This window comes from Sorex araneus, chromosome 9, assembly GCF_027595985.1.
Source record: "Sorex araneus isolate mSorAra2 chromosome 9, mSorAra2.pri, whole genome shotgun sequence".
NCBI classification, from domain to species: Eukaryota; Metazoa; Chordata; class Mammalia; order Eulipotyphla; family Soricidae; genus Sorex; species Sorex araneus.
The window spans coordinates 12756660-12976051 of record NC_073310.1 but is presented as its reverse complement, the minus strand read 5'-3'; the positions used below and the strand labels follow the sequence as shown (position 1 = coordinate 12976051).

The following is a 219392-nucleotide window of genomic DNA, read 5'->3' as shown; positions in this document are numbered from 1 at the left end:
CCAATAATAATAATAACAATAACAATAATAATAATAATAATAATAATAATAATAATAATAATAATAAAAGAAGGCAGATGCGTCAGCTCTGGCTCTTCCGTCATTACAGTGTGGAAAGAACACGCGTGGTCATTCCCTCCCGGAATCCAGAGCCTTCCTCCTCCCCCCGCAAGGCGGCAGGTGGAACCTGGATCCTCAAGGGACCGTCTCCCAGGGCACCCGGCGAAGCACCGTCCCTACCTGGGGACTCCTCGTCCTCACTGCTCGAGTCGTATCTTCTGCTGACAATCCAATCTGCAGAAACACAAGAGACGCACTCTCAGGGCGAGCCGGTCGCGTTGTCGTCCTCCGCCGCCTCCTGCCAAGGCCACGCCAGCTGGCAGAGCCGCGTGCCACCCTGGGAACTGGCTTCTCAGACCTCACCTGGGCCCTGTGGGCTGAGGGCCCCTCCACAGCTGAGCTGGGCATACAATCGCAAGTCCCCTTTCAACCTTTCTTTGCCTGCCCCGGGCTTCCACAGGTCACTAACGCTCTGTCCCCACCCGGCATGCACCTTCCACCGCCAAGGAGTATCTGGGAGTGGGCTACATGAGCGCCCCCTGTTGGAGGCTCCGAGCAGCTTTCCAGAGAATGTGGACGCAAACCTGTGACTGCCGAGCACTGGAGAGGCAGAGTGTGGGAGAGGAATGGAAGGTTGGATTTCTATTTATTTTGATGAAAGAGAGACACAGGTGGGCCGGGGAGCTAGGACAGTGGGTAAGGCACTTGCTTACCACACCCGGCACCACCTAGGGTCCCCCCAAGCCCCAGCAGCGTGCCTTCTGAGAGCAGAGCCAGGAGCGGACTTTTTTTTTTTTTTTTGCTTTTTAGGTCACACCTGGCTCTGCACAGGGGTTACTCCTGGCTCTGCACTCAGGAATCACTCCTGGCGGTGCTCAGGGGACCCTATGGGATGCTGGGAATCGAACCGGGGTCGGCGGCGTGCAAGGCAAATGCCCTACCTGCTGTGCTATCTCTCCAGCCCCAGGAATGAACTTTTATTTTGATTTTTGGCCGCACTCAGCACTGCCAGGGTGGCCCCCAAATAAAAAAAATAAGAGTAAAATAAATATAACACATCTGCCTAGTAGTGGAGGCACGGAGAGAGGGGATCATGACACGAGGAGGAAGACACACCCTCCCGGGGCAGGGGTGTAGCTGGAGAGGCCTGGCACGCACTCGGCCTCAGGTGCCACCTCCTGTGCAACATGGTCCGGAGTGTCCCTAGCTGAGGCCCCCGGGGCCCCCGAGCACTGCCAGACCCAAGCACTGAGTTGCCAGGTTTGCTTCCCCGAGCCAAGGACACCCAGGAGTGTCTACCGGGCCCCCAGACGCTGCGGAACCGGACCCCTCCGAGGCAGAAAGGTTTTGTTTTTGTTTTGTTTTTTTGGTTCTTTTTTTCTTTTGGGGGGGTCACAATCGGCGATGCACAGGGGTTACTCCTGGCTCTGCACTCAGGAATTACTCCCTGGCGGTGCTCAGGGGACCCTATGGGATGCTGGGAATCAAACCCGGGTCAGCCGTGTGCAAGGCAAACGCCCTCCCCGCTGTGCTATCGCTCCAGCCCCTCCGAGGCAGAAAGGATGTGGCCTCCCGCTCTGGTCGCTTCTGCAGTCTGCAGACCCCATGGGTGGTTCACTTGAAGGCACGTCCTGTGCACAGACAGGCACACGCGGTCCCAGGGACAGGTTGAAGGTCACTCCTGGAAGGGGAGCTTCTGAAGGGGACATCAGCCGAGGGCAGTACTCACACTCACGTGCGCACACTCACGTGCGGAACCCAAGCACGCAGACTCACAGGCATCCGTCTAGGGAAGCACACATACGCACGCACGCACGCACATGCGGCGTCAAGGCACGCAAGCTCGCAGAGAGAACCGCCTCGCTAACACCCAGACCCACACACCACGAAAGGAACAGAGCTGTTGCAGGAAAATGCCCACTGGGCTGGAGCACAGAGTAGCAGCGCGGGGAGAGAATCTACCTTGCACGCCACTGACCCGAGTTCAGTCCCGGCACCCCATATGGTCCCCCGAGCCCTGCCAGGAGTGATCCCCGAATGCAGAGGCAGGAGTAAGCCCTGAGTACTGCTGGGCGTGACTCTGCCTTAGGAAGGAAGGAGGGAGGGAGGGAGGGGAGGGGAGGGGAGGGAAGGAGAGAAGAGAGAGGAGAGGAGAGGAGAGGAGAGGAGAGGAGAGGAGAGGAGAGGAGAGGAGAGGAGAGGAGAGGAGAGGAGAGGAGAGGAGAGGAGAGGAGAGGAGAGGAGAGGAGGAGGGAGGGGAGGGAGGGGAGGGGAGGGGAGGGGAGGGAGGGAGGGGAGGGGAGGGAGGGAGGGGAGGGGAGGGGAGGGGAGGGGGATGGTAGAGGAGAGGAGAGGAGAGGAGAGGGGAGGAGAGGGGAGGAGAGGAGACGGGAGGAGAGGAGAGGAGAGGAGAGGAGAGGAGAGGAGGAGGAGAGGAGAGGAGAGGAGAGGAGAGAGAGGAGAGGAGGAGAGGAGAGGGGAGGAGAGGAGAGGAGGGGAGAGGAGAGGAGAGGAGGGGAGGGGAGAGGAGGGGATGGTAGAGGAGAGGAGGGGAGGGGAGAGGAGGGGATGGTAGAGGAGAGGAGGGGAGGGAGAGGAGGGGAGGGGAGGGGAGGGGAGGGGAGGGGAGGGGAGGGGAGAGAGGAGGAGGGGAGGGGATGGGTAGAGGAGAGGAGAGGAGAGGAGAGGAGAGGAGAGGAGAGGAGAGGAGAGAGAGGAGAGGAGAGGAGAGGAGAGGAGAGGAGAGGAGAGGAGAGGAGGGGAGGGGAGGGGAGGGGAGGGGAGGGGAGGGGAGGGGAGGGGAGGGGGAGGGGAGGGGAGGAGAGGGGAGAGCAGCCCCACGAGCACTCAGCCAGGAGTGTGCATGGCTCCCCACCCGCTCCCCACCCCACAACACCAACAGGAGCACAGGGGGGAAGGGAAGAGGGAGAGATGGACTGTTGTGGAAGAACCGAGCTGCGTCTGCGAGCCGTCCGCGTACATACCGTTCTCTCGGACTCCAGAAGCCACCTGCAACGCAGAAGACACAGTGAGGCCGGAGACACGGGTCTGGGCTGCGCTGGGGACTCTCCCGGAGCAGGTGGGACACTGTCCAGGGCCGCCCCGTGAATACGGACGGAGCTAGGGAAGGGCCAGCTGCCTTCCGGAACAGGTTTCTCTAGGTGGGCCTCTAACTGCAAGCCCCAAACACTCCCTGTCTCACTCACACACACACACACACACACACACACACACACAGAAGCCACCTGACCTGAACTCTCTGCTGACTCAGCCGTTCTCGGAGAGAGGCCCAGCATCCTGCAGACATCAGACTCTGACATTGACACAGGAATGGGCTTCCTCTGAAAACCCCGTTGCATTTTTCTTTTTTGCTTTTTTTTGGGGGGGTCACACCCGGCGATGCACAGGGGTTCCTCCTGGCTCTGCATTCAGGAATCACCCCTGGCGGTGCTCAGGGGACCCTATGGGATGCTGGGAATCGAACCCGGGTCGGCTGCGTGCAAGGCAAACGCCCTCCCCGCTGTGCCATCGCTCCAGCCCCAAAAACCCCGTTGCATTTTTAATCACAGAACACTACCGTGAAAGCAGCTTCTCAACCTCAAGTTATGTGTGTGTGTGTGTGTGTGTGTGTGTGTGTGTGTGTGTGTGTGTGTGTGTTGTGGGGGGTGGGGGGGGCGGAGGCGTACCTTGGTGTTAGATGCGGCTTCCTTGTCGGCGCTGAGGAGCTCCTCCAACAGGCCCTCCGGGGGAGCTGCGAAGGACAGGGAGAAGGCCAGTCATCAGGGATGGGGGAGTCCCCTGGGGACAGGGCTTGGGGCAGCCGGGGCCAGAGACGGGGAGTGACAGGCCGGGAGCGAGCAGGCTGTGGGCTGTGCTCTCAGGAAACAAAGGAGGCAGCACGGAGGAAAGCAGGGGGCAGAGTCCAGGCTAAGGAGCAGGCCCTCTGGGTCACTGGTGAGGGAGGAAGCCCGTATCCCTCTGACACAGGGACCGTGACCGTGTCATCACACCTGATTCTCCAGGTCAGAAGATGCTGGCGAGGACCGACGCCCACCTACAGCTGCCCGACTCAGACCTGGGGAGCCACCTCACACCTCTGCCTCTCGGGGGCTGGTCAGGAGCACCCAGACTCTCGTGAGAGTTTCACGTCACTGGCCACAACGCCAGCGGCCCAATACCGTGATTCACAGGCTCCGCCTCTTGGGCCAGAGACAGCACAGCAGGCAGGGCACTTGCACACAAGCCGCCCGGGTGTGAGCCCGGCCACCTCATGCGGTTCCCCAGGGCCTACTAGGAGTGACCCCTGAGCACAGAGACAGGAGTGAGCGCAAACCGACTCAGGGGCCAAACCGACAGCACAGCGGGGAGGGCATTGGCCTTGCAAGAGGCCGACCTGGGTTCGAGCCCCGGCATCCCCCATATGGTCCACCCGAGCACTGTCAGAAGTAATTCCTGAGTGCAGAGCCAGGAGTAACCCCCGAGCATCGCCGGGTGTGACCAAAAAAAAAAAAAAAAGTGAACAAACCAAACCAAAGTGCCCCCTTTTCATGGAAGAGAGTGTCTGGGCACTGTGTGGGGTCTGGGTAGTCTCCTGTCATGCACCCCAGGGCTCAGACGCCCTCACTCCGGGTTAGTGAGTGAGCAAGTGTCCAGCGTGTCCGTCATTTTGAGCTCACATGTGGGGTCATCTTCAGAGGAGCTTCTGAGCTTAGAAGACTCACCTCCCTCTGCACCTCAAGTTTCTCTCCCTGAGGTGTTGGTGAGGAAACCAATGCCCAGACATGATCACAGAAGGACCAGGTAGTGTGGTGTGTGCAGGGGCAACGGGGTCATTGAGGAAGGTGACCACCCCAGCCATTGCTGTGTGTAGGTGGGACGCACCTACCTGGGGTTCAGTCTCATACTCACTCACACACACACACACACACACAAACACACACACACACACACACACACAGAGCAACTAAAGAGAGTGCAACTGCTACCAGGAAATGGAAAATGTGACCATAGTGCTCCCCCTGGAAATATGGTTCTTACACCTCCCCCGCTGCAAACACTTCATACACTTCATTCCTGCCGGCAGACTGGAATCAGGATGCTCTCCAGAAGCCAGTAAGAAATGCCCCACCCTCCTGTGCTTTCAGAGTTTTCCCTTATACTGACTCTATAGCACTGTAGTCCCGTTGTTCATCGATTTGATCTAGCGGGCACCAGTAATATCTCCATTGGGAGACTTGTTGTTACTGTGTTTGGCATATCGAATACGCCACGGGGAGCTTGCCAGGCTCTGCCGTGCGGGCGGGATACTCTCGGTAGCTTGCCGGGCTCTCCGACAGGGATGGAGGAATGAAACCCGGGTCGGCCACGTGCAAGGCAAACTCCCTCCCCGCTGTGCTATCGCTCCAGTCCTATAATGCGTACCATTTTCGCTGCTTCGAGCGTCTGCCTGCAGGGACAAAGGAGAGAGCATTGTGAGAGGAATAGCAGGCCGCGTCCTGACCTCAAGAATGTTGATTCCCCAGGTGAGTCCAGAAATCCAAGTGGGGAATGGGGTAGCAGACTCAGGTTAAATCAAAAGCAAAATGGAGCAAATGTTCTCCTGCCACAGGGCTCCAGAAACCCCTGGAGACCAGATCCCCCAAGTCCATACCAGGCGGCAATTCCCAAAAAATTGCTTTTAAGACAGAGAATGTGCTGTGGGGTGCAGGGTTCACCGCCTACCATAGGGTGTCGTTGCTGTCGCCAGTTTCAAAGAAATTTATTTATTTATTTATTGCTTTTTGGGTCACACCCGGCATTGCACAGGGTTTACCTCCTGTCTTTGCACTCAGGAGTTACCCCTGGCGGTGCTCAGGGGACCATATGGGATGCTGGGAATTGAACCCGGGTCGGCCGCGTGCAAGGCAAACGCCCTCCCCGCTGTGCTATTGCTCCAGCCCCCAAAGAAATTATTTTTGAATTGAATCACAGTGAGATACACAGTTACAAAGTGGTCTATGATTGGGTTTCAGACATATAGTGTTCCAGTACCTGTCCCTTTCCCACCACCAAAGTCCCCGTTTCCCTCCCACCTCACCCCTTCTATGGCAGGCACTTTTCCTTTGTTTTTTTTTCTTTTTCTTTTCTTTTTGCCTTTTTGGGTCACACCTGGCGATACACAGGGGTTCCTCCTGGCTCTGCACTCAGGAATTACCCCTGGCGGTGCTCAGGGGACTGTATGGGATGCTGGGAATCGAACCCGCATGAGGCGTGTGCAAGGCAAATGCCCCCCCCCCCTCGTGTTATCGCTCCAGCCTATCAGGCACTTGTCTTCTCTCTCGCTCTCACACTTTCCTTTTGGGCACTGTGGTTTTCATTCATTTGTGGGATATGAAAATAAAGTATATAGTATGAGACTCACATCCAAGGCCAGAGCAAACAGGGGCCAGGAGGACAGGGCAATGGTTGGAAGCTTGCCACGAGTGTGTGTGGGGGGCAGAGGGCAGTCAGGATAGAGAAAGAACCAGTATGACAATAATAGCTGGAAATGATCGCTCTGGACAGGAACTGAGTGTTGAAAGTAGATAAAGGGACGTAACTGATAGCCTTTGAGTATCTGCATTGTGCCGCTGTCAAATGTCCCCTTGAATCAACTGTCAGTAAGAGACTCCCGGTTCACACTCCCCGCTATCACCATGGAAACGGTACATATCATCTATGACAGCCAAATTAGGCTGGACATGAAAAATAGCAAATCAAAAAAATAAAATAAAATAAAATAAAATAAAAGCAGCACATCAATCTTGAAGGCAGGTGCGCTTACCTTGGCTTTCGAGGATGCCTCGTCGTCCCCATCATTAACAATCGCCTTGAGCAGACCCTCAGGGGAATCTAAGAGGACACAGGGTAGCTGACAGTTTTTGGTGGTTCAGGGATTATTCCAGAAGCTTTGTGTGATAAGGACAAGGGGTGAGAGGGTGAGGGTGAGGGCGATGCACAAGCATGATCTGAGTTGCCATAGGACCATCAGGCTTGGTAAACCAAGGAAGCCAAGAAGAGGAAAAGTGAAGGGAGAAACTCCCCTTGTCTTTGCAGCTAAGCACAACCGAATCAAAGGGGAGAGTGTTCGCTGTACGGGAACACAAGGACACATTAGGATTCAGGGACAGAGTCCTATCCCCGCCCGCCCCTGCTGAAGGCCTGGCAAACGGTCTCTCTGTCCTCAGCATCTCCCAGGACCGTTCAGGCCTCCCTCTATCCCCAGATTCCCCATCACCGTGAACATCTACTGCTGGACCTAACGTCTAAGCACTGTCACATTACCATACAGAAACTCAGCTGACCGTGAACCCAGCAAAGCGACATATTAGTCTCATGCTCAATAGACGGTCTTACCTTGGCACGCAATTGAGAAGGGTTCTGCGACTGATTGAAGTAAGCTTTTACAGGAGTTGGACTTAACTCCAGGCAAAATATCTTATGCTATTTATTTATTAGAATTTTGACATAAATAAAATTATAAACATTTATAAACATTTGAAATACTAGCATTTTTGAGCATAACCATAATTATCTTTTTTGTTTGTTTGTTTGTTTGTTTGGTCTTGAGGTCCACCCGGTAGAGCTATCTCTCAAATGCCTACATATGTATTTTTAAGTTACAGAAAACCATCTACATGACTAAAATCTATCCATTGCAATTGATTTGGCAGCACTAATTCTGAGAGACATTAATGTCTGTTCATGTTCATCAATTAACATCCGAGCTTTGGCTTGAGACATTTACTGTGAATTGTACCCGGACATGGGTTGTCCAGTGGCCTGGCCATTGCATCCCCGACTCCTCTCGGAATGAAAACACGTTAATATGTTAACACGTGAGCAATGAGAGACTATGTCTTGGCATTGTTATACTCGTCTTTTTCATCAGGTACACTGAGAACAACTCAATCACTACTCCTGCCGTCCACCTCCTGATTTAACGTCCACAGTACCTTCCACTGACTCCGTGGTGGGGTGCACTCTGGGGTGAGGCAGGATCCCCATTCTCCGGACCCACTGCCGAGGCTGAGGCGCATGTCTTCCTAAATGAAGATCGAGTTTCCCTTTGGTATCCATCAGGAAAGATCTGGAGTCTGCATGGATAAAGGAGAGCTTTGAAATCTGCTTGTCAGAAGCCACCAGGGAAAGGGCGCTAACTCATGGGCTCACGGTGAAAACTTGTGCTCCCATTATTCATCCACTGCTAGTCAAGTGCCCTGAATCGAAGTTAGAATTTAGGAGGGTCCCCAGGAGATGAGCCCTCGATTCAGGGAGACAGTGTGGAGACACAGCACAGTGACTGAGGACGGGACTGATCTGCCTGATGGTCTGAGTTCAAATTCCTCCAGAAGCCACTTGGGCCTGGGAAGATTAGATAACCCCCCTGCAACTTACTTTTTGATCACTGCAGTACTTAAAGTGAACAAAATGAAAGTGAAATGAAGGTTTAAAAAAAAATGTAGGGGGCCAGAGCCATAGTACAAAGGGGGAGGGCGCTTGCCTTGCATGTGGCTGATGGGGTTTCATTCCCGGCATCCCATATGGTCCCCTGAGGCCACCAGGAGTGGTCCCTGAGGAAGAGCCAGGAGTAAGCCCTGAGCAGTGCTGGGTGGCCCAACGCTCCCCCCTCCCCCAAAAAAAACCAAAGAACACATTCAGAAACCCCCTTTCCCCCCAAAAAAAAATAAAAACACACAAAGAGCACATTCAGGAAAAGATGTGTCCTAGAAAGAGTCCTTCAGAAATCCTCCATAGTATTTGATCAGTAAGTGTCAGAATAAGCTAGAAACTCCTTAGGGTTATTTGCAGAGAGGGAATTTGGTTGGTTATAGGACAGGAGAGAGTAGAAGTGATTTTTCATGGTTTACACAGGAAGTCAGCCTCTCAGCTCATGGAAAGCATAATATCACCTCTGAGTCCCAAGCCAATTTTGTGATGTGTTGAAGGGCTGTGACCCATATCACCTAGTTCATAGCACTAAAATGTAATGAGATTTCCAAGTGTAGTATCCAGAGTCACAACACCGACCCACAAGTATGGGACAAGAACAGTTTCCCAAGGAAAGAGATCCCTGAACGCCTGAGAACTTGACCCAAAGGCTGTCCTCACTCCTGTTTCGGGTTTTCCTGCCACGGGTTCTTCCTCGGGACAGCTAACGCCCCAAAGGAGGGTCAGAGCCAAGAGAAGAGTTCAAATCCTGACCTAGCTTCTTTTTTTTTGTGTGTGTGGGGGGATCACACCCAGCAATACACAAGGGTTACTCCTGGCTTTGCACTCAGGAATTACTCCTGGCAGTGCTCAGGGGACCCTATGGGATGCTGGGAATTGAACCCGGGTCGGCCGCGTGCAAGGCAAACGCCCTCCCCTCTGTGCTAGCACTCCAGCCCCCCCGACCTAGCTTCTTGACTCCAGGTATGCATCTCTGACCCAAAACACAATGCCATTTCCCACTGTGTCCTTCTACTGGACCACGGCAAGTTAGAACTCTGACATCCTCCCTGATCATTCAGAACGTCCATTGTCTCACATTTAGTGTCTCTCGATGGCCCGTTGTTGACCCCAAGTGATCAATGGTCGGCCGGGATTCCAGTCTGGTTCAGAACTCGGGGCATTCCAAACCAACCACCACATAATGACTGATTCTATATCTAGCTTCTTCCCCTTCAACTGGCCAATCCTGGGTGAACATGAGAAATCATGGGCCAAGAGGTCATCTGGGCTGGTGCTGGGGTCATTCCATTTTTTGTGGGTATTGTGCAAAGTCTTCTCTTTGGAAAACATAAAAGCATAGGGACACGGAAGATCCCAGGCTTGGACACACAGGCTTTCTGGGATGTGACATGCCTGATGTCTGCATAACAATATCACCTATGACAAAACCTAAGAAAACAACAAAGTTGGCAGGGAAATGAAAGCTTTCCCTCAAAGATCAGGAATGGGCCAGAGAGGACACTGGGAAAGGCACTTGGCACTGAATGTGGCTGACCCAGGTTCAATCCCAAGCACCCCATATGGTCCCCGGAGCCCTCCAGGAGTGATCACTGAGTGCAGAGCCATAAGTAACACCTGAGCACTTCCAGGTGTGCCCCCCCCAAAAAAAAACAAAATAAGATCAGGAGCAGAGGCCAGAGGTTTCTCCCACGGGAAGAGCACTTGCCAGCTCAGGCTTGTTCCCCGGCATCCCATAGGGTCCCTTGAGCCCCACTAGGAATGATTCCTGAGTGCAGGGGAAGGAGTAAGGCCTAAGCTCCGCAGGTGTGGCCCTCCAAAAAAAAAAGTGTCCACACTCTCCACTCTTTTCCAACCTAATACTGGCAATCCAAGTCATAGCAACTAGGTGAAACAAAGAAGAGAGCCAAATAAGTAAAGAAATAAAACTGTGCTCTGATGATACTGTTTACCTTTACTGTAAGCTGTTACTATATTTACTCTTAGTTGATAACTATTCTTTTATTAATGCTCTATTATTACTCTTATTAGCTATTACTATTAAGTTGAGTAAAATTACGAGATACAAAATCAATGTGCTTTTGAATTTTTACCACATTAGGGATTGAGCCCAGGGCCTCACACGTACAAGGCAATCTGTTCTACTGTTGAGCCACATTCCTGGGCTCGGCATGCATTTTTATGCACTAAGAATGAGTTATCTGGAATGAATTCTTTATGAGGGCATTAGAAAATATTTTAGAATGAATAAACCAAGGAGCTCCAAAGGATTTTTCTACATGCCAAAAGCGATATGAAGACACAGTATTAAGAATAACCAGGAATAACCCCTGAGTATCACCGGGAGTGGCCCCCAAACAAAAACAAACCAAACAAGGAGCGGGGAACGTTAGTGCCGGCGGAACCATAGTCGCAGTTGACATGCCCGAGCCGGGAGGGAAACCCTGTTGGAAACTGCCGGGGCGGAAATGCCCTGCGCGGCGGGGCTCGTTCCGGAAGCGACTTTGCCCCGGCAACGACGCGCCCGGCGGGGGCGGGACTTCCGGCGAGGCGCGCCGCCGCCTCCTCTGCGGGCCTGGGAAGATGCGGCGTCGGGTGTGGCGGTGCCTGTTCCTGGCGTTGTGCGGCCTCCTGCCCGGGCGGGCGGGGGCCCCGAGCCCCGAGGAGCCCCCAGAGAGGAGCCGGCCGTACGCGGTGCTGCGCGGGCAGAACCTGGGTGAGCGGGCGCGGCAGGGGGCCGGAGCTGCGGGGTGCAGGGATGCAGGTGGCCGGAGCTGCTGGGTGCAGGGAGCGGGAGCTGCGGGGTGCAGGGATGCAGGGGGCCGGAGCTGCTGGGTGCAGGGAGCGGGAGCTGCGGGGTGCAGGGATGCAGGGAGCCGGAGCTGCTGGGTGCAGGGAGCGGGAGCTGCGGGGTGCAGGGATGCAGGGGGCCGGAGCTGCTGGGTGCAGGGAGCGGGAGCTGCGGGGTGCAGAGATGCAGGGGGCCGGAGCTGCTGGGTGCAGGGAGCGGGAGCTGCGGGGTGCAGGGATGCAGGGGGCCGGAGCTGCGGGGTGCAGGGATGCAGGTGGCCGGAGCTGCTGGGTGCAGGGAGCGGGAGCTGCGGGGTGCAGGGGTACAGGGAGCCGGAGCTGCGGGGTGCAGGGATGCAGGGATCCGGAACTGCGGGTTGCAGGGATGCAGGGGGCCGGAGCTGCTGGGTACAAGGATACAGGGGGCCGGAGCCCGCAGGATGCAGAGAGCGGGAACTGCGGGGTGTAGGGTACAGGGGGCCGGAGCTGCGGGGTGCAGGGACGCAGGGGGCCGAAGCTGCAGTGCAGCTGCTGAGTGCAGGGAAACCCCCTCTCCCGAGGTCTGAGGCAGAAGCCCTGGGGTCGGCGGCACCGGAGCGCTGTCGCCGCCCCTTCTGTGCAGGTTACATTAAAGATCTGGGGGGCAGGAGACCTGAGTCCGCGTCAGGGACCGCTGCTCCAGGCCAGCCAGGATACCACCCGCCCCGTAGCCCTGGGCTTTCCCTGTCTGGCCAGTGGTCATCGCCGTTCCCGGTCTCTGACGTGGGCATGGCAGTACTGTATTCCACGTGCGCTCATTGAGAGTTTCCAGGCCTAGGTTGCCCCCAGTTCAGACCCATGAAGTTGTTTGTCCAAGGTTACAGCGCTAGGAAGTGGTGGGTCCCGGGCTTACATGGGGGTTGTCAGGCTTTTTAAAACCATCAGTATTATGGGCTTGAGCAGTAGCACAGAGGAGGGGGTGGGGGATGGGTTGGGGTTGGGGGATGGGTTGGGGTTGCCTTGCACACGGCCACCCTGGGTACCATCTCGGCATCCCATATGGTCCTCTAAGCCCGCCAGGTGTGGTCACTGAGCACAGAGCCAGGAGCCCTGAGCATCACTGGGTGTGGCCCATACCCTCCACCAAAAAAAAAAAGTGGGGGGAGAGAAAGAGAAAACCAGTAGGTTTTATTTTATTTTATTATTATTATTTTTTTTTTGCTTTTTGGGTCACACCCAGCAATGCACAGGGGTCACTCCTGGCTCATGCACTCAAGAATCAACCCTGGCGGTGCCCAGGGGACCATATGGGATGCTGGGATTTGAACCCGGGTCGGCCACGTGCAAGGCAAATGTCCTACCTGCTGTGCTATCACTCCAGCCCCAAAACCAGTAGGTTTTATTAAGGGGCACTTTCAGTTCGCACACAAATACACAGTACTTAGGAAGGTGCCCTCAAACTTGGCACACTTCACAAAATAATTTGCCTCTTGTCCTGCCAGACTTTCCACTGTCCTATGTGTGGACCATTTGTTACTGGTTTTGCTTGTTCTGGTTTTGGGACAGTGCTTAGTACTTAGCCTTAGCTCTGCACGTAAGGGTCACTCCTGGCCCTGGGCGGCCTCAGGGGACCATATGGGGCGCCAGGGATCAAACCTGAGCCAGCCACACAGGGCAAGTGTCTTACCCGCTGTACAGGGTGCCGGCCCTGTAGGTACCATGCATTTCAGAGCCTTTGCAGGTGGAGGGACCTGAGTGTGACCCTGCAGAGGGCAGGGTAGTGGCCCGGGACAGTGTTGGAAAAGTGAGTCTTTAGCCCAAAGAGTTTGGAGAAATCTCATCTCGGACAAACCTCTGCGGTAGAAGTTCCGGTTTTACAAAAAGGGCCACCGGCCAGGAGATGGGGTGACATAGGTGAGCTCTGGGAGCCCGTAAGTGAAGATGGGAAAAGCGGGCAACCTGGCCCTCCCGGACCCTGAGCTCCTGAGCACTGTGCAGCCCAGCTGGGGTGGAAGCACTCATAAAACTTAACAATAGAAATACTGAAGTCCCATTCCAAAAATTGGGAAGAGACACGGGGCCGGAGCGATAGCACAGCGGGTAGGGCGTTTGCCTTGCACGTGGCCGACCCGGGTTCGATCCCCGGCATCCCATATGGTCCCCCAAGCACCGCCAGGAGTAATTCCTGAGTGCAAAGCCAGGAGTAACCCCTGAGCATCGCTGGGTGTGACCCAAAAAGCAAAAAAAAAAAAAAAAGAAAAGAAAGAAAGAAAATGGGAAGAGACACTATACAGATGTTTCCCTAAGAAAAACATTCAAGGGGCTGGAGCGATAGCACAGCGGGTAGGGCGTTTGCCTTGCACTCGGCCGACCCGGGTTCAAATCCCAGCATCCCATATGGTCCCCTGAGCACCGCCAGGAGTAATTCCTGAGTGCAGAGCCAGGAGTAACCCCTGTGCATCACCAGGTGTGACCCAAAAAGCAAAAAAAAAAAAAAAAAAAACATTCAAAACCACCTTGAGATCACACCTCAGCCCAGTGAGCATGGCCCACCTCAGAAGGGCTCGGAACAGCCAGCTTTCGTTTATTCGTTCTATTAAGTCCCGGCACGGTGGCGGGCACTTTTCATGGTGACTGTAGTGAGGCTTCAGGAAGCCTTGCTGTGGGTCCCACCCGGTAGCTGACTCGGTTGCCGTGTGCAGAGGGGCCCAGCAGGGATTCAGACTCATCCTTGTCCTCCGTAGGGGGACACTTGCCCTCCACTAGCCCCCTGCCTGCCGCCACTTTAGAAGACTCAAAAGCCCAACAGTGGGAAGTGACCCTAAAGGACAGACCCAGAGGCCCTGGCCACCCCGCCGGGGCCCACCCTTGGTACAAAGGGCAGAAGAGGGAAGGATTGGCCAAGACCCACGTGGACACGGGCACCCAACAACTCCTCTTTTATAGGTGGTTTTTTCTTTTTTCTTTTTGAAAGCAGACTTTCATCTCCTGGTCCAGTCCACTGCAGGCTTATTTGGGGAGAATACTTTGTTTTTTTTTCCCACTACCCTTCCAGAATAAAACCCGCAGGCCTGGAGGGCTAGTTTAGCTGGCCAGATGCTTGCCTTGCATGCAGCTGACCCAGGTTCAATCCCCAGTCCCCCTTATGGTCCCTCAAGCCCTTCCAGGAGTGATCCCTGAGCACAGAGCCAGGATAAGACCTGAGCACTACAAGGTGTGGCCCAAAAATGACATCATCATCATCATCATCACTGTCATCGTCATCATCATGCAGCCTGTGAGGGTGATGGGGAGGCGGGGTGGCTTGGATGTGTGAGGAAGGACCTGGGTTTGAACCCAGCACCACCTTCCCCCCAAGCCAGCACTGCAGGGTGGGACTCCCTTGAGCATGACAGAATGAAGTAGGTTTTTTGGGTTTCTGTTTGTTTTTGGTTTTGTTTTTAATGCACAGTGTAAGAAAATCACTCACCTGGAACAAGACAACTTTGATTACAGCTGCACTGGGTTTGCGCATACTCATCTCTGGAAACTTGGAATTTGGGGCTTTGAGAATTAGGCCAGATATCTAGGTGACGGGGGGCTGCTTTGAGGTAATGATTTTTCACTCGTTTAAATCAGTTTTGTTTAGCCGGGGACCTTTAAAATTGCTCCTGACCTTTTGGGTTTCTAAATACATTTTCACCTTCTTCAGCCATCCTGCGAATCTTGCATCCAAAAGAGATCGTATTTCTGTAGGGACAGTTTTAATAACACCTGGGGTGTATGTGCATGGATTGGGTAAGGGGGTTACAGGTATCCCCAAGTTATTGATCAGACAAACGTAGTTAAATCTTGACTTTCCAGGACAGAAGCAGTACTAGAGGGGCTAGAGCAATAATACAGTGGGTAGGCGGCTTCCCTTGTGCATGGCTGACTTGGGTTCAGTCCCCAGTATCCCATATCGTCCCTCGAACACAGCCAGAAGTGATCCCTGAGTACAGAGCCAGGGGTAAGCCCTAGCACTGCTGGGTGTTGCAAAAAATAATTTTTAAAACATTTGGGTTTTTTTAATGTAGGAGTACTTCTATTTATTGAGCCATTGATTAAGCTGATTGAATTGGGCATGAACCCCACATTATTTTTGTTTCAGAATGTTAATTTTATATATCTTATTGAATCACTGTGAGATAGTTACAAGACTTTCCTTTTTTGAATTTCAGTCCTATAGTGATCCAACACCCAACCCTCCACCAGTGCACATCTCCCACTCCCAAGGTCCCCAGTACCCCGTGCCGCCCCTCCCCCTGCCTCTGTGGCAGACGGTCTCCCCCATACTCTCTTGTATTGCTTGTTATGAATAGCATAAGATGTTGCGTGGCTGCAAGAGCGGCCGTGTGCTCCTGGAATTCTAGAATTTCAGATAGTTCGGGTCTGGAGAAATCTCTGTGCGAGCTGCTGGTTTTGTGTGTTTCTGGTTCATGGCTGTGGCCGTTAAGGAGCTTAAGTAGCAGCCAGAGGCAGTTTGTGGGCATGACCTCCAGGGTCCCATGGGGACAGGGGATGAGAGGGACCAGCCCATCACTTATCTCTTGAGGCCTGGAGTTTTGGGGGTTTTTTGTTTTGTTTTTTGTTTTTTGCTTTTTAGGTCACACCCGGCGATGCACAGGGGTCACTCCTGGCTCTGCACTGAGGAATCACCCCTGGCGGTGCTCAGGGGACCATATGGGAGACTGGGAATCGAACCCGGGTCAGCCCCGTGCAAGGCAAATGCCCTCCCCGCTGTGCTATTAGGTGGAGGGATGACACCTGCCCCCTTCTGAGGCACCCAGGTGAAGTCAGCTGGCCTGGCTTAAAGTCTGGAGGCATCTCTGCAGCGAGCTGCTCTGCTCGGGTTCAGGGATTCTTTGTGTGTCTCTGGGTCATGGCAGCAGGAGGCAGTCTGTGGGCGTGACCTATGGGGACAGGGGACGAGAGGGACTGGCCCATTGCCTATCCCTCTAAGACTAGAGAACAGCTTGGTTAAACCAGAGTTTTAGGTTGGGCGCATGCGCACTCCTGGGGCTATGCTCGGGGCCTTCTATGCGGTGGCAGGGAACAAACCATAGTTGGCAGCGTGCCACGCAAACCATTTTGGGCTCCCAAGCCCTCTACAATAGCCACACGGACAGGACCACACATCACTTCCGGGGGTCCTTCTAGCTAGGGGGTAGCAGCTGTCAGGAACAGTGCAGACTGAATTGCCGCTTGGATCCCAGGGGCTTGTCGAGACTCCTCTAGAGGCTAAAGCACTTTCTCCAGTATCCCGTTGGTCTAAATACCCCGTTTGCTCCCTCTGTCTCATCTTATCCGCCCTCTGATTGTCCACACACAGCAGCCGGAGGTACTTTTCCTCCAGCCAGACACACACACACACACACACACACACACACACACACACACATACACACACCCAGGTACTTTTCCTCCAGCCAGCCACACACACACACACAAACACAGGTACTTTTCCTCCAACCAGACACACACACACACACACACACCCGAGGTACTTGTACTTTTCCTCCAACCAGACACACACACACACACACACACACACACACATACACACCACACCACACTATACGCCCCCCCCCAGGGTGCAAGCCGGTCCCCAGCCCCGCATGCTCTTACCTGCGTCTACAGGGGCGCCATCTCCAGCAAGGACCCGTTGGTGACAGTCTCCCCCACACCCGGGTGGCACTTGGGGGACACACCGCGTGGCCCAGAGACTAACCCGCCCCGTTTCCCCTCGGCAGTGCTGATGGGAACTGTCCTTGGCATCCTGCTGGTGGCCGGGATCCTCATGGCGTTCTGTGTCTACAAGCCCCTTCGGCGTCGCTGACAGCAAGCCAGCAGGTCCTGCCATGGAGTGCGTGGGGACAGAAGTGGCTGCACCCACGGGGCCGGGGTCGCCCGCCCCTCCCCGGGCCGGCCTGGGCAGTCTGTGAGGGAGGATGAACACGGCAGCGGGCTTACCTGCCCAGACGCCCCGCTGCAGGTCACCAGCCACCGCGTCTCCCCCCCGCCCTCGGTACCCGCCTGGTGGTTCCCGTTAAATAGCCCCGCGGTGCCGTCCCGAGGTGCCCCAGAGAGAAGACAGTCGCTGTGAGTGCCGGCACCACCGCGCTGGAAAGGGCTCGCATGGGACGCCTTGCCAAGGGAAGACAACGTGCAGCTCGCACCCGGGCCCTCTGGGGGGACCGGGACTGTGGCTCACAGCTCGGAGCAGCCATTCCCGGCTCCCACCCACCCCGGCCTGCCCCTTTCTCCAGCACTTCTGAGTCTAAGCCCTCGGAGCACAGGCGCGAGCTGTGCACGTCCAACCGTTTGGTCCCGTTGCGTTGGGCCACGTTGTCCTTCACAACGTCCCGAGTTGACTGGAAGGTCCCGGTTGCGAGGCAGCGCCCGCCGTGGGGGCCGGGGCTGCTGCGCTGGCTCTGCACCCTCCCTCCCCGCTGGGAATCAGGGCAACCACGTGTGGCTCTAGCAGGAGGGGCGGAGCCTCCCTGCGTGTCCCACCTGCGTCAGAACCCGTCCTGCACGCTCCTCTCACTGCCTCTGGCTCCTGTGCCTGCAGCCACGGCTCCGACGGTTTCCGTGGGGCCCGGGGCTCGGGCTGTCGAGGGACATACGGTTCCAGGGCGGAGTGGGGAGCAGGGGTGTTTCTGGAAAGGAGCGTCCACGGGAAAGTGCTGCTACTCGGTACACTGGGGCTGAACTGGATTCCTGTCCGAAGTGATACTTCCGTTCTTTCCAAGTGGTTAGCAGTATTTATTTTATAGGTGCTAGGTTTGATTTTGTTCAATTAAATTGAAAGGCGTCTCTGTGCTCCAAGCCGACACTGCACTGATTTTTTTTTTTAACTGCCTATACTTAATGTGAAATAACTTATGTGGGATACTGTAATCGAATCGAATTTTGTTTGTGACCCTAACAGTGAGCCGTTAAAATGTTCCCTATTCTGTACCGTTGCGCAGAACTGTCAAGTAAAATTAAAAGTGTAAATCCTACCTATTGCTTCACTCCTGATTATTTGGGTGCTTCAGAGACAGGTGTATGTTTGAGTCTGATTTTTATCTCTTTTTGTAAGCACTGGGATGTGGTTTTGAATTCATTAATTGAAATAACATCGCCTCCTCCAAGGCAAGCAAGGCACGGATTACTTCAGAAAACGGGGCCATTCTTAATCTCTCACACTGGGCTGGGGGAGGCAGGAAAAGTGGATTCTTCACCCAGCTCTTGTTACAGACAGGTGACATCCTTAGGGCCTGTCCAGAGAGCACAGCAGGCAACCCCCCAGGTTCAATTCCTGGTACCCATGAGGGTCCCCAGGAGCCAGCCAGGATTCTCTGAGCACAGCTGGGTGTGGCCCAGTAACCAAACAAGGGGGAAAGGTGCTACACCCCAAAGCTGCTGCTGTGCCCTTGGCCAGACCCCAACAACTTGGGACCAAGTTTACCGAGAAATTAAACAGCCAAAAGTTAGGTATGTGGGAGCCACACACCCACAAACCACCTCTGGCTCAGCTATATAAGCTAAAGGCCTCCGCCCCTCTCGGGCAAGCTACCGAGGATATCCCACCCATACGGCAGAGCCTGGCAAGCTACCCGTGACGCATTCGATATGCCAAAAACAGTAACAACGTGCTCTTCATGTTCCTGGAGCGAGCAGACATCATCGGGCTACCCTAGCACGTGATAGGGACAAATGGAGACATTACTGGCGCCCGCTCGAGCAATCGATAAGCAACGGGATGATAGTGACACAGTGATACCCACTTTTTTAATCTTGCAGAGTCTTGGTGATGATCCAGTGACGTAGGTGAGCAATGATGCAAAGTGGGAGCAGCCGTGGGCCTGTCCTGGGCCGGCAGGAGGGCGGCTGGGGCCTCCTTCCCTCGGCTGAAGGAAACAGTGGAATCTTCCACGCCCAAGAACCCCTGCGGCCTGTTTGCTCAGGACTCCCGGGCCCAGTGGGCCGGGCGTGTTCCGACTTTCTGAAACTACCTGCAGCCCGTCCCCGTGTACCCAAACCCCGGCTCATTCTTCGTTCCCGTGACACTGCCGGCTCCTGCCAGGGCCCCCCTCCCCCACGACTGAAGGGCACCCAAGGCCTAGCGCAAGCTTTGCATGCAGGAGACCCGGGTTTAATCCCCGCACCGCTCAGGGTTCGGCACCCCCCACCCCCTGGATGATAAAAGGAACCCAAAGTATGAGGCTGCACTACAGAGAGGACAGGCCTGGCTTCACGCCCAGCACCGCTGGGTGTGACCCCAAACCCAACTAGAGCCACATCTGCTGCCTGATGGTAGAGCACATGCCTCTCAGGCTCCGGTGACACCTGGGCTCAACCCTTGGCGACCCCCAGCCCCCTGAGATGTCGGGTGCGGGAGTTTCAGCATACAGGACCCCAGTCTCAAACCCACACTTCCTGGCTCCTGCGGGATTCTGAATGCTCACGGCCCTGCACGGTCCCATTCACATCGCACGCAGACCCGGTGGGTGGCACTGCCACTTCCCTGGCAAGTTCCCAGCTGACGTGGCTTCCTCGGTGCCTCACATTCACTGTCTTAGAGGCTGGAGCGATAGTACAGCCGGTAGTAAGGCGTTTTGCCTTGCATGCAGCCAACCTGGGTTCAATCCCCAGCTATCCCTGAGCACCGCCAGGAGTAACCTGAGCATTGCAGGGTGTGACCCAAAAAGCCAAAAAAAAAAAAGCCGATACTGAGTTCCCAGCTGTGTCTTACAACGGGGGGCGGAGAGGGGTTCAATTCAAGTTTGCTGGCACCGGGAAATCGGCACAAGGGCTGGATCACATGGCAGCATGCAGAGACCCGCAAGTTCAATTCCAGGCACTGCACGACCCCCTAAGCCCCGCTAGGAAGGCTCTCGTGCCCCACCCCAGCACTGCTTGGAGAACCTTAAAAAGCTTTTGCTGACTTGGGCCACCCAAGTCCCATTAAACTCAAAGTAAGAGTTTGTTGAACACAGGATCAAACCCAGGTGAGCACACCAGCCAGGCAAATGCTCTACCGCTAAGTGACACGCCCCTGGTCCAACGCTGCTACTTTAATCAAATATCCATCATGCAGTGTACCTGGACATAAGACCGAGTTCTCTTGGGTCTGTGTTGCTTTGGAGCCACACCTGGTGGTGCCGAGGGCTCACTCCTGGCTCTGTCATCAGCGGTCACTCCGGGGGGGCGGGGGGGGGCTCAGGAGACCAGGTGGGGTGCCGGGACCAAACTGCATGCCAGGCAAGCACCCTCCCCAAGGTACCATCGCTCTGCGCCCCACCCCCACCCCGACCCTTCTCTGAAGTTTCCTTTGAGGGATTCAGCATTCCTACCCCTGCCTCGGCGCCCGATTTCTCTCTGTCGGGCTTTTTGCAGGGTGGAAAGAGAACTGTCCGGCGCAATTTGGCCCAGTTCTTCTCTCTCGTAGACACTTTTACTGCATTTTTACTTCCCTTAGTTCCCCACCACACACACCACACCACCATACACACACACACACACCCCAGCGCTTCCCTCCCCCCTACCCAACCTCCCCCACCTGGCAAAGTGCTTCCTTCCCGCCTTCCCAGAAACACCAAGGCTCAGAGTTGTGGAGCTCAAACACTTCTGTTTACTTTTTTTTTTTTTTGCTTCAATTTTTTTGGCTTTAATTTTTTTTTTTTTTGGCACTTTAAACATAAAAGAACGTAGGGGCCAGAGACATAAGGCCATTGCAGACGACCCAGGTTCAATCCCCGGCATCGCTCATGGTGACCTAAGGGCTGCCAGGAAGAAAGCCCTGAACACCATCATGTGTGGCCCAACCCAGCCCCCCAGCCCCAGCCCCCAGGAGACAAGAAAGCCTGAAGGATCGATAGGCCAAGTCCGGAAGCCCCAACTATCGCCAGCACTTTTGTGGACCGTCACAGCGTGAGGTTTCCCGGGCCACATGGCGGCAGGTTGTCCCTTACTCCCGGGGGAGCACTGCAGAGCGGGTCTGAGCACGCACCTGGACAGTGAGGTTGGGAGGAGCGTGTCCCCTGGCCTTGTGAGGCCACAGACACTTCCATCCCGGGACGTGAGGTCACCGGGCGACTCGGAGCCGTGTGCAGAAGAAAGGCGGACTCGAAGGCCGTGGGAGCACCCTCTAAGAAAGCCGTCTTTATTTGCATTGTAAGAGCAGGCGCGCCTGGGGAGAAGGCGGCTGTGTGTGGACCGGGCCGACTCCCCGGGGAGGACGCAGAGCAGTGGAATGCGAACAGAAAGGACCTACTAGCCGCCTTCCTGCCTGCGAGGAGAAGCCCCGGGCTCCTCGCTTCCAGGGGAAATGCCAAGTCAACGCAACGCCAGGCGGGTGTTTCTGAAAACAAAGATGATGGGGGGCGGGCACACTGGCCTCTGTGCAGAGGAGGGATTTGGTCAGAGCACGACAGCAAAGGCAGCTGGTTGTGTGGAATCCAAAGCACATGTCTTCACGACCGGGAACATGTTACGGGCAACGCTAAGTGTCTACGAGAGAGACAAGGACCGGACCGGGTCGGGCCGGATGGTTCTCTTTCCACCCCGAGAGCAGCCTGGCGGAGAGAAATCGGGCACCGAGGCCGGGGTGGGAATGCTGACCGGGATGTTTCCATGCAGCCTGTGCAGAGAGGCGGGGCCCGGGGCCTGGATGACGGGTGATGGTTATTTACAGGAGGGTTAGACAAAATAGTTAACTACTAAAGGTATCCAAAAAAGGCCTGAGAAAGTCTGGTTACAATGTATAACCTTGTATTGCTACTGATGGGAGTAGTCGGTTTTTTTATTTTTCCCTATCTTTTTAAAAATAATAAAAAGATTCTGTTAAAAAATAGATTTATCCAGAAAGATGTTGATCTGAACTCTAGAAAGCAATGTGAAAGCCTCAGATTCCCCTTCTGAACTCAGGGCCACCGAGTCCCCTGCTGCCCCCTGAGCCCGAGCACCGCCCCGCCCCACCCCGCCCCTGCCGGACGGACGGCCCCGCAGGGGGAAGGCGGCGGGAGTGAAACAGGGTTTGGGTCTGCGCTGTTCCAACGCCATCTCTTGGGGGGCCGGCCCGCCCACCCCAAGAATGGGCCCCAGGCTGCTCCCTCCAGGGCCAGATTAGCTGCCTTGGATTTCGTCTGGACCGTGCTGCCTTTCCGAACACAAACCCCACCCCTCCGTGCTGGGGGTGGGGGGGCTGGGGTGGCCTGGGACCATCAGCGACCTTTAAGGTTAAGGCAACACCCGGGGTCATCTGCACTTCTTAACCTGATGGAAACAGTCAAGCTTCATGGACAACAGATCCTGCACCTATCTCCTCTGCCACACTGGCGAGGGGGACGGGGCGTGAAAGGAGATGGGAGGAACAGTGACAGTGTTCTAGAAATGCCGTAGAAAGGTAAAAATAAAAAGAGATCGGCAGAGATTATCCACTTCTTTGGTGAACTGTAAAGAAATTCTCATAAATTCTCCTGCGCCACATTCTAGAAAGGCTGCTTGCTCTTGGGTAAAAAAAAAAAAAAAGAAAGAAAAAAAAAAAAGAAAGAAAAAGCACCTGACTCTGTTTCATCCCTGCTCGGTAAGAATTCACCCTAACCCAGCGGGACGGGGGCTTGTCAAGCTGACAGTAAGGACGTGCCCTGCGAGAGCCAGTGCAGCTAATGGACAGTGACGCCGCCCCTCCCCAAGCCTGGAGGGGGCCTGCCAGTCCCCGGCCCCTCCGCCAGGGAGCACCACGGCGGGGCCCGGGGGTCCTGATCCCACACCTCCAGAGGGGCGGCGTGCCGTCTGCAGCGCCCTGGCCCCGGGGCCCTGGCGTGGGGCCCGGCACAGCCCGTGGGTCCCCGAGGTCTACTTCTCGGTGAGGGACAGCTGCAGGACCTGCTGGAGCTCCGCCTCCTCCTCGCGCAGCCGCAGCTCCTGCTCCGCCAGCTCCTTGGCCGAGAGCTCCATGGCCAGCTGCAGGTCGCTGTCGAAGCGGCTGGTCTCGCTCGAGACTCCCGGGCACAGGCCCTCGGAGCTGCTGAGCAGGCTCTCCTGGATGGCCCTGGGCGGGAGAGGGGGAGAGCGGGAAGGAACAGCGGTCGGTCACAGCTTCGGCCGGGCGGCAGGCCCCGTGCTACCGGCTCCCCCGCGCACTTGATACGCGCGCCCTGGGCACGACACCTGGCACGGCGCCATGGCAGCACGGGCGAAGCAGGCGTACAGAGGGGTTAAGGAATGTGCTAGAGGGGCTGGAGCAATAGCACAGCGGGGAGGGCGTTTGCCTTGCACGCAGCCGACCAGGGCTCGATTCCCAGCATCCCACAGGGTCCCCAGAGCCAGGAGTAACCCCTGTGCATCGCCAGGTGTGACCCCAAAAAAGGAAACAAAGAAATGTGCTAGAGGGAGCCAGTGCGGTGGGCAGGGCACCAGCCTCGCACGTGACTAACCTGGGTCTGATCCCCGGCACCCCACCTGATCCCCAAGGCCTGCCGGGAATGATACCTGAGCAGAGCGCCAGCAGCAAGCCCTGAGCAACACTAGGTATGGGCCCCCCTTCCATCCCCCCCAAGGAGAAACAAGCCCAGGTCGGCCCAGCTGTCAGAGCGCAGCAGACGCTCTGCGACCTGCATCTCTCCTCCAGTTTCCGCCCTGCAGGGCAAACAGACAGGGCCAGGGAGATCCCCGAAGGGGCCGGGGTGCAATGCTATGCATGTGGAGCCTGGGGCTTGAACCCGGGCCCCCCGGGGCTCCCCAAGCACCACCAAGACCAACCCCCCACTTCCAGCACAGAGCCAGAAGAAATCCACAGGCATCCCTGGGTGTGACCCAAGAAACAAAATCATATTTTATATACGGAAATAAAAATAAGAGGATAATCTAATCATCCCCACAATTCTTCCCCTAAGTGGCATCACCCTAAAACCTGTATACATGGGGCCGAGTGACAGGACAGCCGGTAGGACACTTGCTAGTAGTCCGTCAACCCAGGTTTGATCCCCAGCATTCCACGTGGTCCCCTGAGCCCTCAGGAAGCAGTCTCTGAGCGCAGAGAAGGGGTATCCCCTGAGCATTGCCGGGTGTGGCCCAAAAAGTAAATAAACAAAAATTGCATATCCCAAGGGCTGGGGGATGGTTCGAAATGCATCAACCCCAGCACCATACAGTGCTCACAAACATGTACCTTCACACACCGAACAAATAACAACCGGTACAAACCTCCCCTTAAGGGCACCTACATTCCTCAGGGAAAATCAGGCCAGTCAGGAGACATTTACTTGGTGCCTCTCTGCCAATACTGCTGGCCAATGACCCGTCAGCAACTCCGTCACCCGTTCAGGAAACTCAGCTCCCAAGAACTCCCAAGCATCATCCCGAGTCGTTGCCCCAAGCGGAAGTGGGAGAGCGAGCACTTGGGCGGTTCCCAGCCCAGAGCCACCCACGTCACCCTCAGCTCAGCCACCCCGAGTCCCGCAGTCACCTCTCGTACTGATCGTCATCATAGGCCTGCGTCTGGCTCATCCCTCCGTTGGAAGCTGGTCCTGAGAGGTCCTAGGAAAAGCACACGTCATCGCGTCATGGCCACGGTCACCGCTCAGAAGGAAGAGGAAGCCGCTGAGGCGGGCACGGGGGAGGGGGAGTAGGTCATATGACCCCAAGTTCTGAGGCTCAAACCTGAGGCCAGGCTAAGGCGGGTGGGGGCCAGGGCACAGAGGAGCAGGATGACATCAGAAAAGACATCTGCACTCCTGTGTTCCCGTGTCGCTGCAGCCCAGACCGCAACAGCCACCACCTGGACACAGCCCACGTGCTGAGAACAGACAACTGAGTCACTCGACCGTGGGCATGTCCATAAAGACATACCACTGGGCGAGAAGAAAAGGTGACATCAGGCAGCTGGCTGCTGCACGCTGGGTCTGGAGAGGCCATGCCGAGAGACGTTGGTAAAGGAGGGACAGACACAGAATGACCTCCCCGACATGTGGGCGCTAAAGAAACAATGAAAACCCAAGGGCGGGGCTGCAGTGATCCTAGCACAGTGCTCAGGGCGCTTGTCTTGCACGAGACCAACTTAGGTTTGAGCCCCCGGCACCCGATACGATCTTTCAAGCATCATCAGGAGTTAACTCCTGAGAGCAGAGGCAGGAGTAAGGCCTGAGGATCTCTGGGTGTGACCCAAAAAACAAACAAACAAAAAAATACCAAAAGGCAACAGAAACTGAGAACTGGCCTTTAGTAGGAAGTTTATCCGTGGGGGAGGGGGAACAAAGAATGGGGCACATACTGGGACAATGTGTATGTGTGTGTGTGGGGGGGGTTCTGGAATGATTTCCTACCGTGAAACCCTACCCGGTGCCTCAAATATTAAAAATTTGTTAAAAATATACAAGCAAAGGTTCTGGCACAGGGAAGATCTCTAGAAATGTCCGAGTGCGCCAGACCGGCCGTGCAGACCCCGGGGCTTCCCCAGGCACATGGGGCCCTGCCCGAGCCTCTCGTGGGTACCTGGCTCCGGCTGGACTCGAGCAAGCTCTGCTGGATGGCGAACTGCATGATCTCGTAGTCCTCATCCTGCAGGTGCACGTTCCTGCCGTGGTCCTGCACGTGGTACGATTCCGGAATCTCAAACACAGATTGATCCACCTCAAAACTCGTAACCTGGGAAGCTGCAATGCGGCAGAGGACAGTGTCTGGTCAGTGAAATAAATCACGAACCTGTCACTAAGCAATTCATTCAAGGGCGAGAGAAAGACAGGATTCAATTTCAGCGGTGATGGCTGGCAAGTGAAACTTCTGCTACTTCTGTTACGAATGAAATAGAAGCAGATCAAACTTTTTTTTTTTTTTTTTTGGCTTTTTGGGTCACACCCTGCAGTGCTCAGGAGTTACTTCTGGCTGTGCCCTGAGGAATGACTCCTGGTGGCGCTCGGGGGACCATATGGGGTGCCGGGGACAGAACCTGGGTCAGCCACAAAGCAAACGCCCTCCCTGCTGTGCCAGCGCTCTAGCACCCAGATCAAACTTACTGTCACCCGAAATGTGACTAACCACTTATTACATATTCCTAACACAATGGGGGCGGGGGGGGGTCCCCAGTGGTGCTCAGGAGCCCAGGGATCCCTCCCAGCTATTCTCAGCCCTCAGGCTGGTGGTACAATGGCAGGGCGGTTCAGGTTCTGCAGTGCTGGGGACATCGGGCCCCGGGGCCACACCACCCATGCTTGGGGAGCCAGGTAGTGCTGGGAACAGAACCTGAGCCGGCAACAGGCAAGGCACAACCTCTCTGGCCTCTTTACTAGCAATTTTTCTTAATGACAAAGGAAACTGCTTCCTGTGCACCCACACTGGTCCGTGGGCGATGGGTGAAAACCACTGGTACAATCTCACACTATGCTTTATACACATACTATTAAGTGCTTTTCATTTAATCTTAACCAAAGCTTACATTTTTGTTTGTCTGTTATTGGGTCGCATCCTCGCAGTGCTTGGGGGAGGACCGTATGAGAAGCCAGGGATCAAAACTGGGCTGGCCTCTCACAAGGCGGGCAGCTGACCGCCACACTGTCCCCCAGCCCCCAAGACCTTACGTTTCTCTCCACACAAAATTATGACACTCCTATGTCAAACAGATCATCAGCCCACGAGTGAATGTACAGAACGTGCTTTTTCATGACAAAGCCAACGCTCTTGCCCTCACCTGAATCTGCCTGGGTCCCCTCCGCATTCAGAGTCACTGTTTCTTCCGCCGTACTGCAGCCATTTACGTTCCCAAATGTGATCCGGGCGTTTAAGACATGAAACAAGGGGATTTCTAACAAAACAAAAGTCTCGATAAGTCAATTTTAACCAAAACTTTAAAACTGAAACCGAAGCTTCAAACTTTAACAGGCGCTGCGCCAACTGCTCCCATGGAAAACTCCTGACGACTCTCCCAACATACAGAGGGGGCAAACTGAGGCCCAGAGACACTCAGCAGCTCCTCCCAGCTCTCAGAGAGCGAGTGAGCCAGGATCCGAGCCTCACGAACCTACGCCTCTGCAAAATTTAAATTCCTCACATAGGTACTGAACAGGACGAACACACGCGTGCAGGTGCTAAACTATGTTCATGGGTCCAAATGGGTCCACCGATGGCTGGCCAGGAAAACACGGGCCTCATTTCCGGCCTTCTCCCACCGGGACAGCAACACTGACGGCTGTACCATCTTGGATTTTAATTTGCGAAACGAGCCACAGAAATCGTGGCATTTTCTTTAATCCCAGTTGAGCAAGAGGCTAATTCTGGTCTCCTTCCCTGCAAGCGGCAGGCGAACGGACACTAAATGCAGAACCGTGCTACGGGAGGAACGCCACCGTCGAGCAGACACTGGGGGCAGCCTCGGACGGTACCTATTTTGACGGGAAACCCGGGCGGGAACTCCAGCTTGATGAAGTCTCTCAGCCTGGCGAAGTGGGCGCTGGTGCGGGCCATGAGGTCGATGATGGGGATGACCTGCTCCACAAGGGACAGCGGGAACTCCTCGCACATCCACAGCGTCGCCTTGAACCTGCAGGACCAACGGGGCGGTGGGGTGAGGGCCGTGCCCCCAGCAGGGGCGAGGGAGAGCGGCACGGAGGCAGGGGGCTCACACACCCGCTCCTCGCCCACGGGGCCTCCCCGCAAGCTCACGTCAGAGCTCTGAAGGGCCCAGAACCCGGGGCGTTCACATCGCTCTGCACAGGGCAACTTCCGCACCCGTCACTGAGAGCAAGTGCGCAGGGATCGGGGCCGGGGGAACCCACCCGTCCACCTGATTGGCTGAAGCTCGCTGGCAGGAAAAGGGGATCCAGTAGCCATCCGTATCCCGTTTAATTAAAAGGGACTCCTAATGAGGGGCCAGGGACTGTGAACTCCCAACAGTTTAGAAATGACTTAAAAGTTGATTCTGGGCCAGAGAGATAGTCCCGGGACGAAGACGCTCACCTTGCATGTGGCAGGTTGACAATCACAGGTCCCCAAGGGGTAACCCCTGGGCAGAGTCGGGAGCGGCCAGCCCTGCCCCTCCAGAGCCAATGGGTGTGGTCCAGAAACAAAACCAAAAAATGTATTTCTAAAGGAGACCTTCAGGGGGGCGGAGCAGCAGCACAGCGGGTAGGGTGCCTGCCTTGCACACAGCCAACCAGGGTTCAATCCCCAGCACCCCACAGGGTTCCCCCGAGCCCGCCAGGAACACTCCCTGATTGAGAGCCGGGAGTCAACCCTTAGCACTGCCAGGTGTGGCCCAAAAAATGAAAAAAGGAAGGAAAGAAATCTAAAGGGGATTTTATTTCTAAAGAAGGACCGGATGTGATGCTACCCAACACAATTTCTGAAATCAAAAAGAACCCGCGAGTTGGGTGAGCGTACGTAATCTTACTTTTGCGTTCTGATGGTCAGCTCTTTGGGCCTTCCAATGTCCCTGTCCTTCAGATCAAAGTCTTGGTTGAAGTACTCATCAGGCGTGATGGCTGTGGGGTTGTTGGCGGTGGCGCATTCGGTGGTGAGGTCCTAGCAAGCCAGAACTCAGGGGCATCAGTAAGGCCAGCGCCGCCCACAGGGGGAAGCCTACGGCCCTCAGCCTCTGGGGCAGACATGCCGGCCCACAGCAGGGCACGGAGATGCAGCCGTTCGCTTCTGTTTTTAAATTAAGCTTCTGCACAGAACGAGAAAAGCTGCCCGGCTGCTCACCCAGCCAGGGGGCACGTCTAGGGGGTGTCTCCACCTGAAAACCTTCCTCCGCTCTCCCAGTGACAGGCGCAGGAGGGAGAAATCCCCGAACATCCTTGGGAGCTGGAGGCGGGGGGCGGGCAGGGGGGTCCATTGTTCCAGCCATGTCATTTTCTAGCAGATGACACCGGAATGGGAATTCCACCTCCCTGGCTGTCAGTGACAGCCACTGGGCCCGTCTCAGTGAGTTACGGTGAGGCCGGGGGGTTCGGGAATGTTTCGGGGACTCTGGAAACATGGGCCCGGATTCCTCTCCGCTCGGCCGCCCAGAGAGCCCCCAGCTGACCACGGGGACGAGAGAATCGCCGTGTCCTCCATCAGCAGCCGCCTCTGAGGTGGGACACACTCCCTCCCTTATTTCCCTCTGCTCCCGCTGGGGAGACTCGGCCTGGGCCCTGCTTGGGACAACGGGGCTGCCCAGGCCCAGGAGAGGCGTCCCCCCCCCCCTCCTTGAAGGGCCAAGCTCACCGCTTCCACTCACCCCTTGAGCACCAAACTGATGTTCCACAGTCCCCAGCAAAGATTCCAGGGGGTTCCTGTCGGCTGCAGAGGGGAGCACAAGTTTAATATCTGCTCTGATACTTGTGCCTCTACCCGCCCCCCCCCCCCAATTTTTTAGTCCTCATCACATTTCTGACCCTGCAACCTGCCTCCGGCTGACCAAACTGTTCTCAGTGATGCCGGCAGAGGACAGGCGGGCGCAGAGCACTAAACCAGCGAGCACAACACTTACAACAAGAGCTGAAGTTGGGATTTCGGGGTGAACCAGAGCTGGGTTCCAATCTCACCTCGGCTGCTCACTAACGCATTTGTCCTGAGCCTCAGTTTCCTCATCTGTCAAACTGGCGTTGCACATGGCCAATCCCAGCTGACTGATCCCTGGCACCCATCTGACCCCCCCACCCCCCCGCCCTTCCAGGACTGACCCTGAGCACAGGGATCCCTCAAGTAGCCCCCCGGGCCCCCTCTTTGAAGTCTGCCTGGTGGTTACCCGACAGGACAGCGAGGAAGGCACGTGGCGTGACAGGAGCGGTCACCAGTGACGCCCACTTTGCACACCCCACAGGCACTGTTCTGAGCGTGGACACGCAGTAGCTCTTCTAACTCTCCCGGGGACTCCAAGGAAGGACAAGGAGCACGTCCATTTTCCCCACGGACGAAACTGAGACCCAGGGGCCGCCTGACTCCACAAGGCCACGGAACCCGAATGGCAGGAGGTAACGTGGCGCCCACTACAGGGCGGTGTTTCGGCTTAGAGTGCAATGTGGGTGACCATCGGGCTAACCACCCCAGGGACCAACGGGCTCCAAAGTTGGGGTCAGAGCGACAGCACAGTGGGTAGGATGTTTGCCCTGCAGATCCGGGTCCCATCCCCGGCATCCCATATGGTCCCCCGAGCACTGCCAGGAGGGATTCCTGAGTGCAGGGCCTAGGGGAACCCCTGAGCGCAGCCAGGTATGGTCCAAAAAACAAAACCCAGCCCCCCATCTCCTGACAGCCTGTTCTCCCCCCCCACCCCCCCCAGCCAACCACGGTTCTTTGCAGCAGAGAAACAAGCCGCCCGTCATTGGCTTGGATCATGCCACGGCCAGCTCTTGGGAAACACCTGAGAGAATCGTCAGACGTGGGACATTTTGATACTCAAGCAGCTAGGACTCCGACGGCCACAGTCACGCTAACCCCCAGCCCACCGGCCCCGAAGGCCTGTCTCAGGCCGGGCTGCGGCAAGGCTGACCTTTGTATCTCTTCTTTTCCTCCTCCGTCAGATGCTCTGTCCGGATCTTGGTGATCACGCTCACGTTGTTGACGGTGTAGACCTTGAGGGGACAGGGTGCGAAAGCAAACGGTGACACGGGCGATCGACACGCAAAACCGGAAGCACAGCAAGAGCAAGAAGGCTGCAGGGCCCCCACCCTCCAAAAAAAACCAAAAAAAAACCCAAATAACAAAAAATTTTTTTTCTAAATGAAAAATAAAATAAATCCAGCCAAATACAAATGAGCAACGCTAAACAGGCATGAGGATCCTTCAGAGAAAACACACAGACTATCCCCTGCAAAAAGCGTGAGCCTCGGCCACTCTGAGCATGGGGGGCGGGCAGAGACGCCGCCTGCTAAGCACCCGCCCGTGAGTGGCCGCCCTCTCTGCCCCCACCCCGCCCCCCGCACGTCTACGGTGCCCAGGGGCCCGGCCGAGCCAGCCGTCTGCTGGGCAGGAGGAAAAAGGACATAAAGTTCTCTCCACCCCTAGGGCAGAGGAAACCAGCAAGTCACGGGGTACAGGGCACTCGGTCGACTGCTAAAAACCCTCTGAATGGCCCGAGCAAACATTCTCCAAGCGGGGCGAGGGACTCTGAGGAGGGGCGGGGGGTGGGGGGAAGCGGGGAATGGGGGTCTGGAAAGGAACTGCCGTGGTGATCAGCAAATTTAACTGTGCCTGCCAGGTGTGCTCAACAGCCCAGGCATGACTCACTAACGCATCTTGCTGAGCCTGACCTAAGTGTTCTGTGCTCGCTCGGGTCACCAGAGGGCGCTGCAGCGCCGGTCCCCTGTCCCCACCGCCACCCGGAGGCATCAATCCCGGGAGGGGGTGGGGGGGCTGCAGTGAGGAGAGGCCAGAAGGGCTGTCCACTCCAGCAACGCCTGTCTCCACTATGACGACTATTTTCTCCACTCACTGATGTCAGGCACTGGGGCTCCGGAGCCTGCAGCTAACGATCTGGTGGACTTTAAAAACGGGGCCCAGGGAGCTACTTTAGGATCTCTGCGCTCAGGGGTCAGTCCTGGCAGGGCAGGGGGGGACCATACGGGCGCCAAGGATCAATCAAACTGGGATTGGCTGCGTGCAAGGTAAGTGCCTTAACCTCTCTTATGTTTCTCTCCGGCCCCTGATCTATACTTTTAAAATCCACTCGAGTCACTTGGGAAAAAAACAGAAAAAAGGATGTATAAGCATATTCAAGTCTAATCCTTTTATTCTTTTTTTTTTTTTCCCTTCTGCACCATTAAAGGACGTGTCACTGCTCCAAGGCCGATGGGCACCAAGAGCTCATTTCTCTCTAACACTGTCTCACTTTGGGTGGGAATAAAGGGCTCCTCATTCTCTGAAAGTCAAATAAGACAAAAATCCAAATAAGAGACTCTAGACCGTAGGAATTCCCCAGAGCAATCTCCATGACACGGATGCATTAAAAAAAAAAAAATCTGCACAGACTCCTTATTTGCATAGAAGCTAAGTAGCTATATTAAATCTTATTTTAAGAGTTTCCTTTTACCTTTGCTTCGTAACCATTAACAACTTCTGCTTTATCTGTCCTCCAGCCCCAGAATCCGGATTTAGTTCTGATAAAAAGTGAACACCACAAATTTCTACATGTACAAAATGCCATTCAGATTCATCCCTGCAGCCTCGTCTCTCCCCCGCTTAGGCTAGTGAAGGACACTCGGAGACGAGGGTGCTGCTGTCCACAAAAGGATGTCACCAATGCCAGGTGGCCTGGGGACCCCCCTGCCCGCCCCCCAGTCAGTGGTCGCTGTCCCTCACCCCCTGGCCTGCAAGCCTGCCTCTGGCTTCTTGACCAGAGCCACCAGCATCAGTGCCCAGGGCGGCGACACTGGGCAACTCTAAGAGACGTGCGTGAGGATGCCCAGCGTGCCAGGCGAGGGCTGGGCCACTTGCACCCTGGCACCGATGGCATCGGCTCATCTCCCAAGCCGCCACACGCCAACCCAGGAATTCTAACCCACCGGCTCCCGGCTCCTCCCTGGAAGATGCCGGTGGAACTTGCCGCCTACCTGGCAAGCCCCCTGCAGGGACCCGCCGGGCCTGCCCAGTGGCCTGGGACTCCAGCACGGCGGGGCATGGGCGGCGGGGGCAGGGAGGGTGTGAAAAGCAGCTCTCGGGCCCAGCTCTGATGCCCAGCTCTGAAATCTGCTTTCACAGCGGCAGCAAGTGCCCCCAAAACGCTGTCACTCCGATCATCCACATGCCCCTGGGAAAAAGGCACCGAGGCCCCAGGACGGGCCCGGAAGTCCTGCGGCTGTCTCAGAGCCGCTCCTGGACGGCCGCCGCCACTCCCAGGGAGCCCTCCCCTCGGACATGACATCCTAGCTCGAGGGGTCTGCGCCCTCCCCAGCCTTCTGCTCTGACCCTGCGGGCGGGGCAGGGGAGTGTCTCGACTGATGAAGAGGCCAGAGCTCCCCTGCAGCCAGCACAGGCGACGGGAACCCAGAGACGCCCCCTGGGGCCACGGCGCTTCAGGTCCGTGATTCTCATCGGGACACACAGCTGCCCTAACTGGGGCTGGGGCCAGGCCACGGGAGAGAATCCACACATGGTCTTCCGTGGCACCGAGGTGGCCGAGGTCGGCTCACCGTCTCACCATCGGTCTCCCTGGGCGCTGTGGGACGGGGCTGCCCTTCCCCTCCTGCCCACGCCGAGTGCCCCCCTCGGCCAGGCCACGCCTCCCCCTGCCGTCCCCTCGCTCTGCTTCCTCCTCCACTTGCCAGTTCAGTCCCCAAACTCTGTGCACAGCCGGCGGCCAAGCCGGGATTCTCGCTGCTGGGTCCTGGTCAAAGGCCTCCGCGGAGGGCAGAAGGTCCCTCTCTGGCCATCTCCCCTCTGCCCGACCCCCTGGAGGAACCGTGTTGTGTCGCGGCCACCGCTGTGGCCTGGAGACAGGCTCAGAGGGTGGCAGCAAGTGTGCTGTGAAAAGCCGGTCGAGAAGAGAAACGGTCACACCGCAACCAGGGGGCAGGCCGGGAATGCATGCGGGGGCCGGGGGGACACTCACGCCACGCCCCCAGCTCCAAGGAGCAGAGGGGAAGAAAGACACAGGCGGGAACGACCAGAGCCCGAGATGCCCGAGCTCCAAGCTCACACCCACACACACCCCGGTCCCGAGAGAAGCGGCCGGCGCACACCGGTCCCCCGGGCACACCTCACCCTGGGGCGGGGCTCCCTCCGTGCCGCGGCGGGGCGGCTCCCCGAGCCCACGGTTAAGTCTGAGCACCTCACAGACAGCAGCTGTCTTCCAGAAACGCTCTCGGCAACCCGCTGGCTGTCAAGCTGCAAAAGGAGGGTTGGCCTGAACTGCTGGCGAAGCCCTAGGCGGCACAAACGCAGACGGCCAGACGCGCGCGCAAGGGACGTGTCCGCGGGCCCCGGCCAGCTACCACCGACTTCTTTCCAAGCCCCAGCCGCCAAGGGTGCGGGTGGCTCTGCCCCACCCAGAGGGGACCAGGGTCCTTCCCGGGACAGCCCAGGCGGGCTGACCTCAGGGTCCCCGGACGCACTCCTGCCTGGGGCCGGAAGAGAGGTCTCAGGGCCTCGCGCCCACGCTGCCCGGATCTCCCCACTGCCACGCGCACCCCTGGGCAGGCAGCGGCGGCCACTGCGGCCTGCTCGGCCGCCTGCTTCGCCCTCGGGCCCGACACAAGGGGCCCTCCCGGTGCAGGCCGGCGTCTGCGGACACCCTCCCAGCTCTCCACGCTGGGCAGCACCTCGGCCTTCGCCACCACGAGCAGCCGCTCCGACTCCGCGGCAGGCCCAGCGCTACCTCGGGGATGCTTCACGACACAGAAAGCTCAGATGACCACAAAGAAGAAAGGGCGATGCGCGGCCAGGGGAAGACGCGGGGGGGAGCGAGCACCTAGAACCAGGACACGCCGGTCCCGAGGCAGCTCCGGCTCAGAGCCAGATGTGACATCCTAGGCAAGCGCTCGGGCACGGCCAGGCTCCCGGGGCTCGGGGGGTCTGTACCAGCCACAGGCTCCAGCCAGCCCTGCCAGCCTGGGGGCGGGGAGGGTGGGCAGACGCAGGGACTCCGAGGTGGGGTCCCCCCTGGTGGTCCCTGACACAGAGGCCTCTGGCGGTCGAGTCTGGATTCGAAGTGAAATCCCTCTAGACTCCTGTGCTAATCCATCAGGCTGCATGGGGCGGGGGTGGGGGAAGGAAGGAACCACACTAAACTCTAGGGTGTGTGGACATGTGACAGGCACAGGTCAGCACCGTCTCCTTGAGGACTGGGATCAATTCAAATCTGCAAACTCACAACTCCACACGGTTTGAGCCTGGAGAGGCTTGAGGACTCCCTAAAGTTTGTGGAAAATGCATGAGCAAGGGCCCCCCCGAAAAGAACTCTCCGAGAATTAACCAACATACTATTGGGGAAAACAAAAACAAAAACAAAACCAAAAACGGCTGCCCGACGGAGGGTTTGAGCTCAGGGCTCAGGGCTCGTGTCTGGTTAACACCGAGACCCACTGGCAACCTCACGGGTGTCCATCCTGCGCTCTCAGAAACCCCCTCCTGCCAGTGATCACAGCCGGGTCGTAACAGGGCAGTGCGGGGGCCGACGGGACAGGGCCTGCGGAAGTACCTTTCGAAAGCGATGTTCTTCGTGTCCAGGCTGGTGTTGATGACCGGGCTCGTGAGCCGCCGCTCCACCTCCCTGTTCTTGGGCTTCATCAGGTCCAGGCTGAGGCGCTCCATCTCCTGGGACAGGTCGAAGCGCTCCGTGGTCACCACCTTGTCGTCGTGGTTGACTTCCATCAACTCGGCCCAGTTGTCTGTGGGCAGAAACCAGGGCTCAGGGAAGGGCGAGCCGAGGAAGACGAGGACGACCACCCGGCGAGGGAGGCTCGGTGGCTGCAGGGCACCTTCACCCTCGGATCTGCCCACTCCTGCCCCCAGACGACACCTGGCAGAAGGCACAGGCCTGGCCGTCACGGGCAGGGGCCATCCCACCGCTCGGAGGAAGCTACGGGCCATCTTCCCCCGAAGACACAGATACTTAAAATAGTTTATATTTTTCTGGAAACAAGGATCTGGACAAATAAGCGGTACCCAGAAGGACGCGGGGAAGAGGGGGGAGGGTTAGGGCCTCCGCTTCACACACGGCCAGCCTGGCCCCAACTCGCTCCCAAGCACCATCAGGAGTCCTAAGCATCACTGGGGGTGGCCCCAAACGCCCAAAATCTTAACAACTGAATGAATCTTTCGACAGGGGTCGAAGAGAGAACAGGGAGTAAGGCACTGGCCCTGCATGGAGACGCTTCGGGATGCCCTGGTTTGACCCCCAGCACCACACTCGGTCCCTTGGGCACTACCAAGGGTCATCTGAATCACAGAGCCAGGAAAACTGTGGGCCCAAGCCCCTCCCTCACCACCTGCCCCCCACAAAATCAAATCCCTCTCTATGAGCACTGAGGAGAGTAAGGGAATCACTCACCTTCTCCCTTAAATATGAAACTGCGCCTTCCTCTTATCCAGCTCATATTCTCAAATCCCAGCAAGGTGATGTCAACGCGCAATTTGGCACCACTCTTCCAGATGCGACAGACATCATTCGGGCAAATTCTGGAAACCAAGGGCACTGGGGAAGAGAAGCAGACGCCTGAGGAAGGCCAAGGGCCAGCGGCACCTCCAGGCAGTTTCACGGGAGACACAGGAGTAGCGAGGTGGGAGGTGGTGGCTCAGATCCAACTGGGTGTGGCTGCCACATTTATTGTGGCTGTCACTCAGAAAAATAATTTAAAAAAAAAAAAAAAGAAACCATTCTAGTCAAGAAAGGCAGACCTTCTGTACAGAACTCTTTACAAAGTACAGATGTGAATCTTTTTGTCTGTTTTTTTCTTTTCCCCCATTTACAGATACGTCGTATCCAGAGAAAACGGCAGCTGAGTTCCCCGAGAGCGTTCACGAGCGCTGTTGGCTGCCAGCCGGGCGAGGGGCCCACCAGGCCCTTCTCACTCCCACGGGCCCCTCCCGCCATATGGCTGCGGCCCAGCGTATGTCACAGCCCCCACTCAGCGTATCGAATGTCTCCATCCAAACTCCGCTGCTTTTGAACAAAACCTGAGATCAGAGTGATTTTGTGCATCAAAAAAAACTCAACAGACGTTTCGCAGAAGAAGAACCTGAAGCTCATTCCTTTTAGTCATTTATTTACATGTTCTGTTGCAGGCACCAGCGAGGGAAGTCTGGAGGTGAAAGAGGGAAGTCTGGAGGTGAAAATGCCTGAGAACCTGGGGGGGGAGGGCTGTTACTTTATGATCTGCAAGAAAGGGAAGCTCAGCATCTGTGAGAGCGCCTGTCAATTTGCCTTCCACAGCGTGTATGTGAGATGCATCCTTTTTGTGAAAACAACAAGCTATTCCAATATCACGTCACAACTTCCTCTTTGTGGAAACAATGTGAGTCAATCAAAATACTAGAGCAAAATGAGACACTAGACTTGGGTGAGGTCCCTTTCAAGACTCTCAGCCATTTAAAACTACTAAGCAATAAAGAAATATAAATAAATAAATATACTAAGCACATGGATCAATGTCAGCTACACAGAACACAAGGAAGAGTACAACTCTGTGCTTTATATTTCTGGATGCGGGAGAGAGAAAGTCTGAAAGGAAATCACCCACAGCATCAATGGCAGTTGGACGTAAATGTGACTAATAATAGTACACACTTTCCCTTTTTCTTATTCATGCATTTCCAACATTGGTGGGGTGGAGGAGGAGGCAGGAGGGAGGGGAGTACATACAACTTTTGCAACGAAAAAAAAAAAAATACACCTATATTCTAGGCTAAATGAATTTGGAAACAGAAATAAATTGCTAGCCCGTAGCCACTCACCCCAGCTGGTGAATTCCCATTTCATCTGCACATAGAAATCCGGAGCCTGAAGGGCAAAGGTTTACAATAAATTACCCTTGACACTATCAACTTCACACACGCGGGGAGGGCTGTGACGGGGCTTCACGTGAAGGGGGGGTGGGGGGAGGAAAGACGCCACGTGCGAGCCCAGCGAGAGAGAGGTTTCCCTTCTGCCCAGCCCGTTTGGGTTTCTGGCCCCTGACACCAAGTCATGTCCAGAGAACTGACACAGGTGACCACCAGCACGGAGGCTGGGGCAGGCAGGGGGTCTCCTCGGGCCCTGGGGGTGTGGGCTGGAGGGCAGCCGAGACCAGGAATGTCCACCCCATCGCCAGCCCCACCTCATCTGCGGGGCAGTGACTGGACAAGAGCTGGGTGCTGGGAAACTTCCTCCTCGCGGGTCACTCGGGGCCCACAGCGAGCGCCTCCGACAACGTCAGGGAAGCAGGAAGCCGATTCCCCCTGCAGTGCCCCAAGACTGCCCGCCCCCCTCCTGGTGCCTGGTCGGGTGTGAGAACCGGATGCTGGGAGGTTTACCCCCCACCCCTGTCTCACACCCCCCACCAGCCCCAGCAGCCCTGTTCAGAATGACTTTTCTTGGGGCCAGAGTGACAGCACAGCAAGAAGGGCGTTTGCTTTGCGTGCAGCCAACCCGGGTTCCATTCCCGGCATCCCATATGGCCCCCACAGCACCACCAGGAGTAATTCCTGAGTGAAGAAAGAGCCAGGAGTAACCCCTGAGCATCCGGGTATGACACAGAAAGAAAAAAAAAAAATGACTTTTTTTTCAACCTGGAAGGTACCAGGAGAGCCGTGTAAGAGACTCAGGGCCCAGAGGTCACGGCACTTTCCGGACATGCAGCCGACCCCAGCTAAACACACAACACTGCATAGGGACCCCTAGCACCGAGAGAGACCCCTGAACACAGAGCCAGGGATAAGCTCTGCGCACCCCCTGGCGTGGCCCCCAGCCCACCAACCAACATTTTTTTCCCAGCTTTGTCAACTGGACAAGCAATGGTTTTACTTCCTCCTAGAGGAGTTAGATAAGAAAACACTAAATCCACATGACCTCTGTATACTCACACGCCCTTCCCCCCCCGTTGGGTTCACACCAGGCAGTGCTGGGGAAAGGCAGGTGCCAGGGTGCCAGGGACGGAGCCCGGCCCAGTTAGCTTAGCCCTGTGAGCTCTCTCCAGCCTGCAAATGCCAGCCGTGAGCCATGGAAGGAGTGACAGTGGTTGCAAGCCTCATAGGTGGCTTAGGATGTGACAGGTGAAAGCGGGTAGGGCGCTTGCCTTGCACATGGCCGACCCGGGTTTGATTCCCAGCATCCCATATGGTCCCCCAAGCACCGCCAGGAGTAATTCCTGAGTGCATGAGCCAGAGTAACCCCTGTGCATAGCCGGGTGTGACCCAAAACCCCCCCCCAAAAAAATTAATCCCCCCCCGTGAGTATGCAAACAGGGCCAAGGAGCTGGGTCAAAGGGCTATACAGCACATGTGTGGCACACACGGGGCCCCAGGGTCAGTCCCCAGTACATAAGGCCTCAGGAGCGTTACCAGGGAGGCCACCAATAGCTCGGGGAAGACTCCCTCCCAAAAGGAGTACTCAAGTAGGAAGCAGAGATAGTTCCACTTAAAATAGCGTTGTTCCTTAACAGTGTGCTGTTAATTCTTCTCGAGAAGCTGCGGGGCTGATCTATCTAAGGAAGTCTCTTCGGAGAGACGGGGAGGAGCTCACTTCTGGGCATAAGCCGAGAAAAAAAAACGTGAAAACGGAACCACTGGCATCTGCTTTCTGCTTACTGAGCGTGGCTGGCTGAGAAGACGGATGTGGGGACAGAGACAGGGCAGTGGGGAGGGCACTAGTCTTGCACGTGGCCGACCCAGTTCGATCTCCAGCATCCCGTGTGGTACCGGAGCACCGCCAGGAGAGAGCCCTGAGCACAGAGCCAGGAATAGCTCCTGAGTACTGCTGGGTGTGGCCCAAAAAGAAAAGGAAAGAAAGAGGGCTCCTGTGGGAAACGGAAGGTTGAAACCCCACATGAAGGACGGCCGCCATCATCCAGAACCTCCCCCGACCTTGGGGTGAGCTACTTCCCCCAAAGGCCTCCCACGCAGTGCTCATGGGTCTGGGAGGTATTCCTGGTGGCACTGGCCCAGCAGGGCTGCACGGTTCAATGCTGGGATGTCAGGATGTGGCACTGCTTAGGCCCAGAGGCTGGGGGTGGGGGGTCACCAAGGCCCTCCTACAGGGGGTCTCCGGGATCACACCTGGCCGTGCTCAGGCCTTCCAGGACTATACCTGGAGATGTTCAGAGACCAGGCAGGGCCAGGGCTCAAAGTGGGGGAGGGGGGCGAGTCTCTGGACCATCTCCCTGGCCTCAGAAACTTAAAAAAAAAAAATGGGAGGGATGAAACGATCATACAGCGGGTAGGGTATACTCGCCTTGCATGTGGCCGACCAGGTTCAATGTGCACCGCCAGGAGTTAATTCCTGAGCTCAGAGCCAGAAGGAACCCCTGAGCATTGCTGGGTATAGCCCAAAACAAACAGACAAACAAAGTTGGGGTGGGGGCTTGGGGGCACAAGGCTACAAGGTGGGGGCACACCTAACAGGGCACAAGGCTACTTGCCAACCCAGGGCTCAGAAGATGGTGTGGTCCCAGGAATCAAACCCAGGCCTCCGGCATGCCAACCGTGCACTGGACCCTCTCTGGCCCAAAGGCCTCTCCAGCCCGGGAGAGAATCTTTTTAAAGAAAGTTCTCCTGGGGTCACGGGTCCACACACTCCCAAACAGATGCGCTCCAGCACACAGAGTCAGTCCCCGTCAATGAACTAAGGCAACGAACGCATCAGGAGCTGTGCAAGGGGCCCCGAGAAGCTGCACGCGGGCCCCTGAGCCGCTACGGCCCCGACAGCCTGTCCGGTAACTGACGCCCAGCAAACGCCCCTCCAGGCGCTGTACCCCAGGCTCAGCACACAGGGGGCAGGAGTTCAGGGGCTGGAGGCCGGGAATAGAAGGGGAAGAAAAACAGAAAAAGAAGACAGCAGAGACGAGACAGTCCACGCCAGCGTGTCCGAATCCCGACACCCTAAGTGGCACTGGGGAGGGGGAGACTGGTGACTGGGAACAACCCGCCAACGACCTCAGCCGGTGCACGAGCTGGAGAGGCAAAGGCTGGCACCGCCTGGCACCCGCGTGTGGCCATCACACTCCTCAGCCGCCTCAGAAAGGCACGCGAAGATGTCAAAGGCGGCCGCCCGCGTTTCACGCTCGCCGGGACCCTGGCCGGGGGTGGGGGGGGGGTTTCGCAGATACCTCCAGGATTTTCTGGAGCAGCTCGGGAACACCCTCCAGGGCCATGGAGGTGTTGTGGTAGTCCCGGTGCTGCAGCACCACGTACACCATCTCGGGGTCGCCGGTGCTCACGGCCTCGTGCAACACTGCAGGACGAGAGAGCAGAGCCTGAGCCGCCCGCGCGCCCCGACTTCCGGGCCCAGGGTCCCTGGAGGCCAGGCCAGCAGCCCCTCCCTCGGGGAGGCAGGCAGGGGGAGGCCGCGACCCACTGCCCTCCTCCCCGGCCAAGGCTTTGGGACCGCCAACTCTCCGCTGGGCGGAAGGAACACAGCCTGGCCATCAAGCCCCACCTTGGACCCTCGGCCCCGCCTGTCCTAACTGGATTCTGGCACCTGCCAGTGTCCAGAGAACTGGCGGTAACTGGACCGTCACATAGTGGGGGTCCCCTGTAGACCAGCTGGGGGACGGGCTTGGGGGAGGGGGGAGTGGGGGTCGCTTGTGTGGCTCCTTGCCCAGTCTACACACATTATTCTCAGAGCTTGACCCGAAACATGAAGTGCCGGGACGGGTCCCTTCAAGTCCCACTTCTTGCCTTTTCTCTCTTTTCCTGGAGCTACTAGGGACCGAACCCGGGACCTCCCACCCACTGCGCTCGCCCCACCCTTCACCCTTCCCTTCCTCTGGATCGTGCCTCTCCCCGGGGGAGCCCCAGGGGCAGCCATGACCTTCCTGGAGGGAATCTCACCCTCACACTCACCCAGGGGGGGACGGCGCGAGTGACCCTCTGGGAGAGGCGTCACCTCACGCCAGGGCTTGGGACCCAGCACCCAGATGAGCCGCAGGCCTCACAGCCCTGGCCACCCCGTCCTGGCCCCCACTCCAGGAGAGCGTCAGGGTACCACGGCCCCTGTGGACACAGAGGGCAGAGACCGACCTCGGTCGGAGAGAGAACTGGACGCCGCTCTGATGAGCCCGGGACGACACTTGCCTGTCCATCCCTCGCGGTTTTCTTTGGTGACGTCTGCTTTATGTCGGAGCAAGACTCGAGCAGATTCCAAATGTCCCAAAGAGACAGCAAGATGCAGTAAGGTCCGGCCCCGAGGGTCCACCGCCTCCACGTTCTGTGGGAGAACAGTTTATTAGAGCCCAGGCAGGCGCGTGCCCGAAAGGCGGTAGGAAGCATTCACACACCAGAAATAGCAGCGCGCGCACACGCACACACACACACACATGCACGCACATGCACGCACGCGCACGCATACATGCACACACACGCGTGCGCAAAAGAATACTTGGATATACGAAACACAAATCTCCCAGGCTGGAGCAATAGCATAGTGGGTAGAGCATTTGCCTTGCGCATGGCCGACCCGGGTTCGATTCCCTGTATCCCACATGGTCCCCCAAGCACCACCAGGAGTAATTTCTGAGTGCAGAATCAGGAGTAAACCCTGAGAATCTCTGGGTGTGGCCCAAAATGCAAAGAAAAGAAAAGAAATACAAATCTGCAGGCTGAGAAAAACACAAGCTCCTTTGCCTACACTTCCGAAGGCCTCAGGAAGAAACGCTGGGGCTCCCGAGCACTCTCAACGTGCAGGGGCACTTGGGGCGAGGTTCAGGCAAGGTTGGGGGCTTCCGGGAAGTGCAGGCCTCCCGTCCAGCGCACGACACCTGGGGGATTTCTCAAGCAGACTCAAGGGTGGAAGAGGAAGTGTGGGGCTACAATCAAAACTGAAAGTCCAGAAGATCATTTAGGTCAGAAAAAGTGACTTCCTCTAGCTGACTGCCACCCAAACGCCACTCGTGTCACCAGGCCCCGAGCTGCGGGGGCCATCAGGAGCAGCCTCTGTGGGCCTGACAGACAAGGTGCGGCAAACACACACACAGCTTGGGTGGGGGTGGGGGGGATGGCAGTTCCACCCAGAACTTGCTCCCCACAGCCGGACACACCCAGCCGTGAGTCTTCATCTGACTTTCCGACCTGACCCTCCTTGCAGGACCCTGGCTCTGGGGACAAGCAGAGTTTCTCCCATGGGAGCTGCGTGGGACCAAGTGCTGTCAATATGGTAATACTTCTCTGGAAACACATTTTACGGGGCTGGAAAAAATGACAGAGAGGTAAGATGTTTGCCTTGCACGCATCCAACCAGGGGTCACACAACACACACGGTCCCCTGCACCACACACGGTTCCCCAGAGCACTGAAAGAGCACCCTGAACACTGTCAGGTGTGGCACTCCCCCATTATATATGTACATAGACACACACACACATACATATGACATGATTCGTACAGAGAAAATCCTAAAGAACTGACTAAAAAACATTAAGGACCAATAAACCAGATCAGGAGGCCTTTGGACAGAAGGTCAATGTACAATATGCCACTTACAGTAACAATAAATAGCCAAACAAACATATCACATACTCTGAAACTACAAGTCACTGTTAAGGATTTAAAATGCAGGGGCTGGAGCGATAGCACAGCGGGTAGGGCGTTTGCCTTGCATGCGGCCGACCTGGGTTCAATCCCCGGCATCCCATATGGTCCCCCAAGCACCGCCAGGAGTAATTCCTAAGTGCAAAGCCAGGAGTAACCCCTGAGCATCGCTGGGTGTGACCCAAAAAGCAAAAAAAAAAAAAAAAAAAAAAGATTTAAAATGCAAATGAAGGGGGCTGGGGCAATAGCACAGCCGGGAGGACCTTCGCCTTGCATATGGCTGACCCAGGTTTGGGTTCGATTCCCAGCATCCCATATGGTCCCCTGAGCACCGCCAGGGGTAATTCCTAGGTGCAGAGCCAGGAGTGACCCCATGTGCATCGCTGGGTGTAACCCAAAAAGAAAAAAAAAAACCCTCTAAATAAAATCTATTAAAAATATATATATATATATTTTAATGCAAATGAAAAACAATCCCCTGTTCAGAGCCTGGAAAGCCCCACAGCCCAGCCGAGGGCAATGCTCCCCCGCTGGCTCCAGGGAGGACCAGCCACTCCGGATGTCCCGCTAACTTTCACAGATACCGACAAGCTCACCCTAAAATTCCTATGGAAGTTTATGCAAGAAACCCAAAATAGCCAAAATGATCTTGAAGCAAAGTTCAAGAATCACACTTCCTGATCTCAAATCTGAGTACACACAACCACAGCAATTAGGACTATGCTGCGAGGGTAAGGACAGGCATGCAAATCAGGGGACACAATTTAAAATCCAGAAATAAACTGACACATCGATAGTCAGCTGATTTTCCACAAGGGTGTCAAAGTAACTCAATGGGAAAAGAAAATATCTTTTCAACACATGGTGCAAAATCATGTCGTTCTGCAAAGACCATGCATTACAGTTGGCTCACAATTAACCATAAACACAAGTCTAGGCACTGAAACAAAACAAAACGCCTAGAAGAAAACAGAAATAGATCTTTGTGAACAAGAACACAGCAAAACCTTCCTAAACCCAACACCAAAAGCACCGACAACAAAAGGAAGTCAAAAGAAATCACATTTCATCGGAACAAGACTTTCTCTATACATCAAGTGATATCATAAACCAAAGACAGGGGCCGGAGTGATAGCACAGTGGTTAGGGCGTTTGCCTTGCACGCAGCTGACCCAGGTTCGATTCCTGGCATCCCATATGGTCCCCCGGCAACCACCAGGAGTAATTCCTGAGTGCAGAGCCAGGGGTTACACAGGGGGTGGGAGGGGGAGGGAAACTGGGGACACTGGTGATGGGCAACGTACCCTGGTGGAGGGATGGGTGTTGAGACACTGCATGACTGAAACTCGATCATGAACAGCCTTGCCTGCAGGTGTCCTGGGCAGCCTGAGCATCGCCCTGCGTGACCCCACACAGGAGCCAGGAACCCAGTTTAAAGGGAAGAACAGAGAGTGCGGGAGGCGGCTTCAAAGCGGAGGCTCCCTCCCCAGGCACAAGGTTCCTGAGCACAGCAGCAGCAGCGAGTGACACCTGGCCCTCGCCACCCACCCCAGCACCCCAGCACCGTCATTTACCAAAAATAAAAAGCCCAGCTTTCAAACGGGCAAAAGACAGACACACGACCCACGAGCTTGTGGAAAGCTGCTTCAAATCTCTAACCATCCAGAGAAATGCAAATCAGACCCCTGAGGAGCTGTGCCACTGCCCCCACTGCCCCCACTGCCCCCACTTCCCCCACTGGGGGGAATAAAGCCGAGAGGTGACTTCCAGAAGCAGAGGCGAGTGCCGGGGTCCCCGGTCAGGCGTGCTCGGCCTGTGAGGACTCAGGGTCGGTCCTCAGCACCGTATGGCCGCCCACCCCCAAGCCCCGCCAGGCAGAGCCCCAGAGGATCCGGAACATTCTGGGGCTGAACAGAGAAGGTTCTGGAAATCAGTACCATCTTTCAGTAATCCCACGTAAGCCTCCTCCAGCGCGTCTTTACGGCTCGGGGAGCCCCGCAACTTCCCTGCGCCCGGTGTGCCGCCCCGTGGACAGGGGACAGGCCGGTCCGCCCACCTGGCAGAGCTCTAGCCCGGGGCCAGGCCCGAGGCCGGAGCCCACGGTGAGCGCAGACGGGAGTCAGCCGAGCGCTCCGCATCCCACACCCACGCAGCCGGCTCCAGGCAAGCTGGCACCTTCTCCTCCAACCTGGGCACGGTGCGAAGGGGGGCCGGGTGGGGGAGGCTCAGGTGGGCCCGAGGGAGAGCACAGGCGGTCAGGCACTTGCAGACCCTGCAAGGACGTGGCCTCCCACCCAGGAAGAGGTCTGGAGAACCCCAAGGGTGGCCCAAACGCCAAGACAGAAAAAAAAAAAAAAAGAATAAAGCCAAACCAAACCCCTGCTTTGAGCGACCCGTAGAGTCCCCCCAAAGAAGAAATGGAAGAACTTGCCGAGAGGTTCCCCTCTGGCCCCCACTCTCCCGCGCTGGCCATAAAAGGCCAGGCCCCGAACGCCGGCTGCCAGCCAGCCAGCTGGGCCCCGGGCACGCAGGTCATGCTTCAGAGACCCTCACAGCTGCCTCCCGAGGGGCAGGGGGCGGCGGGGAGCCCCTCAGGCTCTCAGCAGAGTCGGGAGGAGCTAACCAGCTCGCTCCAGTGCTCCCCAGCCCCCAACACTAGGCCCCGCCTGAGCCCCAGGTACCTGGAGCAACTGCCACAGCTCCGCCCATCGCCCATCCCCTGGGACGCGCCCCCCCCCCCCCCCCCCCCCGCTCACAGCAGGCCTCCAGCCACGTCGTGGCACGCGCTGGCCTGTGAGTCCAGTAGGTCCGCCCGGCCTGGCCCAGGCTGGGCGGAGAACCCCAGGGCAGCTGCCTCGCCAGGCTGCAGGTCCGCCGCTGCCTGATCCCCTCGCCTGGATCCCGGGATTTCTTTCGGCATCGAGGCTGTGTGACCCCCACCCCCAGCCCCCCAGCGCCCACCGGGAAGGTCCCCGGCGCACCTTGTCCGACCGCGCTGACAGCCCCTGCCTTTGCCCCTCGAGGCCCCCGTGAGTGGGCCGGCCATGCCGCACAGGCTTCCTGGCTCCGTGACATCACCAGAACACAAATCACGTCCATCTCGCGGGCCAACTTCAAAGGCCCTGCTGAAGAGTCCAAGGGGCCGAGATGACGGGTTAAAAGGCACTTAGGAAAGTGCTTCTGCTGAGCAAACACTGCAGGCCTGAAACAGTCCCACACACAACAGCACGCACGACAGCGGAGTGGGGGCTCGTGCGCGCGCGTGCGCACACACACACACACACACACACACACACACACACACACACACTCCGACATGTGCTTCTCTCCATCTGGGTAACCGTGACTCATTCCGCGCGGCCGTTCCTAGAATGACATGAAATCCTTCCAGCGACCCGCGTGCGTGCGTGCCTGCCGCCTCTCCGCGTCACGGGCAGAGAGACAGGAGAAAGGGCGGCAGGGACGCCTGGCAGGCCGAGCCCAAAGCAGAGCAGCGGGTTTACTGCGAGCGCGCCAGGGAGTTTTGTTTTTAATTATGTGTTCCGTGTGGGAAAACTGGAAGGCACAGAAGAGTCTAAACTTCCAGAGCGATCACAACAACAGCAACAGTTCTGGTAAGCGGGACTCGCACTGCCAGGTGCCCGCGCTTCCCGTCTGTTCTCCGCCGTCTGCTCCGCCATCCCGAGACGAGGTGCTTTTACTGAGTCCACACTAAGTCGAGGCCTGCCTGAGCCAAGAGGCACAGAAGGGGCCCAAGGGGTGGCTCCCCGGTCACCAGATGTCCCACGTGCCTCAGACCCGCTCTGCATCCCCAGGTTTCCACGACACCAAGAGCACGAAACACAGCCCCCTCGGCCCACTTCAAGCAGGCTCAGAGAAAGCGCACTGGCGGAACCCGGGCGAAACCCGCCAACGCTTACGAAGCCTACTTCATAACCAGGGGCTGAGTACCCCAAAACCAAGACGCGAGGCAGTCACTTTTACGCACACGGCCGAAGCTCCTTGCCCAAGCATCACAAGGGTGTACGGTACCATCGATAACTAGGCGAGAAGTACGGCTTCTACTGAATGCGATCACTTTCACAGCATCATTACCAACAACAACAAAAAAAAAAACCCTCCTAACTCCAACCGTCCCAAGGCAGGGAGCACCTTATGCTGCAAAGGGAAATGGGCTTAGGATAGAGTCTGACTTTTCAAAGTCCAACAACTTGCAGAATACAACTTGGTGTGCCCCTGACTGAAGAAAGACCACCGCTCTCTGAATCAGTTTCCTCATCTGTGAAATGGGAATCGTAACAGCCCTCAACCCACAGAGCTGGTGCGAGTCTAAACATGCACACCTGGGCCCCGCCCGGGGCTACCGCACAGGGCTTGCAGGTGTGAGGGCATCAGCCCAACCCCTCAGTACCGCCCACGTGCCCGCAGCAGCACCCCTACAGGCCCCCCGGCACACAGCCAAGCGTGTGACCCCATGTGCTACCCCCACCCCCGTCATTGCACCGAGGACCACAAAACCCACAAAAGGGAAGAGACCTGGGAAGGGAGAGGCGGGGGAGGGAATCGGCTTCAGTTGCTGGACCGAGGCCTTACATTCAGGAGACTGAGTTTGAGCCCCATCTCCCCACAGGGTCCCCGGAGCACTACCTGGTTTCATCCCAAAGCAAGAAAAGCAAAGAAAGCAAGAAGTTCTAAGGATCTGGCTCAAGCAACAGAGCGTACGCCTCGCATGTGTACGGAAGAGGCCCCGGGTTCGATCCCTGACACCCGCACCATCCTTCCCCACCAGCACCAGAACCGCCGTAACAGCAGCCCGTAAGACAGAGCAAACGAGACCGCACCTGTGCCCTCTGCCAGCAGAGACCCGGGCACCTGCAGGCCCCTGAGCCAGTCCCCACCTCAACCCCTGACCTCGTGAAATCGGTCAGGGGTGAAGAAGAGTAAAGCTTCACAATCAAGAAATCCCTTTCCCAGGGGCTGGAGCGATAGCACAGCGGGTAGGGCGTTTGTCTTGCAGGCGGCCGACCTGGGTTTGATTCCCAGCATCCCATAGGTCCCCCGAGCACCGCCAGGAGTAATTCCTGAGTGTACAGCCAGGAGTAACCCCTGAGCATTGCCGGTGTGAGAAAGGAAGGAAGGAAGGAAGGAAGGAAGGAAGGAAGGAAGGAAGGAAGGAAGGAAGGAAGGAAGGAAGGAAGGAAGGAAGGAAGGAAGGAAGGAAGGAAGGAAGGAAGGAAGGAAGGAAGGAAGAAGAAATTCCTTACTCGGCTGTAGCGATAGGACAGCGGGGAGGGCACCTGCCTTGCATGTGGCTGACCCAGGTTCGATCCCTGGCATCCCAAATGGTCCCCGAGCACCGCTGGGAGTAATTTCTGAGCGCAGAGTCAGGAGTAACCCGAGTGTCACCGGGTGTGACCCAAAACACCAAAGGGGGGGGGAAAAAGGGATTCTTTACTGAACACCAACCAGCCCCTCTGACTCGGCAGGACCTGGAATACTGGGACACATCTACCTGCTGCCAGGTCCCGGAGAGAAGCAACAACCCAGGCGCAAGGCGCTGGCAGAGTTGAACATTCCTCTCCTTGCTCTCCTGGGCACTCAGGATCAACTCAGAAAACCCGCTCCCTTCTCAAATGGATGATTCCCTTATCACCAACACGTCCTGCACACTTCAAGGTACACAGCCCAGAGGCCTTTCAATAAAGACTTTTCATCACAGCGGGCTGGGGAGAGATCATGCAACTAGGCCACGGCGTAGATTATAAACCAAGGCTTTGTTCTCCTCCAGTGAGGCCTTCCATACGGAAAAACTGCACTTCATCGAATCGAAAGGCTTATCCTCACCTCCGAGGAACAGAACCCCCCAGTTTCCGGAAACTGGCCTTCAGAGGGCCTGCGGACCACGGTGGACCTCCCTGGCAAAGAGGGTCTTCGTGAGGCTGGAGCAATAGCACAGAAGGTAGGGCGTGTGCCTTGCACGCGGCCGACCCGGGTTCGATTCCCAGCATCCCATATGGTCCCCTGAGCACAGCCAGGAGTAATTCCTGAGTGCAGAGCCAGGAGTGACCCCTGTGCATCGCTGGGTGTGACCCCCCCCCCAAAAAAAAAGAGGGTCTTCGTTCCTCGCCTGGCCTTGTACTTGACCGAGGTAACTGACGAGAAGAGTGAGGAAGTGCAGATGCACAGCGTTGCTGAAGGCCAAAACGCCAGCACCGCCCCGACCCCGGTCCAAGGTGAGACTCAAAGCGGGAGCTCAGAGCACAGGGTGGAGCCGCGTGCAGGGAGAAAGGGGAATAAGACCAGCAGGTTCACCAAGAACGCCGGGGGGGCTGGATCATCTACCCTCCGGGCACCATCTCAGCAATATCGGTGAGTCTGACAAGGAAAGTTTATTCCGTGATTCGAAGGAAGACAGGAGGACTGCGGGTGCTCAGGGGTGCTCGGCAAAATGTCAAAGAAACAAGGCAAGGTGTGAGAGAGAAGGCGATGACCTGTTCACCGGGAGGGGGACGGGCACGTGGGGGAATGCTGACCCGACCTTGCTCCGCATGTGCCGATCAAAAACAATGACAACCATGTTCCTTTCCCCCTCAACTTTCTCCACAATCAAAATGTCGGTTTTGAGCCATTCCAAACCCCGGGGCTCTGAGCCCATGGAATGAAATGACATCAACAACCGGCATGAAAGAATGACAAAAGACTTATTCTTTTTTTTTTTTTTTTGGTTTTGTTTCATTTTGTTTCTGGGCCACACCCGGCAGTGCTCAGGGTTCACTTCGGTCTCTGGGCTCAGGGATCCCTCCTGACGGTGCTGGGGTGAAGGAGGGAAGTGGGGGGGACACCCTATGGGGTCCTGGGGATTGAACCCCACTTGACCTCATGCAAGGCAAAAGCCCTCCCGGCTGTACCGTGGCGCCAAGGCTTACTCTCACTGCTACCTTCATTGTAACTTGAGGTCACCGACACCTTCCAAAATTGTGGGGGAGACTCAGGTACTGACCTCTGGAGCCAGGTAATTCTTGATGGGGGAGGGGAGAGCAGGGGGCAGGGAGGGGTCTTTGCCCAGCAGTCAGCCTGAGGCTTACCCACCAGAGGCCTGCAGTACCCCTGCCACTCACCCAACATCCGAGGATACCCAACGGGGAAGAGAGTGCCAAAACCAGGACCCCCCCCCCTCCAGAACCACTGCTCTAAGGAGGCGGCCCCAACGTAGAGAGACCCGAAATCACAGCCCCTTCAAAAGGGGAAGGGGAAGGGGCTTGAAGGATCCTGCGGGTCTCCGGCGCTGCAGCTCCAGGCCCGCCTTCCCCAAAGGGCTCACGCCCGGACCGGGTCCCAGAACGGACACCCCGGAGCCAAGCAAGGGCCCGGCATGGGGGCAGCAACATCCAACTCCTCGGGCCGCTCCATCCCAGCGGGTCCTTGCCCAAGGTCACGGGGCAAGTTGGGGCCGAGCCGAGCCTCCCCACCCAAGCAAAGCCGGCGCCTTGGGAAACGCGGGGTGGGTGGGGGCGGCGGAGAGGGGCGCGCGTGGGCACCCTCCCGCCCCTGCCCGGGGGAGTGGGGCGGCGGGAGCCAGGTGATGCAGGTGCCAGCGGGCGCCGGGGCGCAAACGCCCGTCCTGGCAGCCAAGCGGGTGGGCGACCTTGCAGCGAGGCGCGTCAGCTGGGAGAGGGGCCCCCCAACACCACCACCGGGTGTGACACGCACACCCGCCCCCCGCCCTTCTCCCCCAGGGGCCGCGATGGACAGGACCCACCCGCGGGGGTGGGACGGGCCCGGAGAGGTCGCGGAGGGGGGAAGCGCAGGGCCCGGGGCCAGCCAACGCCGCCCGCACTCGCCCCGGCCCGGCCCGGGCCTTCCCACGACCCTCCTCATCCTCGGCCTCACCCCGCGACTGCACAGCGCACCGGGCGGGGCGTCCGGGACCCTGCGGGCCGGCCCGCCCCCTCCCCCGCCCCCCGCACACACACACACCCCGGGGCCGCCCCGCCCCTCACCTGGCCCCGCAGCTCCTTCTCCAGCTGCCGGTAGTCGTTGTTCCAGACCAGGAGGTGCAGGGGGAAGCGGGCTCCGGCCTCGCTGGCCGCGGACATGGCGCGGAGGCCGCCGCCGGGCCCTCCCGGGCCGCCCTGCGCTGCCCCGCCCCGCCCGAGCCGCGGCCCCGCCGGGGTCTCCGGCGCCCGCCTTGGCGCTCGCCCGGCCGCCGGCCGCCCGGAGCGCGGGGCCAGGGGGCGCGCGAGCCAGGGGCCGCGGGGCCGCGGGGAGCGAGGGGCGCCGCCGCACGGCGTCGGGGCCCGCGGGCCGGCTCGGGGACGGGGGTCGGCCGCGCCCACCCCGCGGCCCGCCGCGCTCCCGCCCGCGCTCCCGGCTGCCCGGCGACTGCGGCGGCCCCAACTGCCCCGAACGGGGAAGCGCGCGGGCCGCGCCACCGGCCGCCGCGCGCGGGGGGGGGACGCCTCGGGGCCCCGGGGGCCGCCCCCGCCCGCGCCGCGCCCCCGCCCCCGCCGCCGCGCGCCGCGCGGACCCGGGCCGGACCCGAGCCGAACCCCGGCCCGGCCCGCGCCCGGGCTCGCGGCCGGGACCCGCCGGGGCCGCCAGGGGGCGACGCGACCCCCCCCCCGCGCCCGCCGTGCCAGATGGGCCGGTCCACAACCGGGTCTCCCCCACCCGCCCCGCGCCCGGCGGGGGCGGCCCCCGGGGCCCGACCGAACCACTGCGACCGCTGACGCTCGGGCGGCCGTTTTGGACCCGGGCAGCGGCTGGCAGGCCTGGGGGAGAGCCATTTTGGAAGTGGGCAAAAAAAAAACCCACGAAAAACAGGAAACGGTTTGAAAGGGGGAGCGCCGGAGAAGTGGCTTGGGATCTGGGCGTCTGGGGCGGGAGAGCCCGGGCTGGGCTTGCGTGAGACCCTGGGTCCCGCAGAGTCCCACCTCCGGATTGCTCAGCTGGGGCTCCTTTTCCGACAGAGCAGGGCCTGGAGAGCGCAGCAGGTAGGCACTCACCTGCCTTGCACACAGCTGATCCGGGTTCAGCCCCCATACACCACACACACACACACACACACACACACACACACACACACACACACACTCTCACCTGGATAGCACAGCAGGTGGGCACTTACCTACCTTGCATACGCCTGATCCGGGTTCAGTCCCCAGCGCCCCATACACACACACACACACACACACACACACACACACCTGGATAGCACAGCAGGTGGGCACTTACCTACCTTGCACGGGGCTACATACACACACACACACACACACACACACACACACCCTGGATAACACAGCAGGTAGGGCACTCACCTGCCTTGCACATGGCTACATACACACACACACACACACACACACACACTCACCTGGATAGCACAGCAGGTGGGCACTTACCTACCTTACACGCGGCTACATACACACATACAGACACACATAGACACATACACACACCTAGATAACACAACAGCTAGGGCACTTACCTGCCTTGCACAAGGCATGTTCAGTCCTCAGCACCCCATTCACTCCCCCACCCACACACACACACCGCTGGATAGCACAGCCCGGTAGGGTACTTACCTGCCTTGCATGCGGCTACATACACACACACACACACACATACACACACACACACGGGTAAGACAGCAGGTGGGCACTTACCTGCCTTGCACACGGCTACACACACACACACACACACACACACACGCATACACCTGGATAACACAGCAGGGAGGGCACTCACCTGCTTTGCACATGGCTACATACACACACACACACACACATACACCTGGATAACACAGCAGATAGGGCACTTACCTGCCTTGCACAGGGCTGATCTGGATTAGTCCCCAGCACCACCCCCCCCATACCACACACACACCAGTCCCTGAGTGTAGAGCCAAGAGTAAGCCCTGAGCACTGCCAGATGTGCTAAAACCAGACTATTTAGTGTGATCATGTCATGGGATTGTTGTTTGATTTTTTTTGGGGGGGAAGAGGGGTTGCCCTGGACTTTGAAGGATGGTCCCGTTCCAGGCCTTGCTGGCGTTTTCTAGACAGTAACACTACACCCAAGATGTTGCCAGAAGTTGCCAGTGGTCCCCCATGTGGAGAAAGCTCCAGAACCACTGTTCTAAATGATGCCCCAGAAAGATTATGATTCAACGGGACCCGCGGTGGTGGTCATGCATTCCACAAAACTGTGCGTTGACTTTTTTTTTTTAAATTGGCCACTTACATGTAGTTTTAGAGCTGCATGTACTACCCAGTAATAACCAGCCTTGACTACAGAGAGCAAATAGGTAGTCCTTTCAGCCGGAGAGAGGACTTCTGTGGTTCCGTGAGGAGCAGAGGGCCTTGGCAGAGCTCAGAGCCAGTCTGAGCTCTCTGCGGCAGCTGCGGGCCACCCGACCCCGTAGCTGGCGGGAGTTATGTAACGCATCCTGCACGCTTCCCCGAAAGAGGCCTTCTGTGTTTGTGCGCATCCAGCTTCTCAGCCGCCAGCAGCAACAGGTGCGGGAGAATCCTGGCCTAATCCATTCTCCGTGCGTGCTTCATCCAGAAGATGTGTGAATCTGCAAACCCAAACAAGATGCAGCAGCACCGGGACGGGCTCCCGAGGCTCCCTGTTTGTGGAGTGTACAAGAATTATACGTGTACAAGAATTACAGTGTCCAAGAATACACCCCCCCTTGGGGGCTGGAGCGATAGCACAGCAGGTAGGGCGTTTGCCTTGCATGCGGCCGACCTGGGTTCAAATCCCAGCATCCCATATGGTCACCCGCCAAGGGTGACTCCTGAGTGCATGAGCCAGGAGTGACCCCTGTGCATTGCTGGGTGAGACCCAAAAAGCAAAAAAAAAAAAAGAATATACCCCCCCCCCACCGCCACCGCCAATCATGACCGGAAAGAAGGATCAGAGACCAGGAGCTTCTGACTCTTTGAGAAGTCTCCTGCTACCTTAACCCTTCACTTCTTTCTGTTCAGTGTCGTACAGTTACTGGACATTTGTTGCATTTCCTCAGTCTGAATACACGGCAGTGGGAGGGCCCATGTCTGTTTTGTTTATAAGATTACCCAAAGCCATGTAGGTATCTGGCACGAAGAAGATCATCCTTGTGTTTGTATGTAATAAATGCAATAAATCAGGGCTAGAGTCATGGTTTGGCAAGTCAGGGACCCCCGAGTGCAGAGCTAGGAGTAAGCCCTGGGCACTACACGGTGTGACCCAGAAACAAAAATTTTTAATAACTTACATAAATGCAATATTCATTAGCTCTTGGGTAACTTCTCTCCTCACACTGACTTACCTCATCTCATTGTATTCATTGCACATCCTTTAAGTTGCTCTAACTTTTCTTTCTTTTTTGGGTGTGGGGCCATTGGTTCACACCTGGCATTGCTCAGGGGTTACAACTGGCTCTGTGATCAGGAATTATTCCTGGCGGTGCTCAGAATGGGAGGCCAGGCTACAAACCTAGGTTGACTGCATGCAGGCAGATACCCCACCTGCTATACTGTCTCTTTGGCCCTCTATTTTCTCTCTCTCTTCTTTTTTTTTTTAACCACCAGAAGTCAGATTTTTAAAAATATTTTATTTTCATAAAGTTGTTCACAATAATTACATTCAATATTTCAACACCGGACTGGAGCACAATGGGTAGGGCGTTTGGCTTGCACGTAACCGACCCAGGTTCGATTTCCCCATCCCTCTCGAAGAGCCTGGCAAGCTACCGAGAGTATCCCGCCTGCATGGCAAGCTACCCGTGGCGTATTCGATATGCCAAAAAACAGTAACAAGAAGTCTCACAATGGAGATGTTACTGGTTCCCGCTCCAGCAAATTGATGGAGTGCTGGGGATCAAACCAAGGTCTGTCACAAGCGAGGCAAGTGCCCTACATGCTGTATTATCTCTTAGGCCCCCTCTTTCTCTGTTCTCTACAACTTTTTAAAGCTGTGAAAGTTATCCCCAAGTCAATCTCAGAAGAGAAGGCAAGCAGGGGGCCGGAGCAATAGCACAGCGGGTAGGGCGTTTGCCTTGCACGTGGCCGACCCAGGTTCGATACCCGGCATCCCATATGGTCCCCCAAGCACTGCCAGGAGTAATTCCTGAGTGCAAAGCCAGGAGTAACCCCTGAGCATGGCTGGGTGTGACCCAAAAAGCAAAAAAAAAAAAAAAAAAAAAAAAAGAAGAGAAGGCAAGCTGATGGAAGTCACAGGTACACCTGTCTTGGGGCTGAAAACTCTGGGGCCTGCTTAGGAAAGGAGCCCGTGCTCCACGTGACCCAATTCCACAGTACTGACATCCCAGCAGGAACACGACAAATTCAACAGGAAAGGAGCATAAAAGTCCACTAAGCTCAGTAAGTGAAAATAAATAACACTGAAGAATCAACTAGTAACGAAACAGCTTGGTAAATCCTAAAGACAGTCACTTTGGAGCTGAATATTGAATGCCCCAAATTACTGCATTATAAACATCACAGTTAAATAAAGTTAGGTGGGAAAAAAATTATTCCCAGGTTACCGGACATCACACCGATTCTGGGCGAGCGGTGGTGGTAACATGTCCTGTTTGTTCCTGCAAAGGAAACTAAAATTACAGCCTCAAGAAATATCTGAAATTGGGGCTGGAGCGATAGCACAGCGGGGAGGGTGTTTGCCTTGCACGCAGCCAACCCAGGTTCGGTTCCCAGCAACCCATAGGGTCCCCTGAGCACCGCCAGGGGTGATTCCTGAGTGCAGAGCCAGGAGTAACCCCTGAGCATCGCTGGGTGTGACCCAAAAAGCAACAACAACAACAACAAAAAACTGAAATATTTTTACTGTACTCATTTGATTGTAAACTTGCTGCAGCAGAAGGCAAGCTCCATCCAAGCATGGTATTTCGAATGATTGACTTGCAGCGTTCCCGGCGCCCGCAACGGTGTATGTAGTAACTCCCTCCGAGGACCCCAACGTGGCCCGAGTTATACTATCAACTTGGCTCATGACTGCCTCAGGCCACTCGATTTGGAAGCCTCCCTGGGCCTGAGTCGGGTGGCCCAGCAAGAGAGCCCAGCGCCAGCCTGACAAGGGACGGAGGCTGCCCCATTCCACCCGCCCACTCCAGCCCCCGCCCCGCACAGACCTGCCCTTACTCAAGATGGCGGCGGAGCGCCGTGCCCTTTCCGGTCACATGACCCGCCGGGCGCCCCCAGGGCGCCTCCCCGCGCCTGCGTGCTGCGGCGCGGCTGCTGGGCGCAGAGGGGAGAGGCGCTGCCGCCAGCGCTGCCGCGGGGACCCGTTAGAGCGGAAGCGCCGCCGCCGCCGTCCCGGGGCCCCCTGGTTCCCGGCAGGTGGGAGGTGGGCGCCATGTCGAAGCGGCTCCGGAGCAGCGAGGTGTGCGCCGACTGCAGCGGGCCGGGTGAGTCGCGCCGGCCGGGCCCGCGCGCCGCTGCCCCCTCGGGTGTGGGACCCGGCGCCGGGGGCCGCGCCCCGCCGCCGCCGCCGCCGCTCGCGGCGACCCCCGTCCCCGGAGACCCCGAGGAGACGCCCCCCGGCCCCCTCCCCGGGCCCTGACACCCCGACCCCCGCCCCGCCCGGGCCGGGGGAGCCCCCGAAAGCGCGGGCGCCTCCCAGCAAAGCCGTCGGGGGCGGCGGTGCGCGCCCCAAGTTTGGGGAGCGCCCCCGCCGGGGTCCAGGCGCCGGCCCCTGGGGGGGGGGGGAACTTGGCCCGGCCTCAGTTTCCTCCCTGTCCCGGCAGGGCGTCCGCGGGAACCTCGCGCTCCCGGCGGGGCCGTGAAGAGTCAGATCTCCTTAGCAGGGTCCCCCGTGAGTTTTGCTTGCTCGCTCGCCTTGGGGGTCTTCAGTGCAGAGAGTCTTTGCAACGCCCACCCCGAAAGCTCGGCTTGGGTTTCTGGCTCCGGACAGGAATCCCAACTTGGCTGTCAACTGGGGTGTGGGGGGGGGGGGTGGAAGGAAAATTGGTGGGAGGGAAAAAAAAAAAAAAGACAACAGGAGACCATCGGGGAGGGGGAGCCGGGAGAGGGGAACCCACCCCTGCGAGGGGTCCGCGTCTGAGCACGGGCGCCCTGGCAGGTCCCGTGCCTTGGGCTGACCTGCTGCGCCGCTGAAGTGTGCGAGCCGAGCCGGGCATCCTCGCCCGCAGTGCCAGCGGCGCCCGGAGCTCCCAGCAGTGTTTTTGCAGCTGTCCTGGACTCTGGCTTGCCCTGTGCAAGCGCAGGCTCATTTTAAGGAGCTCCCGCGTTCAAACCTTGTGTGATCTTTTTTTTTTTTTCCTTTCTTTCTTCTCACCCTAGACAGTGTAGGAGTGATCACTAGTTTCCTCTGAAACGGGGAGAGGGGCGGAGGAGTTTTGGGGTATTTGTCCAGCGTGTGTTTTAGAAACCCAGTTCTCCAGACCCTCTGGTCTTCTCTGAAACCGTTTGTTCCACTTCCCTTTTTTTTTTTTTGCCTGCTTTCAGTTGACGTTTCTGTAATGCGTTCGATTTCTCAGGAGTCCAGCCCAAGGCTTCCTCTTGGAAGGCTCTGCTTCTCGGGGCTGAGAGGGGGCCGCAGGGACCCCCCCCACACACACACAGTCTCCCGCCGCCTCCCCGAATACCGCCTTGCACATCTGCAGCATGCATTTCCGAGCATTTTCTCCCCGCCTTGTACCAGTTCAGTTGTTGTCTCCGTATGCCCGAGCTACGGACTTGAGTCACTTCCTTCCTGTTTTGAGTATAATTAGGTTACCTTGAAGTGTTCTCTGAACTTGAGCGACTAGGAATTGGTGCGGAGCCTGAAAAACATGACCTCCAGCGTGAGCGGTGTGTGGGTGATTCTGGGGTCTCCCTAGGCCTTCCCTCCAGAGAGCGTGCGGGCAGGGCACTCTTGGCTCTTGCATTCACGTCCAGGTTTCTCAGCTGAGTCCCACAGTATTTCTGAAGGCGGTTTGTGGTTCCCAAAAAAGCTTCCCTAAGAAGCTTTGGCCTAGAAGGGCTGCAAGAGCTACAGGGAGAGGGCACTTGCCTTGCCCATGGGCAAACTGGGTTCAGTCCCTGGCATCCCATATAGCCCACGGAGCACCACCAGGAGTGAGCCCTGATTGCAGCTAGGTGTGGCCCCAAAACAAGCAAAGAAGCAGCTTTATCGGCCAAAAAAGCTCTGGTAAGAGTGCGCACTTGAGACCCTGCATTTGATAACCAACACTAAAAACGAAAAGCCTCTGGCATAGTAAAACATTCATATCGACCAGAAAGGTTTCACCAGACTTTACCCTATGAATTCGATGATGATTTTATTGTTCTGTTAAATTCTGCTTTTCTGCCAGCTTCTGATTCATGTTAAAGTAATTAATCAAGAAATGTGCTGTCTGTTTGTTAAGTCTTGCTGTCGGGTTCCTGTTTAATGTCCTCCAAGAATATAGCGAATTCACTGCATGATATGTGGAAACTGAAGCTATGCCTCAACACTAAATTTTATTTTTATTTATTTTTTTTGGTCAGCGGTGGTACCGAATTGCTAAAAACAATGCCGTCACATACTTTGGTAGGGGTGCTTCATCTTCAGGTTTCTTTTTCTTTTTTTTTTTGGCTTTTTTGGGTCACACCCAGGATGCTCAGGGCTGACTCCTGGTGGTGCTCAGGGGACCCTATGGGATGCTGGGAATAGAACCTGGGTCAGCTGCGTGCAAGGCAAACGCCCTCCCCGCTGTGCTATCGCTCCAGCCCCATCTTCAGATTTCTCATATTAGCTTTTAGAATAACATATAATTCTGACCAGAGTTGTGCTTTAGTGGGTTATTTTGTTTCTGGCTTTAATTGGGGGGAAGGGAGCCCCAAGCACTGCTCTGAAGGCCCAGGGGGTCCCTTCTGGAGGTTCTTGACCCACCCAACTGCCATTTCTATGTGAGACCCTCAAGGGGGTGGTGATGGGAGAGCCTGTGGTGCTGGGATTCCCCCGGGAAGCCCAGTACTGCTCAGAGGGCCTCCCGGGCCACACCCAGTGATTCTCAGTATCCGGGCCTGGATACTCAAGGGCCCATGAATTCCTGGGGCCCCAAACTGGATTGGCTGCCTAGCCCCTGTGCTGTCTGGTCCCTTATTTCTATTTTATTCAAAGCAACCATTCAGTATTTAATGTCTTAGTAAATGTTTTACTTTTTTTTTTTTAATTGGCTTTTTTGGGAGTCTGGGGGTCACACCTGGCGATGCATAGCGGTTACTTCTGGCTTTGCACTCAGGAATTACTCCTGGCGGTGCTCAGGGGACCATACGGGATGCTGGGGATCAAACCCAAGTGGGTCATGTATAAGGCAAACACCCTACCCGCTGTACTATCGCCCCGGCCCAATATTTTACTTTTTTATCAAATTGTGTTCATTTTATTTATTTATTGGTTTGGGGCAGCATCTGGCGATGCTCAGGGGTTATTCTTGGCAGTGCACCGGAGACCATATGGGATGCCCGGGGACTCTGGCTGGCCACGTGCAAGGGCAAATACCCTCCCGGCTGTACTATCCCTCCAGCCCCTATCAGATTTGTCCTTTTAATTATCCCCTACTCGAGATCACCTATTTGAAAACTCGGGTGAAGAGTTTTTCCTTATAGTAATGCCATGTTTCCGGAAATACTCAATATTCGAAGTGTCGACCATCAGAAAACTCTTCCCAGCATTCAGGAGTCTCAGTGCGCCCTTGAAACTATCTAAAAGGGTATCAAGGGAATAACGGAGATGAGTTGTTTTGGGTGGGGTGTTGGCTGTTGTTCTCGGTGCCTAAAATCTGCTGTCCTGCCGGGTACCTGACCGTGCGCAGACCTTTGCTTCTCTCCAGCTCTCTTCCCTGAGATGTTGTTATTCCCCTTTGATCTATGGGAATGATGCTCAATAGGAAACTCGCCTGCGACCGTGTGCTGTCGTGGAGGCCTGGGGCTCAGACCTGGACCGCGTGTCCCCAATGCCAACCCTCTAAAACCACAGTGCTCCCGCGCTCCCAGGATTTATCTCTGATGGAAATCCCATAACTTTTCATTATATGGGTGGCAAGGGTTTGCATAAACTGTCAGGCATGGTAAAGACGGGATGTGCACATTTTAAAGATTTTTGTGGACATTGAAGAATTTGAAAATACAGCCCTCAGACCAAGCAACTTTGAATGGTACCTATTGTCACCCCCAGTGTGAGTCTGATGAAATGTGCAATTATTTTCTTTTATTTGGGTCGCGTCAGTGTGCAGTTTACTGACCCGGTGGGAATTACGGCTAACGCTTCCCAAGTATGAATTGTTCTTAATGCTTCTGAAGTTTGAATTATTTTGTTTCAGAAGACATCTAATGAAGCGCTCTGGGACTTCACAGGGGGGGGGAAGAAACATTGTCCCCGCACCAAAACATCACTCCTTTTTATTTTACACATCTCTGCCTCTGTGCAGTCGCTATTATGGTAGCTTCTGTTCTTCCAGATCAGCTGCAGGACCTGGCTCAGTGGTTTATTTAAAACAGCTAATGGACCTCATAGCGCATTCCCGGTCTCTAACAGGCAGAGCAGCTGAGGGGTGTTACAGCGGGTTCCCTCGCAGCGGGTGGATTTATAGCAGTCATTTTAAGCATTTCCCTCAGAGGGTGCCGTGTGGGTTATTCACTCGCCCCGTTGTATTACCGTGCCACTCAGACACATGACCCCGAATCACGGTGCCCTCCCAGTTTTGCTCCTCTTCCAGGGGGTGAAAGCGCGTCTGAGCTGTTAGGCCTCGTTAGGGCTACGGTCTGCGGCCCCGAATCGGAAGGGAGATAACTGCTGATTTCCTGCTTTCGACTCCTGCTTTCAGCCACAGCTCGGTGCCCGCTCCGCTAGGAGAGGTGGGGCCACCAGGCACGCTCCCCCGCGTGGCACGAGGGCCAGCGAGACTCAAACCATGCCGCCGTCGTTGGCCGTCTGGCCGCTCAGTGACCCCCCTGGTCTCCTCGCCACTGAGACTCCCTTCTTCCTTCCAGACCCTTCCTGGGCGTCCGTGAACAGGGGGACCTTCCTGTGTGATGAGTGCTGCAGTGTCCACCGGAGCCTGGGGCGCCACATCTCTCAAGTCCGGCATCTCAAACACACGCCATGGCCTCCCACACTGCTTCAGGTACAGCCGGAGGCGGCTTCTCCCTGTCCGCGGGCGTGTTCCGTTAGGCAACATCCGTCTTGTGCCCTTGGACAGAAGGATGGCGATCGGGGCCGGCTGCAGCCCTGAGTTCGTTGTGGAAGGGCTTTCGGGTTTTCAGAAAGTGGGCCGCGCAGGCGATGCTTGCTCTTAGGGGCTTTTACTGGCCTTACGCTCAGGGGTCACTCGGCGTGGGGTCAGGCACCAAACCTGGGTGGGCTGCGTGCAGGACGGTGCCTGAACTCCTGATTTCTGGCTCTCCAACCCCCTAACATCAGTCTTGTCCCAAAAATCTCAAGTGTAGGGATTAACATTGCTGATGAGAGTCCCACCGTTGACTTTTTTGGAATGTCACCAGGAATTGTTTTGTCTTTGGACCCCAGCTGGCGGGGCCCCGGCATTGCTCTCAGCTCGTGGCTTGGGGTTGCTCCGGGAGTGCCTGGGACACCATATGTTCCAGGGATCAAGTCCAGACCTCCTGCACGCAGCGTGTGCACTCCCGCCCTTGAGCCATCGGGACAATCTTTCTAACAATCCATCTTTTCTACATATCATGCCAAGTGTTTCTAGAAGCTGTTGCCTTCCGAATTTTTTATTACTGCGCTTATTCCTGAGTTACCAGCTAATATTTTTAGAAAATTCCTTTATGTGTTGATAGAAGTCCAGACAGATTCCCTGGAAATTTCTGAGATACCTGATTTGAACATGACTAAATTTCATGTTACTAATTAGAGACTAAATTAACACATTTGATTGAATGATGATTAACACTGCTAAGTGTTAAGTAGCTTCTGTTTGTTTTTTTTTTTGGGGGGGGAGTCCAACGTGTCACCTGTAGTTCTATTTTGGGGGGTACATTCTTTAAGTTCTGTTGGAACTCCACAGTAAGGCTTGTTTCGCCTTCATTTGCTGAGTGCATATTTCACTAAGTCTATGGCAGCTGTGCCTGTAGATTTCCTTGAACTTGTCTGCACAGACCAAGTGGGTTTGGAACTGAGTGAATACATCTCCAGTAATGTGAAGAGCAGATAGGACTACGTCAGGAGTCAGGCTGGGAAGGAAGTGGGGAGCCAGGGTTTATTACTAGCCTTTTGTTTGGAAGTTTCTAACAGCTCATTCCCATAGGAAAGTGGGTATTTACTACTCTCAGATGATGCCGGTTACCAGCTATACTGTAAATTAAGAATAAAGCCCAAGGATAAGTAGTTTAAAGTATCGGGGTCGAACCCCAGAGATCAACACCCAAAGTACATAAACTGTCAGTGGTACTCAAGATAGCGCTGTAGCACTATCATCCCATTGCTCATTGATTTGCTTGAGCGAGCACCAGTAATATCTCCATTGTGAGACTTGTTCTTACTGTTTTTGGCATATCGAATACGCCACGGGTAGCTTGCCAGGCTCTGCCGTGCGGGCGAGATACTCTCGGTAGCTTGCTGGGCTCTCTGAGAGGGGCGGAGGAATCGAACCCGGGTCAGCCGCATTCGAGGCAAATGCCCCTACCCGATAATTCTTAGATATTCTTCTTTTTTAAATTTTTTTTTTTTAACTTTTGGGTCACATCTGGCAATGCTCAGGGGTCACTCCTGGCTCTGCACTCAGGAATTATGCTTGGTGGTGCTCAGGGGACCATATGGGATGCTGGGACTCAAACCCGAGTCTGCCGTGTACAAGGCAAACAAGGCCTACCCGCTGTGCTATCACTCCAGCCCCTCTCGGATATTCTAATGGTTGCATAAAGCTGGAACTAGCACATCAAACTGTAATTGCTAGTAGAACTTTTTTTTCAATGTGTGGATTAAAAGTAAAATATTAAGGGGCCAAAGCGATAGTATAGCAAATAGGGCGCTTGCTTTGCACATCGCCACCCCAGGTTCGATCCCCAGCGCCCCATACGGTACCCTCAGCACCACTAGGAGTGATCCCTGAGCCAGGAATGAGACCTGAGCATTTCTGGGTGTGGCCCCAAAGCAAAACAGGAAGGGAGGGGACAGGGCCAGAGAGCCGCTCAAGGGCTGAGCACGTGCTTTGCCTGCAGGAGGCCCGGGTTAGATTCCTGCCACCACCTGGCCCCTGAGCACCACAGGGGAGGTGCAGGTGCGGGTGATGTTGCCGCAGGGGGCCCATACCTGGTGATGCTCAGGAATTAGCATAACCTCCCGGCTCTGCGCTGAGGAATTGCTCCTGACAGTGCTCAAGAACCATTGTGATTCTGGGAATTGAACCAGGTTCGGCCACATGCAAGGCAAGCTCCCTACCCATTGTACTCTCTCTACGGCCCCAGAAAAAGAACCTTCAAAATGAATGTTTGGATGTTCAGGTTTGGAAACACTGCCCTACAATCTCAAAAGGTTCATCCTCAGAATAGTATGTTCAAACCTGTCGGGATATGTCGCTCTTCCTGGTCCAGGCTGAGTCCCGCCTACAGGTCATCTTCCTTTACAATCAGAAAATTCTGACATGAGCGCGCGCTCCGGCAACGCTGGTGTTGGTTCTGGGCTGTGAGTTCCCCACCCCGTTCACTCACCGGTTCCTGCTGAATATTCGTGGGGGAGAAATTAAAATGTGATTTTTATGCTGCTTGGTTGTAGATGGTCGAAACCTTGTATAATAACGGTGCTAATTCTATATGGGAACATTCCTTACTGGACCCCGCCTCCATCATGAGTGGAAGACGTAAAGCTAATCCCCAGGATAAAGTACAGTGAGTGGAATGTTTTTAAACTGCTCTTCTTTCTCCCTGGCTCTTGGGACCCCCCTGGAAAGCGTGAGGTATTTCTGAGCAGCCCTCGGCCAGGGCCGCGCGGGAGGCGTTTTGCCAATTGTGCATGGAGCTCTTTGCAGGAGCGCAAGTCAATGGCTTCTCCAGGCTGAAACGAAAGGTTGGGGGGTGTTGACGTCATCGGATGCGCGTGTAGGCGTTCCAGCCAGACTCAGCCCGACCCCGAGCCGAGGTCCGGCTCCCGTCTGCCTGATGGCGCGCCTCTAAGGGGGGACAAACCTGGTGGCCAGGTCCGTTTAAAATGACGTGGAGACAGAGATGCCATCTGTAGGAAAAGAGGTATTCTGCCCGTCAGCCTGGCCATCGGAGGGACCAATAAACAGATGGCCTTAAACTTCAGGTCTTAAGCCCTGCCACTCGGACTTGAGCATTGTTCACTCTATTCCCGAGGGGGATGTGGGTCACTTCCTCTTCTTTTTACAGCCTAAAGAATGGGGAATGTCGGATCTGAACTGCGAGTGAACTGTTTTCTGTTTTGTTCTCGAACCAGCCCTAATAAAGCGGAATTCATCCGAGCCAAGTATCAGATGTTAGCGTTTGTCCATCGCTTGCCGTGCAGGGAGGACGATAGCGTGACTGCCAAAGATCTTAGTAAGGTGGGTCACACCTTTGCAGGTACCTAATCGCTGCTCAGAGGGTGGATTGGTGTGTTGGGGGCGGGGGGAGGTCTAAAAGGAAAAGAAGAAAAGCAGAAGCTCCTTGCTGCACACTAATTAATAACAGCTTCCCTACCCGCCAATTGCTTTCATCTTTAATCTTCATTCTGGTGACACCCATTCCTGGTGGTGGAAGTACAAGACAGAGAAAAATAAGGATTGAGAAAACAATCTTGTGTTTTTCAGATACGGTTTTTATATTAATATTTCTACAGTTGTTTCGTTTTCATTTAGCACAGAAATAGGAACCAAGAGTCTGTTTCTAGAAGGGACTGAAAAGTTGGGGAGAATTCCTCAGATTTCTAGTTTTATACTGAGTAGGGTTTTCAGGAAGCAGGGTGTAACTCAAAACTGTAGTATATGGGATGGTTTATTATACTTGTAAAATGAGTAGATGGTTTTTCTTTATGTGGGCTTTTGCGTGGTTTTTTTTTTTTGACAGAGGCCTTGAAAAATCCACATGTTTTATTCTCAAAAGTGCTTCTTGTGACACACACTCAGAATATGGACAGTCACAATTCAGAAGTTTTAAGTTTGCCCAGAAATGCATATATTCCGTGTATAATTCCCTAAATTAATAGGACATGGCATGTGTTACCGTGGTTTGTTTTTCGTTTGGGAGCCACACCCCGCAATGCTCAGGGCTTCCTCCTAGTTCTGCACTCAGAAATCTCTGCTTACAGTGCTCGGGAAATCGTCTGAGGTGCCAGGGATCCCACCCAGGCCTGCCGAGTGCAAGGCAAGCAGCCTCTCTGCTGTGCCGTCTCTCAGACCCCCACAATGGTGTTTTTTAGCTTTTTTTTTTTTTTTTTTTATAATGCCTGGATGCAGGTGGTGTAGATTTCTCCATTCAAGTGCTCAAGGATACTGAATATTGAGCAGTCCTGGCTTAGACCAGAAGGCTTTTTGACCCTGCAGTTTCACAGAATTTGGTACAAGATGCGTCTTCCAGCCAGGAATGACTCTACTGAAGCATTGTGTACGGGCAAGAATAGTCAGGAGAGGTGTAAGCAGAGCCCAGGGGTGTGGGGAGTGTCGAACACGGAGCCCTACACGCTTCATTCTAATAAATAACAGAGCAGTAATAATAGCTGTGTTCGTGGAGGGTCTGTGTCCTGCCTACTTTGTTAAATCATTCATCTACTTCCAACCACCCTCATTTTCTGAAGTGGGCTGCAGGTTCCTAAAAAAAAAAAAAAAAAAAAAAACACTCCCTCAAGGTCACACAGCATGGAAGGGTCCCTGGGGTGCAGTTCTGGTCTGGCCGACCTTGCCCAGCCCCCGCCCCACCCCCAGTTCCAGGTGTGCTGCTCCCACATGCAGACACCGCCCGGGCGTGGTCAGGTCTGTCCTCCCGGCCCACTTTCTTAGGAAAACGGGTCTGACCCTGCCCGTAGCGCCCGGGGCAAGTGAAGATGAAGAATGACCAGCTCGACGTCTGTGAAGACGGCCCGGCCAGCTGCCCTAGCCTGCTGCGCAGACAGTCTTCTGGGTTTGTGTCTTTTTCAGCAACTTCACTCGAGCGTGAGAACCGGGAACCTGGAGACCTGCCTGAGGCTCTTGTCTCTCGGGGCGCAGGCCAACTTCTTCCACCCGGTAAGGCAGCGGGCGCTGACCCCCCTCACACGCTCCGTGAAGCCCAGGGGGGTCGTGGCGGGAGGGCCTCTGGCTGACGGAAGTTGCCTCCGTGTGTGTTCTGTGCCGATCCTCAGGAGAAAGGAAACACCCCGCTCCACGTCGCCTCCAAAGCCGGGCAGATTTTACAGGCGGAGCTGCTGGCGGTGTACGGAGCCGACCCCGGCACGCAGGACTCCAGTGGGAAAACGCCTGTTGATTATGCAAGGTCCGAGCCCAGGGTTCTGCTCACTTCTCTCTCTCTGGGGTCGGGGAGGTTGTGTATGATTGGTTCATTGTTGAGTGGCTGAATTGCGTGTGAGCGACGTGTAACCCCCTTTAAGGGTTTACATTCCACATGCAGACGAAGCCGTTCACACACGTGTGAGCTCAGTCATGGGCAAGGTCAGGGAAGGTAGAACCATGAGCCTTTTTTTTTTTTCTCCTTCTTCTTTTTGGGTCACACCCGGCGATGCACAGGGGTTACTCCTGGCTCTGCATTCAGGAATTACTCCTGGCGGTGCTCGGGGGACCCTATGGGATGCTGGGAATCAAACCTGGGTCGGCCGCTTGCAAGGCAAGTGCTCTACCCGCTGTGCTATCGCTCCAGCCCTGAACCATGAGCCTTTTGTGCTTAGTTTCTGACCATTCCTAGGATTGTGTAGAACACAGCAAAGTAAGCCAGAGCCAGAGCCAAATTGAGTAGTGATTGCAGAACCCACACCTCAGTTTGTTTGGGGGGTTGTGTTTTTTTTGGTTTTTTGGTTTTTTTTTTTTTTTTGGTTGGGAAAGGGGCCGGGGGTCTCCCCAACAGTGCTTTTGAGTCCAGGTCCATTTTCAGGAACACTCAACCCAAAGATGCAAACTTGATGGCTCGGTGCTCAGGCTTAGCACTACTAGGGACCCCCACCACCATAGTTACCCCAGAAGTGTTTGGGTGGCTACTTGGTGCTGGGGGCTGAACGTGGGACCTCTGTGTGCAAGGCATACACTCCAGCTCTTTGAACTATCTCCCCAGCACACTCATCAATTTTTTAATAACTTGTTTTGTGGGGGGTGGTGAGGAGGGTGGTTGGGGCCACACCCAGCAAAACTCAGGGGTTTCTCCTGGCCCTGCATCAGGAATCTCCTGGCAATGCTCAGGGGACCATCCAGGATGCTGGGGGTTGAACCTGGGTCTGCTACATGCGAGGCAAGAGACCTACCCGCTCTATTATCTCTCTGGACCAATTTTTAAATAATTTTTCATCATTGTTTGAACTTAAAAACATCTTTAAGGACAGTTTATATGATTAAATAAGTATAACAAAATGTTAATTGTAGACTTCAGGTGGTAGGTAGCACCTGAAGCTTGGTGTAAGAGTTTTTAAATATTTCTTTGTTTAAAATTTCTGATTCTATGGGGCTGGAGCAATAGCACAGCGGGTTGGGCATTTGCCTTGCACACCGCTGACCCGGGTTCGATTCCCAGCATCCCATTTGGTTCCCTGAGCACTTCCAGGAGTGATTCCTGAGTGCATGAGCCAGGAGTAACCCCTGTGAATCACCAGGTATGACCCAAAAAGGAAAAAAAAAAAAACTAAAATTTCTGATTCTAGGGACAGGGGAGATAGGTGCAGGGTTAGAGCACGTGCTTGGCATGTTCAAGGCCCATGTTCAAGGCCCATGTTCAATTCCGGGCACTGGGTGGCTCCTTGGCTCCCCCAGATTCGGTCCTTATTGAAACAGAAGCTGAAATATGAAATGCTGCAAAACAGCAAAATAAACTCACAAGTTGGTCTTAAATGCCAATTAAATGTTAAATGACTTGTCATTTTGTCTCTCCAAATCAACTTTATTTATCACACAGCAGTATTTTCTGCAGTGGATAAAACAGGTGAAATGAAATAACAGGGTCTAGGTGATAGTATAGCAGTTAGGGTGCGTGCCGGACACACAGCGGAGTGTGTGTGAGTGCAAGCCGTGAGTAAGCCCTGAGCATGGCCGGGTCTGGGTCAAAAAAAAAAAAAAAGAAAAGAAAAGAAAAGTATCTTGGGCCAGGGAGATAGGTCACACGGTAGAACAGATGCCTGGTATGTGAGAGGCCCTGAGTTCGGCCTTAGCACCACACTTCCCCCACCTGGGGCCCACATCACCAGGCGTAGCTCTCGTGCCCCCTTGAGCACCCGAGCGCTGGCCAGAACAGACCCTCAGACCTTTGGGGCCGTCCCTGCGGCTGGGTGTGGCCCCGTTAAAAGAGGAAAACCTTTCAGTCGATGTGTTGCCCTCAACTGTAGGATACTTCCTGATTTTACACATACCGAAAAATGAGGGGAACAAAAAATATCTGTTACTGCAGAACTCAAAGATGTGTGGTAGGTCGGAAACTGTCTCAGAGTGCCTCACTGGGGAGAGAAACTGGCAGAAACTGACGTCAGCTTGCTTGCTTGCTTGCTTGCTTTCAAATTTGGGGGCTACACCCGGTGGTGCTCAGGACTTACTCTTGGCTCTGCACTCAGGTGCCGGGGGTTGAGCCCAGATCAGCCACATGCAAAGCAGGCGCCTTCCCTCTGCTCTATCCCTGGGCCCCCAGCTCCATCTCTTAAAAGGAGAACTTACTTAAGTGATACTTATCTGGGAATTTCCTCCTCGTATGCTTTATCTTTAGTGGTCCCTCAGTGTAATGACATGTTTATATACTTTGTTACATGCTACATTTGCGATAATGCTAAAAGAACTTCAAATAGCACTTAATCATTCTGCGAATAAAGAAAGACAGCATAGTATTTCTTTTCTTTTTTTTTTTTTTTTTTTTTGTAAATGATCAAGGTCTCGAGCCTTCAAACGCATTTAGAAAACACAGTCTTTGTTTTGTTTTGTTTTGTTTTGTTTTTGGGACACACCTGGCGACGCACAGGGGTTACTCCTGGCTCTGCACTCAGTAATTACCCCTGGTGGTGCTCAGGAAACCATATGGGATGCTGGGAATCAAATCCAGGTCAGCTGCGTGCAAGGCAAACGCCCTCCCTGCTGTGCTATTGCTCCAGCCCCAGCATAGTATTTCTTTTTTTTTTTCCTTTTTTTTTTCCTTTTTTTCTTTTTCTTTTTGAGTCATACCTGGCAATGCACAGGGGTTACTTCTGGCTCATGCACTCAGGAATTAACTCCTGGCGGTGCTCAGGGGACCATATAGGATGCTGGGAATCGAACCCGGGTCAGCCACGTGCAAGGCAAACGCCCTCCCCGCTGTGCTATCGCTCCAGCCCCCAGCATAGTATCCTTTAACATCTTCTGTTAATGGAAATCGGAGATAAGGAAGTGCAGGCAGCTGAAGATGTGAGCTGTGCGTTAGACTGGTCAGTCTTTCCCTGAGGGAAACCCAGAAGTGCTCCGGAAGCTGTCATCCTGCATCAGATCGACTGTGTCAGAGGCGTCTCGGGGGAGGCCCTTCTGCACGTGACAGACGCCCAGTCATCACAGCCTTTCTGACCCCAGGCCTGCCAGGGGCAGAGTCTCCTCCACCTGAATAATGTGCAGAGCTCTCTAGTGAATGGTTTATGACCTCTGCCCTACACCGTTGGTTAGTCGTATATTCTCCCTCTCAGGTGATACTATGCTTCCTCTTGGTTTTGATTTTGTTTGGGGCCCACACCTGGTGATGCTCGGGGATTACTCCTAGCTCTGTGCTCAGGAGTCATCCAGGGTGGTGCTCAGGGGACCCTACAGGGTGCCAGGGATCAAACCCAGGTCCCTGTGTGCAGAGCAGGCACCCTGGCCCCGCCTGAGATGATTCTTTATTCCTTTCCTGTGCTCTTGAGTTTCTTAACTGAGCTTTCTGGTTTGTAAGTTGAAGGGAGGCGAGTAGTTCAGATTCTGGAAACCTGAAGTTGGTCACGAAAGTACACCTGCCTGGGCAGTTCACCTGAGCACAGAAGGGCCAATTGTCCTCCCAGCTGCTCGGGTGTCCCAGGAGCTGTCTCTGTCCTTTGGGACCCAGAGTCAGGGGCTGATGAGCGGTGTCAATGGCACTTTGTCTTCTCTTGGTAGGCAAGGAGGGCACCACGAGCTGGCAGAGCGCCTGGTGGAAATCCAGTACGAGCTGACTGACAGACTCGCCTTCTACCTCTGTGGCAGGAAACCAGGTGAGTGAAGGGATTGCCGCCTCTCTCCACCTCCAAGCAGTCTCTGGAAAAAAAACACGTTAGGACAGTGACTCATGACGGCCTCTGCTTAACCCATCCTAGAGAAAACTCTGAACAAAAGTTTCTGTTTGAATGATAACATAAGGAAAAGGTAGCTTGATCGAATCTTAAATTTCCGTTTGTTGAAACGTCTATTTTAGATCTCGACTTTTTTTTTCCCCCTTTGGCTTTTTGGGTCACACCTGGCGATGCACAGGGCTTACTCCTGGTTCATGCACTGAGGAATTACTCCTGGCGGTGCTCAGGGGACTCTATGGGAAGCTGGGAATCAAACCCGGATCGGCCGCGTGCAAGGCAAATGCCCTCCCCGCTGTGCTATCATTCCAGCCCCAATATCTCGACTATTTTGACTCCATAGAGCATAACAGAATGAACATTGAGGGTAGCCCACAATTCTTTTTTTTTTTTTCTTTTTGGGTCACACCTGGCTCTGCACTCAGGAATTACTCCTGGCAGTGCTCAGGGGACCATATGGGATGCTGGGAATCGAACCTGGGTCAGCCGCGTGCCAGGCAAACGCCCTACCCGCTGTGCTATTACTCCAGCCCCGTAGCCCACAATTCTTGCATCCATTACAGAGCTAGGAACAGAAGAGCAAGGCAGTAGCTTGTGTGGTTGTCTACGGGGTCTGGGATGGGACTCATGGTAGAGCCTGGCAGAGATGAGTCCTGGGTTTGACCCCCCGCCCCGCATAGCGCCCTGAACACCACTGGGTGCCACCACAGGGCAGCATCTCACTGCTGCCCTGGGCAGTGCCAGGGTGGTCCCCACACTGAAGAAGGGTGGCCCTCCGAAGAACAAGGACAGTCTGAAGAGCTCATTTTGCTGCTCTCCAGCTGGGGTCGAACTAGGGTTGGCAGGTCATGGTCCGTGGCCACATCCAAACTGTCTTCACCTCCTTTTGGGACGGGAAGGGTCGGACTACACCCAGAAGAACTGGAATCTGTACCAGGTGGGTGCTCCTGGCAATACAAGGGGAACCTGCGGTACCAGGGATGGAATCACCCTGGCACCCGGCTTCCTGGATGCAAAGCCTGTGCCCCGGCCCTTTGAGCTCTCTGCCCTGTGTCACGTGGTCTGGTTGCTTTAAGGGTCAGCACACCGTAGCTGCGCCGTCCATTTGTATGTATCTGTCTGTGGCTCCTCCCCCAGCCCAGCAGCAGGGGCGGTTGGATAGTTACCCCCAAAGGCTGAAGTGTTTCTTACCTAGTGCTTCTCAGCAGCGTCTTCCGGCCCTGGTGTGGACTCTGCATGGACAGAGATGCCCAGTGATGGTCACCTGGGCCGCCACTCCCAAGGGGGCTGGAGGGAGCAGGCCTGCCCCGCCCTCCTGCTGGAGAGAGTTAGAAACTCAGGGGCAAACGCGTGCGCTGGTCCCTGGGGACTGGGAGAAGAAAATGCTCGCCGGGGGTCTTGCTACCTCGGCATGAGGGCGGGGAGCGTCCTGCTCATTGTCTTTCTTTACGGCAGGCTACAGCGAGGAGCGAGGAGCAGCACAAGGCACGCAGAGAGACTCTTTCTGGCTCAGGGTGCAGGAACTCGGGAGCAGGGAGACTCCCCTGGGTTTCTCACCTTCCTCCCCCTCACCCCGGCCCCACCAGCGGCTGCCTAGTGGCCTCACGGGTTCTGAGTCTCTGACCAGAAGACCCAAGGGGAATCCTGGCGGCTTGTTTTTCCCTCTACTTTTCCCGAGTAGCCGGGAGGTGAACCCAAGTCTGATCCCCCAGACCTTCGTCCGGCCGGCCGCCCGCCAGACCGAGGAGGTTGTCATTTTCCAGAGAGTTTAAGATTTGAGTCTCAAAGCCTCAGAATAGTCAGAATATCTAGAAACCCTTGATGACTTCACTTTTGATGAACCAGGAAATCCCAGGTATTTGGGAGGGGAAAAGTCAGTCAGCAAACACCAACCCAGATGACCCCGGAGTTGGGTTATTTGGGACTTTAAGCATCTAGTAAGACCAGAGTGCGAGTGTTCTCGAAACAGATAGGAAGTCTGGGCAGAGAGAAAGAAGGTGCAGGAATGAACCAAATGAAATGTTAGCACTTAAAATATAATGGGCTCAGAGCCAGGAGGCCAGAGGTCAACTCTGAGTACTGCCAGGTATGACCCAACCACCCTCCCAGCCCCCCAGAAAAAGAGCAAGCGGGGCCGGAGCGATAGCACAGCAGGTAGGGCGTTTGCCTTGCACGCGGCCGACCTGGGTTCGATCCCCGGCATCCCATATGGTCCCCCAAGCACTGCCAGGAGTAATTTCTGAGTGCAAAGCCAGGAGTAACCCCTGAGCATCGCTGGGTATGACCCAAAAAGAAAAAAAAAAAAAGAGCAAGCAAAACCCTCAGGGCCAGAGAGGTAGTCCAGCAGGTAGGGCGTTTTCCTTGGCCAACCCTGAGATGACTCCTGGCATCCCATATAGTCGCCTGAACACCGCTAGGTGTGTAACCCCTGATCATTGCCTGAGTGCCCAGCACCCCCCGCAAAAAAAAAAAGTTCAAAATATTTGTAACACTGAAAGTCTGATGTCTGGCAAAATATCCCAGAAAAGGGGAGAATAAGGCATAGGATGGAACAAAAATCTAAATCCCACTGGTAAAGTCATGGACTTAAGTCCATGCCCATCAGTGTATTCAATAATAATTATTGAAACACTTCATTTGAACGGCAGATTTTTTTCCAGTGGACTTAAAGCACAAACAGCGAACACCCCGAGTGTGCTATCTCCATGGAAACCACTTCAATCATAATGACATAGGCAAAACATAAAAGCAGAAAGGAATAAAAGTACCTCTTGGTCTGGTGACCCAGGGATGTGACTCAGGGTTGGAACCACCTTGTGGCGTGCGTGAGGCCTGCCTGGTCCCACACGTGTAACCTCCCAGCACCTCCACGCCCCAGTGTGTGCCTGCCATTGAGAACATGGCAAGCGCCACGGCCAAGTATGCGCCAGCCCGGACATAGCGGTGGCTGCCCGTGGGAGAGGAAGTGGGGGAGAGGGCCGGTCACTTAGGCGCGGAGGGAAGAGACTATTACGGTTAGGCAAAGTCGGCATCAGAGCAAGAGAGTTAGCTTAGCAAGCGACGTAGCATGATGACTAAAGGGCCAACCGCCAAGAAGATGAAGCAACGCTGAGTGTGCACACAAGCTAGGAGCAGGACCTGGGAGTCCACGGGGGGCCACCTGTGAGAGGGCCGAAAGGAGCAGAACTCAGGTCCGAGGCACTCGGCAGTCTCAGTAGGACAGCACTGAGGACAGCAGTGATGCGAACTGAAAGGACACTCCCAGCTCCCCCTTGACACTTACCGAGCACCCCAGCAGCCGCGTCGGAATTCATACTCCAGGTCAGAGGCGCCCAGCGGTCAGGGCACATCCCTAGCCTGCGTCTGACCTGGGTTTGATCCCTGACGGGTGGGCCTCTCTGCACTTCTGGGGGGGAACAGCTGCTCCTTGGCACCACAGGGCCCTGGCTTTGAACCTCCAGTACAGTCATCTGGGTGCTCACTGGGAATGCCGCCCCCCCCCCGCCAGTCCATGAGCACTGTTAGAGACCCCCTCCCAAAATGCAAAGGGGCTGGAGAGATGGTGCAGCGAGTTGGGCGCTTGCCTTGCAGGTCGCTGACCTGGGTTCTGTCCCCAGCACCCCATGTGGTTCTCCAAGCCCCTCCAGGAGTGATCCCTGAGCACAGAGCCAGGAGTAACCCCTGAGCACAGCAGGGTGGGACCCCAAAACAAACAGAATGAAGGGCCAGAGTGATAGTACAGCGGGGAGGGCATTTGCTTTGCACGCGGTCAATCTGAGTTCAGTCCCCAGCATCCCCCAAGCACCGCCAAGGGTAACCCCTGAGCATTGCCGGGTGTGACCCAAATAGCAAAAAGAAAAAAGAAAAAAAAAGCAAGCTTTTGAGTACACATCAAACATTTATAAAGATTTAGCAGAACTGAAATAACTTAGATTCCACTAAGTATATTCTCTGACCTTACTGGGATGATAACAGAAATAAATGATAGTAGGAATATAATTGGGTACCTAGAGGGCTGAGAGTAACATACTTCTAGATAGTCTCTTTGTATGTAAGAGGAGGTCCCAAAGCGAATTTAAAAAGACTTTGAACTGGATGAAGGCGAAACTACAGAGAGCCGAGTCAGTTCCGGGTCCGCCGCAGGAGTGGAGCGGAAAAAGGAGATTCTCGAAGTGAAGACGCAGAGACTGGCGTGGAGCTCACCCCAGTGACAGCCTGTGACCCCGCCTGCACGCGCTGCTTCCCGGCCAGGAGTGCCTGGCGGATAGAGCCAGTGCCACACTCCGGCTTGGAGCCCCCAGTGAAGGCGCGCGCCCAGGAAAGCTCTCCAGAGGGCCCCCCGCCCCCCCGAAGCTCGAGTCGTGGCTTGACCTCGCCAATGAAGAAACGGCTGGCCCCAGTCGTTCTAAAACAAGCCCATCCCACGGGACCGGCGAGCAGACGGCAGCACGCTGCCCATAACGACCGAGAATGTGGATGGATTAGAAGTAGCCAGTCTGGGGCTGGAGCCATAGCACAGCGGGGAGGGCGTTTGCCTTGCACTCGGCCAACCCGGGTTCGAATCCCAGCATCCCATATGGTCCCCTGAGCACCGCCAGGAGTGATTCCTGAGTGCATGAGCCAGGAGTGACCCCTGTGCATTGCCAGGTGTGACCCAAAAGGCAAAAAAGAAAAAAATGAAGTAGCCAGTCTGTGAGAGACTCACGGGGTCTGCCACCTTCAGCTTTGCTCAACCCCGACGTGATGGTTTCTGCAGGAAGTCAGCTACCAGAGGAGAGAGCAGAGGGTCAGGAGATTATTACAGGCCCTGCGCAGGGGATAACGGACAGCTCTAATTTGAGGAAGTCTGGAGTGAAATGTAACGTCCAAGAGGTTTTTCTTTTCCCTCTTCAAATCCAAAACTGACGAGACATCTTTTGTGTGTGCTTGTGAGCGAGTCAGGAGATGAGCTTTGCCTTTTGACTCCCCACATGGAGGGCACCAGGGGGCATGCCAAGGCACAAGTGGATCCGTTTAAAATGATCTTAAAGAAAATCTTAAAGAGTCTCCAGAGTAATATTTGTTATACAGTTGTATCAGCAGGAAATGCAAATTTAAGGTATCAAGAGGTCGTCAAAAGTGTTGTTCTGCCTGACAGCATTTTTTTTTTCTGCTTTTTGGATCAGACCCAGCGAGGCACGGGGGTTCCTCCTGGCTCTGCACTCAGGAATTACTCATGGCAGTGCTCGAGGGACCATATGGGATGTGGGAATGGAACCTGGGTCAGCCACGGGCAGGGCAAATGCCCTACCCACTGTGCTGTCGCTCCAGCCCCCTGACAACATTTTGGATGCTTGGGAGCCTTTTGGCAAACCTGAGCTTTGCCAATATTCAGGGATACGCAAGTTGACTCTAGCCTTGCAATAGTTGCTGCTTGTAAGCTTTGTTTTGATCGGATATTTTTCAGAGTAGCCTCAGAAAGTGACCACGCTATTCCTCAATGCTTAGACCATTTAGGTTTGAGAAAATGAGACTGTCAGATTCCCTGTTGGTCACTGGGATCTCCTGTGTAATATGTGTAATCCTGCGAGATGCTTTTCAGATAAGCGTTCTAAGATATTTTGGGTAGTTTTATACCAGAATGATTAGAAAGGTTGGCTTAATATGGAGGAATTGATATGCTGGATCACAGTAACAGAAAACTGCTGTGGCTTTATTTTTATATCCTCAGGTTTCAGGACTGAATGTTTAAATTAATGCATACCCGTGCATTAATTAATGTATACCCGTCATTAATGCAAACACGGGTATGCATTATTTAAGTTAATGCATACTCGTGTTTAGAAGATGGGGTCTCCTAAACACCAGGCACAAAGACCAAATATATTTATATTTCACTGTCACTGTCATCCCATTGTTCATCGATTTACTCGAGTGGGCACCAGTAACATCTCTATTTCACTCAGCCCTGAGATTTTAGCAGCCTCCTTTACTCGTCTTTCCCAATGATTGGAGGCTCTTTCAGGGTGAGGGGAATGAGACCTATCTCGAATACGTCACGGGTAGCTTGCCAGGCGCTACCATGCGGGCGGAATACTCTCAGTATATATAAGCAAAATTGCAGCATACCATGATTTGGAGGCTACAGCGGCAGGAGAGATAATACACCAGGTTAAGGCTTTGCTTCCAGTCAGCTTAAGTTCAATCTCCCGCACCCTGAGCACCACAAGGAATGATCCCTGAGCCCAGCTTCCAGCCGGCCCCTGCCCTCAACCCGCCCTCGGCGCCATCTTGCCACAGCAGCCAGCAGTGAAGAATCCGGGCTGGCGGGCACCGCAAGCCGGAGAATGCTCCGGACCCCAGACCAGGCCAACAACACCGGGGCGCCAGACGGAGAAGGTGCAGCCAACCCACCTTCTCCAGATGGAGTCCCCGAGACACTGAGCTTCTACTAACACGGCTCCGGTATGTGGGACTGGGATATTTCTCCAGACCTTTCCTGGTATACAAAAAAAAAATGCTCAGGAACAGCTCCGCCACCCCTGAGCGTCCATTATCCCAGAGGCACAGAAACCAATCTCGGAACACAGCAGCTGCTGGCAGATATACTCCTGAACTGTGAACCAAGCTGCGGCCCCGTGCAGCCCCAGGAGGAGAAGGGTTTGGTGTCCCTCGGCCTTTTCCCCTTTGCGGCAGCATGGAGACCGCCACCGTTCAGAACCAACTGGACAGAGAGGTAGGAGCTTGCAGTGATGGGTCGCATGGGGAATCTCGCGATGGAGGGGCAGAACCGGCCCTGCCTCTTGCCCAAATGAGACCCCGAGCAGCCGCCCACGAACAGCTCCTCCGCTCCCGAACAGCCACGATCCCAGAGGCACACAGACCGATCTTGGAACGCAGCGGCTGCTGGCAGAAATACCTCTGGACTTAATGCCAGAATCCCAAAACTGGGATAGAAGAGCTCTGGAGAAAGACGTCCTGCCTCGCCTTACACTGCGCTGTTCCCAGCAGCCCCGGAGAAGCAAAGACACCCTCAGTGGCCTGTCCAGGAGTGCCCCTGGCGCCTTCCTGCCCAAACACATGGGCGTCCACCAGAGGGTCTGATGGTGTATGAGTCATTGTTACGGGACCTGGGGCCCCTGCCTGGGGGCCGTTTTATGCCAATTAACTAAGTTGATATATACCGAGAGTATCCCACCCTCGAGGACGAGCCTGGCAAGCTCCCCGTGGTGTATCCAATATGCCAAATACAGCAACAACAGGCCTCATTCCCCTGGCCCTGAAAGAGCCTCCAGTCGTTGGGAAAGATGAGTAAGGAGAAGCTGCTAAAATCTCAGGGTTGGGACAAATGGAGACGTTACTGGCGTCCACTCCAGTCAATCGATGAACAACTGGATGACAGTGATGCAGTGAACCAAGTTGAAAGTGGGCCAGAAAGGCTGGGTCGTCAAAGCTTCCCGCGTTCCACGTGGAAATCTGTCTCTCGAGCAAAGTCAGCTCCTGGATTTCGTTGTTTCCGTGGCTGAAGAGCCTTGATTAGCTGGGCCTGAGCAAAGGGTACGGGTTAGAGTGTGTGAGCAGAAGCTTTCTGCTTAAGGATGCCGGAAACTCGAGGTCCCTCCTACCGTGGGGGTAAGTGGGAGCGTGTAGCCCGTCTTCCTCCACATAATCCATAATTCTGGGGAAGCGCGAGTCGCAAAACACAAATTGAGAAAATCGGCGTAGTATTCCTTTACAGAGCATGTCCACGAATAACATTTTGACTTGGTTTCTCTTTCAGATCACAAAAATGGACAGCACTTTATAATACCTCAGATGGCAGACAGGTAAGGCCATTGAATTACCAGCCCATTTTATGTCACTGAGATTTCCTTGCTGGTGTCGCATTTATGTTATGTTTTCCGTTTAACGAAGCCCATACATTTTTCTCTTTTTATGGCTGTGCAATTTGGAAATCAGACGGCTGTAAGTAAACCACCTTATATATAAACCTACGTTTGAAAGAACGCACACGTAGCAGATTTACTAGGGGGGAAGTCGAAGTCAGTGGCCATGCCACAGTTTTAGCCAGGGGTGATGCTCTAGCTATAGACTGTATCCGCGGATGCGTCTGTATGACAGGAGTGGGTGTGCTTTTCCTATAACCAGAAGTAGACAGTGTTTTTATTGCTGTAGTAAGTATTTGGGGCTCGGGAGGGCCATTGGCCTCTGTCACCACTACTGGGCTCCATTGTTACTGTGGAAGCAGCGTGGCCCTTGGCCAAAGTCGGTTGTGTACGTGCCGCCAAAGCTGCCTCTGGACACTCATGTTTGAATTGCATATAGTTTTCACATGGTGTTTTTTTTTGTTTTATTTTTTTTGGTTTTTTTTTGGTTTTTGGGTCACACCTGGCGATGCACAGGGGTTACTCCTGGCTCTGCACTCAGGAATTACTCCTGGTGGTGCTCAGGGAACCATATGGGATGCTGATTTTGAACCCGGGTCGGCCACGTGCAAAGCAAACGCCCTGCCCGCTGTGCTATCACTCCAGCCCCTAGTTTTCACATGTTATGAAGTATTTCTCCTATGTTCCTCTACCCCTCTCTCCCCAGCCATTTAAAAACCTAAAAACCAGGGCCGGAGAGATAGCCCAGCAGGGAGGGCGCTTGTCTTGCACTGCTGCCAACCTGGGCTCGATCCCTGGCATCCCATAGGGCCCCCTGAATCCACCAGGAGTGGTCCCTGAGTGCAGAGCCAGGAAGCAGACCCCGAGTGTTTGGTCTGGGTATGGACCCCTGTTCCCCTCCCCTGCTAATAAAAAACAGAAGTGAAAATCATTCTCAGCCCATGGGATGAACAGAAAGTGGGCTGTTATCTGATGACACAAGGTCAGATAATGTTCTTGACTGCAGGAAGGAACCTTCAGCTCTTTTTTTTAAGGCAGTTAACTTGGCACAGATACGGTCTGTGTTTATGAAATAAATAAGTAACTTCTGCTTTACCCATAAGCCTCCTCTCATGGTTTTCCACTTTCTGGTCTTTTCATTTTTTTTTTTTTAACCTCTGCTTTATATATAAAGCAAACTTTTTTTTAAAAAAATTTTTAAAAAATAAAGCAGGCTTGTTTTTGTCTTCTTAGTAGTAGATTATATGTGGTATTAGATAATGATGATCTTTCTAGAAGGAGGGTGTCTGTTCCTGTGGTGGGGGGGGTCACACCCAGGCTCTCATACATGCAAGACCAATGTTCTCTCCTGCTACTGAGCTTCACCCCTGGTCCCTAGAAGGAGTTTCGTTGCCGTTGTTGTTGTTGCTGTTGGCTTTGGGGTCATACCAGGCGATGTTCAGGGTTTACTCCTGGCTCTGCACTCAGGGATTTTCTCCTGGCAGTGCTCACGGGACCATGTGGGATGCCAGAGATCAAACCCAGGTTGGCAGCGTGCAGGGCAAACTCCCTCCCCGCTGGACCGCCCTCCAGCCCTGGGAGGGGTTTCTTTGGCCAAGAGCAGTGTCTTCTCGCTGACTCTATTGAGTTGTAGAATTTTTCGCCCTGACCGTGTCATGAACTGTAATTAATTATTTTGATACCGTAGCTAATTAATCTTCTACGGAACTCAGAAAAAAAAAAAAAGAAAGTCGTTGTAGAGGCTGGGGAAATGGTACTGCAAATAAGGTGCTCGCCTTGCACACGGCCAACCTAGGGTTCCTCCCCTGAGCACTGCCAGGAGTGATCCCCGAGTACCGCCAGGAGTAAGCCCAGAGCACAGAGCCAAGAGTAAGCTTTGAGCACGGCCAGGTCTTTACCTCACCCCCCCCCCACTCCCCTCCAAACATTTGTTTGCTTATTAGTTTTGTACATTTTCTTAGCAGCCTGGATTTGTCTGAATTGGCCAAGGCTGCCAAGAAGAAACTTCAGTCTGTGAGTATCTCTCTCTCCTAGTGAAAGTGTGTCTGATTATCTCTCCTAGTGAAAGTGTGTCTGCATGTATCTCTCCTAGTGAAAGTGTGTCTGAGTATCTCCTAGTGAAAGTGTGTTGGTGTCTCTCCTAGTGAAAGTTTGTCTGAGTATCTCCTAGTGAAAGTGTGTCTGAGTATCTCTCCGAGTGAAAGTGTGTCTGCGTGTCTCTCTCCTAGTGAAGCCGTGTCTGATGGTGCTCAGGGCTTACTCTTGGCTCTGTGCTCAGGGATCACTCCTTACTGGGATCTGGGGACTATATTTAGTGCCAGGGATCAAGCCAGGGCCAGCTGTGTACCAGACAAAAGCCCTACTAGCCGGCCTACCGCTCTGGCCCGTTACCTGTTTGGTCACTTGTTTATTTGGAGGGTTTTACTGGCCCACACGCAGAGAGGCTCAGGGCTTACCCCTGGCTTTGAGCTCAGGAGTCGCTCCTGGTGGCGCCTGGGGACCTTGTGCAGTGGAAAGGCCCGTCGAGCAGGGCGGGAGGCACGGGAGCTGCGGAGAGGCAGACTCGGCCCACGCTCAGCATCCCAGACCTGCGCACTCAGCGGAACCTGGCGAGGACCCATCCTCAGTTACTGTAGTACTCGTGGATTCGTGTTTTGATGTGGTTTTTACTTCCTGTGTGTGTATAACATGTACATATATTAATTTTCCCTAACTAAACCCCAGTAATAATGCCAGGTTTTTGTCCTTTTATTCTTTGCCGAGCTTTTTAACATGCAGTTCCCACATTCCCATGTAGTCAGTGTAGCCAGCATTTTTAGTTGCTGCGTGAAATATCGTCTGGTCCATGCTCAAGGCACAGTTCCCTGGGCCAAGTTCTCGGTGTAGACGGAAGGAAGTCAGAGGGGACAGAGCAAACCCCCTGTCCTCTCAGAGCGAGAAAGCGGTCACCTCGATAATGACAGCCGCTCGTGCCCGGTAGATAGTGCCGTGAGGACGGCGCTTGCCTTGCATGCGGCTGACCCAGGCCAGGTTTTGATTTCTGGAGCCCCTTATGGTCCCCTGAGCCGCGCCAAGGGTGATCCTTGTCCTGTGCACAGAGCCAGGATTAATCCCCGAGCGCAGCTGGGTGTGGTCCCAAAACAAAACAATAAAAAGGTAATCAGGCCACGGAGCAGCGTCAGGGTGTGTATGGTATGAAGCCAAATGTGCAGCGAGAGCCAGAATTCCCCTGGCAGGGGCATAGCTAGGCAGGGCCGAGGAAGACCCTGGTTGGCCCACCACCTGGGGTCCTTTATGTCCTTTATGGGGGCTGGAACGATAGCACAGCAGGTAGGGCGTTTGCCTTGCACGCGGCCAACCTGGGTTCGATTCTCAGCATCCCATATGGTCCCCCAAGCACCGCTAGGGGGTAATTCTTGAGTGCAGAGCCAGGAGGAACCCCTGAGCATCGCTGAGTGTAACCCAAAAGCAAAAAATATATATATATATATCAGTATCCTTTTATGGATGTGGGGGGAGGGGTCCTTGTGGGACTTGCACAGCTGAGACTTGACAGGCTGGGGGGGGGGGGGCAGGTTGTCCTGGCACAGGCCGAGGCTCCCCTGCATGGAGGGGAACTGACAGGGACCCTGAAAGCAGAAGACAGGAGGGAGAGACCTTGGCTCTGAGACCCTGCACTGTCACGCTTCTGCCCGCCTCGAGAGCGCGTGCTCAGTGGGTGTGGCCCCGGCCCGGCCCGCCTTCCCGGAGGATTGTGTACGACTTGGGAAATGCCTTGGTCCGTCTGTGTGACGGTGGGGACTTCCCCTGCTGAGCTCTAGTTTGGGGTGAACCTGGAGCAAAGAGGGCGGGCTAATTCCGCCTCCACTCATTGTCTGGCGGGAGTGTCGGTCCCTTAATGTCCCCGCCCTCTCTTTCCTTCCAGCTGAGCAATCACTTGTTTGAAGAGCTCGCCATGGACGTGTACGATGAGGTTGACAGGCGAGAGACGGATGCAGGTGACTCCGCCCGGGGCCTCCTCTGCTGAGCTTCTGTCAGCCCTGGGTGGCGGCAGCTCCCGCCCTGCTCTTTCCCCAGCCCGTCAGTGTCGGTTCTGACTTCCCCCTCGTGATGCGGGAGGCGAAAAGCAGCGACCCCCCCCCCCCTCCCGCTGATGAGATCCTGTCTCTGCCTCTGTCCCCGTGCAGTCTGGCTGGCCACGCAGAACCACAGCACCCTGGTCACCGAGACAACCGTCGTCCCCTTCCTTCCGGTCAACCCTGAGTATTCATCCACACGGAACCAGGCAAGTGTCAAGCCTGAAAAGTTATCTCGATAACTCGGGAAGAGCTGTTGAACTGTATTTTATTTTTCCAGGCTGTCATTTTTAAATATTTTGATTAAGTCTATACACGTATACACACACACACACACACACACACACACAAACACAGAGTTCAAAAATTGGCAGGAAATAAATCAATAGATATAAATAAATGGGAAAAAATATACAATTTATAAATATCCCTGCTAGTAATAATTTTTTAAAAAATCAATGTAGGGGCCGGAGCAATAGCACAGCAGGTAGGGCGTTTGCCTTGCATGCGGCCGACCCGGGTTCAATCCCCGGCATCCCATATGGTCCCCCAAGCACCACCAGGAGTAATTCCTGAGTGCAAAGCCAGGAGTAACCCCTGAGCATCGCTGGGTGTGACCCAAAAAGCAAAAAAAAAAAATCAATGTAAAGGCATTAATGAAGGTTTTATCAATCCGAGGAGTTAGAGAATACAGGCTCCTCCGTGCTCAGAAGCATCTGGAAAAGGCGCCTTCTCATACTGCTGACATAGTTTATACTGTTTCGGACTTCAGCTTCAGAAGCCTTGAAATGAAGTAAATCCTTGCAACGGCAGCTCCTTGTTTGAAACTTTGTTCTAGTAAAAGAAAATCACAAAAGGCCTGTGCACAGTTATTTTTACCCGAGAACTGTATTTAACGCTGGGCCTCTCGGATAGTGTCAGCATTCACCACGAGCAGGGAAGTTAGAAAGGTATTCTAATATATTTTTGGCTAATAGCTTTCAGGATGGATTTCTGGTATCTGCACTAAAACTTCATCTTGAAACTGGAGAGTTTTTCCCCCAAGTTAATTTTTCGTTCTTCCTAGGTCCACTTCCAAACTGAATTGGTAGGAAGGAGAAAAGCATTGAGTAGAAATATTTTGGCTTTGTTCACAAAAAAATAAATGTGTATTGTGGGAACTTAAGTTGTCTAAAGTTTCCTTATGGCTTCAAGCTTCGAGGGAAATGTTAATATTTAATTATTGCCATGTGATGTTTTGATCCTGCTGGAGGACCTTTGCCTAAGTGTGGCAGTAATCTGACCGGCGTTATGTGAATATTTTTACGTTCTTTCATTTGGGAATATCTTTGATTATTTTTTTCACCCCCAGGGCAGACAGAAATTAGCTCGGTTTAATGCCCATGAGTTTGCCACGCTGGTTATCGACATACTCAGTGATGCCAAGCGGAGACAGCAAGGCGGCCCTCTCTCTAGTTCAAAAGGTAACTCTTTCGCACCTCTCAGTGTTTGCCCCCTGAACTTCCAGTTGTGACATAAGTGCTGAATCTAAAGTTATACATCAGGGGCTGGAGCCATAGCACAGCGGGGAGGGCATTTGCCTTGCACACGGGCGGCCGGAGTGCGATTCCCAGCATCCCGTATGGTCCCCCAAGCACCGCCAGGATTAATTCCTGAGTGCAAAGCCAGGAGTAACCCCTGAGCATCACCAGATGTGACCCGAAAAGGGAAAAAAAAAAGTTCTAAATCAATTAAAACTCATCAACATGACAGCATAGTTAAAGCCCTGAAAAAATTTTTTTTTCTTGTTTTGGGCCATGCTCAGTGGTACTTGGGGCTTACAACTGGCTCCGTGTTCAGGAACACTCCCTGGCGATGTTTGAGGAAGACTATCTGGGATGTGAGGGCTTGAACCCGAGTCAGCAGCATGCGGGGCCCAGCATCTCTCTGGCCCAGAGTTCTGGAATTTTTTTAATGGAATTTGTTACGATTTGATAAAGTCTACTCTGTGAGCCCTGGCGGATTACAAATGTTCCAACATGATTAACTGCTGTTTAAATGTAGTTCATAGACTGTTTCGGTTCCTCTTGAGTCACCGCTCTTATGAAATTGGCTCCTGAAATTAACCCAGAAGTGGGAGATCTTGATAAAAAACATGAGAACAGTGATGCTTGATTGAGTATACAGCTCACCTGCTTTACCTACCGGAAAACGAGTTCTAAAAAATTTGAGTGGGTTACTGTAAACTTGGGGCTAGAACGATAGCACAGCGGTTGGGCGTTCACCTTTCATGCGGCTGACCCGAGTTCAATTCCTCCGCCCCTCTCAGAGAGCCTGGCAAGCTACCATCGAGTATTGGATATGCCAAAAACAGTAACAATTAAGTCTCACATTGAGAGACATTACTGGTGCCCGCTCGAACAAATGGATGAGCAACAGGATGACAGTGACAGTGGCTCTAAACTTATGTCTCTGTGGTGAAAAATCATTGACACCGTTGTCATTTGTGACTCTGAAGCAAGCATGGAGCACCCACTGGGCAGGGCCCCGGGGGCTGACTTCTGGAGTCAAGGTCACCCTGCAAGGAATGCTGTCCTCCCCAGCCCTGAGGCCGTGCATTTTCCTTATTCCTGATTAGAGAGAGAGTACATTTTTACCGTAGACCATTTAAACAGAAGAAATGTACACCATCAAAATTAAGTCTTCAGGCAGCATTGTATTCCCCAGACAAATATCGCGGACGTCAATCTGTTCGTGAGTTTATTGCTTCAACCAGAAATGAGGAAGCTCTGTGGAAGTTGATTAAATTGTGTTGAAAAATACAGTAAGAAAGGGTCCTTTCATAAATGTGAAGTCTCAGAATATATATACTTGGATTTGGTGGTTCCATTGTGTTGAGAAATAGGGAGACTTGCATTTTATTATGTATCACATAATTTAAAATGTTAGAGACAATCAGTAATGGAGCAAATTATATAATGGAGTTTTTGAGACTGTATACGAGAGAGGGAGAGAGAGAGAGAGAGTGTGTGTGTGTGTGTGTGTGTGTGTGAGAGAGAGAGAGAGAGAGAGAGAGAGAGAGAGAGAGAGAGAGAGAGAGAGAGTGTGTGTGTGTGTTGTGCCTGGAACTGAACACTGGCCCACTGTCCTACCACTGAGCCTAATGCTCAATGCAGTCATCAATTTTAGGTCACATCTGTCTGCTCGGGACCTGCCCGGCCTGGTGCTTGAGAGCCCGTGTGATGCCGGAGATGCACTCTGGGTCTCGTGCACGAACAGTTGTGCCCAACCCTCTCTGCCCTGCTGAGCACGGGTTTTGGACCACACCCGCAGTGCTCATGTGCTTTTCCTGGGTCTGTGCTCAGGTTGCTCCTAGGAGCACCTGCGGGAACATGTCGTGTGGGGGATCAGATCCCAGGGTCTCCCAGGGGCAGGGCAAGTGACTGGATCCCTGGACTCTCTCCAGCCCCCTTTTAATCAACTCTTCAGGCTTTATAAATCAGCCCAGTTTTAGGGGGCTGGAGCAATAGCACAGCGGGGAGGGCGTTTGCCTTGCACGCGGCCAACCCGGGTTCGATTCCCAGCTTCCCATATGGTCCCCTGAGCATCACCAGGGGTAATTCCTGAGCACAGAGCCAGGAGTGACCCCTGTGCATCACCGGGTGTGATCCAAAAAAAAAAAAATCAGCCCAGTTTTGTAAGGAAGATACCACGCGTATGTAAAGTGAATGTATCCCATGAAGTATGAATCTGCAATCCGTCCTCACTGTGTGCAGATCCCACAGTTGCCAGTTCACCTCTTGGTAAAGCCTTGTTTGTAACTCCCAGGTCAGACCCTGCAGCACTTTCATTCCAGGTCCGTAACTTGTGGTCACATACAAAGCAGTGAAAAACTCTTAAGTCCTCTTGGGGCTGGAGCGATAGTACAGCGGGGAGGGCATTTGTCTTGCATGTGGCCGACCTGGGTTTGATCCCCAACATCCCATAGGTCTCCTGAGCCCACCAGGAGTGATTCCTGAGTGCAGAGCCAGGAGTGACCCCTGAGCATTGCCGGGTGTGGCCCCCAAACAAAAAAAAAAAAAAAATTTATGTCTTCCAAGACACATGTTCCAAGTTGAGACTGAAGAAGGCTGTACCCTCTGGCCTTCTGTTTGCATTCTCACAGAGTCCACAAGGGTCGTTTGGAGGGTCTGTTTCACGCCCCTTTTTCCGGAGTTTCATGCTTTCGCCTCTGATCTCACTGTTCTAAGATCGCCCCGAGCCTAGTTCTGAGTGCTGTCCTGGGTGCCTGAGCCTGAGAAGGCCACAGTGTCAGCAGAAAAAAGCATGTCTTGGGGCTGGAGTGATAGCATAGCGGGGAGGGCGTTTGCCTTGCATGCAACCGACCCAGGTTCGATTCCCAGCATCCCATATGGTCCCCTGAGCACCACCGGGGTAATTCCTGAGTGCAGAGTCAGGAGTGACCCCTGTGTATCGCTGTGTCTGACCCAAAAAGAAAAAAAAAAGAAAAGAAAAAAGCATGTGTTAGGGAGGCTTCCTCTAGCACGAGTCACAGTGCCCTGCTGGCTTGGAGTTCAGTATTAATGAGCCAACAAATATTCTAGAAGGTGTCTTTAAAAAAAAAAAAAAACACTCACAAAGCAAGGTTATAAGCTACCTGGTTGGTGAGAATGTTATGACCAGGAGCTCACAAGCTTTTACTTTCAGAATAGTGGTTCAGTGTTTGTGAATTCAGCCTTCACAGTCACTTTACTCATCATATCTCCTCATTATGAGAACTTTGTACACACTTAGAGAAAGAGTTGAATGATTATGGTTATTTTATCATCCCCGTTCATGAGGGTTTTTTTTTATAGTGAATCTTTATTAGCTCTTTGATCAGATTAAATATTACTTAAATGTTGATTTGAAAGATTAATAAGAGTTTTTTTAAGTAGCCATAATTTATTGTCCAGTTATTGTTCATCATGATATCAAAGTAACAACATTAGAAATCAACACTTAGCTTGAATTGTTCTTTTTTGTTTGTTTTTGGGCCACACCTGACAGTGCTCAAGACTTACCCCTGTCTCTGCAGTTAGGGATCCCTCCTGGCAGAGTTTGGGGGACAGTCTGGGGGCCTGGAGGTTGAGCCCCGGTTGGCCGCGTGCATGGCAAACGCCCTCTGCACTGTGCTGTCGCCCTGGCCCCGGCTTTTTCTCCTGGGTTCTCTCACTCCTGTTCAGTGGGGAGCCTGTGCCTGCTCCGTAAGCCGAAACCCTTGAGCACCTCTTTCTATTTTGGTGTTGCGTTTTAGTAGTCGTCGTCGTTGTTGTTGTTGTTTATTTGGTTTTGGTTTTTATGTTTCTTTTAGCAGAACCCAGACCTCAGACATGCAAAGGCATGTATTTGGCCATTGAGCCAAGTACATGGCTCTTTTTTTTGCTTTTGCTTTTTGGGTAATACCCCGCAGTACTCGGGTTACTCCTGACTGCACTTACGAATTACTCCTGGCGGTGCTCAGGGGATTATATGGGATGCCGGGGACCCCAGTCAGCTGCATGCAAGGCTAATGCCCTACCCGCTGTCCTAGCGCTCCGGCCCCAGTAAGGAATTTCTTTTTTTTTTCTTTTTTTTTTTTTGGGGGGGGTTGTCACACCTGGGGCTGGAGCGACAGCACAGCAGTTGGGCGTTCACCTTTCACACGGCCGACCCGAGTTTGATTCCTCTGCCCCTCTCAGAGAGCCCGGCAAGCTACCGAGAGTATTGAGCCCACTCGGCAGAGCCTGGCAAGCTACCCGTGGCCTATTGGATATGCCAAAAACAGTAACAATAAGTCTCTCAATGAGAGATGTTACTGGTGCCCGCTCGAACAAATCAATGAGCAACGGGATGACAGTGACAGTGACCTGCGATGCACAGGGGTTACTCCTGGCTCTGCACTCAGGAACCACTCCTGGTGGTGCTCAGGGGACCATATGGGATGCTGGGAACCGAACCTGGGTCAGCCGCGTGCAAGGCAAATGCCCTCCCCGCTGTGCTATCGCTCCAGCCCCAGTAAGGAATTTCTTGATTGTGAAGCTTGACTCTCTTCCACCCGAGATCTGATTCCAAGAGGTCAGGGGTCGAGGTGGGGACTGGCTCAGGGCCCTGCAGGCACCTGGGTCTGTTTTGATTTGCTGTGATGACTTCCCAACACAGTGCAGCTCTAACTGAGCTTCAGTGAGCGCTTTAACTTTGGTGGGTTGGAGCTACACTCCATCTCCTTGAACAATGAGACACTTAAGGCCCTTTTTTTTTTTTTTTTTTTTTTTTGCTTTTTTGGGTCACATCTGGCTATGCACAGGGGTTACTCCTGGCTCTGCGCTCAGGAATTATCTCTGGCGGTGCTCAGGGGACCATATGGGATGCTGGGAATCGAACCCAGGTCGGCCGCGTGCAAGGCAAACGCCCTCCCCGCTGTGCTATCGCTCCAGCCCCTTCTTTTTGGGTCACACCCAGCGATGCTCAGGGGTTACTCCTGGCTTTGCACTCAGGAATTGCTCCTGGCAGTGCATGGGGTACCAGATGGGATGCCGGGGATCAAACCAGGTCAGCGGCCGCGTGCAAGGCAAACGCCCTCCCCCTGTGCTATCGCTCTGGCCCCACGTAGGGCCCTTCATATGAGCCCCTCTTCCCCGAGCGCGCGTCTTCAGTCACCCACGTTTGGTGAGGAACTGAGAGGGAAGAATACTGCGGTTGCTCGTGCGCGCTCCGTCTGATCAATCCCTTTCTCTCTGTCATTCCAACTTTGGAGTTGAGTGTCCCATTGCTACCGATGTCACTTCCCTTCAGTCTTAAATGACAAGATCCACAAAAATCCCACAAAATCCCAGTGTTGAGGAATGAGATTTTTTTTTTTTCCTAAGCCCAAAGTCAAGTTATTTGCTTCTGTCGGTAGACAACGTGGAGCTGGTCCTGAAAACGATCAGTAACCAGCACAGCGTTGAGAGCCACGACCACGACCAGCCAGACTACGACAGCGTGGCTTCAGACGAGGACACGGACCCGGAAGCCACCGCCAGCAAGGCAAGCCGGCAGAAGGTGAGGCCACAGGGCCACGCAGCAGGGCCCGGGGCTTCTCTCTAGAACTCCTTCCTCTTGCGAATTGGCCTGGCTTGCACGGCACTGGGGGGCCAGCCCCCTGGAGCACGCCAGGCGGGTAAAGTGGGGTCCACAGCTAGCCGGGGCCAGGCGGAAACTGGACTGCGGGAACTAGCCCGAGGACAGGAGTCCTTTGTCCCTGCCCGAGAGGCCGAACCACAGCCCTGCTGCGCTTGTGAGGAGGAGGGACAATGTTTTATCCCCCCACCAGGTGTTTGCCCGGCGTCGCCTCCTGGCCGATCCGCCCCTCTGGCTAACCCCTTCCCACAAGGCCTCGGGCCGGTAGAAAGGGATGGGCAGCACTTGCAGCAGACCGGCAGGCGGCGGGCAGGCCGGTACCCCGCAAGGCTTCGGCTCTTCGGCTCCGCCACCAGGCAGGCACGGAGGACGGACTCCGGGGAAAGTGAGGGTCAGCGAGACGGAGCGAGACTCCCGGCTGCAGAGGGCGGGGCAGCCTGAACCTCAGCAGGCCAGGCCGAGCCGGGGGAGCATTGGGGCAGGTGGAAGGGCGACAGCCGGAGCCACCTGGCGTTCCGTGGGGTGGGGAGCACTGTCCTCCGGAGGAAAGGACCGTAGGCTGGGGACTGCTGGCGATGAGCTCGAGGGAGAGAGTCAGCGTGGCAGAGTCCGAGGGCCGGCAGGGCCCGACCGTGCCACCAGTGCGGAGCCTGCAGGAGTGCAAGAGGACAGAGAGATGACGGGAGAAGGCGGGGACGTAGAGAGGATGTGCGAAGGTCACAGAGCTCCCGCTCCCGGCCTGGAGATAGACGGGCCATGGGCGGCCGCAGGGCACGTAGGGGCCATGGGCTCAGGCGAGAAGCCCCCCGGCCAGACCTCCCAGAAGCCCCGGGCCCACTCGGAGTGAAAGCAGGACCCTCCCTACTGCTGAGGCCCTCCGGCTCTGACAGGGCCCAGGGCCGCGCCCCCGACCCCGCCCACCCGCCTGCTGTCCCCCGGCTGAGCTCTGCTGGCTAGAACGGTCCCCTCCTGACAGCCGCTCACTAATGACCTCACCTCCTGAAGGCTGTGGCTCACGCCTCACCTCCCGAAGACTGACCCTGCCAGCCCGATTCACCGCACTCACCCTCTTTAGCTCCCAGGCCCGCACCCTGTCTTCACGGCACTAACAACTGCTGTCTTATCATATCGTTACTTCATTTATTTTTTTCTCCTTCCCTGCTCTGTTCGAATGTAAATGCCTGGAAGCAGGAATTCTTGGGTTTCATTTCCGATGTATCACCAACCCCTTAGAATACTGCCGGACGCTCCTTGAAAACCTGTTGGCATGAAAGAGCTAACGACAGTGAATAAAAAGATAAACGAGGAAGCACGAGGGAGGCCGAGGCACATGCACCTCGTCTGGCCGAGCAGATGATAGCCCCTCTGCCTTTTCGGTTTAAAAAAAAGAAAAGAAAAGGAAAAAAATGAGTGACTCTGAATTTTTTTCAAGTTACCATAGTAACCCTACTTTTATGTTTTACTTTTGTTTCACTCTCAGAAGCCTTGACTTGGTTTGATTAACTTTGCAATCCAGCGGGCATGGTCAGAATTTGACATTTTTTTAGCTGTTAGTACTGAATGTTGTCATCTCAGATTGTGAACATTTTCCCCAATTTATTTTTAGAGCCTAGATTCAGATTTATCAGATGGACCAGTCACTGTGCAGGAATTTATGGAGGTCAAACACGCTCTAGTAGCTTCTGAGGCCAAGATACAGCAGCTAATGAAGGTGAATAACAACTTGAGTGACGAGCTGAGAATTATGCAGAAAAAGGTAACATGTTGCTCAATGCCAGGGTCATTGACGCTTGAACCCCGTAGGGTGAGGGAGACGCCCAGGCACAGTGCCCGTGGTCAGAGGGAAGAGAAGTAGGCATACCTGTCCCAGACCGAGGACGCTCGGGGCCAGGCGGTCTCTGGGAACAAGACGCATCTGGCTCTTGTCGGCGGAGCCCATTCAGTCAGAACCAGAACCTAAGGACGTCTCCCGGGGCGGAGAAAGGGAGCAGCCCCCCAGCCGGTGTTTGTGGTGGGCTCAGCCACCCTGAGACCGCTGCACTGTCCTCTCTGCTTCCCGGGGACCTGGCCGATGCCCCTCGAAACGTGAGTCTTCCTGTTTCCGGTGCTCACGGTCAGACAGAATAGACGCCACCCGGCAGGTGGGTGCGCTTCAAGGAGCCCCACTCGGGCCCCCGCCCCGGCCCCTGCCAGGGAAGGGAGGGGGCCGTCCCTGTCCCAGCCCTCACCCTGTCTGCCCGGGCCCACCTCCCTGCTCTCGGCCCGACGCAGGGCCTGCCCCAGGGGAGGTTCCTGGGAAACCAGCCCACAGCGCTTCCCCTGCAGGGCCCCGCCCCCCGGGCGCAGCTCCCCTTGCCGGACGGGAGGACCCGAAACGTGTGACTCTGTGAATCCCTAAGAAACGCAGGGGGCCGAGCGTAGAGTACGCGTACGAGGGAGAGCCCCGTGGGCGACGCGGTAGGAGAGAGCGAGGAAAAGGAAGGGGGAGAGTTCTCCTCTGCCTCCGACCCCCGGGAGTGCCCCTGCCTTCAGTCGGCTGATGCCAGCGTGGGACTCTCGCACCCCCTCAGAGAGAAACCAAGCAGGGTATTTCCGGGTCCCCACACGCAGATTTGCAGGCTAGCGCTTCCGAGTCACGAGCACGGGCAGGGCGGGCAGGCCCTTGTCGGTGACGCCTCCTACAGGGAGCCGGAGCAGGCGCCCGCTCCTTGCCCCATCAGGGCCACCCCCGCTGTGCCCCCCTCGGGGTTCTCTCTGCGACTCCGCAGGTGTCGGTTCTAGATCACGGCTTGGTGTCCAAGTGACCTGTGCCTGTGCCGGCACTGTGCTGGGGTGAAGGCTGGACGGGGTCCAGTTTCGGTCACTCTATTCTGGGCCACCCTGGCCCCGCCGGGGCTGGTGTGCAGCCGTGAGCCCGAGAGACCAGGAGCCCTTTTCTGTATTCGCTGGACTTACATTTCCTCTGGACTTCCGAAAGGACCTTTGGTTTTTTGTTGTTTTTTTGTTGTTTTTCTCCTTGATGAATTAGAACTTGTTTGAGTAATTGAACTAATGATTTTGTTCAGGTGATTTTTTTTTTTTCCCTTTAACATGCTGACTTTGCCACAGTAAATCGATCTGCTTAAGCATCACTTTTTTTTTTTAATTCTGTAATGCTCCTTGTAGTATTTATAGAAATTGCTAGCAATAACCTCAATTCTCTGACAGAAAATGGCTCACACTTCTTTAAGAAATGCGGGGTGAAGTAATTTGCCATTGCTCACGGGCTGCCTCCTCTGTTAAAAAAAAACTTTTGATGATCTATATTGACTGTTGAATCACCTGCAACTCTTCATTTCCTGTTATACTCCTTCCAAACACAAACAATGAAGCATTGAGATGGGCCGGAATGATAGCACAGTGGGGAGGGCGTTTGCTTTGCACACGGCTGACCCAGGTTCAATCCCCTGGCATCCCATAGGGTCCCCCGAGCACTGCCAGGAGTAACTCCTGAGTGCAGAGCCAGGACTAACCCCTGAGCATCACTGGCTGTGACAAATTAAATTAAATAAATAAATAAATAGAATAAATAGAATAAAGCATTAAGATCAGCATCCTTCAGGCCTAGAGTCAGGCCCTGGCCCAGGCCTCAGCTCCTGGAGTACTGCTGGAGGTAACTCGCTTTCCCCACGCCCCACCAGCCCAAACTGCAGGGCCAGCTGTCAGCAGACTGGCCCTCGCCCCAAGCCACTGGGAGTGGCCTCTCTTTGAAAAAATAAAATTTTTTTTTTGAAAGGATAAACGTCATTTATACTCAGGTTTATCTCTGCAGATATGGGCTGCTTAAACATTTTTTTGAATGAGTCTAGGAGTGTGGAGCTCACCCGAGCACATTCAGACAACACCCAGGCTGGGTGGCTTGGAGGCAGGAACGTGTTTTACATGAAGTTGGGGATACCGTGGCCTCATCTGAAGAGCTCCCCGAGAAGGTTTCCCTGAAGACAGACAGACAGACGTGTGACGGGGCACACTCCTTGAGGGACGTGTGCCGTCAGCACCTCTCAGAGTGAGACCACCTCTTGACTGTCAGGCCTGGGTTCCCTGGTCAGCAGTTTTTTTTGTTTGTTTGTTTTGCTTTTTGGGTCACACCCGGCGATGCTCAGGGGTTACTCCTGGCTCTGCACTCAGGAATCACCCCTGGCGGTGCTCAGGGGACCATATGGGATGCTGGGAATCGAACCTGGGTCGGCCACGTGCAAGGCAAACACCCTCCCCGCTACGCTATCACTCCAGCCCCTGGTCAGCAGTTTTGACGGGCACCTTTGCCCGTCTCCACCCTGGCGTGTCGGGGTCTCCAGTGACTCCTCCCGTCTCCACCGGAAAGAGCATCGTAGATGCGGATTCTGTGCCGAGAGCCTTAGTGGCACCAAGCTGTCCGTCATTCCGTAGCACAGGACCCTCCAGCAAGACGGGCGTGTGGGTGTTTCCACGGAACAGGCAGCAAGTCACATTTCCCGAAGGGCGGCTGTATCTGTGACCTGTGTAGAACTTGTTTATTTAACAAAGATGCATTTCAAGCCAGGAGGCCGGAGCAACAGGGCCGCAGGCAGGGCGTTTGCCTTGCAGGGGGCCAGCCCAGACTCAGACCCCAGAAAACCCAGATGGTCCCCCCCAGGATCACCAGAGTGATCCTTGAGCACAGAGTCAGGAGTAAGCCCTGAGCACTGCTGGGTGGCCCCCCGCCCCGCCCTCCAAAAAAAAAATTAGGTAACAGTTTCTACTATCTATATTTTATACGTAGTTGACAAAGTAGCGTGATTTGTGTCTGATCTTTCACATTTAACAGTTGCTTGGACAGGATGCTAACTAATGAAGAGGAGCAGCAGATCTCGGTGTCTTTTTCACAGCTCGGTGCTGTCTAAGTAGGAAGTGAAAGTCACCCCTAACCGAATGGGGTTTGCTATTGAAACAAGTCACGATCTCCTGGTGCAAAATAACAGTTGCTTTCGGACTTAAGCCTTGACCCCGGTGGGAATTGTGGTCATATTTTTCTTTTTTTTTTTTTTTAACGGTCTGTCCAAGAGTAGACAGCTGAACTCCCACCCCACCCCGCTTAGCAACGGTCCTGGAAGACGGAGGCGCACCCGAGGGGAAGGACACTCAGACTGGACTCGGTGTCTCACGTGCCAAGTCACCCGATTCCCGGCTCATCCCTTAACTCTTAAAAAGTCATCCAGCACCAGCGGCACAGCCGGCGCGTGAGGAACGGAGGGAGCGCTCAGGGGCTCCGCGCGGCAGCCCCCAACTAACCCGGGGGGGGGGGTGCCAGGCAGAGTAGCACCCCCACGGTTCCAACTGGGGGTAACCAAGCCGCAGGAGAGATTGAGAGAGAGAAAGAGAGAGAGGCCAAACCATCCCACCCCGGCCAAGAGCCGGTGGACCGCCCGGGGGAGCCGGCACGCCACGCGAGCGCTTGCCCGAAGATGATGTCGCAGACGCCGGGGCCCCAGCCGTGTCCCTCTGGCAAACGGCCGTGGGCGTCTTTGAAAGTGCAGAGTTGTTTGGAATGCCCAGAGTATGCTCTTGAATAAAATCCTCTTGACCCGAGTTTTTCTTGTCGGCTCTTTGGGAAGCAACGGCTGACCTGGTGTCCCCTAAGCTGCCCGCCCCGTCCCCCTTGGCTTCTGCAGAGCAAACCCCAGTTGTCTCCGTGCCGCTTCCTGGTGTCCGCTGGCATTCGGGGCGTTCGGGAGTCGCCCGGGGCTCCCTGGAAACCTAAGTGATGTTCTAGGGACCTCGAGCTCTGAGGACAGTCCCACAGCACAGCTCACCTGCGCACATTTCCCAGCCTTAACTTAGAGGGTCAGACACTTTTTTATTTTTTTTTTTAAAGACAAAAAAGCCCAGACTGCAGCTTTTCCGGGAATCCAAAAATGAATGTGTGTAGTTTTGCTTTCAGTGACCGCGTTCCGCTGTGTGCCTTTCCGCTAGAAGCGTTTTCACGTTGGCAGCTGCCTTTTGCTTTCACCCCGGTGCTCTGTGAACGCGTCCGTGCTGTCGTAGCTGGCGGTCGAATGTGTTTGTTTACCTCATGTGTGTGCTTTTTGTTTTCTCTTTTCCGCTTGCTGTAGAAAAACACCGTCCCACCGCTAAACCTTTCTTTCAGCTTCAGACACTCCAGAGTGAAAACTCGAACCTCAGGAAACAGGCCTCCACCGACCTCTGTCAGGCGCAGACGGGGCCTGAGTGCACCGGCGCTTCCAGCCACTCGTCCCTAAAGCGGCGTCCGTCTGCCCGGGGCAGCAGGCCCATGTCCATGTACGAGACGGGGTCGGGGCAGAAGCCCTATCTCCCCCTGGGAGAAGCGGACCGCCCGGAAGAGAGCAGGACGAGGCTGCAGCCTTTCCCCGCACACGTAAGTGACCCGCACTCGCGCGGCCGGCTCGCGGCTGCGTCTCTGCTCTGCCACAGCGTCCGTGCGTGCGCTCGGCCAGCATCCGTCCTCGTGTCCTCCCCTCGCCGCACTCCGTCCCGGTCAGTCCGCTGCAGGGGACTCCCTGCGTCATCCGCTCTCCTCCCCGCTCCCCAAACCAAAGCATGAGTCATGGCGGTTACCTGCACGCGAAGGCCCGAACCCCTCCCCACGGAGGGGCCCGGCCCCTCGGAGAAGCAGGACCCTCGAAGGCAGGGTCCCTTTCTGCCCTCCCGGTGGGGCAGGTGATGTCCGTGCCCTGCGCCCGCAGAGGAAATCTAGAGGCCCCGAGACCACTACGGCCCCGGCCCCGTGGTCAGTGTGTGCCCACCCAGCTCTGCCCACCCTCCTCTGGGCCGTTTCCTAGGGATGGGGTGTCAGACCCCTCTCTGATCTTGGGGTCGTGCGCCAAGGTGGGTTCTGACAGGGTGTGACAACAGCCTCGTGTGCTTGACGGGGGACATACTGTGTCAGGAGGTTTCCAACTGTCATTGTCTCGTTGGAAGGAGTCTGTGTTGTGACAGGCTGTTAGAGATTTCGGAGCTTGGGTGATGGTGTTGGTTTGGGGGTGACATTCGGTACCCGGGGTTGCACCTGGAGATCGAACCCGGGTTTCCTTGCATGCTGCATTTATGCCCCCGCCCCCTGAGTCTTCTCTCTAGCCCCTCCCTGAGATGAGTTTTTCCCCAGGTAAATAAAAAGTAAAGGATAGATGGTGTCATAATTCAAACCCCAGTTTAATTTTGTGAAGCTATTGTGTGGTAGAATGATAATGGTAGTATACTGGAGTCTGTTCCTTCAGCCTATTTGGGTGGGAATCTCATCACACTAAGCGAAGTATCATATTTTTACATAATTGCAAACAGTACTGGAAAAGTAACCTTTGTTATTTTTTACAATGTGCTTTATTATTTTTTTTTTTTAAGAATTATCTAGAAGGGGCTGGAGCAATAGCACAGAGGGTAGGGCGTTTGCCTTGCACGCGGCTGACCCAGGTTTGAATCCCAGCATCCCATATGGTCCCCCGAGCACTGCCTGGAGTAATTCCTGAGTGCAGAGCCAGGCGTAACCCCTGTGCATCACTGGGTGTGACCCAAAAAACAAAACAAAACCAAAAAAACGAATCTAGAATGTCAGAAAGTTCTATCACGAAAATTCTCCATCTGTTCTAAAGAGTGGATCGGTAGTATGTCCCAGCGTAATCTTGTGTTAGTGGGAGTGGGATTTTTGCCGCAGGGGCTGCTCCCTGCTCTGTGCTCAGGGCTCCGTCCTGGTAGTGCTGGGGCACCCTCTGGTGCCAGGGGTCGAGCCAGGGTCTGCCCCATGGCAGGTGAGCATCCATATCCCTGTCTCTCTTCTAAAACATTGGGAAATTCAGCGGGTTCCCTTTTCCCTTAGAGAAAGGAATCCGAGGGATCCCGAGGGATTTCCCGGAGGCCTTCGGTCAGGGGCTGGCCAGCGGCGGTCCCCCTGCCCGTCTCAGAAACGCCGGCACGGGCGCTGGGGAGCAGGTTGCCTTTCCAGGGTTCTTCTAGGGGAACTCGGGCCAGGCCAGGAGGCGGGTGGGGTTCGCTTGTTTTGTGTTTGCCCCCCAGTGTGTTTCTCTCTCCCCTTCCAGATCGGGAGGAGTGCGCTTGTGACCTCCTCTTCGTCTCTGCCTTCCTTCCCCTCCACACTCTCCTGGTCGAGGGACGAGAGCGCCCGAAGGGTTAAGTACACTCTGCCTGCTCTCCGGAGCGGGCCCGGTGCCTTCTGCAGCTTCCGGCCCTCCCTCCCCCTAACCGCCCTGCATGCGGGGCCTTCCCCCTGCTGTCTCACGCACACGCACACGCACACACGCATGGCTGGAGGAGGCAGCCCCCTCCTCGTCTAATTCCTCCGTGCTCAGTTTCACGTCTTAACACCGTTCGCTCTTCACCCCCGTGGCTCTGACCGGGCGCAGACTCTCTCTCTGTCTCGGCTCTCAACATTAGCTGGCTGCTGGTTCCGCCCGGGAGGAAGGCAGCGCCGTCCCGGCGTCTCTCCCGTGCCGCAGTGACCAGGCTCGAGCTTGCCTGTCTGAACTAGCTGGAATGCCAAGACCGTTGTGATTGTGGGGGCCAGGACCCACCCCAGGGCCTCAGACACACAAGGCATGTGCTCTGCCACTGCGCCTTATCCCTAGCCTCCAACGCTGGGCTTTTTTATTATTATTACTTTTTTTAAATTTAACTTCCTGGCCTCATCCGTCAGTTTAAAATCACGAATCGGGGTTTCTCGGCTCCTGGGTCCACATCAAGATTAACACAGAGCTGCGTGGGCAGTGGAGGCTGCTGTTGGTTGGTTCGAGCCCTCCCTGCTCCTGTACGATGTAGACCCCCCCAAAGACGCTCCCTTAGAGTTTCCAGGCGTTCTCTCTTCCCTCCCTAAGCTCCTCCTCCATCACCAGCCTGCGGGTTTTTAATTGTTGTTCTTCTTTTTTGTTTGTTGTTGTTTTATTTTGGGTTCTGGTGCCACCTCCGGCGATGCTAAGGGGTCCCTCCCGGCTCCGCGCTCAGAAATGACGCCTGGCAGTGCTCTGGGGGACCATCTGGGATGCCGGCGTCCTGACTCGGGCTGCATGCAAGACACGCGTCCTGCCCGCTGTACTCTCTCTCCAGCCCCGTTGCCATCCTGTGGTCGAAGTCACTTACACATTTTGTTCCAAGAGCACTGCCACTCTAAAAAAGTATTTTCTTGCCTAAGCCGAGAACGTCTCGGGGTGAGACGCTGAAGGCCTACACTCGGGGCCTGGTTTTGTGTGGCATGCACAGACATGCCTGCGTGCTTCTGGCGTGTAAAACCCCATGGCCTCACGTATGTGAGAAATTCACTCGACCACTGGGCTGCATCCCCGGTCTGTGTGCGGTGTGCCCGGAGTCACCCCCGTGGCCTTCGCTGTGTGAGCTGAGCCACTTGGGTATTTCGTGTTTTTTTTTTCTTTAAACACTGAATATGGCGTCACAGGTGCGAGGAGGGAGGGGTCAGGTTTGCAGACCTGTGGGTTTGCCCGGGGCCCTTTCCCACTGCGCCCACAGCAGGCGTGGCCGGGGGAACTTCCTTCCCCACTGCCAACACCACAGGCCCCCAGAGGCCTTTGAGGGGCGCTTTGCTACACTTTTCAGGTCCATAAAACCAGTTTTGGAGATAGGAAAGTCAAACATCCTTCGGGATCGTTTTGACATTGATCTTCACTGTTTCCATAAAACATTTCTGCTAGCGGATGGCTTAAAAATGCACTGCCTTACTTGAAATTTGGTTAAGAATCAAGTAAATTTTGCCATTGGGAAACTGGTTTGAAAAGAAAAACAAAATATTTTTATTTTTGGAATATCATTGCAAAGACTTCTTGCTAAGACAGAGTTTTGTACACTGTTAAGAGACAGTTAGCCTGATCATCTCGACTGTTCCTGATCACACCCTCAGGAATTTAGATTTTTGCGGTAGTAGCACGTTTGTATTCAGAGAAATCTGTACATCTATTTACCCGAACCAGCACCAGCTATGAGGTCACTTTTCTATTAACAGCTTCGGGAGAGCAGAACTTTTGACTAATAGATCCTAACTCTGCATGTTCACAATCATGTTTATAAAATTAAATGCCAGCTAATCTCAAATCCTGTACATATGCTTTTGTGGACAATGACAAAGGATTGAATGTGTAAGTATGTGATTTGCTCGGGCGTTAACTGATGTTTGTTGCTTCCTGGGTATGTTTATGAGATATCGGAGTCCTGATTCTTCAAAAATGTGTAAATAAAACTTGGTACTTTCTTCTCGTTGTGGGGTAATGGATTGATTTGTAATTATCAAATTTGTATTGAAAACTTTTTTTTTTTTAAAGGATCATCCATTACAAAAATGTGGAATTTTCTGGGTCTAATTCTATTTTCTAGATTTTCCCACTGGAGCAGCTCTGGATGAATTTTCTAGAATAATTATTTAAATGCAAGTTTTTACATTCCATTTATATTTGTACATGTGTGTGCACATACACACATGCAAACACACTCATCTATAGGCGTGTGTATATGTATAAACTAAAGGAAAAGAAATTAACAGATTAGTCACATTCCTTATGAAAGGTAAGATGGGGTAGGGTTTTTTTGGAGGGGTGGGGAACGGGGGTATGGAGACCACCCGGAAGAACCTGGTCTCATTGCTCCCTGCCTGAGTGTAGCCCTGTAGCACTGTCATCCCGTTGTTCATTGATTTGCTCGAGCGGGCACCAGTAATGTCTCCATTGTGAGACTTGTTACTGTTTTTAGCATACCGAGTACACCACGGGTGGCTTGCCAGGCTCTGCCCTGCGGGCGGGATATTCCCAGTAGCTTGCCGGTGAACCCGTAGTGCTTCCTTTTGTTTCCCATCTATATAGTCGATTCATTCCCAAATAAGATCAAAATAAGGCAGGAGAAGAAAACAATGGTAGCGGCATTTTGTTAGTTTGGGGGCCACACCCTGCAGTGCTCAGGAGTCACTCCTAGCTCTGCACTCGGGAATTACTCCTGGGGGAACGTACTACAGGATGCCCAAGATCGAACCCTTCAGTCTCCTACAAGGCAGGCGCCCTCCCCGCTGCTGCTGTCTCTACAGCCCCAGAACAAGGGTATCGTAAAAGTTGGGGCCAGAGAAATAAATGGTACAATAGATAGGACACTTGCCTTGCACGTGGCCGACCTGGGTTCGATTCCCCAGCACCACATATGGTCCCCTGAGCACTGCCAGGAGTGATCCCTGAGCACAGAGCCAGGAGCAAGCCCTGAGCACAGATGGGTGTGGCCCCAAAACCCAGAAAGTGGGGGTGGGGAAGAAGTTGTTCTCCTTTTGGTAGAACTTGGCTCTGCGTGCTGTCTGGAAGGCTCCGAGTCAGCACGGTTCATTATTTGCCGTGTGGACTTGACTGGTAAAGGACAAGTTCATATTGCGTGTGTAGGAACCTCCACGTCTTCATTTGAGCGGCCAGAACCAGGAATGGCCTTTGGGAATTGTGGGCTCCCTCAGCAGCAGGACCGCGAGTACTGCCCCCCGGAAACAGGCCTGAGGGCCGGGGAGCCTCTCCCCGACGGGGTGGGTCTGTTCCTGCTCTCGTGGGAGGGCCCACACCCAGAGGTGCCCAGGGCTCTGCACTCGGGAATTACTCCTGACAGTGCCCAGGGCATCAGATGGGATGCCGGGGTTTGAGCCAGAGTCCGTCACGTGCAAGGCAAGCAAGCACCCCACCTGCTGTGCTGCCGCTCCCGCCTCTCTGACTTTTTCTGAAGTGACCATTCTAGTGGATAAAGCTACAGGGTCCCCCGACGGCTGCTTAAACTAAGGTCTTAACTTACACCCGTATCCTCAGCCCCATGCTTTTATTAACTTGGATTGGCTTCAAGGTATAGAACTGGGAACAGCATCTGTATGAATTGCTTATTAAAAATTCAGTCAGTTACATACATTATAGTATGTTAAGTGATTTAATTAAATATGCATCAGCCTATACTGATTTCTCTTCTAGATCAAGAAATTCTCAAATAGGATGGATAAAATTAATACTGAGGGAAAAAAATCGTTTCTGTTAAACACTTTAGAGCTAACCCTTAGGGAAGTGACCCCCTTCAAAGTTTTGCCATCCTGGCCAGAGCAGTGGCATAGTGGGAAGGGCGCTTGCCTTGCACACGGCAGGACCTGGGTTGATCCCCGGCATCCCAGTATGGTCCCCTGAGCACATGAGGAGTGAGTCCTGAACACAGAGCCAGGAGTTACCCCCGAGCACTGCCAGGTGTGACCCAAAACCAAAAAGAAAACTTTTGTCTCCCTGAAGAGAAAAGCAGTGCACAACACATTTTTTTTTTAATTTTTATTAAATCACCATGTGGAAAGTTACAAAGTTTTCAGGTTTATGTCTCAGTTATACTATATTCAAACACCATCCCTTCACCAGTGCCCATATTCCACCACCCAAATCCCCAGTATACCCCCCCGCCCCCGCCCCCCCTACCCCAAACTGTATAACTGAAGAATTTCACTTCATTTTCTCTTTACCTTGATTACGTTCCATATTGCAACACAAAACTCACTATTGTTGTTGGAGTTTCCCCCAAAGAAAGACAGCCCTACTAAGGAAGCATTTGATAATTGGTTTTCCATTAAAAGATTGCATGTTTTCAGTTTTTAAAAAAGGTCTAAAAACTTTAGACTAACGCAGCCTCGCGGCTCGGATGTGTCCCAGTCCCGCAAGCCGGAGCCGTGTTAGTTGCTGCTCAGTGTCGCCAGGGCTCCATCTGGAGAAGGTGTTATGGCTGCACCGCACAACACATTTTAAGGATTTTTTCCCCCCTCTGAATTTGTGTCCCGTTTTTTGAACCTTCACAATTACACCAAATCTTTTTTTTTTTTTTAATGTGGGCTGCCAGGAATCAAACTCAGTTCAACTCCGTGCCAGGCAAGCACTCTGAACATTATACTGGCCCCCTAAACCTTCATATTTTAAGGGGGTAGATGTCTTCATATTCTAAGGGATAGAGGTTTTGGTAAAGAAAAGTGTTTTCGCACCGGAGCGATAGTGTTTGCCTTGCACGTGGCCAACCTGGGTTCAATCCCCGGCATCCCATAGGGTCCCCCTGAGCACCGCCAGGAGTAATTCCTGAGATGCAGAGCCAGGAGGAACCCCTGAGCATCTCTGAGTGTGACCCAAAAAGAAAAAAAAAAAAATTTTTAAACCCAGCATCACACTGCAGCAATCTATTTTAGCTCACAAGCAGTGCGTGGCAGTCCTGTATGAAGACCGTTTCTCTCGGGGGGCTCATAGAACTCCCCGGTTCTTGAAGAGCCTCGTGGGCAGAGCCAGAGGTGGGCGCTTCTCAGAGCCCCCGGCAGGGGCGTCCCCGACGGCAGGACACCGGGGTTCTCAGACTCATCTTCCTGCTCTGCAGCCCTGGGGTCCCCCTGCGTGCTCGGCCCTTCCTCCGAACCTGCTGTCAGACAGGGCCACTTGCCGGTGCTGGACCGTCCTGGGCACACGCCCGCTGGCACGCTGGCGGTTTGTCGGAAGGGCACGGTCGAGTTCCTGGTTCCCAGAGGACTCGCTGGGTGTGTGGCCAGGCAGGTGTGTCGCTAGCACGGCTCCGTGGCCATGGAAGGAGCCGGGGGGGCACAGTGCGAAGGAAGGAAACCCCTTTCCAGACCTCCTGTTCCGCTTCGCTGAAGTCTCCGTAAAGCCTTGGGCCTGGCGGGCCACGGCTCCTGCGCCAGCTCCCGAGAAGGGCCCCCCGCTCCGGCGCTGATGGAGACCCCCTTCCCTGTCCTGCAGGCGTCCCGGCTGGAGAAGCAGAACAGCACGCCCGAGAGTGACTACGACAACACCCCACACGACACCGACCCCGAGGACCTAGGGTACAGCCGGGGACACACGCCTGGCCGGCCCCCGCCCTTTCGGCTTCTCTCAAGCCCCTTCAGCTCTCCCAGCCCCCTCCCCCCCTCCCCGTCTCTCCCGGCCTCCATCCCCACACACAGCCACGCCCCCTTTCTTTCTTTTTTTTTTTTTAATCGCCCAGCTGGTTGGGTCACACCTGGCGATGCTCAGGGCTTACTCCCGGCTCTGCACTCAGGGATCCCTCCTGGGGGTGCTCCAGGGACCCTGTGGGATGCCGGGGATGAAACGTGCAAGGCAAAGCGCCCTCCCCGCTGTCCGGTCACCCCCGCCCCCCACGTAGCCACCCTCGTCTGCGAGAGTCGGGATTCCGATCCCGGAGACGGACACAGCTCCCCCTTTTCTGGGTTTGTGTCCTATTTGGGGGGCGCACCCAGGTGTGCTCAGGGCTGACTCCTGGCAGTGCCCTCAGGGATCTGACCCTAGGGGGTGCGGGGGGGGGGGGGGGGGGCGGGGATCGAACCCTGGCCGGCCACACGGAAGGCAAGCGCCCCACCTTGCTGCTGTGTGTGGCCGGTTGTCGGGACCTGTCCCCAGCGTGTGTCTCCTGCCGCAGACGCACCAGACAGGTGGGGGGGGGGGGGCGGGTGCCTCGTGCGAGGGCCACTGCTTGGCTGCCCGCAGGTCCAGCCGGAAGGGGCGGCAAAGGAGTCTGATGTGGCAAGGGGACAGCGTGGTTCCCGATGCGGCAGAACCCCACTCGACCCCGGGCCCCGTCCCCAGCACCGAGGACGTCATCCGGAAGACCGAGCAGATCACCAAGAACATTCAGGAGCTGCTCAGGGCCGCTCAGGAGAACAAGCACGACAGGTACGCGGGCAGCGCGGCCGCCACGTGTTCAGAACAGATGTTTCTCTCTCAGCACCATGATTTTTCTTCACTTGTTTCTAATTGACTCGTCTTGAATTGCATAGTTACTCATGGTTGAACTTCGTTAACAAGGTTTCTGGGTTTTTTTTGTTTTTGTTTGTTTCTTTCTTTCTTTTTGGGTCACACCCAGCGATGCACAGGGGTTACTCCTGGCTCTGCACTCAGGAATTACCCCTGGCAGTGCTCAGGGGACCCTATGGGATGCTGAGGATCGAACCCAGGTTGGCCACGCGCAAGGCAAACGCCCTCCCCGCTGTGCTATCGCTCCAGCCCCTAAAAAGGTTTCTGAAATGCTCAGGTTTACCTAACGGCTTCCAGATAAATGGGTTCTGTTTGAGGTTTTATTTTACGTGGTATTTTCCGTTTGCGTCGTCTCCGGGCGCCCTGTGAAGGTCGTTGTCTATAGAAACAGGATTGTGGCCCGGTGGGGGTCATGATTCTCCTAGTTCTCGGTGGGCCAGAAGCAGCAGGGGTTCCCGAGAGCCCGGTGAGAGGCTGGTCACGCTTGCCGAGGCCGAGGCCTGGGTTCTGCTCCCAGCCCCACCACGTGCCCCACCTGCCTCTCCCCCCAGCAGAGTAATTAAAATAAGCTGAAGGTACCTCAGAATTTGCAGCGGGTGGTTCTGGCCACTGCTGTTCACGGGCCTCTCCTGAGCTGGGGAGAAGTTTGCCCACATAGTGCTGAAATGAGCCTGATTTCCTCGGCCATCCTGTGGGCAGGTCATTGAGGAGGTGTGAGTGTGGGTAGGTGGCAGTGAGCAGATCAAAACTCATCGGATGGGTGGCCCCCAGCGAGAGTTTGGAAAGAAGTTGACTTTAAATTCAATTTGTTTTCTTTTTGGGTCACACCCAGCAATGCACAGGGGTCACTCCTGGCTCTGCACTCAGGAATTACTCCTGGCGGTGCACAGGGGACCATATGGGACGCTGGGAATCGAACCCAGGTCGGCCACGTGCAAGGCAAACGCCCTACCAGCTGTGCTATAGCTCCAGCCCCTTTAAATTCAATTTTAAACAGGGCTGGAGGGGTCAGAGAGATCGTACGTCGTACGGCAGGCACTTGGCTTGCACGCACCCACCCAGGTTAAGTGCCCGGCACCACATCTGGTCCCCTGATTTTAGAAGGGGGTGGTCCCTGGGGTAAGGACCACAGAGCATGGCCCAGAAACAAAATGGAAAAAAAAAAAAAAAGATTCATAGTTTTAAATGTATTTTGTTAAGCCCAGCAGCTCAGGGGTCACTCCTAGCAGGACTCTTGGCGGCCCCTGGTGGTGCCCAGAATCAGACCCCCATCAGCTGTGGACAGGCAAGTGCCTTACCCACTGTCCCATCTCTCTGGCTCTTTCCCCTTTTTCTTTTCTTTTTCTTTCTTTTTTTTTTTTTTTAAGAAAAAATATTCCCTTTCACTTGGGCCAGAGAATCTAGTTCCGTGCTCGAGCCCTACTTCTCACACGAGTGAAACCTTGTGTTCAGCGCTTGCACACACATGCACCCAAACAGCAGTGTACAGCAGACAGGGTGCCTGCCTTGCACACAGCCAGCCCGGGTTCAGTCCCCAGCACCCCCCACGGACCCCCGAGCCCCGCCAGGAGTAAGCCCTGAGCACTGTCAGGTCTGACGTAAGACGGGCTGCAGTGACAGCTCGGCGGGTGAGGCACTGGCCTCGCACAGGGCCGGTCCCGGTCCCATCCCCGGAACCCCACAGGGTCCCCCGTGCAACGGCAGGAGGAACTCCTGAATGGAGAGCCAGGAGTGACCCCTGCGCATCGCCGGGTGTGGCCCAGACAAACCAGCATAAACCACAAAAGGAAGCCAGCTCTTGGGGGTGGGGGAGGGGAGGAGGAGGAACCTGCCCAATGGCGTGGCTCAGCCTCTTCCCTGCAGCATGGAGGCTCAGTGGCCTTCCCTGCCTCTCGCTGCAGCATGAGGGCCCTGCCCCAGCAGCCTGGCCTTCCTGCCCTCCTTGCCGCCTTATCTCGCATGTCATGCGCTACTTGCGTGCCGCCTGCATTGCTCCATCACAGGGCCTCGAACCCGGCGCTCCCACATGCAGGCGTCCACTGCAGCCCTTGGAGCCATCGCTCCAGGCGGTAATGGTCTTCAGAGCCGGGGGAACTCCGGTCCTGGTGTTCTCCCGAGAGCTGGCATTTTCTTTCCCCTAACGCAGAAGCCCTTTGCTTGTGTTTGAGATGGCGGGGGGGGGGGGGAGGGAGAGGGGCTGGAGCCCCCTCCTCCCTCTGACGGCTGTCAGAAATACAGCCTGGGGGTATTTCTGAGATGGCGATACGGTGCTTAGCACAGTGGCGGAACTTTATTTTATTTTTGAGATTGTACAAATCCATTTACTAAGTATTATGATCTGAGGGTTGGTTTGTTTTTCCAAGAGTGAAAGAAGGCTGCGGAGATTGTGATGTCAGATCACTCGTGGTTTAAAGCAGATCTGACCTAGAGGATTTGTGCTTCCTGGGCTATCCGGCCTTCACTGTCACTCGCACCCCTGCCCGTTGGCCCAGCTGAGACTTTTGCTTTGCTCCAGGCCACACCTGGCAGTGCTTGGTTGGATTTATCAGACTCGAGTTTGGTTTGTAGCCCTGCACTGCACCACACTCCGGCTTTTCCCCCTCTCTGGTCTCCTCTCGGGAAGCTCAGGCTCCGGCTGGGTCATGTGAGCCCCGAACTCGGTTCTCGTTCCCTACACCGAGCAAGCTCCCTCTCCCCGGGCCCCCAGCCTCCCCGCACGCCAGGCCCGGGGCCTGCTTGGTGGGAGTTGTGAGCATGCGCTTCAGACAGGGGAGCCCCTGTGAGACTCCGTCAGCAGCTTATCCCGGACTTACTGAAGCATCTCATAATACACGAGTGTCGGGGGCTGGCCCCAGGAGAGAGACTGAGGTCGAGAGAGGAAGAGGGTGAAAACCATCCCCTTCAGGGGCTGGAGCAATAGCACAGCCGGTAGGGCGTTTGCCTTGCACGCGGCCGACCCAGGTTCAATTCCCAGCATCCCATATGGTCCCCTGAGCACCGCCAGGGGTGATTTCTGAGTGCAGAGCCAGGAGGAACTCCTGTGCATCGCCAGGTGTGACCCAAAAAAACAAAACAAAAAACAAACAATTTAAAAATTTTTAAAAAAAGGAAAACTATCACCTTCAAAGCACAGATCTCTCGGGGTGAGGCAAGGCGCAGTCTGGAGCCCACGGCCCAGGGTCACGGCCTGGGCCAGGGGTAGCTCCTGAGCACTGCTGGGTGTGGCCCAAAGCAAAACAAAAATAGAAGAGAATCCTTAGGCGGGGCTCTTAGTGTGACAGTGGGCATGCGGGTTAGGGAGCATTCCTGTGTGATAAGAGCCATGTTCTAGTCAACACATGGTGCCTTTTTTTTTTTCCCTCTGAGCGTCTGTGTGACAAGAGGGCTTGTAGCCCCTCAAGAATTGTTAGCCCTTTGGGGCTGGAGCCATAGCACAGCGGGGAGTGCGTTTGCCTTGCATGCAGCCGACCCGGGTTCGATTCCCAGCATCCCATAGCGTCCCCCGAGCACCGCCAGGAGTGATTCCTGAGTGCAGAGCCAGGAGTGACCCCTGTGCATCGCTGGGTGTGACCCAAAAAGAAAACAAAAATAGAATTGTTAACCCTTTGTTGTAGCCCCAGTGAGGAAGCAAACGATGCGTGGTTCTAGCTGTGGAGGCGGAAGGGTTTCCCATTTGAAAGTTCTGTGGGGCTGCCCCGAATTCTCTCACGGTGCAATGGTTTGATCAGACACCGGCAGTCTCGGGGCTGGAGAGACAGCCCAGGGCTTGCCTGGCACGCGGCCCACCGGGGTTCACTCCCAGCATCCCACACGTCCCCCCGGGTGCCCCCCAGAGCGGATGGGTACGTCTCAGGCAGGAGGAGCTGCTAGACGCCCTGAGCCCCGTTTTTCGGGGAGGAAAGACCCCTAGAAACATGGTTTCCCCTCACAGCTCTTCCCCCGGCCCTCTTTCCCCTTGTGCGCTCTTGGTCAGAGCTTGAAGCAGAATCAAGCTCTGGTTGGTTTGGGGGCCACTCCCGGGGGCGCTCAGGGCTCACCCCTGGCCCTGCACGCAGGACTCCTAGAGTTCAGGGACCACATATGGGACGCTGGGAGGGAACCGGTTGACCGCATGCAGGGCAGGCCGCCCTCCCTCCCCGCTGTGCCGGCGCTCTGGCCCCAGGGCCGGGCACCAGACAGCCCGCACTGACCTCTGCCCGAGGGCTCTGCCAGGAATTGTGTTGTCCGTCCTGAGTCGCCTCTCCCTTGACCTTGCAGCTACATCCCCTGCTCGGAGAGGATACACGTGGCCGTCAGCGAGATGGCAACCTTGTTCCCCAAGGTAAGGCACTTCTCTCTCCGTTCAGATCTCCCCAGTGAAGTAAGTGCAGGACGTTTCTTCATGGCCATTTTATTGCATGGACCTTTTGTAGCAGTTTTAAATTTGTAAATAGTGGGGCTGGAGCGATAGCACAGTGGGTAGGGCGTTTGCCTTGCACGTGGCCAACCCGGGTTTGATTCCCAGCATCCCATATGGTCCCCTGAGCACCATCAGGAGTGATTCCTGAGTGCATAGCCAGGAGTGACCCCTGAGCATCGCCGGGTGTGACCCAAAAAGAAAAAAAAAATTGTAAATGGTTCCAGAGACCTTTGAAAGGCTTTTTGCCTGGAGATTTGTATTATTAAGGCAGAACATTCGCAGAATAACATTTTCTCTGGAGTCGTTGACCCAAGTGGATTACTCTTTTTCAAAATACGCACCAGAAGGGCACGGGCTGCTAAAGTAACACTGCCTGCCCTTTGACCCCCCTCCTTCCGGCCCTCGTAACAGAACAGCATAAGGTGTTTGAGGAGGTTTGTCCCACCCTTGGCCTTGCAGTTCGCTGCACCGTCTCCTGCTTCTCTCTTTAGAAAGCCAAGTCCGACCTGGTGAGGACGTCCCTGCGCCTGCTCACAGCCAGCGCCTACCGCCTGCAGGCGGAGTGCAGGAAGGCCCTCCCCGGGGACCTGGGCCCCCCCGCCGACATCCAGCTGGTCACGCAGCAGGTCATCCAGTGTGCCTACGACATCGCCAAGGCCGCCAAGCAGCTGGTCACCATCACCACCAAAGAGAACGCCAACTGACGGGCCGGCTCGGGGGAGCCCCGCGCCAGATGGAGGACACGGAACTCTCGGGATTTTTCCCGACTCGAACGTTGAACGAATGAAACTTTCAGACTTTTTTCGAAGAAAGCTCAGTATTATTTTTGCATGTTTTCTAACAACTTTTCAACTATCGGTTTAATCCACTTGCCTTATTTTGTGCCAGTTTACTTTGCTCCCTGACGTTCTTCTGTCCTGTCGGTGACTGTTGGGGTAGGGATCAGAGCCACACGCGGAACCGCCCTGTCAGAAGCTCGCCGGGGCTCCTCCATCCCGTCCGCCCGCCGGCCTGCGGTGCAAGTGAAGAGAGGCAGTGTTCAGTGAGGCGTTTCCTCGAGAGAGTTGGCGGAAAAACACAATCCCGCAGAAGTCCGCATTGTCTGTTCCCCGGCACGCGCCGTCAGTGAGCGGATCCTCCGGCCTTCTGCAGGGTCTCTGAAGCTTGGGGCATCTCCAAGCGTGTCTGTAGAGAAAAGGACTTGACCACTTTCTGACAGTAGTGAACGCTCTCGGAAGGAAGCAGCGGGTGCTCTGTTTCTCTTTTTAACAGTTATAATGTGTTACATGTCCTCTTGTGAATTTTGGATTTTGAACTTCTCTCTCTGTCTCTCTCTGTGTCTCTCTCTCTCTCTCTCCGTCTCTCTCTCTCTGTCTCTCTGTCTCTGTCTCTCTCTCTCTCTCTCTCTCTCTCTCTCTCTCTCTCTCTCTCTCTCTCTCTCTCGTTTTTACTCTCCTCCTGAAGTTTGCCTGGCATCAGGTTAATACCCATCCCCCACGCTGCATCTCCTTGGTCCACACCCAGTGAGGAGCACCCCCGTGTCACGCCACGTGACCCTGTGCTCTGCCTTACCCCGGGAACCCAGACGTCTCACCCCAAAGCAGGGCCCCGGTGATCACCTTCCCCACAAGCCATCAGCGAACCCGGAGCGCCCGTTCCGAGAACACTGCCTCAGCCTGAGCGGGGGAGCTCTGATCTCCCCCGGGCACGGCCCGCCGCCTCCCTGCCCCCGGAGCTCAGCTACCCCATCCATCCCTCAGCGCCTCCCCCACCCGGCCTGCTGCTCTCAGCTCGGCATCCCTGGGGGCTTCCTGTAAGACAGCCACCCGAGCTGGGGGCTCCTCGAGACTCCCCCGGGGTGCCCCCACCGTCCCCAAGCCAGGAAGCAGGACAGAGATTGCATTTCGGGCTGCTGAGCAGACCTTTCCCGTGCTGGGTGTCAAGGCGTGTTTCTGTCCCGGAGGGTCTGCGGGTGGCCCCGAGCCCGACAGCGGCTGCGACCGGGCTGGCGTGATGCAGAGTGGTGGCGACCGGGTGATGCTTAGGGGCAGCTTCTCCCCAGCCTCCCCAGGGCTGCCCGGCGGAAAAGTAGGTCCAGGCGGCTAGAGCTTTGGCTCTTCAGAGGACGCCAGCGGTCTGGACGTGTTTGTGCCATATTTCTGTGTCCGTAGACGTCGGAGACTCCTGTCCGAGTTTCGAAGCACAGCGTGGGGGAGCTCCAGCTCCCGGGAAGCCCCGGTTGTGGCCTTTGCTCCAGGACCCCCCGGAAGCAGGTGCGAGGGCCTCGCCTCCCCGGCCGTCTGGCTCAGCCCGGGGCCTTCCCAGAACCGGGGCTCCTGTCGCCTGTGCTGGGCTTCTCCGAGGCCTGGTTTCCCCCCACGTATCCCTCCCGTCCCAGCACTCTGCCTCTGTTTCCCCAGAACTGTGACTCACACACACACACACACACACACACACACACGCTGTCTCTCGGGGGCCACCTGCCCCCTCGCCTCACGTGGATGCTCTGCTACCCGAGTACCCCGGGGAAAGGGTCGCGTCCCCACCAGCCGCCTCCACCTGCTTGCCTGCACAACCCGAAGTGCCACGCTCCCGCCGGGCGCCGACACCCTCCGGCAGGGTGCCCGCCCGCCCGCCCGCGGCGGAAGCCCCTCTCAGCCTTCTCTGCATGCTGCATGCACTCAGCCACTCCCCCCAACCGCCCCCCCCCGGCCCCAGGCGGTGCTGCATTTGGTGCCCTTTGGCCCCCAGGGGACAAGAGTCTTCACTGAAGCCGACGGAGGATGTTTCTGCGTCCTAGGGCAAGTGAGGACCAACCAGAGGGTCCCTGCTAACCCACGGTGCCAAAACTAGAAAGAAGTTGCCAGGCGGAGTGACCCCCCCCCCAGGGACAGGAGGGTCAGCAATGCCTGTGTCCAGTGTCCACCACAGCCGCCGCTGAGACCCAGTGTCAGAAGTCCCTCCGAGCCCGTCGGCAAGTCGCACCCGGTCTGAGTGGTGGACCCGTCCACCTCTGGCACGGGTCCCGTCCCCCTGCACTAGTATCTGCGTCTGTCACCGCAGTTCTTCCCCCTTCCTTCCCAGAGGCCGTTCCCTCCCCACCCCCGCCCGGACAGGACAGAGGTGCACTTTATGGAGCGGACACTCGGACACTCGCTGGAGAGAAGGACACGTCCCGCTCCTGAGCTTCGGCCTCGGCACGCAAATAGTTCTTATTTGCCAAAGAGCCACGGACTGGGCCCAGAGACCCGACCCGGCATCTCGCCCCGCCAGAACTGTCCTGCCCCTCCACGCGGGGTCGGAGTGGCCGCGCCACGACCCTGAGCTTCCCAGGAATCATGTCCTTTGAGTCCCTTCCTCATCCGGGTTGAAGGTCACACCCCACCTTCTCTCTCTCTCTCTTTTTTTTTTTACAAAAGAAAATGCTGCATTGGAAAAAAATGAAATGCCTTTCGATCACATGTGTTTGGTCCGTGTCATCCCTTGTCCTGGACTGTCCTTTCATGTCTTTGCTGTAGACTCTCCTGTAATTACTGTCCAACCTTTCCAGCGTTGTAAAACCGTTTGGAACATGTGCCTGCTAGTTATGCAATAAATAGGCTCTCTCGTCACTCTGCTTCCCGGCAGTGAACTGATGTTGCCGCATCGGGAGTCCCCAGGAAGTTCCCCTCACATGACCCCTCTTGAACAAGAAACAGATTACGGAGGCTCTGCTGGGCTCACTGTAGTGGGGAGTTTTTTCCCTCCTCCTCCGTGCTTAGCAAATAGCCTTTTTTTTTTTCCTTTTTCAGTTTAATTTGGTTTTGGTGTTTGGGCTCCGCCCGATTCTGCCCAGGGATTCCTCCCGGCTCTGTGCTAGGGAGCATTCCTGACTGGGCTTGTGGGACCACAGGGGATGCTGGGGACCAAGCTTGAGTCAGCCACGTGCAAGGCAAACACCCTACCCACTCGACTCTGTGTTCCCAGCTGGGTTGTTTTTGTTTTTGTTTTAGTGTTTTTAGAGCCTCAGCCAGCAATGATCAGGGCTGACTTCTGGATCTGCGCTCAGGGATCACCTCGGCGGGGGTCAAGGGACCCTATGGGATGTCGGAGATTGAACCAGGTTGGCCATGTGCCAAAGCCAAACGCCTTACGCCCTTTTAAAAATCCTGCACTTGGAGCTGGGGTGACAGATAGTCCAGTGAATAGGGCACTTGCGTGTGGACACACAGCCAACCTGTGTTCAATGCCTGGACACCATCCGGTCCCCCAAGCCCTTCCAGAAGTGATCCCCGAGCACAGACCCAGGAGTGATCACTGAGCACCACGGGGTGTGGCCCAAACACAAATCCTGCATCGAGATGTCAGCTCTGTGTATCTGGTGCGGGATCTACACCTGTGTTTCAGTTGTGGGAATCAGCCAGGTGGGGGTCTGCTCTCAGAGCTGGACCAGGCTCAAGCTCCCCCTGCCTGTTGTGCAAGTGGCCAAGAGTCTCCACCGCACTTCATCAGGGCCACCCAGCGCTGTCTGAGAACAAGGCCTGGGGCCGGAGCGAGAGCACAGCGGGGAGGGTGTTTGCACGCGCAGCCGACCCGGGTTCGATCCCCGGCATCCCATAGGGTCCCTGAGCACCGCCAGGAGTGATGCCTGAGTGCAGAGCCAGGAGTAACCCCTGTGCATCGCCAGGTGTGACCGGAAAAGGAAAAAAAAAACAACCTAAGAACAAAGGCCACATGGGGCCTGTCCGAGCCAGAGGGCAGGGTGGATGGAGCCTCCAGCCCGGGCCCCAGAACCAGCCAGCGAGGCCCGGGGGCTCCTCCGAGGGTGAGTTTTGAGCAGGGCAGACCCGGAAGCCCGGGACCATGCATTCATTCCCTTCCTTCCCTTCGGCAGCGTGGCTGGGGCCTGGGGGTTGGCTTTTCTAGAAGGTTCCCGGGGGTTGCTGACGCTGCTATCCAGCACTGCTCCAGCACCTTCAGCTGTCACCTGCCCCTCCGCTCGCAGCCCACCAGCTCTGAGACCTGCTTCAGAGTAGTGACAGCTCGGCCCCGTCCCTGTTGCCTCTCTCACCACGGTGCTAGGTTCCTCATGGGGAGGCACCCCTGGCTGCCTCAGGACACCCCGCTCGTGGAGCAAGAGGGCCTGTGCCCATTTTGCAGATGGGAAAAGCCACACTCTTGGTTCAATTCCTCCTCAAGAGCTGGACAGAGAATACCTCGGGTTGGGAGCCTGCCTTGCGCACAGGCAAGCTCAGTCCCCCTGGGCACTGCCAGGAGTGAGCCCCGGGCACCGCCAGGCGTGGCCCAAGAGCCAGCGGGGAGAGAGTCCCTCGCAGAGGGAGGCGGTGGGTCGGTGAAGGTGCAGTTGGTCTGGCGTTCCTTCCTTGGACTCGGTCTGGGCCCCCGCAAGGACCGTGATGGGGGACCCACAGGGAACGCGACCTGGGAAGTGCCTCAGTGCCTAGGCTGAGGGGACCAGGTAAGAAATGAGCGCACGGGTGAGAAATGACTCTGCTGAATAAGTGGGGCGCAGGGACCCCCAAAGACACACCCCTCGGGCCAGAGTGATAGCACAGTGGGGAGGGCACTTGCCTTGCACCTGGCTGACCCGGGCTCGATCCCCAGCATCCCATAGGGTCCCCCGAGCACCGCCAGGAGTAATTCCTGAGTGCAGAGCCAGGAGTAACCCCCGAGCATCACCGGGTGTGACCCAAAGAGAAAAAAGACACCCCTCAGGCAGGGGCCGTCCCCTCAAGGGTGAGACGGAGACCCCTCTTTTTGTTGAGGGATGAGCTGAAAGTGTCACCCACCGACTCTCCCGGCCCTGGGCAGCACCCACAGAGGGACCCTTCCCGCAGACACTGTCCAGTTGAGGGCGTCAGCAGCAGGGTCAGGGGGGCCTGGGGTGCTCCCTCTGTCGGTGCTCCCAAGGCAGAAGCAGAGACACACCCGGTGGGGCAGGTCACACCAGGTGGGACCAACGTGAAGCAGGTCCCCCAGGGGGAGGCGCGGGGACAAGGAGAGGAGCCCTTGGGGGTGGCCGCCGCCAGGCCCTGCCCTGAGCCCAGACAGGCTGTGGGAACAGGTGTGACGTTCCCACCTTCCTCCACCTTCCCACGGGAGCCTTCCCCCTTCCCGTCTCTCCCGGCTGGCCCTGGGTCTGCCTGGCTGCCCCACCCCTTCCGGAACCCCTGAGCGAACTCCGTACAGCCCTGCTCCCCTCCGGTCAGACTCAGCCCTGCAGTTGGCTCCCGCCTCACGCAGCCCGGCCTCTGGGATGTGGACCTTCCTCTTCCCTCTCGCAGCCTGCCCCCTGCTGACCCCACCCTCCCCACGGCCCCCCTCCCACACTCCCCACCCACACCGTGCAGGGACCGACACCGTGCACTTTCCTCGTAAACTGAAACTGGACCCATCTGACAGTGGGGAAAGCCAGGAAGAAGGGCCGCCCCCAAGTTCCCCACCGCGGTGTCCCGCCCGAGACGTGGGCCAGTGGGCGTGAGGGAGGGGTGACTCGCCAGCGCAGGCGGGCTTTGGACCAGCCACCACACCGAGGGAAACGGCCCCAGGTGTAAGCGCAGCATTGTTGCTGTGTGGCTGCGGACGGGTGGGGTCTGAGGCTGTTGTCTGGGGGAAGGTGAAGGGCCAGAATGTCAGCACTGAAAGAAGACAGCTGAGCAGGGAATCCTACGCCACAGCCACACAACTTCAGGACTTGACTGTCGGTCAGAGCAATGGGGCACAGAGAGGAGGCACTGACCTTGCACGTGGCCAACCTAGGTTCGACCGCCCCCCCCCCCCAGCGCCCCATAGGCTCTGCCAAGCCCTTCCAGGAGTGATCCCCGAGCACAAGCCAGGACTAAGTCTTGAGCACCACCAGGTGGGCTGGGGCGATAGCACATCGGGTAGGGTGCTTGCCTTGCACGCAGCTGACCCGGGTTCGATTCCTCCGTCCCTCTCGGGGAGCCCGGCAAGCTACCGAGAGTATCCCGCCCACACGGCAGAGCCTGGCAAGCTCCCCGTGGCATATTCGATATGCCAAAAACAGTAACAAAAAGTCTCACGATGGAGACGTTACTGGTGCCCGCTCGAGCAAATCAAGGAACAACAGGATGACAGTGCAGTGCAGTGCTGCTTTATTCAAAATATTGTTCTGGTGCCGGGGAGTGCCCTGCCGCTGTATGTGTCTCAGCACCCAGGCCAGGCCTCGAGTCTCCGGCCCAGTCGGGAAAGGACCGTGGGGCCTGGGGGTGGGGGGCCCCAGTGCTGGGACCGGAGCCCGGGATGCGTGGCACTCAGGGTTCCAATCCCAGCTCTTAGAGAAAGGGCTCTGAGAACCCCCTAGACTGGCTGAAAGAGGCCACTCCCAGGGAAGCCAGCGGCGAGACAAAGCACGTTCACAAGAAAAATGACCGGAACCCAGAAAATGTGAGCGGTCATAGAAAATGGCCCGACCTGAGGGTGAGGATGAAGCCCGTGAAAACTCTCTCATTGCTCTGTGTCACTCCACAGTTCATAAAAGCTCCAACACCCAGGCCTGGAAGCAGTGTCACAGCAAACCTTAATTTCAGTTAACACACACGGGAATCCAGGGCTACCCATGAGCACACAGAATGACAGGGGTGCTCAGGGGCCCTGTGCAAAGAACATAGTCAAGGAAATAAGCAGCAGATCCCGGATGCGGCCAGAGGTCCCCTTTGTCCGCCCACTGTGAAAGTGAAGGTCACACAGTCCTTGGACTCGGGGCTTCCTGGTCAGTTCTGGATTTTATTGTTTCTGAGCCACATCCTGTGCACAGGGCTCACTCCTGACTCAGCAGCCCCTCCCGATTGTGCACTGGGCCCACACGGGACGCTGGGGATTGAGCCTGGGTCAGCTGTGTGCAAGGCCAGCACCCTACCTGCCGTTTTATTGCTCCGGCCCCCAATTCTGGGTTCTAATGACCAGAGAACACAGCTCTGCAGTGAACGCTGACTCACGGCAGGGATCCTGAACACGACAGGATGGAAATGGAAACCTCGGAGGGAAAGTATGGGGAGTCACTCAACAGTAAGACTGCCGCGCGGGAGTGGCTCAGCCACACGGACGGTCCTGCACGCGGAGAAGTGCCAGCCTGGCCCAGCATGCACAACAGGCTGCAGGGGGCTGCCACCCCCCAGACTCCGTGTGCCCAGCGGCCTGCCCACAGGTCAGCCGCCCCGGGGTGCCGGGAGGTTCCCTGTGAGGGCACAGGAACGTCAGACTAAGGGTCTCTCCACCTCCTGGGGCTTCAGAGTTTTCTTCCGGAAACAAAACGTGATCCCCTGGGAATCAGACCATGAGCCACTCCTGGAGGAACCCGCACCGTAACCTTTGAGTTTATTTTCAACAGTAATTTAAATGGCAACTTAAAAGTGTTCGATTCCCCTCCTTCTCTAATTTTTTCTCCCTCTTCTGAAATACAACATTTAATTTGGTAGTTTTGAGGAAGAGAGGGAGAGAGAGGACGCGGGAACCTGCTCCAAGAGAAGGGGGGCTTCCCCAGAGTGCAAGCCCCTCAGCCCACACCCCGCCCGAGTCTGGAGGCGCCAGAGGCTCGTCTTGGCAGGGGCGACGCGGGCGACGTGCTCGGGCGCCACGTGCACGCAGCAGCAGCACCGGCAAGGGGGCGCAGGGCGCGTCCCCCTGTTCAGGCCGGCTGTCGTGCTCGTCTCTCTCGCTGCGTCCTCCCTGAGGATGACGGAACCAGGCACCCGTCAGAGGACTCGGCCCGCACCCCCTCGCCCCGCCAGAGCCTGACAAGCCCGCGTGGCGGAGGGCATGGACGGGCCCCTCCCTGGGGGAGGACAGACGGGCTGGGGCCCCTGTGGCTGGGGCTGCGTCCAGCCCGTCTCGCAGTGCCAAGCCGCGGAGCTGCTGCCCGAGGGGAGCCCCCAGCCTGCACCCGGGGACGGGCACGTGAGGCCGACGGTGGCCGCCCAGAGGCTCCGTGTCCTTGCTCGCTGCGTTTCCCACCGACCAGGTCAGTTCCAGGCGATTCTGGGATGTCCGTGAGGCTGAGAGAAAGGAAGAAACCATGAACTGCTCGGCTCCGCAGACTCTGAGGTCAACAACTAACTCCATAACGCAACGGGCAGGTCTCACTTATGGCTGAAAAGTCCTAGCCTGAAGCTATAACGAAGCACTTCCAACTGCTGCTTGTTTGAAAAGGGTTTTGGAGCTCAGCTGGTGGTGCTCAGGGGTCACTCCTGATGGGCTCGGGGGGCCATCCGGGGTGCTGGGGGCTGAATGTGGGTTTACCACGTGCAAGACAAGCAACCTCCCCCTGAACTACCACTACCACCATCGACTGCTTTAATTAATTAATTAATTAATCTATATTTTTTTGCCTTTTGGGTCACACCCCATGATGCTCAGGTGTTACTCCTGGCTCTGCTCTCAGGGAATCGAACCCGGGTCGACCTCGTGCAAGGCAAACACCCTACCCGCTGTGCTATCGCTCCAGCCCCTCGACTGCTTTTATTTTCTTTTCTTGGCTTTAGCCCACACCCGGCAGTGCTCAGAGCTACTCCTGGTTCTGTGCTCAGTAGTCATTCCTGGTGGAGCTCAGGGCACCGTGTGAGGTGCCAGGGATGAAACCCGGGCTGGCTGCTTGTAAGGCAGGTGCACCACCCACTCTACTCTCTCTCCAGTCCCGGGGCTGGAGTGACACTCAGCCTCGTCCAACCCAGGCACCCCATGGTCTACCTGGAGTGACCCGCCCACCCCAAGCACCACTGGGAATGGCCTTACCACACACACACCCCCAACAAAAATACATAAAATAAAAAGAACTCAAAGTAGCAGTCCTGGGGGACAGGCAGACGGCTCAGGGGCGAGTCACTCGCTTGCCTGCAGGAGGCCAGGCCGGGGCTCGATCCCGCCGCCACACGATTCCCCTGACCACTGCCAGGTGTGCACCCGACACGGAGAGAGAATGCGCCAGCCCCAAGCGAGACGTCTCGGATACTCCCAAGAAAAGGAGCTGCTGGCCCGAGGGCCCAGTGGTCCCATGGGGGACCCCGGGCAAGGGGGGCCGTGCGCCCAGGAGAGCCTGTCCGGGCCGGGGAGCACAGCAAGGAGGGAGCCCGCCAGTTACCCAGCCTGTCCCCGCCCGCCGGGAGCCAGAGCCAGGCCCCCAGGGGCGCCCCAGGGCTCCAGGAAGACTCTGGGCCTGCTGGGCGCGGGGACGGGCCTACCGTGGGCCGGTGGCCCTTGCTGGCCATGCTCCTGGCCTCCTGCTGCAGCAGGGCGTCGGTCAGCTGCTCGGCCTGCCTCGCCTCGGCCTCCTCCTCCTCCTCCTGCCGCTCCGCCTGCCTGGCGTGCCGCTGGCGCTCTGCGACCTGGGGGCGGAGCACAGGGGCTGAGCGAGGCCGTGGGGGGCACACGGGCCCCAGCGGGCCCCCCACACCCCCGAGCCCGCGGCGTCAGGACAGGCTCTGTGGCGGTCAGTGCGCCCTGGGAAAGGTCCCCGGTGCCCCGTGCCTACAGGTGTGCCTGACAGGGACAGCCCGCGGGTCACAGTGCCGCGGCCGCGGGCCGAGGGGGCACAGACCGGCCCTGGACAGGAAGGAGGGGTCCCCCAGACCGGGCCTCGCCAGGCCGCCTCGGGATCCGCCACCTGCGCCTCCAGCTCCTGCTTCCTGGCCGACTTCAGCTCCTCGCTCTGTGCTCGCTCCCGGCGGGCGGCCTCCTGCGCCTCCTCCAGGTGCCCGATCAGCTGCTCCCGCAGCCTCAGGGCCTCCTCCTGGGCCTGCCGGTTCCGCTCAAGCTTCTCCTGGATCTGCTGCTGCCTGCCCGCCAGGACCTACCCGTGGCAGAGAGGAGACGGGAGGCTCAGGGGGACCCGGCGGGCAGGAGCTGCAGCTGCAGAGACGCGGCCGCGGCCCCCAGGGCGCCAGGGAGAGGTGCGGGATCCAGCCTGGCCCGGACCACGCGTGCCCCACGCCGATTCACCAGCTGGGCCTCGGGTACAGGGTCTGCAGCGCCTGGAGCCAGGCCGGCAGAGAGAAAGGCAGAGGCTGGTGCTGGAGCCAGAGCACAGCGGGCAGGGCGTTTGCCTTGCACGCAGCCGACCCGGGTTCGATTCCCAGCATCCCATAGGGTCCCCTGAGCACCGCCAGGAGTCATTCCCAAGTGCGGAGCCAGGAGTAACCCCTGTGCATCGCCGGGTGTGACCCAAAAAGCAAACAGAAAAAAAAAAAGCGCAGGTCACGTGGGGGAGGGGAAGCGGTGTCGGGCCTCCAAGAGCCGTGGGCCTCGGGCAGGGTGCCAGTGTTCCGCCAGCCGGACCCTGTGACCAGACACTGCAGGAAGCGCCTGCCGCAGCCCAGGGTCAGGCTCTCTGGAGGGGGCATGTCATGGCCACAGTTCGGAGGGACGTTCGATAGGGGGAAAATCCCACCAGGCTGGAGAACAGCAGGTGCGTCTGGAGTGTGACGGTCCTGCTCCCCCTGAATGCCAGTGAGTGGACAGGGCCAGGAGAGGTTAGAGCATGGGCTGTGCCCAGGGGTGCCCGGTGGACTCCAGGGGACCGGGCACCCCAGGGTCCCTGAGCACTGCCAGGGGAGCCTCCCCAAAATGCAGTCAACTGATATGTACAAACTGTAATTTTTTAAAAAAGAGGCGGGGGAGGCTTGAGAGACAGCACGGGAGAAGGCCCTGGCATCACACGGCCACCCTGGCACTGCACGGGGTCCCTCCAGCACCGCCAGGCGTGACCCCCAAGCACACAGCCAGGGGAGCTCCCTGAGCACTGCCAGAGGGGCTCCAAAAACCATTAAAACAGGGGACTTCCATGCAAGCACCCTGAGCCAGCCTGCGTCTGCTCTGAGGCCGCACCTGGCAGTGCCCGCGCCGTGTGCCCGCGCCGTGTGCCCGGCAGGGAACCGGGCCCCACAGGCAGAAGGCAGCCAGCCGGCCCCAGGAATGGCCTCGGACACCCGGACACAGGCCTGTCCCTCAGGGCCTCCTGGGCATCGGGCCGTGTCCCCTCGCCGTGCCCCAGGCCTGCCCACCCGCCCGCCTTACCTCGCTCATCAGGCGGTCCCGGGCGCTCTGCTCGCGGGCCCACTGGGCCTCCCTCTTCTCCCACATCTCCTTGGCCTCCTCCCTGGGGAAGCACACGCCGGTGAGAACAGGCGCCCGGCCACCCCCCCCGGCAGAGGCCCGCCAGGAAGCCCACCCAAGCACACCCCCTCCTGTGGGGCCTCCTGCCCGGGCCCTTCAGGGATGGCCGCTTAGGGCGACCTTCCTCGGGGGGCCGGAGGACACGCTCTGCACACGGGAGCCCTGGGCTCGACCCCCGGCACTGCACAGGGGCCCCCCTCGCACAGCCCGAGCACAGAGGTCAGAGCAGCCCTGCCCCCACAGGGAAGGGAAGCGGAAGCACAGGGAGCGTCACCGAGGAAAGGGGTCAAGTCTCCGTGCTAGTACCCCCTCCCCTTAAACAAGGCACTGGCAGAGCCGTGCCCACAGAGCACTGCAGTGGGGGGTGGGGAGGAGCCTGAACCCTGTCACTGCACTCCTGGTGTCACCTGAACGTCCCAAGTACCTACCACTTGGCTGGAGGGGAACAAGCAGGGGCAGCTGAGCACAGAGCAGGGAGCCTCACGCGTACGGTCAGTGCTCGGTGAACAGTGACACGCCCTCAATTCAGCTTATGGGATAAATTCTGAGGGTCCAGACCCGCTTTTAAAAGCCCGGTAAGGGGCTGGAGCGATAGCACAGCTGGGAGGTCCTTTGCCTTGCACGCGGCCAACCCGGGTTCGAATCCCAGCATCCCATAGGGTCCCCCGAGCACCGACAGGAGTAAATTCCTGCGTGCAGAGCCAGGAGTGACCCCTGTGCATTGCCGGGTGTGACCCAAAAAGAAAAAGAGAAACAAACCAAGGCCCGAGAAGCACCGAGCACTGCCCTGGCTCCCACCCACCTGCTCCCGCAGGGCTCAACCGTGCTGAGCCCAGCCGGCCCGGCCCTCCGCCAGGCGCAGGAGCCGAGGCGTGGCCCTCGCCGCCCACCACCCTCGGGGGCCCAGGAGGCCCTGACGGCCACTCACCGCAGCAGGGCCTGCATCTCCGCCTCCCGCTCCCGCTCCAGCCGCAGCTGCTCCTCGATCACCTGCTTCATCCACGCGGCGTCCGCCAGGGCCTGCTGGCGCCGGGCCGCGCCCGCCCGCTGCTGCTCCTGCTCCTCCTCCAGCAGCGCCCGCAGGACGCGCCTGTCCGCCTCCTGGGGGCAGAGGGCGCGGGGCCTTCCTGCAGCCACCCGCCCCGGCACGCGCCCGCCTCGCACCCGCCCACTCTGCCGGCACTGCCGGGAGACACCACCGGGGTGACTCCAGCTCCCCTTTTGGTTGTGGTTTCTGGCCCACACCCGGCAGTGCTCAGGGGTCACTTCTGGCGGGGCTCGGGGCACCCTGTGGGGTGCTGGGGCTGGAACCCCGGTCGGCCGCGTGCCTGGAACAATCCCATTCTAAGGACGCAGACTCGCACACCCAGCGCTGCCGTGTCATGCGCCAGGGCAGACCAGCGGGGGCGGGGCGGAGGTGGGGCTGGCCTGGGCCCCTCTCCCGGGAGGCAGCGCAGGCCTCGTGCCCAGCGGGTCCCCAAGGCCGAGCTCGACCCCACTGGGCAGAGCCGAGGAGGCACACTCCGAGGCCCCCACCCCCAGCCAGCCCGGGCCCGGGGGCTCACCCCTAGGCTTGGGGGCTACGCCCGGAGGGACCCTGCTGGTGCCGGGCTGAGCTGCCAGTTCCCGGGAGCGGGGGCTCATACCCACCAGCTCCTCCTGCACCTGCTGGGCCCGCCTGTGCAGCTGCGCGCTGTACTGCTGTCGCAAGAAGCGCCTGCAAGGACAGGGCGGGCGCCTGGGGTCAGGCCGCAGGTAGGCCCGGCCCCCCCTGACCCCCCCCCGTCCTGGGGCTCCTCTCTCGCACCCCAGCTCCGCCTTCTGCCGGAGGGCCGCCATCCGCTCCCGCTCCTCCTGCAGCCCCTGCAGCTCCCAGCGCTGCGCCAGCAGGTCCTCCTGCTCCTTCTTCAGCTCGGCGGCCTGGGCCGGGACAGGGCCCCGGGGACCGTGAGGCCCAGGTGCTCTGGCTCTCGGCAGTGCTCGGTGCCGAGAGCGGGCGGGCCCGGGGCGCACACCCCCACCCCCGCCCCCACCTGACGGAGCAGCCCGGGCGCCCTCGAGAGGCCGCACGGGACTCCCCAGGCAGCTCCCGGGGGCCGGGCTGCAGCTCAGAACCCTGGGCCGGACCCCCGGTACTGCACAGCCTGCAGCCGGGCCGCCCGGGGGGGGGGGGGGTCCCAGCAGGCCCGGCCACATGTCTGCGGACGGGGACCCTGTCCAGCCACACCTGCTGCCTCCCTCAGAACTAGAGTCCCCCTGGCACCTGTTTTGCCCCCCCCGACAGTGCTCAGGGCTTGCAGCCCTGGCTCTGCAGTCAGGGTCACTCCTGCTGGGCTCGGGGGGTCGGGGATGGACGCCAGGTCGGCCTCGTGCCTGAGCTGCTCTGGGGCCCCAAGCCCCGGCGCCTCCTGCAGCCCCGCCCGGCACCGCGCAGGCCTGGGGCAGGGGCCCCCCGGGGCGCCCCCCCCCCTCACCTCCAGCTCCTTGAGCTTCAACTCCTCCATCTGCCGGAGCAGCGCCTGGGCCTGGAGCTCGTCCTCCCGCTGCCTCCGCTCCTCCTCCGCCCTCAGCCGCTCCTGCGCCTCCCGCCGGGCAGCCTCATAGGCATTTTCCTCCCGCTCCTTCTCCTTCTCCTCCAGGGCCTCTTGCTAGGTGGGGGGGCGTGAAAAGGGTCAGGAGGGAGATGCTGCCCCACCACCCGGCCCCCCACGGCCACAGGCTCCACCGCCCGCCATCCCCAGCGACACACACACACACACACCGCGGGGAGGCACAGGCCTCGCACACGGCCAAGCCAGGTTTGATCCCGACACCACGTAGAGGAGCGACGGCCGGGCAGAGGCAGGAGGCAGCCTCGTGCCCGAGCCGGTGTGGCTACACCCGCCGACGTATCCCCCTCCCACCACCGGCCCGGGCTGCCCAGGGTGGTTCTGCCCTTGGAAGCGGCCACGGAGTCCTGGTGGGAGCGGACGCCTCAGGCGTGACGTCTGGGCCCCGCTGACACGCGGCCGTCCCCAGGCCCCACCCACACCTGTCTCTTTTCTTCTCTCTGGGCTTCCCAGGAGTCTATCACGTGCTTCCTGTGCAGGTCCAGCTCGACCTGCAGGCGAGAAGGGGGGGACTGTGGTGCTCCCAGGGGCCCGCCCCACACGGGCGCCACGCAGGCCCACGGGACCCGGGACATCCGAAAGGAACCACGTCCACTCGGAAGCCAAAGCCCCGCCGGCCCGACGCCGGGCACAGGAGCCGCAGCGGTTAAGAGAGACCCTTCTCCCGCGGGGACCTGGCCTCGCCTCGGAGCCCTTAAGGGAACAGCAGCGTCCAGGGAACGCTCCTTGTGGGGGCTGGAGGTGCCCTCTGTGCGAGCCCACCAGGCCGCAAACGAGCCCAGCTACTGGGCTCAGCTACGGACAGCAGTTCCCTCCGTGGTCACCTCTCGAAGTTTCGGGTGGTTCTTTTTCCAGTGCTCATACAGAAGTTGCTCTGCAACCTGCGGGGGGCGGGGGTAGGAAAAGGGCAGGGATGAGGTTTGTCAAAGCTGCACGCCCTGCAGAGAACCCCTGAACGAAGGCGGCTGTGACCAAGACCCCTGGGGCAGCACCGCCAGCCCCCCGCCAGCCCGGTGGCCCTGGCACCAATTCTGCAGCTACTTCGGTGCCAGGCTGCGGCTCCATTCCTAAATGTCCAGGCAGCTTAAACGTGCTCGCGGCGGGGGTGCGGGGCCCACTGTGCCCCACTACGACTCGAGGGGAGGCCAGTCCCAGACCTTTGCGGGACCCCAGAACTGGGACAAAGCAAAGTGGCCTGGAGGTCATGATTTCAAGGGCCAAACAGGGGTGACTCCCAACAGGGCCAACCCGGGCAGACACGCTTCCCGGCTGGCAGTGCACCAGGCCAGGGTCCCGCCCAGGGCGACGCCCCGCGGGAGAGGGCTGAGGTACCCGTTTCCGCTGCTCCTCGCGGGTGGCCCTCAGGTGCCCGTGTCGCTCCCGGAGCCTCTGCTCCTCCAGGCCGGGGCTCAGCCGCAGGTCCCGCAGCTCCCGGGCCAGCAGGCCCTGCTCCTCCAGCAGCAGCCGCCGGAGCCGCTCCCGCCGCGCCTCCAGGCCCTTCCTCTTCTCCTCCTCCACCCTCTCGCGCTGGTAGGCGTGCATGCTGCGGAGAAGGCCCGGCCCCGTGAGAGGGAGGCGGCCGTGGGGCTAGCCTGAGACTCGGGCACGCACCCTCCGGCCAGGCTGCAGAGCGGAATCTTGTTCTCGCAGGAGGGGGGGTGGGGGGCGGGCGGGGAGCGGGGGGACGGTACCACGGGGGCCGGGGCACATGCTTGGTACACTTGTTCCCTGTCACCGCAAGGTCCCCGAGCACCACCAGGTATGACCACAAAAATCATGTGGTTTTATATGATTCTATATGAACCGTCACATCCCTTGCAAGCAGGTTCTGCTCCAGGCCCGCTCCCCTGGCGAGGAAACAGGGCTCCCTGCACGGCGTGTGATGGGGGGTTTCCATCTGACCCCCCCGCCTCTGCTCTCACCTCCGCCCGTCATTTTCCCCAGAAATGGTTTTACGTGTGTGTCCATTGACACGCAACTGGGATCTGAACACCATCGCTGGGTCTCTCTGGGTGTGGGGTGACAAGAGGGTTTCGGGCTCTCACGGACACGGGTGGGCATTTTATCCTGTGTGTCTGTCTGGGGGCTTACTCCTGGCCCTGAGCTCAGGGAATCACTCCTGACGGGCTCAGGGGGGGGTCCCGTGGGGTGCTGAGGATCGAACCCAGGTCAGCCATGTGCAAAAGGCAAGTGCCCTCGGCACAGTCCCACCCCCCGGGACTCTGGCCCACCTTCTGCCTTCGCTGATCTGCTTTTACCCTTGACTTTCGGGGGAAGCAAACACACAGCAGGTGACGCCTGGAAACTGTGTCCAACACCCAGCCCCGGCCCCCCCTGCCCCGCGCGGTACCTGCGCTGGTAGGACGTCTGGGAGCTCCACTCGGCCTGCTTGGAGCTGCGGATGTCAGACAGCTGGAAGTAGTGGTTGTTCCGCTCCCACTGCTGCTGGAGCCGGGCCGCCTGCTCGCGCTGCCGGGCCAGCTGCTGCTGCACCAGCGGCCGGCGGCCCCAGGAGGAGGACAGCGTGGGGAGGGCCATCTGTGAGCACAGCGGGGACAGGGGAGGCGGCAAGTTGCAGAGCCCGGCACCCTCGCCCACCCACCCGGCCCCCCTCCGCACGCCTCGCCCCAAACTAACATCGCCAGCCACGTACCGGGTCGCCAGGCACCAGCCCTTTGAGAACAATTTCCCAGGGGCCGCAGTGACAGTGTAGCAGGGAAGGTGTCTCTGCCTTGCGTGCAGCTGACCCGGGTTCGATCCCCCGGCACCGCCAGGAGTGATTCCTGAGTTCAGAGCCAAGGGTCACCCCAGAGCATGGCCAGACAACAAGGAGGACAACTACAAAAACCCCAGCAGGGCGACACGTGATGAGTTTAAAACTCTCTAGGACTGCATCTTGGCTCCGTGTCAGCCAGCAGCAAGGACACCGCTGCCTGGGCCCGGGCACCGGGTAGCACGGGGTTACCATGGACGGGCCTCCCCGGTGGCGCGAGACCTAGCCCGCACCCTAACCCGGGGCCGCTCCCGGGGGCCTCGGCCTCTGGTTCAACACCAGAGCCTGCTGCTGGGAGCAACTCGGGCCCCGCAGGGCCCAGGGCCACTCAGCAGGACTCTGGGAGCTGATGCTGTGCTGGGGACCACAGCTGGGCCTTGGGCTTACAAGGGACACACTCAGCCCTCGGCGTCCATCATCTCCCCAGCCCCTTACTGGGGGTCTGTATGTTTTAAAAAAATAATAATAAAAAAATTTAAAAAAAAATATATATATATAGCATATTTTGGGTCACACCGGCGATGCTCAGGGGTGACTCCTGGCTCTGCACTCAGGACTTACTCCTGGCGGTGCTCGGGGACCATATGGGATGCCGGGGATGGAACCCGGGTCAGCGGCGTGCAAGGCAAACGCCCTCCCCGCTGTCTGTATTTTTTATGCTCTACATAAAAACGGCAGGAATGGATAGGGAGACTGCTCCTGCTTGCCTTGCATGCAGCCCACCTGGGTCCCATCCCCGGTACCGAATGGTCCCCTGCGCGCCACCTGCAGGGGCCCCCAGCAGAGAGCCATGAGTCGGCTAGGACCTGCCACGTAGGGCCAAATAAATAAATTAAATAAATAAATAAATAAATAAAAATGTTAAAGTAGCAAATTAAAAAATGTAAGCAACATCTGGGGGCTGGAGCAATAGCACAGCGGGGAGGGAGTTTGCCTTGCACGCGGCCGACCCGGGTTCGATTCCCAGCATCCCATAGGGTCCCCTGAGCACCGCCAGGAGTGATTCCTGAGTGCAGAGCCAGGAGTAACCCCTGTGCATCACCGGGTGTGACCCAAAAAGAAAAAAAAAAAAGCAAGCAAAATCTGAAAGCGCCAAGCCCTCAATCACGCACGTGCTGGCGGCCTTTCCCAAACCCCCGTCACTCGGCAGGGAGGAAACTCGAGTTCAAAGAGGTGCCCAGTGAAATACCCCAGAAGGAGGCCAGGGGTGCGCGAGATGCTGAGGCTGCAAGGAGTTAGGTGTCTGGAAGGCGCTCAACCCACCTGCCAGAGTCCTGCCCAAGTCGCCTCCTCCTCCAGGTGGAGAAACGGACCCAGCGCGGAGTCCCTAAGGCTCCTGGGGGCGGGTCTGCAGACAGAGATGGCAAGAGGAAAGCAGTGTCACCTCCATGCCCTGCCCCTGGCCCCAGGCGGCCGGGTCTGCGCAGCGCCCGCCCAAGACCCGGCATAAACAGAATCCAGGAGGTGGGGGCCGGCCGGATCGGGGGCGGGGGGGGGGGGGGGGGGAGTTGACACACTGTGCCTCGGGGCCAAGTCGAGTCCGTGTAGGAGCTGTCTTTGGGCCATGCGCTCAGGGCTGGCCAGTGGGTTTTGCACGTTCCCGACACTGCAGGCTTCCCCTGAGCACTCCGGGCGGACCCCCGGACTGAGCCGCCTCTGAGGGCCACAAGAACCGGGATCTGACTCAAGACCGGAAAGGGCAGAGCTGTGGCACTTCTCCCGGGTGTGCAAAAGGCCGTGGGTAAATCTTTGCACCGTATGAGTATGTTTGTGCTTGTGTCTGTGTGTCTGTCTGTGTGTGTGTGTGCACGCGTCTCTGTGTGTGCCTATCTATGTGTGTGCATGTGTCTATGTGTGTCTGTGTATGTGTGTCAGTGTGTGTCTATTTGTGTGTGTCTGTGTGTATGTCTCTTTGTGTGTCCATGTCTCTGTGTATGTTTGTGTGTGTCTACCTGTGTGTGCGTCTGTCTACTTCTATGTGAGTCTGTGTCTGTGTCTACCTGTGTCTATTTGTCTCTGTATATGTGTCTACCTGTGTGTCTGTGTATGTGTCTGTCTACCTGTGTCTGTGTGTGTCTGTCTTTGTATGTCTATCTGCGTGTGTCTATGTGTGTGTCTATGTGTATCTGAGTCTATGTCTATGTATGTCTACCTGTGTGTGCCTGTGTGTCTGTCTGTGTCTATGTGTGCCTGTGTGTGTCTGTGTGTGTCTGTGCGTGTCTGTCCATGTGTGTGTGTGTGCCTGTATGTGTCTGTCTGTGTGTCTATGTGTGCCTGTGTGTGTCTGTGTCTGTGTGCGTCTGTGTGTATCTGTGCCTGTGTGTGTGCCTGTGTGTGTCTGTGTCTATGTGTGTCTGTGTGTGTCTGTGTCTGTCCGTGTGTGTCCGTGTGTGCCTGTGTGTGTCCGTGTGCGTCTGTGTCTGTCCGTCTGTGTGTGTCCGTGTGCGTCTGTGTGTGTCCGTGTGTCTGTGTGTGCGCCCGCGTTGTGACCCAGCGGGGCCCCGCCCCCATGTGCGCGCAGGGGTGCGGGCGCGCGGGCGGACCCCCGGGCCGGCTCTGCGGCCCCCGCCCCGACTCACGCTGCTGTGCGCGCTGGCGCTCCCGGCGGGCCCGGGCCCGAGCCCCGCAGCCACCCGGCCCGCTCGGTCCCCGGCCGCGTCCGGCCCGCGCGCCAACGGCCGGTTCCCGGTGGTTGTCCGGGCGACGGGCCGGGCGACGGGGCGCGGCGAGGCTCAAGCTTCCGCGGCGCGGGGCGGCGCGCGGGAAGCGGAGGGCGGGGCGGCGCGGGGGCTCGCGCGCCCCCTCGTGGTCGGGCGGGAGAGCGCGCGCGACCGGCGCAAGGCCCGAAAATCCGGACGTGCCTGGGAAAACCTTGGCTCCCCCAAATTCTGGGGGGTTGGGTGATGAGGGGCGGGGAATCAGGGAGGTGAGATCGTGAGGGGAGGATAAGTCAGTAATGCTGCCTGCGTATAAGGAGGATGGGGAGGGGCCGGAGCGATAGCATAACGGGGAGCGCGTTTGCCTTGCACACGGCCGACCCGGGTTCGATTCCCAGCATCCCATATGGTCCCCTGAGCACCGCCAGGAGTAATTCCTGAGTGCAGAGCCAGGAGTGACCCCTGAGCATCGCCGGGTGATGGGGAGCAGGGGTGGGGGTGAGGCTCTTGTTGGGGGTTGCCGGTTTACTAGTCATAATGTTTTAAATTCCAACAGGGGCAAGGCTCTTAAAAGTCCACGTACCTTTAAAAATATACTGAACCGGGGCCGGAGTAATAGTACAGTGGGGAGGGCGTTTACCCTGCACGTAGCGAACCCAAGTTCAATCCCTGGCATCCCATAGGGTCCCGAGCACCCTCCAGGAGTGATTCCCGAGTGCAGAGCCAGGAGTAACTTACCCCTGAGCATAGTAGGGTGTGACCAATAGATATGTCGCCCAGATAGTACAAGTGTTAAGACCCCCATCAGATCCCCACACAATATACGGCCCCCTGTGCACCACCAGCAGCTGTCTGTGAACACCACGTGGAGGTGTGGCTCACACCCCTGATTCAATGAAAACCCAGATGAAGCCACGAGATTCCACCACACTCCAGAGAGGTACTGGCACGCTGTTGGCAGAAACCCGGATCTACCTGCCAGTGATTCGAGTCACTGTCAGATTTCCAGTGTAGATTGTCGGCGAGTTCAAAAGGGCTCACTCAATGACTACAGGCTTATAACTCACGCTTCGTGACCTATTTAATGTGTCAACTATATTTTTTAAAATGATGAAAACTATTCACTCATTCATCTCATTTTCTTTTTACTATTTTTTTCATTCTCCTTTCCTTTTTTTTTTTTGTTTTGTTTTCTTTTTTTGGTTGGAGGGGAGGATACCCAGCGATGCTCAGGGATTATTCCTGGCTCTGCACTCAGGAATTACTCCTGGCGGTGCTCGAGGGAGCAAATGGGATGCCGGGGATCAAATCTGGGTCGACTATATGCAAGGCAAACGCCCTCCTCGCTGTACTATCTCTCCGGCCCCACTCTCCTTCCCTTCTTTAGCATTTCTCTGGGCCTCCCGAGTTCCTCAGCAGGACCCTTGCTCCCGCTGTGCGTTGGCAGGCTCACCTCTGAGGAAGGGAGCATTTTAGAATAAAGAAGGGAGGAAGCTGAGGCCAAGCGGGTGTTGATGCGTCTGTAGCTGGGCAACTCGGGCAAATGTGAGCCAGAGCCAAGGTGGTCGAAAAGAGTTGTGGTTCAGAAAAACCACAGGGGCTGGAGCAATAGCACAGCGGGTAGGGAGTTTGCCTTGCACGCCGCCAACCCGGGTTCGATTCCCAGCATCCCATATGGTCCCCTGAGCACCGCCAGGAGTGACTTCTGAGTGCAAAGCCAGGAGGTAACCCCTGTGCATTGCCAGGTGTGACCCAAAAAAAAAGAAAAAAAAAAGAAAAACCACAGTAGGGGCTGGAGCGATAGCACAGCGGGGAGGGTGTTTGCCTTGCACGCGGCCGACCCAGGTTCGATTCCCAGCATCCCATAGGGTCCCCCGAGCACCACCAGGAGTGATTCCTTAGTGCAGAGCCAGGAGGAACCCCTGTGCATTGCCAGATGTGACCCAAAAAGGAAAAAAAAATCACAGTACCCGAGGCTTTCCCGGGAAGGGCCACTGACGGAGGACACGACAGTCAATGCAACTGCTGCACCTCTCATGGAAACCCGTGCCCTGGCTCCTGTCCACACAGCAGGGCTGGCCCCTGGCCGCAGCGCTGCCTAGTAGCAGTGCATACCTGCTCAAATAAACTCAGGTGGATGTGCCTCAGTCGGCCACCCCTGCTGCTTTCTAGGGTGCTCAGTGAGAAGCGATGAAGGCAAAAGTGGAGGCACCCAGGACCTCCTGAGGCACTGGGGTAGCTCAGAGGGGCCTCAGAAACGGGCTCTCGCATCTCCTAGTGTCTTCCCTTGGGTTCAGCCCTGCTCTCTGTGTGAGGCTCCCTGGGGCATGGAGGTCCCTCTCGATAAACTCACAGCCCCCCCTTCCCGCTGTGATCAGCCACCCCCCCCCCCGGCAAAGGAGCAAAGTCATGAAGGCCCGTTGGGGGACTCCCTGACTGTGGCAGGGACAACAGGGTATGTGACTACTTGAGGGTCACTCCATCCCTGTGATGCTCGGGGGGGGCTGTGTGATAGCGAGGACTGAACAGGGGTCTGCCCCTCCGCTCTCTCTCCAGACCCCTAACATTTTTTCCCATTTTTCCCCCCTCTTGCTTTTTGGGTTACACCCAGCGATGCACAGGGGTTACTCCCAGCTCTGCACTCAGGAATCACTCCTGGTGGTGTTCATATGGGATGCCAGGGATTGAACCTGGTTCGGTTGCGTGTAAGGCAAACACCCTCTCTGCTGTATTATGGCTCCACCCCTTTTATTTTTTTTTCCAACTCCCCGCCAGGTACTAGATGCTTTGTAGGTCCTTCGGTTGAAACTTCTTTCCAACCAGTGAAGTTCCTGCCCCCACTTTGCAGGTAAAGCAGCAGACCACGCCTCTGAGAAGTGGAGCAACTCCTAGCAGCCTCAGAGGGTGGGAGAGCAGAGCTGCATGTCCCCAGGAGGGAGGGCACAGCCCGCTGCCCGCACCCCTGCAGGCTGTCTTCCTGCCGCTGGCGTTGTGTCGCAGCCTGAGGTCTTCGGGAATCAGCCGAGGGCCCGTGACCCACAGTGAGAGGAGGGCATGGGGTGCGGGGTGGGGGGGGATCTTTGGGTGTGAGGCCCAGTGCAGGGGAGGAGCAAACAGGAATGGGGAGGGGAGGTGCCCTCGTGGGCGGGCGCTGGAACGTGACCGTGCTGGAGAACGCCCACGCGTAATTAGCAGGTGGCATCGCCAAGGTCCCTTTATCTACCCCGGATTTTCAGGGTGTTTCCGCACCAACCACTCAGGTTTTTCTCCTCACACCTGGACCGGGGGCCCCACCCACCCCGAGACGAGGATGTGTGAGGCACGTCACCCTCTCTGCTGTATTAGGGCCGCGGAGCGCCCAGACCCTGGGGTGATGCCGCTGGTGCGTGTTGGCACGGCTCTGTGTTTTAACCACGCAGCGAATATCCCCAAAGAAAAACGGGCGGGAAACCGTGCCTGCCACTACGAGGCTTAGAGGGGCTTTCCCCCCATTTCACTCCTCTCTGTTTTTTTTTTTTTTCTTTTTGGGTCACACCCAGCGATGCTCAGGGGTTACTCCTGGCTCTGCACTCAGGAATTACTCCTGGCGGTGCTCGGGGGACCCTATGGGATTGAACCCGGGTTGCCCATGTGCAAGGCCCTCCCCGCTTTGCTATCGCTCCAGCCCCCTGTCTGGGCTTTTTACTTGCGCGTGGCCAGGTGGAGGCTCCTTGACTTGGTGCTCGCAGGATCGCTCCTGGCAGTACTCAGGAGAACTTGTGGTGCCAGGGTTCAACCCAGGTTGCCAGCAGAGCCCTATAGCATCCCTTTTTCCCCGTCTCAACACCCTTTGGTTTGGTTTGGGGAAGGGGCGGGCATCCTGTGTTAGCCTCCGTGGCCTTCCCAGCACTGTCCGGAGCTGGAGTGGTAGCACAGCGGGGAGGGCGCTTGCTTTGTATGGGGCTGGCCCGAGTTCGATTCCCAGCATCCCCGAGCACCGCCAGGAGTGATTCCCGAGTGCAGATCCAGGAGTAACCCCTGAGCATCGCCGGGTGTGACCCAAAAAGCAAAAAAACAAAACAAAAAAACCAACACGGTCCAATGAAGAATCTTCCTACACTAACCCCTGCCTTGCACGCTAGGCCAAGACCTTCCTAAAAACACGGGTCTGTCATAGAAAGATTGCACTCATCTGTGGAATATAGAATAATAGACTATAAGACTAACGCCCAAGAATAGTAGAAATAAGTACCAGGAGATAGTTTCCATGGCTTGGAGGCTGGTCTCTCATTCTGGGTAACTCAGGGAAGGGACCACCAAGTAAAATGTGGTTGGAGGACATGTGGGGGAAGGGTGAGGCGGGTGGAATACAGACTAGAGACTGAACACAATGGCCACTCAACACCTCTATTGCAAACCACAACACCTAATCAGAGAGAGAGAACAAAAGGGAATTCCCTGCCACAGTGGCAGGGTGGGGTGGGGGGAGACGGGACTGGGGAGGGGGGGAGGGATGTTGGGTTTACGGGTGGTGGAGAATGGGCACTGGTGAAGGGATGGGTTATTGAACTTTGTATGGGGGAAGCATGAGCACAAAGATGTATGGATCTGTAACTGTACCCTCACGATGACTCTCTAATTAAAAATAAACTAATAAAAAAAATAAATTAAAAAAAAAAACAACACGGGTCTGTGACCTCGGTCCTGCCGGCTGTCCCCGCAGTCACTGTGCTGAGCCCTGCCGCACCCTGAGTTCTCCCAAACTCAGGGAGAGCCGCCAGGGCCAAACAGGAGGGAGGGACAGGAAGTCTCACTCATCCCCGGCACCCCCCCTCCGCCCCCCGCCCACCCCCAAGCAGGCCGCGCACTCTGACCCTCCACCTGGAGCTCAAAACGATGATCACATGTATACCCTCCAACTAAACTGCATTCCAGTGTGTCCTTCAAGAGCATCCGAGGTTCACTCCCGTCTGTAGTAAAGGAAGGCGTTGCCCCACGGCCAGGACACGGTTTGGGGCCAGAGCCCTAGCACCGCGGGGAGAAGTTGGCCCTGCACACAGCCGACCCGGCATCCCGTAGGGTCCCCTGAGCACTGTCAGGAGGGATTCCTGAGTGCAGAGCCAGGAGGAACCCCTGAGCGTGCATGGCCGGGTGTGGCCCAATAACAACAACAACAACAAAACACAGTTACATCTCTCGGGATCAGAGCTCACTTTCCCACAGCTGACCAGGGAGCTGGCCTGGGTCTGCTGACAGAGTCCAGGGGTCAGCAGGGAGCTAAGAGTCAGCATTGGCCTGGAGCGATAGTACAGCGGGTAGGGTGTTGACCTCGCATGAGGCCAACCTGGGGTTCGATCCCCCGCATCCCAGGTCGTCTCCAGGCCCTGGCAGGAAGGGGCTGAAGTTTTCTCACCCAAGGCAATTATCACTGTGGCACTTGACAGGTTGGGGTAGTCTAACAACCGCACACAGTAGGTGCTTTGTAGACTAAGGGAAGCGGGGGATGGAACTGGCCCCGTGCCGGGGCCTTAAACACGCTGGCGGCCTCGCCTCTGTGAGACGGGTCTGTCACCAGCCTGACTGTCCTGTCGTGTCGGGGCTGGCTCCTGAGCCTTGGCGCAATCGCTGTTGCCCAAGCAGCCGGGTTTGCCCAGATTCCCCGGTCGGGTCCCAAGCTCCTTCGTCCCTGGGAACAGCGTCCTGAAGCACAGGGCGGGGGGCTGGCCCTGAGGGCTGGCCAACACACCTGCCGTCAGGGGCCCCGAGTCCCCAGCACCTCTGGGCTCCCCCGACCCCCACCTCTGGGGAACCTCCTTCCCCCAAAAGCAAAAAGTTTCCTCCTTCTGGGGCCAGAGCGATAGCACAGTGGGTAGGGTGTTTGCCTTGCACGCGGCCGACCCAGGTTTGATCCCCCGCACCCCATATGGTCCCCCAGACACCGCCAGGAGTAATTCCTGAGTGCAGAGCCAGGAGTAACCCCTGAGCATCGCTGGGTGTGACACAAAAAGCAAAAAAAAAAAAAAAAGTTTCCTCCTTCAGGCCCGTGTCCTCGGGCGCCTGTTTTCCCCCAGAGGGGGTCCAGGCAGCCAAGGAGGGGCACGGCCCCCATGCCAGAGCTGGGACTAGTAGGTGAAAGGGGGCCGGAGAGACGGTACAGCGGGTGGGGGTGGGGTGCATGCCTTGCAGACAGCCAACCCAGAGTCAATCCCGGGCCCTACACGGGACCCCAGAGCACTGTCAGGAGTGTGGCGGGCGTGCAAAATGCAGGGGTGTGAGCTCCCCACGTTGTCCTCTGGCCCGGAGGCTTATTTAGCAGAGCCTGGTGTGAGGGAGCGGCTGCAGAGGGTGGGGCCGGGCGAGGGGCCGGGGCAGGGGTGAGTCCGGCTGACCATTGTGAGTTTCCTCCACCCCTTGGTTATGGGGGGGGGGCGCCTGGTGGGGCAGGTCACGCCCCCACAGGGCTGAGGTTTCCTTAGCATGTTTCCATGTAAGACTTCCATGATGTTCGGGCTCTCCCAGCCCCTCCCCCCAGCTACGCCCCCCAGGGGGTGCAAGGATGAAGTATAGAGCTCTCTGGCTTCCCCCTCTTTGAGTGGGGACTGTTGGGGGGGTCGGAGGGGAGGGGAGCGCACGTCTCCCAGGGAACGGCAGCACTCAGGGTTGTGCCAGGGATGGAACTGCTCCTGGGTGTCGCCTTTGCGGTAATTAGGGAGACGCAGCCGTGCTGGAACCTGCTTCCAGCCAACACGTGTTGCATCCTGCCGCCCCAACCTGGCAGCTGGAGAAGTGACATCCGTCGGTCACTTGCTAGAGTCGGTCACTCCCCGCAATCGCCAGAACCGGCTAGAAATGGACGCAAGGGAAGGATTCGTCCTCACTGCGCCTGTTAGGGTCCGTGACCCGAGGAAGGAGGCAGCGTCAGAATTCGAGCAAGGACGTTCTTTATCCGCACCAAGCACACGTGCTGGCCGGCCAGGGTCCCCTGCACAGAGGGCGACCCCGTCTCCCTGCCAGCGTCCCCTTTCATCCCTATACTCGGGTTCGGACCTCCCCGCCTTGGACTGGCTCTCTCCGAGGACCCGAGGGTCGTGTTTTTTCTTGACCGGCTTGTCCCTTCCTTGCCGCCCTCACCTGCTAACTCGGATTGCCCAGTCTGACTTCCTTTCCCCTGCTTAGGCTGTAACCCGCCGCTCTTCCTCTTATAGCCCTGCTCCTTGGCTTATTCTTCCACTTTCCCAGAACTTACACCTTGATAGTGTTAGCCAGGTTAAAGATGGACCCGGATAGGGGCTGGAGTGATAGCACAGCGGGTAGGGCGTTTGCCTTGCACGCGGCCGACCCGGGTTCGAATCCCAGCATCCCATATGGTCCCCTGAGCACCGCCAGGCATGATTCCTGAGTGCATGAGCCAGGAGTGACCCCTGTGCATTGCCGGGTGTGACCCAAAAAATAAAAAAAAAGAAAAAAAGATGGACCCGGATATCCTGTCCAATATGCCTGCTTAGCATCAAATCCTTACCATGTGGGACTGTGGCTAACGTGGCGTCCTTGCAACCTTTCGCTCCCATCACTGAGGGCTGCCGGCTTCACCCTCACCTTCCGAAACCCCACACCAGCCCTGAGGAGGGGTACGTGTCACTCAGTGACAGCCACTCCCCCCACCCCACCTCACCCCCAGAAAAAGATCAGATCTCTGCAACCTCCCTGTGTCCTCTTATTGGAAAAAGGGGTCTTTGCCGATGCAAATGAGTTAGGGGATTTGGCCCCGGGACCCCCTAAATGTTACCCCAGGAAGAGAGACAGGGGGCGAGGATGCAGAGACGACACGGGGAGGGGCACATGTCTTGCCCACTGCAGACTCTGCTTCAGGACCCTGTGTCACTGTGCCCAGTGACAGCGGTCCCCCGAGTGTCACTGGGCACAGCCCTGGGGGCTTCTGAGCCCTAGTGGCTGTGACTCCCAAGGCCCCCAAGCATCACGGAGGGGGTGTGGCCTGGGTAACCCCAGCTCGGCAGGGCCGGGTGGTCTGTGCCGTCAGATCCTTTCATTCAAGTGCTGACTCAGTTGGCCAAGAACGGCCCGGCGTGGCCCCCAGGTGCCTCCTGAGTACCACTTGGGAAGCATCATGCATCCCCCTCAATAAAAGGAAGAGGGAGAGACTGGGGCCACAGGCAGGTGGGCAGAGGTTGGAGGGACGTGGCCTCTAGCTGGGGAACATTGGGAGGCACTTCCGGAAGCTGGGAGAAGCAGAACCCGGGGTCTGTTGTGCCTCGCGTGAGGTCAACATTGCCCAAGTCTCACATTGTGACCTTGGGATCCAGGCTTTAGACTTCTGGCCCCCAGAACCCAGAGGACGTCGTTTTTTGTTGCTTTCGGTCACCAAGTTTTAGTTATTTGTTTCTGCAGCTAGCAGAGTACATGCGGGAAGGGGTTTGCTTTAGAAAGCATGTGTGTATGGGGGCTGGAGCGATAGCACAGCGGGTAGAGTGTTTGCCTTGCACGCGGCCAATCCGGGTTCAAATCCCAGCATCCCATAGGGTCCCCTGAGCACCGCCAGGGGTAATTCCTGAGTGCAGAGCCAGGAGTAACCCCTGTGCATCGCCAGGTGTGACCCAAAGAGAAAAAAAAAAAAAAGAAAGAAAGCGTGTGTGTGTGTGTGTGTGTGTGTGTGTGTGTGTGTGTGTGTTGCGGGTGGTGGTTTTGGGGGGTGCTGAGCGCTAGTTCAGAGGGGAAGCACTCATCTCACAGTACCCAGCCCGGGTTTGGTCTCTGGTACCCCCTCCCCTCCCCAAAGCATTGCCAAGAGAATTCCCTGAGTGCAGAGCCAGAGCCAGGAATGAGCCCTGAGCACTGCTGGCGAGTCCCCCGAAACAAACACAGAAACAAACAAACAAAAAAACCCGGTGTTGTGGGGCTTTGAGCTGGAGGCACACAATCAGCCGGAGGTGGTGTCGTGACGAAGTTGCCCGTGGCAATTCTGAGCTATAGGCTGGGCTCTGGGAGGACCGTGAGCTCAGCCTTACCTCACTCGTCTTCCACGGCCCCACGGAGAGGCTGCGTGAGTAACCGGGGTCTGATGAGTCAGTTTGGGAAGAAGCTACAAAGGCTGGGTGGAGCCGGGTCAAGAAAGTGATGACACGTCCCCGGCAGCACCTTGCTCCCCGTGAGTCAACTCCAACCGCGAGAGTCAGCTCGACTGGCCCAGCTGGTCCTGCCAAGGGGGCTGACAGGGGCTCGCCAGTGATGGAGCGGGGCTGATGGCCTCACAAGGCACAAAAGATACACAGGCTCCTCCGGCCCGTCTCTTCCCCAGAGTCCCTTATGTGTTGCTGATTCAGTGCAGAACTTCAAGGCAAGGTGGGGGGCACAGAGGGATTCCGGACAGGGGTTGTTGCAGTAGCTTCCAGTGAAACGGGTGGGGGCACTTTGTCCACTTAAAGAAGGTCGATTCCCATCGGCCCTGAGAGGCAGCCGAGTCAGCTGAACAGAAACTTGACATGCAGGAGTTCAGGTTTGATTCTTTTTTTTTTTTTTTTTTGCTTTTTGGGTCACACCCGGCAATGCTCAGGGGTCATTCCTGGCTCTGCACTCAGGAATGACTCCTGGCGGTGCTCAGGGGGCCATATGGGATGCTGGGAATCGAACCCGGGTCGGCCGTGTGCAAGGCAAACGCCTTACCCACTGTGCTATCGCTCCAGCCCCTCAGGTTTGATTCTTTTTTTTTTCTTTTTGGGTCACACCCGGCGATGCTCAGGGGTTACTCCTGGATTTGCATTCAGGAATTACCCCTGGCGGTGCTCAGGGGACCCTATGGGATGCTGGGGATCGAACCTGAGAGTTGGCCGAGTTCAAGGCAAATGCCCTCCCTGCTGTGCTAACGCTCCAGCCCCAAGTTTGATTCTTGGCATCACGAATCCCTGAGCAATGCTAGGACTGAGATGAGACCCCCTCCTCCAACAATGAATCAAGAGTAACTCCCCAATAGCACCCCACCCCTTCCCCAAAGTACTGTACCACTGTATCACTGTCATCCCGTTGTTCATCGATTTGCTCAGGCGGGTACCAGCAACGTCTCCATTGTGGGACTTACTGTTTGTTTTTGTTTTTTGTTTTTTGCTTTTTGGATCCCACCCAGCGATGCTCAGGGGTCACTCCTGGCTCTGCACTCAGGAATTACCCCTGGCAGTGCTCAGGGAACCATATGGGATGGTGGGAATCGAACCTCGGTCAGCCGCGTGCAAGGCAAACGCCCTACCCGCTGTGCTATCACTCCAGCCCCTTGTTACTGTTTTTGGCATATAGAATACACCACGGGCAGCTTGTCAGGCTTTGCTGTGTGGGCGGGATACTCTCGGTAGCTTGAACAGGACAGAGGAATCGAACCTGGGCCAGCTGCGTGCAAGGCAAACGCCCTACCCACTGTGCTATCACTCCAGCCTCCATACAAGCTCTCCAAAGTACAGGAAAGAAAAAAAATAGATTTCCTGGGGGCACTTATTTTTTTTGGGGTGATAAACCAAATAAACTTAGGAACCGCTGCTAAACCTGAAAGCTGCTGATTAAATCAGAGGGTCCCAGATTTATTCCCAGTCTCTCTCCTCCCCTTCTCTTCCTGGACAACTCAATCCAAAAGCCTTTTAGCAGAGCCCCAACTGGGTATACATCAAAGTGGGGGCAGGGGGGTGGGCCACAGTCCTAAGGAGAAGAAGAAGAGTGTGTGCGGGGAGCGAGGGCGTCCTGGTGCCAGTGATGGAATGAGAGGGTCCCCGCCCTGATGATGGGGCTATCCTGGCACCAAGTGATGGAGTGAGGGTGTCCCGGCACCAGTCACGAAGCGAGGGTGTCCCGGCATTGGCGAGGGGACTATTCTGGAACCAGTGCTGGAGGGTGGGTCACCTGGCATCACTGATGGAATGAGGGTGCACTGGTACCAATGATGGGGGTACCTCGGCACCATTGATGGATGGAAGGTTTGCTGGTACCGGTGATGAGGGTGTCCTGGAACCAACAAAGGAGTGAGGGTGTCCCGGAATTGGGACAGGAGTGAGGAGGACAGTCTCACAGTAAGGTAACCTGGAGTCAGGTGTCAGGGCTTGAGCAGGGAGAAAGGGTGGCCAGGGGAAAGCGCCATAAGAGAGATTTAAAAAATGAGATAGTTTTCTCACTGTTGGAAAGGGGAGTAGCCAAGATGAAACATGGAGGGGCTGGAGCAATAGCACAGCGGGTAGGGCGTTTGCTTTGCACTCGGCCGACCCGGGTTCGATTCCCAGCATCCCATAGGGTCCCCTGAGCACCACCAGGAGTAACTCCTGAGTGCAAAGCCAGGAGGTAACCCCTGTGCATCGCCGGGTGTGACCCAAAAAGGGAAAAAAAAAAAGGAGATAGTTTTCTCACTGTTGGGAAGGGGAGTTGCCAAGATGAAACATGGAAAACGCTAGAACTCGCTTACCGGCGAGCGTCGGCTTCAGCGCTGCCCGAGGAGAGTCAGGTTATCTGTAGGGGCTGATGCTAGAGGCGACTCGGCAGAGCAGGGAAGAGAACTCCGTGGGGTACGTGCGTGTCTGCCGGGAGGACAGCCCGTCCCTTCCCTCGCACGGCTTCATCCTCCCTGGGCACCACGGGAAGGGACCCATGAGCAATGGGCCCGACTCAGCCCAGAGCATCTCTGTGGGTGGCCCCGAAAACCGACAAATAGAGCGAACTTAGACCTACACGAGTGTGTGACTCTGCCCCGGAGGGGGGCTGGAAGCAGCAACACCCACGAGCACGGTGTGCCCACCCCAAACACTCAGTATTTCTTATTCTGGATGTCTTTTTCTCTCCTCTCCTCTCCTCTCCTCTCCTCCTCCTCTCCTCTCCTCTCCTCTCCTCTCCTCTCCTCTCCTCTCCTCTCCTCTCCTCTCCTCTCCTCTCCTCTCCTCTCCTCTCCTCTCCTCTCCTCTCCACCCCTCCCCTCTCCTCTCCTCCCTTCCCCTCCCCTCCCCTCCTCTCTCCTCTCCCCTCTCCTCTCCTCCCCCTCCCCTCCTCTCCTCTCCCCTCCCCTCCCCTCTTCTCTTCTCCCTTCCTCCCCTCCCCTCCCCTCCCCTCTCCTCTCCCCTCTCCTCTCCTCCCCTCCTCTCCTCTCCCCTTCCCTCTTCTCTTCTCCCTTCCTTCCCTCCTCTCCACCCCTCCCCTCTCCTCTCCTCCCTTCCCCTCCCCTCCCCTCCTCTCTCCTCTCCTCTCTCCTCTCCTCCCCTCCCCTCCTCTCCTCTCCCCTCCCCTCTTCTCTTCTCCCTTCCTCCCCTCCCTCCCCTCCTCTCCCCTCTCCTCTCCCCTCTCCTCTCCTCCCCTCCTCTCCTCTCCCCTCCCCTCTTCTCTTCTCCCTTCCTCCCCTCCCCTCCCCTCCCCTCTCCTCTCCCCTCTCCTCTCCTCCCCTTCCTCCCCTCCCCTCTCCTCCTGTCCTCCCCTCCCCTCCCCTCCCCTCTCCTCCCCTCTCCTCCCCTCCTCTCCCCTCCCTTCCCTCTCCTCTCCTCTTCCCTCCTCCCCTCCTCTCCCCTCCCTTCCCTCTCTTCTCTTCTCTTCTCTTCTCTTCTCTTCTCTTCTCTTCTCTTCTCTTCTCTTCTCTTCTCTTCTCTTCTCTTCTCTTCTCTTCTCTTCTCCTTCTTCTTTCTTTCTTCCTTTCTTTCTTTTATTTTTTTTAGGTTTTTGGGTCACACCTATGCTCAGTGACACTCAGGGGTTACTCCTGGCTCTGCATTCAGGAATCACTCCTGGCAAGCTTGGGGGCCACAGGGGACACTTGGGATCAAACCCGGGTTGGCCACACGCAAGGCAAATGCTCTAACGGCTGTACCATCGCTCCGGCCCTTTGATCTGGATTTCTTTTTTTTTTCCCACTTTTTGGGTCACACCTGGCCATGCACAAGAGTTATTCCTGGCTCTGCACTCAGGAATTACTCCTGGTGGAGCTCAGAGGACCATATGGGATGCTGGGAATCGAACCTGGGCCGGCCGCGTGCAAGGCAAACGCCCTACCCGCTGAGCTATCGCTCCAGCCCCTGATCTGGATTTCTAAAGCCCATTCTCCACTGATCGGGGTTCTCTGGAGAAATGACAGGCAGAGTACGGGGTGAGCCAGGAATGTCTTGTGCCGTACAGCAAACAAGTGTTTGAAGAACAATGAAAACATTTTGGTGTGTGTGGGAGGGGGTTTTGGTTTGGGCCACACCCGACTGTGCTCAGGGCTTGCTCCTGGCTCTGTACTCAAGAAGAATAACTCCTGGTGGGGCTCAGTAGTATGGTCACTGGACCTGGGTCAGCTGCCTGCAAGATAAGCACCTTACCAGCTGTACAACCTCTCTGGCCCTGACAAAATTTCACAGGGGCTAGAGGGAACTTAATGAAGAGCTCTCACAGGCTAGACCTAGGGTAATCGGGACACCCCAATAAGCAACAACAATAATGAATTAGGAGACAGAGTGATAGAACAGCGGGTAGGGCGTTTGCCTTGCACGCAGCCGACCCGGGTTCAAATCCCAGCATCCCATATGGTCCCCTGAGCACCACCAGAAGTGATTCCTGAGTGCAGAGCCAGGAGTACCCCTGAGCATCACTGGGTGTGACCCAAAAAGCCAAAAAAATAAAATAAAACAAAACAGACCCAGTAATGAACCATAATCCCTGGACTCAAGTCTGAGCATATGTAAATATATAGATGGGAAGTCTGACGATTTATCGCATCTCAGAGTACCTCCCGGTGAAACAGTTACTGATTTCCGAAAGGAAAGGTGCAAAACAGTGGTTAAACCAGGAGGTCAGCAGCAAGGAGCCAAAATGAACATCAGCAGCAGTGACCACATGAAGCCCCTTCTCTTCTTCCAGGATCCAGGCACACAGCATCACTTCTGTGTTCCCTCATGACTCACAGAAACCACAATATGTATCTCATGTCATTACACACGGCCTAAACAATGGGGCATTCTGCAGGTGCCTATCCTGCCTCTTTAGTGTCTGGGACGTGAACATTCAGGAAAGGCTCCAGAAGGGACCAGAGACAGACTCAGGAAACGGGACGACAACAGACAACCCGAGAACCCCAGTCCTTTGCTCCAAAATCTAAAGACGTGACTTAGACCGACGCTGGACCTTGAGTGGGATTCCAGGATCCGAGATGGTCAGATGCCAGCAGGGTTGGTCTCCCACAGGGTTGCAGACCTTTTGATTCCATGGGACATCCTTGTTTGGGTGAAATGACATGAAAGTATTCTGGCTGCTGGGGCACGGTGTCTGCAACTTCAAGAATTAAAAAAAAAAATTACCTTGGATTGCATTAGTTTGATTGTAACCTGAGATTATGTCAAAAAAAATTTTTTAAAATGATTTGTGCGGTTTATGCACTTACTATTCTTGTTTGTTTGAATGCTTGAATGCTTTGGCCAATTCAAACCTAAATTACAAGCAGTTTCACCCTCAAATCTAGATTTCTGACTTTTTTTTTTTTTTTTTTTTTTTGCTTTTTGGGTCACACCCAGCAACACACAGGGTTATTCCTGGCTCTGCACACAGGAATTACCCCTGGCGGTGCTCAGGAGACCCTATGGATGCTGGGAATCAAACCCGGGTCAGCCGCATGCAAAGCAAATGCCCTACCCGCTGTGCTATTGCTCAGCCCTAGATTTTTTTTTTTTTTTTTTTTTGCTTTTTGGGTCACACCCGGCAATGCACAGGGGTCATTCCTGGCTCATGCACTCAGGAATTAGCCTGGTGGTGCTCAGGGGACCATATGGGGTGCTGGATTCGAACCCGGGTCGGCCGCGTGCAAGGCAAACGCCCTACCCGCTGTGCTATCACTCCAGCCCTGCCCCTAGATTTCTGGACTCTTGAAAAAATCAGAAAAGTCAACAACCTTGAATCCTTCAGATGTTGTTCTGGTTGATCCTTTCCCCAAACTCCCACCACTTAGAGTGCTACACTCAGCTCACAATATCCATTTTTGCTACCATCCTGGTCCTTGAAACAAACCAGTCTCTCTCGTAAGTTATGGTAATCCACCCCAGAGAAGGCACTTAGTGCATTTCTTGGACGGAGGCACAGGGGCCATAGTACAGCGAGTAGGGCGTTTCCTGGCATGCAGTTGACCCAGTTTTGATTGCCAGCAGCCTATACTGTCCCCAAACACTGACAGGAATGATTCCTGAGTGCAGATCCAGGAACAACCCCTAAGCATTGCCTGCTGTGACACAAAAACAACAACAACAAAATATTTCTTGGATGGATGGATGGATGGATGGATGGATGGATGGATGGATGAGTGGGTGGGTGGATGGATGGATAGATAAATGGGTGGTAGGTGGATAGATGGAAGGATGGATAGATAAGCGAGTGGCAGATAGATGGGTGGGTGATTAGATGGAGAGGTGGATAACTGGGTAGATGGAGGAATGGATGGATGAATAAACTTTCAAGACTCCATTCGCCCAGCACAATGACCTCGCTGAACACGTGAAACCTATTTTCTGTAGCAAGACAATTCCTGCAGACTTGAATTTCTTGTAGCTGCCATAGTCTGGGCGGTCTGACGGGGCTGGAGCAAGTTGAGAAATCAAAGTGTCTCTGCATTCTGGAAGTCTCCCGTGGGCCGCGCTCTCTCGGGATGGAGGTGTTGGAAAGGTGGGTGGGGTTCGGGCACCGGACCAGGGTGCTGGGCGGGCTGGCGAGGCTTCCAGGAGATGCTATCTCAGGCTGCCCGCGGTGATGAGCCTGGGTGGAGTGAGAACAAACCCGGTGATGCCCTAGACTCCTATCTTGGCAGATCTGGCTTGATGAGGCACGCCAGCGTTTGGGCATGAGCAAGGAGTGATAACACCTTTGTCTTCCCTACTCTCTCACTTCCTCTCCATTCCTGGGTCATGCACTTGGGTTTGGAAATGTCCCCATCTGAACCCCCTCCGGAAGCTTCCATCGGAGATATCTCATGCGTTGTTGATTGGGTGATTTCATTTCTGGCACCAGTGCTTTGTCACTACCCGTAAAATTCAAACTCTCTATCACCCACCCCCTGCCCCGAGATGCCCCCTGCCCCCCAAACACGTTCCCTCCACCCCAGCTCCCACCCCTGGGCTGCCTTGCCGCTTCGCACAAGCCCTCTGCCGCCCACGTCCCTCCCCTCTGTGGATGTGGTTGTGATGACCTGAGCTTCGCATCCGTGCCTGGTTGTGGTGCTCACGCCTTTCGCTGTGCTACTCAGAGCGTGCGCGTCAGGTTTCGGTGCTCATGGGAGCCCATACACGTGCCCACTCGTCTCGCAGATGTGGTGCTCTCTGGGGGCGGCGTCCTTTCCTTGTGACGCTTCCCCACAGTGGCTGTGGCCCAGCCTGAGATCACTTGCAGCTCTGGGGACTCACGGACAGCAAAGCTGACAGAGCAGCGCTGTGAGGGCAGGGACACATATGGCGGCCGCAGGGATCAAAACTGAGACCTCAAGCTCGTAGGGCGGGTGGCCTCGGGCACCAACTAGCCCCTGGACCGGGCTCCCTCTTAAGGCTTTCGCAGATGTTCCAGCTACTCTCCTTCCAATATCAGCTCAGACTTCATTTTTTTTTTTTTTTTTTTTTTGCTTTTTGGGTCACACCCAGCGATGCACAGGGGTTACTCCTGGCTCATGCTCTCAGGAATTACCCCTGGCGGTGCTCAGGAGACCATATGGGATGCTGGGAATCGAACCCGGGTCGGCCGCGTGCAAGGCAAACGCCCTCCCCGCTGTGCTATCGCTCCAGCCCCTCAGACTTTATCTTTTGTAGCCATCAACTCCTGGACACCTCACATCCTATCTTAATCATGACCTCAGTTATCCTGACACTCCACTGCTCGCTTTTTGATTTTTTTTTTATCCTCTTTTGCACTTAGTATCTGATTGCCTTACTTTCAGTTTTGAGTATCGTATTGTGTCATGTTTCCCAGTCAATACCAGCCCCACAAGGGCAGTGATTTTTTTTTTCTATCCTATTCTTTCATCCTTGAGATTTAAGCATCGGACTTGGCACTTCGTGGGAGTAGAGTGAATTTATTTTTGATGGAAAAGAACGTGGAGAAGTTCTCTACAACCGGGCGCTCGATTTTCAGAACAGTTGGGCACCAGGTTCGAGAGCACGAGCATTAAGGGTGGGTTGTGACTAAGGTCAAGAGTGCTCCAGGTTGGGGGGGGAGCTGGAGCGATAGCACAGCGGGTAGGGCATTTGCCTTGCAGCGGCTGACCCGGGTTGGATTCCCAGCATCCCATAGGGTCCCCTGAGCACCGCAAGGGGTAATTCCTGAGTGCAGAGCCAGGAGTGACCCATGTGCTTCGCTGGGCGTGACCCAAAAAGCAAAAAAAAAAAAAAAAAAAGTGCTCCAGGTGGTGCTAACCGTGCGTCCAGGGCTGTGGGTCAGAGTAGGTTAGGAGGAACAATCTGTGGAGCTAGCACCCAGCAGGCTACACCAGCCTGTCAAAGTCAATCGGGCCCCAGGTTTGGGGGAAACCAGCACCCCCGTCGGTCCTGGCCAAGCCGCGGGGGACTTGAGTGGACTCTGCCTGGCAAGCACGAGGTGTCTTGAGTAATGCAGGGCTGTGCGTGCGATCCCCGTGTTTGGGAGACGCGAGCGGGCTAAGCCCACGCCCCCGTCAGGGAGGGCCCCGGCCCGTGCAGGTCCGCCCGCGTCCGGGGCGCAGCCGGGGGCGGCGGGACACACGCCCCGGAGAGGTGTAGCGGCGCGCCGCTCCCTCGGGCGGCCCCGCAGCCCCGCAGGTGGGCGCGCTTCCGCGAGGGGGCGGGAGAGGCGGGAAGCCCCGCCCCCCAGCCAATGGCGGCGCGGGGGCCTGCCGCTGGGGGCGCGGATTGGGCGGGCTCGAGCGCGGCGGCGGGCGCGGATTGGCCGCGCGCGGGCGGGGGCGGGGCGGCGCGGCGGCCGGCTTAGGCGCGCTCGGCCGGCGGGCGGCGCTGAGCGCTCGGCGGGGCGGGCGCGGCGCGGGCGGAAGTGGCGACGCTGGCGGCCCCGGAGCCTGCGGACGGCGGCGGCGGCGGCGGCGGGCCGGGCGGCGGCGTGGACCCCCGCGGCGCCGGCTGGGGCATCACCGCCGGCCTCGACCCCGAAATGGCGCTGCTGGCCGAGCACCTGCTCAAGCCGCTGCCCGCGGACAACCAGATCGAGACGGGGCCCTTCCTGGAGGCGGTGTCCCACCTGCCGCCCTTCTTCGGTGAGCCGGGGCGGGGGGCAGCTCTCGCGGGGCGCCCGGAGCATCCTCGGGGGCCGCCCGTCCCCGGGCCGCCTTTCTTCCGGGCCGGCCCGGTGCTGTCCGGCCCAGACCGCCGGCACCGGGCAGCCCAAGCCTTCGCCCTGGCGCGGACCCCCCGCCGCAGCGCGCCCGCGCCCCTCCGCCCGGTTGTGCCTGCAGGGCAGTGTCCCCCGGCACCCCCTCCCTCCCTGGACACCCCGCGTCGTTCCCATCCCGCCGTGGCACCCCTGCCCCATCCCAGCCCCGGTCCTGGAAGCCCATTTTCCTCCGAGCATCCCCCCACCCCCCCCGCCCCTTGCTGGGCTCCCCGTCCCAGGTGGTCGGACCTGAGCTCCCGTTCCCTGGCCCCCTTCCCCTGTGGCCCTCAGGCTCTCCCCGCCTCCCTCCCGCAGTGACCCCCAGGGTCCCCCCAGCCCGGAGGCAGCCCCACCGTCTCCCCCCACCCTGTGCCTTTGGGACGCGGTTGTAGCTGGATTGCAAAACTGGGAAGTCCCCGTCTAAAAACCACCCAGAGGCGATTCTTTCTCCCCCTTTTCTTCTCTGTTCCCCTCCCGCTAGAGCAGGTGTCAGGACCAGGGGAGCAGTTCCCTGCGTCGGGGGTGGCTTCCAAAGCAGGGAACTTGCCCTGAACCCCTCCTTTGGGCTTTAGAAAGGAAGACCCCCACCCCACCCCAACCGGGGCTGGAGCGATGCTACTACAGGGGGAGGGAGCTTTCTTGCAGGCAGCCCACTTGGGTTCGGTCCCGGCATCCCATATGGTTCCAGAGCCGGGAGTTAGTCCTGAGCACTGCTTGGTTGTGGCCCGAAAAGAAAAAAAAAAAAAAGAGGAAGAGGAAGGCCCCCTCCCCCAAAGGTCCTGTCCAGGCGGTCCTGAGGAGTGCTGGGGGCCCGGTCCTAAGCAGTTTCCCTTCTGCTTCTCCCCTGCCCAGCTCCTAACCCCCAGCCCAGCCCAGCCCAGCCCTGGTCTGGGATGGAAAATGGGAAATTGAAAACAATACCAGTTGCCCCTGCCCTGGGGTTTGGGATCCAGGAAAAGGGTGTAACCTGAGCCCTGGCCTTCTTCCCTGCCTTGTGGCCTTGCCCAGTGGCCCGTCCACCCAGCTGGGCAGGCCGTGCGGGCACGTGTTGGTCCCTAACTAGGCAGAGCCCAGCCGACACCCAGCAGCAGCCCTTCCTGCCAAGCCGGGCACTCGGGCTGCCTGTTGCCCCCACTGCTAGTCAGGGCGGGGGTGGATGGGTGGGCGGGTGGGCAGTATTTCCGGCAGGACCACGAGACCCCAGGCGTCATGCCCTGGCTCGGCTGAGGTGCTCCGTCTTAGCGATGTGTGTTTGGGGGTGTGTTGGGGGGGGTGTCGTTATCCCCTTCCTCGGTCCCGTCTTGGCTTCTTTAGTTGACAGCTGACCCGAGTTTGAATGTGGGTGCTCGGACTCTGTGATTCTCAGGCCTGTGGTAGGGTTGGGGATTTTCTTTTCATACGCCCAGAGGGGCTCCTGGCTCCAGCGGGTGCCCAGCGGATGGACACTGAGCGGACAGGATGTTTGGATCATTAGTGTCGGGGTCGGGACAACAAGATGGGTCCCGGGGGGTGCCCGGAAGCTGATGGAGAGTTAATGTTCCAGCAGGGAGGGCGTTTGCCTGGCCTGGCCCACCCGGGCTCAGTCCCCAGCGCCTGTAGGACTGCGCTGGCGGCAGTGAGCACTGAGCTCAGGAAAACATGTTGCTTTTCTGTGAGGGCTCCTGCCCCTCGTCCTCCCGTCTGCCTGTCACTTGGCTCATCCTTCAGCCCTCTCTTGGGGTCTGTGCACCCCTGCAGGGCAGAGGCGGCCCGCCCCGTAGGTCCCGGGCCCAGGATCAGCAGTGTGGGGTGGAGAAGCCATGACCGCCCCCCCCCCGCCCCCCACCCCCTTCACGGCAAGGCGGTCCCTCGCTCCACCTCTGTGGACGCTGCCATTGGATGCGGTGGCCTGGCTGCTTGTGGGGACACTGGGTGGTGGCAGCTGGAGCCGGCCGTGACTTCCTCCCTCTTCTGAGCTCAAAAGACCATTGTGTGCTGGGAGCCGCATCCCGGGGGTCAGCCATCACCCTGATGGGGACAGAGAGAATGTCCACTGCAGCCTCCTGGGCGGGTTTGAAACACCGCCATAGCCCAGCCTGGACCTTTATTTATTTATTTATTTGCTTTTTGGGTCACACCCGGCAATGCTCAGGGGTTACTTCTGGCTCCGCACTCAGGAATTGCTCCTGGCGGTGCTCAGGGGACCCTATGGGATGCTGGGAATCGAACCCGGGTCAGCTGCGTGCAAAGCAAATGCCCTCCCCGCTGTGCTATCACTCCAGCCCCCCCCCGGCTGGACCTTCGCTGGGGGGACAGTGCCCCCTGAGCAGTGCTCAGTGGGGCCCCACTGAGACAGCTCCATGCTAGGGCCCCCCAGGGCAGTGCTCAGGGCCCTTCAGTGTCCGGGATCAAGCTGGGTAAGCCCTGTGCCCTCTCTCTGTCTCCGGGGCCTGGGTCATTTGTCCTTGTTTGCCGGGGAAGTGGCATCCCCAGCAGTGCTCCGAGCCGACTCCCGGCTCAGGGCTCAGGTTTTGCTCCCCACGCGCTCGGGCAGCCACATGGCCCCAGGGCCACCAACTGCAGGGCCTGCGTGGGGCCCCTTGAACCGTCTGCCCGGCCCCGTTTGGAGCCGTCTGCGGGGGTCTGGGCTGCAGAGGGTCCGTCCCACCCGTGGCTCTGCTCTGCCCGCCGGGCTCAGCCGAGACGCCGCCAGCAGCCACACAGGGACCTTGTCGGACCCTCGGGAGTGCCCCACCCGGGGGTGGCGAGGCGGAGCGGTGGGCATGGGGGGTGTTGGGGAGTCTCCGTGACCCGACCCCAGGGCTGCTCCCCTGCCCGCCTCTGGGCATTTCCTCCCTGTGGCCTCCCAGGCCCCTCCCTGCAGGGTGCCAGGAGCACTGTCTCCCCGGTTGTCAGAGACGCGTCGATCCGGAGACAGGCGGGCCCGTGTCTGAGGGCCTCGATGCCGGCCGGGGGGCGGGAGCTGGGCTTTAGAAGGGCCTTCGTCGTGTCCGGAGGGCCTGTGTCTCGGAGGAAAGTCAAGCCCGGCAGTGGAGGGACGAGCGTCCGGCTCCCCCGTCGCTTCCCTGAGGGGGTTGCGGCCGCGCGTCCCCAGCCAGGTGTGGGAACCACTGGGCCCTTCCTCAGCCCTGGAGATGGTGGGGCCTTTGGTTGGTGGGCGGGGGGCCATGCAGTCAGGAGTCACTCCTGCCAGTGCTCAGGGGGCCGTATGGGATGTCGGGGATCGAATCTGGGTCAGTAAGCACCTTACCCGCTGTACTGGCTCTCTGGTCCCTGGTGTTTTTTTGGTTTGGGGGCCACACCCACTCTGTGTGTGTGTGTGTGTGTGTGTGTGTGTGTGTGTGTGTATGTGTGTGTAATGGGTGGGTGTTCACATCTGGCAGTCCTCAGGGCTTACTTTTATTTTATTTTATTTATTTATTTATTTATTTATTTATTTTTGCTTTTTGGGTCACACCCGGCAATGCGCAGGGGTTACTCCTGGCTCTGTGCTCAGGAATCACCCTGCCGGTGCTCAGGGGACCGTATGGGATGCTGGGAATTGAACCCAGGTCGGCCGGGTGCCAGGCAAACGCCCTACCTGCTGTGCTATTACTCCAGCCCCTCAGGACTTACTTTTAGCTGTGCACTCAGGAATTCCCCCTGGGGGGCTCGGGGACCATATGGGGGGGCTGGAGACTACATCCAGGTCCGCATGTGCAAGGCAAGCGCCCTGCCCACTGTGCTATCTCTTCGGCCCCTTGGGTCCTTCTTTTAGAGAAGATAGAGGCTGCTCTGCCTCCCCTGCGGGGCGCGAGCACTTGCCTTGGCGATCCTTGTTGCTAGCCACTTGGAATTCTATTGTCCACCCCTCACGGGGGGCTCGCTGAGTCTGGACACCTGCCGGCTCCTCGCTCGGTGCCCCCACAGCATCCTTGACCGTATCTCTTGGCTCCGGCCGCCGGCCACCTCTCATTTTCAGAGTTGAAGCGTCAAAGGCAGCGAAGGCGTTTTGCGCCTTGGAGTCACCACAGCGGAGCTCGGGGGCCTGTGCGGGTGTGACACCGTGGTGAAGGCCATTTCTTTGGCCTGGCTGGGGCCCACCCTTCCTGGCAACTGACCCCCCAGCCTGAGCGTGACCCCGTCCACCCCCTGGCCCGCTCTCACCACCATCTTCCTCTCCGCTGACCCAGTAATCGGATCCCAGCAGGCCCGATCAGCTTGCAGCCGGCCTCCTCGGAGCCCGAGGCCCGCGTCCTGCAGGTCAGCCGGGCAGAGGGCGCAGGGGAGATGCGGGCGGGAGAGGTCGAGGCGTCTCCGCTGCTCCCTCTCTGCCTGGGAGCCTGGGTGGCTCCGAGAACCCTCCTGGGCACCTGCGAGGTGCTTTCCCCGTGGCTTGCCGCCCCACAGGGGTCCCCGGCCCTCAGCGTCCACTGTGCCCATCTCTCCGCCTGGCGTCTCCCTGGGAGCCCTCCCCCTGCCTTCCGGCCTCTCCCTCCGCTTCTGTTTGCGTTTGTTTGTTCTCTGGGCCACGTGCTCAGGGGTGACTCTGCTCTCGGAATCCCTCCTGGCGGTGCTGGGGGCACCTATGGGATGCCGGGAATCGAACCTGGATCTGTCGCATGCGAGGCGAGCGCCCCATCACTCTGGCCCCTGGGCCGCTTGTCCTAACGGAGTCATCGTCGTGCTCACCTGCGTGCAAAGTCTCGCCTGTGTCCTGTGACTGCCGAGGACCTTCCGTGCCCGGGCCCAGCCCCCGCGGTGACGGCTGAGCAGGCGCTCTGGGTTCTTGCCAAAAGGGTTTTTGCTTTTTCCTCTCTTCAAATGAATGCACGTGACCAAATTAGACGACGCTCCTCCTGTCCTGTCACCGGGGCAGGCTTTATGCTTCGGCCCTGGTGCCCCTCTCCCCGCTGAGCCCACACACCCCCGTGTCTTCCTCCCCCGCCCCTCGGTGCCCGGGGCGATGCCTGTTTGCTCTCACGGCTTCCAGGGAGATCGGGCTGGAGCGGTGGGTAGGTGCCTGCCGTGCGCGCCACTGACCCAGGTTTGACCCGCAGCACCGTGCATCGGTCTTGGTCCCCTCAAGCCTGCCCGGAGCCGTCACTGAGCCCAGAGCCAGGGGTAAGCCCTGAGCACAGTTGAGCATCGTAGCGGGGGTGGAGAGAGAGAGAGACAGAGACGGACACGGAGAAAGAGAACCCTGGCGTGGGGCTTGCCGTGACGCTTCTCACTCACCGATCCGCCGGCTCCAGGGTCGTTCCGCCTCATTCTGTTCCGGTCACTGACTGACTTGGGTTTTGCAGCCTGGGAGGGGACGGTAAGTGCAGGAGAGCTGGCGGGGCTGGACGCAGACTCAGCCTGTGGGAGGCCCGGACCCCACAGGACCTGGTCCCCCCCGGCCAGGAGTAGCCACTGGGCACTGCCAGGCGCTCACCCTCCGTGGGAAACACCAGAACCGGGACTCCCAGGTCCAGGGGTCCTAGCCTCAGAGCCTAGAAAGAAAGGGCCGGCCGGGACAGCAGGGAGGGCGCTGGCCTTGCGTTCGGCCCAAGTTTGATCTTCAGCCGCCCTGAGCACTCTCGGGAATGATTCTTGTGTGCAGAGCCGGGAGTGGCCCCTGAGCGTCCGTCGCCGAGTGGGGCCCCCAAGCAAAACCCCCCAAATTCAGTGCTCAGAAAGCAGTTTTCCTGCGCAGAAAGACCCGTTTCCCCTCCCCTTGGAGCCACGCCGGCGCCTCATCTCGGGGCAGTGCCCGCGCCACTGCGGGTGTGGCCAGCTCTGCCCGGGGGCTACGGACGTGGCCAGGGGCTGAGGTCTGGCCGCTGCTCCTGCGGGGAAGAACCCAGGGATGCAGGAGCAGGAAAGGCCCCTGCCCTTGGCTCGTGCGTCCAGCCCCTCTGTCCCCCTCCCCCTTTCCTGGGGGGCAGCACACCCAGTAGTGCTCAGGGGTTACTCCTGGCTGCCGGGGGATCGAGCCCGGTTCGGCTGTGAGCAAGGCGAGCGCCTTACCCGCTGTCCCATTGCTCTGGCCCGGAGCCTGCTGTCCAGGGAGGCCTGGAGGACCAGGGCCCTGCTGGGACTCCCTGGGGGGAGGAGCTGTGTCTCCCCACCTCCGCCCGGGCCCAGCGGTGGCCTGGCAGAGTGTGGGTGCCCAGCGGGTATCAATCAGGCGGGGAAGGTCCACTGTGGGGGGAGGGGCTGTCAGACAGAACGGGTGACCCTAGCCCAACTGGCCTGGCGGCAGCTGGCTCTTATCTGACCCTCGGCTCCTCTCTGACCCTTGTGACCAACTTGTGGATTGGGAGCAATTGGCACCATCTTACAGAAGGGGAGACTGAGGCTCCCAGACATAAAGGGGTGAGGGGGCTTGCCCACACGGACCAGGAGCTTTGGTGGGGGCCGTCCCTGTGCCAGGGGGCCCAGTCAGCTGGGAGGTCGGGAGGAAATGACCCCCGAGTGCTGCCTAGTAGTAGTGGGGCGGACAGTGTGTGTGTGTGTGTGTGTGTGTGTGTGTGTGTGTGTGTGTGTGTGTGTGTGTGTGTGTGTGCATGTGCACGCATAGTGGTGGGGTGGAGTGAGTGTGTGTGTGTGTGTGTGTGTGTGTGTGTGTGTGTGTGTGTGTGTGTGTGTGTGTGTAGATGCCCGGGAGCCCCCAGCTACCTCTCAGAGCGGGGAGCTGGGAGCAGCCTGAGGTCTCCTTGTTTCCGTCTGACCTGCTGGTCTCGCCTGGGTCTCGCTTCCCAGAGCTCCCAGGTGGGGGCCCTCTCGGTGCTGGTGGCCAAGGAGACCCTGCGCACACGCTCCCCAGCTCAGCGGCCATTCCTTTTGGCTCCCCCCGCCCCGTCCCTCCTGAGTGCTCTTCTCAAGTGCTCTCGGGAGACTGTCCTGGCACCTGCAGGGCCCTGGGCTCATCTGACCCAGACGCTCCCTCCCTCGTCTTCCCTCCTGGTCCCTCGGCCGTTAAAGTCACCCCTCTGGACGTTTGGAGGAAGGGTTTGCTGGCTGGGGGAGGAAGAGGCTCCGACTTGTATCAGTGGCCCTCGGGGAGGCACTTGGCTGGCAGGCGGCCTGTGTGGGCCGGACATCCCGACCCCGAATCCTCCCCCGCGGCCCCAGGAGTGATCCGCAAGTGCAGAGCCCCAAGCACTGCCGGGTGTGGCCCCCCCAACCAACAAAAATAACCCCCCCCAAAATGGAGCACCAACTGGTCTGTCCTGTCTCCAGCCCCCTCACGGCGCCCTCTTACCCGCCTGGTCCTACAAACGTGCAGGGGCTGGAGCGGTAGCACAGCAGGGAGCGCCTTTGCCTTGCACACAGCCAACCCGGGTTCGATTCCCAGCATCCCATAGGGTCCCCCGAGCACCGCCAGGGGTAATTCCTGAGTGCAGAGCCAGGAGTCAGCCCTGTGCAATGCTGGGTGTGACCCCCCCATAAAAAAAAAAACAAAAAGCAAACAAAAATACACAAACACAGAGATTGTGATGCAGAGGGGTTAACTGATGCCCCCCCCTCGGCCCCCGCCCGCGAGAGAAATCACTTTCCCAAGTGTGTGCCAGCTCCAGCTTGTTCTCTGCCGAGGAAAGTGGCTGCGGGCCGAGCTGGCGTGGCCCCAGGGTGAGTCAGTGGGGAGTGCTGGGTGACCGCCCCCCTTGGCTTGGGTCAACAGGAGGTTGGCTGGTCCTCCTTTGGGGGAGGGGGGCTGTCTCGGGGTGCTGACCCTTCACCTTCAGACTTTATCCCACACGGGGCCCCGCGTGGCGTGTGCACACGGGCACACGCGCACGCGCCCGAGTTAATGAACGATTCACCTCTGTCAGCCGTAATTTAAGGGCCTCCCTTTATGGCCCTTGTAACACGGGCCCTTTTGTAAAGCTGACCTTGCCCTGTGTGTTTAACGAGGACCTCGTTACCCGAAAAGAAAAGAAGGAAAAGTGGGTTTGGAGTAGAACCTCCCCCACGTCCGGCCCCCAAGATCACGGCGCAGCTGGCAACCCCTGCGCCCACGCCCAGCCGTGCCTGGCCAGCTGGGCCGGGCGGCTCAACGCTTCACCCCTGCTGAGGAGGTGCTGTGGGGCAGCGGCGGGCAGCGAGGTGCTGGGGGGGGGTACTCTGGCCGCTGAGCAGGGCCCTCCCCAGCCCCGCTGTCCCCCTCCTTCCTGGAGCCTTTCTGGGTGGGGTTGGGGTGCGCCTACCTGGAACCCACAGAAGTGAGACTGTCGTCATTGGCAGGGAGACGTCAGCGGGGGTCCTGGGACCGCTCCTGGTGGCGCTCAGGGATCCCTCCTTGCAGGGCGCAGGGGAACACACGTAGCTCCGGGGATCAGCCCACGCGGGCCGAGCCCCGTGACCCCCGTGCTCGCTCTGGGCCCGGGAGCTTGACGTTTGGTAAATGCAAGTGCTGGGCCACAGCGACAGCCAAGAGGGTGGCAGCGTTTGCCTTGCACTCGGCCGCCCCTGGGCGGGTCCCCGCACCCCCTCGGGTCCCCCAAGCCCTGCCCGGAGTGGCCCCTGAGCACAGAACCCGGAGTCAGCCCTGAGCACAGCCAGGTGTGGCCCCCAGACAAACCAAACGGAAGACGGGAGCACCTCGTGTTCCCGAATGGGAGCTCTTCCCGCGAGGAGCAGGGCCGGGCCGGCCGGGGGGTCCGGAGCCGCCCGCACCAGGCGGTCTGGGTTCTGTTTGCAAGAAGGCGCCAGGGGCAGCCTAGTGGGGCCCTGCTGGCTGGTTCAGAGTCCGGCTTGGAGCACCCCAGCCCTGGGGGAGAAAGAGGGATCGAGGGGGTCCCACGCAGCCTTGGGTGTGTGCTGGCTCTTGGGGGGTCTGCGCTTGGGGCTGTGCCACCCTCCCAGGCCCCGGCGGGGCCCCAGCAGGAAGTCCCACGCTCCCCGAGCCCAGCCAGAGTACTGACAGAGACCCCGCCCGGCGTGGTGCCCGGGGTCCCCTCTGAGTCCGCTATGGCCCCGGCACCCCGAGCTTCATGCTTTCTGGGGCGGAGCAGGATGAGGTCAGAGCGCGGCCAAGAGCAGGAGTGGGTTATTGGCAGCCGTGAAGGGACGAGCACTCAAGGGGTCAGGAAGGTAGCACAGTGGTTAGGGCACAGGCCTGGCAAGTGCCAGACCCGAGTTTGATTCCTGGCAACTTGACTGTAGCGGGCAGCCCTGGACACCGCACCCCACCACCCCACCCCGCCGCACGCTGCCTGGGTCACCCGGGGATCTCCAGGCTTAGCACTCATTAACCACCCATTTGGCCGGAAGTGGCCAGTGAGGCCCCTGGACCTCCTGAGCACTGCCTGCGGAATCCCCTCTCCACGTCCCCCAAAATAAGAACAAAAAAATTCCGCCCACAGCTGCCCCTTTACCTCATAGCCTCACTTTGTAAGGGGGGCCGGGGCCGGTGGTATCCCTGGGTCGCACGTGAGCCCAGGTGCGTGCTGTGCTGATGGCTCGGTTAGAAAGTCACAGGTCGTTCTCGTCGGCAGGTGTCATCGTCCTTTCCTGCAGGGTAGGGCCAGGGACGGCCTGTGCCCTCCTGTAACTCAGCGGAGGGCAAGTATGTCGCTGTTTGACTTTTTTTTTTTTTTCTGATTGTTGTTAGGGGTCTTCTTTCTGGGTCTGTGAATTGCCCATTTTCAATAGACTCAGGGGCCCCCCCTCATTGATTGTAAGAACTCTTTACATATTAAAGATAAATTCTCTTTAAAAAAATTTTTAATTGAATTACAGTGAGATTCACACTTGTTGTTTGTGATTGGGTTTCAGTCTTACAGTGCTCCAACACCGTCCCTCCACCCATGACCAAACCAATATCCCAGTTTCCCTCCCTCCTACCCCGCCATGGCAGGAATTTCCCCCTCTCTCTCTCTCTCTCTCTCTCTCTCTCTCTCTCTCTCTCTCTCTCTCTCTCTCTCTCTCTCTCTCTCCTTTTGGCCATTATGGTTTGCAGCACAGAAATACTGAAAGGTTATCGTGTATATCCTCTTATCCTACTTCCAGCACTCTGTGCTGCCCGGAGTGGTCGTTCCCAACTGTCTCTGTTACGCTGATCCCTTCTCTAGGATGAGTCTCTCTGGCCCGTGTCACCTCTTACTCCAACCCGCTCCTCCCCGCACCCCGTCGCCAGTTGTTGGGCACTTGCGCAGTGAGATTTTCCTCTGCCCCATCTAGGCCAGTTTTGGTTTTATCATCAGATTTATTGGTCTTTTCCTCGTGCTTTCTGGGGTGAGTCGAGAGCTTTGAAAACTATTTGCATATGATCCGGGCAGAACTGGTGGCCCTGAGTTAGTCCTGGATTTTTCCTTCTCCTGGGGGGTGGAGTGGCGCCTCCCCGCCACGCTCTGGGGCCGCTCCCTGCTCACTCGGTGCTTGGACGTCTCTGGTGCTTGGATGTCTCTGGATGTCTCTGTGCTTGGACGTCTCTGGGCCCTCTTGTGTTCTGTGCTTCGGACCTTTGTTGCTAGAGGGAGATGACAATCAGGAAAGTGCCCTGAGCCTCCCTGCCCCTCTGACAAATGGCATTTTGAAGAGCTGATTTGCTGACAACAATGAAATCAAAGTGTTTGGGGAGACAGCAAAACTGGTCAAACTAGAAAGGTAGACGGGGAGGGCAGGGCTGCATTCTGTAGGAAGGGTGAGGCAGGCACTCACCCGGTGGCACTGTCCCTGCCTGAGTCATGACAGATGCCCCAGTGTGCCTGCACCTGCACTGCCCTGCATACACACATGCACACGTGTGTACACGCACATGCGCACGCATAAACACACATGCATAAATGCACACAAGGCACAAGTGCACATGCACACACATGCATATATATGCACACACATACACATGCATAAATGCACACATGGGCATATGCATAAATGCACACATGCATATATACACACGTACACACACATGCGTGCACACATGTGCATATACACGCATGCATGCGCAAACACACACAGGCAGACAGAAATGCTGTGGGCTCCAGAGCTCTGAGCCCTAGGCAGCCCCCCTGGACTTTCTGGGCCCCTGACCTTGCCCTCAGCCAAGGCAAACCCGACCCTGGGGGTCTCAGCTCCCTGCCCTGCAGCCCTCCTGTTTGCCCAGCACCTCTGCATTGTTCAGGGGGAGTGGTAGGGCCGGGAGAAAGTACAGCGGGGTGGGCGCGCTCCTTGCACATTTGTGACCCCGATTTGATCCCTAGCACCGCATGTAGTTCCCTGAGCACCACCAAGCGCAATCCCTGAGCACAGAGCCAGGAGTGAGCTCCAGCACCTGGCACCTGGTGGGGCCCAGAAATAGTAAAGGAGAGAGGAGGGCGGGGCTCAGAGGAGAGGAGGGCGGAGCCCAGGAGTGAGGAGGGCGGAGCCCAGGAGTGAGGAGGGCGGGCCCAGGGAGAAGAGGGCGGGGCTCAGAGGAGAGGAGGGCGGAGCCCAGGAGTGAGGAGGGCGGGCCCAGGAGAAGAGGGCGGGGCCCAGGCGACAGGAGGGCGGGGCTCAGAGGAGATGAGGGCAGGGCCAGTGTAGCTCATCTTCGCCCAGGCCCCAGGCCCCAGGCTGGGTGTGACCATGCTTCTGTCCTACTCCAGACGCGGTGTGCCCTGCGAGATCCCCTCCTACCGCCTCCTCTTCCGGGCCACGGTGTGGAAGTGGGCTCTGCACTTGCTCCCCCCTTTCAGGGTCACCCTCCCCTGCCTTCCCTTTTGTCCCACCCCCACCCCCCACGTGTTCTCCTTCCTGCTCCTGCTCTGCTCCTGCTCTGCTCGCCTCCCGCCTGCCCGCCCCTGCTGCAGCGGAGCCCTGGCCCCGAGGGCTGCAGAGACCACCACACCTAGGCCACCCGCCTTCCACCTTTCCCCACAGGGCAGGGCTCAGACTGCACTCTGCAGAGCCTGGGAGACCGAGGGACATTGCCCGGCCACTTGGCATTGCCCCGTGGACAGCCTGAGTCACTGGGGAGGGTGGTGACCGCATGTGGGCAGCGGCCCTGCAGGCGTCTGCTCCGAGGCCTCTTCTTGCCTGGTAACTGCAGACCTGGGCCTTCTCGCCCTGATGGTGCACGCCTTCTCTCTCTCCTTTCTCTCTGTGTCTCTGTCTCCCTCTCTGTCTCTGTCTGTCTCTCTCTCCTCTCTTTCATCGTTCACCACACCCAACAGTGCTCAAGGGTTAGTCCCGGCTCTGTGCTCAGGAGCGACCCCTGGTGGCGGCGCAGGGTGGAGCACATGCAGTGCCCAGATCCCCATTAAGGTGCCAGGCTCAGCCCATGTGAGGCAAGCACCTTCCCGACCCACTGTGCCACCTCTCCGGCCCCTCAGAGCTCCCTCTGGCCCCCGCTCAGGCCCGGTGGTGCTATGCCTCGTGGCGGTCAGTGCGAACCTGCTGTGCCGAGGGTTGAATTGGGTAGGAAAGCCCCCCCTCCCCGCCGCCCCGGACCCGGGCTCTCACTTTGCCCCCCTCCATGTTCGAAAGAGGAGGGGGTGTCAAGTGCCGGGACCGAGGGGCGGCCGGCGCTGTTTGAAGGGCCCCTCCAGCCCTCTGTGGCTCCAGCCTGGGCCTTGGTGTGCGCTTGGCCCCCAGGGGGGGGGATGGTAGCCAGGGAGACGGGCAGGTTGGGTTCTCTCGCGCCTCGTCTGACTCCAGAAGTCCTTGGTGGGGGCGCCTGCGGGAGAGAGCGTGTTCCGGGGGTCCCGAGTCACAGCCCCCCACGGGCCCGCGTCAGCAGGAGGAGAGCTTGTGAGCTTGGCAAGACGAGCAGGGGGACAGAGGGGGGCCCCGGGACCAGGGGTCACCACGTCCCCTGCACTCAGGCCCTGCTGGGCCCTGGAGGGAGGACCCCCCCGCCCCCCGCACACAGGGGCGAGGGTGCAGAGGGGAGGGGCGCGCAGGCCAGCTGGCTGCTGGACCTGGGTGACATGTGCCAGATGGTGGGGCTTGGCCCTAGTCCTGACAAGCCACAGACACGACCCGAGGCCTGTGAGCTGCTGGACGCGGTCCAGGGCGGCCCCGGGGAGCCCGACGCGTGAGGAAACTCAGCCCGGCAGGCGACTGGGACCTGCTGCTGAGCCTGGCCCTGCCCGTCCCCGAGCACAGAGCCCGGAGTCAGCCCTGAGCACTGCTGGGGTGGGCCCTGAGCCCAAAAGAAGCCTCGGCACTCAGAGGCGGGACGGGCAGCCCGGAGGGGTCAGGCCGGACACCAGCCCACCCCCTTTGCCCCTGGGGTGCCGGGTGTTTCACTGAGAACGCTCAGTGCTGTTCCCCGGGGCGCCTCTCTCTGCCCCTAGAATGTTCCAGATGGCCGGCCAGGTGGGCAGGGTCACCTTGCGTGGAATTCAGCCCCGCCTGGCCCGCCAGTCCCCGGGCCGGGGAGGGCTGTGGCAGTGCCCCTGGGCTGGGGGGAGGACACGGAGGAGCCCCGCGGTCCACGCCGGGCATCATGACCCCCCTCAGCCCCACCACCGCCAGGACTCACCCTCTCTTCTTGCCCCCCCCCCCCAGACTGCTTCGGCTCCGCCGTCTTCACGCCCATCAAGGCAGACATCAGCGGCAACATCACGGTACGTGCTGGGCCCCGTGGCCCCCCCCTCCACTCCCCAACACCAGGAGCAGGAGGGAGACCCCCTAGGTCAGGGCCAGGCTCAGCTGGACGCTTGGTGCCCAGGGGGGCCTGTGGGATGGTTTGTTCACCACAGCCGGTAGGACGCAGGCTCTGGGGCCGGGTGGGCACCTGCCTTCCCGATCCCCCCCACTGCAGAGAGACCCCCAGACACTGCTCGGAGTGAGCCCCGAGCCCTGCTAGGTATGAACCCCACACTCCGCCCCTACACCCGCCACCTCCGACAGCATCGACAAAACAGCAAAGGAAAACAAATATACCCATCTATATATGCCCGTGGCCTGCCCCCCTGCCAGGCCCGCTCTGCCCCTCCCCCTGCCCCGCCCGTCTGTGTCTGTCCTCCTCCCCATTTTAAGGTTCAGCCCGGAAGTGCCCAGAGTGGGATTCTGGCCCAACCTGCTGGGCCGGACACAGAGTCCAGCGGTCCGGGCACTGGCCGTGTGACGGGTCAGAGTCCTGGCACCGCATGTGGTCCCTGGGGGCAGAGCCTGGTGTGGCCCCCGAGGATCCCCCAGAAAACTAACCCAAGCTGCCTGGCTCCCACTGCGGGGGGGACGGGGAGACCCACTCCCGGCGATGCTCAGGGCTGACTCCTGGCTCTGTGCTCGGGGGACCTGTGCGATGCCATGTGCGAGGCAGACGCCCTCCCCCGCTGTACGGTCACGCCGGCGCCCTGGCCGCCTTTCTGACCCCCAGCCTGACTCCCCCCTTGCCCACCAAAGCGAGACCCGGGCATCTGGGCCTCGGGGGTCCGAAGCGTCTCGGCGCCTCTGCCCCACCCGGCCTGGCGTGTGACCTTGAGCTGGTGGGGACGGGGTGGGGTCCTCCAGCCAGCCTCCCCCAGGGACCGCCCCGTGTGCTGCATTGCAGAAAATCAAAGCCGTGTACGACACCGACCCCGCCAAGTTCCGGACGCTGCAGAACATCCTGGAGGTGGAGAAGGAGATGTACGGGGCCGAGTGGCCCAAGGTCGGGGCCACGCTGGCACTGATGTGGCTGAAAAGGTGACGGGCTCAGGGGGCGGGAGGGGGCTGCCAGGGAGGGACCCCCAGCCCCACCGGGGGAGGAAGGTCTTCGGGGGGTTGGCTGGAGCTTCCAGGGAACGTGGCCCAGGCTGCCTGGCAGCAGCGTTCCCTGCCCCGGCCTGAGCACGCCCGCTGTCCCCAACTCTCCAAGCTGACTGGGGCTCCTGGGCTCTGCTCTCAGGGCTAGGGCTGAGGGACAAGTGCAGCTGTGTGGGTTGTGCACTGCACAGGTGTCATGTCACACCCTGCCCCAGACTCATGCGTACATTTGACCTCGCACCCCTCACAACCACACACACACACACACACACACACACACACATGCACACATGTGCACACATGCATACACATGCACACACACATGCACACACGCATACACGCACATGCACACGCACACACGTGCACACACGCATACACACACAAATGCACACGCACACACTTGCACACACACTCATACCCCCAGGACCTGAAAAGCCTCTTCCCAGCCCCACAGCAAAGGGCTTGAGAGGCCGCCGGAGGGCTCAGGGCAGCCGGTGTCCGCCCTGTCCCAAGGTGCCACTCGGTGTCACTCCCTGCGGCCGGGAGCCCCTGAGCGCCCGCCCCGTGGCTCCTGCCCCAAGTGCCAGTGGCACAGAAGTGGGTCAGGCAGATCCAGCCCGCGTGGATCCCCCGGGGCCCGGCAGGACCCGCGTTTGGTCAGGGCCAGCCGGCACCGAGAATTCGGGGTGGAGGACATGGGGGGGGCTGCACCACTGCACCCCACCCGCCTCCCCCTGGGTGCCCCTGCCCCGGCTGGCCCGGTGTCCTGGGGTGTGGCCGGGTCTCAGGGTCTGGCCCAGCGTCCCGGGGCCACTGGCCTGAAGCCCCGTCTCCTGTGTGTCGTCAGGGGTCTCCGCTTCATCCAGGTCTTCCTCCAGAGCATCTGCGACGGGGAGCGGGACGAGAACCACCCCAACCTCATCCGCGTCAACGCCACCAAGGCCTACGAGATGGCCCTGAAGAAGTACCACGGCTGGCTGGTGCAGAAGATCTTCCAGGTCAGACGCGCCCCCCCCAGAGCCCGGGTCTGCAGGGCAGGGCGGGCCCGTGGGGGCACCGTGGAAGCTCTGCCCTCCGGAGTGGGCACTGGGACCCCAGACGCAGACAGGGCCTGGCCTCCCAGCACTCATGCTCCGGCTCACACCCAGGTGTGGACCACCCCCCCCCCCCCCCGCCACTCCCAGGGCTCCTGGGGAGACGGGACCAACCAGCCCACACCAGCGCGTGCTGCATGCCACCAGGAGGATGGATTGAGGCCACACCCAGCAGGGTGACGCCCTCTGGGGTGCCGAGGGTCGAACCCAGGCTGGCGGCGTGCGAGGCGCCTTCCCTGCCTCTCGGCCCCGCATTGCGCATCACTCTGGTTCTTTCTTGGGTTTGTTCGGTGTCTGGGCCACACCCGGCGGTGCTCAGGGAGTCCTCCTGGCCCTGCACTCGGGAGTCACTCCTGGCGGGACCGGGCCCTGGCTGGCAGCGTGTCCCGTCGCTGCACCCAGCCTCTTGGTTGTTATTAAGATGGTCAGTCAGGCCTCCCGGCCCCTGGCTCTGGAGGTCCCTGAATTGCTGGTTCTCTGGACTCTGCCAGGATCGCGGGCGCCCAGCAGTGTAGGCCCCTGCCCCCCCACCCCCCAGCACCGCGGCTTCCCTGGAAGGCCCAAGGGGGCCCAGCAGCGGCCAGCCACTGTCCCCAGCTCAGAAGGACGGTTTCTGCAGGGAGTCCTGGGCCCTCCCCCCGGGACAGGGAGCCCCCACCGTGGTCCTCGGGGCCTGGCTGGGGCAGCCAGAGCCGCTGGGCGCCACTGCGACTCCCATTTTACAGATGAGGAAACTGAGGCCCAGAGAGGCTAAGTAGCTTGCTCAAGGCTCACTGCTAGTCGGCGGGCAGCACACGCTGGACTTTGAAAGCCAGGTCTGTGTCCCCACGGGGGGCCGGGTCCGAGGGCAAACCCTCCTCCCAAGGCCACGCCAGCAGCACAGACACCGCCTCTTCCCAAAATATGCACACACATGCGCACACACACACACACACACACACACCCGCCTCCCAAGGCTTCGCCAGCAGCACAGACACCCCCTCTTCCCAAAATACACACACACACACACACACACACACACACACACACACACAGAGGCACGCATACCCAGTCACAGACCCCGGGACAGCCCCTCCCAGGTCCCCGCACCCCAGTTACTCCCCAACCCCAATTTCCCCCGCCCCCCAGTGCCCCCCCAGCAGTCCCTAACGGCCCTGCCCTCTCCCCCACAGGCCGCGCTCTACGCCGCCCCCTACAAGTCGGACTTCCTGAAGGCGCTGTCCAAGGGCCAGAAGGTGACGGAGGAGGAGTGCCTGGAGAAGACCCGCCTCTTCCTGGTCAACTTCACGGCCACCATCGACGTCATCTACGACATGTACACCAAGATGAACGCAGAGCTCAACTACAAGGTCTAGGCCCTGGCGCCTGGCCCTGGGTCACTGCAGGGGCCCCTCGGCCACCAGCGCCTCCCAGAGGCCGCTAAGCCCGGCCTGGGGCTGCACGCACAAGCCCCCTGGTGGGCGGATTTTGTTGTTGTTGTTGTTGTTAGTTTTTGGTTTTAGTGTTTGAGCCACAGCCCGCGATGCTCAGGGCCGACTCCCGGCTCTGCACTCAGGGATCACTCCTGGCGGGGCTCAGGACACCTGGCGGGACGCCGGGGGTACCCCCGGGTGGGCCACGCGTGCAAGGCAGACACCCACCCACTGTGCTGTCGCTGCCGTCCACCCCCCCACACACACCCTTTTTTATTTTTTTTTAATTTGCAAGACACCCTTGGGGCCTGTCCTCACTGAGCAGGACACAACCGCCTTGGGACCGCGCCCTGCACAGACGGCCTTGACACTTTGGTTTCTGTGGGGGTGGGGGAGCATCTAATTAATCAAGTCCTAGGGGCTCCTTTTTTTTGTTTGTTTTTGCCACGAAGGCAAGCATGGCCCCCTCCGCCCCTCCCCCCTCCCCCCCAAGACAAGCACGCATCCCTGGCGAGGCGCCGGCTGAAACGGTTTGGGGCATGTCGGGGGCCAGGGCTTTGATCTGAAATTACACAGAGCCCCCCACCCACGGGGGGATTTTAGTTTTCGAAGCAGACTGGCCCGTGTGCTCCTGTGGTCGGGCAGCCCCGCCGGGCGGCTCCGTGATTACAGAGCTGCGCTCTCTCGCCCTCGGGTGCCCGGCTTTTTATAGCTCAGGCCAACCAGCGAGTGTTCGGGGAGGGGGCTTTCATTTCAAAGCGCTCAGGCGAAGCGTGGCACCCGCCCCCCCCAGGCGACTGCACTGCGTTCTTCTGCATAGTTTCCGTCTCCTGCACTGCCCCCCCCCCCCCGGAGCCCCCCACCGTGGGTGTCCTCTCCAGGGGGCAGAGAGGACAAACCCCTCCGGCTGCTGAGACGCGGGAAACACCTCACTGCCTTAAGCGTCCTGCCCGGCCAGCGCTGAACAGAACCGTCTGGGCGGGCAGAGTCATTCCCAAAGAATCGTTAATGTGTGTGTTGTGTTTTTTTATTTAAAAAAAAAAAACGAACAAACAAACACAACCCAATGAGAAGCAATTGGTGATTTTTACGCAGAAATGAAAGAATCTTGAATAAAATCTCTATTTTGGAATCACATCACTGTGTGGGTTGGGTTCTTGATTTTTTTTTTCTTGTTTTCCTTGTCTGACTCAGAGGTTACAGCGGGACCCTCCAAGGCACTGTCTTCCTGAACTCCATGGCTTAGGAAAGTAGAATTGTTTGGGGTGGGAGTGATAGCACTTTGGGGAGGGCTTTTGTCTCGTCTGCAGCCAGTCCGGGTTCCATCCCCAGCACCCCCTGTGTTCCTTCAGGCCCCGCCAGGAGTCAGCCCTGAGCACTGCTGGGTGTGGCCCCAAAACCAAAAAGAAAACTCCAGGGGTGAAAGGCTTAAACCCCTTCCACATGTCTGCCCAGGAACTCCCTGTGCTGGCGAGAGCTGTTAACAGGGGTCTTGTGACGCCCACTCAGCAGCTCGGGAGGCTTCAATCAGACTCCTCGAGGGGCAGAAGCGCCCTGAGTCTGAGTGGGGCAGTGGGGGGGGCAGCACGGCGGGCTCCGCGGGACCATGCACCAAGTGACCCACCCCGGCTCCGTGCCCAGCCCCTGTTTCCTCCTTCCTCGCTTTCCTACTTACTCCTCGGCTGGGTGACCCCGAGCGCTGACCTGCCTCTCAGCGCTGGAGAAGGACCGTCTGTCTTGGGGTGGGGGGGTGAGGGGGTCGTCTCCAGGTTCGCCCTGGCTCTGGCATCCGGGGCGCAGTACCGCGCAGAGCCCAGCAGGCGGCGCTGCCCGTGTGGCCAAGCCCCCGCAGCCGCCTGCGTGTTGGCCGGGGGGTTTCCAGCGGCTCAGTGAGAGCCCGGCGGGAGCGCCCGGAACGCGGGCAGCCTGCTGCTCAGGGGGCCTGGTGGCGTGCCAGCCTCTGCTGGCCATCAGCTGTGCCCTTTCATTACCGCGGCTGCTCGCCGGCCACGCCCGCCCCGGTCCCAGCAGCTCAGGGCCGAAAGGAAGAGGGGGGACCTGGGCCAGCCCCACCGCTCCCCTCGGGGGCACCGGGACAGCGCGGCCTCGGACGGGCCCAAAATAATGCTCGTCAAATGCTGACCCGGAGGAGGCTCAGCCAATGCCCGCCCACCCCGGGTCCAGTCGCCACCATTTAAAAATGGTATTATTATTATTATTATTATTTTGCTTTTTGGGTCACACCCGGCGATGCACAGGGGTACTCCTGGCTCTGCACTCAGGAATCACTCCTGGCTGTGCTCAGGGGACCATATGGGATGCTGGGAATCGAACCCGGGTCGACCGCGTGCAAGGCAAACACCCTACCCGCTGTGCTATCGCTCCAGCCCAAAATATTCTATTATTTTTTAAATTGGGGCTGGAGCGATAGTCCAGCGGGGAGGTTGCTTGCCTTGCACGTGGCCAGCCCAGGTTCGATTCCCAGCATCCCACAGCGTCCCCCCGAGCACCGCCAGGAATATTCCCTGAGTGCAGAGCCAGGAGTGAGCCCTGAGCATCACCGGGTGTGACCCCCCCAAACAAGACAAAAAGCGAAGAATGAGGGCTGTCTCCCACCCCCTCCCATCTCTGACTCCCTGTCGGGAAAGGTACACCCACCTTCTTGCTGTCCAGGAGTGAAGGGTCCCAGACTTCTATAAAACTCTTTTTTTTTTCTTTTTGGGTCACACCCGGCGATGCACAGGGGTTACTCCTGGCTCTGCACTCAGGAATTACTCCTGGCGGTGCTCAGGGGACCATATGGGATGCTGGGATTTGAACCCGGGTCGGCCACGTGCAAGGCAAAAAGCCCTACCCGCTGTGCTATCGCTCCAGCCCCTATAAAACTCTTAAGTCTCTCCAGAAAGTGCTCACTCCCCCTCCCCACACACACACTCTTCACTGATTACTTTAAGGACCCCCGGTTTCCCCCCTGGGAACCCCAGATCGGAAGCTCTGAATTCCTCAGTGCCCCCTCTGTTGCCCCCATGCCCATGAAGTCTTTCTGAACATCTGGGGCCACACCCAGGCCACCAGGCGGGCTGCCCGGAGGAGGGGCCCTCCTGCACAGGGCTGAGTGGTGAGTGGCTGTGTCCATGGTAACCACCCTCCCCACCTGGCCTCAGGTTTCTGCCCCAGGGAGAGTTCTAGAAGAGCCTTGTTGGAGGTCGGGGCCCTGCCAAGGCTGCCATCCTGGGCTGCAGCCAGCCCCTGGCAGGACCCACGCGGCCAAGCAGATGACCGTCCCTGCGGCCCACCCTGGGCCGCGTCCAGATCCTGGGTGAAGCCTCAATCTGAGCTCCCGCGGGCAGGGGCTGCTGTTTGTCGGTGCCCGTCCCTGGGTGTGTCCCCCGAGCTGGGGGGTCCCGAGCTAGCCCTGGCCACCCCCCCACTCTGCCTCCAATGGCGGCTCATTTTCCTCCTCCCGAATGAGCTTGCATTGCGCCCTGGAAACCGGACACACGGGGCTTCTCAGCTCTGCAACCCCACGCCCCCATCTTCTGCCACTGGGCGCCACGCTTCAAGAGGGAGGGTGCCCGGCCCGTGGCAGCAGGGCCAGGGGGGCTGCACTTGGGCCCAGAGGGGACAGTGTGCGGTCAGGGGCTCCCGGTTTCCAGTGGTTTCCAGTTCCAACCGCATCGCCAAGTGCCACCTCTGGTCAGAAGCTCATGCTCCGAGTCTCAGTTTGTCCATCTGTAAAAAGGGCTGAAGACAGAAGAAGAGGTGGGGGTGGCGGCTCCAAGAGGACAGGGGCCACGCTTTGTGTGTGGGAGCCCTGGGTTTGATCCTGGGCACCGAATGGTCTCCGAGGAGGGGGAAGGATCCCCCCCAAAGGGCTGAAGGATTCTGCTTTGCAGGAGGGGTGGGGAGGCTGGTGGTCCGGGCGGACAGCCAGGTGGGGGCTGTGGGAGTGCTGATGCCCCCCCCAAGCGGGAGCGGGAACGGGGGCCCTGGCCCTTGTCAGCCAAGCCCTGGAGCCACGAGGCCACCCCAGCTCTGCTCAGAGGGTCCCCATGAAAGAGGGAAGGGGGAGGAAAGGGGGCGGCTCAGAAGTGGGTGGTGAAGGGGGACGACCCTCTAGACCAGCCCTGGGGGGCCACGGTCGGGGGGCGGGAGGGAGGTGGGGGCAGAGCCAAGGGAGGGGTCACCCCGGGCTGTGGGGCCTGGAGGCTGCCTCAGGCCCCCAGCAGCTTAATCCTCCCGGCCCCAGCCTCGGTGGCAGGCAGGGTCCCCAGGAAAGCCAGGTCACCTGAGGTCACGAGCCCTACCCAGATTCTTTTGACCAAAGACCACATTCTTCTTAGAATTTGAACCTTTTCCCAATTGTATTACACAGAATCCACAGAGGCCGACGCAGATTCGCCCAGCCGTAGCCTCTGACTTCTTTACTGTCAGATTAACAGTGCTGCTTGTGTGGGGGGCGTCTAGGGGGCCAGGGGTCAACCCCGGGGCCTTGGGGCTCCAAGAGACAGTACACGGGTTAGGCGCTTGCCTTACATGTGGCCAGACCTGCTATTGTGTTATTATTATTATTGTTGCTACATTCACATTGGGCTGGAGCGACAGCACAGCAGGTAGGGCATTTGCCCTGCACGCGGCCGACCCGGGTTCGATTCCTCCACCCCTCTCGGAGAGCCCGGCAAGGTACCGAGAGTATCCCGCCCGCACGGCAGAGCCTGGCAAGCTCCCCTCGGCATATTCAATATGCCAAAAACAGTAACAACAAGTCTCACAATGGAGACGTTACTGGTGCCCGCTCGAGCAAATCGATGGGCAACGGGACAACAGTGATACAATGATTTTAGGTCACACCCGGCGATGCTCAGGGGTTACTTTTGGCTCTGCACTCAGGAATTACTCCTGGCGGTGCTTGGGATAGCATGAGATAGGGGGATCGAACCCGGGTCGGCTGCTTGCAAGGCAAATGTTCTACCCACTGTACTATCATTCCGGCCCCCTTTCTATTATTTAGTTTTATTTTTGGGGGGCCCCCGGGGCCCTGGCATGACCCTCAGCCAGTGCTAAGGGCCTGGGCAGTTTTTCCCTTTGCTAAGAGGAAAGTTCTTTCTGTCTGCCAGGAGACTTGTGCCCCAGAGCAGAGGGCGGAGAGTGCCACGGGAAAAACAGCTCAGCAGACACAGTTACCTGCGCTCCTCGCCCGCCGGGAGCGTGGGCTGGACCCCTGGTGCTGCTGCGTGGCCCCCCAAGCACTGCCAGGGGTGACCCCAGAGCCCTAAGTTGGTAGGAGCGCCTGAGCACCGCCGGGTGGGGCCCAGTAAGAGGGAAGCTGGCAGCGGTGCCAGGCTGGGCGTGGCCACTCTTGGCTTCTCCCGAGCAGAGCACTGAGAGTTTCCTGGGCGTCCTGGGCCCGGGGCCTCCGTCCCTTTGCTCGTCCCTTCGCTCACTCTGCGTGTGCCAGGGCGTCGGGCTCTCCCGGCTTTATTTTCCCACGGAGTATTTTTATTTGCTGGGTTTGGGGGTTGCATCTGGCGGTGCCCGGAGGAGCAGCTGGCACTGCCAGTCGCACCCAGGGGTCCCACGTGCTGAGCCGGGGGCCAGCCCAGCCTTCATGCTGTCACGCAGCCCCCTCCCCCCCACCCCAGTTTGCTCCCCCTCATTGGGAAAACGCACATCCCAGAATGTTCCGCCTGAAACTCCTGTTAAGGGGGCCGGTCCCACGGGTGTGTGAACAGCCCCACCCCTCACCCACAACTTCTCTTTTTTTTTCCCCTCTCACAAAACTTCAGCCTGCCCGTTAAACAGCTCCCCCCACCCCGCCACCCCCTCGCCCACCCATCCATCCAACCTTCCCACCACAGCCACGGGAGCCGTTTGATGAGCACTTACACAGTGCCAGGAGCCCTGCAGTGGAGAGGAAAAGCAGATCCATTTCTCAGAGCTGAAGACTGAGGCTCTGAGACGGGGATCTCCAGCTGGCCTGATGACCACCCCCCAAACCCACCATACACACACACACACACACACACACACACACACACACACACACACACACACACACACACACACCCATAATCCGCTTCAGGGCAGAATTTGAAGCCAAGACTCTTGCTCCTAGGGAGTCTCTTGCTGGCTCGGGGCTGGGTGGCGTGGACTGTGCCGCCAGGTTGGTTCTTCTGAGACTAAGGCCCCTCCCGCCCCACCCCTGCCTCTGGGGAGCCAGGGGGGGCACTTTCGGCCCAGCTCTCCCTCGGGTACTCACCACCCTTTCCTCTGCCTGACCTTTCCCAGGATCCTCGGCGGCACCAGGCCCCAGAATAATCCTGCTGCCGCCCCTCACGCACCACCCCCCAGCCCCCAGGGAGCCACCCGCCCAGCCACCCCCACCTTCGGGCAGGTCCGGCTCTGCCTCCCTTTCCATCCCACCTCCGGAACCAGCCCTCAGCCCTCTCTTCCTGTTTGGACTCTGAAGGGCCAAGCCTGGTTCTTTTCCTCCACCAGCCAGGGCGAGGACGGCATTTGGGAGGAGCCTCGGTTTCCCCGTCTGTAAAATGGGCACAGCAATCCCAAGCTCACGGCCCTTGTGGGGAGGGCGCTGGCGGAGTCTAGGGGAGAATCTTCACCCGCAGGGGTGTATTTCTGTGTCTGTTGGGGCACACAGTTGAAACAGTTTCACAATTGTGTCACACAACATGGTTGGAACACACCAGTCTCTTGGGGAACTCTTTATATTGTTGTTGTCTGTTTGGGGGCCACACCCCGCAGTGCTCAGGGCTGACTCCTGGCTCTGTGCTCAGGGATCACTCCTGGCCGGCTCGAGGGACCACACGGGGAGCCGGGGATTGAACTTCGGGTCAGCCGTGTACCAGGCAGGCACCTTCCCCCGGTCCTGTGCGGCCCCTCTGAGGAGCTCTTGCTGACCGCTGGACACTCCCTTTCTAGACTCCAAACCAACCCGGGCAGGCTGGGCAGACTGTGCCGCTGCCCCCCTGGGCTGGGCGCTCAGTGGACGGCAGAGAGTCCCGCAGGTTTGCAGTGGACAGTCCGACAGAGAGTACAAGGGCGCCTGCCTTGCCCGCCAGCTGGGGCTCAGTCCCCAACATCCCCCGCAGCCGGAGCCATAGCACAGCAGGGAGGGCGTCTGCCTTGCACGTAGCCGATCCGATCCCCAGCATCCCATAGGGTCCTCCAGCACCGCCAGGAGTGATTCCTGAGTGCAGAGCCAGGAGGAACCCCTGAGCATCGCCGGGTGTGACCCCAAAAGAAAAAAAAATCCCCAACATCCCATATGGACCCTTGAGCCCCACAAAAGTGACGACCCCCGAGGACAAAGCGGGGGGGGGGGGGTATGACGCCCCCCCCAGCCCTCTACCCCGTCAAAAACAAAGAATAAAGCGAACCCCTGCAGTGAGCGCCGACCGGGCACTTTATCAGGAGCACCGCTGGGCGCGACCCCCCCTCAGCACCACTGGGGGAGCTCTCCAAAGCAAAACGAATTAATCCGATGAAAGAAAAACGAACAGAAACAGGAGCAGGTCACCGGAGTGCCATCCCCTGCGCCCCAGGGAGGGCCAGGCACGGCCCCCAGGAGCAAGGCGCGCGCAGTGGGAAGGACCCCCGCGGCCGGAGCGGCCCGTGAGCCGGGCGAACCCTCCAGAAATTCCCTCACTGACCCAGAAGTCCCTGGGGTGCGAGGCTGGGCGCTGGAAACTTCCCGTTCCCTCCTCCTGGCTCCCAAGAAGCACCGCCCCCCCTCCTGGGCTCCCGCCCCTCCCAACCGCACACGGGGACCATGACGCCCGTTTTCCAGGTGGGGAAACTGAGACCCGCCCCCGGCAGCGGCCTGGTGGGTGGCGCCAGGGTGGGCAGGATGCCGAGGGGTGAAGGGGTGCGGGGTGCAGAACGGAGAGGGGTGCAGCGGGGGTAGGGGGTGCAGGGGGCGGGCGGGCGGAGCGGGGCTCGGAGGTGCAGGGGTGGGGTGTAGGGGGGTGCAGGGGGCGGGAGCAGGGGGTGCAAGGGGCGGGGTGCAAGGGGCGGGCGGGGCGGGGCTCAGGGGGTGCCGGGGGCGCGGTACAGGGGGCGGGTGCAGGGGCGGGGCGCGGGGGGGTGCAGGGGGCGGGGTGCAGGGGCGGGTGCAGGGCGGGATGCAGGGGGCGGTCGCCGGGGGCGGGTGCAGGGGCGGGCGCCGGGGGCGGGCGCCGGGGGGCGGGGGCGCGGGCGGCGCCGACCCCAGGCGGCGGGTGGACGGACGCGGCGGGCGCCGCCGGGACCGAGGAAGCGCCGCCGCGGCGCCCGGAGGTGAGTGAGCGGAGCGGTGGGGGGGCGGCGGGCGGGCCTGTCCGCGGGCGCGGGGGTCCCCGTGGGCCTGTCCGGGGTCCCCGCCCGCGCCCCGAGTGTCCTGGGACCGGCCCCGCCTGGGGCTTCGGCCGCCGCGTCCGCGAAATGGGCCCCAGGCCGGGCCCGAGGCGGCGGGTCCCGAGCCGGACCTGAGAGGGGGGAGAGGGGGCGTGGGCGGGGAGAGGGGGAGCCCGGGGTGCCCCCCGCGAGGCCGGACGGGCTGGACGGAACGGTCGCTGGTCCTTCTTAGTTACTGAGTGAGAGACAGAGACAGAGACAAAAAGAGGAGAGAGACAGAGACAGAGACAGGCAGAGGCGGAGAGACAGAGACAGAGACACAGGCAGAGATGGGGAGAGAGGAGGGGGATCCAGATCCTGCATTCTCCTTCACTGGGGGAGGGGAGACCCCCGAGGTCTCAGAGCCCCGGTCACCCACTTCCCCGTGGGTGCTGACCCTGGCCGGGCCCCCCGCTCCTGACCCCCCCCTCTGCCCTGGTGAACTGGGGCCCGGGGACCAGGTGGAGTTTGAACCCACTTGGGTCTGGCCCAGAGCCGGGCCCCGGCGGGGCGGGGTGGCCGGGAGGGGGGGTCCCCTCTAGAGCCAGGGGTTCTGCCTGGGATTCGGGGTGCTCCTGGAAAGCCCAAACGCCAGTGGGCAGCCCCAGCGCAGTGGTGGGACCCAGGGAGGTCAGGGGGTCTGTGGCGGGGGCGGGTGAGAGGCTCGCTCTTCCTGGGGGTCCGCTAGGGTGGTCTGCAGGCAGTGCAGTGCTAGGTGCAGGCCGGGATCCGCTCGCACCCCACCACCATGGGTGACTTCAGGCTAGTGCCTTGGGTGTCTGAGGGGCGGCCCCTCTGTAAAGTGGGGGTGCGCGAAGGCAGCACCCGTAGTGCTGGGGGGGGGGGTGGGGGGTCGGGAGTGCCGGTAACGGGTCCCAGTGCGTAACTGATTTTTGACTGAATCATGGTGACTGGCCGAGGTGAATGGTAACTGCTAGTGTTTGGCCGCGGGCAGTGACTTCGGGTAATGACACGCCCCTCAGCCCCATTCTGTGACAGTGGGAACGGGCAGGGCCGGGCACTCCTCCCTTCCCGCCTTTGACGGGTAAATTGGAGGGGACCCAGCACCCCCCCCCCCCCCGCCATGCCACAGAACGGGCCCTTCAGGAACAGGTTTCGTCAGTCTAGGGTGGAGTCAGTCTGAAACGGAGTTTACGGTCCCCTAGGGAAAAGGGTTTGAGCGAGGGGGGGGAGCCAGTCTCAGCCCCATCCCCTTTCCCACCCCCTTCAAGCCCCCAAGCCAGCCCTGGTGGGTGTCCCTGAGGCACTTCAGGGCCCAGCTTAGCTGGGGTGGCTCATGGGTGGGAAGCCTGCACCCCCCGGGCCAGCCTGTCTCCTGGGCACCCGGGGAGGTGTTAGACTTGCTGGGACCTGGCCGGGGGAGAGAGAGAGAGAGAGAGAGAGAGAGAGAGAGAGAGAGAGAGAGAGAGAGAGAGAGAGAGAGAGAGAGAGTCTGTGTGTGGCGGCAGAGGGCAGAGTGCTGGATCTGGGAAGCACTGGAACCCTCTAGAAAGATACCCCTCAGGCCAGTGGGGTGCCAGGGGAGGAGCCTGGATAGACCCCCAGCCTTAGAGTCCTTGCGGGGGTGAGTGGTGGGTGGGGTCTGTCTTCAGAGTTGGGTGCTGGGCAGAGTGTGGGTCTCCAGGCCAGGGGAGTGCTCATGGGGTGCAGGGGGTACCCTGTGTTCAGTGGCCACTGCAGTGGGGGATCAGAGGGAGAGAAACGGGGAGTATTGCAACAATGTTGCAGTTTTACTTGCCAGTCGGAGGCATTTCACTCACAGAAGAAATGTATATTTCTTAGTCAATTAACTTAGTCAACGGAAACAGTATCAAAGTCAGTTACACCGGGAACTATAGTCAGTTAAAGTAACAGTAACAACATTTACATCCACGGTGGGGGGGGGGAATCTTCAGGACCTGAAAGTCACCAGTTGCGTCTACGCTCAATGCCTCTCCATACCCCCGACTTGCTGCCTGCCTCAGTTTCCCCCATTTGTTTCTGGGGATGGGGTGGGGTGGGCCACTCCGGGGCTCCTCCCCGGAACTCGGGCACGGTGCCTCTTGCCACCCAGAGGGGCGGGGAGGCCCCGAGAACGCGGCATGCCTGCCGCGGCTGGAATGCTGTGCATCGCCGGCCCTGGGCCCGCGGTCACCGGTTAAAGATTAATCCGAGTCTCTTGAGATGCTTGGGTCCCGCCGAGTGGAACTCTGGGTTCCGCCCGGCCGCGCCAGGGTGGCAGCGGAGCGTGCCCAGGGGTCATCCGTTCCCTGCTCTGCCCAGGGGAGCCCGGTGGCCACTGCGGAGACAGTCCAAGGCTCAGGGCTTGCTAGCCGGAGCTCCAGCTTCATCCTACGCCGTGCATCCCCCTCCCTTATCCCTTGGGGACCGGGGCGGACGGTAGCAGAGACGGAGCGAGACCGGCGTTTGGACAGGGGCGATGCCTCCCCGGGCACCCAGTGCTTCCGGGCACGGACTTCATGCCGGGAGCTGTGTGCGGTTCCTGCTTCCCCGTCTCGAGGCTTAGCAGCGAGGATGTGGTTGTCCTCGCGTGCTTAGCTGGGGTCTAAGCACGTGTGAAGCTCTGAGTTCCGTCCTTGCTGCCACAGTCCCCCACCCCCTTATGTCTTGTGACCTTGGTGGCCCAGAGCACTGGACCACGAGGCCAAGCATCCAACCAGCAGGTCCCAGCAATGCTCAGGGTTACTCCTGGCTCTGCACTCAGGAATTACTCCTGGCCATGTTCAGGGGACCCTGTGGGATGCCGGGGATCGAACCCAGGTCAGCTGCATGCAAGGCAAACCCCCTACCCACTGTGCCCTTGTCCCGGCCCCACTTGTGGTTCTTTTCAGTGGTGTCACCGCCTCGTCACCACTAGATGGGCCAGAGCAGGTGAGCTGAGTCCCGGGCTGCAGACGAGGAAACTGAGGCACAGAGAGAGGGGAGGGATTTCCCCAGGGACTCCCAGCTGCCTGGAGGAAGCCAGTCCCGAGTGATGACCGTGTCCCCTTCAGTCCCCGGCTCGGCTCTCTCCCTGCACAGACCCCGGGGCTCACCACCCCAGGGTCCGACCAGACCCCCAGCTCCACCTCCCGCAGCTGTGTGGCCGCGGGAGGGGCCCCCCTCTCTCTGCTCCTGGCCCTACCGCCTGGGGTCTGCTGGAACTCAGAGCTGTGCCAGCTGGAGGGGCCCGCTCAGGTCACCGGGGCCACCGTTTCTGACCCAGCCTGGACTCACCCCACACCGCGGGCCCTTCGGGTCCCGTGAGCTGACGCCCGGGCAGCCAGGAAGGAGCGGGGACGCTCTCACTTTCTCTTTGGACTTCCTTGCTCCCGTGAGCCCGTTCCCGAGCATTGGCTTCCTTTTTTAGGGGGGGTGGGGGAGTGCTCGGGGCTTACTCCTGGCTGGCCCCTGACAGGGTTCGAGGGATTATATGGGGTTCCAGGGATCAGATGTGGGGCCAGCCTTGTGCCAGGCGAGTGCCCTAACAGTGCTGTGGCTCTGTGCCCGGTTTCCTGTTTCTCCCCTGACCCCTGGCCACGGCGGGCCGTGTCCGCCCCACCCCCGTGCCTTTCCTTGTCAGGCCCAGGAATCTGTCCACGGGCCATTGAGGGCTGCCCCCGGTGAGGTCAGAGGCTGGGCAGGGCCACAGAGAGAGGGGACACAGGCTGGCCATTGACTGGACAGAAAGCTCTTGTTTTTCTTGGGGTGGGGACAGCGCTCCTCCCGGCCTGCCCGACCCCACACACACAGACACCTCAGAGGCCCCGGGCGCCGTCTTTCCCCTGTGGGTGGGGAGGGCTGGGTTCCACCTGGCTGACCAGCGGGGCTGACCGCTTCTGTGGCAGCTCCTTGAGGGCGTCCCCTTCCAGGGCAGGTCCAGGGGAGTTCAGGGCAGGCCGAGCAGGAAGGGCCCAGCCGGCGGCCTGGCTCCCTCTGGCTGGCCTGGGCCTGGGCTTGGGGAAACTGAGGCACAGAGAGAGGGAGGGGTTTCTCTAGGGACACCTGGTTAGTATCTTGGCCGAGCTGGATCGGGAAGGCGTGGGGTGTGGGGACTTGTGGTGGGCCGAGTGAAAGAGGAAGGAAGGAAGGAAGGAAGGGAGGGAGGGAGGGAGGGAGGGAGGGAGGGAGGAAGGAAGGAAGGAAGGAAGGAAGGAAGGAAGGAAGGAAGGAAGAAGCAAGGGAACGAATGAATGAGAAAGGAAGGAGCAATGGAACTAATGCATGAAGGAGGAAGGCGCAATGGAACTAGTGAATGAAGGAGGAAGTAATGAATGGAACTAATGAATGAAGATAGAGTGATGGGAGGCGTCAGTGAGGGAGGAAGGGACATGGCCCGGGCCGTGGTCTGGGGAAGGCACAGCCCGCTCCCCCTTTGGCCCTGAGGCTGCGTAAGGGTCCGGCTTTTCTTTTCTTTCTTTCTTTTTCTTTTTTTGCTTTTTGGGTCACACCCGGCGATGCACAGGGGTTAGTCCTGGCTTTGCACTCAGGAATTACTCCTGGCAATGTTTGGGGGACCATATGGGATGCCGGGGATCGAACCCGGGTCGGCCGCGTGCAAAGCAAACGCCCTACCCGCTGTGCTATCGCTCCGGCCCCAGGGTCCGGCTTTTCTGTGCCTCAGTTTCCTCGTGGCAGCTGTCGCCCCCGGGACGGTGGGGCCCCTGTGGCGACCTGGCAGAAGGGAGGTGCTCGAGGACACTGTGCGGGGCGGGGCAGCGGCTCCCTTGTGGAGAGGGCCCTGCGGGGTCTTTTTTGGACGGATTGGGGTGCGGGTATTTGTTGGGCCCGGCCCCGCAGTGCTCTGGGCTGGCTCCTGGCTCTGTGCTCGGGGGTCCCTAGCGGGGATAGAAACGCTGCGGCGCCCTCCTGCTGGGCCCTTTCGTGTCTCTCCTCGCTGCGTCCAGCGTTCATTCACCCATTCGGTCACGGGGCCGTGTGGCTCGAGCACCGTCCACGCGCCCGCCCCCCGACAGACTGCGGCTGGGCGCGTGGGGGCCGCAGGAGGCCCAGCGCAAGGCCCCGAGTCGGACCTTTGCGCCCAGGATCCCAGCCACGGTCCCTTCCCTTGGGATGTTTATCTCGGCTGTGTCTCTAGTGCTCTCGAGCCTCCGTTTGCACCTCTGTGAAATGGGCTCGCCGCAGTGAGCACAAGACGCCGTCACGGGCACCTGCTTCGCCCAGGATTGGAGACTGGGATGTCTCATGGCCGAAGCAGCCGTTCCCTGGAGTCAGACAGCCGGAAGGCGCCAGGGGGCCCGTGGCCAGCCCTCATCCTGATGGGGAGCCTTACGGGGGCCCGGGGTGGGCTGAGCGAGGCCCTCAGACAGGTTTTCCGCTGCCTGGGCCGCCCTTCTTGGCCGCGCGCCCCCTCTCTTCTGCCAGGCGTCTGTGTTTCCCCCCTACCTTGGCACGCGGCAGTGGGTGAAGGGGTGCGTGTGTGGGCGGTGGCCTGTCGCTTCCTGCCTCAGTCTCCCCCTCCCCCGGGGAAGGGGGCAGAGCCTGTCCTGACACCTCTGGTGAGGTCTGGGGGCCAGAACAGAGCCTGGGTCCCAGGGCGCCGCCCCCCTCCCCGATACAGAAGGGGCCTGTGTGCCAGCCCCAGGCGCCGAGGGATCACGGCCGATTCTTCACCCCTGCCTCGTGGTACCCGATCAGGAAAACCCAAGCATTTTTATTAAAAAAAAAGGGGGGGGCTGGAGCGATAGTACAGCGGGTAGGGCGTTTGCCTTGCACACAGCCGACGCGGGTTCGATTCCCAGCATCCCATGTGGTCCCCTGAGCACTGCCAGGAGTAATTCCTGAGTGCATGAGCCAGGAATGACCCCTGTACATCGCCAGGTGTGACCCAAAAAGCAAAAAAAAAAACAGTCTCCTATTTTAAAAATTCTTTGGGCGGGGGCTGGAGTGATAGCACAGCGGGTAGGGTGTTTGCCTTGCACGCGGCCGACCCGGGTTCGAATCCCAGCATCCCATATGGTCCCCTGAGCACTGCCAGGGATGATTCCTGAGTGCATGAGCCAGGAGTGACCCCTGTGCATTGCTGGGTGTGACCCAAAAAGAAAAAAAAATTCTTTGGGCGGCTGGACAGAGAGTGTGGGGTTCAGCCACGTGCCGTACCTGCAGCCGGCCCAGGTTGACGCCCCAGCGCCCTGCGGTCCCTGAGCACTGCCGGGTGTGGCCCCGTAATCTCCGGGATGTCCTGGCACATTTCCTGGCGCCTCACCGGTGGGTCCTGCTGTTGGACCATCCGCCTGGCGGGCTGAGAATCATGGGGAGGGTCTCGGGGTCCTGAGCACTGCGTAGAAGCCCTGTCAGGATTTTTATCTTTTATTAAAACAAAAATATTGGGGCTGGAGTGACAGTGCAGCGGGGAGGGCGTTTGCTTTGCATGCGGCCGACCCAGATTCAATCCCTGAGCACCGTCAGGAGTGATTCCTGAGTGCAGAGCCAGGAGTAACCCCTGAGCGTTGCTGAGTGTGATGACCCCAAAAGCAAAATAAATAAATAAATAAATAGCACTGTATCACTGTCATCCCGTTGTTTTGCTTGATTTGCTCAAGCGGGCACCAGTAACATCTCCATTCTGAGACTTGTTGTTACTGTTTCTGGCATATCGAACATGCCACGGGTAGCTTTTCAGGCTCTGCCGTGCGGGCGGGATACTCTTGGTAGCTTGCCGGGCTCTCTGAGAGGGGTGGAGGAATCGAACCCGGGTCAGCTGCGTGCAAGGCAAACACCCTATCCACTATGCTATCACTCCATCCATGCAAATAAATAAATAAATAAAAATATTTAAATATTGAATAGAAAAGGGGCCTGGAGCGATAGCACAGCCGGTAGGGCGTTTGCCTTGCATGCGGTCAATGCAGGTTCGATTCCCAGCATCCCATATGGTCCCCTGAGCACCGCCAGGAGTGATTCCTGAGTGCATGAGCCAGGAGTAACCCCAGTGCCCCTGTGCATCGCCAGGTGTGACCCAAAAAGCAAAATATATATATATATATATATATATATATTGAATAGAAAATACTCAAATCAACTTTTAATGAAATCAAGCTACTCGGGGTGTATTCGATATGCCCAAGACTACTCGAGCAAATCGATGAGCAGTGGGACGACAGTGACAGTGATTAAATATTAAATAAAAATTAAAATATTTGTGGGCTTGGGGGCCACACCCGGTGGTTCTCCGGGCTTACTCCTAGCTCTGTGCTCAGGGTGGACTCCTGGCTCTGTGCTCAGGGGTCACTCCCGGCGGGCCTTGAGAGACTCGGTGGGGTTCAGGGGTTACTCCTTGGGCACAGTTCAGCTCCCTGTGCATTTCAGTGCTTCCCGGGGGCTCCTTAGGGACCAGCCTGGGCCCTGGACGTGCCAGGCATGCACTAGCCCTTTGAGTCTCTCCCTGACTCCAGAGAACTTTGATTTTTGAGGGGGCTTCTCCCAGGAGGTCCTCATGGGGTCCTCGGGCCACGTCCCGGCATTCTTGACCGGCCAGGCAGTCATGGGGCTGTGCTGCTTGGCTCTGCTGCATCCGGGCCTCCTGGACTCCCCGAGCAGTGCTCAAACCAGGGCAGGGTGCGGCCGGGCCTGACCGTAACCCCTCCACTCTCTCCCCAGTCTCCTCAGTGCTTTTGCTGAAAAAGTGTCCTTAGGGGCGGGGGTGACGGGACAGCAGGGGAGGCGCTGGCCTTGTGTGCGGCCGACCCAGGCCCCTTCCCCGGGATCCCAGAGGGTCCCCTGAGCAATTCCTGAGCTCGGAGCCAGGAAGAAGCACCGAGCATCTCTGGGTGTGAGCCCAGAGCCCCAAATCCAGAAGCAAGTGTGTGTTCGGAATCTCCATCATCTTGGTCCAGAACATTCCATCCCCTTGAAAGGGACCCTGTAGCCTTCAGCCGTCACCCCCCACCCCCCAGGGTCTCTGTAGGTGGAAGCTTCTGGGCTTGCCCCGCCCTGGAGCCAGCCCTCCCTGGGGGCCCCCAGGGTGCCGGGTGGAGACTCCCAAACCACAGGCCACACAGCCTCCTGGTGGCGCCCCCTGGCTGGGCCCCCTGCAGAGCTGTGGGGTGGGGGTCACCACTGCGCACTGCCCAGCCCGTCCACCCTGCAGAGGGCTGCCCCATCCGCTGTGGCCACACTGGCCGTGCTTTCTAAGGCGCCCAGTGAGTCACCCCAGCCCTGCCCCGCCTGGCTGCTGTGAGCATAGGGGCGGCCCCTCCTGACTTTGGGGGGGGGGCCCGCAGGACACTGAGTCTCTGTCTGTCTGGACAGGCGTCCACTGTGCGGCAAACAGGAAGCGGGCTGGGCTGAGCCCTGCAAGGTAAATACGGGCGGGCTGGGGAAGGTGCCCAGCGGGGCTCGCGGCGGCCGGGGGCCGGGGGCCGGGGGCCGGGGCAGCCTGGCTGGCCGCAGGCTCTGCCCGGCCAAGGGGCTGAGCTCCCGGCCGGCGGCTCCTGGCGGGGACGCCGGGTGGTGGCTGCCAGCGTCCCCTCCCGGCTCCGAGCGCCCTCTTCGCCCTGCTGGGCTCTCGAATAACCAAGTAGCGGAGTCGGGCCACGCTGCCCTTCCTCTTGGCCCGGCTGGGCTCCGGCTGGACGCTCTTTCCCACGTGACCAGCAGGCGTCCCCCGCGGGGCTGCGATCAGTCACAGTTTCAGGGCTCGAGGTTCCGGGAGGGCAGTGACTGGCCCAGGAGCACTGGTGGAGGAGTGGACGCTCTCCTCGCCCTCTCCCTCCCCGCCCTCCCCTCTGGAGCCTGCTCCTGGGACAGCTCCGTTCAGGACCCGGGACCCGGGGTTCTTTCTGCGGGTTCTGCGGGGTCCGGGGTTCCGTCCAGTGTGGTCCGTCCGCTCCTCTGACTGCTGGGCAGCCCTCGCCACATCACTGCCCCTCTCTGAGCCTGCAGTTTCCTCCCTGGGAAGGTGGGCAGCCAGAGAGGGTCACGCTGGCCTTTGACCTCCAGGTCCTCACCCTCGTAGTCCCTTCCCTACCCACCCCCGGAATGATCTGGAGGGACAGCGCCCGCAGTGTTTATGCCCGGGAGCCCCAGGATGGGGCAGGAAGGAAGAAGGTACTGGGGCGTCCTGGGGTCCCTGAGCCTGCCTCCAGCCCGCCTTGGGCCCCGCCCCTTCCTGCTGTCCCCGCCCCTTCCTGCTATCCCCGCCCCCTTCCTGATGTCCCCGCCCCTTCCTGCTATCCCCGCCCCCTTCCTGATGTCCCCGCCCCTTCCTGCTGTCGCTGTCCCCGCCCCCTTCCTGCTGTCCCCGCCCCTGCCATCTCCCGCCCCTGCCCACCCCAAACGCCCTCCGTTCCCGAGGCACCTGCACGGCTTCCTGCCATCTGTGTCCCAGGCCTGAGGGTCGAGGTCCCAGTGTGCGTCGATGGCCCGGACCCCGCGATGCACAGGCCGGGCGGGAAGACCAGTCTCTCTCTGGAGCTGGGGCCCCGGGCAGGGCCAGAACGGGACTCGGGCACACCCTGGCCGGGACGGACAGTCTCTCTCTCTTTCTTTCTTTCTTTCTTTCTTTCTTTCTTTCTTTCTTTCTTTCTTTCTTTCTTTCTTTCTTTCTTTCTTTCTTTCTTTCTTTCTTTCTTTCTTTCTTTCTTTCTTTCTTTCTTTCTTTCTTTCTTTCTTTCTTTCTTTCTTTCTTTCTTTCTTTCTTTCTTTCTTTCTTTCTTTCTTTCTTTCTTTCTTTCTTTCTTTCCCTTTTGGGTCACACTCGATGATGCACAGGGGTTACTCCTGGCCCTGCACTCAGGAATTCCTCCTGGCGGTGCTCAGGGGACCCTATGGGATGCTGGGAATCGAACCCGGGTCAGCCGCGTGCAAGGCAAACGCCCTCCCCGCTGCGCTATAGCTCCAGCCCCGGCCCAGTTTTGCCCGAGCCTAAGCCACTTTCCTCGGCCGCAGAATCGGAGGCTGGGTTCGACACACGCGTCTGTCACACGCTCAGCACTCGAGGGGCGGCCCTGAGCATGTGCCCCTGGTCCACCCCCTGCGCGGCGGCAGGCAGAGGAGCTGGATACTTCCACATGCCCCCCACCCACTCGCCCCAGGAGAAGCCCCCCCACTGCTTCTTGGGGGCTTGACTCACTTCTCACAAGGACCCCCGCCTCCTGGGTCGGTGAGGACAGGGAGGCCCAGAGAGGTTGAGAGACTTACTCAAGGAGGCCCAGCGGATGGCAGGGGCTCTGGGTCGGCCTGACGTGGGGAGCCCCAGGGCAGCTTCCAGAAAGCCTCTTCTCTGTGTTAGGGCAGAGAGGGAGACTTGGGGACCCCCCTCAGTCTCTAGCTCCCTTCGCCCTGCTCAGGAGTCCCGGCCCTGCCCAGCCCGGTACGGCCCTGCTGCTCTGTGCCACTGTCTCCCGGCTTCTCCCAGTTCTGTTCCGCACCCCTGCGGCCCGGCACACAGTAGCAGCTCACTAAATACCTGCGGACCAGCTGCACAGCTCTGCTCCTGCCCCTGGCCCGGGAGGCCGTGCTCCCTGCACTCCCAGCCCAGGGTGTGAGGCGTGTGATGATGGGGGTCCGGGCTGTGTGTGACTAGGGCTGTGGCTCACGCAGTGGCGGGTGTTTGTCCTCACTTCCTGCCTGTCCCTAGTGGCCGCCCATGGCAGAGGGACTGGGCAGTGGGAGAGCTGGCTGGCCAGAGCTGGGCTCCCTGCGGGCGCATTCACACATACGTACACGAACACACACATACACAGAGATCTGCACACACATGCACACATACAGACATGCACACATGTGCACACATACAGACACATACACACAGACACACACACATGCACATGTGCACACATACAGACATGCACACACGTGCACACATACAGACACATATACACGCACACATACACACAGACACATACATGCACAAGTGCACACATACAGACACACACACGTGCACACATACACAGAGACATGCACACACACATGCGCGCAGACACGCACACACAGGGGAGGCCTGGGGGACCCGCCTTGCCCTGCCCGCACCCTCCTGAGGCCGAGGCTGGCTCGGGGTTTGGAATGTGTAATCACAGCCTGTGGGGCAAATTGGAACAGGGAGGAACTCGCTCTCCGACCGCAGAGACAGGCTGTGTTTGTGGAAGGACTTGGCTCTGGGCCTCGGAGAGACCAAGTGGGGTGTGTGTGTGTGTGTGTGCATGTGTGTATGTGTGTGTGCATGCGTGTGTACATGTGTGCATGCATGTGTATGTATGTGTGTGACCTTGTGTGTGCCCACAAGTTCACACACGTGGTGCTGTGGTTGGAAGGTGCCCAAGGTGGGCAGCAGGTAGAGGCCTTCAAGGCCGTTGGCCCCTGGGCGGCCTCTTGGAGCCTGTTTCCTTACCTGGCAAGTGGGAGCAGTTCTGCTCCGTGTCACCGACGCTGGTGGCCGCTGGGCGGGCGGGGATGTGGCAGGCCAGGCGGAGCCGCAGCTGAGCATGGATGGGACGGGGACACTCTCCTTCTGGGAGTGGCTCGGGGTCGTGACAGTGAGGCCTCGAGCGGGGCCGTGGGCCCAAGTGCGCGAGCTCAGCGGGCCAAGACCCGAGCTCGATCCTCGGCACCTCAGTCCTGAGTTCGGTCCCAGGTCCCCTGAGCACAGCCAGGAGTGACCCCGCCGAGCACTGATCCAGGAGTCCTCCCTGAGCATACTGGTGGGCTCCCAAAGCCAGTGTCTGTGAAACGCCAATGACAGGGACTGGGCCTTGCTTACGGCCACCGCAGTGAGTGACGGGGAGGGGACCGGACTACTGTTTCCAGACCCCCCCTGGGGCGCCCAGGAATCCCGGGTGCTGTCAGGTTGGGGTCCGTGGGTGAAGGGGGCACAGGTCTGTGCTCCGGAGCCCCTGTGCCCACCTTTGCCAGTCTCTGCCATCCACACCAGGTGGTGCTAGCCTGGGCTGTTGGTGACGTCCTGTGCCGGTTTGTGGCACGCCTGGAGGTGCCAGTCTGTGGCAGCTCGCGCCAGTCTTGCTGCTCGAGGCCCGTCAGTGCCAGGCTGTGTCCATCGGTGGCAGCTTATGCCAACCGGAGACATCTTTGCGCAGGCTGGTGCAGTCTCCGTGCCCGTCTGTGCTGAGGTACGCCAGGCTGTGCCAGGCGGTGCCACTCCGTCCCAGGCACTGTGCTGCCAGGGCAAGGGGGTAGGGTGGCACCGAGATGCCGGAAAAGCTGTTTCAATCCTGTTCCCTAACCGTTTGCCAGGGCTCCTGCCCTGCCAGCCACACAGCACCATAGCACTGTCGCACTGTCGTCTTGTTGTTCATTGATTTGTTTGGGTGGACACCAGTAACGTCTCCATCGTGAGACTTGTTGTTACTGTTTTTGGCATATCGAATATGTCACGGGTAGCTTGCCAGGCTTTGCTGTGCGGGCGGGATACTCTCGGTAGCTTGCCGGGCTCTCCGAGAAGGGCGGAGGAACCGAACTCGGGTCGGCTGCGTGAAAGGTGAACACGCAACCGCTGTGCTATCGCTCCAGTCCACATCGCAGAGGAACAAACAGAGACCAGCCCCCACATGGGACTGTGGCTGCCAGGAGGGGTCCTGGGAGGTGGGGGCTGCAGGGGGCCGTGTGTGGCAGGTGCCCGGGGGACACAAACTCCTCCCGGACTGACCCACTCTGGCCATGAGGGGGCAGGGCAGCCTGAGTCTCCAGCCGTGACATTCACCTGGTGACTCGCCTCCTGTGCTCAGTGGAGAAGGTCCGAACACAGCAGCGGCTTCCTCACTGCGGGGCAGGAAGAGTTCGGCGGGAGGGGGCCTGTCCAGTGGCCACCCTGGTGGTCAGTGTGGGCCATGGAGGGGGCAAAAGTGTGAAGCCAAAATCACTGCTTCCTGTCAGCCCCAGGAACCAGCAGCCATGTGATCTAGGGCCAATCACATCCTCTCTTTGGGCCTGGGGGAGGCTGGTTGGCACATACTGTCCATTTTTTTTCTTTTTGGGTCACACCCAGTGATGCTCAGGGGTCACTCCTGGCTCTGCACTCAGGAGTTACTCCTGGCGGTGCTCGGGAGGCCATATGGGATGCCGGGGACAGAACCCAGGTGGGCTGTGTGCAAGGCAAGCGCCCTCCCGCTGTGCTATTGCTCGGGCCCTGTACTGTCCAAATTGGCACACCTTGGCACATATTAGCACAAACAGCAATGGTTGGCATTGACAAGCACACTTTGGCATGTACTGGCACACTTGGCAAGGTTGGCACAGACTCACCCTGGGGCAGACAGCACAGCTCAGCCAGTTGGCAGGGACTGGCATAGACTGACATATATTGGCATGAATTGACACTCTTTAGCATAGGATGGCATAGATTGGCACACGTTGGCATGGGCCAGCCTAGATGATACATATTGGCAAGTTTGGCATGGACTGGCAGGGGTTGGCACCGCTCAGCACATGTGGCATGGACGGGTACAGACTGCAAGCATTGGCATAGGTCAGTTGAGACTGGTACACATTGGCGTAGATTGGCACACCAGGGCTAGGCTGACATGATCAGCATGTGTTGGCACAGACTGGCATAGACGGACACACCTGGTCATGGGTTGGCATGGACTGACACAATGTGATGCAGTTGGCATGACTGGCATAGGCTGATGTCCAGGCAGCACTGGCACACTTGGCACCGATGGTCACACCTCAGGACAGGTTGGCATGGACTTTCCCATCTTTTTTTTGGGGGGGGGTTTGGGTCACACCCAGCGATGCACAGGGGTTACTCCTGGCTCTGCACTCAGGAATTACTCCTGGAGGTGCTCAGGGGACCCTATGGGATGCTGGGAATCAAACCCGGGTCGGCAGCGTGCAAGGCAAACACCCTACCCACTGTGCTATTGCTCCAGCCCCCTGGACTTTCCCATCTTTATTATTTTTTTTGTTTTTGTTTTTTTGGGTCACACCCGGCAATGCACAGGGGTTACTCCTGGCTCTGCACTCAGGAATTACCCCTGGCGGTGCTCGGGGGACCATATGGGATGCTGGGAATCGAACCTGGGTCGGCCGCGTGCAAGGCAGACGCCCTACCCGCTGTGCTATTGCTCCAGCCCCGGACTTTCCCATCTTTAAACTGGCACATCTTGGCATAGGTTGGTACATACTGGTACATCGTGACAAATGCTGGCACAGTTTGACATGAACTGGTGCTTCTTAACGTGGACTGGCATAGATAGCACTCCTTGGCATGGACTGGCACACCTTAGCAAGGCTGGCACAAGCTGGCACACATGGGCTGGCATAGACTGACATACCTTGGCAGAGATGGGAAAATCTGGCACACACGAGGGCACATGCTGACATGGACTGGCACACATTGGCACAGAGTAGCACATCTTGCCGTAGATGGGCCCAGGCACACCATGGCACAGACTGGCAGAGGTATAGGTACAGACAGACACTGACTGGTACACCTTGGCGGAGACTGTCAAAGCCGGCCTGTCTTGGCACCTGACTGGCACATCTTGGCATGGCCTAGCGTACACCAGCACTTGTTGGTACCCCATGGCACAGATGGATAGGAATTGGCATAGAGCAGCACACCTTTTTCCTGTTAAAAGGAGAATTTTCAGGGGCTGGAGTGATAGCACAGCGGGGAGGGCGTTTGCCTTGCACGTGGCCGACCTGGGTTCGATTCCCAGCATCCCATATGGTCCCCCAGCACTGCCAGGTGTAATTCCTGAGAGCAGAGCCAGGAGTAACCCCTGTGCGCTGCTGGGTGTGACCCAAACAGAAAAAAAAAAAAAAGGAGAATTTTCAGATAAGCTCTTGTTGATCTCTACTCCGGCAGGGATGGCCAGTAGGATGCAGAGCATTACGCGTCCGTCTAGCCTCAGTGCTGCTCCGTCTGTCAGTGGCTAATATGCAGACGTGAACGTTTGGGGGGGGGGCTACACATGCCGCTGTGCTCAGGGATCCCTCCTGGTGATGCTCAGGGGACCATGTGTGGTTCCAGGGATTGAATCCAGGCGGGCTGTGTGCAGGGCAAGCGCTTTACCCACTGTATTATCTTGTTGGCCAGAACATGAACCTTCAAAACTCCCTTTTTTTTTTTTTTTTTTACTTTTTGGGTCACACCTGGCTATGCACAGGGGTTACTCCTGGCTCTGCACTCAGGAATTACCCCTGGCGGTGCTCAGGGGACCATATGGGATTCTGGGAATCGAACCCGGGTCGGCCGCGTGCAAGGCAAATGCCCTCCCTGCTGTGCTATTGCTCCAGCCCCCAAAACTCCCTTTTCAACAAACTTAACGAGAATATTAAAAACTGTACGTCTTTAATCCACATCCGCCCGCCAGGCCGGTGAGCCTCCCCAAGGTCATCACCTTCCCTGCATTAGGGTACCACCAGACACATTCGCGAGTGCTTCCTGGAGCACAAGATTGAGAGATGAGGACAGGTGCAGCCAGGACCCCCGCCAAGGATTTGCTGTCACGGGTCCTAATCCCCGTCGTAATGTTTGTTTTCTCTGTCCTGAGCCTCTCGACTGTGGGCTCGTTTTTGTTTTAGGGGAGAACCGTGTCTCCTCTGTGGTTCCCCCTGCCCTGCCTCCCTCCAGTTCTTGCTCCTGGAAGGAGAACTTGGAACCTGTGGGCCTGAGAGGGCTTCCCAGAGGAGGGGGCAGCGGGAGGGCTGGGGTGGGCCTGGCTTCATCAGGCAGGGAGGAGCACTCAGAGCAAAGCCTGGGCACTGCCGAAGTCAGCTAAGGCCTGGGGTGTGGGCCCAGGCTGGGCCCTGCTTGGTGCCTGTCTCTCCCTCTGCGCTGACGGCTGTCATGTATGTGCTCTGTCTGCGCCCATGTACCCATTTCACCCGTGGGAAGACAGAGGCCACTGAACAGGGTTTTTTTGACGTCTCCCAGTGGCTAAGGCCTGGACTTGCGTCTCTGCTTGGGGGTGCCTGGGTGGCCAGTTCCCCTGGCCCCTGCGTGCCCTCGGCACTGTCCAGCTGCTGCTCTGGTGGCCAGACCTGCGGGATTCGTGTTCCCGGGACCCCGAAAGGTTCGTGTTGTTGCTCTTGCCGGGCCTGTGGCCGACCACGACTGGGAGCAGCCACACTGTGCCCCGCAGGACGGCAGCAGCCTGGGGGTGGCTGCAGGAGCACTGCTGGCTCACGTGGGAGGGGCTGTGTGGGACACAGACACGCACAGACACAGAGACACATAGATACAGACATACAGAGACCCAGAGACACAGAGAGACACACACAGACACAGACACACGGACACACAGACACAGACATACAGAGATACAGAGAGACAGAGACACAGAGAGACACACACAGACACAGACACACAGACACAGACATACAGAGACAGAGACAGACACAGAGGCACAGAGACACACAGACACAGAGAGACAGAGACACACAGACACACAGACACAGACATACAGAGACACAGACAGAGACACAGAGACACAGACACACACAGACACACGGACACACAGACACAGAGAAACACACAGACACAGAGAGACAGAGACACAGAGACAGACACAGAGGCACAGAGACACAGAGAGATAGAGACAGAGACACAGAGACACAGAGAGACAGAGAGACACACACAGACACAGACACACATAGACACAGACACACACACACACACCCCCCTCTGGGTTCCCGCTTATTCCCCTCGTTTCCCTGCAGGCCAGGACGCACGGACGGCGCCGACATGGCGAACAGCAGCGAGAGCCCCCGCGTGGGGCCCGGGGAGGTGGCCGAGCCCCCCGGGGACGAGGGCGGGACCCCCGCCGGGGAGCCCTTCCCCCTGTCCTCTCTGGCCAACCTGTTTGAGGGCGAGGAGGGCGCCCTTTCGCCCTCCCCGGGGGACGCGGGGCGCCCCGCTGGCCCGGCCGACGGGCGGCCCAACCTGCGCATGAAGTTCCAGGGGGCCTTCCGCAAGGGCGTGCCCAACCCCATCGACCTCCTGGAGTCCACCCTGTACGACTCCGCCGTGGCGCCCGGCCCCAAGAAGGCCCCCATGGACTCGCTCTTCGACTACGGCACCTACCGCCACCACCCCAGCGACAACAAGCGGTGGAGGAGGAAGGTCCTGGAGTGAGTGTCGCCGGCCTGCCCGGGCCCCTCCTGCTGCGCCCGCCACCCCCGCCCCTCCCGTCCACCCGCCTGGACACGCCCGCCCACTCCCCACCCGCCCCCGGACACCCCCGCCCACTCCCCCACCCGCCCCAGGACACGCCCGCCCACTCCCCACCCGCCCCCGGACACGCCCGCTCACTCTCCTACCCGCCCCCGGACACACCCGCCCACTCCCCCACCGTCCCGACACACCCGCCCACTCCCCACCCGCCCCCGGACACACCTGCCCACTCTCCCACCCGCCCCCCGGACACACCCGCCCACTCCCCCACCGTCCCGACACACCCGCCCACTCCCCACCCGCCCCCGGACACGCCCGCCCACTCCCCACCCGCCCCCGACACGCCCGTCCACTCCCCACCCGCCCCCGGACACACCCGCTTACTCTCCCACCCGCCCCCGGACACACCCGCCCACTCCCCCACCCGCCCCCGGACACACCCGCCCACTCCCCCACCCGCCCCCGACACGCCCGTCCACTCCCCACCCGCCCCCGGACACACCCGCTTACTCTCCCACCCGCCCCCGGACACACCCGCCCACTCCCCCACCCGCCCCCGGACACACCCGCCCACTCCCCCACCCGCTCCCGACACACCCGTCCACTCCCCCACCTGCCCCCGGACACGCCCGTCCACTCTCCCACTGCCCCCGGACACGCCCGCTCACTCTCCCACCGCCCCCGGACACACCGTCCACTCTCCCACTCACTTGTCCATCCACCACCCACCCACCCACCTGCCCGTCTGCCGTCTCACCCACCCACTCATCGACCCACTTGCTACCCTCCCCCCCTGCCCTCCACCCGCTCATCCGCTCACCCACTTACCCCCTCTGGACCCACCTTGGCCACTTGGTGACCCCCTGACCACTGCACGGTCCCTCCAGCTGGCACGTGCCCGCAGTTCCCCCTAAACATGGCCCGGGAAACCCTGAGAGGAACGAACGGGGGTGGGCCGCGGGCGGTGTGTGCCTGTCCGTCCCCACCCACCTGTCCGCCCCGCCCACGGCAGGTCTGGGGCCCCAGCACTGCAGGTTGAACCCTAGACAGCCGGGGTGGGGGGTGGTCCGCGCGCAAGACCCCCTCCACCCCGCCCTCCCCCTGCAGGAAGCAGCCGCAGAGCCCCAAAGCGCCCGCCCCCCAGCCGCCTCCTGTCCTCAAAGTCTTCAACCGGCCCATCCTCTTCGACATCGTGTCCCGGGGCTCCACCGCCGACCTGGACGGGCTGCTCCCCTACCTGCTGAGTCACAAGAAGCGCCTGACAGACGAGGAGTTCCGGGGTGAGTGCTGGGGGAGGGGAGGGGGCGGGGAGGAGGCCTGACTTGGAGATGCCCCCACCCTGCCCCCCGCCCAAACTCAGCGCCTACTTTGGGCTGCACAGAGCTGGGAGTCGGTCCTGTGTGTCCTTTGCCCGGTTACTTAACCTCTCTGGGCCTTTTCTACTTCGACCCTGCGTTCGGCTCTTATGCCTAGGTCAGTCTGTAAAGTAAATCGAGTCCATCCCACCTGCACCACGCGGGGAGGCTGGTCCTCTCTGAGCCTCAGTTTCCCCCTCACTGTGGATGGGGCTCAGTGTGACAGTTGGCAGAGGATTCTCTAGTGCTGAGCACTAAACAGCTGGGGGCCCGGGAGCCCACCTGCTCTGTCTTGGGGGCACCCCGAGAGGTGCATCAGCTTCCAGGCCCACCCGGCTCAGCTCTCTGCTTCCCTCTTGCTCTCCTGAATATTTTGCTCCTCTTTGGCCTTGAAGCTGCGTCTGGCACGGTTGACGGGTCCTTGCACGTCCCTCCTGGCCGGGTGCTGGGGATCACGCAGAGTCGGGGTTCAGACCCAGATGGCCCGGGTGGGCTTCCTCTCTGAAGCCCCCGCACACCTCCGGCCCCAAAGGTCCTGTCTGTCAGTGTCCGGGCCCCAAAGCCCGCCTCAGGGAGCCCCCCGAGCCCCCGCCTCCAATGGAGGAATTGACCCGTGAGTCGCCCCCCACCCCGGCGAGACAGCCAGGGGCCCGAGCGCCCCCACGATGTGTGATGTCAGGACCTATCTCAGGAAGGCTGGCTCTCTGCTCCCCTGAGCCTCAAGGAGCTTCCAGAAGCCAGAGGGGGGTGGGGGGCATTTTCTGAGCCTTCTGACACGGCGCCGAAAGCAAACACCCACCCAGCGGACCAAAGCAGGGGGCTCTGCTGACGTCTGGTTTTTTTTTTTTTTTTTTGGGTCATACCTGGTGATGCTCAGGGGTGACTCCTGGCTCTGCACTCAGGAATTACTCCTGGCAGTGCTTGGGGGACCCTATGGGATGCCGGGAATCGAACCCGGGTCGGCCGCGTGCAAGGCAAACGCCCTCCCTGCTGTGCTATCGCTCCAGCCCTGCTGACGTCTGTTTTAATGTTTGCTTTGGGGTCACCCCCATCGGTGCTCAGGGCTTATTCCTGGATTTTGCTCTCAGGGGTAACTGCATGTGGGGCTGGGGGGGACCATGTGAGGGGCTGGGAGTCAGGCAAGGCAAGTGTCCCGCCTGCTGCTCTCCGGCCTCACCCGGCTGCCCCTGTGGATTCTTCTAGCCAGAGAGTCTCATGATTCCCAGAGGGGCTGTGGCCAGCCCGCCTGATCCCCCAAAGCAGGACAACCTTCAATTGGACAGTTGAATCAGCACCCACGGGCCGGGCTGCTTCGCCACCTGGTGGTCACGCCCTGTAACTGCACAGTCCTTTCCGTGCCTGGGGACCCAGGCTGGCGGCCCCTTACCGCTGTAGCCTGAGCACAGCCAGGGGCCTAAGACAGCAGCAAAAGAAACAGTTCCGGGGGGGGGGGGGGCGCTGCGGAGCGGGCTGGAAAGGCTGGAGCACAGGTCGGGCAGCCTCAAGTTTCACTGCCCAGCACCATAGTATTGGCCCAGCATGACATTGCTGGAGATGCCCCTGGGAGGGGGTGGGGCAGCCCTGCCGGCCCGAGCATCGCGTTCCCTGGGCCGTGGGTCCAACCAGCTTGGCGGGGAGAAGCCTCTGGGTTCCCGGAGCGTTTCTTGGGAGGCTTCGAAGAAATTCACCCCATGGGACTGGCGAGTGGGTGGGTGGTAGAGGAGCGTGTCCTGCACGTGTGAGACCTGGGTTCGATTCCCGACACAGAAGGGAGGGTGGGAAGGGAAGAGACGACGAAGGAGAAGAAGAAAAGAAACAGCCTTTGCTCCCCCCGGGGGGCTGCGGGCCAGCTGGACAGAGGAAGGGGCCCCGCCGGGTGGGGGCAGGTTCTGGGAATGTCACTGCTGGGGGTGCCGGGAATGTCTCTGTCCCCACAGCCCCCCACCCTGGGGGCTGCGTTCAGGGAGGGGTTCCCGAGGCAGCCCCGGTGTGCTCACAAGGGCAGGGGGAGTCGTGACTGGTTGCTTAAAATCAGTATTTCTTGATGACTCTCCCGGCCCCAGGCCTGCTAGCCAGCCCCTGCCCAAGCTCCTTCGTTTCCCTTGGGACAGCTAACAGCATTGGAGGGGAGGGGTGAAGGACAAAGAGAGAGCAGCTTCATGAGGACTTGGATAACGGGGTGACTCTGGGATGAGTGCACTGTTATTGCTGCGCCAACAGCACCCCCAAAGTCCTCTCTGGGTAATTCACAAGGGCTTTAAGCAGCGGTTCACACATTGGGGGGTGCGGTACTCCAGGTTCCCTGTAGGGGGCACCAGCCTTGTTGCTGGTGGTGATGGTGGGTGGATTGTGTGTTCAAATACGGGGAAGGCTGTGCCTGGCTTTTGTTTATTTCTTCATTATTTATTTTTATTGAATCACCGTGAGATAGAGTGTGATGAAGTTGCTCATGATTGTGTTTCAGTCATGCAGTGTTCCAAACACCCATCCCTCCACCAGTGTAATTTCCCAGCACCAGGATCCCCAGTTTCCCTCCCACCCCTTCAAGCCCCCCCAACCCCCCCATACACACACACACACACTGCCTGCCTCTGTGGCAGGCACCTCTGTTCTCTCTTTCTCTTTCTCTCTTGTATTATAGGCATTATGGCTTGCGATAGAGATGCTGAAAGGTTACCCTGTATTCTCCTTTACCCACTTTCAACTCTCAGTTCTTGTCCAGAGTGGTCATTTCCAACTAGTATTATCATAGTGGACCCTCCTCTACCTTCACTGCCCTCCATCTCCCACCCCACTGACCAACCACTGCCCAGTCCTCCTGGCCTGCTTTCCCTGGCCTTGTTTATTATTTCACACTGTTTTTCTTTTTCTTTTTTTTTTTGACTCCACAAATGAATGCAGTCATTCTATATCTCTCCCTCTCTGACTCATTCCACTTAGCACGATACTCTCCGAGTCTATCCACTGATAGGCAAGTTTCATGACTCCATTTCCCCCTAACGGCTGCGTAGTATTCCTTTGTTTAGTGGTACCATAGTTTCTTTATCCAGGTGTCAGTTCTCGGGCACTCAGGTTGTTTCCAGATTCTGGCTCTAGTGAGTAGTGCTTGTGACTGGCTTTTAGAGGGTCACAGTTGCCTGCAGATTAAAGGCTCTGGCATAATCCTGGCCTAAGAAATCATGGCTGGGGGCTGGAGCGATAGCACGGTGGGGAGAGCATTTGCCTTGCAAGCGGCCAACCCGGGTTCGATCCCCAGCATCCCATAGGGTCCCCCGAGCACCGCCAGGAGTGCAGAGCCAGGAGTTAGCCCTGAGCATCGCTGGGTGTGACCCAAAAAGCCATAAAAATAAATAAATAAATCATGATTGACGTTATTTACCGCAGCCTCTCCATACATTGGATTTCCAAATTCTTTCTTCACCCCTTGCCCCCACACCGGGGGCAACGGGGAGGTGGCAAGACTGAGCCAGTGTCAGAGCGAGCCGGGGTCCGCGTGGGGCGCGTGGGGCCCTCCGGGTAGCGGCTTATGCGGGTCTGTCTCTGCAGGCTACGGCAGTCACCGTCGCAGGAGCCTCGCCTCTGGGACGCCGCCGCCAGTGACTGCTCGGGGCTGGCTGCTTCGCTGCTTGCTCTCGCTGGTCCTTGCTGTCCGCAGGTCTGCCAGTCTCTGGGTCAATCCCCTGGGGACCGGTGGCTGGTCCCTCCGCTGCTACCGCGTCGTCTTCCCTCTCTCTCTGTCTTCTCCCGGTGACCTGGAAGCGCTGTCCATGCACCATCTGCAGGACCGCATGAATCACTCTGTCTTCACCCCTCGTTTGCGCTCGCTGCCCGGCGTGCCCCGTCCTTTGGCACCACCCGCCCTGCCCAGTGCCTCGTACGCGGGCAGTGACCCCGTTCCCGCGCCTCTCTAGTCTAGCCCCGCCCCCTCAGCTGTTTCTGCCATCTGATTGGCCGTGCCCGTGGAAGTGAGGTCTTAAAGAACCAATGGGGTCGCTTCGGTGATGGGCTGCCTCCTTGCACTGTAACTTCAAGTAGGGTCCCCAAGCCGCGGGGACCCCAGGCCCAGCGCCTCACAGCCTGGACCTCGGCCTCCCCCGCAGAGCCGTCCACGGGGAAGACCTGCCTGCCCAAGGCCCTGCTGAACCTGAGCCACGGCCGCAACGACACCATCCCCGTGCTCCTGGACATCGCCGAGCGCACGGGCAACATGCGCGAGTTCGTTAACTCGCCCTTCCGGGACATCTACTACCGAGGTGGGCCCCGGGCGCCGGGCTGGGGCGAGGCGGGATGGGCGGGGGGCACCGTCCTGGCTTGCCTGAGTGCCCCGAGAGCTTCAGAGTGGACCCCCTCCTGCCCCCCAGCCAGCCCGCCCGTCCGCATCCAGAAACCAGTGCCCAACTGAGTGTGTGAATGAGCGGAGGGACCAAGGCCCTGGGGCCAGCCTCTAGCTTTGCGATCCCCAGGGGCCGTGGGCACTGGGAACTAGGCCCCGAGCGGACTTGAGGGGTTGGGGCTCTACCTGGCCGTGCTCAGGGCTGACTCTTGGCTCTGTGCTCAGGGATCACTCCTGGAAGTGATCCCAACGCTGTAGGGGTGCCAGGAATCGAACCCGGGTCAGCCAGTGCCTTTCCCGACGGGGGCCTGGATTCTCTCACACCCTCTGTAGCGTGATGAGTCTGGGGGGGAGGGTGGGGGGGGTCAGAGCCCGGGTCCCGCGCCCCAGCCCAAAGGCTAAGCTCCTCCTACGCCAGGCTCAGCCTGCCGTCCCCCCCCCACTGCCTGGGGCCCGGGTCTCTGCCCCTCCCGCGACTGACTGCCCCCGCCCGGCCCCCAGGTCAGACGGCCCTGCACATCGCCATCGAGCGCCGCTGCAAGCACTACGTGGAGATGCTGGTGACCCAAGGGGCTGACGTCCACGCCCAGGCGCGGGGACGCTTCTTCCAGCCCAAGGACGAGGGCGGCTACTTCTACTTCGGTGAGGAGCGGCCTGTGGGGGTTGGGGGGTACACGGTGGCGCCAGCAGCCTCGGGAGCCACAAAGACCACGCCCCCCCCGCCCCCCGCCTGCACCCCCGGCCCTGCTCTCAGCCCTCCTGTCCCCAGGCCCTGCCTTGGAGGGGCCCAGCACCGTCTCTCCCTGCAGCCTCTGCGCCCAGCTCCCTGGCCTGTGCCATGCTCTCGGGGTCCCCACATCGGACCCCGGGCCTCGTTTTACCCAACGTACCCAAATTCCACAAATCACCATCCCACCTTGAATCGCTGCACCTGACTTAACCATATTTCACCAAAGAATCGTCCCCCTTGAATTGTCGCGCCCTGTTTTCAAGTGCCGCCGCTTTCAGGGCTGGGGTTGGAGCAGTAGCACAGCGGGGAGGGCGTTCGCCTCGCAGGGGTTGGGTCCCCGGCCCCCCATACGGTCCCCCGAGCCCGCCAGGAGTGGTCCCTAGTGCAGAGTCAGGAGTGACCCCTGACGCCCCCCCCCCAACAAACAAACAAAACAAAGTCTCACGGGCGGTTCCCCTTACTCGGGAAGAAGTTGGCCTTAGCTCCGTAATGACTGTGCGGTGAAGGGCGGCCCTGGGGGGCACAGCCCCCTCCCCCAGGGGCCCAGCTGCGCCTCTCCTTCATTCACGTGGGTTTGGGCCCCGGGACGGAGCCCCTCAAAGATCCCGCCCCGCCCCCAGACCGTGGCCCCGCCCCCAGATCATGGCCCCGCCCCAGACCGTGGCCCCGCCCCAGATCATGGCCTCGCCCCCAGACCGTGGCCACGCCCCGGACCGAGGCCCCGCCCCCGGACCGTGGCCCCGCCCCGGGCACCCTGGACTGCCCCCGACTGTGCCCTGTGCCCGCCCGCCCGCAGGGGAGCTGCCCCTGTCGCTGGCCGCCTGCACCAACCAGCCGCACATCGTCAACTACCTGACCGAGAACCCGCACAAGAAGGCCGACATGCGGCGCCAGGACTCGCGCGGCAACACGGTGCTGCACGCGCTGGTGGCCATCGCCGACAACACGCGCGAGAACACCAAGTTCGTCACCAAGATGTACGACCTGCTGCTGCTCAAGTGCGCCCGCCTCTTCCCCGACAGCAACCTGGAGGCCGTGCTCAACAACGACGGGCTCTCGCCCCTCATGATGGCCGCCAAGACCGGCAAGATCGGGGTGAGTGGCTCGGCCGGCCTGCGCGCCGTGCACACGCGTGTACACGTGCACACACGCACGCACATACTTATACACAATGCACGCACACATGCATGCATGCACACACGCACATACACATGATACATGTGCATGTATGCACGCACACACTCATACACATACACATACAGGCTTCTGCCGGGATGTGTGTGAGTGTGTGTATATGTGAGTGGATGTTTGTGTGTATGCGAGCATGTATACTGTGCATATATGAGTGTGTATATGTGAATATGAGTGTGAATATATTGTGTGTATATGATCGTGTGTATTATGTGTATAGGACTGTGTATATGAGTGTGTATGTATGTCAGTTGTGTGTATGTTATTGTGTGTGTTGAGTGTGTATATGAGTATGTGTGTTTGTGTGTATTATGTGTGATTGGATAGATTTTTGTGTGCATGTGTTTATGTATATGAGTATGTGTATATATACGAGTATGTGTATGTGTGCATATATGTGTGAATATACTGTGTATATGATTGTGTATTGTGTGTATGAGTGTGAACGTGTGTATTGTGGGTGTGTACATGAGTGTGTAAGTGTATGTATATGTGTGTGAATTGTGTGTATATGGTTGTGTGTATTGAGTGTGTATATGAGTACGTGAGTGTGTGTGTGTATGTGTGTGCACGCTGGGGGCCTGTCCTGGTGTTCAGGGGTCAAAGACCCTCTGCCACTTCCCAGTGGGGACCTGTCAGCTCACCTCTCTATGCCTCAGTTTCCCCTCCTGCATCCCCCCTGTGGTTCCTTGTCAACCAAATGCCGTGCTCTGCCCGGGGGTCTGTGGGTCTCTTTTGCCCTGCAGGCGGCCGGGGATCAGGCCTGGGGCCTCACCTGGGCGAGGCGGGTGCTGGGTGCTCTGTTTCTCAGCCGCATCCCTGCCTTCCCTCCCCTCCCCGCTGCTCTTAAAGAGAAGCCTGCGGCCCAGAGACAGTGGTCCGTAAACAGCAGGGTTATTGTGGTTCTATTAAAACCAGCATGCTTGGGGCGGGGGGGCGGGGAGGGGAATGAGATTCCAGGGCCCCAGGGAGAGCCAAGGGCCCAGGCTGGGGGTCTGGTTTGTGCCCACATCCTGCCACCCGCTGGCCTGGGGCAGTTCCCCCCTGTGGGCCGGCCCTGAGCTCGTGGGCGTGGTCAGAGGTTGTGAGGCCGCGATTTGGCACATTAAAGAGGCTGATGCCAAGGAGAGGTTCTGACACTCAGACTCTCAAGGCTGGCCTAGTCAGTCCCCTCCACCCACTGGCTGGGGGCCCTCGGGGTCGCCTGTCCCTCCCCGCCAGGCTTCAGGGTATGAGACCCGGGGACCAGCGGGTGAAGGTGCAGCTGAAGCGTGGCGGAGGGAGATGGCTCCCAGGGCTGGGGCGCGAGGCTGGTACACACGGGGCCCTCCCCGAGCCCCCAGGGTCTCCCGACTGCCCTCCTGTCCCCCGAAACAGACAGGAGAGAGAAAGAGGGGGCTGGAGCGACAGAAGGACGGCAGGGCGCTTGCCTTGCACGACGTGGCCCACTGGGTTTGAACCGCAGCACCCCGTAGGGTCCCCCCGGCCCCGCCAGGGGGATCCCCGCGCGCAGAGCCAGGAGTCAGGCCTGAGCACCACCCCTGCGAGTCCCCACCAGAAAGAGTGAGAAAGAAACACGGGGTGGGGGCTGGAGTGATAGCACAGCTGGGAGAGCGTTTGCCTTGCACGCGGCCGACCCGGGTTCGATTCCCAGCATCCCATAGGGTCCCTGGAGCACCGCCAGGAGTAATTCCTGAGTGCAGAGCCAGGAGTAACCCCTGTGCATTGCCGGGGGTGACCCAAAAGCCAAAAAAGGGGGGGGGGAAAAGGAAGATGAGGTGGAGGCGAAGGTCTGGTGCTTGGCAGGTGCCAATAAATATTCCCCCTTCATCTCGCACCCTGGTGGTGGTGGTGGGGAGTCCCTGGGCCCTCCTGACCTCCCCTGCCCCTTTGCGTGCAGATCTTCCAGCACATCATCCGGCGGGAGGTGACGGACGAAGACACGCGGCATCTGTCCCGCAAGTTCAAGGACTGGGCCTACGGGCCCGTGTACTCCTCGCTCTACGACCTCTCCTCCCTGGACACGTGTGGGGAGGAGGCCTCGGTGCTGGAGATCCTGGTGTACAACAGCAAGATCGAGGTGTGTGGCTCGCCGGGGAGGGGGCCGGGGCGGGTGGGCCGAGGGGCGGCAGGGGAGGGCGCCCAGGCGTCACAGGGTGGGGGAGTGGGGGGGAGCCCGGGTCTCCGTGGCCAGGAACCACGGGGTGTGACTGCACAGGCAGCGGAAAGTGCCCAGCTGGCTCCCTGGGCTGGGGAACCTGCTCAGCATCGGGGAGCCCCGGGTTCGAGCCCCAGCACCTCAGGGCTCCCTGAACACTTCCAGGAGCGCCGCCCCCCGCTAAGGCTCCTGAGCTGTGCCAGGTAGGAGCAGCCACGGCCAGGGGAGTGTTCACTGAACGCCTTGCACAGCCACTGACCCTGGAGGGAGGCAGGCGGAAGGAGGTCGCAAGGGCAGGCCGCTCTGGCCCCGGGCTGGGCTCCGTCATGGGTGTGCTGTGTGGCTCTGCATTAGTGGCACAACCTCTCGGAGCTGCTCCGCTCTCTCCTCTGGAACACGGGCATAAAGAAAGTGCCTTCAGGGGCTGGAGTGATAGCACGGCGGGGAGAGCGTTTACCTTGCACTCGCCTGATCCGGGTTCGAATTCCAGCATTCCATAAGGTCCCCTGAGCACCGCCAGGGGTGATTCCTGAGTGCATGAGCCAGAAGTGATCCCTGTGCATCGCTGGTGTGACCCAAAAAAGCAAAAAAAAAAAAAAAAAAGAAAGAAAGTGCCTTCAGGGGCCGGAGCCGGAGCAATAGTGCAGCGGGGAGGGCGTTTTTGCCTTGCATGTGGCCAACCTGGGTTCAATTCCCAGCATCCCATATGGTCCCCTGAGCACCGCCAGGAGTAATTTCTGAGTGCAGAGCCAGTAATAAGCTCTGAGCATCACTGGGAGTGGTCCCCCCCCCCCGTCCAAAAAAGTATCTTTCTCCGTCGGGCCAGTGAGATGATCTCAGGCGGCCTGGCACAGCGCAGGTGAGGGCTGCTGGTCCTGTGTGAAGTTCTGAAAGCCCTCTCTGTTCACTCGGCAGTGTTTCCTGAGCATCGTTCTGCACCATTAACTATTCTTCCACAGTATCATTACAGCCTGTAAATGTACCACATTCTAATTAACCGTTCCTCGGTTCTCGGTCATTTGGGTCCGTTTCTGCCGCTAACAGGAATAATACGGCCGTAACATCTTCGTGGCCGTGTCATTACTCATGCCCGTGGTTATGGAGACACTCGAGTCTTTAAAGGGACAGGAGGCGGTTTCAGTGCGGCAGGACGTCTGAGGCTGGGTGCGGGGGTGGCGGGGGGGGGGTTTGCCTTCCCTAGCCGGGGCTCGCCTCCCGGACACCTCGGACACTCGCCACCGGTGGGCTTTGGTGTGGGGCTGGTTGGAGGTGCAGCATCTCAGATGCAAACTCACGGCTCGTGTCCGCCCTTGGCGGGGGGGCAGCTGTATGGAGTTGATTGCGTGGGGCTCGATTATTTTTTGTTTGTTTGTTTTTGGGTCACACCCGGTGATGCACAGGGGTTACTCCTGGTTCTGCACTCAGGAATTCCTCCTGGCGGTGCTCAGGGGACCCTATGGGATGCTGGGATTTGAACCCGGGTCGGCCACGTGCAAGGCAAACGCCCTCCCCGCTGTGCTCTCGCTCCAGCCCCGGGGGCTCGATTACTGATGTCTGCCCTGGCTTCAGACGGGGAGAAACTCCCTAAGTCACGTGATTCTTGGGCAAGTCCCATTGCCCGGATGGAGATTTCTGGATGTTGAGCCCCTGGCGAGGCAGCTGGGTGATTCTGCTGCCAGCAGCGGGCACGGAGGGGGCATTCCCGAGTCTGGGTTCTGCGTCTAGGGTGGGCTGCAGAGGCGGGGGAGCACTGGGGAGGCGAGCCCAGGAGTTGGGGTGTGAGTGGGGCTCGGAGCCCCCACCCCGGTGTGCCTGCAGCTGTCCTGGCGAGGCGAGGCCGCCTTTCCTGCAGCGGGGTCAGCGCCGGGCCGTCTCCCGCAGACCCTCCTTGAGCGTGGCGGGGTGGGCGGCTGTGGGGGGCGGGCAGAGGGGGCGTGGGGGGCGGGCAGAGGGGGCGTGCAGCGGGGTCAGCGCGGGCGTCTCCGCAGACCCTCCTTGAGCGTGGTGGGTGGGGGGGCTGTGGGGGGGCGGGCAGAGGGGGCGCGTGCAGCGGGGTCAGCGCCGGCCGTCTCCCGCAGACCCTCCTTGAGCGTGGCGGGGTGGGGGGGCTGTGGGCAGAGGGGGGGCGCAGCGGGGTCAGCGCCGGGCCGTCTCCGCAGACCCTCCTTGAGCGTGGCGGGGTGGGGGCGGCTATGGGGGGCGGCAGAGGGGGTGCAGCGGGGTCAGCGCCGGCCGTCTCCGCAGAACCGCCACGAGATGCTGGCCGTGGAGCCCATCAACGAGCTGCTGCGCGACAAGTGGCGCAAGTTCGGGGCCGTGTCCTTCTACATCAACGTGGCCTCCTACCTGTGCGCCATGGTGGTCTTCACGCTCACCGCCTACTACCAGCCGCTCGAGGGCACCGTGCGTGGCACCGGGGCGGGCGGGCGGGGGAAGGGGCGGGGCTGCAGAGGGGGAGGGGCGGGGAGGGGGCGGGGAGGAGGAGAGGCTGCAGAGGGGGAGGGGGAGGGGTTGCAGAGGGGGAGGGGTTGCAGAGGGTGAGCGGGAGGGCTCACGGGCCCAGAGGTCCAGGCGCCGGCAAGCCTCTGGACCTGGGGCCCAGCCGGGCAGGGCTGCCTGACGCCGGGGCCCCCCTGTGCCGCAGCCGCCCTACCCCTACCGCACCACCATGGACTACCTGAGGCTGACGGGCGAGGTCATCACACTCCTCACCGGGGTCCTGTTCTTCTTCACCAGTGTGAGCCCTCCCCCTCCTCCCTGTGCCCCCTCTCCCCTCCTCGTGCTCCCTCCCCCCTCCTCCCCGTGCTCCTTCTCCCCTCCCCGTGCTCTCTTCCCTCCTCCCCGTGCTCCCTTCCCCCTCTCCGTGCTCCCTCCCCTCCTCCCTGTGCTCCCTCCCCTCCTCCCCATGCCCCCTCCCCTTCTTCCTATGCTCCCTCCTCCCCTTACTCCCTCCCCTCCTCCCCGTGCTCCCTCTCCCTTCCCCGTGCTCCCTCCCCTCCTCCCCGTGCTCCCTCCCCCTCCTCCCTGCGCTCCCTCCCCTCCCTGTGCTCCTTCCCCTCTCTGTGCTCCCTCTCCTCCTCCCTGTGCTCCCTCCCCCTCCTCCCTGCGCTCCCTCCCCTCCCTGTGGTCCCTCCCCTCCCTGTGCTCCTTCCCCTCCCCGTGCTCCCTCTCCTCCCCATACTCCCTCCCCCTCCTCCACGTGCTCCCTCCTCCCTCTCTGTGCTCCCTCTCCTCCTCCCTGTGCTCCCCCCTCCTCCCCATCCTCCCTAATCCACCTCCCCACCTTTCCTCCCGTCTTCACCTCCTCCCAACCCTTCCTCCCCTCCTCCCTGCCTCCCTGCCCCTCCTCAGGAGCCCCCTCTTGTCCGCTCTCTCCTCCTCGCCCTCTCCGCCGCCTCCTGTGCTCCTGCTCTTTCCCTCCTTCTCCAGCCTGGTGTTTCCCTCTGCTCTTCCCTCACAGACGACTCCTTCGTCCTCTCTCTGTCGCTCGCTCCCTCCTGATTTCTGGGCCTCACCCGGCGGTGCTCAGGGAGTACTTCCTGTCTGGTGGTTGGAGCTCGCCCCCTGTGATCCTCGGGGGACTGTGTGGTGGCAGAGATGGAAACCCCCCGTGCAGAGCGAGCCCTCGGCCCCTTTGAGTCGGCCCCGGGGTCCCTCATCACCTCTTCCGCGTCCTCCATCCTGCTCCCTCTCTGCTCAGCTGTGTCCTCCCCGCCCCGCCCTCCTCGCTGTGCTCCTGCCTGGCTCCGTCCTCCCTCCTCGCTGTGCTCCCCCCGTCCCACCCCCTCACGGGCCTCCTCGCTGCTTCCAGATCAAAGACTTGTTTATGAAGAAGTGCCCGGGCGTGAATTCCCTCTTCGTGGACGGCTCCTTCCAGCTGCTCTAGTGAGTCTGGGGCCACCGGGGTGGGGGGAGGGAGGTGGCGGGCTGGGCTGAGAGACCACCCAGACCGGGGGAGCAGGGGCCTGAGCCCTGATCGGAGGCGTGCCTCCACCCCTCTCAGTGGCCAGGGTCAGCGCACGGCCAGTACCGGGCCTTCAGCTTCCGGCCAGTAGAGAGTCAGGCAGGCAGACGGACGCTCAGCTCTGCCCTGCGTGCCCGGCCAAGAAGCATCTTTCGTTGCTGTTTTTTTCTTTTTGAGTCACACCCGGCGATGCACAGGGGTTCCTCCTGGCTCATGCACTCGGGAATCACTCCTGGCGGTGCTGGGAGGACCCTATACAGGAGTAATTCCTGAGTGCATGAGCCCGGAGTGACCCCTGAGCATCACCGGGTGTGACCCAAAGAGCCAAAAAAAAAGAAGAAAAAAAGCAGCGTCCTGAAGCTGCATCTGCTGGGGAGCGAGTGCTGGGCTAGATTGGTGATGTCTGCCCAGGACGCAGCTGCTGCTGCTGCAGGGGGCTCACCGCTTCCCCTTCCCACGCCAGCCGGAGAGGGGGGGCGACGAAATTCTCCCAGCCACCACGTATCTTGCCCTGGCAGCTCCAATACACAGACTGTTGAGATCGCGGTGGACGATGCCCTCACAGTGATCAGCAGTTAATCGAGGGTTCTGGGTTACAAGGCGGCTGGGGAGGCCGGAGAATCTGTCTCGTCTCACTGGGCGGGGGGCGGGACTGGGGGCGTGCAGAAGGTATGGTGGTGACGGGGGGCTCGGTCTCCCCCCCACCCCGTCCTCTCGTACCCCGTAGCTTCATCTACTCGGTGCTGGTCATCGTCTCGGCCGCCCTCTACCTGGCGGGCATCGAGGCCTACCTGGCCATCATGGTCTTCGCGCTGGTCCTGGGCTGGATGAACGCCCTGTACTTCACCCGCGGGCTGAAGCTGACGGGGACCTACAGCATCATGATCCAGAAGGTACCAGGGCTGCGGGCGCTCGGGGGAGAGCCACACGCCCCTCGGGGAGCAGTCGGTGCCGCGGGCGGGGAAAGCTCCTCCATGCGTCACCCCACCTCTTTGTCCCCCCCCCCACCCGGTGGCCCCGCTGGGGTTGTTAGATCCTCTTCAAGGACCTCTTCCGCTTCCTGCTGGTCTATCTGCTCTTCATGATCGGCTACGCCTCAGGTGAGCTCCGGATGTCTGGGCGTCCAGCGGGGTGGTGCAAGGCCAGGGGTTGGGGGTGTCACGGGGCGAGGGGCGGTGACCAGAGTCAGCATGGTGGGCACTGGGCGAGGCTCTGCTTGTCCATCCCTGCCTGGTGTGATCCACCCATGTCTAGAAGGTCATCCTCCATGTCTAGAAGGTCATCCTCCATGTCTAGAAGGTCAGTGCCTTTCTCTGTCTCGTCTGCAAAGGAGACAGGTGGGGAAAAGGCCAAACCTCCCCCAAGGCCGAGTTGGTGTGTTGGCTGCGGTGGCAGAAGCCGCGGCCCAAAGCAGTGCTCGCTCAGGATTGCTCACAAGACCGCCTGGCAGCGGACCTGGCGAGCCCGGGCCGGCCTGGGCTGATCTCTCTTCCCTGCTTAGTTGGAGGGATTATCGCTGTGGCATCACCCCTCGGCAGTGCTTGGGGCCACCCGCGCCCCGCAGGGCACGTGCTCCGTTGCCTGGGCTCCAGCCCCGTGCCAGAGATGGTGTTTCTGCCCCGCCGGCGGGGTTGGCGGCCAACGGATCTGACTCGCTACGGTGGTCTGGGCGGAGGTCACTTTTTGCTCGTCCGCTTGGTCTCTCCTGCTCCCGCCGGCCAGCTTGGGCTTGTTCCACGGGGGGACGTGAGCATTCCGAGAATGCCCGTGGGCATGTTCAAACTCCAGCCTGGCACGGGGCTTCGTCCTGCCTTGTTTTTTTGTGAGTCCAAGTCAGCTGCCGGGGCAGCCTTGGGCCAGAGTGCGGGGTCAGGCCGTGCCTCTGCACGGGCGGCACCGGCTGCATGGGAGGGAAGGACGACACAGAGCCGCCCCTAGGCCTTCACCACACCCGCTGGGACCCAGGCTGCTCCCACGTCAGGCCTTGGAGTCACTGCAGGCGCCGTGGGGTGACAGGAACCCAAGCAGGCGCCTTCCCCCCCCCCCCGTCCTAGAGCCAGTCCGGGTTGTGTGTGTGTGTGTGTGTGTGTGTGTGTGTGTTTGTGTCCACACCTAGCGATGCTCAGGGCTTACTCCTGGCTCAGCACCCAGGAATCACTCCTGGTCGTTCTCAGGGGACCACACAGGGGGTACCGGGGGTCAAACCTGGGGGGCCACATGCAAGGCAAACGCCCTGCCCGCTGCACTATTGCTCTAGGCCAGTCTGTTGTTGTTGTTGTTGTTTTAATTTTGCTTTTTTTCTGGTGGGGGGAGGTGTTGGTAGAGATCAAATCTGGTGGTACTTGGGGGGCGTTGCCAGCTCTGTGCCGAGCCCAGGGGACCGTGCGTGCTGGAGACTGACGCCCAGCCTGCCGCACTCAGGCCCCCGAGCTGTGTCCAGCATCAACCCAGGTCTTTTGAAACTCCACATTGGGGGCTGGAGTGATAGCACAGCGGGGAGGGCGTCTGCCTTGCACGTGGCCGACCCAGGTTCGATTCCCAGCATCCCATATGGTCCCCTGAGCACCGCCAGGAGTAATTCCTGAGTGCAGAGCCAGGAGTAACCCCTGTACATCACTGGGTGTGACCCAAAAAGTGAAAAAAACAAAAACAAAAACTCCACATTGGGGCCCAGAGTGAAGGGACAGCGGGTATGAGACACTTGCCTCGCCTGCAGCTGATTTGGGTTCGATCACCCGGCACCCCCCCTAGGGTCCCCTGAGCCCCTCCAGGAGTCGTCCCTGAGCACAGAGCCAGGAGTAATCCCTGAGCACCAGGCGAGCTGGGACTCCCAAACCAAAATGAGAAGAAAAGCTTCACGTTCACTGCCTCCACCAAGCTCTCCCCCTCAGTGCCCGGGGGTCAGTGGCCCTTGCAGGGGGCAGGACCAGGGGCCGGGAAATGGAGCCGCCGGGCGAAGCTGCCACGCCCCCCGCTCTGGTTTCCCCAGCCAGGCAGGGCTCACTGCTGGCAGTGCTCAGGGACCACCTGGGACGCTGCAGAGGAGAGGGGGAGAGGAGCCTCCGCTGGCCCGTCCCCCAGACGCCAGCTCCCCCGCCTCCGCCCCGGGTCCCGCCCCGGGCCCCGCCCCGCGCCCCGGCTTGTGCCTCCCACTCACTCCGCGCCCCTCCCCCAGCCCTGGTCTCCCTCCTGAACCCGTGCGCCAGCATGACGGTGTGCAGCGCGGACCGCGGCAACTGCACGGCGCCCACCTACCCGTCGTGCCGGGACAGCGAGACCTTCAGCGCCTTCCTGCTGGACCTCTTCAAGCTGACCATCGGCATGGGCGACCTGGAGATGCTGGGCAGCACCAAGTACCCCGTGGTCTTCATCGTCCTGCTCGTCACCTACATCATCCTCACCTTCGTGCTCCTCCTCAACATGCTCATCGCGCTCATGGGCGAGACAGTGGGCCAGGTCTCCAAGGAGAGCAAGCACATCTGGAAGCTGCAGGTGAGGCGCCGCCCCTGCCTGCCCTGGTGGCCCCCCCCACCGAGCCTTCCCTGGGGCCAGCCCCGGCTCCTCACCCTGCCTCTACCTTTCTGTCTGGAAAATGGGTCTTTTTGTTAGGGGGAGTGGGGCACACCCAGCTGTGCTCAGGACTTACTCCTGACTCTGCTCAGGGATCATGCCTGCAGGGGTGTGGGGGTGCGGGGGACTGGAAGGAGCTCAGGGGGCCCCGCTGAGGTACCGGTCTGAGGTGCCGGGGATTGAATCTCAGCCAGCCACATGCAAGGCAAGGGCCTTCCCTCCACACTGTAACTGGGTCTCTTTTTTTTTTTTTTTTGCTTTTTGGGTCCCACCCGGCGATGCACAGGGGGGTTACTCCTGGCTCTGCACTCAGGAATTACTCCTGGAGGTGCTCGGGGGACCCTATGGGATGCTGGGAATCGAACCCGGGTCGGCCGTGTGCAAGGCCCTCCCCGCTGTGCTATCGCTCCAGCCCTGTAACTGGGTCTTGAGGGATGACGACCCCCCGCCCCCGCAGGAAGTGGTTAAGGCAGAATCTGAGAGTGAAGCAATCTGGGGTGAAAGCGGTTTCCTCACCGGCCTGCTCCGGGCTCTGGTGCACGGGGGGCGGGGGGAGACCCTCGGTCCCATGCCCGCCCGGCCCCCTCTCTGCATGCCTGTCCCGGACTCGGGCTGCAGCCTCCCTGCTTCTGTCGAGCCCCCACCGGTGTCGGAGGCCCCAAGGGCGCTTCTGGCCGCAGCAAGGGCTGGATGCCGGCGCTGGGCCTGCCCTGGCTGCACCGGGGGGAGGGGCGTCTGTGCCGCGACAGTGGTCTCACCGGTGCCCCTCCCCCAGTGGGCCACCACCATCCTGGACATCGAGCGCTCCTTCCCCGTCTTCCTGCGCAAGGCCTTCCGCTCCGGCGAGATGGTCACGGTGGGCAAGAGCTCGGACGGCACCCCCGACCGCAGGTGGTGCTTCAGGTGAGGGAGGGGGGACCATACCTGGCTCCCCCTCGGGCGGGCTCCAGGGCCGGCTCACGAGGCCGGGGGAGCGGGTGCAGGTGATCCATGGTGTAGGCGCCAGCTGGAGGCTCGGGAGCGGGCCGACCCGGGGCTGGAACCCGGGCCTCCCGCGTTTGCCCCGGCCCCTTGAGCCTCTCCCCGGGCCGAGCCCAGAGTGACCCCCGGCGTGTGGGACGGCCCAGTCCGCAGGACCGTGCTCTGGAGGCCACTGCAGGGACGAACTCCTGTGGGGTCGCTGTCAGCCTGAGGGGAGGGCGGGGAGCGGGCCGGGACGCTGAGGGGGGCTTCCTGGGGGGCTCCCCTCGAGCCTCCCTGCGCTGTGGCCCTGCCAGGGTGGACGAGGTGAACTGGTCTCACTGGAACCAGAACCTGGGCATCATTAACGAGGACCCGGGCAAGAACGAGACCTACCAGTACTACGGCTTCTCGCACACCGTGGGCCGCCTCCGGAGGGGTGAGCAGGGGTGGGGGCGGGAGGGGGAACGCGGGGAGGCCTGGAGGGGGGTCATGGGATGGAGAGGGAGCCCCGGCTGCCCTCCGCCCGGCTCTGGCCTGCTTTGAACAGCCCCACCCCTCCCTGGGACTTGGTGTTCCTGCCTGTAGAATGGGCTGGTGCTTTGCTGTGTTCCCCTCCCCCGCCACCCCCTGCCACCTCCCTGCTGCACTGAGGGCATGTGAGGTGAGGACCGGCCATGGCGGTGTAGCCGACGGGCTGGAGTGCTCATTCTTCCCTTTGCCGCGGGTGCACGTCTGCACCTTCCCGAGCCTCAGTTTCCACGTCTGTAAAATGGGCACGTTCCCCTCCCCGCCACGTGCCGTGTCTGTGGTTTCTGTGGTAGGCCTGTGGGTGTCTGTGGTGGGCCCGTGGGTCTCTGTGGTGGGCCCGTGGGTCTCCGTGGATCCCCGGAGTGGCGGGGCCCGGCCCCCCCGCACTCCCTGTCACGCTCACACCCCCGGCCCTGTGCTCCCCGCAGATCGCTGGTCCTCCGTGGTGCCGCGCGTGGTGGAGCTGAACAAGAACTCAAGCCCTGACGAGGTGGTGGTGCCCCTGGACCACCTGGGGAACCCCAGCCACGATGGCCGCCGGCAGAACGTCCCCCACAAGTGGAGAACTGACAACGCCCCCCTCTAGGGAGGGGCGGCCCCGCCCCCGCCCGGTCCCAGCCCGCCTGCATTTCAGGGGGGCCTCCCGGGGTGTCCCCCCCAGGGGTGAGGGCCAGATGAAGATGCCCAGAGGCCCCAGGACCCTCTGGCGCCCAGGCTCCTGCCCGCCCTGCGCCGGGCCCCGGGCCATCTCACTCCTATGGAGTCATGTAGGCCGCCGCCACCGGGACTGCCCCGCCCGGGGTGGGGTGCAGACCCCCCCCGCCCCGCCTTTATTTATTGCTCTGCTCTCGGACAGCAGCGTGACCCAGGCCTGCTTCCCTTCCAGTGTGGGCCCCGCGGCCGCACCTCTGTAAAATGGGCACGTTCCCCTTCCTTAGGAGTGGAACGTGCCACACCCCTTCGCCCACACCCCTGCGCCCGCAGCCCTGAGGCCTCACCCCCCCCAGCAGCTGAGGGGCTGGCGCGGGAGGGGGTCGGGCCACGCCTGCTGTGTGCCGATGAGGGGCTGTCCCCCAATAAACACCCACTGTTGATGGCGAGATGGTCCGGCCTTAGCGGGCAGAGGAAGGGTGGGTGGGGGTGCTGGGGGCGGGGGCTGTGGGGGGGATGGAGGGCATGGGGGAGGAGCTGATGGGGCAGGCGGGGGCTGGGGGTAAGGCCCTGGGAGGAGGCCGGCTGTGAGGGGTGACAGGAGCGGGGGCTGGGGCTTCCACACTCCCCACGGGCCCGTGCCCTTCTGTCTCGGTGTTTGGTTCGGGGGCCGCACTCGGTCCGGCTCAGGGGCCACCCCTGGCTCTGTGCTCAGGCACCAGTCCTGGTGGGGCTGGGGGGGCCCTGTGGGTGTGCCAGGGGTGGAGCCAGGGTCATCTGTGTACCAGGCAAGCGCCCTCCCCGCTGTGCTCTCTCGGCCCCTGACTCGTGTCCCTCTGCGTTGCCTTCCAGGGGACGAGTCTTTGCCCCTGGTCCACTGATGTCCCAGCTTTCCTTAGGGCCAGGGGTCCCCATGCCTTTATTTTATTCATTCATTCATTTATTTATTTTGCTTTTTGGGTCACACCCAGCAATGCACAGGGGTTACTCCTGGCTCTGCACTCAGGAATTACTCCTGGCGGTGCTCAGGGGACCATATGGGATGCTGGGAATCCAACCCGGATCGGCTGTGTGCAAGGGAAATGCCCTACCCGCTGTGCTATCACTCCAGCCCCCCTCATGCCTTTAGAAGCAACAGAGAGAGAGAGAGAGAGAGAGACAGACAGACAGACAGACAGACAGACAGACAGAGACAGAGAGAGACAGACACAGAGACAGACATAGAGACAGAGACAGACACAGCAAAAGAGAAAGAGACATTGTGTGTGTGTGTGTGTGTGTGTGTGTGTACAAAGGAACTCAATAACTAACTAACACATCAGAGTGAATGCTTAAAGCCTTCACTTATTACTTTCACTTGGGGGGCTACACCCTGTGATGCCGGGAGCCATTTGGCAGGTGCTCAGGGGACTATGTGGTGCTGGGAATCGAACCCTGGGCCCCTAGTGCAAAGCATCGCTTCAGCCTGTTGAGCTGTCTCCCCAGCACCTTCATTTTTTCACACGATGAAATAACTGTAAGCTGGGCACGCTTACCTCTGCACATATTTTTAAGCTAAATATTGGGTAGTAGCCTTCTCGATGCTTTTCTGAATCTTTGGTGGATGGGGTTGTAAGTAAAAAAAAAACACATGTTTTAGAGGCATTGAAATCCTCTCAAGGTACTGGAATTTTTTTTTTTTTTTTTTTTTTTTGCTTTTTGGGTTACACCTGGCGATGCACAGGGGTTACTCCTGGCTCTGCACTCAGGAATTACCCCTGGCAGTGCTCAGGGGACCATATGGGATGCTGGGATTCGAACCCGGGTTGGCCGCGTGCAAGGCAAACGCCCTACCCGCTGTGCTATCACTCCAGCCCCGGTACTGGAATTTAAAATGTTTTCGAGTTATTAAAAGATCCTATTTCAGGGGCTGGAGCGATAGCACAGCGGGTAGAGTGTTTGCCTTGCACACGGCTGACCCGGGTTCGATTCCCAGCATCCCATAGGGTCCCCTGAGCACTGCCAGGGATAATTCCTGAGTGCAGAGCCAGGAGTAACCCCTGTGCATCGCCGGGTGTGACCCAAAAAGCAAAAAAAAAAAAAAAAATCCTATTTCAGTAATTCCTTAAAAATGACAATCCCAGTGTCCTCCCGCGTGTGGGACGTGCCTCAGACGAGCCCAGGGATTTTTTTTTTTTCTTTTTGGGTCACACCTGGCGATGCTCAGGGGTTCCTCCTGGCTCTGCACTCAGGAATTACTCCTGGCGGTGCTCAGGGGACCCTATGGGATGCTGGGAATCGAACCCAGGTCTGCCGCGTGCAAGGCAAACACCCTCCCTTCTGTGCTATTGCTCCAGCCCCTCCCCCATTTTGTTTTTATTTATTTATTTATATTTTTTCATTATGTTTTTATTTTTATTTTATTTATTTATTTATTTATTTTTCTTTTTGGGTCACACCCGAAAATGCACAGGGGTTACTCCTGGCTCTGCACTCAGGAATTACTCCTGGCGGTGCTCGGGGGACCCTATGGGATGCTGGGGATCGAACCCAGGTTGTCCACGTGCAAGGCAAACGCCCTCCCCACTGTGCTATCGCTCCAGCCCCTCCATTGTGTTTTTAAAGATGGAAATTGGGGCTCAGAGAGGTGAGGACTCTGTACCCAGGGCACTTGGCTGGGTGGTGACGGTGCGGGGGGGGGGGGCGGGGATTTGTACCCTGAGATCCCTTCGTGGGTGAGGCCCACCTGATCCTCCAGAGGTTTGGGGCGATGAGACCCGGACAGGACAGTCCATCAAAGCCCCCGCTTGTCTCCTGCCCTCTCCCCTGAGCCCCTAAGGCGGTCAGCTCCGTTTAGCGCCCTCTCCCGTGGCACGCGCCCCCCCTGCCACCCCACCCCCCACTGCAGGAGGGATGCGGGCTTCTCATGAGGTGCGCGTGTGTATTTAATAATGATAAAGCACTTGTATGTCACATTTGACAGGAGGGCTTTTTTCAGCCCAAGTTTAAAGCACTACTGGGAAGTAATTAGTGCTACTGGGGGGGGAACAAAGGGAGCCCGTCAGAGAAGACAGTCCCTGGAACTCGGGGCTCCTAATTGAACAATTACCTCTTATGCCTATGAATAGTTCATTATTACATGCCCTGTTATTATTAGCTGTTATTATTGTTTTAGATGAATGTAGGGTGGTGTTTTTTTTTTTTTTTTAATCAAAAGCCATTTTCAGCCGCGCTGTTCATCTCTCCCGGTGCACGCGCTGACATTTCCAAGTGTAACCTGTGGCCCTAGGAGCCCGTTTTCCTCCCGCGCACAGTGACTTCGGTCTTCCGAGGGGGCCGCTTGCTCGTGGGCTCGGCCCCTCCCGTTATGATTTAATCTTTGGCTTCTTGGCAGAAACATTTGCCCAGGAGTCAAACACTTCCTTTTTGTGCTTGTTGTTTTTTTTTTTGTTTCTGGGCCACACCTGGTGGTGCTCAGGGCTTATTTCCAGCTCTCAGGGAGCTGGGGAGGATCAAACCTGGATCTGGGGAGTGGAAGGCAAGACCTCCACCCACGGTATCGTCACTCCACTCCCGAGCACTTCTTTCTTTTTTTGCGGGGGGTGGGGGCCCACACCCAGCTGTGCTCAGGACTTACCTCTGGCTCCGCACTCAGGAATCACTCCCAGTGGAGCTCCGGGGACCATGTAGGGTAGGTGGGGATCGAACCCGGGTCCGCTGTGTAAAGTCAAACGCCTTCCCCGCTGTTCTATTGCTCTGGCCCTTACCAAGTACTTTTTCAAACATTATTTATTTATTTATTTATTTATTTATTTTGCTCACGGGTTACTCCTGGTTCTGTACTCAGGAATAACTTCTGAGGCTCGAACCCGGGTCAGCCGCGTGTAAGGCAAATGCCTGGCCCGCTGAACTATTGCTCCGGCCCTCTTCGAACATTAAAAAATTAAAAAAAGTCTTTATGGGTTTTGAGGGTCACACCTGACTGTTTTTAGGGCGACCCCGGGCTCGCTGCCTGGGGAGCACTCCCAGTGGTGCTGAGGGTAGGCTCAACCCCGGGTCAGCCGCATGCAAAGCACGTGCTCGGCCTCCAGAACATTCTCCCCGGCCTGCCCCCCCGCTCCCGCCCCCTCTGACTTTTTCAATGTTCAGGAAGTTTCAGAGCTGTCAGGGATGGTGGGCAGGATCTTGGGGGGTCCCCAGAGGCGGGGACAGAGCCAAGAGAGGTAGGGGGGCAGGGCCTGGGTGGGGGGCAGGCGGGGACCTGGTGTCCGCCAGAGAGAAGGTCCAGGCGGGGCAGCCTGTGTCCCGGGCACGGTCGGGCGCTGCTCTGGGGTGGGTGCTCAGGCCCAGAGCCTTGTGCAGAGTCCAGGGATGGTGCCAGCGTCTCCCCCAAAGCCAGCTGCCCCCGTCCTTCTCCCCTCACGGCCCCCGCCCGGCTCTGGCCGCTGGAACCCCGTCCCCCTCACTGGGTAGTGGCCCAGGGAGGGAACGCCGGCAGCCGGGGCGCGGGATGCCGGGGACACCCACGCGGGGGCGGAGCCTGTCTGCGTGGCTGGGCGGGGCCGGTCTGTGGTGCCTGGACCCGCCTTGCTTGGTACCGGGGGAGAAAGATGGGCTCTCGCTGCCCCCTGGGGCTGCTAACCCGCGACCCGGGCCCTGCTGCCTCGGGGCTCATGGCTGAGACTTCGTTTTCCCTCTGGTTTGAGCCACGCAGGGATTCCCGATGCTGTAGTTAGAACTTCTTTGTGTGCGTGCCACGCCAAGGGCCAAACCCAGGACCTCACACTTGGGGCAGGCGCTTCTCCACTGAGCCACCTCACCAACCCTCAAACAAATTTTTTTGGGGGTGTCGGGGAGCCACACCTGGAAGTGCTGGAGGGGTGCATGTGGGGCTGACGGAACCAGGACCTCTGGGTGCAAAGCTGTGCTCTAACCACTGGGCCACCTCTCTGGCCCTCAGCACAAAGTTGAATTTCCCTGATAGAAATGTGAATGGAAAAAGTGAATCCCAGTGAAGTCGACACACTCGCCTAAGAAGACACAGCCCGGTGTGGCCGGATCAGGATCGGAACCCTCCATCTCAAGAGGAGCATCTTTCTGGGGGTAGAGGCAACAGGATTCTTTTCCTTTGATTTTTTTTGGGTGTGTCCCTAGCGGTGCTGGCGGCCACCAGGACTCCGTCTGATGATGGTCATGGGGCTGTGAGGTGCCGGGGACTGGACCAGGGGCCCTGGTATGTACAGGACGGCGTTCCGGCGCCTTGGAGGGATTCTTCCTGCTGTTTTTTTCTCTTTTTTTTTGCTTTTTGGGTCACACCTGGCAATGCACAGGGGTTACTCCTGGCTCTGCACTCAGGAATCACTCCTGGTGGTGCTCAGGGGACCCTATGGGATGCTGGGAATCGAACCCGGGTCGACCGCGTGCAAGGCAGACGCCCTACCCTCTGTGCTATTGCTCCATCCCCTCCTGCTGTTTCTTTTGTTTTGCATTGTTTGGGGGCCACAGTGAGTGCTGGGGGCTGCTCCCAGCTTGGTGCTTGAGGGTCACTCCGAGCAGTGCTCTGAGAGCCACACAGTGCGGGCGATGCAACTCGGGTGTCCTGTGCGTGAGCCCTGCATGCTCTCTCTCTCTCTCTCTCTCTCTCTCTCTCTCTCTCTGTGTTTGTGTGTGTTTGGCAAACACCCAGCTGTACTCAGGCCTGACTCCTGGCTCTGCACTCAGGGATCACTCCTGGCGGGCTCAGGGGACCCTACGGGATGCTGGGGATTGAACCCGGGTCAGCTGTGCACACGGCAAACGCCCTCCCCTCCGTACTGTGGCTCTAGGTCTCTGCAGCTCTGTTCTGGGCCTTTCCAGAGCACGTGGCAAGCCCTCTCCCCCACAGTAACAAAATGCAGTGACTTCTGGGGCCAGAGAGAGAGCACAGCGGGCAGGGCGCTTGCCTTGCACACGGCCCACCCGGGTTCGATTCCCACATCTCATATGGGCCGTGGAGCCCTGCCAGGTGTGATCCCGAGCTCAGAGCCAGGGGTAAGCCCTGCACATCGTTCAGCGAAGCCCCAAAACCAAAAAAAAAAAAAGTACAGACTTCCAACAGGAGAGGAGAGGTTAGGTAGAGCTGGGACTCGAACCCAGGACCCTAGGTCTCAGCCGCAGCTCAGCCTCTCAAGCCGACACCGGAGAGCCCTCCCCCCCGCCCCCCCCCCCCCCCCCGCTTGACTCTCCCCCATCGGACAGACCTGAGGCCTGCATCCACCTGATTCCGGAGTGGCTTCTAAAGGGCCTGAGCAGAGCAGAGCAGCTGATGCTGGACACCAGCCACCAGGGGGCGCTGCCGCCACACGGGGGCGGCCGGGAAGCAGGTGCCAGGTGGGGCAGGTGCCGGGCGGGCTCAGTTCCCCTTGGCTTGGGTCCCGAGGCTCAGGAAGTCCCTCCCTCTTCCCCAAAGGGAGCCTTGACGCATTGCTGGAGCGTCTAGGACCTGCCCTCACATCAGAAAGCGTTCACCTTATTGGGCATCTTCCAGGCAGCGGGTCCTGGCCCGGGGTCTTCTGCTGTGGAGGTGCCCCCGGCTTGGGCACGGTGCTGGGGGCCGCCAGCCTGGCTTCCCAACAGAGGCGGCTCATGAACGACTGATGCTTTGCCGGGAGCGCCCCGAGGGACCCTGCAATGTTTGACCCTCAAACCAACAAGACCCCACAACTAGAAGGGAAGGGCTCCTCCACCCCGTGTGTGTGTGTGTGTGTGCATGTGTGTGCAGGTACATATATGTGCGTGTGTGTGTGCATATGTGTGTGCGGGTGTAGGATAACATTGGGTTGTCCTTTCTCCCTTGCCACGGGAAGCTTAGGTTTATCGGGTTACACCCATCACAGTGCTCCCGAGTCACTCCCATTCCATTGCTTATCTGTAAGTTCTCTGTGTTGTGTTCTCTTCCCCAACTGGTCTGTCACCTTTCCCCCCTAATCAGACTCTGTTAACTTGTACGGTCAGGTCCTTCTAGGACACTTGGCTTGTATTCCTGAGTGAAATATTGCCTTTCTCCTCTCCTTATGTCTCGCTCATCTCCATAGCTTACTGTAAAGCAATGTCCTTTTTGGATAGACACAGGAAGACAGTTAATGCTATGCTTTTGTAACTGGGAGTTAGTTCACTCCAAATAATATTCACTCCCGGGCATCTGCTTTCTCAACTTAAGCCTCAGTTGCCCTTAGTTCCTAGCACCCCAAAGGCAGAGTCCTGACAAGGGACTGGATGGACCCAGGGCAAGCTGTGAGCTACCCTGGCATCAAAATGGGCCAGACCAAAGCACCACAATACTCAACTATAAGTCAAGAGCATGGTCATGGATAAATTCTGTCATGACCCAAAAAGTAACAATGAGATTAGGACCCTGCTCGGGATAGGAAAGACTAATCTGACTTGAGCACTGTAGTCTGAGATCTATAGCGAGATGACCCCAGGAGAGCAATCCTATAAGCTTAATGTATCCCTTACTGTGTCCATACAAAATGACTACTATTACGAGTGTTTATATGTTAGTTGGACAAGGAGAGGAGAAACACACCCATGGGATTCGGCCCTGGGGCGGGTCGTCCTCCTGACAGAGAATCTGTCCTAGAAGCAGCTTCCCCTGAGGGAAGGACTTTCCCTCTGTTGGCTGTATGAGCACTCTTACGTGTAATTGTTACCCCAGCCCCTCATGCCTGGGGACTTGGCTAAGACTGTGAGAGGGGGCAGGGGAGCCGGAAGGAGAATGAGGGAGCAGGGGAGGCAGGAGCGAGAAGGGGAGCGTGAGGGAGCAGGACCCAGGGAGAAGCTGAGGGAGAGTCAGAGGAGAGGGGGGATGAGATTGGAACAAACTGCAACTGGTACCCACCAGCCTGGCCCTCGTTCTTCCCTTCACCTGCCCACGGCCATCGGCCACTCCGGGGTGGGGGAAGCGGCCCGAGACCACTGAACACAGGCGGCGAGAGAGAGCCGCCTGTGGCCATTCGCAATTTATTTTTTTGGAATATACACATGCGGTGTGTGCATGTATGTGTTTGTGTGTGTATGCATGTGTATACATGTATGTTTGCATGCGTGCATGCATGTGTGCATATGTGGGTATGCATGCATGTGTGTGCATGCATGTGCATGCATGTGTATGTGTGCATGTGCGTGTGCATATGCGTGTGCATGTGTGGTCCTGCAGGTGACCCCAGGGCTCACAGCTGGGAGGCACCTGTTCTCCCACTGAGCCACATGCAGTGGGGCTTAAGGCTAATTAGCCTGACCATGCTCCCCGGGGCCACCTTTCACCCCTTCCCCTGTCCTGGGCAGGCCTGGAGCCCAGCCCCAGGGAGGCCACACCCACACAGGTAGCCCAAGATGGCCCATGATCTGGACACTGAGGTCAGCCTTTCCGCCCCTGCCCTCCCCCGCCCTCCCCCCACCAGCCGGTCACTTTGACACCCTAGTGCCCACCAGCCTTGCTCTCCTTGCTGTGCCCAGCACCCTCCCTGCAGCGGCCAGCGTGGGGGCTGGGCAGGCCCTTTGAGAGTCCCAGGGTCAGGCGCAGGGCAAGCCAGGACCCAAGGGGACCCGGAAGCAGGAGCCACGAAACCATGCGGGGACCGAGTCCCCCGAAGCCGGGAGCCGGGCTGTTGCTTTGAGGCGAGTTCGGGGGCCCGACTTGTCTCACCACCCCCTCCTCTAAATGGGGGGTGGGGGGTATGGGAAGGCGAGGGCCGTGAGTCCGAGAACAGCCACCCTGTGAGCTATGCAGTTTTAGGTGTGGCAGCTCCTTGGGGGGGGAGCCATCGGACAGCGGGGAGCACCCCATGCAGCCCCCCGCGCCCCGCTGGGGGGATCCCTGAGTGCAGAGCCAGGAGAAACCCCTGAGCATCGTCAGGTGTGGCCCCCAAGCCAAACCCAAACAAAAGGGATGTGGCTGTTCTGGAGCAATGGTACAGCAGGGCGGGCGCTTGCCTTGTATGCCGATCCCTGGCGTCCCAGACCCCGAGCACAGAGCCAGGAGGAGCCCTTAAGCCCTGCTGGCTTTGGCCACGAGGACAAACGCAAGAGCGCAGAGCCCCGGCCCGGGGGTAGGTGCGTCCCGCAGAGCCCCGGGCCTCAGGTTTTATACCCACAGCTTGTCCTGGGGTGCGCTGAGAGGGGTTCCTGAGCACAGAGCCGGGAGTAAGCCTTGAGCACGGCCTTCTCCCCTTTACCACCATCACCCGTCACGAGGCTGGCAGCCAGGTGTGGGGTCCCAGACTGGGCATAGCTGGGGGCCGGTGGGGGTGTCACCTTGGCCGGGAGTGACGCTTTAGCACGCAGCCTCTTGCAGCAGCAGGCCTGTGTGACCTCTGTGGGGCGGGTGTTGCCCTCTCTGGGCCGTTCCTAGCCAGGGGACGTGCTGGAGTGGTGCTGTGGGGCCGAGACCCCGGCCAGCCCCCCAGCCCCCAGCCCCGGGGTCAGCGGCCTTCAGAAACTGCGGGTTCTTGGGACGGTGCCCAGGATCCAGCTGCCACCGGCTGCCCTCATTGTGGGGGTCAGCGGGGCTGTTTGGGAAGGGGGGGCGTGGTTTGAAGCCAGGAGCCCGGGAGCACCGGGGAACAGCTGCTGGGGGCCGTCTCCAGGGACGGTGAGGTCGGCCGGGCTTTCCCGGGGACCGGCAGGGTCGGGGGGGCTGTGCTGTGTGTCCCCAGGTGGGGCCGAGGCCAGAGAATCACGGGGTGTCTGGGGAGGGCCTGGCCTGGCGTGGGGCTCCGTGACCCACCCAGCGGCCGCTTCTCCCACCCGTGGCCTTTCCACCCGTGCTCG

At 58.4% G+C, this 219392-nt stretch overlaps 6 protein-coding genes across 16 annotated transcripts; 4 read left to right on the top strand and 2 right to left on the bottom strand.

Moving 5' to 3' along the window:
- The first annotated feature begins 10950 nt into the window (after positions 1 to 10950).
- Positions 10951 to 18323, top strand: C9H12orf76 (chromosome 9 C12orf76 homolog). Its single transcript, XM_055147106.1, has 2 exons — positions 10951 to 11245; positions 17070 to 18323. Exons 1-2 carry the CDS (start codon positions 10951 to 10953, stop codon positions 17153 to 17155), a joined length of 381 nt encoding a protein of 126 aa, XP_055003081.1. The 3' UTR covers positions 17156 to 18323.
- Positions 18324 to 21445: 3122 nt separating this feature from the next.
- On the bottom strand, positions 21446 to 51613 carry ANKRD13A (ankyrin repeat domain 13A). The gene is made up of 15 exons (XM_055147227.1): positions 51441 to 51613; positions 41989 to 42121; positions 41022 to 41146; positions 37675 to 37720; positions 36272 to 36415; positions 35420 to 35609; positions 32315 to 32381; positions 30776 to 30857; positions 29522 to 29583; positions 28691 to 28821; positions 27684 to 27841; positions 26993 to 27106; positions 25801 to 25961; positions 24776 to 24846; positions 21446 to 23359 (listed from the first exon to the last, which is right to left on the bottom strand). The coding sequence occupies exons 1-15, from the start codon at positions 51534 to 51536 to the stop codon at positions 23164 to 23166; spliced, it is 1776 nt and encodes a 591-aa protein (XP_055003202.1). The 5' UTR covers positions 51537 to 51613; the 3' UTR covers positions 21446 to 23163.
- A 5063-nt stretch (positions 51614 to 56676) lies between these two features.
- Positions 56677 to 112662, top strand: GIT2 (GIT ArfGAP 2). 8 transcript variants are annotated; one of them, XM_055146826.1, is made up of 20 exons: positions 56677 to 56848; positions 61419 to 61552; positions 64162 to 64274; positions 64843 to 64948; positions 66518 to 66604; positions 66721 to 66851; positions 70649 to 70743; positions 78578 to 78623; positions 80648 to 80696; positions 82609 to 82681; positions 82871 to 82968; positions 84111 to 84222; positions 89658 to 89800; positions 91485 to 91634; positions 96024 to 96272; positions 97948 to 98037; positions 103642 to 103724; positions 104386 to 104571; positions 108910 to 108973; positions 109543 to 112662. In XM_055146826.1, exons 1-20 carry the CDS (start codon positions 56797 to 56799, stop codon positions 109753 to 109755), a joined length of 2274 nt encoding a protein of 757 aa, XP_055002801.1. In that variant the 5' UTR covers positions 56677 to 56796; the 3' UTR covers positions 109756 to 112662. The 8 variants fall into 8 exon arrangements, with proteins under 8 accessions (XP_055002801.1, XP_055002802.1, XP_055002800.1 ...); XM_055146827.1 differs by having other exon boundaries at positions 80645 to 80696; positions 91485 to 91589; XM_055146825.1 differs by having other exon boundaries at positions 80645 to 80696.
- A 3546-nt stretch (positions 112663 to 116208) lies between these two features.
- On the bottom strand, positions 116209 to 129270 carry TCHP (trichoplein keratin filament binding). Of its 4 annotated transcripts, XM_055146982.1 has the most exons (15): positions 129139 to 129270; positions 127823 to 127907; positions 126440 to 126569; positions 126137 to 126324; positions 125119 to 125329; positions 124611 to 124667; positions 124209 to 124277; positions 123652 to 123825; positions 122985 to 123097; positions 122828 to 122894; positions 122106 to 122278; positions 121079 to 121160; positions 119670 to 119855; positions 119248 to 119391; positions 116209 to 118065 (listed from the first exon to the last, which is right to left on the bottom strand). In XM_055146982.1, exons 4-15 carry the CDS (start codon positions 126322 to 126324, stop codon positions 118033 to 118035), a joined length of 1497 nt encoding a protein of 498 aa, XP_055002957.1. In that variant the 5' UTR covers positions 126440 to 126569; positions 127823 to 127907; positions 129139 to 129270; the 3' UTR covers positions 116209 to 118032. The 4 variants fall into 4 exon arrangements, with proteins under 4 accessions (XP_055002957.1, XP_055002959.1, XP_055002958.1 ...); XM_055146984.1 differs by lacking the exon at positions 124611 to 124667; XM_055146983.1 differs by lacking the exon at positions 126440 to 126569.
- Positions 129271 to 147185: 17915 nt separating this feature from the next.
- Positions 147186 to 165802, top strand: GLTP (glycolipid transfer protein). The gene is made up of 5 exons (XM_055147146.1): positions 147186 to 147406; positions 160984 to 161042; positions 161972 to 162105; positions 163013 to 163163; positions 164432 to 165802. Exons 1-5 carry the CDS (start codon positions 147304 to 147306, stop codon positions 164612 to 164614), a joined length of 630 nt encoding a protein of 209 aa, XP_055003121.1. The 5' UTR covers positions 147186 to 147303; the 3' UTR covers positions 164615 to 165802.
- Positions 165803 to 172881: 7079 nt separating this feature from the next.
- Positions 172882 to 210032, top strand: TRPV4 (transient receptor potential cation channel subfamily V member 4). The gene is made up of 16 exons (XM_055147077.1): positions 172882 to 172966; positions 189707 to 190117; positions 191268 to 191440; positions 195616 to 195768; positions 196350 to 196490; positions 197375 to 197673; positions 199670 to 199849; positions 202172 to 202330; positions 202572 to 202664; positions 203739 to 203812; positions 204619 to 204784; positions 204925 to 204991; positions 207067 to 207383; positions 208237 to 208364; positions 208739 to 208860; positions 209381 to 210032. Exons 2-16 carry the CDS (start codon positions 189732 to 189734, stop codon positions 209536 to 209538), a joined length of 2616 nt encoding a protein of 871 aa, XP_055003052.1. The 5' UTR covers positions 172882 to 172966; positions 189707 to 189731; the 3' UTR covers positions 209539 to 210032.
- The last annotated feature ends 9360 nt before the right edge of the window (positions 210033 to 219392 follow it).

Excerpts from the sequence above, each read along its gene's own strand:
- TRPV4 (XM_055147077.1), top strand. The coding sequence starts at position 189,732 with ATGGCGAACAGCAGCGAGAGCCCCCGCGTGGGGCCCGGGGAGGTGGCC. Across the intron at positions 204,785-204,924 it reads ACAGCATCATGATCCAGAAG|ATCCTCTTCAAGGACCTCTT; the intron begins GTACCAGGGCTG and ends TGGGGTTGTTAG. Across the intron at positions 208,861-209,380 it reads CGTGGGCCGCCTCCGGAGGG|ATCGCTGGTCCTCCGTGGTG; the intron begins GTGAGCAGGGGT and ends TGCTCCCCGCAG.
- ANKRD13A (XM_055147227.1), bottom strand. The coding sequence starts at position 51,536 with ATGTCCGCGGCCAGCGAGGCCGGAGCCCGCTTCCCCCTGCACCTCCTG. Across the intron at positions 37,721-41,021 it reads TGCTCCAGAAAATCCTGGAG|GCTCCGGATTTCTATGTGCA; the intron begins GTATCTGCGAAA and ends TTTGCCCTTCAG. Across the intron at positions 35,610-36,271 it reads TTTCATATTTAAGGGAGAAG|ACAACTGGGCCGAGTTGATG; the intron begins GTGAGTGATTCC and ends TTCTGCCCACAG.
- C9H12orf76 (XM_055147106.1), top strand. The coding sequence starts at position 10,951 with ATGCCCGAGCCGGGAGGGAAACCCTGTTGGAAACTGCCGGGGCGGAAA. Across the intron at positions 11,246-17,069 it reads GCTGCGCGGGCAGAACCTGG|TGCTGATGGGAACTGTCCTT; the intron begins GTGAGCGGGCGC and ends TCCCCTCGGCAG.
- GLTP (XM_055147146.1), top strand. The coding sequence starts at position 147,304 with ATGGCGCTGCTGGCCGAGCACCTGCTCAAGCCGCTGCCCGCGGACAAC. Across the intron at positions 161,043-161,971 it reads ACATCAGCGGCAACATCACG|AAAATCAAAGCCGTGTACGA; the intron begins GTACGTGCTGGG and ends GCTGCATTGCAG. Across the intron at positions 163,164-164,431 it reads TGGTGCAGAAGATCTTCCAG|GCCGCGCTCTACGCCGCCCC; the intron begins GTCAGACGCGCC and ends TCTCCCCCACAG.
- GIT2 (XM_055146825.1), top strand. The coding sequence starts at position 56,797 with ATGTCGAAGCGGCTCCGGAGCAGCGAGGTGTGCGCCGACTGCAGCGGG. Across the intron at positions 56,849-61,418 it reads CGCCGACTGCAGCGGGCCGG|ACCCTTCCTGGGCGTCCGTG; the intron begins GTGAGTCGCGCC and ends TCTTCCTTCCAG. Across the intron at positions 104,572-108,909 it reads CAGGAGAACAAGCACGACAG|CTACATCCCCTGCTCGGAGA; the intron begins GTACGCGGGCAG and ends TTGACCTTGCAG.
- TCHP (XM_055146982.1), bottom strand. The coding sequence starts at position 126,324 with ATGGCCCTCCCCACGCTGTCCTCCTCCTGGGGCCGCCGGCCGCTGGTG. Across the intron at positions 123,826-124,208 it reads AGAGAGAAGAAAAGAGACAG|CAAGAGGCCCTGGAGGAGAA; the intron begins GTGTGGGTGGGG and ends CCCCCCACCTAG. Across the intron at positions 119,856-121,078 it reads GGGACCGCCTGATGAGCGAG|GTCCTGGCGGGCAGGCAGCA; the intron begins GTAAGGCGGGCG and ends TGCCACGGGTAG.